General features: G+C 44.1%; 16 protein-coding genes and 1 long non-coding RNA gene across 30 annotated transcripts in view; 10 read left to right on the plus strand and 7 right to left on the minus strand.

Annotated features, from left to right (window-relative positions):
• Positions 1-530, plus strand: part of fut8b (fucosyltransferase 8b (alpha (1,6) fucosyltransferase)) — a 73,171-nt gene extending 72,641 nt beyond the window's left edge. The window contains exon 10 of the mRNA XM_053445897.1: positions 1-530. This exon is cut by the window's left edge and continues 1,164 nt beyond it. The gene's annotated coding sequence lies outside the window, so the exon portion shown is untranslated.
• A 66,052-nt stretch (positions 531-66,582) lies between these two features.
• Positions 66,583-142,067, plus strand: gphnb (gephyrin b). Of its 3 annotated transcripts, XM_053445040.1 has the most exons (26): positions 66,583-66,670; positions 90,945-91,023; positions 98,527-98,584; positions 98,730-98,822; positions 102,541-102,635; positions 102,820-102,886; positions 106,636-106,908; positions 109,968-110,102; positions 115,578-115,593; positions 117,711-117,763; positions 119,898-119,904; positions 128,942-128,966; positions 130,553-130,623; positions 131,587-131,724; positions 133,339-133,431; positions 134,906-134,961; positions 135,569-135,688; positions 135,804-135,862; positions 136,034-136,187; positions 137,323-137,444; positions 137,643-137,730; positions 138,106-138,179; positions 138,376-138,440; positions 138,564-138,667; positions 140,350-140,446; positions 140,844-142,067. In XM_053445040.1, the coding sequence occupies exons 1-26, from the start codon at positions 66,607-66,609 to the stop codon at positions 140,975-140,977; spliced, it is 2,340 nt and encodes a 779-aa protein (XP_053301015.1). In that variant the 5' UTR covers positions 66,583-66,606; the 3' UTR covers positions 140,978-142,067. The 3 variants fall into 3 exon arrangements, with proteins under 3 accessions (XP_053301015.1, XP_053301014.1, XP_053301016.1); XM_053445039.1 differs by lacking the exons at positions 115,578-115,593; positions 117,711-117,763; positions 119,898-119,904 and having other exon boundaries at positions 109,968-110,106; positions 128,921-128,966; XM_053445041.1 differs by lacking the exons at positions 115,578-115,593; positions 117,711-117,763; positions 119,898-119,904; positions 128,942-128,966 and having other exon boundaries at positions 130,581-130,623.
• A 2,156-nt stretch (positions 142,068-144,223) lies between these two features.
• pals1b (protein associated with LIN7 1, MAGUK p55 family member b) lies at positions 144,224-159,575 on the plus strand. 3 transcript variants are annotated; one of them, XM_053445042.1, is made up of 14 exons: positions 144,224-144,387; positions 147,514-147,990; positions 148,788-148,996; positions 150,936-151,013; positions 153,769-153,888; positions 154,588-154,749; positions 154,987-155,064; positions 155,156-155,339; positions 156,424-156,492; positions 156,614-156,685; positions 157,322-157,483; positions 157,772-157,974; positions 158,119-158,229; positions 158,614-159,575. In XM_053445042.1, exons 2-14 carry the CDS (start codon positions 147,663-147,665, stop codon positions 158,788-158,790), a joined length of 1,953 nt encoding a protein of 650 aa, XP_053301017.1. In that variant the 5' UTR covers positions 144,224-144,387; positions 147,514-147,662; the 3' UTR covers positions 158,791-159,575. The 3 variants fall into 3 exon arrangements, with proteins under 3 accessions (XP_053301017.1, XP_053301019.1, XP_053301018.1); XM_053445044.1 differs by having other exon boundaries at positions 153,781-153,888; XM_053445043.1 differs by lacking the exon at positions 144,224-144,387 and adding an exon at positions 146,131-146,239.
• Positions 159,576-159,809: 234 nt separating this feature from the next.
• atp6v1d (ATPase H+ transporting V1 subunit D) lies at positions 159,810-163,602 on the minus strand. The gene is made up of 9 exons (XM_053445046.1): positions 163,369-163,602; positions 162,225-162,342; positions 162,019-162,098; positions 161,555-161,622; positions 161,404-161,448; positions 161,187-161,290; positions 160,841-160,907; positions 160,665-160,743; positions 159,810-160,528 (listed from the first exon to the last, which is right to left on the minus strand). Exons 1-9 carry the CDS (start codon positions 163,407-163,409, stop codon positions 160,384-160,386), a joined length of 747 nt encoding a protein of 248 aa, XP_053301021.1. The 5' UTR covers positions 163,410-163,602; the 3' UTR covers positions 159,810-160,383.
• A 36-nt stretch (positions 163,603-163,638) lies between these two features.
• On the plus strand, positions 163,639-169,169 carry eif2s1b (eukaryotic translation initiation factor 2, subunit 1 alpha b). The gene is made up of 8 exons (XM_053445045.1): positions 163,639-163,811; positions 165,444-165,686; positions 166,874-166,953; positions 167,161-167,312; positions 167,428-167,534; positions 167,638-167,735; positions 167,877-168,020; positions 168,527-169,169. Exons 2-8 carry the CDS (start codon positions 165,446-165,448, stop codon positions 168,650-168,652), a joined length of 948 nt encoding a protein of 315 aa, XP_053301020.1. The 5' UTR covers positions 163,639-163,811; positions 165,444-165,445; the 3' UTR covers positions 168,653-169,169.
• A 602-nt stretch (positions 169,170-169,771) lies between these two features.
• rbm25b (RNA binding motif protein 25b) lies at positions 169,772-180,990 on the minus strand. 3 transcript variants are annotated; one of them, XR_008342175.1, is made up of 19 exons: positions 180,850-180,990; positions 180,268-180,367; positions 179,103-179,320; positions 178,714-178,771; positions 178,379-178,539; positions 177,996-178,181; positions 177,789-177,872; positions 175,032-175,303; positions 174,826-174,858; positions 174,610-174,733; positions 174,328-174,417; positions 173,834-173,907; positions 173,354-173,504; positions 172,708-173,119; positions 171,634-171,929; positions 171,358-171,456; positions 171,202-171,249; positions 170,179-170,677; positions 169,772-170,085 (listed from the first exon to the last, which is right to left on the minus strand). XR_008342175.1 is itself a non-coding variant. In XM_053445079.1 (18 exons), the coding sequence occupies exons 2-18, from the start codon at positions 180,344-180,346 to the stop codon at positions 170,585-170,587; spliced, it is 2,478 nt and encodes an 825-aa protein (XP_053301054.1). In that variant the 5' UTR covers positions 180,347-180,367; positions 180,850-180,990; the 3' UTR covers positions 169,772-170,584. The 3 variants fall into 3 exon arrangements, 2 of the variants coding, with proteins under 2 accessions (XP_053301054.1, XP_053301055.1); XM_053445079.1 differs by having other exon boundaries at positions 169,772-170,677; XM_053445080.1 differs by lacking the exon at positions 174,826-174,858 and having other exon boundaries at positions 169,772-170,677.
• Positions 180,991-184,935: 3,945 nt separating this feature from the next.
• hsp90ab1 (heat shock protein 90, alpha (cytosolic), class B member 1) lies at positions 184,936-191,338 on the plus strand. 2 transcript variants are annotated; one of them, XM_053444551.1, is made up of 12 exons: positions 184,936-185,094; positions 186,191-186,334; positions 186,424-186,630; positions 186,815-186,974; positions 187,418-187,551; positions 187,673-187,990; positions 188,104-188,269; positions 188,358-188,548; positions 189,278-189,425; positions 189,561-189,829; positions 190,372-190,705; positions 190,792-191,338. In XM_053444551.1, exons 2-12 carry the CDS (start codon positions 186,191-186,193, stop codon positions 190,908-190,910), a joined length of 2,190 nt encoding a protein of 729 aa, XP_053300526.1. In that variant the 5' UTR covers positions 184,936-185,094; the 3' UTR covers positions 190,911-191,338. The 2 variants fall into 2 exon arrangements, with proteins under 2 accessions (XP_053300526.1, XP_053300527.1); XM_053444552.1 differs by lacking the exon at positions 190,792-191,338 and adding an exon at positions 189,936-189,966 and having other exon boundaries at positions 190,372-190,565.
• A 990-nt stretch (positions 191,339-192,328) lies between these two features.
• On the minus strand, positions 192,329-197,559 carry slc35b2 (solute carrier family 35 member B2). Its single transcript, XM_053444553.1, has 4 exons — positions 197,338-197,559; positions 195,148-195,332; positions 194,783-194,943; positions 192,329-194,487 (listed from the first exon to the last, which is right to left on the minus strand). Exons 1-4 carry the CDS (start codon positions 197,355-197,357, stop codon positions 193,555-193,557), a joined length of 1,299 nt encoding a protein of 432 aa, XP_053300528.1. The 5' UTR covers positions 197,358-197,559; the 3' UTR covers positions 192,329-193,554.
• Positions 197,560-199,128: 1,569 nt separating this feature from the next.
• Positions 199,129-207,885, minus strand: nfkbie (nuclear factor of kappa light polypeptide gene enhancer in B-cells inhibitor, epsilon). Its single transcript, XM_053445593.1, has 6 exons — positions 207,115-207,885; positions 203,326-203,428; positions 201,992-202,202; positions 201,472-201,560; positions 200,311-200,559; positions 199,129-200,051 (listed from the first exon to the last, which is right to left on the minus strand). The coding sequence occupies exons 1-6, from the start codon at positions 207,432-207,434 to the stop codon at positions 199,983-199,985; spliced, it is 1,041 nt and encodes a 346-aa protein (XP_053301568.1). The 5' UTR covers positions 207,435-207,885; the 3' UTR covers positions 199,129-199,982.
• Positions 207,886-209,880: 1,995 nt separating this feature from the next.
• Positions 209,881-214,359, plus strand: tmem151ba (transmembrane protein 151Ba). Its single transcript, XM_053445677.1, has 2 exons — positions 209,881-209,973; positions 212,917-214,359. Exons 1-2 carry the CDS (start codon positions 209,881-209,883, stop codon positions 214,357-214,359), a joined length of 1,536 nt encoding a protein of 511 aa, XP_053301652.1.
• Positions 214,360-218,669: 4,310 nt separating this feature from the next.
• On the minus strand, positions 218,670-221,976 carry tcte1 (t-complex-associated-testis-expressed 1). Its single transcript, XM_053445898.1, has 4 exons — positions 221,817-221,976; positions 221,146-221,720; positions 220,045-220,494; positions 218,670-219,017 (listed from the first exon to the last, which is right to left on the minus strand). The coding sequence occupies exons 1-4, from the start codon at positions 221,974-221,976 to the stop codon at positions 218,871-218,873; spliced, it is 1,332 nt and encodes a 443-aa protein (XP_053301873.1). The 3' UTR covers positions 218,670-218,870.
• A 3,101-nt stretch (positions 221,977-225,077) lies between these two features.
• rnf8 (ring finger protein 8, E3 ubiquitin protein ligase) lies at positions 225,078-232,090 on the minus strand. 2 transcript variants are annotated; one of them, XM_053445431.1, is made up of 9 exons: positions 231,869-232,090; positions 231,445-231,573; positions 230,469-230,917; positions 229,431-229,638; positions 229,269-229,331; positions 229,031-229,120; positions 228,859-228,942; positions 228,568-228,772; positions 225,078-226,840 (listed from the first exon to the last, which is right to left on the minus strand). In XM_053445431.1, the coding sequence occupies exons 1-9, from the start codon at positions 231,998-232,000 to the stop codon at positions 226,626-226,628; spliced, it is 1,575 nt and encodes a 524-aa protein (XP_053301406.1). In that variant the 5' UTR covers positions 232,001-232,090; the 3' UTR covers positions 225,078-226,625. The 2 variants fall into 2 exon arrangements, with proteins under 2 accessions (XP_053301406.1, XP_053301407.1); XM_053445432.1 differs by having other exon boundaries at positions 226,701-226,840; positions 228,561-228,772.
• An 826-nt stretch (positions 232,091-232,916) lies between these two features.
• On the plus strand, positions 232,917-238,819 carry aida (axin interactor, dorsalization associated). The gene is made up of 10 exons (XM_053444598.1): positions 232,917-233,192; positions 234,595-234,661; positions 234,751-234,804; positions 235,164-235,218; positions 235,303-235,366; positions 235,467-235,570; positions 236,504-236,626; positions 236,759-236,881; positions 237,416-237,533; positions 237,646-238,819. The coding sequence occupies exons 1-10, from the start codon at positions 233,086-233,088 to the stop codon at positions 237,743-237,745; spliced, it is 915 nt and encodes a 304-aa protein (XP_053300573.1). The 5' UTR covers positions 232,917-233,085; the 3' UTR covers positions 237,746-238,819.
• Positions 238,820-240,081: 1,262 nt separating this feature from the next.
• Positions 240,082-254,379, minus strand: mia3 (MIA SH3 domain ER export factor 3). Of its 2 annotated transcripts, XM_053444596.1 has the most exons (28): positions 254,170-254,379; positions 253,044-253,177; positions 252,860-252,946; positions 250,538-252,734; positions 249,402-249,824; positions 249,096-249,226; positions 246,564-246,695; positions 246,327-246,348; positions 246,142-246,230; positions 245,963-246,040; positions 245,686-245,796; positions 245,527-245,598; positions 245,334-245,438; positions 244,988-245,110; positions 244,820-244,907; positions 244,686-244,738; positions 244,505-244,595; positions 244,241-244,379; positions 243,895-244,057; positions 243,745-243,780; positions 243,579-243,646; positions 243,112-243,197; positions 242,798-242,911; positions 242,149-242,211; positions 242,017-242,063; positions 241,835-241,903; positions 241,011-241,413; positions 240,082-240,877 (listed from the first exon to the last, which is right to left on the minus strand). In XM_053444596.1, exons 1-28 carry the CDS (start codon positions 254,288-254,290, stop codon positions 240,618-240,620), a joined length of 5,505 nt encoding a protein of 1,834 aa, XP_053300571.1. In that variant the 5' UTR covers positions 254,291-254,379; the 3' UTR covers positions 240,082-240,617. The 2 variants fall into 2 exon arrangements, with proteins under 2 accessions (XP_053300571.1, XP_053300572.1); XM_053444597.1 differs by lacking the exon at positions 241,835-241,903 and having other exon boundaries at positions 254,170-254,378.
• Positions 254,380-255,735: 1,356 nt separating this feature from the next.
• On the plus strand, positions 255,736-260,332 carry taf1a (TATA box binding protein (TBP)-associated factor, RNA polymerase I, A). 5 transcript variants are annotated; one of them, XM_053445096.1, is made up of 11 exons: positions 255,736-255,927; positions 256,447-256,691; positions 257,100-257,263; positions 257,427-257,540; positions 257,632-257,830; positions 258,067-258,188; positions 258,629-258,787; positions 258,994-259,060; positions 259,207-259,330; positions 259,430-259,584; positions 259,855-260,332. In XM_053445096.1, exons 2-11 carry the CDS (start codon positions 256,559-256,561, stop codon positions 259,893-259,895), a joined length of 1,278 nt encoding a protein of 425 aa, XP_053301071.1. In that variant the 5' UTR covers positions 255,736-255,927; positions 256,447-256,558; the 3' UTR covers positions 259,896-260,332. The 5 variants fall into 5 exon arrangements, with proteins under 5 accessions (XP_053301071.1, XP_053301069.1, XP_053301067.1 ...); XM_053445094.1 differs by having other exon boundaries at positions 256,489-256,691; XM_053445092.1 differs by having other exon boundaries at positions 256,518-256,691.
• Positions 260,333-272,309: 11,977 nt separating this feature from the next.
• LOC128460521 (uncharacterized) lies at positions 272,310-274,120 on the plus strand. Its single transcript, XR_008342220.1, has 3 exons — positions 272,310-272,422; positions 272,696-272,722; positions 273,718-274,120. It is a non-coding gene; the product is annotated as an uncharacterized LOC128460521 (long non-coding RNA).
• Positions 274,121-277,140: 3,020 nt separating this feature from the next.
• Positions 277,141-283,668, plus strand: part of dusp10 (dual specificity phosphatase 10) — a 10,781-nt gene continuing 4,253 nt past the window's right edge. The window contains exons 1-3 of the mRNA XM_053445556.1: positions 277,141-277,460; positions 278,344-279,236; positions 282,734-283,102. Coding sequence (XP_053301531.1) covers positions 278,390-279,236; positions 282,734-283,102 — 1,216 coding nt within the window. The 5' untranslated portion in view covers positions 277,141-277,460; positions 278,344-278,389. The remainder of the gene's footprint in view (positions 277,461-278,343; positions 279,237-282,733; positions 283,103-283,668) is intronic.

Here is a 283,668-nt window from a genome sequence, read left to right on the forward strand (position 1 = left end):
TTTTATAATACCATACTGTGCTTTTATTGCGTGTTTTTAACCGTCTTAATTTTTGGTGTGTTTGTGTGTCTGTGTGTGTGTGTGGGGCTTGTGCATTCTAAACTGTACAGTGTGTGTGTGTGAGAGACGACAAAATGCGTGTATGTGTGTGCCATGTGACGACCTGGTGCCTGGTTGTGTGTGCGTGTGTGTCTGTGTGTGTGTGTTTTTTATTCCTGGCTTATCCTCCTGACTGAATCGTGTTTGTGTGGCCGGCAGCGGGAGGCTGGCGGTGACAGCGGCAGGGGGGGGGGGGGGGAACTGTCCTCACTCCACTCCACCCCCTTTACCCCCTTACCCCCCCCCACCAGCACTTGGAGCAAGGGTGATCTCCGGTCGCGGCGCTGGTGACCTCTAGTGAACAATGGTGAGACTTTTGTGGGGACACACTCACAGGAACAGGAAGCCGTCCTGAGGCTTCACCGAAAGCACTCCACTGAGAGACTGTCTCTTCTGTCCATCTCTCTGTTTGTCCTTTTTTTTTTTTTTTTTTTTTTTTTTACTTTTGCTGTTTTAAAAAAAAAATACGAGGAAAAAATCTGTTTAGAAATGATGATGATGATGATGTGTCGAATCAAATCTCAGAGTCCCCCCCCCTCCCCTTCTCCCCTTCTCCACACTCCACCCCCCAACCACACCATGAAGGCTTTTTTCCCCATAACTTATGTTCTTGGGCATTGTCTTTGATAACCACAGATCGAATAAACTTGAGAAACCAACACGTCATTTTCTCACTTCGGCCTGATTCTGTTTCGCCATCTGCTCAGACTCTGTCTCCCTCTCCGTCTCCGTCTCTGTCTCCCTCTCCGTCTCCCTCTCCCTCTCCGTCTCCGTCTCCCTCTCCGTCTCTGTCTCTGTCTCCGTCTCTGTCTCTGTCTCCGTCTCTCAGCGGGGACACCTGCTCGTTCAATCAGGCTGAAAACGCTTCAGATGCATTACGCACCTTCCAGAGCGAGAAATCAAGTCTCTCTCTCTCTCGTCTTATTTGGAGAGTTCATCATTTCCTGAAGGGTAACTATCCATCTATTTTAGAAAAGTCATTACTTGAAGTTCATCTTTTGATAGCGCACCCCCACCCTCCGCTTCCCCCCCCCCCAAGAAGGAAGACCCTGCCTTTGAAATTGAAATCAGTTTTGCATCCGAGGATTAGAGCGGCCTCTCGTACCTTCCAATGAAAGCACCAGTAGTTTGTTTTATGAATCATTCAGAGAGAGCGTGAATCCATTTCCCCCCCGAAACTCAAACTCGTTCACGATTTACATTTCAAACTGACGACTGGGATCAGAACCTTCGGAGGGGACATTACCGTCTTTCATTTTGAACGCGACTCGTGACAGCGACACAACATCTCTGCCCCAAATTCCAAACATCTCTCCACATCGCAGGCGCGTCATTAAATCACCGGTGCACTTCCTGTTCACGTGTCCCACTTCCCACGCGTGTGTCTGAACCGCTTGTGATCTCGTTCTCTGTGTCTTATTTATGGGCTGACTTGTTACTTTCTTTCTCGGGGGGCTCTGGGAGTTTCATTACAGATCGCTCTTTTATTTCAACGCTGATCTGCATGCTTCATTGGACACCCATAAGGAACGCCACAGCGGTGGTAGCGGAGATTAGCTTTTTGTTTTGTTTGTGTGTCTGTCTGTGTGTGTGTCTGTGTGTGTGTGTGTGTCTGTGTGTGTGTGTGAGGGAGGGAGGGAGGGAGGGAGGGAGAATAATAGTGTTATTGCTTTTCGTCCCTGCCTGACAACAATCCACAACAAATTGAGCTCACATTGACGAGGCGTTCACGGTGCTTTATGAACACAGCTCTGTTCTCTCGGATAGAGCACTTTCATTGGACGAGAGTCCCTCATGGGCTTTATAAAACGCACACTCCGACTGGAGGGCACTTTGATTAAAATGCACTTGTTGCTGTCACAGTTGCCGGTAACAGTCGTTTAAGAGAGACGTTAGTTCAGTTCATTATTCCGTTAATTGGCTTCAGAGGGAGAGCGTTCAGGTTCTGTCAGCAGCCGGGGTTCCTCTCACGTCTCTATTGTTGAGAGAATGATGAGGTCGCCCTCATGAAGTTCACTCAACATGAAATCTTCCCGACAAATTGAACAAACAAATAGTTATTGATTGAAACTGGGCCTCCCCTCATCACGAGACACAATCCTAAATCGTCTTTTCATGATTGATTCTTTCAGTTTTCTCGTGTGGAGGTCCACTGGGGAAAAGATACCAGTGAAAAGAAGAGACCAGTCCAGCCTGTAGTAGAAGGGTGGGACATCTGAGAGGAAAGAGGCTGGGATGGAGAACAGGAACATCTGTGCCGAGTACGGATTTGAAGAACTAATCATACGACCAAAAGTGATTGATAAGAACACAGCTAAGATCCTGTGGGACTTCAAGATCCACACTGACACGCAGCTGCTTGTGGAGGAGGAAGAAGGAAGTAGTGATGTTTGAGAGTAGCATCAGGCAGAATGAGAAGGTTGAGAAGTACCAGTGAAGAGAGAACAGCTGGAGCAGGTGACATGGTCCCTGTGGTGAAACAAACCAAACTGGCAGAGCGTCTCCAGCAGATTCCAGGTAGAACATCTGAGGCCGGGAGCTTGAGGAGGACAAAGACACCACAGCCACGAGGAGACGAGAGGGAGATTTAACATTTGTTTTTTTTTTATCTGGTATGACTTCTTAAAGCAACGTAAAGGGCAAACTTCAATTTGGCGAAATGTCATGAATGTCAGATGATCGTAAAAAACCTTTATCATCTGCAGACCACGATTCACCCGCACAGAGCATTGACTGTATATAAAGATGGAGGACGAGTCTCCAGTCTCCATATGAAAGCTGCCATCTAATGAAACAAAACCAAACATGAGGAGCTGATTTAAGATTAAGATACAGATTAAGATACATAACTTTGCTTGAGTCTTATTGGATAGACATGCAAATTGAGTTTGTGCATCTTTTTGACGTGACCTTAGAGTCTGTGATCAAAATGCTGAGTCATGGGTTCAAACTATTTCCTAAATCTTCTATTCACCCTGTTTCTATAGCATCAAATAACAAACTGAAATCCAACCTAGTGGGAAAATGAATGAGAACTACCTAAAAGATGTATTGTTTAATTGTTCTTTGACTCTGTAGTTTGACTCACATCCCATTGATTAACATATAGGAGGCGGGATTTATGATCTATACTGCAGCCAGCCAGCAGGTGGCGATCAGGACGTTTTGGCTTCACTTTTGTCGAGATGTCATGTCGTCCATCTTTAAATACAATCTATGCCACAGACTTTAATGGGAGTTCAAGTAATGGTTGAAGTATTCCAGTGAGCAGCTCAGGGCTGTGCTGACCGACGCTGCCATCCCTAAAGCTAAGAAGCTAATGTGGCTACAAAGAGTGTAGCCTCAGGAGATACCGACTGAGCCAAACCAGAACTGCCACTGCTCAAACCTCATTGCTTCTTACTAAGCTGAAAATGTAGGGCTTTGGATTTCGTGTCCCACCTTTTCCACCGGAACGCTCTTGAGAAGAGGTTGTGTGTGTACAGATAAGGATGAGTAACCCGCACAAGAGTATTGTTTTAAGGCAGATTTAGAATAAAAATATGCTTACTTATCCTTTAATGCTCCGAGAACACAGAGCCAGATTTCAACGCGGCCGCGGAACTCTGATGGAATTCATATTATGTGGAGATAAGTGGGTGTGCCGTCGCCTCGTGGAATTCTAATCCCGTAAAGGGCAGCTGAATTAATTCTGAATGACTCATGAAAAAAAGAGTGGAAATGATTATTGTCGTCCTGACGGGGAGGAACCGTCTGCTTTTCACAAGGCAAAGAGGATTTCAGGGCGTCCATCTTTCTGATCCTCAATCGGACAAAGTTTGGCTTTTATCAGCTCAGTATGTTTTTTATGTTTTATTCCACCTTTTGTTATTTGGACTCGCTGTAAACCTGATACTTGGCACAGAGCAGGTGACGCACATCATCGCCCGGAGGCACAAAGGCTTTTTGTTTGGCACTTAAATGTGATCTCTGCTGTGAATCCACTAAATCAGTGTCTCTAATGGAGCGCCGACACCCCAGAGGACTGGGTTGTTGTTTGGAAAACAACGTTTTGCTTGATGAATCACAACAACACAGACCTTTTTATCAACCGAACGAGGGATGTGTGCCCAACACTGTAGATTTGAACATTTCAACAGGTCTCAAAGTAAAATAAACCGATTATTGTTCATTTTTAGACAATTGCTAAGAGTTTTTAATCTTCGTTGGAGGTTCAAATTGATTTGATTGTTTGGTTAAGTTACTAATTGTATTCTCAGCCGAAGACGTTAAGTTTTCACTGTCTGTTGGTTGGTTTGTTTGTTGACAGCAGGAACACACAGTGTTGAAAATGGATTTCCACGGAACATGGTGGAACGATGGGACATTTTGCTGTTGACCGAGATAAAGGTGCAAATCCAGGATTTTAGTTATTCCACTTTATTTAACTTTGTGATATTGTGCTGTGGCTTGATTGAATTGAAAGGTGTGTTGAGGCCTGTGGATAATTAAAATGAACTGTATTTAAATGGTGCTTTTACAACCTAATGAAGCATTTTACATTACACGTCACATTCACACAAACATGACGTGTTTCTGTACACAAAACACAGTTGTAATTGGCAATTTGGGGTTTAGAACCTTACCCAGGGACACATGCAAATCAAACTGGAGGAGCCGGGGATCGAACCGCTGACCTTCTGGTTAGTGGACCACCCTCCCTACCTCCTGAGTCACAACCAGCCCCTCTTCCCATCCGAACATCTACATATGAACCTGTGACCTACAGCTGCTCTTTAGAAGAGTTTAAAACTCTTTTTAAATTTTTTGATATTTTAAAGAACCAAAGCAAGAAGAACTGGTTGCTAGAGGGGACACTCAATAAGTATAATACTTTTAGATATTCATAAAACTAATAGTGCATATTGAAATCATCCTGCAGGTTTCACTGTAGGTGATCAAAGATGAAACAAGATCTGAAGCACCTGAATAAAAATCACTGGGTCGGGAGCAGAAGGCTGTTTTTCCGCCGTCACAACAAGGTCTCGATGTTTCGTGGATCAACAACGGGATCGTTGGCGGATTCATGGAGAAACGCAGCTGAGCTCTGAGAGCTCCGTGACGTCGCTCAGATAATGGAGCTGCAGTCGCTCTGTGGCGTCCTTTGTTGTCGAACAGACACAGAGCTTTGTATTAGCATCCAGATGAAGAGCGAGAGTGTTATTAGCACGGTGACTGTGATGTCACAATAACGGTACAGCAAGACATGCTAATGAGGGCACTGAATGTGAGGCTGTGACAGCACACGATCGTGTTTCATTAGATAATTGTGGTTTGTTACCTATAGGTGTTATTTTTTATAGTTTGTGATCTTTGAGATTTTGGAATCAAAACATGAGCCATCACATTAATTCCCCTTTGAATCGTTGGTATTTCTCTACAACATTTAATATTCGTGGTGGAATCGAACCAAAAACATCCTCAGTTATTGTTTATTGAGACTCAAACAGTGAAGATGTCCGTCAATCTGCTTCATCAGGAATGAGTGTGGTCACATCACGTTTGATTGACGGGGTCCAAACAACCCATTGTTTTCAGATCCTGATTCAAATGACAGATAAATCCAGATTGCTCCACATGAAGCGACATGATTGTATCCAGCTGACCCCTGATCTCTGTAACCCCATGAAAACACAACAAGCCAGAGATGGTTCATGACTGTGAAGGAGTGGGTTGATGTAAGACCTCATCACTTAGAGTCACAGGCTGATTGAGAACGTTGTCAGGGCCTTTAAATAATCCCCTCTAATGGCCAATTAGTGTGGGAGGAAAGAAATACAAGCAAACAGGAAAAGAACTGCACAATGCTGTAACAAATATTTTGTGGATCATTTGCTTCAAGGTAGTAGAATTATCTTATTCGACCAAAATATCCTTTTATGCAGAGGTAACAAAGGTGAAGCCAAAGCACCCCACTTCCTCCATGTTACAGGATGGGACCGAAGTAGAGATTCAAATAAAGTTTCTGTCATTTTAGCCGGTTCTATTCACACTGATGTTAGTTCAAGTGTTTTAACAATAAGTTTGATTTCACTAAGTTATTTTATGCTTTCAAACGTTAAACGTCATTAACAGCTTTATTGCTACTCAAGATATTTGAGCTGAGGGGGTGGAGATCGATCCTTCGTCTCTATAAACAGTCTATTGTCACCATATTTGTCATCAGCTTGAAATGTACCCAGTCTTTCATCAGCACCTTTCAGCATTTAGCAGCACTTGAAATCGGTTTCTCTCCAATTTGTTAAGGAACCACAATAAAACACAACCCACTATCTAACTTTATCTTGCAGTGTGAAAGTAATTAGCTGCCACCAGCACCGCTGCGCCTGGTTTAGATGAATCAGGTTAAACTCTTGACTTGTCCCTCGCCCCGAATGGAGAATATTGTCCCCCCCCCCCCAGATACCAGCTATTAAAGTCTTATCACGACCAATAGAAATGATGGCCAACACTCTGAAAGTGAAATCCAATTTGTAGGAAACAGAATCCTCCTTTGAAATGCAGTTTGGATTTTAAACTTCTTCCTGGATAGTGATGTCACATTTAATAGTAACCTAATGGGCTGCAGGTCGATGGGACGTCCGCTCCACTGTACGGCACAAAGACTGATGCTCCTGTTGAGACATCCGCCATCACTCTGTGTGTCCACGTGAAGCCTGCTGCTGGGAGCGTCCAGTCCCCCCCCCCCCCCCCCCCCCCCCCCCCGCAGCTGTGATGACCATTAGCGTCTGGCTGAGGCTGCGGGAGATAACAGGTGATTTAAGGCCCTGTACCCCAACACAGCCAGAGAGAAATGGCCGGCTGCTGCTTATCTCCCCCTCCGCCATACTCCACACACTTTTACATTAGGCTCCCCTATTCAAAGCCATCTGTCTTCCCAGTCAGGGTTTGATAAAACCGCCTGCGTACCTCACGTAGCCGGGGGAGCAGAAGACTGAGGAGGACACACCACCACTCCACCTGCATACTTATACACAGAGCGAAATCAGAGGATCAACAGCGCTGCACCGGCTGAATACTTCATCCACGCTGACTTAGAGCCCCGGGCGACACAGTGGGACTCTACAACAATAAGCCGAGCGCTGAACACACAAGACACTGTACCTGGTGGTTCACAAAAGAGACCTGAGTGCACCATCACCCTCGGACTAATTGCAAATCAATGGTCTCGGCGAGATGAATGTGGTGGGGATAATAATCGCCTCCGGCTGCAGTAGATCACCCATTCACGCACAAAGCCAAACACTAATCACAGCAGGTGCACCAATAAAGCTCTGGAGATGTTATCATCTCTCAACAGAAGAAAAGGCTTTATATGACGTTCAGGGTTTTCTACCCAGGAGCAGCCCAGTGACAATGACGGGAGTATCGTTCCCACTGATTGCTCAGAAGGCTTTGGCAAGTCTGTAGAGTGGTGATTAAATCTTAATGCTGAAACATGTCGGGCAGCCTCCGGCAGGAACAGGGACTACTTCATCCCTCTTGAATGTGCATACGTGAAGAAATATCGTTCATCTTTAGGGCCGAGAGAGAAAAACACTTGTGTTACTAAACAAAACCCACTGCAGATCTGGAGTGGATGTAAAGATAGAGATGTGGAGCAGGAGCTGTATAGCTGCTGTGTGTTGGATACGGGGACGGCTAAGCAGGCTTTCTTCCTCCGCTCTCTGCTCTGTAATTACGCTGTCATTGTGTGAGGAGAGTGGCCTCAGCAGCAGCTGAAGGACAGAAAGTTCTCTCGGGTTTGGTAGTAAGAGGAGAGAAGAGTGGTCTCTCTCTCTTTCTCTACTTCTCTTCTCCACATCTATCTCTCTACTTCCTTCAGCCAGGCCTCCCAGTCGTCCATCTCCCCCCACTCCCTTTAGCGGATGTCCCCTCAAAAACCTGATGACCTGGCACAAGTGAAAAGAGCTTATGCTATTAAGTGCATTGCACAGCATTTCCCCCCAATGGCAGATTGTGGTCCAAGCCTTGAGTGCATGTCAACTTTGAGGAATATGCTATCATCTCTGTGAGGAGTAAATCAGACGAGTTGGTTGACCCTTTGTAGTCCAGCATGGGGGATGCAGCCTCAGTGGTAAGGCACTAGGCACACTGGTAAACTGGGTGAGGAGGTTTCTGACCCAGGAGCAGACATGGCCGACCATTGAATTGAAAGGGTTCTCACCTGGGTATCGATGCTGTGGAATATTCAATTGTTCTCAAGGGACCCTCTCATCTCGAGGTGGCTGCCTGCCTCCCCGACTCTGTTACAAGGCCCCTGAGGCTGATGGCAGTAATGTTATCATAAAGCTAAATATTGGACAAATTAGAATTTTGGCCCGATGTCGACCTTTGATAAAAGGTTAAAGGGTCGACCAAGTCATCACAGATCCTCCTGCGGGGGACATGAATCACTGAATTTAATCACAGGCCCGGATCTAGAGTTGGTCACCCTTTGATTTTCCAAGTTTGAAAGAAAGCGTCACAATAGGAAATTCAACCAAGCCGTAGTATAATAATAATACAATAATAACGAAAATAAGCTGGAACATATTAATGATGCAACATGAAAATAAGAGGATGAATGAAGTTAGATTCAATTCTTCATTTTGAATGCGTTGGATTACTAAGTTTGATACAAAGGAGGAATCCTGTCTCACAACCCGCTGCCAAAGGGCTGTCTTCATCTTCATCCTCTTATTCATCACTACCATCTGACATCAGACCTTATCTTCATCGCTGAAGAGAAGCAGTAAGTGTGATTTGTGTTTAATAATTATTAGAATGTCCTGGTTAGGATGGTATTCCACCCCAGCTTAAGACAATTAAAGTCAAAACTTAATACTGAGGTTTACCACGAAGGTCCTGAGGATACGTCATCTGGAAATCACAAGTGTTTTTAAACCATTCATTCAAACAGATGTTGAGATATTGGGCTAAACACTGGAAGTGAAACTATCACACTGTCTCTCTTCACATGTACTGTACATTTGTCTCTGTCTCGCATGAAAATTGCAGACAAGCGAAATTCAAATTGCACAGCATGGAGTCATGGACTATGGGAATGTAAGCGGGCGGATGGAAACGTCTTCCATCAACACCGGGGAAAAGATGGATTTAGCTTGTGCAGAAGCATCAGATGGTGCCTTCCCTCTCCGCTCTGATTGGTCCAGCCTGAGAGTAGATTGACTCGCACACTGAATTATGAACGTGTTTGCATATTTATATATTTGCCTCTGCTTTGTGATGCTGATTTGACAAATCCCCGACGTAGATGTTGGGTACATCAAAACGTTTTGTCGGATTCTTGCCTTCAAAGCAGCCACGCTTGTCATTTGGCCTCCAACCAGCAGAGGCCACATTCATACATTTATGCTTCCGTGATAACTGACGGCCTTTCTTCTTTTTTTTTAGACAGACCTCCAAAAAATCTCAACTGGCCTGAATTCAAAGAAAAGAGGTTTAATGTCGATTTGATTATGCATCGTTTAATCATATGTTAATTTAGGTGCATGTGTCTGACATCACCCGACAATTATCCAGATTTATTAAAAGAAGCAGGTGTTTGAGGAGCCTTGCATGAAAGGTAATACCCATAAGCCTTATTATGAATAAGCCCCAATGTTCCCGTCCATGTTAGTCACCGGTGTAATTCTACAGAGGACATTTTCTCCATCACTTAGTTTTGTTTCTCTCTTTTTTATGTGGGGGGATTAAAGGAGAGTTAGCGCTTTTAACTACATGTAATTCTGCGACTGAGAATCTGATATCCTGACGTGTGACGTTCTCCTCGAGAGCTCGACACTGTGTCTCCTCTCAGGCTGGTCTCCATCGCTCTGAAGTCCTGAGAGATGTTCTCCTGCAGCACACGAGCGTGAAGGAGGAGAGGGGAAGTTTTAACAATTTCAAGTCCCTCCACTCTCCCATGCAGATAGGTGGCGTCATGGAGTCTCCATTAGACATGCCGTTAGATTACTGCCTGGAGCTCCGGACCTCCCTGTGATGACGGCCTCGCCCTTGACCCGATGAGTCACCTGCTTCCCTCGCCACCGTCATCCTGGGTATATTATTGAAGGCTGCTGGCTGTGTGTGTGTGTGTGTGTGTGTGTGTGTGTGTGTGTGTGTGTGTGTGTTTATGTGTGAGGACGTCTGGGGGGGGAGCATGCAGGTGCACATGTTAACACACGGTTGAGCTCCGTTTTTTTTGTTGACCTAGAAAAATGCCACATTGGCTTCTTCATCACTGTCTCTCATCCCACCCGCGTGAGCCCTCCGAGTTGTGTGTTGTTGGCCTTGCAGGGTTGTGCATTGGCTCGTATTTCACAGTGTGTTCAAGATCGATGGGCCCTTTGACTCCCCTCTGTGAACGCTGCGGAAAGGGCACGCAGAACATAACTTTCTGTTTTTTCTATTCTCACTGTGGCGTAATTTCACTCTTGACACACATTACCGTCGGGGGTCAAATCAGATTTCAGCTCTCGTGCTTCCTCGTGAATCACAGAGTAAAAAAAAAAAAGGCCAGGATGTTTCTGTCGATTAATTAAACTTTAAGAGATGCTGCTTCAACTGCGGTTTCAGTTTGAATTTGTGAGACCCGAGCGGAGACACCAAATTAACCCAACGCTCGCTCAGGGCGCTCTTGTACTCGTGCCCCCCCCCCCCCCCCCCCCCCCTCTTTCAAATCAGTGAGACCTCACCAGCCGCCCCTGTCGCCCTCTCTCAGCAGGAGGGCGGGTTGAAATTACGAGCAAGTATTTATTAGGATGCCTGAGCACACTGTTCATCAGACGCCCAGCAGGGGGGGGGGGGCTACTTCATTTCCCAAGATTAGTGGGAAAACTCAGGTTATTCTTATCCTTCCAGATGTTTGCCAATTTACTTAACATCCATAGCGCATCTGCAAAATACCTCCAAAGCAAACAAGCTCCCCGGCTAATCACAGTTTACTCACTGAGAGGCTGATTCAATGAGGCGGTCGGTTTCCACGCAATGTGACATAATCCTGATGTCACCCGGCCAAAGGGACACTCAGTGCAGGCTCAGCATTAAGTGTGAGTGGAGAAAACACCTTATAACGCAGAGCTCTTCAAAGGGTTGGTCCATTCAGATTTTTTTTTAACTTACCTGAAGTTATATCGAGTCATATACAGGAAGTTTAGAATTTTCTGTGTCTGCAGTTTTGACACTCGCCCTGACACTGTGGAGGTGAATGTAGTTTTGATAGATTTATCTTTCTGGACACTGTTCAGGCTTCATGTGAGAAACAGTCCAGATCAGATCTGATCTAAAGCTGCAGAAGTTATTTACCTGTTTGAACTTTGATTAAGATTAAGAGTAAGACTTATTTATTAGACCCAAACACATGCACAGGCACACTCATGCAGGTAGGGAAATTTAACCTCTGCTTTTGACCTATCTGGTGCAGGACACACAGAGCAGTGAGCGGCGCCCGGGGAGCAGATGTTAGGGGAGTAAGGTGCCTTGCTCAGGGGCACTAGACAGGGCAGGGAGAATCCACTTGGATTTTTGGACAGATCAATCCAGGTTCGTCTTTTTGTTGTTTCTCCGTGGAGTCGAACCAGAGACCTTTTCTGCCCATAGTCCAAGTTTCTGCCACTAGTCCACCGCCTCTCGTGTCACCGCCTTGTGTCACCAAGGAGAAGTTTCTACCACATCACAGGACCATACAGAGACAAACACACATTCACACACATACAGTTCAGTTCAGAGTCTCCAATCAACCTGAGCTTGTCTGTGGTGGTTTGCTAATTTCATAGTTTGAGTATTTTTGGTGTGAGAACACAAGTCGGTGGATTCGGACTCCGGGTCAATGTGAGTCTCTGTCCAGAGGAACTGAGCACTGTCCCCTCCCCACTGACCGTCTACCCGCTGTGTTAAGGACCACTTTGCTCTCGCCCTGCGATTTGGGAATTGAACTTAATATCAAACAACGAGGGAATCTTGGTTCTTGTCAGCGTGCCGCCCTGCAGTGACACAGCGGTGACGACTCCGCTGATACTTTCTCTCTCCTGAAATATCACAACTGACGGAGCAAATTGTTTCTGCTGATTTCAGATCCCAGCACATCAGGCTCTGCAGTGTAGAGTCTTTTGTTTTACTCTCGGGCGTCAATATCGTGACTGAAACCTCAACTTTAGCAGAACAGAAATCCTCATGTAGCAGTTGGGGGGTGTGGGTTATGCTAATGGTTAGCGACTCATTAACAGGGTTAGGGTTAGGGTTTCATTGGATTTCATTAGGTTTCTGCTGCTAAGAGGGTTTAGTGAACTTGGAACACTCAAAGAAAAGTAAAGGCTCCAGCATGAAGCCGGATGTTCCAATGGATGGTCCATATATTTCATTGTGAAGAGTTGTCTTGGTTTGTTTAACTCTAGTGGTGAGAGAGACAAAATTTATTGGTGTCTGCGTTTATGTTGGCCGACAACTTTTAACAGAATAAACTATATATATATATCTATAGTAAAGTTTATGGTTACACAGTGAAATATCAATTACTTTTCATTGATTGATAACGACATCTTAGAAATCCGTGCCAATTGTTTCCTACTATATGTATCATCCAACATATTTCTATTAGAAATCCTCTATCCCATAATATCAGTGTGTACATTGATACTGTAGCGTGTATATTGAGCTGAACCCTTTGTTCAAGCTGTGTGGAGTTCACTGTGAAGCCGATCAACTGAAGACTGGAGGTTTTGTTTATCATTGAATACAGATCCTCAGTTTTCCACGTGATGTGTTTGTTATATCTAGAAATGATGGGATGTCCACTGTTTCTATGGAGCTGATAAATGTTTCACGAGTGTGTGATGACCGATCAAGCTGCATGTTCAATGAGTTAACATTCCCACGAGTGTGTGTGTGTGCGTGTGTGTGTTTGTGTGTAGTTCTCCTTGTGACACGTTTCTTCAGAAGTGTACAGTAACCTTGCTGTAGGGTGTGATCGGTACACACTGTATCTGACGGTTGAATAATGAGATGCACGGCAGCAGTGGGTCTGTGCAGGACTGTTTCTTCAGATTGTCACAGGATGAACTTGAGGCTTTACTCATCCAGGGAATGCTGAGCAGGCGTGTTCATTTGCATACTTGTTCTTTTTTAAGCTCGGCTCTGCTCCTCAGTGCGACTCGATCGCCCACACAGGAGCCGCCCAGCCTCCACCGCAGAGCTCCACTGTCCGTTACCGAGATGCCTCGCTCGGGGCAGTTCAGCCTCAAGTGTGTTGCTGAAAAGCACCTCGGCAGCAGTCAGTCCCAGCTGGTCCGAGGGAGCCCAGAATGGTTTGACCAGCCTGTGGGGCAGGAAGAGACAGAAAGTAAGCGTCTAGATTAATAATGCAGTGACACTAGTCAGAGTCTCCACAACGAATCCGAGCCCCTGAGAGCCCCACAGTGTGTTTGTACCTCCATGTAAAGGCTTTTCCTGCTGTGCCTTGTGGGCCGCTGAGATCACAGAGGGCTCATAGCACGGTGCTAAAATCCCACTCCAGCCATCCCAGTAGAGCTCCAGCTCTATATCTGCTGTGTGCCACCGCTGCAGAGAAGGCCTGCCACACAGGGGGCCATGATCAATATTCCTGAGAGGGCCTGCCAAGACCCCCATGGGATGGAGTAAAGACGGATCTTATCTACCGTGTGTGTGTGTGTGTGTGTGTGTGTGTGTGTGTGTGTGTGTGTGTGTGTGTGTGTGTGTGTGTGTGTGTGTGTGTGTGTGTGTGTGTGTGTGTGTGTGTGTGTGTGTGTGTGTGTGTGTGTGTGTGTGTGTGTGACAGAGGGAGTGGGAGGGGGTTGCGACACAGAATGAGCAAGAGAAAGACAGATGGAGTAAGAATTAGTTGGAGAGAATTCGACACCGATTGAACAGCCAGCCTCCATCGGAGATAAATGTAGGGTTATGCAGTCTGAATAATTCATACACACCCAAAATAAAATCAAAACCCTTGTTCTCGCTCCTCACAGATAGATGAGTTTCCTGGGATCCCAGGAGACTCGCAGACAGAGTAGAGAAGGTGGGAGAGGGAGCAGGGACGCGGCAGCACGCAGGTCTCGCCTTTTATCCAGCCGCCATCACGGCTCGGTGATTCATAACTGCTTAATGAACATTTATATTTCATCATGGAATTCATTGTGGCTCGTTTGGTCCAACCGATATGGATTTGGATTTAAATAATGAAATAATAGCGGGGCGATCATGTGTGAGCATAAATTACCACATACACTGCAAACCTGGAGAAGCTCAACATCACCCGTCCTGACAGAACGTGCAGGAGGACATCAGGGGAAACAATTATTTCTTTGTACGCAAAGTTAGTTTTTATTTAAGAATATCGATGATAACAAATACTCCTTATTTTCGACCGTCAACAATTGTTGACAAAGCTACATAATTTAGTGATTAAAAGCACGCTGCAAGAAATGTGCACATTTAAAATGAGAACCAAACCAAATATAATCAAATGAAACAATATGAACAAGAGACTGAATCATATTTCCAGATGATTCAAAATACATGTGCATATATTTGCTGAGTGGATTAAATATCTATTTTAATCTTTGAATGTATCCCCTACATCAGCCGAGGTATCCTGGGGATGTTCCGGCCTCTTTTTTTTTTAAACCACATGTAATATAGATATCCAGTGCACTCAAGGCTCAAGGAGGCCCTTAGGCACCTGCAGGTTACTCCACCGAAGTGGCCTGGTGTAAATGGGTTGCCCTGACCGACAACAATCTTGATAGTGTCATGAATTGTTAACCACAGGTTCTAGCCTTTCGGGCACGCCTTCAAGAAACAGATGTGAGCGCTTAAAAATGATGAGATGTTGTGTTTTCCTCATCATATTGTTAAGAAGACGAGGCTTGAATTAATTATACACTTCTTTACATAATTCAGAGACACAGTGAGTCTGCAGGATCGTTGTTTAACATTCGCATTTGCAGTAATTGCAGAAAATCGTGTATTTACAGAAAGTAAAGCTCAACATGTCTGTTTGTTAAATCTGGAGGTAAAGGCAGAAGGCGGTAAATGTGATAGGAAACTAAAATTACATTTGGTCCAATGCGAATCGGTCGCTTGTCAGAGGACTTAGCTGAGTGGGTTGATTCTCACCACAGACTTTATACAAAGATGGAGGCTGCTAGGCTGCATTGTTGCTTTGTAGTTTTGTCCATTTCCCTTCCACCAACATGGAGGAGGCTGCGTTAACCACCTCTTCCGCATCGGGCCACCAGGGAGCGATCAAGATGATTTGGCTTCACTTTTAGGCTTCTGTCATGTCATCCATCTTTAAATACAGGCTATGGTTAACACCTGTACTTCCAGGAGCGTCCACTTCCCGGTCTGAACAGGCGCTCACAGAAAGCATCAGCCGAGGAATCAGATATTCCAGAGGGTCGCGCCCTGATAACGTGGATGTGGAGCCTCAGGATTTCTCTCTGAGCCCTCAGGTCGCTCTGTGTGAACCCTCTGGTCAGGAAAGTCCTGCTAAGTGACACGGGTCAGCGCTGCATCCAGTTTGTTGTGAGACTGCTACGGATATTTCTAGTCCCAACACTTTCACTTCCACAGAGTTAACACCCTGACAATCTGATGGATTATCCTTTATTGTACATTTTACCTGCAGAGCCGAGCATCCAGTGACATCCATTCTCATTTCTTAAACATGATCTAAAGTGAATGGGCTCCCGCTTCCCTCTGCTCCTCCGAGCCTCGCTGCCATTAGCGGGTAACATAACCATATTTCTTCCCAAGGTTTATAAAATGTATGTCGAAAGACTAAGAGATCGAAATGTAGTATTTCATTTTTCCACATCCCTTGTGTCACATAAATATGCTTTTCTCTCCAACGTAGCATCAGATATACTGAATGCACATGAATTATAAGAATTTTAAACACAATCTTTGGTTTACGTTTCTACAACTTGAATAAAATGTGTTTATTCTTTTTATGACAACATAATGTTTTGGAACCGTTTTCTCTGTAATTACTTCTTTCATGGTTTTTAGATTTTTAATATAATATTTCTAATATGATTTAATGAAATACGAATGTACCAGTATGTTCTGTATTTATGTAACATCAAGGTGAAAAATAAATTAAAAAAACTTTGTATTTACTATTTTCTATAGCAGCACTAAAAGCTATTATAATACTAGAGTATTAAATTCTGATAATGCTCAGTAAAAGTATTCATGAGCAAGTTTTTAGTTTGTATTGTTTGGTTACACAGTCACTATTCTTCAGGCAAACAATTTATTTTATAAATTGGCCACTGTAATACTCCACTATCATATTTGAATCTTTCTTCTCTGTGTGCATTGAAAGAATAACATTGAGACAAACTGCTAATGATGGAGTGCAGTGTTTAAAGTCTGCATTAGCTCCTCTACACTACCAGAGCTGCGGCTGCTCTTCAAGTATCTGTGGAATGTGTTTGCTTTGGTTTATTTGCACATCAGAAGCAGACGAGGAATAAAAGGCTCTGAGAGAAATACAGGAGCAAAGTTAACTGGAGGTTTGAAAACCAGATCCCGTGATCGTGCCAAACCCTGAGCCACGACCCAGAAACCCACTCGGCCACACATTCGCACTAAAGTAAGCAGACCATAAAATATAGCAATAAAAGCAGAAGTCGGGTTTATTTTCCACGTGTGCACATAATAGGAATTTGACTCCGGTGTAGTTGAGCTCAGTGCACCTTCACAAATGAATACAGCAAGACAGAGAGTTGCTTTCCTTGTTCTGCTGCCTTTACATATGAAAAGAGATGCATATGTTTCATATAACATAACCCGTCTGACATGCATCCTTTACGTCAATTTGGTTGTTAATCAACACATCCACTAGAGGGCAGCGCAGAGTCGAGTTTCTGACGGAGGTTGTGATAATATGATTAAGTAAACGGGAAAAGCGGCCACATTGTAACCTTGGAAAATCCCTCCTCAAAAAGTTCTGCCATTGTTGAAAGTGTTTCCTCATGTCTGATGATCGACTGGCTTGTGCTATTGGCTACACTGCCCCCCATTGAATTCTGGCGGTACTGCTGCGCTTTGTCTTCAGAAGATCCGGATGAAACGAACGCAGAGTACAGACGTAAGACTCGTATACATGGATCTAACGTTGAGCATTAATGAGTCTTTAGAGGTCTCATAATGCTTTTATGGTGTGTAATAATTCTCATTACACACCATAAAAAAACGAGGTGATTGGTCAAACATGTGATTTTTATCTTTACAACTGCAGGGCTCCGTCTGCACTGCACTATTAAAGGGTTTCTCCTCAGTGCAGTGATGGTTCGAGGACATCTCACTCACTGACAGCTCTACAGCGTCAAAGCAGTCTCAGCTTTCTTCTACTTCTTATTCATAGAAGACATGTTCAAATCTCTGAAATCAAATGTAATGACATCGCTTCCGGTATAGATGTTTTTTGGGATAGTTAACTCCGAACCCAAATTCTGGACTTATCATCTGCATGTGACATTTTTCATGGAACAGGGTGAGATAGATAGTTCTGTATCTCCGGTCTCCAGATAAATTATATTTCAGTGCATGTTTCTGCTGCCTGAAGATAGGCTGCGGTTCAGATAACCGCGAGTCCAGACAGAATTACAATAGCTGATGAGACGATACCATGGGAAAGATGTCGGGAAATTGTCTCTCCTCTTATTAGGATGGGGAAAAATTTCAATTACTCAGCTTCAGCCGACATCACAAACCTGAACGCGCCATGGGATGGGGGATCTCGTCATTATCATTGTTTTCTTTTACAGGATCCAGGCACATTTTGTAGGAGACAAGTATAAAGTCTAGTTTCTTATGTTTTCGCATTTTATTAATACAGCCTTTTCTTCTTCGTTGCTCCCGACCTTCTTCTCCACAGGGGGGCGCTCTCTGCATGTTGCATTCTAGAGTTTATGTCCGACTATCCCCAGGATTAGTGTTCATTGGATTCTGTGATAACCGCAGCTGGGATAATGATAGCTGTGTTAACATAATCTGCAAGTATCTCTTCCGATGGCCGACTTTCTAATGTATCCGTCCTCGACCTACGTCACGGCCGTATGGAGAATGCAGGAGGAGATTTTCCGGGTCAGACATGCTCGTGACAACAGGAAGATGCCCAGAACATTCAGGCGATGGGTGGTGTCTGGGCAGAGCATGGAGGTGACTTACAAGTTTCAATGTGTTTTTGTTTTGGGACGTTGACACCGGCATAGGCCATGCATCAACCAAAATCTCTCTAATCTCCAAGTTGACGTCTTCGCCCTTGTCTTCTACTTGTATGACCTGTCCTCTTTTGCATCCTAAGACATTTTAATTATATTTTCTTCTCACACAGACATTTTGTCATTATGTCACTAGAGGGCCTGGCAGGTAAAGTTCTTGAAAACATCGGGAGAAACCGATTCATACACACGCGTCTCACAGACAGCCCCTCTGGAAAATGTCTTGAAAATGTCTTACTGGTCAGAGTTCAAATTGTATGAACTTTGACCCAGTGCTTTAAGTGTTCGCTGCTCAGCTGATTCAGAAAGGCCTTGAGCTGCTTCTTATAATGGCCACCACAGGACATTTATCCAGGTCAGCAGAGGGATCACAAGGAAACACGAAGCAGCAGACTTCAATTCGTAAGGTTTAATTTCCTGATAATTCACTTCCATGTTGAGACATATCTGTTCTTATTGGAAGTGCCTGTAGATGCCTTGGAGTCATATCACTTGCGTAAGTCGCACAAATAGCACAACTAAATTCATCTCCCAATTCACTGTAGGATTTAGTAGCTACACATCCCATCTGTTTTTATATTTTAATTTCAGGTGGTGGAAAATGTAGATAAATTCACCAACATGAAAACCAATAAACACCTTCAACCTCATATTTTGAGGCTTGAAGCGGTTTCCCCGACAAACCTGATCAGCAAACGAATCATTTGAATCCTGCGTTATTACAGATATCAAGTTAGCAGCTTTCCTATGGCGGTTCACTGACATGCTCAGTTTCCCTTTGAGTCAGGAGCTGGGTTAGTCCTCCTCAGTGTCTGGATCACATTCGACTGCACTGACTGCTTTAGCCTTAAGGAATCCCTGAGTCGTTTAAAATGTTGGATTTTCAATATTGGATCTTTGTCCCTAAGGCAGAAAGTAAAATAATGATTTATTGCACTGAGGGTTTTAGCTGGTGCTTCTAATGACATCCACTGAAACCAGAGCAGCGTCAGAGTCCCTCTGAGGCGACGCTTCTCTGTACCAGGTTTGAAACTCTACTTTAAATAAGCGTGATCTTCAGTGTGTTTTATAATGAAGGAAAGGTTCAGTGATAAATCTAAGAACTCCTTCTTCTGTAAAAAAAAAATTGAACGCCCCCTCCATCTCCTCACCCCCTCCCCCCTCAATCTCATTTTCTGAGAATGGAGGGTGCACATGTTTTCTGCTGATGAATGGGAATCCAATTATCCGATCTGAAACTAAAGTGCTGACTTCACAGAGACACCGGGAGGTTAGTCGTCTTCTGGATCCCGACGCCCGGGGGACACAGGGGAAGTCCGGCAGCTGACGGCAAGGCCCCGAGGTTTGTGTGCCCGAACAAAAAAGTGCGTTCTTGTATTAACGGCATTGTTGCTTAGTTGATCACACACTACACTATAAAGATGGAGTTCTCCACCTCATTCCACTATCCAGAAATGAAGTCATTGTATTACCGATACGAACGCTGCCATCTTGTGTATAAGAAGTTAATTGCAGCCGGTAGCGATCATGGTGTGGAGCCCCGGTCTCGAGGTGAGTCAGACTCAGTTTCACCGCATTTTTATAACAACTAATTAAAACCAAACTTACTGGATAAATTTCCACTTGCACAAACATGGGTGTGATAAAAACGACTTCAAAATGATAGAAATCAGAAATAAACACTTATTTCACTTGTATTTAGTTTTTCTTTTGAATATTTCCCATCCACAAACATGGAGAAGATGGTGCAGCCAGCCACCAGGTGCCAACCAAGAGGCGTTCGCTGCATGTCGTCCATCTTTAAATACATCAGTAGAGCAGCATTAGCCTTTTTCCTTGGGTCAAGTCCCTGCAGCTGTGTTTGGATTTCCTCGGCCATGGGATAAACTAAATATTCCATTATTTTCCCTAGCTAGTGGATGACGTGGTTTATCTGCTACCTGGTGCCTGGCAGGTGTTTTTGTTGACAGCAGGAGTCATTGCCAATTTGTTTTATAAATAAATATCTGTATCTATTAATGAAATCCATATTAGTCGGGCTGGAATTAAAACGTCTGTCACTGAAATGTTTTTGCTGCTTTATGTGAACAACAGAGATCAGTAAATTTCACCTGGAATGAAGACGTGGTTCATTTTGATTGGCCTGCTGTAAAACCGGTTCATTGTCAAACATTAATATATGTTCATAACCACTGTACAGTACATTGCATCCAAACTACAGTAGAGATGAAAAGGAGCAGGTGGAACAGGTTTGATAACATGCGTCACTGTTGTGTGAGTCATAGATCATCTTAAAGGTTACTTCATAGGTTATGTATTTACCTGCTTTCTGCCAGTTAATAGCCTCCCACACACTTTGGTTGTACATTCAGTTGAAGGTGAAATGCTTGTGGGGATTTTATAGAAAAGTTATTTTTCCATGAATACGGTTTTATTAATCTTAATCTGCAGATGCTCATAAGAAACCCATCATCACCCCGATTGCCTCGGCTGCTTTAATCAACCTGTCACTCCGGTTCTCATGTTGCTGGAGCAGGCGATCCTCTGCTCCAGCTCTTAAATCCAGATTTTCTTGTTTTTTTTCTTCTCACATTTCTCTTTTGTGTCGTGAAAGTATTTGTCTTTTTCTATCTCGTATCTCATAGAAAGATAAGATGAGGGCAAGCCAGAGAGCCACCCTCAGATCCACAGACGGGCCTTTGCAGACGATTCTGACACCTATGAAGATAATTAAGTTTCTTTTGTTCCTGTTCTTCAGGCGTCAGCACCAGGTGGAGTCGGCTGCCGCAGGGTTCTGTCACTCTTTAAAGACTCAGAGTCAGAACAATAAATCGGTCGGCTGATTTTGATCATACTGTCCTATTTGAGATAAATCAGTATCCATGTATGAGATGTCCGATACAAAAACATATTTTAGAGAATAACCATTCGTTAGATTGATTTAGAAACGGTGAAAATCTAGAGAAGAGATGCTTTAGATCAAGTCCAGCTAGCTGAGTGTTTCCACCCCTGTATTGGTATCAGTATAGGCATCCGGCCGTTAAATCCAGTATCAGCTGGACTTAACTACACACCCACGGTACATGCACACAAGTGTCTTCATTAGTTGTGACTGATTCGACCTTCTCTCCCCCACACTGCGGTTGATTGACATTTCCCTCACAGTCTATTAGCTCTGTGGCACCTCTTCGGGCAGAGTAACCTCCACCTTTATCATTCTTATTGGATTAATTATTGTGCAGAGGGACTGTACAGGGACTTGTTACACTAGAACATTGGATGTCACATTGCATTTGACTTTGTGCTCCTCCAGCTGGGTTTCAGAAAGTCCAATGGAGGGATGCCCGGCACAAAGGGAGACGAGGACTTCAATGTGCACGGGTCAGAAACAAAATAGTAAGATAGACCTATTTTATTTTATTATCAGAAGTGCAAAAGCATTTTTGGACCTTTTAAAAAAATTTTGTTGGACATATTTGACTATTGCAATGTAATATGTCATTATCCCTATTTTGGCTCGGTGATTTAGTTTCTTTTAAATTCATACTCTGGGTCGCTGGTTCGTGATTTCTCCCTCAGTTGATGTGATGAGTCTCTGACACTGGGAACAGATGTTGTGTGAGGATAGCTGTCGGCAGAACAATGGTAAAAAGCCTCAGTAATTGTCCAGCAAGTTTTTCCAGTTGTCTCCTGGTTAATGATGGCCGACCACTGTTGATGAGTGGGATCTGTCAGACATGGTGGAGCAGCCTGATGGAAAGTTCACTTCTCTCAGAGCAATTAAGCTCTGGGGGAAGTTGTTGTCACGCCAGTAGAGGAGGTAGATGAGACGGAGGGCTTGAAAAGGCTGTCGGAGACGTTAGAGCACGGTGAGGTAACCAGTGGAGGGTGGTTAGAGAAAGATGTACAGCTCGGGGAGGGGCTGTAGAGGAGGTCCCTCAGGTTTTGCAGTGATGATGATAAATGAAGGTTTGCTGCAAGACAATGCAGGAGATTCATTTCACCGTGTGTGTACTGTGTAATATAATGGCCATGTGTTTTGAATTTGATGTGCAGAGCCGACCATGAGTTTGGGACGTGTGGAAGCAAAGAACCTTGAGGGTTGAGGTCAGGTCAAAGTAACTATGGAGGTTATGTTTTCTCCTTTTTCCCTTGGTTTTGTTTGATTGCCAGCAAAATTAAGCAAAAAAACTACTGGACAGATTTTTATGTAACATGGTGGATGGATGGGTCATTGGCCAAGATAGAACCCAATGCATTTTGGTGCAGATCTGGACAAAAGGGGCATATCCAGAACTCTTTGTCTCTTTTATTTAAATTGAGATTTCCTTCACATTCGAGGATACAAAGTGTGTGTGTCACCTGGATCCACGAGTGGATCCAGGTGAGTGCAGCTTAATTGACTTTAAAGGGACTGTTGGGCCTAGGTGAAGATTTGCATGCTATTTAATGCCATCCTAGTTTGTTTGTTGCTTTAATTGTTATCAGGATTATGCAAAGACTACTTAACCAATTTCCACCAAAGTTGCGTCTGGGAATCACCCTTTCAATTTGAGTCAGGATACAGAGTAACAAACCAGAAAGGCCCACACCTCCGTCAAGGCCCAACAGTCGCCTAATGAAACCTCATTTAAATTAACTAGATCTGGGCTTTAATTTGGATCTGCACCAAATTGCACATTCTCATGAACATCAGTCCCTTAAACAAGCCAGATTTATAAATTATGATCCGTGAATCATAACGCCCCGTCTCGCAATGTGAAAGAAAGTGTAATAAAATATAACTGGATTCGCATCCTGAACTGGATCCACACTCAAATTTAATGGGTTCTTTCTTGATCCATGCAGTATCTTTCTACTGGGTTTTGTGGTTATGCCTTCAGTAGTTTCTAATCAATCCTTCTTAAAGAAAAAATACTACTATTAAAAAGTATACAAACATGTGTTGGATTGTTCGGCTTTGGTGGAAACACGCTCTCAACTCTACTCTCCTATTCTTGTTAGTAGTACAATCACAATGACTCAACTCAAAAAGCTACAAGATCCATATAAATGGATTGGATTCCTTAATACACGTTATCGCTGGAACAAGTGGCGGAGGCGTCGTGGTTGAAGGAAATGTGTTGACACTGGCGCTGCTGCTTCCAGTTGATAGATGCTAACACAATCCGTCTCCTCTCTCCTATCAGATCAAGCTTTCTGTGTGTTTACCATTTGTTTACTTTTCTCTTCTCCTTTAAAACTTTTCATTATTCAACTGAGGGTCATTTTTATTTATTTTTTTATTTTTTATCTTCAATTCTCCTTGCCCTGTCAGTACTGTTTGTGAGATTGAGGGCTTTACTGACATTATAAATAAACCGACATTATCTGTGCTATCTGCGCTGTCACACAGAAAGCACCTCAGCGCTCCCCCTCAGAAGAGGAGAGGCACCTCGGCACCATTCGTTTTTTACAGTGTGGAAAAACAAGTCTCTCAGGGTGAAGTTGTTTAAACAAGGAGGCTTCATTTGACTTTGCCGGTGGTTCTGCATCCGTGCAGAGTGTGTTTATGTCTCACGCTCCTTCTGCTGTCACTCACCTGGAACCCACAGGAAGAGATGGAGGCCTCCACCAGGAAATATAATCCCTCATGAACATGTTGCCTGAAAAAACCCTGTCACAGCCATATTTTTATATCTGTAGCTGAGGCAGCAGTTAACATCAAGACATGTCTGACACCGTGAGTGTATATTTTGGAGAAGCACAAAAAATAAAAAATGCATGTTAATGTTATACAGAAGAGAATGTAACCTTATATATAGATAAATAGACTTAATTAAGAAGAGCTGGTTTATGAGCGTTAGTCCAGACATGGATTGGGCAAATTATCTCTGCCAAGGGGGGGGTGTTATGTTATTAGATGACGTTTGTTTGTTTGTCAGCAGCATTAAGCAAAAACTACTCAACCGATTTCCATAAACATTTTGTGGAGGGGTGGGGCTTGACCCAAGGAAGAGCACGTTCAATTCTGGTGCGGATGTAGATCAAGGGGCGGATTCACGTAACATTGCATTGTTGATTTCTCAAAGAATAATTCATGGATCTCGATGGAAGTCAAATCATGTTCAGGGGACTGATATTTATGAGCATGTGCGGTTTTTTTTTTTTGCTTATCCAATTAAAATTCTGATTTTATAGTGAATTTTAAATGTGGTTTCATAAGGGGACTGTTGGGCCTTGGCCGAGGTATGAGCTCGTTTGAGTTGTTATATTGAAGTTTTAACATTAATCACCTACTGACAGTTGTGTTTTGAGATTCCTCCCTGCAGTCGGAAGTGTGAAATCCACTTTTTTTTTTAACATGGCGCTGAAAGTGAGAGATTTCTGAAGGCTGATCCCCTAAGAGACATTTGCAGTGTGAGCTGCCTCAGCAAGTCCGGCCAGGAGCTCTGTGCTCTGCCGTGAGATCCCACTGATCACTGGGCTGGCTCGGACACGTTCTGAGAATAGACCAGAACCAGATTCTCTCTCAGACCAACTCTATCAAGCACGAGGAAACGTCGACGGCAAAAAGCTGCATTTAACTCATGAAGAAGAGAGACAGAAAGGCCACAAGCAAAACATGATATGCACATATAAGTATATTTAGTGGAACATTTAATTTCAATTTTAATCTGCCTTATACATTTTTTCCCAGTATTTTCAATATATTTTCCTTTTATCCTCGTCCTGCATCAATGTGCAAGTGGAAAATAGCTTTTCTTACTTTTTCTCTGGGAGCTCAAGTAACATTTTACTTTGCAGGGAAAGATTAAAAAATACACCATGACTTGATGCATTTCATTTATCTTATCGATTAAATCACCCGAAACTATAAAAAGAAAAAGTAGTTAACTCAGTTGCAAACTTCCTCTTAAAAGTGCTAAAATAAGCATAAACTAGCTCAAGATCTAATCATAGTCGTTGCCGATTTTTCCTCAAATAAAGGAAACATTTAGATTATTAAAATAAGTCTGAACTCAGTGTAATACAGGCTACTTAAAGCAAGTAATAAAAAGCCCAGGTATAAAAACCTCTCATGTGATTTTCACCTGTAAGGCTCTAACTGTAGCTGATAAATGTGTGTTCTTGTAGGATGCGTTTATTAAAAAAGCTAATTAAGAAAACCGGCTTTCAGGGCCTTTAAGCCTGGTTCCACCTGGACCTGCTGCTGCAGTATTAAGCTGCTGTTTACACATCAAGGCATCGATTACGAGGAGTGCTTTAAGTAGTACAACACCTTGCAGTACATTGTGCTGCAAAAACTGCTCCCCACTTCCAACCGGGTATTACAACTTTACTTTCACACCGGGTTTTAATACCTCCTCTGCAAACAGGTATATGGATGTGAACTCGCCTTCGCATGCCAATCTCTCCCTGTGGAGGTGTTTGAGAAAAGGGGGAGAGGCTCCAGCTGCAGCAGCAGAGAAACAGGTGGGAGTGAGCTGTTAACTCCCACACTTAGCAGGAGCAGGAGGGCTGCAATGCTCGCTTCTCAAGTGTGCACACAGGTATTTCCATCGGGCGGCTTTCCATCCATCGTGTGTGACAGGTACTCAGGCGCCGGCTTATGATGACATTGTTGCGGGGCCGGAGCCGCTGACAGCAAACCAATCTATTGCTCATCTGTATCCGCTACGTACACATGCCCACATGTCTTCTCCATTGTCTTCTTCACCCAATCATCTGGAGTACGCCACGCTTTCATTTTTTTTTTTTCTCCCCATAATTGTTACCACCTTCTCCTCCTCCTCCTCCTCCTCGTTATCCTGTCACAACCAGGGAGGCTGCCGGATTAGGCTCATGATGCCACTTTATGGCACATAAATCAGGCAGAATATCACTATGAAATCTGCAAATCTGCAAAGTAATTTCACATCAGGATGATTTATAACACAGTGATGGATCGGAACGGATACCTGGAGGTTTGCAGCGGAGCCTGTGCTGTGCGTATACAGTATATAAATATAGAGAAGCGGAACAGGAGGAAGCAGCTGTCCCAGGCGTATCCAGCCCAAATGTAAATCAGCATTCCAAAGATTTCCTTAAATAGAAAGTTTAATGTTTTCCAGCAGAGCTGCAGGAGCGGCTCAGGAGGTCTCAGGGGTAATTTAGCAACACCATAGGTTTATGTTAAGGCCATGACTTGTATTTCTCCCAGAAGTAATCTATTTTCAATTTAGTGTAGAAAATGACTCCAAATGCTGCAGCTTCCACAGCAGCTGTTTGTATGGTGCCATCCAGAGAAGGAGCATTTAACCAATTCACAACAAAGCAATGCACCACAGTTAACTGACCCAGCACTGACACACATGTACGTGCATGAAGTAAGTTAATCTGGTAACTCACAACTTGCTATAAGTGGTGCACGCAGCCAAATGTCCAATATGATCGGATGTTTCAAATCAAAGATGCTCTTTGGGTGTCACAATCTTTCTCTTTCCTTTATGGAATAGTCTTATTAGAATTAGAGATTGTGAGAAATATGCTTAATTGCTTTCTGGGAGAGAAGACGAGAAGTCCAATGCCTTAAGTACGCAGCCAGGGCCGAGAGCTGATTCGCTTATTATAGCATATTTATAGCATAAAGACTGGAACTAAGGGGAAACCGCTAGCCTGGCACTTCTGGCTTTCCTGTATGTCTTTTCATGAACTGTGAGTTTTTCATCTTTAGAACTGATGATGTGGTTGAGATTAGAAATATCACGTTGTCTGTAAAAAGAAATGAACTTGACCTTTACAGACGTATTTGTGGGTGAGATTTTATCAGTCAACAGCCAAACACTTGAGAGGAACTCCCTGTGCTGATGATTCTCTACAGCCTGAACAAATCCTGGATGAAGCCGGCTCTGACCCCAGCTCACAGAAAGCAAAGGCACCGAGAGAAACAAACTCGGCCAGTCCTTTGATACGATTTGACGTGTTTAACTCTTTCCTATCAGATCATGAACTCAGGGGCCGCAGGTACAGATCACATTTTATATTCAGGCCAGAGAGACATCTTTCAAGCTGGCATGAGGAACATTGTTTGCTGTCAAACCTCACTTAGTAATGGTTGACGGAGGGGGAGAATAAAAATCCCTCATAAATTCCAGATTGAAAAGGTAGGGCGCGATCAGAGGGAAGACGATGGCTCGGGCGAAAGGAGATTTCCTGCGCTTTGGTGCGTTACATTCAGAGTAATGGAAATTAGGTCCCTCGCCACGGAAATGACCCCAAAGATGAGACAGGGCTTTATCTCCCGCTGTCATCTGACAAGGATTATTGAGTCATGAATGTAAATGATCGTTCAGGGTCTGAAACGCCCTTGAAGTGTCTCTTTTGAATCTTTTGAATCTTTCATCAGGTCCATGATAGCTGCAGTTGGCTAAAAGTAAGCGTGACGCCGGGGGCTGAGGGGTTTTTTCTTCACATCCTGCAAAATTCATGCTCTCCTGTGTTGTTTCAGCTTTTTTTCTTTTTCATACCTCAATGAGAATTCCATGTTTGCTCTGAATGACAGTGGGAGCTGGCGCCTTCCCGTCAATGAATCTGATTATTTGTATTTGTGCAGCCGTGGACTAATCTCCTGATAATGAGGTCCATCTGCGGCAGGGACAATAAGTACAGCACCTTCACTTTAATACTCAATCTGGCTTGACACAGACGGCGTCATATTGCTGGACTAATCCACTGTTCGATGCCACGCAGCCTAAATCTAATTTACCATTCCATTAGGGGCCCAGATATTGCTGTTGCCACTACACCTGTTGATTGCTAACGCTGCCATCCTCATGCACCGGCCTGACACACAAAGACACACACACACACACACACACATAGATGTACACACACCCCTGCCACCCACTCTCCCTAAAATGGTTTCTCCCACGTAGTTTCCATAGCAACACTCCACTTTTAGTGTTCTTTTGTTTTTCCACAGACCAAGAGCGGCTAATTTTTCAGAATGAGGGTCTTTGATGATAAAGAAAGCTAGGTTGCCAGATTTACATAATGAATGGATGCCACGCTAGATCAGTCACCACCTAGCACTGATGATTGCTTTTTGATGAATTTCCTCCCTCCGTGGCCTCAGGTAGCTCAGCTGCGGCGGCTTCATTGTGTCCAGAAAGAGCAATGCTCACATTCATGTATTGAGGTCAGTCTTTGTCTCTGTGTGACGCCTCAGCCCTAAACACCTGGTCAGATTGCCCCAGAGCCTGAGGGCTAATGTTAGTGTGTCACTTGAAGCCGTCCAACGAGGTCTCTACAGGTGAAAATGGTCCCGTGAGTTTCTGTTCTGGTTTCCAGGTCACACGAGCAGACTTGGTCACTTGGGGTCAAGTTAACCCTTCATGCTCACCTCCTCTCAGGCCTTGAACTCCCTCTCACATTTCATGTTTTCTCATTCACCTCCTGCCAAGTGCAGAGGATGTGTTTGAGTGCCTGTTTTGTGTGTGTGACCATGTATTCATTTGTGTGAGTGTGTGTGTTTTTGTGTGGGTGGATGATGTCAATAGAAATGGAGACTTTAATCAGACCCTCACAGATGTGTGCGGGTATTGATTTGTGGCTGTTTTGTGAGCACTGCTCCGGGCCCATTGGGAGGGACATAAACCCCTCTATCAAAGCGACCTCCCCACAGGGCTTCCACCGCACTAGGATCCATTTGTGCGTATAACAGTGTGTCAGTGTGTGTGTGTGTGTTTGCGTTTGTGTGTGTTTTGTTGGGGTTGGGAGTATAAAGGTGAACCCGGGGTACTTGTTAAACCACTCCAGTACCCGCGAGGGAAATGCATAGTTCTCGGCAGATCGAAATGCCCCCCCCCCCGAAAGATAGCAGATGTTAAAAATACACACAATTGGGATGAAGCTCACGTTTTAGGACCCACACCCCAGCAGCTATCATCAGGTTGCACTGAGTGTGTTTCCTCACGGGCACACGTCTGCAGTTTGTTCGGCCTGGTGAGTGTTTCACTTCCTTCCGTCAGATGGCTGAAATTACATGACCTCTGGCGTGAACTGGTGCCAGTGTGATCCGACCCCCACCAGTGGGACTGTCTCTTCCGCCTTTTGTCTTTTCCAGCCCGCCAGGCTTTTACACACACACACACACACACAAACACACACACACACACACACACTTTGGGTTACTGTCTGGCAGTGCAGTCACCTTCGCAGCCAGGTGGATAAGAAGAGAGGGCGGAAAAGGCAACACATCCTCCCTTCACCTGCTCACTGCCAAATGGATCAGAGGAAGGGACTGTGTTTACTGCCATGGCTAATATCCTCGCTAATCTGTGGGGAGTGTGAAAGAAACAGTGGAGGAGGGAGTCTGCTCAGGAGAGGCAGGGAGATGGAGGTGTGGCTGGGGAGAGAAAGGGGCTGTGGGGGAAAGCGTGCAGAGGAGAACGCAGAGCGGCCGAACACAGGACCTGTTTGGGCTCTCGGTATCTTCCCTGATGGACTGTGATTATCTCGGTAACTCCTCCGCTTCAGGCCGGCTATACTGCCGACGGGTTTTTCCCACATACGTGCAAACAAATGTGCTCATTAGCAAGCCAGCGAAGCAGGAGAGCATCCACATGCAATCTATTTCTTCATTAGACACACAGCCAATGGATCATTACACTAACTATGCTCTCTGTCAGGCCTGAACCATGAACAACAACAGTCCCCGAGTGGTGCGGTGCCATGCACGGCTCAGACGTCCATGCTGCGGCCCCGCCAGAAGAGAGAAAACATGGCCTCCAGGTTTAGTTTTGTGGGCTGGAATAAAAATAATAGTTCTAATCTGTGTTGCAGAGTGTAAAACTGCGTCTGACAGTTAAAATTTAATAGGATATAGTAAAACTCGGCTTTAAATTTGGCTGAGGTTTGTTTTATTTTTGGAAAGGGTTCATTTGAGTAAAGAGCCTCTGTTAGTCTGATAGTTTTTGATGAATTAGTAAATTCAAAGCTGAGGAATAACTTTTAAATGCACAGTTCATGTTGTAAAAAATTGTTTTACAGCAACAGTTTTGTTTAGTTGCTGCTCAAAGGGTTTTTTCTCCACATTATGTGATGCCTGCGTCTGCCTCAGCTCCTCTTCAGCTGCAATAAAACACACACACGTGGCTCATTGCTCAGCTCAAATGATAAATGGCGTCAACCAAAATGCCTGAAACGTAAATACCTCAAACAAATGCAGCCGCACAGGCCCATGAAATACGGTGAGGTGTTTTCTCACCGTAAAGGAGGTTCCTGGTTCAGATCAAGGTTTGTTTCTGTGTGGAGTTTGTGAACTTGGGTTAATTGGAGACTTTAAATTGATCATAGGGGTCAAGGGTTGTTTGTTTCTGTATCTTGGAACTATTACACACACAACCGTCAAAAGCACCATAGATAATAATGGATAAGTGAATGTACAATTAAAACCAATTCCAATAAAGTTAAAATAAAAATAGTACCGGCCAGGCATCTTCTAAAAGGAGGGGGGGCAAGATTAATAATCATTTCAAACATCAGGCAAACCTTGAATTGAACTAAGAAGCTAACAAAACTGAAGAAATTCTATTTTTTTTTATGTAGAACTTTAAGAGTCAGTTTATAAAGTGAGAACAGCGGCTGTGACCAGGGTGTTGGTCAAATACGCTCTGTGCTAAAAGTGAGACTTTGTCAACATGGAAGCAAAACAGTCTCCGAAGATTGAGAACACCTCGGCTGTCAACTTGACTGGTCCTCTGTTGTCAGCCATTCCTCACAACACGTCCAAACATTCTGTTTTCACAGTCACCTCCCTCCTGATGCCATCACCCCTGTCACAGCAGAAAGCCATTTTTTCTCTCAGCTATGAATCATCGCTGCGGATCCCTGTCACCGTTTCAAATAATAGATTGAAGACTTGGACGCAAAAAGAATCCCCACGCAGCCGTGTACAATCATGAAATCAACATGACTGAGTCCATCTAGTGCATTAGCCACTGTAACAATTCCCCAGCGGTGCCCACTCGCCTGATACACATCGTCTAACAGCTCAAAGTTGAACTCTGGCTGCATGCTCACTGGTGAAATAACAACCATTAGTCACACATTACTGCCCGAAGCCTCCTCATTTGCTTAGTCACGTTGTTATTGTTGTTTATTTCGAAGCGGCGGAGGTGTAACGAGCAGGAGGTTGTAAACGATGAACTACGACTGTGTGCTTCGGTCACAATCCTGTCAGATATTTATCGTTCGGCGAAATAAATCCCAAGGACAAAGGCTGGAGATGTGACTGCCACTGTGGTTGTAAAGCAGTCACCATTGTGCTTTGGCCTGCATGTGTTTGCTTATCGGGTTGTTAATGGTGGCTCAGGTAGAGGGCAAGTGGTGCAAGAATGACGCGCTGCTTACTAATCAGATCGGTGCTACAGCATTTGGAATTTAAGCTAATTTGTTTTTAGGGGAAATTACGAGACATTTTATAGCTGTATTGAATTATACACAACTTGCTACTGCTGGGCTGCTCCTAAAAGCCTTCAGTCATGGTTCACATTAAACTCAGTAGTTTGGTAGCAGCTTTATGAAGCCTCTAAATGAATTGGTTTTGCTAATAATTGAGTATCATAATAAAAAATACATTCTGCTCATCCAGCATCAGACCTGGCCAACACGCTGGAGCTTTGAAGGAAACATATTCTGCTCATATTCAGGTTTATAGTTTTAATTTGTGTTATTACTTGAAAATGTTTTCATGCTCTAATGCACAATAAACACATCACTGTCCTGAAACTGTCCATCGCTGCAGATCCTCTTTTCAGCCTCTGTCTGAAACACTTGGATTTCACCCGTGCCTCTTGAAGGGCCCCGCCCCCCTCCCTAAAAAGCCCTGTCTGCTCTGATTGGCCAGCTGACCCGATCTGATGTGATTGGTAAACTGATTCCAGCACATGTGAGGCAGCGTGATAAGAAGTTACTAAAATGACAGAAACATTGACATGTACTTTTTGGACTGGTCCATGTTCCATCCACTAACATGGAGGAGACAGGGTGTAGGACCTTCACTGCAGCCAAAACGCTTTGTCCATCTTTATATACAGTGTTTGGCTATAAATACACGCTGCAACACATGAGGCCAACAAACAGCACTTCATTAACCTGAATGCAGGCGCTTGGCCCTATGGGAATTGTAGTCCCAGTTTCGATGAACTACAAATTAATGATGCAGCGTCCTCGGGGACAACTACGAAGCATTGAAATAATCATGTATCAAAACTCATACACAGACACAGCAGGTGTGTGTATCTGTGTCGGTTCTGTTTGACTGACGGTTTGAAAAGATTTTCTGTTCTTCAAGAAAAAGCAATGAGCTGTTAATGTCTATTTGAGGGTCATCTCGGAGGATTAAAAACATTCCCTTTAGGAAGAGTCACCAACGGCTGATCCTGACACCATTGTTTCTTTTACTTATCACATTAAAAGCAACACAATGCAATACAATATAGCTTTATTAATCCCTGAGGTAATTCGGTTCAGGGCAATTCAAAGAAGACCAGAGAACAAGATCCAGACATTCACTGAAACAACGACACATTAAAACACCATAAAAGACCTGTTCGCTTGTGTCGAGCTAAAGAGCAATTTATCACAAATTACCACATTATATTCCATACACATTCAAAAGGGCCTTGGTCAGTCAATCTGTGGTTATATGGATTTATTGGTCATTCTGCCACTGACCATTCAGACTTGTCATTTTCATATTCACGGGTAAATTTATTCACATGTTAGTGAGTGTTTGATTTCATGTCTTTCCTGTATTTCCATTTTAATGGACTTCATTGATTTACCCTCATCAAAGCCTCATTCATCACCATTAGCCGAACGCTTCAGTGTGTGTTCATCATGTCGACTCCAGTGGGAAGTCACCGGAGCAAACGCATAAAGAACATTTACTGTAAACATGTATAAACCTTGTGCCTTATTGTTTATAAGTCGATTACATCTATCTGCATTAGCCTCAGTAGAATTTCTAAACATATATGTGCAGCTGTGTGGTCTAATGGCACACACGCACGCCACAGAGAGGAATTGGTCTTCTTGTGTGGTCGCAAGCACACGATGCACAATCACTTCCTCTCTCTGAGCCGTGTTCGTCATGTGGCTCCACTGCACTGAGAGGCAGAGGCAAAATGTATATTAATCTCCCTCCCTTATACCCCGCGTGCTCCAGCGCTGGGACGACGGGCCGAACACCAGCGCCAGGGCTCTGAGTCAATATTAATCTGCCAATATGAAAGACTGGATTATCGCTGGGGTCGATTGCCCCAGCGCCCCCCGATGTAGGAGAAGCGAATAATAAGAGGGAGAGTCTGAGGGAGAGGGAGAACCAGAAGGACGGAGACGGAGGGAGGCAGTGAGATAGAAAAACGTCCACTTCCTCTGCGGTGGTGAAACCTCGTTGCGTGTCCTGCAAGTGAAGCGCCCTGAAATTGATTCGAATCAAGAGGAAAGAGTTATAGCAGAGGGCAGAATTACAGGAAAGGGGAAGGTGGGGGGGGGGGGGGGGGGGTATGAGGAGGGCGCCAAGGACACTGGGGAGGTGGCTGTCATAGCATGAGCCCATCTGCTGCTCGGATATGTGTGTATACATTACACATTTACTGTATGTGTGTGTGAAGGTTAAGGAGGACGAAACTAAACGTGGGCCTCGAGGCTTCGTCTGCGTCCACACTTCTGCGATTAAGTTTTTAAAACAACTCTGAACTTTTCAAGTCACCTACATGGATGATTTTGGAAACTCTGTCTGCCTCGGTTAAGTTTGAAATCGCTACACGCACATACCCAGTGTCTCTGACTGGCCACGTGATATATGTTTTCAGGTGTGTTGGTATGAATGGGGATTATTACTGAATCCGATGGGGGAGCTAAAGTGCTTGTGTGGACAAATATCATGTAAACATCACTACAGTATGTATACAGGATATTAGAATGGAGGTATAGCCTTCGTCTTCAAAGAAAACCTTGGAGGTTAAATCAAACTTTAAGTGTCTTTTTTTAAGACTCAATGAAATGGAAGCTGGTGCTGCTCTGTGTCGTGTGCAGAGACGACTCTGAAGAGCAGTAAAACATTCAGAGGCTCCTCCCTGGCCTCCATGTCCTCTTATCTCCTTCCCCACTGATATCACTCCTGACTCCTCCTTGACCTCCGCTGCTAAACTCTCCCTCCATTATCCTCATCCTACAGAACCCCCCCCCCCCCATCCCCTCTTCTTCCCCCACAGGCTGTTTTCCCCAGTCCCCCCCCCCCCCCCCCCCCTCCTCGCACCTCTTCTGGGCCTGAGAACCGGCTCCCGCTCCTCGACAGCCGTCCCTGCACTGCGACACTTAGTTCCCGTCCGTCGCCTGCTGCCCGCCTGCTAATCGGGATTGGTGGGGAGGAGCGGATCGCTGTGAGACACGGGGCCGTCCTCTGGAGCCCGCAGAAACAGGCCAAGGTCACTCACATCCTTCTTGGGGCTGCCGCTGCCCACAGCACACATGGGAGGATAGAGAGAGCCAGGGATGCTTGAGTTAAATGAAGGAGAGATAAGACGGCTACAGAGCGGAGCTTTGCAGCCAAATGAGGCCTCATGAACGGAGCAGAACACGAGTCAATAGCAAGACTAGTGTTCATTTTATTTCTCAAATTAGCAGTTACAAGGGAAGCACTGGAGTATTATCGTGATATCATATTCCTATTTACCCCCTTTGATGAAATATTCCGGCGTGTCACGGTGTTTGAGTGTGAGCTTATAGGTAACCCATTTCCCGGCTCTCTCCTTGATCAACACTCATCAATAATTCACTTCTGGCCCATTAGTTTTGTGAGAAATGCCGGGGAGCAAGTTAAACTCGTCAGGAATTCATTATCGCACGCTGAGACACATGGAGGAGGAGCCGCTCGCGTGGAGGAGGTTTGGAGAAGCTTCGCCGGGCGGCCGAGTCGCATCAAACACAGCTCAGGGTTAACCTGGAGGCCATATTTACATCCATTCCTGTCCAGTGCCACAACAGATTGATGAGAATGAACCATAGAGTAATCCCCCCCCCCCCCCCCCATTTACACATTTACAAGACACACACACTCAGATATCGGTCAGGAATGGTTGCCGATGTGGTGCCAGTCGGCGGTGCCATTTCCCCTCAGAGCTGACGATGTGCTTTTGGAATGAGTTGAGAGATGGATCCTAAAGTGTGTGTGTGGGGGGGGGGGGGCATGATAGAAAAGCACACGGTGTTGTCATCAACAAGGCTGTTCCTTTTGCTTTCTCTTTTATTTTTTCAGGCTATTGCCTTTGTTGCAATTTGCACTCTCTCGCGTTTCCCCCCCCCCCCCCCCCCCCCCCCCCCCCCCCCTCCGCCGCCATTATTTCAGACAATGTTTTAAAAATCACAGCCGGTCTCCCAGACAGTGTTCACGCCTTTGTCATTACATGTCAGCGGGGCCTGGGGATTGTGCGGCTTTGTTCGACAAAAGGCAATTGTGCGCGTCAAGCTGCGGCTCTTGTCCACGAGGCCGACACACACCTGGAATTAAAAAGGGGCTCGTGGGTAAAGAAGCTTCTGATGTTATTAGGCCGCGTCTGTGGTTGTAGGGTCCGGCCTGTTTGACATGCCCCACCTGTGGAGGTGTCTCTTTTTGCCCGGGTACCATCCACGACCAATGTCTCTCAGCCCTCCTGAGCATCCCCTCTTCCTCCTCGGCCATCCCCTCTTCCTCCTCGGCCATCCCCTCTTCCTCCTCGGCCTAAATCTCAAACCAAAACAATCTCTGGCGCCGCTGAGTCTCCGCCGCCGCTACAGAGCCAAGATCCCTGGTCCTGTAATCTCTCCCCGGCTGTGCTCACTGGATTGTCACAATGATTTCTGATTAGGTGCTTAAAATTATTGTATTTTACTGCTGGAAGACTGTATGGTGTTTCATAAGTAAGTACCACTGGGTGCGGACCAATTTTCCTTTTTACAGCTTGTGTCAGAGTGTGGGGGGTTTCATTGTTATCATCGATCAAACAAACAGGATTCTCATGATCAAAGTAACTTCTGGTTAATTCTGCAAAGACCATAAAGAGGAAAAAGTGTTTTTTATGAAAGGTTGATGCCTTTTTTAAAGCGCTGTGTAGGACGGAGGTTATAGGTACCCGGATCACAGAAATAAACTTTGTTAAAGTTAAAATCAAATGGAATAATAGACTCACTTTAAGAATGAGGCTCCCAACATGAGAGTCATGGTTCATCAGACAATGTAGAAGATGATTAGAAAGAAGGATTAAACATATTTTTGCTACAGAAAATAATTTCTCCAAAAACATAAATAAAAAAAACAATCAGCTGAATCCACAGAGCCACAGTTGAACCGATCACTGCTCATATTGAATTCAGTCTTTGACGTTGGGTCATGATGAAGCATCGCTTGGCTAAAAAGGGTCACAGAGCAAAAAGGTTTTAGATCCACTCGATATAAAACACTGCGATTTAAGCGTGATGCAAAACAACTCACAAAATGTAGATGAATATAATTCATAAAGTCTCTGTAATACCTGTATTGCGTGGTGTCTGGTACAGTTGTTGTACAAGTCCCATGCCTAGGTTGATATCCAACAGTATTCTCAGGGGCTTGATAATGTCAGAAACGTGGCCCCCAACCGTCAACAAGGCTCCTCAGAGGTGACGCTGGGGGAGCGGAGTGAGAGCCCCGCTCCCATCACATCATGGTGAAGGCAGCAAACCACTTTAAGAGCTCTACAGGGTTTCACAGCAGCCCCCCCCCCCCCGTCACTGTCTATTTTTCAAACAATACCGCTGAATGACGACTCCGAGGTCAGCAAATCTCTCCCACTTTGCTATCGCAGGCAGGTCTAATCCATTACTGCCACTGGAAGAAATACCAAGGTAATCTGATCATTGGCTGAGCTGATTATTTGTGGGATTACTCGGAGCATGTTTAGTGGGGGGGAAAAATGGTGTTTTGATTGTTAGCGTCCAGACGCAAACGCAATCTCTCGCATCTTGGTGCAGATAAGACTAATGAAGATTCAGCTTGAAAACTGAAGTGAACGGCTGTTACAGCTTGTGTCTGAGGCAGAGGAACTCAGACAGGAGTCAAAATAAGCTCATTGGTTTGTGCGTGATTCTCGTGACGTGCACTGAATCCGGACATTATCCTGTTATCATCCAGACGTGCTGCATGGAAGAAGGAAATTGTCCAAGTCAGTTTCTTGGAACATTCTCTTTTTCCTGCATGTCCCCTTGTCGAGAAAGTCAGTCGAATTCAGTCACACGAGTTGGTTGTGTTGATGACGTTAGTAACACTCAACGGAAACACAAACTGGAAAAAAAAATAAAAGAATCCAAATATTTCAGGATGAGAAAATAAAGAAATCAACTTGGAAAGACAGTGAGATTCCAGGTTGCAGGTGTCCGATGTACTGCAGACAACAACACTCAATCTATACACACGTCCCGCCTCATACAAGCCCTACCCAGCAGCCACCCCTCACCAAGAAGCTCCGGCCATTTCCCTGTTGTTGAGAACATGTCTGACCTGGACAATCTCCTGCAACGTCTGTAAAAAAAGTCCTGACCCAATCTTCAGGACAAATCTGAGCCTGTAAAAGAGCACGACCATGAGGCGAGATCACAGACACGTCTGAGCGTCACAGTTCATTAGCGACCCAGATCTTCTGCTCCACGGCGGACATTCACCCCCCACCCACTTGAGGCCAAGGCACCACAGTAATTAGGTCAGTAAAGGACTTTGTGGTGGCAGGGTGCCACAGCAAACGCTTTCATGTCCATCAAAGATTAGTCTCTCTGAAAATAGTCTGTCCCCCCCCCCCCCCCCCGACAGTGCTCAGACTCAGGCCGTTTACCTTCAAGTTGTAACCTGCACTTTAATCAGCCGCCACTGACCCACGTAGTCCGCCGCACGCACCGACGGCAAGATAAGTGACGTCTCTTTCATGGAGAAGCCTGGTTTCATTTAGTTAACATTAAACCGGAGTGATATGAGTCGTTTCTAATGGACCCATGCACACATGCACATGGGTCTGCTCAATGCATATTAATGTGCAGCACCCTTGGCACCGACCGGCGGCCAGCGGCATTAATATTCCCTCTGATTTCCATTGCACACGGCCATTAAGAAAGTGCCATTAACATCATTACCGCCGTGGAAATATATCAACAAGTCATGTTGAATTAGTGATAATGTGGCAGCGAACGGGGGGGGGGGGGGGGGGGGCGCTCCCTTCCGCCCGGCTGAAATGCCAGCATGCTGTTTTCTGCTGGGCCTGGCAGGGGGCCGGCTCCGGCTGCCCACTCACGACCCTCACACACACTTGCTGCTGTCAGGGAAATAGATCTGCCTTTCTGGTGCGCTAGGTTCTTCTTCTTCTTCTTTTTTTTTCCAAATTGGATTAATTGGAGTAATAGGAGGTTGTCCTACCCTCCCTGTCATGCTTTTTATCTCTCACTAATTGCTCTTGCGCTCTCCCTGCCCCCCCCCCCCCCCCCCCCCCCCCGTCTCTCCACCCTCCAGACGATATTTGTGCAGGGTGTCTCTTCCCGTTTCTCCTCACTCCCGCTGTCAACCTTTTTACACAAACCATCTCCAATCTCTCTCCATCTTTTTTTTTTTTCTCTTCATCCAGCCGTTGTTTGCTGCTGAGTGACTGCTCACATTTAGAGGTGGGAGCCGTGCTTCTCTCACACAGTGGTATTCAAAAGAGCTTCACCCTGCTCCTCCTGCACTGGAGGCCTCGTGGAGCTGTGTGCAGGATGAGGGAGGAGGCACCACCTCTCACAGCTTCTCATAATGCACAGGGCGCACAAACCAGACGCACTCGTGATGCATGGGCCGAAACACACACACACACACACACACGCACGCACACTGTGTGTTGATTCACACCACGGGTAGAAACTTGTTGCCATGGCGAACGCATGCCCTGTGTGGATCTATGTTTGGTGTTGGCAGAGACAGCTGCTGGACACATTCTATTCTATGTATGTGTTTGATCTGCAGCAGCGAGCAACTGTGCTGTGCTAAGAGACATATGCATGAACCAATAGTTCATTTAACAAATTCCAATCACAAATTACACATTTTTATAATTCATTCAGATACAAATTGAAGCAATAATTCCACGACGTCTGTGATTTTCTGCTTTTATACGACTTTTACGTGCTGAGAATAAAATGAGAAAATCAACGGGAACATTCTTCTCTGTCTGTCTGATAAGAAACTGCAGCCAGGGGCTAGTTAGCTTAGCTTGTTTAGTTTATTATGCATAAAGACTGGAAGCAGTCTTTGGTTCTTTGGGTTCAACTTAATTAGATTAAACGAAATAATGAATGAGCCGTAGACGTGGTTCTGGATGAATTGCTATTACCTTTGGACAGAACCTGTTTCCCGTTACATGATATCTCGTCAACACCGGGAATTTCTTCGAATTTGCTCCAAAGGTTCAATTGGACTCTGATTAGATTTCAGTGGTAAAAGGTCAAAGGTCAATGTGGATATGCCCTCATTAGCCTGGGGGGGAAAGTTTGTTGACTTAAACCTCACCTGTTGGCGGAGGCAATCAAAAATAAATGGGGAATTTTATAGCCAACAAGAACCAGTATATCTATCTGTATACAGTAAAAAAAAAAATCCAGTTTCAGTTTCCTCCCCTCTCTTACACGAGCAGTGTATCTTAACCGAGATGTGACTGTTATGAGCATTGAGACTTATGGTAACCAGATGACCCGGCTCATCAGGTTAACAAGGAATCCCTCTCTGTGTGTTGTTAAGAGCAGCAGAGGACAAAGTCCACACGGGAGCCGTCTGATGTTTGGACGTGCGCTTTCACCTGCAGAGCGAGATCGGAGATTAACAGAATAATAATAATATATAATAATCAGGTGCATAAACCCTCAGTGTCAGCACCACCCTCTCACTGCTCTGCCCTGTGTGCAATGTGCTCGTATATCTGCATTGGTTGTGCGTCTGGAGACGGGATGGGGAAGTATTTTATCACTTTTAAGTCCAACTAAGACTTTCTCTGTATCGCAGACACACACACACACACACCCACCCGCACGCACGCACGCACGCACACACGCACACACACGCACACACACACGCACACACACACGCACACACACACACACACACACTCGTAACAGCATGTGGGACAAATTTATGTCCTGAGTACCCGACACTTGCTGATGGTTAAAAATGAGTTATGCTGAATGAGTTGTAAGATGCTCGGGGGGGCCAGAGGCGACATAAATCCTGGCCCCGGCCGTGTCTCACTGCCAGTGTCGCTTATTAATAGCAGTTCGCCCACCTTGTGTTTGATGCAGTGCGGCTCTGGCTGGCCAGTCCACTGCAGGCCGCTCCCCTCTGTACTCCACTCAAGGTTCAATCCACCCCACCCTCCCCCCTCCTCTCCCTCCCCACTCCTCTCCCTCCCCTATTCCAGCTGGCTGCAGCCGGGGCTGAGGGCTACACTGCTACCTGCTGGTCACTGGAGGTACCTCAGCGTAAAAACTGCCTCTCATCTCCCCCCAGGGGTGGACTGGCCATCTGGCATACCGGGCATCGTCCCGGTGGGCCGTTGACCCAATGTGGGCCGGTCTGGTCCGCTCTGGTTTTGTTTTTTTTCTCTTCTTCCTCTCTAAATTCCCTCCAATTGGGCCGGCCAATTGGCTACAGAGGGCTAGCAGTGTGTTGCCAGTATCGACACATATTATTGGTCTATTGTTTGTCATTGTCAATCAGTCATGGGCTGACAGGCTCAGAGAGCCCTGACAGTGCTGTCAATCACAACACAAACCAGGGTGGGGCGGGACCTCATTCCATTTTGGGGGGGGAGTCGCGGGACGGGCTGCTGCTGAGACAGAAACTTAAAATGGATATTAAGAGTAAAAAACGCCCGGGTGGCGCTGAGAAGCATCGGGAAAAAAGCCTAAGTCTCTGGAGGTGGAGGCTGCTAAATGTGGCAAACTGACGGACCTATTTGGAGCCGGGTTCACCAGCCCAGCAGCAGCAGGTGCGCCGGGAGACGAGCGAGGAGGACTCGACAATGATGAGCGAGTGGAGGCAGACATGGTAAGTAACGTTGGCCTGGCGCTGGCTAGGCTACATTTTTGAGACATGTCCAAAACAAAGTAGAAAACGTTTTTGATTTTGTTTTAATATGCCGAATTGTGATATTATGGGTTATTATTGTTCAGATGATTTAGCTAAGCTAGCTAAGAGCTACTAACGTCGTTTACTGTTGCCATAGCATCAGTAAACTTTCTGAGCTGTAAATAGAGATGAGAGTGCTTATGTGTTGATCCTTAATGGTGTGATCATGTACACTAAATTATCAATTATTACAGGTTGTTGTGATATATTTGAGGAGTCGTTCTCCCTTTGTTTTATATGTGGACATTTGGGACCACTGTTAGAATTGTAAGTTTATCATGTATTTTTTAATGTATAAATTCATACTTCATAATTATAATAATTTTCAAAAGGTTTTAAAAGAAACACACATCCAAAAAGTTCTCAACTCTAGGTTCAGGACAGAGGAAAACATTTTCTTTATTTTTCAGACATTATAATGTATCCATGTCCTTCTCAGGTTGACCACTTGACATGTGAGAGCCTGAGGAGTTGTTCCCCCTCTGTCCATGTTCGAGGACTTGCTCTCTGTCTGCCTCCACTCTCTGCCTTCACTGTACCAAAGTTTGTCTGTTGAGTCTCCTCTAGTCTGGTGAGTTTATCATGTTTTATGTTTTATGAAATCATACTTAATTTGTGATGATTAGAGACATTATAATGTATCCATGTCCTTCTCAGGTTGACCACTTGACATGTGAGAGCCTGAGGAGTTGTTTTCCAGACACAGGTAGAGCTAACAGGGGCGTCACCCTGGGCCTGCCCTTTTGGGCTGGGCTTCAGCTGCAGATCTAAAGGCTGCTTCCAGGGGCATGGGGCCCTCAGCCTTTGTTTTTCTTTGCTTCTGCACCTTACAACATACATCACACCTTATTTTCACACATCCAAACACTGTTTACACCACTGACGCGTAACATATTTGACACATCCCACTACGTAGTTAGAGCTATCTTGATTTGGAGTTAAATACATTTACTTTTGGCATGAGAGGTTTGTGTGTGGCCTCCCTTCTTGTTGCCATCTTTGAGCTAGGTGGTAACAGTAGTATGCATGAGAGAAGACGCCGCGAGATTTGTGGACTTCTATGTGGTGTCCGTTGATAATGTAGTGGGCTGGTCTGGACAGACAATGCCAGGGCTGAATGTTTGTCCCAGTCCACCCCTGCCTTCAGCGCATTTCTTTGTCCATCGGTCATAATGCAGCCCCTGACGTATGAATGTGGCCATGCTTATGGACGCTGTAACTCCGCTGTCCCTCCTGCCCTGATTGTGTCGGAGGGATTCCACTCGCTCGCTCTTGGCAGCGCTCCCAGTGGCCTGTGGAGGAGGAGGAGATGTTTTTAATGAAATAGCTTGACCTTTGTCTATTGCACTCGCATGCCCTGTCTATAAAGTACACCACAACTGAATGCTGCTCAGTGTGGGAGGCAAACAGCAGCTAATACAACCTGGGGCGGTGATTCTCAGTATCTGCTGAAACAGCCCTGGGTATTTTTTTTAGTGCAGAGGTTCAACTTTTCTGTTCTGGATTTCCAGAGCTGATAGTAAAATATATAATTTCGACTCCAATTGTATTCAGCTGATGATTCCAGAAGTCTGTGTGTATTTGGAACACGTGTCTTAGGCTTCACACTTGACATGTGCAGTTTTGAATTTGATGTGATTAGCACACACAGTAGGTTCAGTATAAACAGTATAAACAGCGCCTTGCGGTCAGAGGGGCTTGGGCAACGTGCCTCAGTCTGTGGACTGAGATGAACTTATCTTCTGCTCTGCCAGATCCTTTTGATAATTATGAATTTTTTTTATTTAACAACATCAAACTGACCTGAGCGTTCGTGTGTGTCGCAGATGCTGATCTCCCTCATGGCGACACCATTCACAGAATCATTATCTTAAGCAATTTGTCCACAAAATAAAAGCACATTCTTAATTTTGTTGCTAAAATACTTTATATCGAGCTGAATTACAGAGCTTTTATTTTGAAAACTTGTGTCTGAAGATTGTGTTTGTTACTTTATGAAAACTGATACTCCAGTTTGAGATTCACTGAACGTTGAGTAAACAGGTGAACTGCTCTTTGTGTTCGTCGGACTTTTCTTGCCACAGCTCAATTCCTGAGGGTCATTCTTTCTTTCTCAATTTCAGCAAGATAACGTGCAACCAGCATCAGCACCGGCCCAAACAGCCCCTTCCAAACAGGCAGGTTGAGAACATCCACTGCTTGTGTAAGAACTATTCTGATACTGACCTAAAAATGCAACCTTAAATATTCTTGGTGCGAAACTTTACCTACAGAACCAACCTGCAGAGCTCTTCTCCCTCTACCGGCCTGTGACGGTGCATGTGGGGTGACGTGGCCCCGCTGAGCGATGGGACTCGTCCCCCGTGTCCTCTGCTAATCGAGGCTCTGCCTGTCTGGGTTAATTGCGAGAGTTTAGTGAGGGTGGGACCAGGGGCGTTTCTAGGGTTGAAAGAAAGGGGGGGCTTAGCCCCTAAGGATGCTGAATGTTTGCGCCCGCAAAAATTCAGCATCCTTAGGGGCTAAAAGAAGTAGGAGTTCAATCTTGCCTTCTATTTTTCTTCCACAGATGGCGACATATTTCTGAAGACCCAAGCCTCCCCTGTGTTTACGGATGACGATGTCACCTTGTGTTATCAGCATCAGAGCGGCAAACACAAACAAACCAGCTTCTTTAAAAACGGAGCATTGATTGACTCTAACAGTTTGTCCGGTTCAGACCGAGTCATAAAGATGACTCTTAAGAATGTGACACGGGAAGATGAAGGCTTCTACAGGTGTGCGTCAGACAGCTGCAGAGTCCAGAGAGCTGGTTATCAGTGAGACCGGACAGAGGTCAGCTGAACATCATCACTCTGCTGTGTGTTCTATAGAAGTGGATCAGTGTCACATATCAACTGTTGTTTCTTTTAGGAAACTTCACATCAGAGGAGACTCCAGCCTCCACTGTTATTTTTCTTATTCATATACATCTACTTGTTTTGGAGGAAATACTCAATATTAATCAACACATTTTCCATTATTGAGTGAAGCCTTTTGGTTGTCTGGTTCTCCTCCTGCTCTGTCTTTTCATCAAGGTCTAATTTCATCAGGAAGATTGGAAATCCAATTGTTGTTGTTATTATAACAGTTTTATTTATTTAAACAAGTATTATGTCGTCTTGATCAGGTTCCTGGAAATGGATCATTGCTTCATGTGGGGTTCTACTTCTGATCGTCATTCCTTTGACTGTTTGGCTCGTTTGTCACTACAGGTTAGTATTTATAAAATTTTCATACGTCTTGACTTCCTACTTTCTACTGCATGAACGACAAGCCCAACAGGTGGTGAAGTAAATGATTCACTGCCTGTTGTATTTTCTTGAAGGTACCAGAAGTTCTGCACTTGGAGCTGCTGGCCTGTTTCCAAACAGGAAGTTCCAGCAGGGGTGCTTCCTGCCACCAAGTTGGATGTGACGGAGGTGCAGTGGGACCTGTCGTGGATGGAGATGTCCAACCTGTTGGAAAAGGATTCTTATTGTGGCACTTAAAGGGAAACTCTCTTCTGAAGCCCAGAGACTTAACTATTGGGTCAAACCTATGAGAAAGCTCAGTCAGTGCTGCAATTTGTAGTATTTGATGGTCACATGTCAAAATAGTGCTACCTGATATATTTTTGAATTGAATTAAATGAGATGTTTAGGATTTATAAGGATGACTACATTTGCTGATGGTGCAGATTTGATAGCTTCCAATACAAATGTTATTGTTTCAGTTGTCACATTTGTCAATGTCAATACTCTTGCACATTTAAACGTCTCTCCTTTGAATACATTTTGAAACTAAGAATCGTATTTGTTATATCTTATTATCTAATCATTAATATAATTGACTGTTCTAAATCATTTTACATGTATCATTTCTCCTGTGTTTGTTCGAGGTTCCATGTTGTTTGCTCCCTTTGAATCGTTATTTGCTATTTCTTGTCGTCTGAAGTTATAAAAGTCATGGAAATCGTCGTGCTTGTTTTATATCTTTTAAGGCAGAACAAACAACTACCAAGAAACTAGAAATAACTATAAAGATTAACCAAACAAATGAAGTTCATATATTCCAACAGCCTCTATAGCGGTCAAACCAGTTAGGCCTCATTGATAGACCATGTTAGCTACCAATTTGTTGCATTTTGCATTAATAGATCACTACAAACAGTACACGTCTTCTTAAATAGACCTAAAATCAACTTTAAACAGAAAGATGTTAAGAATCTCCAGTACTAAGAATCTAAAACAGTAAAAATTAACTCTGAGATGTTTTTGAAATCCGACCTTCAAAATCATACTGTCATGCCATGTGTAAGGTAGGGCAGTCGGTGGATGAACAGAATGTGTGTCCATTCATCGTTGAGGAAGATATCAGGAAGTCCTACTGACAAACATTGTTGTGCATTTTAAAGAACAAAGTATTTTCATGTGAGAGAACAAGCATTTCAATGAAAACTAGGGCTGCGCAAAATGATCAAAATGTCATATCCTCTTGTAGAAGTCATTTCATATCCAGTTAATCATATGTATTGTAATTGGTCATCCGTCTCCGTGATTCTTTAGGTTTTGTTTGAGCTCTGAGTTGAATTACTCTCATCCATAGACACCTATGAAGGTATTTTCTGCTGCAAAACACTTGTGCAATGGAATTTGTGGTTGTAGAAAATCGTCTTATCTTAAATATTCTCCATACAGTGTGACATGAACCTCTTGGTAAAATAAATTTAAACTATTTAAGTCTGAATTTTGTTTGGAAATATCCTGGGTTGTATAATGTTCACATGTTCGTTTGTGATGAAATACTGCGGCTAAGAGTTACACGACGAAATGAACAATGTATTTTGTTTCATTTATTACATGCATATGTTAATGTATATAAACATATATGTAAATATATATTGTATATATATATATATATATATAATATGTATATATATATATATATATATAAATACTAAGACAAGAAGTTGATAAGACAGGAGCCATTAAAAAAATTAAAGATCAGATGCTGCAAGAATGACGCAATTAAAAGTCCACCAAAATGAAACGTCCTGTTTTTATTTACAGAAATAAATGATCGCAAAACTTCCTCATCAGTAGGTGGTTATATCACCATAGCAACCAGATGCTAAGATTTGAAATAGAAGATTATTTTGATTGACAGGGACACTCGCTCAATACCTCCTTTGATGCTTTGATGAACAGCATCAAAGTTGATATTTTGATAGGAGACCTCTGATTGGCTGTTGATTGCTTTAAATACTGTTAAATTTTAAGACAGTTGCTGTTGCACTCTGACCTTGACTGAGGTAAGTCATGTCTCACCCTCTCTCTGTATTTACCCAGCATGCTAACCAATACAATTCAGGCTCATTATTCAAGTTTGAAATTAAACCACTGTATAATATGAAGCTTCTGCTGTTACATGTTGATAATGTGCGGTTTTCTGTTGCTTTTATGACAAATGTGAAAATATTGTTGCTGGCTTCTTTTGTGTTTTCTGCTGCTTATCTTAATGAGTGATATGTGTTAACGTGATGCATTGTGGACAAAACACCTGTAGCACCAGGAAATGTTCCCATTTCACATCTTATTCTACCAAACGATGTGTTTTGTAACATTGGGAAGATTAACCTTGGTGTTTAACTTTAGTATTTAAGATAAAGTAAAAAAACAACAGCTTCCATCACTGCCAATCAAATTCAGATTCAAATTCAAATCAAAGGGGCTTGGTGCCATGGTGATTGATGAGGGAAGTTTTATTTCCCCAAAAAATGTACTGGTGATTTTTTGGTTAATGTGTAGTTTGAATGTGTTGAAGGACAAGTTGACGGAAGCTTAAGTTAATGCTAGGAGCACATTACATGAGGTGTGTAGCTGCTTTAAGGAAAAAAACAATCCCTCTCTATTGGGTCTAATGTTATTTCAGAGAAAACTTTTCTGGAAGGAGCATCAACTTGCATAACTTGCTCACACGGTCCCATTTTTTTACTCTCACAAATTTCAAATATATCTGTGTGTCCGGCAAAGTCTTGGAATTCTCCCGATGTCTTTATTTCACAGATAGGACTTATAGTTTCTGAATTATAGTTGTTTGAGTGGTGCACTCAGAGTTTAGATTTCTCTCTTCCCAGTGAGGAGAGAGCAGTTGCATTCAGTTGAGTTTCCATGGCAACCAGATACACACGTAGCAGGAGGGGAGTCTCTCTCTCTCTCTCTCTCTCTCTCTCTCTCTCTCTCTCTCTCTCTCTCTCTCTCACTCACTCACTCACTCACTCTCTCTCTCTCTCTCTCTCTCTCTCTCTCTCAATCTCAATCTCTCGCTTAAACCAGCCAGTCTGTCTCTCTCTCTCTCTCTCTCTCTCTCTCTCTCTCAATCTCAATCTCTCGCTTAAACCAGCCAGTCTGTCTCTCTCTCTCTCTCTCTCATTCTCTCTGCGTGTGTCTCTCTATCTGTGTCAATTGTTTTATATTGAATGTTTGATTGATCAAATTCACCTAAATCTTACACACTATTTCATCCTGTCACCTGCAGACATAAAGCCTTTTGACTTCAAGTTCCAGACAAGAGCAGAAACTTCTTCGGAAAACAGTGCATCAACTCATCCAACAGCTTCTTCAAAAGATACATCTACTCTCTGTGGTGAACCATGGAGAAACCAGATATTCTGAAGATCCTCAATGACGAACTCCTCACAGCCTACAGGAGGATTAATGCTCTTAAGGAGGAGGTGTGGCAGCTGCAAGACCAGATTCAAGACAGAGATGAGTTCATAAAGATGGCGGTGGAGAAGGAGAAGGAGAAGGAGAAGGAGAAAGAGAAGGAGAAAGAGAAGGAGAAAGAGAAGGAGAAGGAGAAGGAGAAGAGGAAGGAGATTGAGACCGAGACCGAGAAGGAGAATGAGATCCAGGCCCTGACGGAGAAGGTGGAGCAGCTGGAAAACCAGCTGAAAGAGAAAGATGTTGTCATAGCGAAGGAGGTGAAGAAACGGCGCGCTCGCCTCAGGGCCTATCTGGACTGCCTTGCTGAGCTAACTGACTGTCAGGCCAAGATGAAGATGATGGAAGCAAGGCTGCACCAGGAGCGACCCCAGCCTGATACAGGATGTAGCAGTGAGGTGGAGGTGGAGGTGGAGAAGGAGAAGGAGAAGGAGAAGGAGAAAGAGAAGGAGAAGGAGAAAGAGAAGGAGAAAGAGAAGGAGAAGGAGAAAGAGAAGGAGAAGGAGAAAGAGAAAGAGAAAGAGAAGGAGAAAGAGAAACAGAAGGAGAAAGAGAAAGAGAAAGAGAAGGAGAAAGAGAAGGAGAAAGAGAAGGAGAAAGAGAAAGAGAAGGAGAAGGAGAAGGAGAAGGAGAAAGAGAAAGAGAAGGAGAAAGAGAAGGAGAAGTACAAGGACAAGGAGAAGGACAAGGAGAAGGAGAAACTTGTGACGATCTACAATGTCGAAATCCTCCGAGCCAACAGGAACATTTTGATTCTTAAGGAGGAGGTGTGGCGGCTGGAAAACCATCTTAAAGACAGAGATGATATCATAAAGATGGCGGTGGAGAAGGAGAAGGAGGAGGAGAAGGAGAAGGAGACGGAGAAGGAGAAGGAGAAGGAGAGGGAGATTAAGATTAAGACTGAGACCGAGAGGGAGATGGAGACGGAGAAGGAGAAGGAGAATGAGATCCAGGCCCTGACGGAGAAGGTGAAGCAGCTGGAAAACCAGCTGAAAGACAAAGATGTTGTCATAACGAAGGAGGTAGAGAAAGGGCATGCTCGCCTCAGGGCCTATGTTGACTGCTTGGCCGAGCTCACTGACTGTCAGGCCAAGGCTAAAATTCTGGAAGCAAGTCTGCACAAGTGAGCAGTGAGGTGGAGGTCAACATGGAGAAGGAGAACGAGAAGGTGCTTGCTTCAGGGCCGAAAGGAAACGAAACTGCAGCAGGAGAAAACTCCAACTATGGGACTGAGCTACAGAAAGGAGGAGGCCGAGATGAGCTGGAGGAGAGAGAAGAGGTGGAGAAGCCCCCGCCCTCACCCTTTTTCTACTCCTCAAAACAAACCCCTCCCCTGTCCCCCTTTGTACATATTTGAAATGATCTAATGATGTGTTGTAAATATGTTAAACTTTTTGAATAAAAATAACTATTATAATAACATCTACCTCTGTCTTTCTGAATATACACACAGGATTCATTGATCAATTAACACAGTGTTGGAGTGAAACAAATCAGTGTGATTCATTTAGTTTGCTACTATTCATATGAACACAGCAGAGCATAGACAAACAATGTTTCTTAACTTTTTTACATTTGGTCAAATCTATATATTAATTATGACAACAATACAATAATAATACTATCATCTCATCTGAGGGCCCACCCATCACACTGACCACGCCCATCTGACACGCACACACACTCACGCACACACACACATGCACAAACACACACACACACACACATGCTCATTATGGGATGCGTCCAGGGGTGGACTGGCCATCTGGCATACCGGGCATCGTCCCGGTGGGCCGTTGACCCAATGTGGGCCGGTCTGGTCCGCTCTGGTTTTTTTTGTTTTGTTTTTTTTCTCTTCTTCCTCTCTAAATTCCCTCCAATTGGGCCGGCCAATTGGCTACAGAGGGCTAGCAGTGTGTTGCCAGCATCGACACATATGATTGGCCTATTGTTTGTCATTGTCAATCAATCATGGGCTGACAGGCTCAGAGAGCCCTGACAGTGCTGTCAATCACAACACAAACCAGGGTGGGGCGGGACCTCATTCCATTTTGGGGGGGGAGTCGCGGGACGGGCTGCTGCTGAGACAGAAACTTAAAATGGATATTAAGAGTAAAAAACGCCCGAGTGGCGCTGAGAAGCATCGGGAAAAAAAGCTGAAGTCTCTGGAGGTGGAGGCTGCTCAATGTGCCAAACTGACGGACCTGTTTGGTGCCGGGTTCACCAGCCCAGCAGCAGCAGGTGCGCCGGGAGACGAGCGAGGAGGACTCGACAATGATGAGCGAGTGGAGGCAGACATGGTAAGTAACGTTGGCCTGGCGCTGGCTAGGCTACATTTTTTAGACATGTCCAAAACAAAGTAGAAAACGTTTTTGATTTTGTTTTAATTTGCCGAATTGTGATATTATTTGTGTGTAAATGTTCCACTGATAAGGTGGAACATAAGGTGAGAAATATTTAATATTATTGTTATTATCACACAAGTTTTATTGTGCTTATGTGTTGATCCTTAATGATGTGATCATGTACACTAAATGATCAATTATTCTCCATTACAGGTTGTTGAGATATATTTCAGGAGTCGTTCTCCCTCTGTTTTATATGTGGACATTTGGGACCACTGTTAGAATTTGGTAAGTTTATCATGTATTTTTTAATGTATAAATTCATACTTCATAATTATAATAATTTTCAAAAGGTTTTAAAAGAAACACACATCCAAAAGTTCTCAACTCTAGGTTCAGGACAGAGGAAAACATTTTCTTTATTTTTCAGACATTAGAATGTATCCATGTCCTTCTCAGGTTGACCACTTGACATGTGAGAGCCTGAGGAGTTGTTCCCCCTCTGTCCATGTTCGAGGACTTGCTCTCTGTCTGCCTCCACTCTCTGCCTTCACTGTACCAAAGTTTGTCTGTTGAGTCTCCTCTAGTCTGGTGAGTTTATCATGTTTTATGTTTTATGAAATCATACTTAATTTGTGATGATTAGAGACATTATAATGTATCCATGTCCTTCTCAGGTTGCAGATTGACATGTGAGAGCCTGAGGAGTTGTTTTCCAGACACAGGTAGAGCTGGCAGGGGCGTCACCCTGGGCCTGCCCTTTTGGGCTGGGCTTCAGCTGCAGATCTAAAGGCTGCTTCCAGGGGCATGGGGCCCTCAGCCTTTGTTTTTCTTTGCTTCTGCACCTTACAACATACATCACACCTTATTTTCACACATCCAAACACTGTTTACACCACTGACGCGTAACATATTTGACACATCCCACTACGTAGTTAGAGCTATCTTGATTTGGAGTTAAATACATTTACTTTTGGCTTGAGAGGTTTGTGTGTGGCCTCCCTTCTTGTTGCCATCTTTGAGCTAGGTGGTAACAGTAATATGCATGAGAGAAGACGCCGCGAGATTTGTGGACTTCTATGTGGTGTCCGCTGATAATGTAGTGGGCTGGTCTGGACAGACAATGCCAGGGCTGAATTTTTGTCCCAGTCCACCCCTGTCTCCCCCCCATTAACCCGTGCAGTGATCCTCATGCCGGAGCGATGATAAAAACGGTTCACAGCTAAAGGCGCACACCACAGTGGCTGCTTTCATATGGTGATTTGACCATTAGCCTATGACTCTGGACAAATGGCCGCCCGTTATTGAGGTGTGATGGGGGGAGGGCTAAGCCTTTAAGAGAGGCTTCAAATCTCCCCTAAGTCATTAAATCATGTCCTACTTTCGCTCACTACTTTTTTTTTTTTGGAAAGAAAAAAAAATGCCTTTAATGAATTACAAGACGGAGGCAGTCCACAGAGTGGTGTCCTACTCCGGCTCCAGCTCTCACAGTTAGAATATGGAGACTGAGTTTCTGTCTGTGTGAACTTTCCCTGCTCTTCCCCTCCATGACGCACCCCCCCCCCCCCCTACCCAACTGCAGCACTAGCAGGTGATGATTGGAAAGGTGTGATATTAATGCAAATTATGTGAGAGTGAGTGTGTGTGTGTGTGTGTGTGTGTGTGTGTGTGTGTGTGTGTGTGTGTGTGTGTGTGTGTGTGTGTGTGTGTGTGTGTCTTTGTGTGTGTGTGTGAGTGCAACGTCAATTTGATTCCCCATCTTTGTTATGTAACTACCCAGGTAGTTCAGAGCTATTTCCCCCCTGGGGCTTCTTCATCACGAAAATGTCTTTTGCACTCCCACATCATCTCTCCCCACACTCATTCTCTCTCTTATACATATACACACACACGCACACAGACACACACAAACACACACTAAAAACACACACACACACTCTCCCTCCCACCAGGTAAATTAGAGTTATTGGCTCTGAGGCAAAATAGTAATATCAACATGTCATCGCGGGGTGTTTTGTAATAATATCAGCAGGATTATATTGACAGAGAGGATTAAATTGTTTTACATGGAAGATTATGAATCCTCGGAGGGGATGTGGCTTTGTAAGATGCAATTAACTCTTAATGCAATATCGCCTCCCACTTAATGCACATAACATCATCAGAGCACTTTAACATACAGTAATGGCCAATGGTCGGAGAAATTCACTGCAACCACTGTTTCAATATGAAACCACTTAATAAATATGTTGTATTGATTCTTCACATAGGGCCGCAGTGAGGCACACTTGGTGGGTTTTAGTAATATGAGCTCAGGTTCAGGCTCTGATGCACGGCTGCCGTTTAATAATAGCAAAAGCTCATTGTGTACACCCTCTTGATAAATTTAGAAGTGCATAATAGTCACTTTGTTCATGTCTCCACACTGACCTTCTCAATTCCACTGCAGGAAATTAATTTTAACAAGCGATTAATACCGTATTGATTCTCAAAAAGAGCAGAGTCGTCATCCGCTCGGGTGAAACCGCTCTGCTGAAATGATCCAACCCCAGGGGGGAGGTTTTATGATTCTCTGCAAAGATTTAAATAGATTCAACTCGAGATTAAATGGCTTTTAATTATTTATTTTTTTTCTTCCCAGGGAGATTCGTTTCAGTTTTGTGCAGATGCAGCTTTTGTGGTTTTTAGGTTCTATGGAGACGTGACGAGATCCAAACAGCCAATTCATTTCCGCATAATTGTTACAGTGAGGAAGTTGTCTGGTCTGTTGTCCTCAGCCATCTGCACGGTGGGGGGGGGGGGGGGTGCACTGTGTGATCAGAATGCTGGAAGAGGCCGAGCCCGCTGCCTTGGCGGGATACGAACACAAGGTGGTGCTCTTGTCCTCTGGAAAAGAGTCACGGTCAACCTGATGCTGGTGCAGCGGTAGACATGGAAACACTGAGGTCTGTCATCACTCACTGGCTCCTTCATGTTTTCAGCTGTTGGTCAGAATGTTGGACTTTGACGTGCACGATTAAAAGATTAAATCAGACGATGGGGAAAAGGAATGAACAAAGCAGAGAGGAATGTTTTCATGATTATCTTTAGATCTGAGACCACAAAGGCTGTAATGTGCCTCCTCTATCTTGAGATGATCAGAGAAGCATCCAAAAATCTTATATATTCAATAAATGAATATGGAACGAAAATGGAAACAGTTACTTAAAAATCATAATATTTTGTGTGTGGTGACCTGTGATAATGATACATATCAGATAACCAGATGAAGTGGTGGAAAGTTTATAGAACAACTAACACAACTATGGCTTGACTATGACCACATGACAAGCAGGCCCAACAGTCACACACAACAATTGCACACACTCATAGAAATCAGTCTCTGGGATATCAATGAAGATATGTTTTTTTTAAAAACACCCTTTCTTGCAATTTGAAAGAAAACTCCTGGATCCGCCACCCAATCCCGATCCGCCCCAAAATTTAATGGATCCTTCCACCAAGTTTGTGGAAATGGTGGTGAAAACATAACACCATGGATAAAGTTTAATATTATAAATGATGTATCATAGAGGTGTGGTGTTCTCCACATAAGAACACAAGACTACTAGTACCAAAGTGTAAATCCACTGTAAAGGTCCAAAACCAAAATTAGGTAAAACATGCGTGAATGATCTATATTGAGTTTTATACCCAATAACGTGTACTAATCTGCTTCATTATCTCTGTATAGGTGTGATCTGATCAGTTTTGATTGAGAGCTTCATTACTGGATATTGCTAAGGCTCGATTTGGAAACAGGTGACGTCCCATTTTTTCAAAAATGAACCCCTGTCTCCTCCAAACCAGAATCACTCACAAATCTGTGTGAATCGCTCTTAAATCTCACATCGGCCCATCGCTCATCCTTCTTAGGAAGAATCTAATTTATAGATTAGGTCTTCAAGGCCTTTAAGTATTAGTCAGGTTGTGATTGTAGACACGGACGATTATGTAGAAGCTTATGATGAAATAGTGTCAAACAAAACAATCAGGACTTCTGGCTGAGGGCCTTGAAAATGTAACTTCATAACGCAAATAACAAACAACATATTGTGGACGCCCTAAGAAGAAAAGTATTTAATAAAGCCGTGCCAATAATGCGCGAGGAGCAAGAAAAGTGTTTTCTCCTCTCTCCCATTAGGCGGGCGGGGCTCAATATCAGGACACAGTGCGTGATCCGTCTCAGTCGGCGCAGCCCTCGTTAAATCGTTTAGAAAATTGCACTGGGCCGTTTTAACGTGATTAAGACACAAATTGAGCTCGCTACCCACCTCCTCCTCATAACTCCTGTGTCTCTGGACGACGCACATTTTGGGGCACGTGCAGTCGGGGGAGCAGAGGGAGGTGGGTAGATGTGGAGGCCGCGTGGAGCTCCCCTTGCAAGCGTGACCCAATCAGGTGGGAGCCCAGGGTGGTGGAGATCACAGGAGGGTGTGGATGGATCAGGTTCGGTGCATATTAATCAGCCAGGGTGTGTTGGTATTTGTGTGGACGGCTGTGTGTGTGTTTGTGTGTGTGTGTGTGTTATTGTTTCGGGGAGGGCCGGAGCGTCCTGTAGCTGTGAGTGAAGCGTGGACATGCATCCCCCCCCACCTCACCCCTATCGCCTCTCTCTTCCTTTCCTCTGTGGTCTCCTGGCCGTCCCCAAGTCATTTCAATCTAAATGCAAATTTCATCAACCTCCTACTAAAAAGACTGATATTAGTATCAAAGCCAGTGTGTTACGGCCGTGTCGTGTCCACGTGTCACCCTCAATAGCATCTCCAGCGAGGAAACCTGCCAATCTCCCTCTGCTGAGAACCGAGCTCTGCTTTCTCCTTCTTTTATTCCTCTTTTTGTTTTCTCACCCCTCTCCCTCTGCCCTCTCTCTTTCTCACTGGCCTGCATCTTCACCTTTATTCCACTTGCCCCCCCCCCCCCCCCCAAAAACTCCACCCACTCACATCCGCTCACATTTGGCCTTGTCTAACCTCTCCTGGAGAAGCCCTCCACATAGAACCTCATTAGTCCTCCAGATGTTGTGTTTCCCCTCCCAGAGCCCTCTCGCCCCTGCCCTGCACTAAGCTGCTCACTGGGTCTCGTGCACATGGCCTCGCCGACCAGCAGAGACACACAACAGTAACACACCCTGCTCCCCGCTCTGCAGTCGCACACACTCTCTCTCCGTGTCTTCTCCCATTTCTCGTTCTCCTCTCCAGCCTCCATTTTCCTCTCCTCTCCCCTCTGTGTTTGCAGTGAGGTGAGGCGAGGTGGAGGTCCAGGATGGAGGGATGGGTGGAGAGGGGGAGGAGGAAAGGGGGGGGGGGCTGAGAGAGAGGAGGCAGAGCGCCCCAGGGAGGCTGCGCTCCAGGGTTTGTTAACATGCAGGTTGCATATTTCTGAATTGCAGAGCAGCCTTATCTCACCGTGCTGGGTCACTGAAGCACTTCCTCTCCTCACAGTGTGCGTGCCTGAGTGTGCACTGCTTGTGCCCGCGGTCTCTCTTTTTTCTTTTTTTTTTTTTGCAAGCCTGCTCTCACGTGCATGTCTGTGCATGTGTGTGTTTGTGTGTGCATGTGCCTGCATGTAAATATGTGCATGTGTGTATGCAACTGTGCCGGACCGGTAACAGCAGGGAATGTGATGCTGGGATGGGGAGGGATTCTCTGCCCCTCTCTCTCTCTCTCTCTCTCTCTCTCTCTCTCTCTCTCTCTCTCTCTCTCTCTCTCTCTCTCTCTTACTCTCTCTCTCTTTCTTTCTCGCACTGCAGCAAGAAACACTCATCAAACTGCAACACGCATCCCACAGAAGCCCTCAGATACAGCAGCAGCAGCAGCAGAGGCAGCAGCAGCAGAGCCTGGGCCTCCTGTTAACACACGGACATGACACAGGGACAGCCAACAGCTTAACACTCTGCTCCCCAGCTGGCTCTGCTCTCAGGTGGGCCGCCGAGGTCTGCCAGATAAAAGCTTGCTCTGCAGGGTGTTAGGTGCTGGAGCCAGGGGAGCGGGTCCCTGTGCCGCTTGCAGCCCCACCCCCCTGTTAGTACCTGGTTTCCCTGCCTGGTTGCTGTATGTAAAGGACTCTGGCCTGTGAGTGTCCTTGGGAGGTCAGGCTGTGCTTCAGGCTGCGGTGCACGCCGGGCCCGTCCACCGCCAACATGTCCCGAGCCCCAAACGAGCCTCGCTCCTTATCATCTCTGTCACGATCGCTCCATTTGTCACAGCGTGGCAGCGACACTGTTGTCACACACCGACCGGTCGTCATTATCCAGTAATGCAGTGTCGTGCAGAGGTCAGAGTTTAAACCGGCGGTTGTGTGTGTGTGAGAGGAGGATCACATCATTGTTATGGTGGAGAGGGCGTGGGTTCTGCTGAATGTTTAATTAGCTCTGTCTGTTTTGACCTCGGTAAATAGTTTTTGAGTGCAAACGAGAGACACAGGGCGGGGAGACCTATGCTTCCAATAAATCTTTCATACGTGCGTTTAGCGTGTTTCCTTGACCGGTAGTTTTCACAAAACAAAGTCGGGGGAGACCTCTCGACACAGACTGCCGGCGTCCGACCTTTAGATTGTTTTATTTCTATTGTTTATGGACTGCACATATAAGAGTAAGATGGATGACATGAGGGATCCTCAAAAGTGAAGCTAAATCATTTTGGTCGCCCCCTGGTGGCTGACTGCACTATATGTGATGAACCTAACCTCTATGTTGGAGGATGTCAAATAGATTTTTCCCAAAGATGGGTTCAGCCATTTTAGTTAGATTTATCACACCAATGTTTGTCCAAGTGTTTATTTTCATTGTAGTAAGTTTGGTTTTGATTATTTGAATCAGAACCTGGGGGAACTACATTACCCACAATGCAAATCATCACCAGCGGTCCATGCAGAAATCAGGGTGTGTCATGTCAGTAGTAGTTCTCACTCCTCTTTAACTCCACACCCCCAGATTTTAGTAATTTTTTCAAACTCTTGGTCTTAGATTCAGCTGATGCCGACTCACTTGACATCACCTGAGGCAGATTTTGCAGATAAACCCTAAACTGTAAAAAGGTACAAGGTCCGATGTGTAAACATTTTGACCTTTTGAACCCTGGGAAAATATTCTGTGACCCTTGAGGTCCCAACCCCGAGAGAATTCTTCACTGAGGAGTGAAGCTTGTTTGAAGAAAGCATATTTCCCTCTCAGCTCATTAACTTCTGTAGAAATGTGTCTCCCTCCATGTGCACCCATGCATGTTTGTCCGACTTTGTATGTGTGTGTGTGTGTGTGTGTTTGGTGTGAATTGAAACATTTTATGTATTTCCGTGACAGGAGGAGACGGGATCGGGGGGGGGGGGGGACGCTGTGACCCGTCCCTGGGGTCTCTTCATGACTGAGTGGACTTGCACTTTGCAGATTCAGGTTCAGACACGTTGCTTATTATAGACACACTTTAGATCTTAGCAGCAAACATTGCTCTTGCCTTCGATGCAGCTCAAGGTTGAATGGAGCATGTACTTGTCGGGACTATAACATGTCTGTGTTAAACTACGACATGTGCATCCTGGGTCCTTGAGGAGCACTCTACCAGAGGCAAGGCTCCCTGCTTCTGCCTCATCTGGCTCCATTGTTGATCCCTGGCCCCTGCAGACGCATTACAGCAATATATTTGCCACATCCAGGCCAGTGTATTTTCTCAGAGGAGTCCTTTTCAGCTGCTGATATGGCTTAGCTTAAATCCCCCGGCCCTGTGATGACGCACCAGCCCCAATGGGACAGACGGAGTATGGGCTCAGGATTCAGAAAGCGAAGGATGAGTGAGGCTGCTAATTATACTTGTCAAATCATAAATAATGTGTATAGATCTTCAAAATCAGAGGCTTGAAATGAATAGATATGTACTTTAAGAAAATAGAGCCATTATCTATGTATTCATTCATGTTCTACACAGCATTCATTCATGCATGTTGTCGTGGAAGTCGACCCTTTTAGGATTAAATATTTAGAAAGATGTTTGTCAGCTGTTAGTATCTCAGCTTTTCACCCAAATCAAAACATTTTAATATCGAAGCTTAGAAGAGATAAATCGTCTTAAGAATATGTATTTTTCATTTCTATTAATGTCACAAAGAGGATAAAATCACAATCTGCGACATCAACCCATCAGCAAAATTCAAAACACAGGATTCTAATCTGCTACCAACTCCCGAACTGATCGAGTCATATATAGCTTCACTTTTTACAGCTGTAGGTGGTTTGTTTAATTCACTATCAAGAAGGGTTTCAGGGAAATTACAAATCTGTTGAAAAACTATGAATCTTTTCTTGCTTTTTCTTCCTCCACCTTCGTTTTGCCTCTTTATCGCCTCACGTTGACTGATGTGTGTTTATTGGTTGCATGTGCTCCCTCCCTGCCTCTCATCTCTTCTGCATGGCTGGCTCATTTTTCCGACTGGCCTGGGTGTGAGTCAGTGGCTCCCGCAGTGGAATGGGAGACCGTGCAAAGGGGCACCAGGGGTGGCCGGGCCGACGGTCTGCACGGCCATGCGAGCGGGACCGGGAGGAAGCGGCCAGGTGTGGCACAGACCCTGTGGCTGTTCTGGCAGTGTAGTTTTTGGGGGGGATAAAAGGTAAGGGGGCACCCGGGCCAGAGAGAGAGAGAGAGGGCCTGACTGCATGGCTGCTCCAGTGACTGGCGGAGCGGCTGGCTGATTGACAGGCTGACTAGCAGAACTAGGAGAGTGTAGGTTCACAGCTCCACGCGGCTGCCAGCAGGCATCAATGAGGCTCCGAGGCCCACCAAAGGCCTGGATGAGTAATAAGTCATGTAGCGCTGGCTGCTACGGACATCCGCTACTCCCTGCAGCACCTTCACTTGAGGGATGGAGAGAGGAAGAGGTGGAGGAGGAGGAGGAGGAGGAGGAGGAAGAGGAAGGCGAGGCTCATAACTGGAAAAGGGAGGAGATGGAGGAAGACCGATTAACAGAGAAGACAAGGAAGACTTCTGCAATCTGCTGAAATGGGTTGGTGCACGTTTGGGCACAAGCACATGCGTGTGTATGCGTGTGTAAGTATGTGTGTGTGTGTGTGTGTGTGTGTGCGCGATGCTTCAGGAGAGCACTCTCTGCAGGAATATGTCCGATCCAGTCAGCAGTTGGTCTACGCCGCTGACTCTGCTCCAAGGCTCTGTCATGTCCAGCTTCTCTCTCTCTCTCTCTCTCTCTCTCTCTCTCTCTCCCCCCTCTCTGCTCCACGTTCCTTACCTCCTCCCACCTCTAACTCTGCCACGGAGCTGACAGCTTGGCCCCAACAGCGCGCTAACCACATTACCTGAACTCACCACAGTCATTATCCTGCACTGGACCCACTGGAGCTTGAAAGTCATTCCAACTTCTCTGCTGGTGGAGGTTAATGGGTGTGTGGATGTGAGATTACATCCCAAAGGCCACACGGCGTCCGGCAAATCCCGAAATCCAATTCTTTCCTGGGAACAGCTTAGAAGGACAGGTGCTGGAGGGTGTTTTTTTCTACTCCTTTGTTTTTCATTTTCATTCAGTTCACGCTCCCTGACTTGCATATGAGATTTGATGAGTTTGATGACAGGCGACAGCCACAAGTGTCTGGAACATTCCTGTGCATCTGAAGGCATAAACACATCAGCAGAGGAAGAGATGGTTTCTTCATGGTCTCAACGTTCAATGGTTTTAAAATGGCGATTTACTCTCTGAAAGAAAGTGATAGCAAAACTAACAAACCTGATCCTACAGGAGAACAACTGGTTTGACAATAGACTGTAAATAAAGATGGATGACATGATGGCTCCTTAAAGTCAAGCCAAATAATCTTGATTGCCTCCTGCTGGCTGGCTGCAGTACATGAACGTTGCTTCCTCCGTGTGAGTGGATGGGACATGGACCAAACAAAGAAGTCAAAGTAAACTTCTCATTTTAGGTAGATCTTGTAACACTGATATGTGAAGTTTAGTTTTAATAAGTTATTTGATGATATAAAAATAGGTCGAGCATGTTTTGGCGAGACCTTGATTCGACGGCTGCACTTTACGAACACTTGACAAAATGCCGGCATCTGAATATGTTATATTTGAGCTTTTGTACTACAGAAGTGGAGGATGCGTCATCTGTCTTTATATAAAGGTTCAACAGATTATATCATTTAAGTATGTTCTTATTTAATTTGACACAGCTAATAGCCATTTTAAAGTAGCCATCAGCTGCTGTTTTGTGCAGATCACCATCCTTTCAGATTCTTCCCTTCTCTTGCCAAACAGATGCATTTTATTAATGGACTGAAGGAAGCAGCTCCTTAACACCAATGCACTTTGTAAGTGAAACGTTTATCATAGTGACAGAAGGATAGTTGTGTGAAATATGTGCACACATATATAAATATATATGCTAGTAGAATAAAATCTAAAATAGCATTTTTCATTTAGTTTTTGTTACGGTGGAATCCTTCAATTTACTTGCAGCGAATAATATAATATGAACTTTATTATATATCCCTTTTCAAAACACAGTAAACTGTTTTAGAAATTTAAACATTTAAAATAAAAGATATTTAGGGGAATGCTTGTTTCCATGAAATCAGTAGGGATCTGATAAATTGTCTGTCCGGTTTGCCTCACAGTGTTTGTATATAAAGCTAATTAAATAAATTTCAGGTTACTTCTTCATTATAGTCCTAAAAAAAAGGATCAAATTTCAGTATAAAGGTCATTGATAGACATCTGTTCTATTTATAGCCGTTTTCCTTGCAGGGCTCAATAAAGTTACTCTTCTAAGAGGTGTTACGCAGTGGGTTTAAAAAACCCTGGAGCGGCCTTACATAAAGTTTCATCCCCTACTCTGCCAATTTACTGGAGATTGCATGTAGCTGTCAGGCGAGTTGTGTTCAGGATGTGCAAAGCCAGCTATGCAGCCACAGAGAGTATGGCTGCTTACACAAACATTACATCACACGTGTCACTTCGAATAGGCAGAGAGGCAGAGATGGATGGACGTGTTACCTTCACTCCACCACAGCGCCGCTCACACAAAATGAACGCCAGGCTCAGCAGAGATATCGCGCTCTCATTCACGGCTTTGTTTAAAACTAATAAGGGGACTCGGGGCAAATTTGAGAATTGTAAAAACAACACGAGATACAGAAAATGATGGTTTTAAAGGTGAAAGCAAACCCTGGTCCCTTCCTCAACTTCCAAGAGTCCAAGCTGCCCGATCATCACCGGCAGGAATCCGGGAGCCCATTAACGAGAGGAGATTTTTAATTTTTTTTGCTTTAAGGGCAGAAAAGCTCTAAGTTTTACTCCTCTGCATAAGGAGCCAATTACACGGCTGGAAAAAATGACCCGGGGTAGTTTGGTGTCCAAGGTTGTTTGTGCTGACATTCTGCTATTCAAATGCCACTCCGTTAATTATGCAAATTGACTACAAGGCCCCTGTATAAACGTATACGTAAAGGAGCATTTATGTGAACACGCTCCCATATATCCTGCAAGTTATTAGAGACAACCAGCCCTTAAAAAAAAAAAAAATTGAAATATGAAATGACCCCTCCGGCTGCAGCGAGCCTCCCTTTCTCCACTATCCCTCTCTCCGACTCTCAGGCCCTCACTCTCCTCCTCCTCCCCTGTCCTCTTTCTTTTTTCCCCTCCTTGTGGTGCAGCTCTTTCCACAGCGATGCTATGCGACACTGGCCAGCTTTAGAGAAGACGAGTCCACATTGCATTAATTCTGAGCAGAGAGAAATCCAGTATCAGATGTAATGGGTTTGATTCCAAAGCCCTGGGGCGATGTTCTGCGCTGCTGTAATGGTGGTGGGAGTCGGCAGAGATCCTGCACTCATCAGAATCCGGCCTAGCACACTCACACACACACACGAAGACACACACACACACACACACACACACACACTTCCTTCTCATGTCCGCTCTCTCATTCTTCCCTTCTCCTCCACTCTCGTTTCATCTCCATCCCTCCATTTTTCTCTACCCTTGACCAGAGGTGTACCCCGCCCCGCCTTCAACTCTCCCCAACCTCCTCCACCATGTTGTTGCCTAATTACTGTCTCCAAACAAGCGACTCTGTCCCCAGCAGTCCTGAATTAAGTGTCTGCTGCTCATTCGCGGATGGATAATTGTTTTCTTTTTTCCCTTCCTCGCTGACTTCTCCTCTTCAGCTGAGGCCAGATTTAGTCAGGTATTGTGGAGGAGGCATCACGGGATAATGTCGATTAAGCCCCGGGGTAAGTTTGCCTTTTCTCCTTTTGTTTTTATTTCTCCTATTTTAATTGAAGAGCAGCCTGCCATAACGAGCGGGGCGCCTTTCCAACACGACATGTGATTGGTTAAAGGATAAACAAGTCTAATTGTCTCCTGATCGCTGCCATCACATCCTGAATGGCGGAAATCCATTGAAAACCTGATGTGCTATTGGCTAATCAGAGCCACATCAAGTGCAATTGGATATTCATTGAAATATTTGACCCATATAAAATAATGAGGTACACTGCTGGAGTCATAAAGAGGTGTTTTACTCAGTGGAACTCAGCTGCATGCTTTATCATGCATTTAACAACTTTAGCCTGGTGTTTTCCTTTTAGGAATGGGGCAGGCTTGGGCTCATTGGGGTGGAAGTAAAGCTTTATGGCTCTTTGGCGACCATGTCCTGCATGCTTTATGACAATGGATGGATGTGCACCTTTTTCCAGCCTCTTCACGAGTCCACAGGCTTCGGGGGGGAGGGGAGGGGGGGGACACGAAACAGGAGCAATAAAACGGCATCCAGAAATATCTCCTGTAATCCTTCCTGTTGAATAAGTCATCCTTCGTCCGCCGTCCTCCGTCCTCCGTGCTCCGTGTTTGCATCAATGCAGAGAGGCCTGGATTCCATGCAGTTTTTTTGGGGGGGCGGGGGGGGGGGGTTGGAGATTTCCCTCCTCCACCACATGTCCCTGCAGCCTAAAGGCAGGGCTTAAGCACCTTTTAATGTTACATAACACAAACACCCAGAACAAGCTGCTGTCCCCTGGTGCCACCACCACCACCACCACCACCACCCCACTATCTGGAGCCCTCGGGGGGATGGGGGGGGGGCTTCCCTTGGATCGCCACAAAGACACGACGAAGCATACGTTTACAGCTCCCACCGTCTGCTGGGGCTCCTCTTATTATTGTGATGGATGGTGTGGGGGGGAAAAGGGGGGAGAGCGATGGCCCCGGCCTCCTCCTCGTCACCTTATCCATGAAGAGCGAGCAGCACGAGCGACGGTGGTGGTAATTGCTCCGTCATTATGATACGCACTTGTGCACAAGCATACACACTCTGACAATATATAAACAGTCCTCTCCGCAGCAGATGGGGTCTTCAGTGTCTTCAGCCTGATGACTCCCTCCCTCCTTCCTCACCATCTTCTCCTCAGCTCTCTCTCTCTCTCTCTCTCTCTCTCGCTCTACACCAACAAGGGAATTCCAGCCTTCCAGGGAAACTTGCCAGCTCTGGACTATGACGTGTGTGTGAATGTGTGTGTGTCTGTGTGTGAATTTGTTTGTTTGTGTGCACGGTATAAAGCATACAGTGCCTGCTGGTTCTCACCGTTCACAGGGCCTGTTTAGAAGAGAGCTCTCTCCATCATTGACAGGAGAACAGATGTGGATGCTGTCGTGATGCCGCGGAGTGAGATCTCCTCACATGTTGTGGACCAGCAGCTGAGTTCCTCTCCTCACACATGGGGAGGTTAAGAGCAGAAGCTGGAAGGAACAAACCTATTATATGAATTATTGTTTGTCTTTTACATCTTGAACAAAGTGCTACAGCGGCTTTTCATCATATTGTGTCATGTGCAGTATTACATAAAAGAGGTTGTAGAAGGCGTCTCCTTTACCAGTTACCGTTTGCGCTCTTTTTCTGCATAATGGAACATGGAACTATAGCTTCCTATAGTGTTGATGTGTTGATGTGTGGATGCACACACTCATGCATGAGTGAGTGTAACGGTGCATTTGGTGTCACCCAGGGATGGATGCACTGAACCTTGTCAAGAAATATTTACAGCACATTCCTCCATGTAAACCCTCACATTTGTGATTTTACATTATCTGTATATTCATCAAACCTATAGAATGTCAGTTGGTCAGTTTATTTGTATTTTTGAAAGGTTTTTCCAGCTTTTACGCTAAGATCCAAGATGATCAGCTCTTTAAAATGTATCCATCCTTTAATCTGAGCAAAGCAAATATCTTCTTTCTATGAACTGCAAACAGATTTAGTTAATTCTGCCAATCTCCTGTAAGACCGTTTATTTTTCTTTATGTGTGTAGACACCTTTTCAATATATTAAGTATGAGGATAGCTAGAATTTTATATTGTAAATTATTTGTATGAAAGTAAGTTTACTATGTTTCTTGTGTTTATGTAAAGATCAATAAAAACTGTGTTTTTCTTTTATGTGTCTGCATGTTGAGCAGAAACAGAAAAAGACAGATTATAGCCTTTAAGTTTATTAGCATCTATGGCACATCTACGGTAGGTTTTGTGTAATCCTACCAACAACAAAACAAACGATGAACGACAAACAGGTTAAATCATAACGTTCTTTGCGGATGTAAGAGTGACAACAACATTTCATCTGGGTTGGTTGGTGTCCAGTAAGTCGGCTGAACTCTGCGTCATAAGAAATGTGTCTAAACCAACATTAAAATGAGAATCTGCATCCCTCTGGGCTCCATACATAGAGTCTTGTTTAATTTTAAGTTATGAAAAGATGATTCACCTCCTGTGTGAATCAGGGCAGTATGGGAGGCACTGTGGTCGTGTTGTGCTGGAATTAAAAGGAGGAAAAGAAGTTCCACCGAGTCCAAACTCAGGTTAAGATGCCAGATAAGGCCTGAGGCTTTATTTCATTACCTTGGCAGACTCACACCTCTTGTCGCTAATTGTAACACAATGGAGGAGGGAATTGGCGCACTATATAAAGTGTGGAAATCGTGTCACTTCTCTTGGTCAGGTCACTGGACACAGACGAAGCCAGTCAAGCTGGAAGGAGTTGCTCCATTTCCCCCCGCTGTTCCTGCGCTCATGCACGTGTGTCAGAGCATTATGCATATTGATAGATTCCCAACAGAAGCTGGAGGATGGGCGTGTGTGTGTTGTTTTTCTTCCACGAGAATAAACAAGAGAAAATTATACACCATGGAAGCGTGCAGCCAGTCTATTAATAGCAGCAGTGCTTTGCTGCTTCAGGGATGCAGTTGCGTTTTTTACAGGTCAGACCGTGATCCACTCTCAAGCCTCTGCGTCCAGATGCAGCACATCTCAGGGGCGCTGGGCTCTCAGAGGGGCCCCGGGCTCTCAGAGGGGCCCCGGGCTCTCAGAGGGGCCTCTTTAATCTGCAAAAGGCCAGGGTGCATCACATCTATAGCAGGAGTGTGTGTGTGTGTGTGTGGGGGGGGTACTGTGGGGCCCCTATCAGATGATGTTCTCCAGATTGGAGAAGCCATCCTTTGATGCTATTACTCCTGAAGGGGGGGGGGGGATCTAAAGTGTGCGGGACTCAAACATGGCATGAAATGCACGACATGAGAGAGCGCGAGTGGGAGCTCCGCGGGAAATCAATAGTGGTCTCCATGAGAATTAATCTGGGATCCACACTACAGCCATGGCAGGCGGCCAGCTGAGCGATGCGCGCGGTTTGAACGGCCCCCGCATCCTGCCCGCTTATCCGGAGGTGTCCCACTGATCACTCGGCTCTCCACTCATCTGGCCTGGCTGTTTTTTTTTTTTTTTTGCTTTCCCTTCTCTCTCTCGCTCACTCTCTCTCTCCATCTCTTCCTCCTCCTCTTCCTCCTCCTCCTCCTCTTCCTCCCCTCCCTCTCCCCACTGAGTTCGATGCGCTCGGCTCTGGGCCCTGCCGCGAGTTCTCGGTGCGGGCGACAGCGCTGCTGAACATGGCGTCGGACGGGATGATTTTAACGAACCACGACCACCAAATCCGGGTCGGAGTCCTGACAGGTAACACGCGAGGAACCCCCCCTCGCGCCCTTTTCTCATATTTCCATGACATTTCCATGCGTTCGTTTTGGATCGTCATACATGTCGGCTGGATTTTGCGCGGCGGCGGCGGCGGCTCCTCGGTCTCTCCCCTGGCTTCTGCAGCCTCTTGCAGGCGGATTTAAAAAGCCTTCCATCGTCCCCCCCACCCACCCAGCACCCCTCCATCTCCATCCCTTTAATGCTACATATCATCCGGTGCTTATGCGGTTGGAAGTCGTCCCCTGCATCGGCTGTGCGTCCTCCGCTGTATAGCCTCGATTCCTTGTCGAGAAAAGGAGAAGAAGAAGCGGCTCAGTTTATGTGCATTGAATAATTAATGTCCCTATCTGCGTGTCAGGGCTGGACATTACAGCTGAGCGTGTGTTGTGTGGAGAGGCTCCGGCGGTAGATTACATTACTGACACCTCAGCTGACCACAGCGGTTTCCTTTCTCTCTGAAGTGTGGCTCACGACAGCAGCTGAAGGTGGATGGTGTTTGGTGCTGGCAGATGATAAGCGCATCCTCGGCCTTTCAGGAGCCAGGGGATGATGTGAGGGAAAGCAGTGTGTTAGTGTGTGTTTGGAGGGGTGGGGGGGGAGAAACATGTATAGATGTCAGATGTGTGTTTGTTGTGTGTGTGTGTGTGAATAGCATTAGTGAGGAGCGAGGGGAGTTTATACATGAGACATGATGAGGAGGAGGAGGAGGAGGAGGAGGATGGAGATGAAGAAGCTCTGGCGGCGGAGCACACGCGTAAAAAAAGCCTCCTGCACACATTCCTCTGAACGCAACGCGATGACGGCGCGTCTCTCACTTGGCCAGGATTGGAAACGGCGGCGGATGGTGTCAGATCTGGTCCCTGCCGGCCTTCATTGTGTGTGTGTGTGTGTGTGTGTGTGTGTGTGTGTGTGTGTGTGTGTGTGTGTGTTACTTTCTCATGTGTGTATCTGTGTGTGTGTGTGTTTGTGTGTGTGTGTGTGTGTGTGTGTGTCAGTGTGTGTGTGTTGCTTTGTCATGTTTCAACCATCGCACACGGAGAATCCAGCGGTTGCCATGATAGGATCTCCTTCCACATTTTTTTCAGGATAATGTGAAAGAAAAGAGTGTGGTGGATTTGGTGGTGGATGCATGTCCAGATCAGGAACACCCCCCCCCCCCCCCCTCCTCCTCCTTCTCTCCTTTCCTTCCTCATCCTCTCTGCCTCCCTCCTCTCCTTCTCTGCTGTCCATCCTGTGTGCGAGGCTGGGTCGATCAATATTTCATGAAAAGCCATGATCTCACACATCACGGTATTCCTCCGTATGTAAAACTGCACACAGGAGGAGGAGGAGGAGGAGGAAGAGGAGGAGGAGGAGGAAGAGGAGGCGGTGGTGGTAGGCGATGTGTAGCGATGGAGGAACGACTGTGTTGGAGACCCCTCTCCCTGAAATCTGCCAGGGAAACCCCCACCACCAGTACCAGTAACAACACCAGCACCCTAACCACCCGTCGTCTCTTTCATGCCTCCTCCTCCTCCTCCTCCTCTTCCTAACTCAGAGAGAGAGAGAAAGAGAGAGAGAGTGAGAGCGCTGTCCGTGGTGCTGAAACCGAGCGTCACTCACAAATCAGTGCGGTACTGACCTTACCACGGTAAATACTGCATCAGATAGAAACACCCAGGCCTGTAGAAGAGGATCGACCCATCTCAAGTCACTTTCTTCACCCCCCCTCCCTCCCCCTCCCCCCCATCACCATTTGTCGAGCCCGCATCACTGTATGATGTGGAATCTTGAGAGTGTGTGAAGGGAAACAGTGAGCAGTCGGTGTCAGAGGGGCGAATAAACATGCTTGTGTGTTGGTTTCTGTTTGTGTAGAATGTTGTTTGCTTAATTTTGTATCGTCGACTGCAGGTCAATGTATTCGCCCCTGCCACATCAGAGGGGTTTAATTTCTGTGGTTGTCACTGAAATCTCCAACTTAATCCCCAGCAAAAATTACAGATTGCCAGAGACAAAGAGGATTATATCTTTTTCTGATATACCTGTGTGTGTTTGGAATGGGGGGGGGGGGGGGGCATTAAGTCGCCATGTAGTACCTGACCTTTAGCCTTTTGACAATCCAATCACGGCAGGATTGCACGTGGCTACACGGACCGCTGAGTGATTCCCTCATTAGGCGGGGAATATTTGTGGGATGATGTATTATGACAGCCAAAGCCCCCCCTGCCGTGCCGCTGCGAGGAAGCACGGCTCCAAACATTCAGGTCGACTGGATCTTCCTCACAACGCCGAGAACCCTGTCGCCACACCTCAGTCTTCTGCATCCACGCTGCTCCTGTCGTTAGTCTGCCGTGTTAACGGGGCGGCCCGTGTGAGCAGAATACTAATGGGGTCTGAAGCGGTGCTCAATCTCCCTTCCTGCCAGGGTCAAAGGTCGCACGTCCACTCCTGCATTCAGTCACTGGGGAGCAGATGAGACCTTGGCTCACCCTGCTCCATCACTTAGCCCCACATCCTTCTAGACAGGTGACAGAGCCCAGGGGACAGCTCTGTTTAGACCCTGGACACAGTGCAAGGGAGGTGAGGTTGCTCTGTCCGAGCGTACGTGTGTCAGATAATGTATGTATTTTGTTGAAACGTGTAAATAAGTGATGGGGTTCATTTGCGAGGAAGAGGAGGGGTAGCTCACTTGAAAGAGGATAATTGGGGTGAACATGGTGTCACTTGTCAAAGATGTCACACTGAAAAATGTGAGCTTTGTCAGGAGTGGATTAAAGCTTCTCACGCTGTGCTCAGCCGATTGTGATGTGTGTTTGTGTAATTATTATTTTTCCCTTCTACCTGTGCGTGAGTGTGTGTTTGTGTGTATTTTGATGCATGAGTGCTCAGTGCCCAGTCTCTAGCTGTCAATGTTTCTCCCTGTTTAGTTTTAATTGTCCTGTGTCTCTCTCCCTGGGTCTGCCTCAGGGTCTGAGACACACACACACACACACACACACACACAAACACACACACACACACACACACACACACACACACACACACACACACTCACTCCAGATACATATGTGTGGCTGCATCACTTGATGCATGTATGGTTGTGAATGCGGAAATACAGACATGAATTTAGGTAATGCTGAAAAGTACCAGGCCAACGTACCTGATATAAAAAGATTTCAGACATATGTATTTACTTTGTTGCAGAGATACTAATTTAACAAGGTGTCATATTTAATACACACAATTTACATTCACTCTTCTGTCATGTGCCTCTATCGAGTAATTCCAGAAATCTGTGTTCGTCTGTCAGTGGAACACGTATCTCTCAAACCGTTCATCTTATCGGCTTCACACTTATATGTTTTTTAAGGGCCCAAAGAAGTGCAGTGTCAGATTTGACCACGTAATACGATCAATATTAATATACTTTGAAAAACGCTCTGTAGCAGTAGCGGCTGGGACTCTTCATTTTACGTGACGTTGTCCATCACGTCAACAGGAGGGTTCACGACAACTGATTCTCCGGTTCTAGGTCCTTCACCGAACTTTGTATGAAGAGCTTGTTGTTCAGCTTCAGGGTTTTCTATCGACCTGGTCCTGCTGCGAAACTTTACTTAATAGTTCCTGCAGGTCACTTCTACAGTTTCAGAAAGGAAGCCACAACCAGCATCACCATAGGTCCTGTGTGTTCACATGAGCTGTTCACAAAGGGCAGTGAACTATAAGATGTATAAAAAGTCTTGTTTTATTTTATTTAGGAAACTCCCTTGTCATGATGACTGTGTAACTGTACACACTAGATTTCTATGTCCATGGCTGAAATGGACAGTCATGTACTATGTGTGTGTGTGTGTGAAATATGTGTGCATGTGTGGCATGTGACTCTGCTCTGCTCTTTGTCTTTGCACACTTATTCAGAGCTCTGGCTGGAAAACACAGCTTAGCAAATCCCCCTAGCCCCAAATATAGCTACTGTGTGCATACCTCCCATGATCATACACTGAGAGAGAGAGAGGCTAGTAGCTACTAGACAGAGAGAGAGAGAGAGAGAGAGAGCCCTGCAAAAGGCAGTCAGTGTCTTTTAATCTGTGTAAAGCCGGTGTGTTGGTGTGGGACCATACGGTCTTATTACACGGCAGCGCTCCATGCATGAGCCACGGATGCTCTTGGATGTTTGACTTGATTCATCCCATTGAAGGCCCCATTCATGCTGGCTGCTAAAGAGTGTGTGGGTTAACTCCGGCCCTTCCTCAAAGAGACGTGGACTCTCCTGCGCCGGGCTTCCAATGAGGACCCCGGTGCATGGAGACCTCCACTCCTGTGACAGACAGCACCCACTTGTCCCTCTTCCCTCTCCGTCTCTCTCCATCCCTCTCTCTGTCTGTCTCGCTCCTCCATTTTTTTTTTAGAGAGAGGCTCAGGGATGTGTGGGCGGCTCTCCAAACTTACATGTCTATCAGGAGGAATGTACAGCAGACAGGCGTCGCAAAACAGCCATGTTTAGATCAGTCTCTCAATCCCGCTGTTAACTAACTCTGTGACTTCCTGCAGAATGGGTGTAAGCTTTTATTTTGGCGTTGGGGAGATCCATTTGTACTGTGGCAGCTTTTCAACGAGACACGTGTTGATAATAACCCATTTTGAAAGGATACATGTTGAACTGTCATTCAAATTCAACTAAAAATGCGTTGTCCTTTGCTGTAGATCGTGTGTGTGTGTGTGGATATTTCCCCTTTGCTCTCGTGCATTGTGTGTGTACGTATTGGTTCGCGAGCATGTGCGCGTGTTTGCTCGTGTGTGTACTTGTCTGGCTGCAGATAGGATAATAACTCTTTAATCTGCTTTTCCACATGATTTAATCTCTGGAGTTTGTCCCAAGCTCACCTTAACAGCTCAGGCGCCAAAGAGGCTCACTAGAGAAACAGGAGTCATGTCAGCGAGCGGCGGCCTCGCGTGCCAGAGCACCTTGACCAGAACTGGAAGGCACAGTCATCTGTCTCCGACGCGGTGTGGGCGTCTGCCAGGTTGTGGGGCAATCTTCTCTCAGCATCTGTGCCTGAATGACTCAATCTACCGTCGACAATACAAGACAAGTGTTTTACAGTTATAGGAAATCTTCAATCACTCAAAAATCATCAGATTGTGACGTTTGGATCTTGCCGGAGATTTTTTTGTGATTCTAGTCTAAGTTGTTGATTTGGATTTCCCCCATTTCCCCAAGCCTGCTTCGTCTGCCTCAGCTTTTTTTGAGGAGGTTACTTTTCCCAGACTCCACTGTACTATTGTTCTGATCATCAGATCTAGCTTCAGGTTTTGTGACATTTGGGTAGCATTACTAAAAGCAGAGCTCGAGTTCCATTCGATAGAAGGTGGATCTCATGCGGCTGTGCAAAGTGCAATATGTCCGATAATCTATATTTATTTATATATCATGGATTCTCTTATTATAGAAAAATGATTAATTGCAAACACAACAACAAAAAACAAAAAAGGCTTTATTGACTGGTTGGAAGCCAGTGAGGGAGGCTGCACCATGACTCCAACCAGTTGGACGTTTTAAATATTTATAAATTCCCCCCAAAAATATCTTAAAATGAGAAAGAAGAGAGAAAATGGAAACAACATGTTTGTCAGAACACGGAGCAGATCAACAAGACTATGACCACATCACAGAGGAAAGGTAAATTGAGGGGAAAAAACAAATATACAAAGGAAACATTTTTGCGTATTGAGTATTTGTACCATCCTGTCTACTTCTTTCCAGTTATCCAAGAGAAAATGTGAATCCACCGTTAAACCACAAGCAGACACAAGATGGACATGAACTGCTTTTTGGACTGTAGCTGTGTCTCAATTCGGGGGGGGCGCATCCTTCTGAGGCTGCAGTTGAAGACTGATTGTGTCACATTGGTGTCCCAATTCAAAGGCTCCTCCAAATGCGACCTACAAACAGGTCCTTCCACCCCCCCCCCCCCCCCCCACCCCCGAGCATCGTAGGCTCCACGTAGATCCCACATCCCATAATCCATTGCGCTTCTGTGACAAACTTTTTTTCAAAGAGGTAATGGCGACTAAAGGCGAGGAGAAAACGGCCAAAATAATTTATTTTAAATTTCAAGTACTCAAGTACTTCAAGTAGTGTTTAACGAGGACTTCATTGTTTAAAGATACGTCTCACACCACTGATTTCACCGGAATGTAAATCGACCCTCTCGTCCCACCTGCATGTTTGGTGGATTCGCACCCAGCTCCCTCCCGGCCACCCGCCCGTCTGCGTCCCTCTTAGCATCGCGACGTCTCGACTCCTCCACGTCTTCCACTCTGCTGACGCTGAGACAGACAAAATGAAACATTCCGCACACACTTGACATCATGGCGGGATAACAAAAAACACAAAATAGACGTTAACATGCGGTTCACTGGAGATGCAAAGATACGTGGTTTGGATGGGAATCAGAGGGCCCGAGGTGCATGTCTACCCACTAGCATGCTTTTATTCCTCTCCTTTCTCCTGCTTTGACCCGACTGTGTGTCTGTCTATGATTGAATCATCTCTGAGCTGCTACTGGGGGGTTTCTCCTGCAACGATATGTGGGCATCTGTTCAACAATATGCTTGTTTGAGAGGGATACGCTCGGAACAGAAGACCCGAGCGGGGGGAGAGGAAAGCACACAAATTGGGCACGCACTTGCGATCACCTCTACACCGAATTTGAGGTATTCTTTTTTTTTATTCGTGCAGAAGATTTTGTTTGTTGCCGGGCTAAAGACAATGAGCAGGAGCCTGGATGGTTTTTAGACTCTAGAAATACCCAAGCTCTTTGTTTGCATGTGGACGGACAAGGATTTGTCGTAGGAATGGGAGGGGCTCATACTGTACCAGGGGCTGAAGCACTGACTGACCGTGCTCTCACTTGTTCTTTCTTTTTCTGTGCAACACACACACACACACACACACACACACACACACACACACACACACACACACACACACGCACACAGCTGTCACAGTGGACAGCAGTAAGGCAGGCAGCCCATATGACCAGAATAGACAATACAGGATCAGCGACACGAACACAGAATGAGAATTAAGTCCTCACTGCAAAGGAATTATTTTCAGCTTCGAGTAGTAGGGACTGGAGAGAGTGTGTGTGTTGGAGCGGGGGGGGGGGATGACTCTCCGACCCTCTGCACACCACACACCCCTCGCTCTCTCCGTGCTTTCATAGCCCACGGAAATAATCCTCCCGTACTGTAAATAGTCTTTAATTGGGGAGCGAGTTAGGACGAGAGGCAGACGGTGTTCGGTGGACGCTGCTGGAGGAGAATCTCCGCCACTCGCCAAGGCTCTTGTCAACTCTCCAGAGAAGAGCTCCATCAGGGCTGCACTGGAAAGCTTTCCCCAGACTGGATTGCGTTGGTGTAGGAGAGTCGGTCGGTTCCCACTCGCTCACGGCTGAAACTGTGCTACAGTCTGTCATTCATTGGAGGTGATAATCACAGAGGGGGCTGGGGGGGGGGGGGGGGGGGGTATCTCTTGAAATATTTGGTAGAAAGCAAAAGAGCAAGGGAGATGCTGCTGATTGTTAGTGTCAGCACTCATGTTGTTTTGACAGAAAAAGCAGGAATTGGACACGAAGAGCTTGAAGCTGTTGTTTTCTATTTTTGAAGCGCTGATAAACAGAACATGGACAAAACATGGAGCTGTTCAGAGAAATGATCATTATTAATCTCGCCGGACGGATTTGCATTTTATTGGGCCGTGCAAAGCCGTCCCCTGTGTAAACTCTTGTGTGTTCACTTGGAGTTTGGTGTTGGAGCTGTTCCACAACAGTTGGAACTTCTACATTGACCTAGAATGGGATTCAAGTAGAGCACATACGTCCGCCAAGGCTCAACAGTGCCCTTATTGAAACTCAATTGATTGTTTTCATCAATGTCTATGAGTTACTTTCTGAGAAATCCCCCAAAAATGACCAGAATGAATCGGGTTCTTCCTCGGGTCATGAGTAGATTTGGCTTAGTCCTAATAACTAGCTTACATCTGTAGAGGAAATCACATCCAATCAAAACCTCCTCAGCAGAGGTAGATGTAATGTTCAACACCCAAATTTAATCAAAATGTTTTATGTTTTTTCACAATTTAGTTTTATTGGCAAATTAACCTTTTTTTATTATGTTAAAGCCTCCGAGACTTTTCGAAGGAGAAAGAAGACATTTCCTGGTTTGTTTTTGTGAGCGCCCCCCCCCCCCCCCCCCCCCCCCCTCTCCTTGGCTCGGGTCACTCCCGTGCGATAACCTGCGCGAGGAGGAGCGAGGCCGCGCTGAGTGATGGCGATGGAGATGGAGATAAAAGATACAGCGGTGGGTTTTAACTGATGAGTCACTCTCGTGGTCCGCTGCCACTGGATCCCGTGTCCTGGCTCGAGGTGTTAATTAGCGCCGGGGGGGGGGGGACGGAGCGAGCGCAGGATGCGGGAGGATGAGCAAGCGGAGGAAAAGAAGAGTGAAAGGGGGGGAGGGGGAGTCACTGATTCATCAGCGGCCTCATGTGCTCGTCTTTATCAGTCCTCATCTAATAGGTGTCCGGAACGTGCAGCTCTCCCATGTTTCCCTCAGAGGAGGAGGTCAGCTCGCCTCCATCTCCAGCATCTTTCCCCGGCTGACTGGGGGCCCAGTGCACAAGGAGCCTCTCACTGGGAGCGTTCGCTGCACTAACAATCCGATCAGCCTCAGCGTCACAGTGTGAGAGTTTTTTGAAAGTGAACACAACCTTGTGTTTAAGCCGATTCATCGCACAAATGCATTAGTCTTCCTCCATTATTTGTGTGGTTACTGTTTCCTGCCACAGCGGGGTGTCACCATTTCCTTGACACGAGGACCTCCCCGGCTGCAGCGTCTCACATCTCATTTTATTATCTGTTGATTTATTTAGCCGGGGGACGGTGCACATTAGTAAACGTTGCTGTGAATGCGCCGGGGCTGTGGCCAAGCGGGCGATTCTTCATCTGCAGTCCCTGGACAGATGTTCCAAAGTCATCCCAAAATAGAAAAAAGTATCAAATTAAAGTTGCGGAGTTATTCATAATTTCTAATGCATGCAGAAGAAGAATAAAAAAGAAAAGAGAATAGTCATGTTCATTGAAATATCATTCAGGACGAATTTCTATTACCTTGATGGGGGGCTATTTAAAACAGGCGACACAGTGACTCATAATAGAAGTAGAAGCAAAAACGAGGGAAGAGGAATTTGGACTAAAGTCGACATTGTACTGGTCTGTAGACACGGAACTGAAACATACAAATCAGAATAAAACATCTATAGTTTTCAAAAACATATATTTCATAGTGAAAACACTATTCAATATATACCTAAAGGTGCATAAAGGCATAAATGGCGACAGGTGACACCAAAGAGGAAGGTCAGGACAGGCACACTGACACTGAGATTAAAGTTCTAACCCGACGGCCTCTTCTACTCTTGATTCTAAAGAACCTTAGATTGGGCGACACGTGTCTCCGGCCTCATGACGAAGCCGGTTTCAAACTACAGACTGTGTGGACGCATCAGTCTCAGTGCGCTGACATCCTGACAGTAAACATCTTGCTTATTGCCGGTCCATGTGTTTCGTTGCTGTCTGAGCTGCCAACCACCTGTTTGATTCACACGTGTTGCCTCCTCAGATCCACACACACGCTTCACTGTGGCTCAAATCACTCTGATACTCTTTTAACATGTACTATTCTCAATGAGGATTCGTCCTTTCATTTAGAATAAATGATAAATAAGATATTAAAGCTCTGTGTGCTCCACAGCAACAGGTTCCTCTCCGCTCTTTGACCATCGTCTGATAAGAGGGGAGAACTGAGGCTGCTCAGATCTTCTGTGTAGAGCAGGAGCTGTTAAATCTGCTTCACTGCAAGCAGAGACGGGGAACCTCATTTTTTTTTTGGCCACATCACTCCGGTTTTCAGTGTTTCGACATTTTGCTGTCGTTTGGCAAACAGAGGAAACGGAGCGGGGTGCAGTGAGGAGGGTCGAGGTGGAATACAAGAGACGGTGCAAGGCAAAGTTGAGACAATGAAAAGCGTCGCACAGCAAGTGTTAGAGGAGACATATGCTGTTCACATTCAGGTTTATGAATTTCATATGTGTTATAACTTAAAAATAATGACATATTCGCCCCCCTGATCCAGATCTGCACCAAAATCTGATGAGTTCTTCCCTGACCCATACCAATCAACAATCAAGTGGACAGGGGTGAAAACTATATTACGGGAGAGGAAAGAGAAAAACTGAAAATGTCCCTTGAACATGTTTCTTCCCAAAAGGCGTACAAAACTCACACATGCATATAAAGCCCATTAGAGAAGCCTGAGGTCATCCTAACAAAGATGAGCGTCTGTATCAAGAAGGTGGAGAAAGGTGTAGCGCTGTGTGTCTTCTGGCTGTAACCATTTGGCAACCACTCCTTTGGCTCCATCTTGACACGATGCCAGAGTGTCCATTGACTCGTCACTCGCTCAGACCTCCCCTCCCTCCGTTACTCCCTCCTTTCCCGAGGCCACGGGGGGGCGGCCATGTTGAGGTGCGGCACCCTGATCGATATCGCGTTTGTAACTTGCGCTTCTGGGAAACCTCCATCGTCTGAACGGAGGAGAAATGTTTCTATTCTTAAGCCCACGGACGCAAAGGTGACGTGAAGTCAACGCTGGTTTGATCATTCCCGAACAAAAAAGGATTTCCCCTGTGGTGAGAACAGTTGCTCTGGACTCTGATGCCATTCATTCTTATGAGTCATTGGCCTGCTCTCAATCTAATATTCATACTTTCATCACTAATTGATTCTTTGGCGATGGAAACTCAAATCCGGTTCCGGTGTTACAAGTCTTTGGACTTCAGATATGCAGAAAATGCCTTTTCTCTCTTTTCTGCTAATGGATCACGTTTTATCTGGAAACATCCCCCTTTTCTCGCTCTCTATTTCCGTCCCCTCACCTCCTCTCCTTCTCTTCCTCGGCCCACCTTTCTCATTTGTTTACCTCCGCTGTCCGTCTGCACTCAACTTTACTCCATCTCCCCCGGTAAGCTGAGGCAGAGAGCGGTGTGAGGGGAGCATGTATGTGTGAATAATGGAGGAGGCCAGCTTCTCCCTAACGAGGTGTGTTTGATGTCCGACCTCAGCCCAGTGTGTGTGTGTGTAGCGTGTGTGTGTGTGTGTGTGTGTGTGTGTCCCCACGTGTTCTCCCATATTCTCCTCCTCCATTATTCAGCGTCATGCCTTTCCTGTCTACCACAAAATCCTTTCAGATCATAGCACCTGGGAATCAAATGTTAATAGACACCCGCCCACACATTTCACACCACACACACACACACACACACACACACACACACACACACACACGCTCAGAGCCACATATACTTCACACACGTGCACACAGACCCGTTTGACTGACATGAGTTGGCTTGGCTCGACAGTTTTGTTGCCCTCCTGCATCATTTATGCTCTTACAGCCGTGACTGCTGGTTTTCCAATCTCAGAACATGACTGTTTACATTTGAAAGAGTGACTCAGGGAGATTCTCACTTCGTTACCTCGGTTCTGCTCCGTTGTCCCACCTGTTCTGTCTTTTTTGTTGTTGTTCTATCTTTTCTCATTTGGCAGCAGATTTATGGAGAGTCTCAATACTCATGAACCACTTGGGAATTCCACATGAATGCGTGGAGAAGCCAGACGTCCAAGTTGGCTGCCAGCACCTAAATGCAACATGCGTATACGGAGGGAAACACTAGAAGAGTCTCAGTAACTGGAGCTGGGACAATGAGCCAATGGGCAGAAAATCCGTCAGCTTGCCTTTTTTATTTTTTAAACGTCCATTTAAGTTGTGAATCTGCTGTTGTTTGATCGTAACCTGAATATATTTTAGATTCGTCCTCAGAAAAAAGAAATTTGAAGATCTCACCTAAGTTTCCTGGGAAATGCAGATTGATTTTATGAAAACTAAAAAATTTAAATAAGTAGATGTTGGGTAGTTACATGTATTACCTCCATTGAGGAGGTTCTATTATCCTTTACTGAAGGGAAGGACGCAACATGGAAAGGATGGTGGAGAGGCGGTGGTCTAGTGGCAGAAACTTGGACTATGGGCAGAGAAGGTCTCTGGTTCATCTCTGGTTCGACTCCACGGAGAGACAACAAAAGACGAACCTGGATTGATCTGTCCAAAAATCCAAGAATCTCCCTACCTTGTCTAGTGCCCCTGAGCAAGGCACCTTACTCCCCCAACATCTGCTCCCCGAGCGCCGTACATGGCTGCTTACTGCTCTGTATGTCCTGCACCAGATGGGTCAAAAGCAGAGATTAAATTTCCCTACCTGCATGAGTGTGCCTTTGCATGACTGTGCATGTGTTTGGGACGAATAAATGCATCTTATCTTATTCAGTTTTTCTTAGCACTTTCTAAACATTGTAAGATTCCACTAGATCTAGGGGATTTAAATGTGGTTTCATAGGGGTGTGTTGTTTCAGCCACTGTGTAGCTGAGACAATGTGGATCCATTAGAGAATCAACAGGTTTATATCTCCAATAGTTTTAGAAAATTGTCCAAATGTAGGTGTGAGCTCTCTGATGAGAGTCATTCTTGTTCAATAGTCGAAAATAGAGAGATGACTTAAAAACGAGGGGATAGAAAAGTAGAATAACAGGAAACAAAGATCCTCGACCAGACACAAACTAGGGATGCTCCTTATATTTGACAGTTAAAACTCCATGGAGTCACTCCTTCGTAACAAAGACTGATAACAACAACCAAGAAAATAATGAACAGAATAACGTTGAAAAGACTTCCTTGCTGCAGCCTACGTGTTTGTGATCGCCATTATTTATTTACACATCACAGTAATTTGCACATTCTTGCCAGTCGTAATTGGACTTGTTTCTTTCCATACACCTTCGCCTCATCAGAAGTCACAGGTTTAATTTCCTATACACAGTCAAACTAATGCCTGAAAAAGTCCTCCGGGGGAGTGGGGGGGCTTCACTGCAGGTTCCCCCTGCACTGATATGCACATGTATGTGTGTCCTCAGTGGGATAAGTGATGAGATGTGTGAAATATGGCAAGTGGAGCACTCTATTAGACAGCACCCCCACCCCGCTCCTCCTCCTCCCTCGCCCCCAGGCCTCCCCGTCGCCACACAGAGAGAGAGAGACCGAAGCTGTGTGTGCTGATGTGGTGGTGGGACTGAGGCGGTTGGGTTTTAAACAGAGGAGCACGAGCCAAGCATCCTCCAGGAAGCAGGAACTCCACCCGTCATCAACCTCAGCTATAACATTAGCATTGAGAAGAAGGAACCGCTACTCTGTGTGTGTGTGTGTGTGTGTGTGTCTGTGTGTGTCTGTGTGTGTGTGTACATGCGTGTGCTCTGACAGTGGGAAGCTGCAATGTAATTGCTGGCACTGTCCAGAGGATTGAATGTAATGAAGGTAGCTGCTTACAGGCTGCTTCATTAGTACGGCCGGGCCCCGGGCACTCCCCGTGTGTGTGTGTGTGTGAGTGTGTTAGCCGTGTTAGTGTGTGTGTGTGTGTGTTTGTGTGTGTGTGTGTGTGTGTGGGCAAGTCAAATTCGGCATCCTGGGAAATAAGGGGAGTCGAATGGGTAGCGCACACACAAACACACCCACACACTTACACATATGTATTACCACCCACTCACACATTAACAAACATATCAAAGAAGTCCAGGCAGCATTGATTGTAACTTTGATCCATAGGAGTTCATTTCCTCTTTAGGTTTGTGTTTGTGAACGCTCTTCAAAACATAGTCCTGAGGTGTAACTTCCTACAACAAACCTTTTTTCACCTTTAATCAACTTTTGAGGAGGTCATGCAGGGTGCATTAAGACCTAAGGGGACATGGGATGTAGCTATTACAGTTAGTTTCATTGCTCGGTGGATTATTTCTCAAAATTAATTGTCTTTTATAATGTAACACAACCACAATCAAGGTTATTTTAGGGTTAGGGTTAGGGTAAGTCATCAGCTGTTTGGCTACCAGCTGACCCGCAACATCCAATCGTATCAATGCAGCCGTTACAACCAGACACTCAGTGTGCGTTAAGATGCCGCAAAAACCATATCAGTGTAACCGTGATCTAAATGGATAATGTCTTGACACTCAGTCAGTCAACTCCTTTAACAACAAGTGTTTAGATTATATCCTCTTGTTTGTTTGTTTTACTGATGAGGTGTCTTTATTGACCTTCAGCCGGAGCCAGTAGCAGGAACTTCCTTTCACTGTAGAGACACCTTGAAACTCAATGCTGCTGGTGCACCGCTGCATAGTTTCGGGTGCTGCTGGAGTTCCGCTTTGCTTTGTTCCACCAATTTCACGACCATTGTCGGCACAATGCGTTAAAGCCTCGGCTGCTGATCGGGCTTTTGTTTTTGCCTTTTTCAGAAGCGTGGCTGCTGTGAAATGGGATTTGTGCGCAGAGAGCTGGTCACGGGGAGGTCAGCCGGTAGACAAGACGAAGCAGAGGCTGCCTGGTTTCGTGGGGACCCTGCGGAGATGAAGTTTAGATTAACTTTCCACTTAGTGAACAATGTGTCGTTTACAATAAGGCCACGTCTCCTGCTCCAGAAATCGTCCTGACAGCTGCACCTCTTCAAACGAGCCCGTCTCAATCCAGGGGTCGGGGGTGTGCATTTGACTTGCCCATCAAACGATTCCCCGGGTCAGCACGAATGTGGCTCTTAGGTTGGATCAGAGGACCTGGCATTGATTCCGAATGGCCAGCTGCCAGGCTCACCTTGACCCGTAAATCTGAGTGAAGTCACACCGTAAACCTTGACCTCAGTCCATCACCCTGCCACCGATCCTCCCTCCCGTCCTTCCCTCCAGTGAGAGATCACAGAGGAGTAGGGAGAACATTAAGCTTCCTCTATATGAGGACCAATCAATACCTGATCTGATTAGGCCTGTGCACATATGTTTCACTACAAACCCTAAAAGCCCACAGATAACGAGCCCCCTGCCAATGTTGGCCAATAGCTATCCATTGCAGAGCTTTTTTCATAGTCAGTGAAGGGAAATGAATGAGCTGAGGCTTTTTCTTCAATGCAGATTCACTTAGCTTTTGCAAGGATGCAGAAACTAAGCTGTGGTCGTACTGGTGCAGCCAAGCTGTGGTCGCACTGGTGCAGCCCCGGGTTTCCCTGCATCAGCAGCTTGGAAGGATGAAAGAGGAGGAGGAGGAGGAGGAGGAGGAGGAGGAGGAGGAGGAGAGAGGAAGGGATGTGGAGGAAGGAGGGGAGAGGAGGGAAGCTTCTAACGGGAGGTATCAGAAAGATGCAGCTATATTGATGCCAGTGTAAGCACATTTCTATTGAAATCAATAGAGCTGCTCTCCAGCTCATTTTGGCTTCTAACGAGACCTGGCTCACTAATGGAGCAGCCGGAGATAACACACACAGAAACACAGCTAAATTGGGTAGAAGGGAAAAGAATATGCCAGGCAGGTGTGAATTAATGTTTATATGTTCTATTGCACTCTGTAATGATATCAACCATCTTCAGAACTGCATAGAAGAGTCAAAATTACACCAAAAAAAGTATTTTCCTTTATCTTTAATGGTTTGTAGTCACATTGACACATTTGGATTTACTTCCTCAGGTGTTTTCAAATCTGTCTCTCAGATTTCCACCTACACTGCATGTCACCTGCTATGTGATGATCCGAATGGTTTGTGTTTTTTCATCCATGTGTTTTACAGTAAACCACACTGGCTGCACATGCACCGCTAAACCAGTCTCATGCGCTCATGCTCGGAAAAAAACATATTTAGTCAGTGTGCACGTGTGTGTAAACAGCTGCTGGAAATGCCACGGAGAGCTGGCTCGCCGTGGGCCCTCTGCCATCCAAATGTCACGCTACACAGGGGGGGGGGAAGCTGCGATACCTCATCCACCCGCCGCCACACATCGGCCCCAAACCTCCACGTACGCCACGCACCCCCCCCCCGAATGGCTATATGATAATGCCAGGCTCAGCCACAGACACATTCATCACACCCGTTGTCATTAGAAACAAGCCTCATTATACTCGGAGCCTGTGATTTATGATTAATATTCGCATGGGGGGTGTGGCGGATCGTCAAGCCTCTCCAATCCATTGATTTCATTGAACAAGAAAAACAGAGAAGGGGGCTGAGGATGAGAGGAGGGGGAGTTGAGTGGGTGATGTTGTGTGTGTGTGTGTGTGTGTGTGTGTGGTGGGGTGGGGGGGGAGGGGGCTGGTGTTGTAGCTGCGGGGACGTTCCGGTCATGGCGTGGGAAATGAGATAGTGAGTAGAGGAGTAAAGTAGAGAGACGGGCGCAGGGTGCAATATTCAAGGTCCCTGTACTCCCCCGGTTCTGTAGATTGTCTCTGGAAGTTCTCTCCGTGGCTTCATTAGTAAGTGTCTCTTCAATATTTATGGCGGCGTTAATAAAACATCAATACGCGAGGCCTTTGTGGAGAGCTGCAGGCTGTACGGGTGCTGCAGTCTCAGGCTTCTCCACTGATATGTGGATGATAAAGAGAGGTCCAGGTGAGCGCTATGCAGAGTGACTGAGAGAATAAGAAAGGGAGAGGGTGGATAGTTTGGGGGATTTTGGAGGAGAAGATGAGGCTGTAGCTGGAGCAGGAATACAATATTAGCTGTTTCGGTGACTGCTGTGTTGATTGTGGGTGGATCTGTTTGTCGATGGCGGTGTCTACCCGTGTATCCTTGGCTGTTCCCCTTCCAGGCTGCTGACTACTGTAAGTGTACGCTGCTGTCGGAGTTCAGCCTCTCATGTTTAATTTATTCCAGTGGAAAGTGACGGTGAGAGAGGGGGCCTCTGGAGCTCCAGAGAACACTCCGGGTCAGCACAATCCTCTCTCCCGCTTTCCACGACTTACGGCACATGTGGGACTCCGACTAAGAATCAATTTACTTATAAACTACTTTTTCAATTAATCACTCGTGTCAAAACCAGCGCCCAGAGCCCAAGGTGATGCCTTGAATTTCTTGTTTTGAGCAATCAGCGGGCCGAGGCCTAAAGATATTCCATTTATAAATGTATAAAAATGGAGAAAAGCATCGCTCCAAACTGCTCCGGCAGCTGCTCAGTACCCAAAAGACTAGATTATGGTCATTATGGGCCGTTTCCGGATGCAAATGTGCGTAACTGTGTGTGTGTGTGTGTGTCTGTGTGTGTGTGTATGTGTGTGTGTGTGTGTGTGTGTGTGTGTGTGTGTGTGTGAGAACTGGGTGTTCCTAAAACAGAGCATATACGCTCAGTGCACCTTCAAAAGAAATGGTGGTGTGTGCACTTTTGCTTTATTTAAACTTTTTTTAAATGATTGTCGTTTGAGTCCCACAAACAAATTATGGGTCCAGAGGTAAATGAAATGTGTTATTTGTTTAGAGCAATTTCAACAACACCATGACACCTTTTCCCAATATTTGCATAACAATAAAGAAGCATAAAACATAAGCATAAGCACGTTAATCATGAAAACGTCTGCGGTGTGAAAAGTGATGTGAAGCTCCAGTGAGCGATGGACAAACAGTTTGAAGGTGACAAAAGTGCAACATTTGACCATTTCATATTTAAAAGCTGTCAAGCTGATTGTAAAATTCGGATATTTGGTTTACAAGGAATACTTTTCAGACTAAGGAGCAGGACGGGCTCCACTCAGCTGAACTCCTGTTTCCTCTTCCTCTTCCTCTTCCTCTCTCCTCCTCTCATCAGCCCCCCATGTATAATATTTATTCCCTCGCACAGCCACCCCCCCATCCCCCCCAGTCATTTCCCCATCTTCCCATTTTACCTCACCACTCTCCATCCTCTCCTCCCCTCTTTTCTCTGCCCTCCCTCTTTGCTTTCAGAGTATTCCCACTGTGCTCCCCTCTCTCCTCCCCTCTCTGCCTCCTCCCCTCCTCTCATCCAGTGTGAATTGCTCTCTTACTCCTGTAAGGGTTAGGCTCCAGCTCGCCCTCCCTCAACTCCACACGTCCGTCCTACCACCTCTCCTCCTTCACTCGGCCTGGGATGGGGATGGCTCTCCTCTCCAGGGAGGGGGCAGAGATGGAGGAGCCAGGGCCAGGGATGGGCCCTGCCTGCCTGGGACACAGCTGTGAAGAACAGAGCGGCCTCTCCTCCTCTGTCTTTCTTTCTCTGCACATCTGGTGCGTGGGGGGACTGGGCCATGATGTGCTCTGTTGTTTTGTCCTTGGCTAAGCGTGGTCGCCGGATTTTGGCCTGGCTACGCTGGAGTAGGTTTGGATTTGAGATGTGGATCGGCCCACTGCTGTACCCACACGGATGAGCCGGGCTCCACTGGTGTATTAAGCAATGGTTATTAAGCCGATAGACTAATTATTAGCTGCAGTATATGCGTGGGCCAGGTGCTATTTTCAATTCTAGTTTGGGCCGTTCCCTCAGTAGCGTTCTTCAGCCGCTGCCTCAGCTCTATAGCAGGTGGAGTGTCGCACTCGTTGCATTATGTAACTTCACCCCAATTTAGATCTGACTTCAAATAAATGAAAATCAAGCCGCTGGTTGGCTCCTTCCCCCGTTGGATATAAATAGCATTTTCAAATCTTATCTAGAGAAGTGTTGTAGAGGGGAGATGCTTTGAAACGCAGCCCGACGATTAGGATCCCATTGTTCCGCTCCACACCCCCTCCATTCTCCCGGCTGCTTACAGTAAGCCTGAGGATCTGTGTGTGTGTGCGTGTGTGTGTGTGTGTGTGTGTGTGTGTGTGTGTGTGTGTGCACCCGAGCGTGGAGCTCTGCACATGTGTACGCATTCATCAGCAACACAGTGTGATTGAGATAGTGGCTAATGGTAAAATAGCATGAGCATGGTGTTGTGGGCCGAGTTTGTGAGTGGCTGGTGTGTGTGTGTGTGTGTGTGTGTGTGTGTGTGTGTGTGTGTGTGTGTGTGTGTGTGTGTTTGATGATGGATGCTGTGCTTCTGTTGCTTACCCCACTGCTCCTCTCGGAATTAACAAGGTTGCTAAGATACACTGGGTTTATATTAGATTAGGTTATCTTCAGTTATTTCTGTGACTATATTTTGCCCTCCTCTGTGAAGCCTTTATTAATTTGGAAATTTACCCCTGAAAGAAGATTCTGATCTTCTCCCCTCTCTTTTCGGGGATGTAGCAACTGGAAGCCCTCTAGTCAGATGTCTACCCCACCCCATTACAATCTGGAGGCGTATCCATACCTCTATTCATCATTAAGCCCATTTAATCCAAGGCCCGGGGCCCAGTGTTTCCATTAAACACAGAAACAAGCCAGTGAGATAGAAAGACAGGAGGCAGTGATATCACATCTGCTGAGGCTTATTGGTGTGCGGAGATGTTGTCCCTCCCACCAGCAGATGTCATCCCAATCCAGGGTTTGACCTCCATAGTAGCTTCTCCAGGGCTGCGGGGCCATTGGCACTGCTGCTAGCAGATAAAGAACAGGAGGCAGTAAAGATGCCAAGTGGACTGCTCCGACGAGCGGGGCTCTGCTGTCCCTCCACTGGTGGATTAGCAAATCATCCATCGCATGTATATGTACGGATACATATTGTGCAAAATGCATTGAGCATTCCAGTTGCGCGACAACACTGACTCGCCATAAAATATCCAAAACATGGATTGACTTCTGCATTTTCCCTCACAGTATTGGGCCGTGAGGACGTGTGAGCGGTGTCATAATTGGGCTGGAAGCAGAATTTGTCACAAGGAAACTGGAGGAAGTAGCAGTCGTTTTTTCACCGCGATAATAAGTTGTGTCTATTTACTGATCCGTGGTAAGGTGTTGTCCAAGGTTGTGTGTTTATGTGTGTGTGTGTGTATACGGTAGGTGTGTTTATATTCCTGGAATGTCTGCATGATACTATCTGTGTTTGTTGTGGAACACTTTTTCTGTATGTATGTGTATGTGTGTGTGTGTGTGTGTGTGTGTGTTTGTGTGTGTGTGTTTGTGAACCAGCTATAAGGGAAAACCCGATTAGTGTGGGATCCCAGGGCAATAATGAGCGCTGACTGCTTTATGTCCTGGAGATGATTGGGTGGAACATGGTAGCAGTTTCTGAATTTCCTCTGCTGCTGGCTGACAGACTGACGGCACCTTACCCGCTAGCTAGCTAAGCTAATGTATTGCAGACGGGCAGCTGTAGCCTGCAGGCTAACTCTGGGTACCTATAGAAGAAGTGGACGGATAGAAGTTAAACTTTTTCACACGTACACACCAAGCGTTTGACAACCTTGCTCTCTGTTTTACTGATTGACTGGTTTTTTGTCCCATTTTCATTTCACTACAGACACATCTGTCCTGCTTGTTAAATGGACTGTTATTTATTTATAGTGTATAGTTATAATAGCAAGGGTTTATTCTCTTTTAGCTCTGTTTTTGGTCTCCTCCTGAATGCTGCACTTTGTACACAAGCTAGTTGCTAGCTCCGTGTGGCTGCTGTGTTGGTGAGCCGGTACATCAAGTTGGCTTTTAGAGCTTTTTCATTTAAAATAGCCGCCTGCTGTGGATTAAAGAGCCAACCAAGAAAAGTCGTATTACGCAGACAATGGCCTGTTTTGACACGGTATCACCTCCAGGAGAGACAAGTCAGGAAGCTTCAAAACCCTGCATTTCTTTTTATTGCTCTGTATCGACATTTCTTTCCTCCCTGATCAGTTCCCTGCTCTTCGGTCTCTTGATGTCTTCCCCTGTGTCCTGATCTCCCCCCCCCCCCCCCCCCCCCCCTGCTCTGCCACGGCTCAGCGATTAACCCTTTAAGAGCTCACGTGCGAGCATCGGGTTTGTGTTGAGGACGCGTATCTCGATCCCATGTATCTGAATGATGTAGCCCTGCGTAATGCTTCTGAAGCCTCCTGCTCTCCTCCCACTGCTGTAGCCTGGGGACGTCCAACACACACACACACACACACACACACACACACACACACACAAACACACACACACAGGTGGAGGCAAATGTGAGATGACAGGAGTCAATATAGACATAGGCGCCAGGAAATAGATTTTAAATTGACAAATAATCACAATTACAGAGACGCCTGTGTGGATAAATAAAGTGTGTATCTATGTCTGTATCTGAGAGACCTCATTAAAGACAGGTCAAGTTATTACAATGTAATTTTCTCATATAAGCTTCTAACTGTTCTTATATTGATATTTTTACAGTGATAACCTATTTTGATATTGATATTATTAACATCTTTTACTTTAATAGGCAATATTGACGAATTATTTATTTATTTTAGCCACAGATTCCTAAATGTTCTTTGTTTTTTATTTGTTTATCTTGTTTATGTTTGTTTTTTAAACCATCTTGACCAGGACTCGGAAAAAATGTCATTCCCAAAAAAACATCTATCTTGATAGGCGAGAGACTTAATCAGTCTCAGCTCTCACAACAATCCGTCCGTGTAGAAACATTGACCTTTAGCTCGCTGGGTACAGGGAGCAGCACAGGGGTCACTGCATCTCATCTTCCCTTTCTCAGTGACCCGGCAATGAAGCCCCAATCGCTTGTTGCTCAGCTATCAGATTTAATTCTAATCCATCAGAAGGGTTACAGGAAGCAAAGCTGAGTCGGCCCCCTGCTCTGTTGAGAGGATCCCAGGTTCCTGCCATACTGCGGATTTCAGGGACACGAGAGATGCTGCAGTGCACGGAGCGCCGTCCGTGGGAGGCAGGCGATGAAAGCTAAGCTGCTGATTTACCTGGAGAAAGGTGCATGGGCGGAGCCTCGGAGGTGGGAGGGAGCGGCGTCACGAACATTCCTGCGCACCTTCTTTTCCTCCCCCCCTCTCGCTCTTCCTCTCCTCCTCCTCCTCCTCCATCCTCCCTCCCTGTTGCCCCCGTCTTCAGCTCTTGCACAGGATCACATTAATATTCCTTTGAAGCCTGTTTCTACTGCAGCCCGAGCTCCCTCTCCTCCACTCTCACTCCTTCCCTCCCTCGATTTGTTCCCCCTTTCCTCTCCTCCTCTTGCGTTCCCTGTCTTTCGCGAGCTATTGTTTTCTAGCAGGGAATCGCTTTCCCTCCGTTTCTACCAATCAGTGCGGCAGGGTTTTATTACCTTCAGTCAGGAGTTCCCCTTGTTGCACACATGTACACACGTGTGCGCACACATACACACACGCATGCACGCACACACACACACATCGGCGGTGGGTACCGATGCCTTTGACAGAGCGTGTTGATTGGTTCAGAATGGTTGCTGCCTCTTGTAGGAGAGTGGAACGGCTATTTTTAGATCAAGGGGTAGCTGGGAGAGAAAGACTGAGGACTGTGTGTGTGTGTGTGTGTGTGTGTGTGTGTGTGTGTGTGTGTGTGTGTGCGAGTGCGAGTGTGTGTGTGTGTTAGTAAGGAATACTGCAGTCTTGAAGGAAGTTCCCTCTTCACACACAAACACACACACACATGCACTTTTGCAGCAGTGCCCCTCTGAAGCCAGGGTGGTGTGTATTCCATGAGCTTGCTCCCCTTTTCCTGTCCTCCCTCCACCTCCTCTCGCTGTTGTTACGTTTCTCTCTCTCTCCCTCTCTCTCTCTCTCTCTCTCTCTCTCTCTCTCCGGCTCGGTGTGCAAATGTCAGCACTCTCCCATTTATTTGCCAGAGCCCCCGAGCAACGTCCTGCACCCTCTGTTTACCTCTCGTCTCCTCAGCCTTGCCCCAGCGGTGCAGCTTTTTGTCTTCATCACTCGCCCCCCCCCCGTTCTCTCCATCCCTCTGTCCGTCCCGCGTCCTCTTAATGCCCTCTTCTTCACCTCCTTTACTCACTCTAATCCTGTCTCTCTGCCCCGTCCCTGTCTTCATCTACAACTGTTGTATCAAGTTTTTATTAAATTTAAAATCAACAACCACCATCATCGTCCTCATCATCATCATCATCATCATCCTCCGCCCCTCTGGTGCTTCACGTTTCTGCCTTCATCAGATCACAAAACACCTCGTCCCTCTCGTCATCCTCTCTCTCCGACTCCTCTCACTTTGTCTCTCACTTTCTTTTTTCCTTTCTTTCTATTTTGCTCTCCCCACGTCGTTGTCTTCCTCCCTGTCTCGCTCCATTCGTCACTCGCTCCATCTGTGATGGCGTTGATGACTCATGTGGCCGACGTACGAGGGGTTGGAGACGATGAAGGTGTGGCCTCGTGCACACCGAGGGGGGCGGGAGGAGTTCAGAGTTCTGATCCCTAATAGTCGCTGGGTTTCATTTGCAACATACTGATGTGGAAAACGTGAAGACACTATCGGCGTTACTTCACACAGAGTTTTCATTTTCAAGTGCAACGTCCTTATAAAAACTCAAACTGACGAGTGAAGCTGAAAATCCAAAGAGAGATTCCTATATATCACCGTTAGATACTTGATTCTTCCTAACCCTGATCCAAATCGGTCAAACAGAAATGACAAACATCTGCATTTACGTTTGCAGATATGAAAACTTTGAACTTACATGATAAACAATACAGAGAAGATAGAAACATGCGGTGATGCCGGTTGCCTGCCTATTCAAAGTTTATCAATATTGAACATATCATGCGTCACATTTGCAAGAAATCTTAACACTGCACATCCTCTGGCTCTTAAGAGATTTACATTCTTCTTCTTCTGATTTATATGTAGAAAGTTATAAGATAGATGGATAGAACATTTTTTTTGTAACATAATCAACATCGGTCCCAAAAATCAATATTATTCCGCCTCTACAAAATACAGTTTGTTTATTTGTTTGTTTTTCCTTTGACGTTACATATTTGAAATCTGGATCTAGATGTACTAATGAATAGATCCGTTCAGGGATGTGTCTGGAGTGGAGCTCCTTGGCTGTTGTTCCTCTAGTTTCCATTTCTTGCTTCCAACAAGGATCGTTTTTGGTGTATTTCGTAATTTTTCTGCACCTGAACATCAGTAACCACATGTGTCTAAACCGTTACACCACTTTCACAAAACAATACATCTGTATTTCTTGGTCTAACAAAGTGAGATGGCTCGAGATTAAACACATTTTTTTGGGAAGATGAATGATGTTTTTCTCCTCTTCCAGTAAACACCTGTGATGTAATAATTCGGCTTTGTGCTGAAACCCCTCGTGTATTTTGTATTTTTTCATAAAACTAATGATTTTGTATCCTTTCTCTCTCTCTCTCTCTCTCTCTCTCTCTCTCTCTCTCTCTCTCTCTCTCTCTCTCTCTCTCTCTCTCTCTCTATCCAGTGAGTGACAGCTGTTTTCGGAACCTTGCAGAGGACCGCAGTGGCGTCAACCTCAAAGATCTGGTACACGATCCCTCCCTGTGAGTATGGACCTCTTACATCCATCTCCAGACCGAAACGCAAAAACCTGTGGAACCTTAAATCTACTACACAAATAAAAGATGCACAGGTTCTCTGCATGTGTGCGTCTCTGTGTGGAAGCCGCCGCCATTGTCGTCTTTTCCTTTCTTTTTATGCTAGAGCGTAACTAAGAAACTAAAAATATCTCTTCAACACAACATGTCGGGGCTCGGCGTCGCCCTGTGGAGAGAAATTCCCAGCATGCATGGCAACAATGAAAGAGCTGCAGCGCTCTTCGGTTTAAGGACGACTCTCGGTGGCTGCACCAAGTCATTATTTGCTCAAGGAGAAGAAGGTGAAATCAGCCATTGTTTTTATTAACAGGGACGTGATCAGTGACAGAAAACACACAGGGAAACAAGAATCTCCATCACAACAAGTGTTTGTCAAAAAAGACACGTTGGACCATTGTTTGTGCAGCTTCTCAGTCGCTTCACAAAGGATTTCACACAATCCCTGGAGTTGAGCTTGAGGTGGTCGCAAAAAAACACAATTCTCAATTCACACACAAACTCGAAATTTCACGAGGTCTCTGAAGGTAATAAAACAAACACGCTTTTCACTCAAAGCCTAAGAGTTAGATTAGTACGCTGTCATGTGACTGTGTAACATCTAAATCCACAACGCAGATAGATATGATATGATTCTATGATGCCCCACACGTCTTCTGGGAAGGTTTTCCTGTCAGATTTTTAAATCACAAGAGGTTGTGTTTCATGTCAAATCTAATAACAATAATAAATTGAGCCCAAGTGACGTTCACTCTGATCGGTTACAATCTTCTGTCCATCATCGATAACAGCGTCTCACACATTTCGGTTCAAAACGCCTGCGACCGACACACTGTCACCACAACATGCAAACATCAGACACACTTCCGTACACATCAGAGCCCGGCTCCATGCAGCAGCCATTGATTGGCTGGAGCTCCTCTGTCACCGTATCACTCCAGTCAATATCACTGGAGTGTCCCCCCCCCCCCCCACCCCCACCCCCCCCCCCACACACACCCCCACCCCCCGCTGCTGTGGGACTCTTCACTGATCCATGCTGGTCATGTCCTTTATGGTATGTTTATTTTTAGGCCAGTGTGTATGTGTGAAGGCTGTGTGTGACAAAGAGGGCGAGTGTTTGTGTGTGTGTGTGTGTGTGTGTGTGTGTGTGTGTGTGTGTGTGTTCCATGTTATGTTCCTCACACCAGATAGTAATCAGGGATCATTGCAGGTTCATTTATACACTGGAGGAATTGAGCTGGGAGCTTATTAGAACCCTTATGTTTGTGATCATGCTTTAGTCTACGTCTGTGTGTTTTTTACAACTTTTGAATCAGACCCAGAATCACAAACCCACCTTCAGGCTCAATAATGAACTTTGAGCTTTTATTCCTTTATTTCTTGACTTAGGATCAAGGTTTTATCACTGTGGGCAACTCGCTGATTCGGTTTTAATTTTCTAATGACATTATAACATTTAGGTTTTGCCAGTTATTGAAACAACAATTCATTTTGAACATTGCTTTGCCTGTTCTTCTAGTTCAGACTCAATTGAAAAGTCAGGATGTCCGGACCGAAGAAGGTCGGAGTGAAGCCAAGCAGATAAGGGGGGGAATTGGCACAGGGCAGAAGAGCTATAGGGAACTCTTAGTGTTTCTTCGAGTGAGAATTAAGTAATTATCAATTTAGCACTTCAGAGATGAAGTTAATATTCATGAAACAAGGACAGGGAATGTGATTGGCTGTTAACAGTTGATAAAGAAGGTTCCGTTGTGTTTGCTGGACTGAGGCTTGTTGGCTCCATAGGACATGAATAGACTCCCAGTGAGTCTGGGGCTCTGGGCTCCACTCAATCCACTTAAAAGCCACTTTGGACGGATGTGTCCCACCCCAGTGCACTGATAGGGTGGAGTTTGGATTAAACTCAGTGCTGTTAAACATTCAAATTGGACACTGGGACGTGCAGTGAGCGATGGTGGCTGATGCGGACAGGGGGCCCTGGCTGACCTCATGTGGCCCGAGCTCCTCCATGCCATGTTAATCCACGCCACGAGTCAGCGGCTCCATCAGGTTGACCAGCTGGAACGCCGTGCCCTCAATGTGCCACCGCTGCTGGGACAGAGACAGAGGGAGAGTGAGGGGAAGGAAGGGAGGGGAGGGAGGGAGGGGAGGGAGGGAGGGGCCACAGCAGGACACTACTTACAACTGTAATCATAGCAACTCTCTCACACACACACACACACACACGCACACACACACACACTGGCACACGCAATCTATCAGTCTGCCCAGTTTGAGGTTCACGACCATCCAGAGGTGTGTCGGGACAGAAAAAATTATACGTTGCAAAATAGAAGAGCAACAGAGGAGGGTCAAACAAATGATACCCAGACTCAAGGACACACAGAGGAGATGAGGCAGAGGTGTGTGTGTGTGTGTGTGTGTGTGTGTGTGTGTGTGTGTGTGTGTGTGTGTATACAAGTAAATGCACCTGTCTGTGTGTTTTGTTTGTTTGCATCTTTACCTTTTCCGAGCAAGTGCTTTTGCTGAGATCCATATTTTTGTGTGTGTTTGTCTGCATGTGTGTGTGCGTTGAAGGTTGGGCCCCCCCCCCCCCTGTGCTGTTGAGCCAGCTCCGTGTCTCTGCCCTCCAGCAGCTTGTGTCGTTACAACCTTTGTCAATTTTACAAATTGTCATGGCTAACAATAGCCAGAAGTCAATCAGCTGGGTGACAGTCGGACCAATTTCCCAGTGAGGAGACGGACAGGGGACAAAAGACGCACACACACACACACACACACACACACACACACACACACACACACACACACAACCCTGTACTGTTAGAGGTATGATCGATTAGCACTATAATAACTTAATCTTAATTGGATCAACTTTCCTTAAACTATCCATACAATATTAAAAGCTAAAATTGAAGCGACCAGAGTGGGAGAGGCTGTCAGCAATGGCCGAGCTGGACCAGGACGACATTTATTCTGTAGATATACACAACGCTTGTGTGGTGGAGTGGTCTGCACAATATCTCACAGCGAGTGTGTGTCCTGCGTGTTGTTCAGTGGCTGTGAGTGGAATCATGGGAGTGAAACCCCTCGCGGTGCACTCAGAGCTCACGTCACGGTCGGGGGGTTTGAAGAGGTGGGCTAGTCCGCTCCTCCTCCTCCTCCTCTTCCTCCTCTTCCTCCATCCTTCCATCAGCTAACATGTTGAGAGCTGACCCCTTGAGAGCTTTCCCACATACGGACGAAAGCAGCAACTCAGCTATAATGGGCTGGTATCCACGCCACTACAAGGGGTCTCCTCCCCTGGATGGAGTGTGTGTCTAAGATGGCCAGAGGAAGAAAGAGAGAGTGAGATTGAGTGCCGTGTACAAAGAGCTTGTATTATTAATGAAATTACCCTGGCAGATGGGTCTCATCTTGGAAGTGTCCCACAACCACTGAGATTTGCAGCTGGCTCACATGCACACTCATACTTTTCCTCCCCCTTGTTAAGTGTGCCTCTGACAGTCTATCCCCCCACTTTCTTTTTCTCTCACTCTTTTCACTCCAGCTCGTTCTATCTTTCGCTCTTTATCCTCTCCTCTGTGCTCCTCTTTTATTCATAGAGAGACTTCGGGCCGCGGCGTCCAGGCTTTCAGGCCAAAACTACTGCTATGTTCCACCCCCCCCTCCCCCTACACACCAGACACACAGAGAGACACACACACACAAACTGTTCACCTCCCTCCCCCTGCCCCACTCCTTCCCCCTTTCCATTCCTTCCTTTGCCCGCATCAGTTGTCCACACCTCGAGTAAAAAGCCTTTATCCAGGCCGACTACCTTCAGTATGCAGTTTGAGGAAGAGCTTTATATGTCGCACAAACACACACACACACACACACACACACACACACACACACACACACACACACACACACACACACACAGTAGAAAGAGACATGGATGGCTGTCTGAGATTAAAATGTTGCAGGCCCATTCCCCTCTAACAGGCTTCCTTCAATTCAGAGCACACCCACCCAAAAATACAGCCAAGTGCTCTATTTGCACAGACGCCAGTGACGCTGAAACAAACACACAGCTACGCTCATACTCATTTACAGTATGAATCAACACACACATCACATCCACAGATACACACACTGTATGTGTATTGCAAGCATACACGCATACATGCACAAATTTAACACATCATTTCAAATAAATACAGATTCTCCAGATATTTGTATGAGCTCCAACTTTGATAGCACTGAGAGCTGACATAAAGAACACTGATTGTCTGGTTACAATTGCACCAGTCAAGCTACTGGGATGGATCAGGCGGCAGGTGAAGAGAAGGTGATGTGAGGTGACTTTGACAAGGGCCAAATTGTGAAGGCTAGAAGAGCAGATCAGACTTGTGGGCTGTTCCTGGCATGCCGAGGTTTGCAGAAGGAGGGACAACCGGTGTGAAGTGACAACAGGGATGCAAAGGCCGGCCGGCCGGCCGGGGGGGGGGGGGGTACAGTCCCACAGAGGAGTAAGGGCCCCCCAGTGGCAAACCTTCACCTCCCATTCACTTCCAATCTGTGAAATACCTGAATGAAACTGTGGCAAAGCAAATCACCAGCATGGAGTTCAACCAAATTCCAACTAATATATCTAATACAACAGTCCTGCAATTGATGGTCCCAACATGAGAGTTATAATGTTCTGGTTTTAATGGTGAGACATGTACAACTAACGCTTTCTATCAACATGTGTCCTTAACTTATACTGTATATTTATAGAAGCAAATGCGCTCTCTATATACCTCCATACACACGGACTCATTTACATATATAAACATATATAAATGCAGATGTTATTAACTGTATAAGTACGCACACACATGTATGTCTGTATACAATTTCCGTTTACTGACATAGCCGAGCAGCAACACGCGTGTATATGCATTTCACATTATACACAAAATGTCAAGTCAACAGCATATTTCTCCTTCCGCACAGAAATGGCTTCCCCGGTAGTTACCAAATAAAAAAAAACACACACACACACTCTCACACACTTTCTCACGATGAACAACACAGCAACCAGAGGGTTTAGACAGGAGGGGTTGCCTAGGAGACGGAGGGAAGGAACCCTGGTTATTTGTGTTGAGCATATTTTTCATTTGGGCTGAAACAGAGAGGCATAAAAACCCCGGGAGAGGGAGAGAGGTGATTGGTCCTGACAGCTCCTTTACTCTCCCGAGGTGTTACACAGACAAACACACACATAAACGCATAAATTGGACCAATGCACATGCATGAACACGTAAAAAAATTATAATAATAATAAAGTACACACTCGCATACACACAGAGAGACAGAGATGCCAAAAAAAAACTCCTTCCCTCCAAAAAACATCACAGAAAAGTAAATCATTTGTGCCATCACAGGGATGTCAACAGGGGAGTGTGTGTGTGTGTGCGTGTGTGTGTGTGTGTATGTGTATGTGTGTGTGTGTGTGTGTGTGTGTGTGTATGGCTGCACAAGTTAGCGAATGCTCCGAGTAGCCCTACATGTGCAGTGTTTCATGACAAAGAACTTCTTAAATGATTCTTTCTGACTCCTTTCTTTTGTCAGAACCAGACAGCTTCTCTCTCTCTCTCTCTCTCTCTCTCTCTCTCTCTCTCTCTCTCTCTCTCGGAGTTTCAGGCTCCGTGCACGCCTGCTGCAGTATTCTGGTGTTGCCTTGCGTACAGAGCATCCCTCCGCCGCTCCCTCGCACGGTTTTGAAAAACCGAGCCGAGCTGATGGATTCTCATCAAGTGATGTTTCCAGGGTGCAGGATTCAGCCGTCGTAAACCCGGCGTGCGAGGAGTTATTGTCTCGTGGGTTTTAAAAAGCGTCTGAAAGGCAGATAAATAGCAGATGCTTCAATGTTCACGGAGGGTATTTCAGTGGCTGACGTGGAGGGGAAACATGATGCAGTGGTCTCCCAAAAATAGCGCTCCTTTAAAAAAAAAGAAAAAAGGAAGAAGGCAAATGGGTTACATAAGGGGTGTCTGTGCAGAGCCTTCACCTTGAGCCTCGGGTTGGTTATTGGGGGGGTTGTCGTACCCGTACTGGCCACAGGAGGTAGCTGTGGCTCGCTGTTCAGCAGCAGCCTGCTCCTCAGTGGGCCATCCTGTGGAAAATCCTTTCAGGAGGAGATGTTCAAGGGCATTCTCCCTCTCCTCCTTTTTTTTGCTGCTGTTCTTCGGCGTCTCTCGCTCCTTCATGTCTCTGCTCTGGTCTCATTCTGCTCTCTCAATGTCCTCCTTTACTTTCCAACACGTACAGGGCTTCGTTGGAGTTTCTGTCACGTGAACTCTATTCTCTCCATTGTGATCTTCCCAAGCCTCCATTTTCTTAAATGTGAATTCAAACACGTGTGTTTATAAAGAAGCCTCATGGAGGTGAGGGGAGAAGATGTTTCAGTCAAAAACAACTTATTTACGAGCACTGATGTGAGTGTGTGTCTTATATTTAGAGAGATGTGTGTTGCTTTATTACTTTGAAAAAGATCGAGGCTACAGTATCCTGCAGCTTCCCCTCTTGAACCCCCTGTCGTCCTTTTTCCACCTTTTGTCGTCCCGGAGCCGATGCTCCTGCCGGACACAGAACAAGTTTCCACACATTTCACCAGAAAACCACAAAGCAAAGGGTTCTGTCAGGCTTGATTTCTTTCCACCTTCTTCTTTGAGGTCTCTTAGCGGTTTCGTGAACCACAAATTGCTGCATTACATTACCACACACTGGTATGGAGCCCGAGGGGAGCCTGGAGTAGAGCCGCTGCTCCTTTGCGTCAAAAGGAGCCGGTCGAGGTGGGTCACGATATCTCCTGAGCAGCTGGCTTTGGAGGTTTTCTGGGAATGTGCAACCGGGAGGAGATTCCAGGGCAGAACCCGAACTCGCTGCAGGGATATAAATCCCATCCGACCCTGGGTTCAGTTTCCAAACCTGCCAAAATGTGGACTACTTCTCAAAAGGACTGAACTGGCTCTGCACCAGAACCGGCACTGGTACCTTCCCATTAGAAAACAGACAGAGGGGCAGAGATGATGATGCAGTGGTTTGCTCCGTCTTACAGCGAGAGGTTTCATAGTTTGAACCTGAGGACCTTTCTGTGTGGAGATTTGTTAATCCTCGTGTTTGTGGAGGTTTTCAGGGTAAAGTCAGATTGGGGTTATTATGTCAGCTGGGATTGGCTTCCCCCCCCTCCCCCCCTCAGCTTTTGAAGGATAGGCAGTACAGACGGATGGATGGCAAAGAGAGACTGTCCTTAAGACTGGGTGGCATGGGTTGTTAAAAAAAAAAACTGACTTCTTTAGGGGGTCACTTCTCCTCAGCGGACCCTCTCTGGTGATGAGAGAGGATTTTCTTGCGGTCTGGAATCGAACACGTGATGATGACATGTTTGATGTAAGAACTTTCTTCCTCTCTCAGGTTGGGGGGGATGATCACAGCCTACAAGATAGTGCCGGATGAGATCGATGAAATCAAGGTATGAAATCTATCTGTCTGTTTGTCTTTCTGTGACAGTATCCGTCGGTATTTCTGTTTTCTAATCTGTAACTACAATAAACCGTGTTTGTGTGTGTGTGTGCGTGCGTGTGTGTGTGTGTTTGTCTGTGTCCACCCACCAACAGGAGACTCTGGTGGACTGGTGCGATGAAAAGGAACTTAACCTCATCCTGACCACCGGAGGCACAGGCTTCGCCCCGAGAGACGTCACGCCAGAGGTGGGTTCACGTGTTTCTCATTAGAATTATTAGAATCTTAGATTTAACCAGGTTACGTACAAACAAACAAGGACAACTTTCCCGTGAGCAGTTTTTGCAGAGAGGTCACACAAGGGAAGTTTATCCCCTGCAATAGAAATATGATGACGGCCAAAGTGAAACGTAGGAGTTCCTCTGTGTCTGGGAGGGAAAGGCTGAGGTGGATCTCTCCTGTTGCTCTCTGAGCGTTATTCAGAGAACCTCAGCGTGTTTTCGCTGATTACAAATGTGTGTTGCAGCGCTGATTAACACCGGTTGTAATTAGCCCCTCGGTCACATGGGAAATAAAGAGACACAAGTGAACACCTTATCAACTCACGTTTTGGAAAAAAAGGGATTGCATTGCAAGCAATTCAGAGATAATGGGCGGCAGGTCTCAGGTTGCATGTTGTTTGTGTGTGTTTCATATTTCATTCCCTGTTTTAAAAAGATGGTCGATGCGCCTCCTCTTCCTCCCATTGTACTGAAATGAAGCTAAAATATCACCGATATATATATGTATTTATATATGTGTACACACATTCTTGCATATTGCATATACTCCGCCTACTGCAGTGTAGAGGCAGCATACCTCTGTGTAAATATACGTTTTGTCTTTTTCTTTCTCCTTTTTCTGTACCTGTCTCATCACATACATTTAGATTGAAGGATTAGAAGAAGCTCTTTTTGGATTTACACTGCTCCACCGCTGTTACACACACACACACACACACACACACACACACACTCAAACATACAAGCAATTTGGCAGGGGATGAGCCGTGGTTCTCAGCAGTATCATTGGTCCTCATCAATCATGGTAGACAGCAGCAACCTTCCTGGAAGAGGGAAGACACGTACACACTGTAGTCACTGATAACACCTGATATCTGATCCAACCCTGTGTGCCGGAGACACTGATATCTCTCCGTCTGTCTCCTCTGTGCGTCTGTACAGAGGACACAGACCACTGTATTCTGTGTCGATGAAAGCAGGACACAAGCCTGAATGTCCTTTATCTCGTGGAAAATGTCTATCATGTGGAAGTACTTCACTTTGCTTTCAGTTTATTGATCTGTTAGAGTAAGTACTACATGTTACTGTAGTTTTCAATGCAACCATTCGTGAATAAACCACATCTCAATGATCGGAAGGTTGAAACATCCTTATCTGACCTGGTCCTTATGGAGCCAGAACAGTCTCAAAAGGATTAAATGCACACAGAAATGAATACATGCGCAAAAAAGATCCACAAATACATTTTCAATGCACACAAAAAATATGTTTCATTCCATATATAAGTAAAAAAAATTCCGTGTCCGTGCTGATTGTGTGTGGGAGCTGGGGGGGAAGCTAGCTGCCTCCGTGTAGCTTCAAGCTGTTGCAGCTGTTGAATTAGCAACGCAGTTTGGAAACAAGACCGGGGAACCGCTGCGTTAAGACACGATAACATAAGCATTTTGACCCGCTGGGTGTCACTTTATTTCAGCAAAACTGTCGCGTTATCAACATCATTTTTCTGTTGTCATCGTTCACTGTGTGTGAGGAGCCGGGGATCAGCGTCTACTAATTCTATGTCTATTGGCTGGCGGGCTAAAAACCTCCAGGCTGTCTGCGGGCGTTTTAATGACGTCGTGTAATGGCACTCACGTGATTGGCTGTACAGGAGTGAGACATCTGATTGGCTACAGACGATCCCCTCTTAGAAAAAATGCATTCGTGAAACAGAGTCGCGTCAGGGGAGTCTCAAAAGTCTCAAAAGTCTCACACACAAATGCAGCGAGGTTTACAAATTAAAAGCACTTTGTAAATGCAGGTCCAACAGTTTATATATGAATGTAACAAGCTCCAAATATGTATTTGATGAAGATTGCAAATACTTTTACATGCATATATTTGTGAATTTTTTTTCTATTTGTGTGTGCATCGGAAATATGTTTATGAATCTTATATTTTACATGTGAATTTTTTTTACTTATATATGGAATGAAACATATTTGTGTGTGCATTGAAAATGTATTTGTGGATCTTTTTTGCGCATGTATTCATTTCTGTGTGCATTTAATCCTTTTGAGACTGTTCTGGCTCCATAGTCCTGGCCTTGATCCGGATCAGGGGGCAGATCCAGGAATGTTTTATAGATAGAGCGTTTCTCAGCATTTTCATTAATTTCTCGAGAATTCTTTGTGGTTCTTGATTAAACTAAATCTGATACGTTTAAGGGAGTGTGTCCTTAATTTGGTTCAGATCCAAATCAAAATCTGGATCTAGTGAATGTAAAGCATGCGCTCTCCTTCCACAGGCGACTGCGCTGGTTTCTGCCGATTAGCACAAGATGCATGATTAAGAATAATTTTCCTTCTATAAATAAGAAGGCATTTTTAAAGGACACATTCAATCAAGGCACTGATCTGCACTGAGCTACGTTTAAGGAATAGGATTTGCCAGAGTCTGTAACACCTCATTTGGTTAAATTTCATCACCTCATCATCTATGAGTCCACACACACACACACACACAGACACACACACCTATAATAAAGATAAAGCCTCGGCAAATTTTTCCTGAGCATATTTCCCAAATCACACATCTTGAACATGCCAACATTCAAAATTCAGCTCCCTCTTCTTCCAATCATTGACTTTATATGATGTATGATCAGCTACAAATCCAGCCTCACCCGTCCCTCCCTCCCTCTCTCTCTCTCTTCTATCTCACCCCTCCCTGGTCCCACCCACACTCTTTCCCTTCTGCTCACCCTCTCTCTCTCTCTCTCTCTCTCTCTCTCTCTCTCTCTCTCCTCCTTCTCCTCTCCTGAGTCCAAACCCACGATGCTCATCAGCGGCTCCTCTGCTTTGAAGTCTTTTCTCCCCCCCCTCTCCCTCGCTAATGGTGCGTTTTTGAAGTGTCACTCAACTCAAGGGCACCCAACACACACACACCCAGCAGAAGGAGAAGGCGCTGGATCCTCCCTGTGTCCGTCAGGAGCGTGGACGTCATAGACGCACATAAACAACCACGTGCGGTGGAACCTGTGTCGGCAAAAAACACTGAGACTAAAAACATCAGCAGCTCCGGAAACCACTTGAATGGTTTTCTTCATATTTTGTGCACAAAATATTAAAAAGCAACCGGTCGTCCCTAGAAGCCCAAACTTATAGGACAAACTTATTCATCATGAGGTTGTTAAATTGCACAGATTGACCAAGAAAGAGACCTATTCCTGCATCGATGTCAAAGACTGAATCCATCTTGATTGCTAATGGGTGGAGGAGGGAGCAGGAGGGTCAGGTAAGGATTTTCCAGTCAGTTGAGGCGTGAATTGTGCAAAACGGATTGTGAATCATTATTTCAAAGGCAGTCCTGGTGTTATAAGTCAATGCATGTTGTTGTTGCAACCGTGGGACTTCATATTTCCTGCTTATCTACTTGATGTCCACAGTTTCACTTCTTCATCGACACCAGTATTTATACATACATTCTTATTTTGAAGGTTCCTTGTTTAGCTGCATTGCTGCACTGTATCTAAATTTACCTGAGAGGATTGACCTTTCATGTGGGAAAGATAAAACTCAAGGAGAAGGTTCAGACCCGATTGTGGGGACATCCTCTGGAGGTCATGCCTGAAAGTACAGCGTTAGACTATGGCTACTCTAACAACTGGCCTCTCTCTCCCTCCTTCTCTCTCTCCTTCCTCCAGGCCACTAAAGAGGTGATAGAGCGCGAGGCTCCTGGGATGTCTCTGGCGATGCTGATGGGTTCTCTCAATGTCACACCACTAGGCATGCTTTCCAGGTCAGTCTCTCGCAATCGCTCATGCAACACAATCAAAACACAACAATATTACTTTTTATTTGATTTATCTCCATGGGCCTTTATGATGATGTTAGTTAGACAAATGCAGGAAACAAACTTGTTGCAGTGACACACTTTCCTCAGTTGCATTGTTTTAAACGTCCCTTGTGTTGCCGTGTTGCAGACCTGTGTGTGGAATCCGAGGGAAGACGCTCATCATCAACTTACCAGGAAGCAAGAAAGGCTCCCAGGTAGGAAACACTCCATACTGCTGTAACAACAGCTTCCTCCTGTGGATGCTTGTGTCCGATCTGGTTGATCCTGCAGTGCAAAGAAAGAAACTCACCTGGCCAATGTTTTAATGAGACAAAATTAGCTTAAGCACAAAGAAGACCAATTGAAAAAATTTTAGATATTCATATCCGAAATCCATGAAAGCCCCCTGATCCCACGCTGCTTCACAACTTCATCAAACTAGGACTTTTGTTATTGTTTCTATTGCGAGACACCTTTTGTGATTTTTGTGATTCAAACAAACACACCTTTGTGTCAGGGGGGGTTTGATTCCCGACATCTGTCCTCGAGCAAGACACTAAACCCCATTAGCTCCTGATGTGTGTGTATGTGTTTGCTTCATGTGTGTGTGTGTGTGTGTGCGGCAGTCTAAACATGCCTATATACTGTATGTGTGTGCATGTACGTGCGTGTGCGTGCTGTCTCTGTGTCCCACTCCATCTGTCTCCCTCTCTGCCGCGCTGACCTGCACATCTGTCTCTGTCTCGTTACGCGCCCGCTTCTCCTGATCGATTTTAGTATTTCTTTTTAATCAATTATGCCACCTCTTCCCCATCTGCTGCCATATTAGTGTCTCCCTCATCAACCCCCAGTTAAAGTTAACGGCACAAGCTGCCCACTGCAGGCTTTTTATTACGATGATCTCCTGTCATAAAGATAACGGGGGGGGGGGGGGGGGGGGGGGGGGGAGTCCGGCTGACCCAGCCAGGAGACGTCAGAGTGTCGGCGTATGATCTTTTACTCGCATTTCATTTTCATTCATACTTACGATAGAATACTGTATCCTCTTGTATTTAGTTTACCTTAATTATCTAATGTGTATTTTGTCCTCATTGGGACGTGAGGATATGTTTTTAGAGGTCTAGGAGTCTAGAAAATCTCCTGCGTGTGCTTCCGTCGTGACATTAAATAAAACAAATGTCCTATGAATATGTTAATATTAAATGAAACCTGTACATTTACCGACGGCTTGGACAAGACAAACGTGTTTAGACTGGTGGCTTCCCCAGCGTCATACTTTCAGCCTTTTTCAGGACTCGAATAGTCAAACTTTAAACAACAAAGCAGGAGCTACTGTGACTTTTCATCAAGGTCAAGCTCAGATAACCCTGAAGCCTACATTTCCCATAATGCCACACAGAACTTTTTGGTCTTTCCTGCCTGTTTGATACCCAAACTGTTCAAACTGGAAGAGACACAGTCCACTTTAGGTTTGTGAGATGAACTGATGAACAGATTTTAGAGGTCAAAGGTCATATTGACCTCATATGAGTCTGGGAATAAAAAGTAAAATGTGTACACTGAAACTTCACTGGCTGGTGGAGGCATCAGGGCGGTAGTTCAACTTTTCCGAGGAGCTAATTTCCCCCGAACAAACTGCCGCTGCTCTCCACAACCTCTCTCTGTCGTGGTAACTGTGTTTTTCACACGATGACTTCATCATAAAACGTTTGAACCCTCTGTGAGCTGATATTCACCTGTGGGGAAGACATCTCTACCCACTGTGCTGACATTTCTGCTCACTGCAGTGACATTCCTGTCTGCTGGGACAGACACGCTTTCAGAAACAGAGAAGAAGCACAGCAGCTGATTGCCGTTTCAACCTGTTGGTGGTATATGATAATTTCACAAGGTCAAAGATCACTCATATGACACTGGGAACAAATGTATGTGGACTGAAACTGCACTGGTGTAGGCAAACAACAGTAGTTTTAGTTTTGTGTCTACTGTCCTTGTTGCTGTTTGTCTCTCGTTTCTCCTTCTCTCTTCTTTACTCTTTATTGTTCGTCCCACGTAGTTTTTTTCACTCTCTCAATGAATCTCTGTCCCTCTTAATCTCTCCATCTTCTCGTCCCTGTCTCTCTCCCTCTTCCTCTCTTTCTGTCATCCTCTCTGCAAACCTCCCCTCTACCTCCGTCCCTCTCTCTTGCTCGTGTTTCTCATGCTCCGGCAGCAGATCCAGGGATTCTGCTCTTTAGTGTTCTTGACAGTTACTCTCCTGCAGGACAAAACGGAGAATAAGAAAGAAAAGAAAAAAGCACTCCTGACGTACCTAAACATTTTGCCCAGCACTCAATGAAAGAACAAAAAAGGGAAAGGAGGAATGTCTCCAGGCTCTTAACGCCATCCTCGCTCCCCTGCTTCAAGCCTGACCCACCCAGCCCTCCTCTCCTCATCTCTCAAAAAGCTCCTCTCAGATGTGGGCTTCAAACGCACCAGGAGGAGGCCTCTGCGTGCCGAGGGGGTTCGGGCTGCGTTTGTGAGTGACTGAGTGGCATGGGGGGGGTTCGAGAGGGAAAAGGTTAGCTCGCGGCTACGCAGCAGGCCTGGCGGGCTCGTGGCTGACTGCTGAGATTAACCCCTTCCACCTTTTTTCATCTGAAGAGCGCTCCCGCCCTCCTTCCTGGGTTTTTCCTGCGGATGATGCTATCCCAGCGAGAGGCGATCATCCTAGTGGGCTTGAAATTCTGTCAAATCAAGGTTAACATCGCCCTGTTTAATCTAGCCTGTGATATGCACACTTCTTTTTTAAAAGCACATGGAGTTGGGGGAGAGGTTGCTCCAAAAAAGTCAGCGTTGGGGGGGGGATTAATAATGCAGCTTCTCAATGCTTAAAATACACAGGAAGATAAATAATTTCACAGATTAGCTCTTGTCTTGGGAGCGAGGAGAATGGAGCGTTTAGCATAGCCGAGGAGCCCACAGGCACACTGACACACAGAGAGACACCGCAGAGGAAATCACCGATGGAGGGAGGGAGGGAGGGAGGGAGGGAGGGAGAGGGAGGGAGAGGGAGCAGGATTGTGTACATGTGGCCAGAGGGAGGCGCTGTAACCTGCTGTCTCGACCAGTGTCATGCACCAATAGAGTCTAACAGAAATGAGCAGACTGTTATATTCATACTACCGTATCAGGCATTTGTAACTTTTGTTTTATTTACACGATGCTGTTTCTTGTTAATCTGAGATTATCTCTTCTTTCATGTTTGATCCATGAAGTCAGGATCTTCTACATTTCTTTTTAACAACATAACAAGTTGCTTCCTCTCTTGCCCCTGGTGCAAAATATGTCTTTCATCCCTAATTATTTCCACTTCTTCGGTCATTTATAGTCTTCCAGCGGCTTAAAGGGCAAAATATCCCCTTTTCTAATGTGGTATTGGTCAGGGAAGAACCTGTTAAACTTTGGCGTGGATCAGGATCAGGAGGCATATATAGGAATAAAGCTACAGCTGTAACAAATACAACAAACTCTGTTTAGAATTCCTCATAGTTTAAAGGTTTTCTCACTAGATATTGGGAGATAAACGCTGGTTTTTAATGACTTCTAAGTCTTTTTAGTTGATCTACAGTTCAGCATCACTCTTGAACTTGCTCGACCTGATTCTGACAATCAAAGCTGTGACTCTGAGTCAGTTCCACTCCTCTCCCAGGAGATCGTGCCCGCTCAACAAAGCTACATAGTGAAGAACAGACATTCAGGGTGAGGAGTGGGAAGGAGAGTGGAATCATTTCACCTCGTCCGGGTCACTGAACATTCAAACTCATATAATAGCTGCTTTTTGAAACCTAAAAAGTTGCCAAGTGTTGCTTTGAGTTACATCAGTGACAGTTCAGGAGCCTGTTTCTTCTTCTTGGCTGCAACTGACCACATCGTCCAATACTGGGTCTTTTTACTGATGACCTTTTTCCATTCTCCGTTCCAGGAATGCTTCCAGTTCATCCTGCCGGCGCTGCCGCACGCCATCGACCTCCTGCGCGACGCCATCGTGAAGGTAAAGGAGGCGGCCGATGAGCTGGAGGACCTGCCCTCGCCACCGCCGCCCCTCTCGCCGCCGCTCAACAGTTCGCCACGCCGCCAGACGGAGGACAAGGGCGTGCAGTGCGAGGACGAGGACGAGGAGAAGAAGGACAGCGGCGTAGCATCCACCGAGGACAGCTCCTCCTCCCACATCACCGCCGCCTCCATCGCAGCCAAGGTACGTGGACGGGCTAGAAGAGAGGAGAGTTCATATACATGTGACGTCTTCCATCATCTCCACATGTTCACTCATAGAGCACATGCATGTGTTAAAGGGGCCACATCCAGGACTTTTTAATCAGTGACTCATTCCCAAAAAGTCAAGAGTATAATTTCAAAATATTCTAAAAAATACAATTCATTTCTTCAGTAAATACAAATAGGAAATGTCTATAGTCTAGTTACCATTCAGTGTTTTTAGCTGTGTGCAGTTTCAAGACCAGGTCGACCAATGAGATTCGCTCAATGTAGATTTGGGACCTGCTTTAAAGGAAATACAATATTAGACATAATAATAAAAACACAGATTAAATTGCTTGTTTGATCCATGGCAGATGTTTCTGCTTTCACTGTCATTACATCACAACATGAAGTTCCAGATGTTCATTCAGTCTTTGATCATACTTTAGTGAGACAGAGGATGAATGTGTTTGTTAGATGTGTCATCACGGTTTGAAGAATGTCATGGTCTTATTTTTTAAGTATCAAAATCCGCCTGGTTTTAAAACAAAGGTTTACTTTGATCAAGTGGTGTTTAAAAAAGCCACAGGTGGCACCTTTAAATTATAAATTTACCGTTTTTACACCAGTATCAATGTCTCTGTTGCTGTTTCCTGTTGTTCTTAACTATCCTGTCCAAAACAGGAAGTACACAGGACAGAGTGTAAATATGAATGAGACTTTTCTGTTGTATTGAAATTGAATGTATGAGTTGAATAAAGATAGAGAGTGAAAATCTGTCATGGGACAGGCCTCATTGGTCCTTTATGACCTATATACAGATATATGGGCTTTTAAAACCCTCACTCCAGCCACCTTAAGTTGGAACCTATAGCTTTCTTTCAGATTGTGTTGATTATTCCTCTCGTCTAAATCTTTGCTGGAAGCAGGAATCTGTGGAAAAGTAATTTCGATGAACCTTGATTAAAAAGTTTTCTGCTCATATTTTATCCGGAGACGACACTTCAGGCTTCCTGTTGTGAAAAAAAGAGAATCGAACCTATGATTTAACATATCACTCCTTCATCTGTGTGTGTGTCTGCTCTGTCCACTTACATGTAACATCATACCCATCATCCCATCCCGCCCAGTCTGCCCAGTCTGCCCAGTTTGCAGCCTGGAACTGCTCTGAGGCTCTGTTGTCAGGGTAACCTCCCACCTCACTGTCCAATCACAGATGGATGCTGGTAAGACTCATCCCCCCCCCGCGTCATGATTTGTGTTTCATTTGCATCGACAACATCCTGTAAGTTTGTCGTGTTTTACTCTATATACAGTGCCTTGCATAAGTATTCACCCCCTTTGGACTTTTCTAAATTTTGTCATGGTATAACCACAGATTAAAATGTATTTCATCGTGAGTTTATGTAATGGACCAACACAAAATAGTGCATCATTTGGAAGTGGGGGGAAATATTACATGGATTTCACAATTATTTACAAATAAAAATCTGAAAAGTGTTGAGTGCATATGTATTCACCCCCTTTACTGTGAATCCCCTAACAAAGATCTGGTGCGACCAATTGCATTCACAAGTCACATTTGCAAGTCACATAATTAGTAAATAGGGTCCACCTGTCTGCAATTTAATCTCAGTATAAATACACCTGTTCTGTGACGGACTCAGAGTTTGTTGGAGATCATTACTGAACAAACAGCATCATGAAGACCAAGGAGCTCACCAAACAGGTCAGGGATAAAGTTGTGGAGAAATATGAAGCAGGGTTAGGTTATAAAAAAATATCCAGAGCTTTGAACATCTCTCTGAGCACCATAAAATCCATCATAAGAAAATGGAAAGAATATGGCACAACCGCAAACCTACCAAGAGGAGGCCGTCCACCCAAACTGAAGAGTCGGACAAGGAGAAAATGAATCAGAGAAGCAACCAGGAGGCCCATGGTTACTCTGGAGGAGTTGCAGAGATCCACAGCTGAGGTGGGAGAATCTGTCCACAGGACAACTATTAGTCGTCTACTCCACAAATCTGGCCTTTATGGAAGAGTGGCAAGAAGAAAGCCATTGTTGAAAGGGATCCATAAAAAATCCCGTTTGGAGTTTGCCAGAAACCATGTGGGAGACACAGCAAACATGTGGAAGAAGGTGCTCTGGTCAGATGAGACCAAAATTGAACTTTTTGGCCTCAATGCAAAACGCTATGTGTGGCGAAAACCCAACACTGCCCATCACCCTGAGCACACCATCCCAACAGTGAAACATGGTGGTGGTAGCATCATGCTGTGGGGATGCTTCTCTTCAGCAGGTACAGGGAAACTGGTCAGAATAGAGGGAAAGATGGATGGAGCCAAATACAGGGAAATCCTTGAAGAAAATCTGATGCAGTCTGCAACAGACTTGAGACTGGGGCGGAGGTTCATCTTCCAGCAGGACAATGACCCTAAACATACAGCCAGAGCTACAAAGGAATGGTTTGGATTAAAGAATGTTAATGTCTTAAAATGGCCCAGTCAAAGCCCAGACCTCAATCCAATAGAGAATCTATGGCAAGACTTGAAGATTGCGGTTCACAGACGGTCTCCATCCAATCTGACTGAGCTTCATCTTTTTTACCAAGAAGAATGGACAAACCTTTCCATCTCTAGATGTGCAAAGCTGGTAGAGACATACCCCAAAAGACTTGCAGCTGTAATTGCAGGGAAAGGGGGTTCTACCAAGTATTGACACAGGGGGGTGAATACTTATGCACCCAACAGATGTCAACTTTTTTGTTCTCATTATTGTTTGTGTCACAATAAAATTTATTTTGCACCTCCAAAGTACTATGCATGTTTTGTTGATCAAACGGGAAAAAGTTTATTTAAGTCTATTTGAATTCCAGTTAGTAACAGTACATAATGGGGAAAAGTCCAAGGGGGGTGAATACTTATGCAAGGCACTGTACCTGTGTGTGTGTTTCTGGATCTTCAATATCACTATGTGTGTGATTATGGTTATGATGTGTGTAGTGTTTACATGCACTTTTGTCTACCTGTGTGTGTGTCTGTGTGTGATCTTAGATCCCAGACTCCATTATCTCGCGGGGTGTGCAGGTGCTGCCCAGGGACACAGCCTCTCTCAGCACCACGCCCTCGGAGTCGCCCCGAGCTCAGGCCACCTCCCGCCTCTCCACGGCGTCCTGTCCCACGCCCAAAGTGAGTTTGTGCACTCAACACCCTTTTTACATCCTTGTGAGGACTTGCAGTTGACAAGAGTTATTATCCCAAACCCTGATCTCCATCTCCAACGCTTCCTGGAAACACTCTTAATCAGTGGTACCCAACCTGGTTACAAGGAAACATCTGATAGGATGCAAGAGGAGTTATCCTATAGAAACTGTAAAATATTAAATTTTACATTTCCAAACAAATTCAATCATATGAGATTATAATGGCTTCTCTTGATATACAGCATTGGGATTAATAATCACAAAAAACGTGTACATAATTTGAGAAGTTTAACAGAAGCCTTTTCTTTTCATGATTAAATTCGGGAAAAAATATTTAAGATAGAACATTTTTGTATTTATTTTTGCCACTGTTGGCTGGAACACAAAGTTTATCTAGCAACCAGTTTTATATTTTGTGTTAAAACATGTAATTCTTGTCGGTTTCTGATCAAATCAACTTTATAATCAAAAGATCCCCCAAGAAATTGCAGTGTTTTGGCTTAGAAAACAATTTTTTCGTTTTGCTTTCACTTGACTTTACACTTCATGTGTTTTTCTCCTTAAAACCCTAATTTAAGTTCATATTATCTCATATAAAATTGCACAAACTGTTTCCCTACTTGTTCAAACACTTGCACGTCACACACACTCCCTTCTGATTTATTTCAGTGTGTCAACTTGGCGAAGTTTACGTTCTGTGTTCGTTTCAACGTGTTTTATATGTAAAACCCCTGGTGTTTGTGTGTGAGTTTGTGTTTTTTGTGCGTTTCTGGAGACAGCAGGTTGTGGGTCTAATGCTGGGATGCCTACAGTATAATGTTCCCCCAGGTTTTAATTCAACAAATCACAATGATTGTTCCTGAATACCTCAGTCAGCTTTGTCTGTGGGATACCTCAACATTCTCCTTCCTTCTAAAACTGCCTCGTGCTCAGTTTTTGTCACCTGATCATGTCGAGACCTCTCCGGTTAGTCTGAGGCTTGATCGCGCCCACGACTGCCAACTTGTTTCCAACTTGTTCAAGATCAAAATTAAAATCTGAAAATGTCCACGTATCCTGCCGTGTGTTAACTGATCTCTCCTGCAGGTTTTTAAAATGTGGAATGGCGTCGACTCTGTCTCTCTCTCTATCCTTTCTTTCTCTCTCTCTCTCTGTCTCCCTTCCCGTTTCTCTTTCACCTCGTCTCTGTGTCACGTCTCCATGTGTCTCCCGGACAGCAGGCAGGTGCCATGGGAATATATGTGAGGGGGTTTCCATGGGAACAGAGGGATGGGATGGTGATGGTGGAGGGAGGGAGGGCGGGTGCATGGGGGGGGGGGGGGTCATGCGACAGAGGATGCAGATAGAAGAGAAGAGACGCTCTCTCTTTTTCTCTATATATCTCTATATCTCTATATCTATCTCTATCTCTATCTCTGTCTCTGTCTCTGTCTCTCTCTGCTCAGCGGTGTTTGTAGAGCACGGAGAGGTCGGTGCTGGAGAGAGAGAGAGTCTCTCACTCCCGTGGCCTCGTGGTCAGGTTTTCTGTCCGTCCCATCCTTGCGACCGCGATTTATATCTTGAGAACGGCTCGAAGGAATCACTTTAAATTTTGTTCAAAAGTCCCTGTGACCTCGCAAAAACCTTTTTTCACTTTGAATTATCTCAACCACGCCTTGAGAGAATGCGATGATCAGATTTCAGGGGTCAAAGGTCACAGTGACTTCATGCGGGTCTGTTGGGTTGTTTCTACATTTTGCCTCCGCACCCCACTGGCTACCGAGCCTTTGCAACGAGAGCAGTTCATTCCTCTGATCGTGTTTGGAGAGCCTCAGACTCAGCCGAGGCGTTTGTGACCTCAGCTGAGCTACAGAGTGTGTAGCTGTAAATAATTAGACATCAGGGAGCTGTAATGCTGCTGCTGCTGCTGCTGCTGCTGCTGCTGGGGCCATTGATGCAGTGAGGTAATCCTCAGCCATCACTCCCTCCTTCCCTCGCCCCAACATGCACACACCTGCCTCTCCACTGAAGGCTTCCTTTGTCAATGACCCTGTTTGAGCATCAGGAGCCTGTCAAGACCACACGCCGGCCACTTCACGCTTTGTGAAGTGACATGCTCGTCTGGACATGTGTGTGTCTTTGTGCGATAACAGACAGTTAATGGCTTCTCTAGGTATAGCTCTCAGCTTGTTTAGATTGTGTCACGGGCTGTTTCCCAGCAAGACAAGCTGCCATATGTTCTTTGCAAATTCCCACGTTTGCGAGCGGCTGCCGACATTATGTACACAATGTCCCCGGAGCGGGAGCCAGGACGGCTCTCCTCACTGATGCATTTCATGTGCCACTGTGGGCTGCGTGTTCGTTTGTTAGCTGTGTCTTGTTGGCAGCGCTGCGTGGTGGCAGTGAGAGGAGAAGGTGTGGAGTAGGTCTTAATCTTGTCACCGCCAGAGCTGCCGCTGAGGCTTCCTTTAGAAGTGGGCCCGACGCCACGGCTCACAGAGCGGAGCGTGAGCGAGGGGGGGGCTCCTCTGCCAAACAGAGAACATGCGTAAATAAACACAGGTCATGTATCAGCACTTCCAACTCAAGCTGCATATGTCAAGTTTGTGTGTGTGTGTCTGTGTGTGTTTGTGTGTGTGTGTGTTTGTGTGTGTGTGTTTGTGTGTGTGTGTTTGTGTGTGTGTGTGTTTGTGTGTGTGTGTTTGTGTGTGTGTGTTTGTGTGTGTGTGTGTGTGTGTGTGTGTGTGTGTGTTTGTGTGTGTGTGTTTGTGTGTGTGTGTGTGTGTGTGTGTGTTCATGTGTGTGTGTGTGTGTGTGTGTGTGTGTGTGTGCTTAGAGAGAGATAGAGAGACTTCTGGTGAATGCCTTGTGTGCTAAGCAAGAATGTATAAAAAATGTTTGCATGTGTATTTTGCACGTATGTAGGTATGTAAATGTGTAAATGTGTAAATGTGTATGTAGCTAATAGGTTTTGTTGCATAAAACCTTTCTGTGCCTCTGCAACACAACTCATGTCCACACACACACTCACACATAATATAAAAATTGGAGGCACAAAATCATCCTCAAGGGAGAAAGTGTCTGTCTCACTCTGTCTCTCTCTCTCTCTCTCACACACACACACACACACACTTACACACATACACACAAAACAGCCCACAAATGCAAGCAGATAGAAAAGGATTACAAACTGAGCTGCTCGACAACCATTCATGTAACCAGATTTTCTTCCTCTGTCACACTGTCTCCTACTTGCACTTGCACACACAACAAAGTACACACACAAACACACACACACACACACACACACACACACACACACACACACACATTCATGCCTACACTAGACACAGGGAGGGTAGTTGTGCCCTTCCACTCTTGTGAGCATTTAGTGCAGTTATGTAATGGTGAGTTTGGATTAATGAAGCATACGGGAGATGCGGCAGTGACTCAGACGATGGTTGACTGTGTTTGTCTGTGTGTGCGTGTCTGTGTGTGTATGTTTGTGTCTGTCTGTGTGTGTCTGTGTGTCTGTGTGTGTGTGTGTTTCACTGGAGCAATATTGGTTTGGATTTGACTTGCTGGAGACATAACCACAAAAACCTACTACTGCATGTTTTCTGCCTCGTATTATGACACTGTGCAACATTTTTGCATTTTATGCGTGTTCACTGAAAAAATGTGGGATTATTTAAGTAACGTAATTATAGTTGAAATGAATAGTGGATATGCAGATTTATGAGCCTCATCTGATGCATCATCTTTGATAAAATCAGTTAGTATTCAGTTGTTGTGTTCAGTTGTTGTGTTAGCTCCAGACTTCCTGACTTCCTGTCTGACATAGAGTTAGTTTTGGTTAAAGGCAAAATCGAGATTGCTCCCTTTAAAGGCCTTATTTTGTTTTTGTCAAATGTTCCATTCTCAAGTGAACTCTTCAGCAAAACTTTAGCGGGTTTCAGTTTGTTTGTTAAAAAAACAAATTACACATATTATCAAGAAACAACTTGTATTAAGTCAGATCAGTCAGTGACGATTCCAACCTGTGAGAGGGTGACGCTCCAGAAGCCGGCCTGCCGCTCTCCCCTCGGTGTCACCAGGTTTTCACCTTGATGCATCTGCAAGTGCGAGCATCACTTCCACCCGCTGCACTGTACACTGCTCCAAACCGCCCATCAACTTGACTGATGATGGCATTTATTTTGATTAAACAATCTGCTGCTCTCACTCTTGTGGGGCCTTTGCACAAACTCTCTCAGGGGCCGGCTGTGGTGCACCCAGAGGACATGCCGCACTCTGCACGGATCCTAGAGCCTCTTTTTTTTTTGATGAATGGCTTGATGTATGGCTTTGGAGCCGGGGCCAAGGCTTATGGAAATCACCTCCTCCTTCTCTGTTGAAGTGTGGGAACTGAGTCCGAGTGGGATTCAGCTCACGCCACATCCATGACCTTCACTGTGGACGTTTTGTCTTTCTGGTCACTGCCGCAAGACAAAGCCAACCCGTGTTAATATGCACACGTGTGCAGACAGTCAGGCTCACACATAAATTTACACATATTACACATAAATAGAAACAGAATTTTCCTGACCTGCTTTGACCATGAGGGGGGTGAGTTGGATTTGTTACATGAGACACTGTTTTATTTGACCGTACATATAGAAAGAGAGAACATTTTTTAATTAGTTATCAGCTAATTGTCCTTCCATCCATCCATTATCTATGCTGCTTATTCTATGAGGGTCATGACTGGGAATTGAACCAATCCCAGCTGACATTGACCGAGAGGCGGTGTGCACCCTGGACAAGTCAGGGGTGTTTAAAGACAACTTCATTTTGTTGTTTTTCTTAATTCTTTAGATGAAAAAATGTCCATCTAGATTCCCATTGCAAACTCAAATAGAAGGCGCTTGGATAGAGATCCATGGCAATCTGTCCTTTGCCGGATTCTGAAAGCAGTCAAAACAAACATGACAGTCATGGCGTGTGTGTGTGAAAATGTCCGTGGCGTTGGGCCCAGGCCTGATCTGTACACGCTCCCAGTATCATCACTCGCAAATGAGCTGTGACAGAGGATCATTGACGGAGTGAAGTGATCAGACGGAGGCAGATGAATGATTTATGTCCGGGCTGTATGAGTGAGTGCCGTTCCAACGTCAAGTGAAGCGTCTGTGGTGAGACACATCAGTCATCTCCGGGCCCAGCTTCTCCTCCTGTAACACAACAACGGGGCAGGAAACAACACAACTCTCAATATGTTATAGAGAGGAGGTGTTTATGCATTTGTGTGTGTTTGTGTTGTGAACTTCTGCTTAATTTGGTTGAGGAGATTTTGGCCCGTCTTCAATCTCTGACCCACCAACTGTTTCTCTTCTTTATCTGTTGATGGCTACCGACATGGAATCGATTTCCACCAAAGAGAAACCATCTCTACCTTTAACTGTGTGTCTGTGACCGGATGCTTGTGTTGGTCAGTTTATAGCAGAGGACACGGAGGCCTGGTGCAGTGTGACCCTCCATCACTGTTTTACAGCCGGTGGCGTCATTCCTCCGAGGGTTTATCCCCCTGTGGGAACGATAGATAGCACTTGTTATATGCCTTTGTGTCCTATTGGAATTATTCACACTGGGTTTCACCCGACACTACTGACACTGTCTGTGTGTGTGTGTGGGGGGGGTCACTCCTCCAGTGCAGTAAAGCTCATAAAAAGTGACTCTTCGTTTCCTGGTCTGCTGGAGATGTGGAGGATTTATGATGGAGTGAGGGAGAAAGAAAGGCGAGAATAGAGATGGAGAGAAGGAAGAGAGAGTGGGAGGGAGCGAAAGCGAGAGAGAGAGAGAGAGAGAGAGGGGGAGAAAAGGATGGAGAGCTAATGAGTTAGAGAGGACAACGGACTGAGTGGGAGGTGGGGAAGGGGAGAAGGATGGAAATGAAAACGAGGGGAATGGACACAGAGGGAGCAGAGGACAGTTTTGTGAGCAGGGCCCATGTGGCACGGTCTGTTTGTCCTTCTGCATCCATCTGTCCGTCCCCGAGGGCCAACCCGTTACCTCCCATCACTTCAGGTTCCATGACCCCCCCGACTCCATCCTCTCAAATGACTAGGTAGATGACGAAGAGTGAGGGAGAAAGAATCACATCCGTCTCCTTCCTCAGCAGAAACGCTCATGGGAAAAACACACACACATATTCACACCGACATGTGCACACACACACAGCAGACCTCAGTCATGCGTGTGTGATTTAGCGCAGCATGCAGCAACGTATGGGCGACTATATACTCCCCTCCTCCTCGTTCTCCACCTCTTTCTCTCTCTCTGGCTGTTGCGTTACTCGCTGCTCTTCGCTTTCTACTGCGTCCTATCTCTCTCTCTCTCTCTCTTTCTCTCTCGCTCGCTCGCGCTCTCTCTCGCGCTCTCGCTCACCCTTCCTCACTCACCCTCTCCCAGTTAGTGAGCGTGTAAAAGTGTGTGTGTGTGTGTGTGTTCTATTGTGCATGTGCCGGGGAGCTCATTCTGTTCCGACTCCAGGCAGAAGATGGTAAGTACTGTCTTTCCTCCTGCATTGCCGAGAGGTTGTTTACAGGTTCTGCGTGTGACTGTGTGTGTGTGTGTGTGTGTGTGTGTGTGTGTGTGTGTGTGTCCACATTTGTGTGCCTGTGTTTTGATAAGCGAAGGGTTTTGTATTATTAGCTGAGTGGGCATGAGGGTGGATGTAATGCGTTTGCAGTGTGTGTTTTGTAAATATAATTTGTGGTCCTCCATGCATATTGGTGCATGTGTGCTGCTGCTGCTGCTGATGTTGACGATGCCTGAAGGAGGAACGCTGACAGGCCAGGGATGAGTTCAGGGGGTAGGAGGGTGAGTAATGTAGCGATGGGACTGTGGACTGAAACTATAGCAGGGTTGTTGGGTATGATGAGGAGGAGGATGATGATGAAGGGGCTCATGTGCCTGGTACTGTTTCTGTGGTGTTAGGGACATGGTTACATAAAAAGGCAAAGAAAGGGAGGTTGAGAATGAGGAGGCAAGACAGCGAAGGAGTCTCACAGGTCTCCTCAGTGTCAAAGCCAAGCAAGCAAACAGTCACCTTCTCAGAAACAGAAGCCCCTACTCGTTTAGCTGCTGTTTTCATCCTCCTTAAAATCTATACAAGGAGCAGGATAACAAAAACCCTCAGTCCCCGGCTCCCCTTGCCCTGAGTTATCATGTGCTTCCCCCCTACAGCACGTACTGTAAATGGAAATGAGGCAATATGGATGAAGAAGCTCCTGGCTTCAAAATCCATGATGGCTTTACACGGGTCACGAGGAGAGGCAGGGGGGGGTATCGATGCATCTGTGGATGATGACTCCACCGATAGTTAAATACCAGGTACAGAGATAGATTTGCAGCTTTATCTATGTTATTCTGCTCACAGGTTCTTACAGGATAGATCTGATCAGGTCCGCTAATGTCTTTAATGTCCCGGTTGTTAATTCCTGCTGTTTTACAGAAACAACAAAGCATCGATACAGTCCAAAAAATCAAATTACATTTCGACTCAGTTCACCAGGATGTTCTCAGTAGGCTGCACTATAGACAGTTAGCTTAGCTTAGCACAAAGACTTGAAACAAGAGGAAAGTGGTAGCGTGACTCTTTTATACAAAGCTATCAAAATCCATCGTAAAGCTCAATGATTAACCTCTTCTATCTTATTTCATTTGAAAACGTAAGATGTAACAATTGTTTTATCAAACTGTCACCTCTTCTTTTGTTTTACAATCAGGAAAAAATATATATTCTTAGAAAAACAAGCTATGGGGCATTAGAGGGACTAAAATATTCCTCTTGTACTGTCAGATTTTTCCGTTACTTTTCTTCTGAAGACAACAACATCTTGAGGTTCTACAGAGAAAGGAGTTTTTTTTCTTTTGATATCTTCTCAGTCCAATCTTTACGTGGCCTCCGGGGGGGAGATTGAAACATGCACGAGAAGGTGGAGCACACTTCCTCGTCTCTGTTAACAAGAGAGACGGCAGCTTTCAATAACCGGATGGAAGAGGCCTCGTGATATTAATTGAGCTGTGAAGAAAGAGTCGATACCCGGTTGAATCTCAGGTGCAGGAGGGACGGCTGAGAGACGTGAGTCATATAGAGAGCGGGATGTATTTTACTGTGAGTGAAATACTGTTGCAGAGACATTGAAAGTAGCTGCAGGCAGATGGAAAGTGCTCTTTTGTCTCTGATTAATGTACACACATTCAGCCCCCCCCGTTCCCTTTCTTTGGCTCGTGCTACTCATGGACCATTTGGGTCAAATTGCTTTCGGCATTAAGTCAGTTCAGCTGAGTCCGGTTTGCTTGTTCATGTGTGCGTAGAGCGTGGGTACGAGGTGGCGTTCTTATTCTATCGTTATGAGGACATATGGATATCTTTAAGTGTAAATACACGAGTGTCAAAGAGCGTTTAAATGTGTTTTCAACTCGACACAAATGCATCATGGCCACGCGTCGGCATGTGTGAAGTCTGCGAACATCGTGTGCGATATCATATTTGACTCGAGTTACTCACGCCCACTGACTCTGAGAGTTTGACTCGAGGGCGATCGAGAGAGAGAGAATGGAAAGACGACGAGAGAGCCGTGAATAGCAAGGCCGAGACAGAAAGAGAGAGAGAGAGAGAGAGACAGAGAGAGAGAGAGACAAACAGTCGGACAGAAGCAAAGAGAGGGAGGAGAGAGGACAGACAGGAAATGAAAGGGAGTAAGAGGAATGGATGAGACCGTCTGACCAGCTGCAGCCTACTGAACGTGCTCATGCACCATGTGATGTGAAGAACCAGGAGCTGGTGAGCCGCATAACACGCGGCCCTCAAATCAGCTGTGCTAGCTCTTATTCTCCGCCATGTTGGCACCTCACTCAATAGCTCATTAACTTCTAATAGGTGAAGACGTGGAGACGGCCATGGGAGGGCGGTGATGAATGGCCGGGGCCGGACCAGGGAGCGGGCAGCACATGCTCCTGGTCAGCCGTGGCTCCTGCTTGTTTGGCTCCTGCACGGTTGATTCTTCCTCACATTTATTTATTCCAGGGTGGGAGCGACTTCTCTTTTTTAATAACCCACTGTTTTCAAAGCGTAAGCACAAAACTTAAAAGATACGTTTACAGCACCGACATCACACAAGTGGAATTTGACAACTTGTCAGAATCCTGCACAGTCAGGGGCTGTGATATTATTCAAAATATTTTTACAGTTATAAAACTGAATCTGTAGTTCGGTTTAGATATGAGGGAAGTGCAATCCAATAACAAAGCAGCAGTATCTTCCTCAGCTGTTTTTTAAGTCAATAGATATGTTGAAGGAACAGCTGTCTCTTAACTAACAGCTGGTATTTAAGGTCTGATACTCAAAATGTCAAAAAAGGTCCTATCTCACATTGCTATTAAAAGATTTCCTGGATCTGAACCTTGTGTAGTTTGCTCCTGCAGTTTCAGTTTGTAGTCGCCTGTGGTTTCCTGCCGTTGTCCATTATCTGAGGAGCAGAGTTCCTGATGAGGGGAACTGCTGTGAATCTGCCCCGTTTCAATCAGGAGGGATGGGACTTTAATCTCCTTGACAGCCCTGCTTTTAAAAAAAGAGTTTATTAAATCATCTCAAATGTTATTGTTTAATGAGGAAAAGGTCTGGAATCGTCTGTTGATTTCAGTAATGATTCATCATGAGCTCGGTTGTCATGCCCGACATTATCTTGTTGGGAATAGACGTGATATTTTTTAAATATACTTCACAGCGATGTGTCTTTTTTTGTTGTTATTTTTTTAGCTGGAAGGTTTTTCCACCAACAAACACCTCTGCCAGCACAGATGGTCCTGTTTTTGTGTTGTTTTTGTTTTTTGAATCTTGACAAAACAAGCAGATGAAGGCGATGCCGTGTAGAAGCTGTCAGGGGCCTTGCACGTAAACAGTGAAATGGCTGTAGGTGATGAACAAAAAATCCAAATCCTGATCGACTCTCCTTCCGTCAAAATGCAGAGAACTTCACGAGCAACCATCTTGTAGAAACAGGCACAAACATAACATCCTCCCGACCTCATAAGCAGAGTTAATAAAAGTCTTTTATGCAGTTTGGTGGGGGCATTGTTTTTAAAGGGTCTTACCACAGCGTGAATGAAAACGTGTGACCCCAGTGGAGCAATAACAGGTGACAATATTGGGTGCTAGAAATAGATTATGTTTTCTAGCTCATTTTTAGATTTCCCGTGGGATTTGTGTTGTACAGTGGGTTGTGTTGCATGTCTACTGTGAGCAATACGAAGGGATGAATGGATATTGAGTTCTGGATCAATATTTGACGCCTGCATCGATCACAGGGCGTTCACGTACAGGAGTGTGTGTGGCTTGCATTATTTATCAGTTACAATCAATTTCGGATTTGTGGGACTTTTAAAACTATTGGAAAATATAACGGTGCTGGACCTAGCATGGCAATGGCATCACTGAACACACAGTAACAGTCTCATCTTTCTGTTTGTAGATTGATAATAACTTGGGAAAGATTTGTGATGTTGGCTTGGAAAGAGTGAGGTCAATTGAACCAACAGGCCCTAGGGCACAACAGCTAAATGCTACATAGGAAATTAAATAGCTTTGCGAACTTGAAACAGCTAAACGTATAACAGGTGCCAGCATAACAGAAAGATGGTGAACATAGAAACTCTTCTGTAAGTTCAAATATCCTGGGTATGAATGCCGCCATCTTGCATTTGAAGGCTGAGAGTAGTGGTCAAGGGTTGGAGCCGCGGTATTGACGTCCCACCGATGCACGCGCTCGACCAATGGGAGTTCATTACTCATAGCAGCCACCAGGTGGTGATCGAGAGACTCTGGCTTCACTTTTGGGGAGCTGTCACGTCGTCCATCTTGATTTCTAGTCTAAGGGTAGACACGAGTATAAAACTGCAGGTTGTTTATGATATTGGAGGTGGCGTCATGCGTGTTATTTTGAGGCAGGTCGAGGCACACGTTTAAAAAAGCGATGAGTCAAATCAGTGGAAATTTGCTGTGTTTTCTTCATTAGTGTTTTTACACCATATGCAATAAGGAGTGTGTCGTACAGATCATCAATGCAGTATGTCTCTATCCTGGAATAACATGAATGCATACACGTGAATGGAATAGTAGCATTGCAACAATTTTTTCCAAAAGACACACTGAAATTCAAGCAAATGTTTGATGTGAAACCTTTTTTCCTATTGTTCTGATGGACAGTGAAACCCCAGGCAACTCCTACCTGCTGTCCTAACCTGTCCTGACTTGTCCTGTCCTGTCCTGTCCTGTCCTGTCCTGACCTGTCCTGATTTGTCCTGACCTGTCCTGATTTGTCCTGTCCTGTCCTGTCCTGTCCTGTCCTGTCCTGTCCTAACCTGTCCTGACTTGTCCTGTCCTGTCCTGTCCTGTCCTGTCCTGACCTGTCCTGATTTGTCCTGTCCTGACTTGTCCTGTCCTGTCCTGTCCTGTCCTGTCCTGTCCTGTCCTGTCCTGTCCTGTCCTGTCCTGTCCTGTCCTGTCCTGACCTGTCCTGTCCATTATGCCCTTTGGCTGCCTTGGTCCCATCCGAGACAGTCACACAGAGACCTGTCGCACCGACGTCCTCCTGAAAGACAGAGGGCGTAGTCCGCTCCAGCCGTCAGTCTCTGTGTGCCTCTGACAACCCCCCCGCCCCTCCACCTGCTCGACCCGGCTTTGGCTCCGTTAACCCCTCTTCTCTTCTCCCCTCCTCTCTCTCGTGGCAACAGGCGCGGCTCCCCTCCTGTTCATCCACCCTAAGCATTGCTGAGGTACTCCTGCATTTGTTCTAATGCACTTTTACAGCCGACATCCCCCCCCCCCCCCCCCCCCCCCCCCTTCCCACTCACTTCCTGCCTGGCATGGTTGCTTTCCCCCCCTCCTCTCTTAACCCTTCTGCCTGCCACACTCCTGCTGTCTCTCTTGTTTCTTACAATCCTGTCTGTCCCTCGTCTGTTTTTTTGTGTTGATGTCCTGTTGTTGTGATTTTATTTTGTCGTTGTCTTGTGGTCCAATGTCCCGTTGCCCCTCGTCCTGGTCCAAGTCCTGTGTCTAACCCTTTGCCTTGTTTCCGCACTCACACACCCACCACAAAAACAAACACACCTCCTCCTCCTCCATCACTTGGCATATTCCTCAAACTGCATTTCAACCTCGGCGCTGAAGTTGAAAGATGCTTGAATTATGTATTTGAATGAAAGTGATATTGCTTGCACAAACAAAGTGCCTTTCTCTCCGTCTGTGTGCACACCTCAGTTCATTTAAAGGGGCCTCTCTCTCTCACACACACACACACACACACATAGGGGCTTGTGGTGCTGTCTATGTGCTGGAGGCCTTCTCAGAGCTGCTGTGCTTGTTACTCTGGCCCAATGACTCTGAGCGATGGAGACACGGCCTCGGTGCAAGGGCATGGAATAGCGCTGACACTTGTCCAGTGGGAGGTCGAAACCCATTGATTACTTGTAATTGTGTGGTAATGAAATCTGGAAAAAGAGTTTGGCAGCAGATTTAAAAAAGAAATGTCTGACTCTTAGATACTAAAGATCGCAGGGATGCTTCAGAGATAATTGTTGCTTTGCTCTCTGAAATACAGAATCGAATTAATTATCTCCTTTCTAAAAATGCAATTGCTCCTTTCTAAGCTTTAAGATACATTTTTCAGAAACAAATCCAGGTCATTGGATTACTTTCGTCTCAATACTTGTAACCTGCGTAGGAGTCAGAATTTTAGCTTATCATTGATATTTAGTTTTTTCCCCATATAGCTACAATTGAATTAAAGATATGTAAATTCTGCACAGTAGGTTTAAGGTTATTTTATAATTTAGTCTATAATTTAGGTTTACATGAATTATAGATGTATAATCTGTAATTATACACATCCCCCCCAACTTGACACACATGTTGGTCACATGTAGCCAGAGAGAGGCCTCAGGTAGGGTCAGAGGTCAAGCACTCACACATACACACACACATATACACACACAATGATTGAGAAATGTGTCCACAGTAGCAGCGCTGGACTAGAACTGTTGGTTTCTTCATCCATCTTTGGTTGTCTTGTGTCGGTGGTGGTTAGTGTTTTTTTTAGGTGACTTGTTTGCCACATGCTTTTATTTTGACATTTCCTTTCATAGGATTGCAGAATGTGCATCAGCTTAGTACTGGCTTAGTTCTTGTGTGTGTGTGTGTGTGTATGTGTGTGTCTGTGTTTTAGTGTGGAAGATGAGGAGACTGTGTGCAAATGTGTTTCACCACTAACTGAAATGTCATATTGATCAGGGTGGGTGTGCATTCTTGTTGGCTGCACAAGCGCGTGTGTGTGTGTTTGTGTGTGTGTGCGTGCGCGCGCGTGTGTGTGTGCGTGTGCGCGTGCATGTGTGTGTGTGTGCGTGGCATGAAGGTGAGTGACTATCCTGTGGCTCCCCCCAGGCCTCACGGAGAGAATTCAGGGCTCACCTGGATGAGGTCATCACGCTCAAGTCAAGGTACTCTACCTTGGACCAGGTAAACCCGCTAATCTTCTACCAACCTCTTATTCTACCAGCATGCAGGCAACTGGCATCCCACATAGCACCTCACCACACGAGTGGCACGACACCAACTCACACAGCAGCAGGCAGAGAGGCAGCTCAGGGAGAGAGAGAGCATCCTGCTAAAGCATGTAGCACTGGAGCAGGTTAGATACCCTGGTCTTACTGCAGGCTCTTGTCTTTGTTGAATGTCAAAGAGCAACACACACAGCATATGGCTGCTTTGCTAAGTGACAGTTAGAGAAAAAGACAAATCTAGAATCCAGAAAAGTGACACTCTTAAGTGGGTAATATTACATATGTAGCCTTTATTAGACCCAGTTTATAACTGGTATTAACATGCGGTCTCTGTCTGGATAGTTTATCTGGATTAGAGAGAGAAACCCACAACAACAGAGATTGATTACGGATAAAAAGCATCATAATGCTGCTCAGCGACCAAACTTGATGATTTAACTAATGTTGTGTTGCTCCAAACAAATGCTGCAAGGTCACAAGACTCTGCCTTAAGCTAAATGTTCAGACAACCAATTGCACGGCTTAAAGACAAGGAATAGTTCTCATGAAGCAGCGTCACTTTTCTTGACTTTGGACTCATCGCTCATTTGCATATTGAAATCTGCTAACAAGCTAAATTGTACAACAAGCAATTGATGCAAAGGTCTGTGATCTGGTTTTATTATTATTATTATTATTATTATCCAGATACAGATTATATGTTAATACTTGGCATAAGTGGAGTATTAATCACAATAAAAACATGTTATACTTTCCCATATAGCAGATTTCTGCAGGGGGAGATGTCTGTTGCATAAGACATTCTGAGCCAGGTTCAGAAGCAGCGTGGTGATACACGTGGCAACACAGGAGGGGCGGGGGGGGGTGGGGGGGGGGACAAAGCTACACATGTGATCACGAGTCAGAAATAATTTGGAGAAGTTGCCTTGTGTGTCACCATGTTTAGTGGACAGCAACATTTCCTCCCCATGGCCTCTCTCTCTCTCTCTCTCTCTCTCTCTCTCTCCAGCACCCATTCTGTCATCCATCACCCACCTGGACATATGATGTGATATGTGTCTGGTGAAATTGTGTTATTTTTTTATACAGATGATGTGAATGTATTTGTGTGTGTGTGTGTGTACCTGGTTTGGATTGGAGTGTGTATGTGTGTGTGTTTGTGTGTGTGTGTGTGTGGTGGTGGGTTAACAGATGAGACTTTGGGAAGCCCATGGGAAGCTGTGAGTGCAGTGGAGAGCAGAGGTCTTTGCCGAAACACACTTCTCCTCGCCGTTATGTCACTCCTTCTTTTTCCTGCTGCCCCCCCCCCCCCCCCCCCCCCCCCTTCACCCTCAGGCTCCTACCTTCACTCCCCAGAGGAGGAAGACTCTGGATTGCCTCAATGGCATTTTGTCCTGCCCTCTACCGCTCTGTCGCTATCACTCCAGCTCTTTGTCTTGTGCTCCATCCCTTTTCCCTTCCTCGCTCCGTCCCACGGGGTGAGGCAGTTGAGGCCAGTTGAAACAAGCCCCCCCCCCTGCCCCTGTCACAGCCCTCTCCTCCTCACGGCGGACTGATAAATCCCCCCTCTCTTTTTTGCATAATTCGTCTGACATCTCCTTTGTTTTGTGCTGAGCTCAGCACTGCGGCGGAAGCATCCCATCATTTCCTGGAGCATCTCCCCAGCTCGCCCGTTATTGGCCCCATCGATTTCCCCCCCGGGGTGGCTCGCAGCCCCCTGGGCCACGAGCCTCCCTGACCTGGCCACACTCACTATTCTGTGTTCGTCCTCACCGCCGCCTCAACCCGGGCCCATTTGTCAGGCTGGTTCTGCTGTGACGATGGGGTTGGCGTGTAGAGTGATAAGTGCTTCTGGCTTGGAGGCTTGTGTTTTTGGATGTGTGTGTGTATGTGTGCATGTGTGTGTGTGTGTGTGTGTGTGTGTGTGTGTGTGTGCATGTGTGTGTGTGCATTCCCAGTACACAGCGAGGTGCTGATCAGACCAGTGAAGGGTTGTCAGGTCGACTCCTCAGATGCACACACTCACAAAGAATTCAAGAATAGCCTCCACTTCATTTTTTTTATTTTAGCCTTGTTTATTTTTCGCTTACTGTGGGAGTTTCACCTGCTCTCCTTGTGTTTGTGTGTAAGTGTTTACATTTGCATCTCTCACACGAGCCCATTCTTCTCTCTCACTCGGTCGGTCTCTCACCAGTAACGGGGGGGGGGGGGATTGCAGTGGAGGGTAGCTTAGAAATGAGTGAGAGTGTTTGACAGTCTGCTTTTTTGCAAACCCCCCCCCCCCCCTTTTCCATACGTCTAAAAGCGCACCGTTCTGCTCCTGCACCCATTCTCCACGTACACTCTCCTCACTTCCTAACACCCCCCCGCATAGCTTCCCCACTTTGTCTCTCCATCTCCATGTGCAAACTGTCTCCCCCCCATGGCTCTCTGATGGTACGACCTTTTCTGCTGAGCCATTTTTTTTGTTGCTATGTAGAGGTCTTGTCTTCCACCCGTGTCAGTCTGTCACTCCACACTGCATCAAGGTGTAAAGCTGTGTCTCAGTTTATGGTGACTGTGTATTTTTGACTGCTTCAATCCCAGCTGCAGGACAGATTAGTGACACATTACCACACAGGAGTATGTGTGTAGCCCACTGGTTTAGGAAGTAGACAACTTGTGATTATTGTGTGGTTTGTCTGTGTTTAAAGAAACCAGCTAAGTAGCGAGACTCTGATTTAATTGTTCTGCATTAAACGTGTCATTCCTTTAAATTTTAGATGTCCTCTGTAGTTAAGTCGATTGTTAGTTTTCACATGTGCTCTTCAATGTCTGCAAATTTGATCTGTGTCTGTTTGCTGTAGCTGTATCTAGCTCCCTATTCCCCCCCTTTGTCTGTTTTCTTTCTTTTTTTACATCATATCTCTCTCTCTCTCTCTCTCTCTCTTTCTCTCTCTCTCTTCATATATATATATACATATATATATATATATATATGAAGGTGCTGCAGTTGTGACACAAATCTCCTAGCATCCACAGCTGCCGCCATCACGTACATCCACTCGAAAATAGGCTTTGTAAAAAACAGCTGAGCTTGAACATATAACACTGTCGGGTCAATTGAACAAATAGACATTTCTTAACCTAGGTCACAACAGCTAGATGCTACATAGCTAAAAGTATATACATCAACTAGCATCTGAATCAAAGATTGTAGTTAAATGGACGGCAAAATGTGAATAACAGCTAAACACACACTAGGTGGTGACACAACAGAAAGATGGAGGATATAGGATTAATAAATATAAACCAAAAATATCCTGAATAAAAACGCAGCCATCTTTCGCATTTGGAGTTCCTGTCAATCCACGTGTTAAACACCGGGTTGTTACAATACATCCCAATACCTTTATGAGTGTGACATAAGTTGGAGGAGCAGTGTTTGAGCAGCCCATATAAAAACATGATCAAAACATCATCATATTTGCATTTAACAGTGATAATTAGCTGATTTAATGGTTCAATAACATGATAAAAATGATCTCATCCCAAAATAAGTATAATCACGTCAATTTGTTGTTCCCTCAAGGGAAACTGATCTTGTAACAGTCATTAAAAATACACCAGAAGATATGTCATACAGCACATAAATACATAAAGTCACAGGGAATAATGAAAATAGACGAATTAGACCTCGAGGCAGGAGGGGGAAATATGAGATCAACAACTTTTCAACGTCAGAAATAAACTACTGACGAGTCACTGACACAGAATTCATGTTTGTATCTGAATCTGAATTCGGTTCATCATCACAGAACATTCAACTCTTTTCTCTTCATCTCTCTCTCTCTCTCTCTCTCTCTCTCTCTCTCTCGCTCTCTCTCTCTCTCTCTCTCTCTCTCTCTCTCTCTCTCTATCTCAGTTCTCTCCTCACTGCTCTTCTCCCTCCTCCTGTCAGGGCTGCTTGTCGTATAGCGGATGCCTGTCTGTCCACCTGTCCTCTCGTCCATCCGTCCTCTCGTCTGTCTGTCTGTCTGTCTTGTCCGTCCTGTCTTGTGTGTCTGTCTGTTGGTGTTGTTGTTTGCCGGGACAGATGCACTGATGCCTGTGATTCGATGCTTTATCTCCACTAGCTCCAGTGTAGGTTGGAGGGGCTTAAAGATGATCGCAGGAGGACCTTCAGCTCTCGAGTAACTATCCCGCCCCCCCCTTCCCCACCTTTGCCCTTTGCCCCCAACCCTCCTCCGAGGGGCGCGCAAAACAAACGCCCCGCTCTGTGTCCCCACTCCCCACCCCCCCTCCTCCCCTCGCTTGCCTATAGCTTTCTCTCTCGCTGTCGCTCTTTCTCTCTCACTCTCTCTCTCCCTCTCTCTCTCTTTGATTGTCTCTCTCTCCCTTGTCTGTTGCCACCGGTCTCCTCCTTCTCAATCTGTCTGTCGTTCACTCTCTGTCCGGAGTCTCCCTCTTCTCCGTCTCCCACGCACACTTTTTACCCGTCTCTCGTTGTTCAGTATTTCTCTGTCCGTCTGTCTTTCTTGCTCTCCCTCCATCCGTCTGTCTTTTCTCTGTCTCCTGTCTCTCCGGTTTAACATGCTCTGCTTTCACTAGCTCTGTCTGGTGTGCTGGATGTCTGTTTCAGTAAAATGCCATCAGGCCGCTCCAGTGGTCTTTTATTGTTTCCGTTCTTTTTTCCTCCCTGTTTTCCCTCCTCTCTGCTGTGTCTCGGCTCTGTAGTTTAGTGAAGTCTGTCCAGTCCGTGCATCCTGTCTTTGTTTCTTTTTCTTTTCTTTTCCGTTTCCGGGCTGTGGGACCACGTCATGCTGATCCTCATCCTCCCACCCACCCACCCTTTGTCTCTCTATCTGTCCAACTACCTGTCGTTTTCTCTCTCTCTCTCTCTCTCTCTCTCTCTCTCTCTCTCTCTCTCTCTCTCTCTCTCTCTCTCTCTCTCTCTGTCCATTCCTTTCCGTTCCCACCATCCCACTCTCCCCCGCCCGCCCGCCCGCCCCACCTCCCATCTCCCACCCTCTCACCTTGGCTGTTTGGTGCCCAGTGGTGTCGCAGTATTAGCCTGTAGTTACGCTAGCGGTGAGGGAGGGGAGGAGAGAAGAAGGGGTGGGTGGGCGGGTTGGTGGGTAGAGAGACCTTCACCTTTACATGGGTGCTTTGGTTCTCCATACTCCACACACTGCCCACACCCAACTTATGGGATACCTCCGGGTGATTGAGATGAGGCAGTTCAAGAGAGGAAGGGAGGACTGTCAGAGCTCCGAGGACACGTTCAGGGCAAACGACCAATAAAGGAGGAGGAGATTAGTGATGTCACAAGAGGGCGTCGGGACGGCAAGAAGACAAACACCGAAGACTCATGCCCGACTCACGTTTGACCAATAGATGCACTTACTAAATAACTTTCCTGAATCTTTGCACCTTTGACTGCAAAATTCTGGCTCAAACCTTAACTTTGGCTAAATTTATATACTTAAACTGCCCCCACTGTATCCTATAACTGGGCCAGTAATTTGTGTAGGTGCATAAAGAATAGTGATACGAGGAATTCTGAGCCAAACAAGCAGCCGATTAAACTGCAGCCTCTGATTCTCTTTTACTTATTCAGTGTCTCCCCGAGGCTGAGATTCCCAAAAGCATGTTCTCACTGTGTCAAAACATCTCCCTCACACGGACTGCTGAAACTGTGGTCGAGCAATTCCACATCAGTATACCTCACCGTCATGTTAGTTATCGTGATTAGAACATGCTCAGCAGGAGGTTGGTCGTTTCCAATGGCAGTGACCAGATGTTGTGTGGCTCAAAATCCAGAGTATCTCCAGCCTGAGAAAGAAAATGTTTGCTTTCCTTTTGTAAAGTTTAAACGCCAGTGGTGCTCCCCAGTCAAAGTTTGACTGATTGTTAACAGCAGAGAGATGACAAGGAACGTGGAGCAAGACGGGGAAACAACATGCAACAAAGCCCCCCCGACCGGAATCTAATTGGTGGATGTCTGGTGCCGAGAACCCCTGAAGGCCTCCAGGACACCATGTTTTCCTCTCCACCTTCTGCAGAAACATGACAAATCGTTCTGTACATGATTAGTAAGAAGTATGGAGCTGTGACACTGCAACTCTAGAAGAAGTTTGACTAAAACCACTCCCACCCTGACAGGGAGGTTTATGGGAAACGCGGCCGTTACTTGAGAAACAATGTGAGATTACCTCCATTGTGCTTTTCATTTGTTTTTCATCATTATACTGAACATTGGCACATTCTGATCTCCATTCAGTCACGGTGGACTTCACCGCGCTGGGGTCTGAAGATGTTTTTTGGGAAACTCAGCCCAGTTTGAACCCACCCTGCTCTCCTCCCTTCCTCGACCATAGATGAGACGTAGTTAAGCGCTATAGTGCAGCGTCAGCGACTCCCACAGAACCCAGTGTCCTGCACCACATCTGAACAGCCACTCTCTCTACTCGACACCACATTTCCACTACATTTGATGTTACAGCACAGTTAATACATCTGTTATGACCTTGTGATATAATATTGTCACTCTGTATGTTGTTGCCTTTGTCCGTAAATATATATATATTCGTATATATATACATGTTTATATCTATTCAAATGCTTTAATCTAATTGTAGTGTAACATGTCAATGCATTTATCAGTGTGAGTACCACCTGCGTACAGTAAGTGATGATAACTCTAGTGCAGGAGATGCAGCCATCTCCCGGCAGCAGGACAAAGTGCGCAGTGTAGTGTGACACGGCTCTTGCCAGGGCTTTCTGACTGTTGCATTAAACAGCTTGTCGAAAGAGCAGCCTGGATTCCTCTCAAGTCACCACTGCCTCTGCTTTCTCTCTCTTCGCCCCTTTGTCTTTCGCTCCCAATCGCTCCCTCCATCTCCAGGTGCAGTCACGATGCAGCAGCAAAGAAAATATCCTAAGATCAAGTGAGTACTAAGCCCCCCCGATTGAAAGGCGCGCTCCGTGTGTCGCAGCCGCGTGTCGCCCAGTGTGCTCTCAAACACATAGGAATCGATTTTAAAATGAGCATGGGATGCGACAATAAGAGCAGGGTTTCTGTATGTGTGTGTGTGTTGCTGCTGTGTTGCGTTTGTACGCCTGTATGTGTGTGTGTGTGTGTGATGTTTTGCCAGAGGTGGTTAAGCCTCATGTTAAGCATCAGAATATGCTGTTGAAGCGTAAGTGTATGTTTAAAGGAGAGAAATTGGGTCAAGGGAAAAATCAAAGCACGGTGCCTTTTCCTTCGCTGTGAGGCAGAGAGGCAGTGGGAGAGCGAGGCAGGGAGAGATAAGGGGGGAGAGAGAGAGAGAGAGAGAGAGAGAGCAGATTACACATTAGTTACACCTTGCTTTGTTCCTTTTACCTTTGGAATTATTAGAGAGGTATTATTAGTACCAACATGGCGGCTATCGGACGTCTCTATCATGCAGCTGGGTTCCACAGCTTCTGCAAACCGACAGGACTATTTTCTGCAACCCACAGTGCTCAGATCATCTTAACAGATTTTTATTTCTCGTGGCTCTTAAGCTAAAAAGGAAATTCTTAAAATACAGGGGGGGGGGGGGGGGGGGTTGGTCTCCAGATAGTTGAGTGCTTTAGTTTTCCTGCCTTTGGTGCCACATGTTTGAGTCCCAGCAGATTTCTTTCTCCTCTCCCTCCCTGTCTTTGCTGTCTTCCTCTCAACTTATAAACCGTCTAAATTAAGAATTAAAATGCTAAACTTGGTGAGTGACCTGCCCCAACTCCAGGCAGCAAGGATGCACTTCATAAAACAGCCATTTTGTTTGATTTATATTAAATTATTTTATTTTATATATAGACACGACCATTATTTTGAGATAGAGTTAGATCTGTTATGACAGTGTGTATAATGAGTCGTGTCTTCTCAGGTCACAGTGCAGTGGACATCACCAAGGTGGCCCGGAGGCACCGCATGTCCCCCTTCCCCCTCACCTCCATGGACAAGGCCTTCATCACTGTGCTGGAGATGACCGCCGTCCTGGGCACTGAGATCATCAACTACAGAGGTGAGCAGGACAGATGTTTGCTTCCCCTTTAAACTGTCGAGCCGGAGGAGAAGATCCCCCTCCTCACTCACACCCACGTAAATGTCCCAAATTTGTCAATCTTGCCCCTTAAACATCTTCCCTTTACACCTGCTGACATCAGCCGCTGAGCTCTCCGGGATGTTGACGTATTGCACCTTTCAGATCAATGCAGTGACGTGCGCTCGCTAAGTTCACATGATGCCGTTTAAACACTCTCACACTTTACTGAATCAGTAGTGTCTGTCTGCAGGCCGAGGTGTCAGCCACACAAACAGTCAGAACGCACACACACAAATACACACACACCTTTTTGGGCTTTAACCACCCGTGTAGCTCACAGAACACAAGCCAGAGGAGTTTGCCTTTCACCTGTGAAAAAGGCTGACGGAGATTGCGGGTCTGATACATTCACAACAACAGGGAAACGCTTTTGCTTAAAGCCTGAACATCAGCCTTTTCTTTTCAAGTTGACATCTCAATCTGCGTCTTCTACATGTACCTCTTTTTCATCCTGACATATCTGCATTCTGTTTGGCTTTTCTTTTTTTCAGTTTTGTGTTCGTCATAACTTAGAAACATCGTCAACACTATATTTTAATAGGGGCAGGAAAGGTTTTTTTAAATGTCTCACAGACTCTGTATAGTTTCAGGAAAATGTCAGAAGTTCAGGTCATAAAGCAGCTAGTTATTTTAGCACCTGAGGGTCTTGTCATCCTTCGGGCCTCATCACCAGTGGAGGGAGACACAGCACCAGGCTCTGGGCCAGAGGAGAAAAAGACACACACAATAAAAAACACACAATCTGTAATTCATCTTTGAAGACGAGGCAGCAAGTACTGGGGGCAATAATGGCCTGTCGTGCACACGACTTCTGGATCAATGGCGGGAAGAGGGAGTCAGTTTCCGGGGTTTGAAGGAGGACAGAAGAAGAAGGGAATACATATTCAGGCGGATAAGAGCTGCAGCAGCTCCCCTGCTGGATCAAGTCAGACCTGCAGGTGTGTGTATGAAGAGGGCACTGTGGGCTAGTTAGTGTATAGACATTATAAGAATATTTATATAACAAATGCTGTCAACTAAGAAAAATAAGATGGGACGAGAGCACAAGAGTCTTCCTCTGCTGCTGAGATGTGTTATTTACTGTAGATCGCAATGACTGTCCTCTAATAAGCTGATTTGTATGTTCCTGTGTGTGTGTGTGTGTGTATACATGATTTGTTTTTTCATGTTTTGATATCAAAGCTTAGATCTTTATATTAACACCCACATAATCACAGCAGAAGAAATGCTATAACAGAGATGCTATATATAGCCACATGGCAGCTTATGGTATTTTAATGCCGAGGATTTTTCTCCGCCACCCACTCTCTTCTTTTCTTTCATTCCTTTCCTGTCTTCACTTTCTCTGACTGGTTGTATCTCTGCAGAATCTAGCTGAAATAGAAAAGGAGAGTGTGTGTGAGTGTGTAAGTGTGTGTGTGTGTGTGTAGTGGTCAAGTTGTGAGTCTTACAGAGATGTCCTGTCCCAGCTTCTCCTCCTCCCTTCATAACCATGTTCTTCTATTTCTTCTTTTTCTTCTTCTCCTCCCGCAGATGGGATGGGTCGAGTCCTGGCTCAGGACGTTTATGCCAAAGACAACCTGCCCCCCTTCCCTGCCTCTGTCAAGGATGGTTACGCTGTGAGAGGTAAGTTTCTCAGTTTATGGCCGATGATGTAAAACACACTCCTCTCCTCTTCTCCATCTGTCTGGACGTCTTAATGGCAATTTTTTGTGGGTTTATTATCTAGATGAGGTTGAGGGTTTCTCCCCGTGAAATTTCAGCTAGTGTGTGACCTCCTGTTGTTTGTCAGTCTCTGATAAAAAGACAGCAAATCGTGTAGTGTGAACTCTGCATCACTGCACCTATTATCCACAGAGTCACTGCTGTCCTTTCTTAGGAGGAAGTTTGAGAGCGGAACCAGGCCAGTGTGTCTTTCTTCCTGCTCAAGTGATCTGACTGTCCCACTTAGACACGAACAGGACACTGGGGCAGTGGAGAACAGCCTCAGGAACAATGGGAGGGCTTCTCCTGCCAGGGCAAAGTGGAGGAAGAGTGACGCACTGCACTGTGGGAAACAGAGACGGGGCTCTGATCTGCCTCCAGGTGGAGACGAGTAACAAGATATAAAGTTCTGAAACTGCTTAGGGGTTCACCTTTGTTCGGAAAGACTAGTTACATCCCAGTGTCTGTGATAACTCCTCGGAGCGCTTTGTTTTCTCGGTGAGGGCTGAGGCGAGGTTGGTTGTCTGGGAGTCCTGGAGCGCAGCGAGCGGCCTGTTAACCTGGAGAGCATGGTGGCAGCTTGTTGGCTCCAGGCGGCTCAAAAGCTCTTGCATATAACATCTGCTGTTGGCTCTGGCTGATGGAGTAGGAGGAGAAGAACACCACGTCTCGCTGGAGTTTCTACACATGTCCTGAGGTCCTGGCGCCTGCTGAGGCAAGCGTGCAGATCTCAGAGATTTGAGAGCCGAGACCGTGGGGGTGGAGGGAGCGGATGACCTTTTGCCTTCAACAGAAATAGTTACATCCACCTTTCTCCATCACTGGGAGTTAGAGGAAAAACTCAAAAGCTGAATTAACTTTGTTTAGGCTATTACAGTAAATGGGTCTTAGGTAGTCCTGAGGTTAAAGCTGCAGGTTTGGTTACGCTAGTAATAAGTAGTAAGTTTCCTCTAATTACAGCAATGGAGGATTTGAGTGATTTGTGCACCAGCCTGTCCGGCCCTTAGCCCTTCCTCCCCTCAGCAACAGAGCTACAGTTTGACCTGATGAGAAATTTTGAATGCCCTTGTGTTTTTAACGTGTGCACCTTTAACTTTTCAGTTGAGTGGAGGCCGGGTTCTTCAGGGTTTTTTACAGGATTTAAAAAAGGACTTAAAAAGCCTTAAAAATTCTTAAATTTAACTTTACTTTTACTTTCTATACTTACATTTATAGGTGTAGGCAGCATTTTGAAGCCTTTGTTACTCTGGAATAAACAGGACACATTTCCATGGAGCCTCAGTCGTCTTCTCCTACTTGCTCATTCTGTAATGAACTGAAAATCAAATGACACACTCCTACACGCACACACGTTTTCACGCAGGTGTAATGTTATTGAATCTTTCTTTTGTTTCAGCGGCTGACGGCCCAGGCGACCGCTTCATCATCGGCGAGTCCCAAGCTGGAGAGCAGGTTCGGACTCACGCTCTGACACACAAGCTGTCTCTCTCTGACAAAAAGACACGGACACAGTCACATCCACACAAACGCCTGCACAAAAACTTGATATGAAAATAAACCGCTTTACTTTTGTCCTTCGCCTCGTGCCTTGACCAGCTGTAATCGCACAGGGGATGAAAAGCCCTTCACCCCAAAGCAGGACGAGAAAGTCAAAGCGCTGCCAAAATATGAAACGGATTAGAACTGTGAGGCCAGAGGAGGCTACAGAGATTTATTGACCTCTCTTCTTCAACAATATCAACACACATGCAAATACGCACTCGATACATACCGTGTGCAGATCTCAGTCACTGTTGCTCTGTGCTCTTATTTGTTTGGGGAACTTAAGTTGAGACTGTTACTTCAGTTCAATTATTCACTTTACATTAATCTCCATATAAAGCTGGACGACACAACTCCCCAAAAGTGAAGCCAATTCAGCTTGATGGCCTCCTGGTGGCTGGCTGCAGGATAGGTCATAAACCTTGCCACCTCCACGTTAGTAGATGGGACATGGACCAAACTTAAAAGTCCAGGTACAAGTTTAAATCGTATATATTTGTTCTGTTTCCCCGTACAGCCCACACACACAGTGATGCCTGGTCAGGTGATGAGGGTGACGACAGGCGCCCCCATCCCCTGCGGGGCGGACGCCGTCGTCCAGGTGGAAGACACCGAGCTCCTCCGTGAATCTGAAGACGTAAGTGTGACACGTCCCCCAACGCATATACAGAACTTAACCAAAGATTAATGGGACGCAAGATAAATCTGGATCTGTACACTGCTGTGGATCTGACAGCTTGTTTGTGTTTCAGGGCACAGAGGAGCTGGAGGTACGAATCCTAGTACAGGCTCGTCCAGGCCAGGACATCAGGTAAATGTCCCCTTGTGCATGGGAGGGTTAAAGGCTAATAAGAAATACTGAAGATTTGGTTTGCTTCTCATTCTAAGCGACATCAAACTCACAGAAGTTACAGTGTGAAAATGTAGGTGCAGTTTAAAACATTTGAATTAGCAGGATTTAATTGGGTTCATCTCTCCGCAGGCCTATAGGTCACGACATCAAGCGTGGGGAGTGTGTGCTGGCTAAGGGCACCCACATGGGCCCGTCCGAAATCGGCCTCCTGGCCACGGTCGGAGTCACAGAGGTGGAGGTGCAGAAATTCCCTGTGGTGGCCGTCATGTCCACAGGAAACGAGGTGAGGGTCACCATAAGAACTTTACATGAATCTATGAAACTGTGCCCCAGGTGGTCAAATATAGCTACTGCACATTATTACCCTCATGGCCACTTGCAAAACTACCAAGTTTTGTCCTGGTACAAATTATGACGCAGGCTGATACTGTTGTTGTGTTTTGTCATGAAATTGACCAAATAAAAATCATTAAATACATAGAAAAGGAGGAACACTTTGGATTATGTTCCCTTAAAGCAGCAAAGTGCCAAAAGGGTAAGGGGTGAAAAGCATTTCGAAATTAAAACTGTATTACAATACTGATGTTAAGTTTAAGAATATTTCAGCAAACTATCGTAACCCTCTTTATGAAGGTATATTATTAGCATTTTAGCCATTTTCCATATTGGATATTTTTCTCAATTTATCATCATGAATCTCAGATTGTAAAAATCACATGAAAATACCATTTAATTGAGACATGATGAAACTGAACTTGATGACGAAAGCCACAAAAAGAAGAGGACTCAACGAGGCCTCCAGAGAGTCATGTGACAAAAATAAAACACTGCTATCGGTCTCCTTAGGGCCCTGACTCATTTTTAAAGTATTGCATCATAATTGAAGATGTGCGAGTGGAAAAGGCCAAAGAATGGGAATGTTACTGAGAGGCAACGCTGCACCGTGGAGGATTAGACGGGTCTGATGAAACTGAGGAAAATTATATACTGGACATATTTAGCCGTGTGCACAGTGAACTCCGCCTCTCACATAACATCCGCTATAGTTTTCAGTCTATAAATATTCAGTTGATTGGTTTTTTGGTTTATAGTTATTTAGTTTGCAATCACGCAAAAAAAAAAAGTAAATACGTTGGAAATGCTTTTTTCACACCCATGTCGATAATCAGACAAACACTCGGACTTTGCAAAAAAATTACCTTCTTGGCGGAGGTATAATATTCTTGTTGTTTGATATTTTTTAAATGAGTAACTTCTTTGGCAATCACTGACTATATTGGCCTATTTCCAGCTAAACATTTTTTTCTTTTCCCTACTGTTTCCTCTCCCACCTGCAGAGATAGTTTCTGGTTTTCACCGTCTGGAAAATGATTGAATGTTTCTTATGTGTCATATTTCTGCTTGTGTTGTCCTGGCAGCTGTTGAACCCAGAAGATGACCTTCATCCTGGGAAGATCAGGGACAGCAACCGCTCCACCCTGCTGGCCACCATCCAGGAGCACGGCTACCCCACTATCAATCTGGGCATCGTGGGAGACAAGTAAGCCTCCGCCTTCAGCCGCTAACAGAAATGACTTGTGCCATAAACATACTTTCCAAACCAATTTATCACACACAATAACACCACATGATGTTCGTCTTCCTCTACTTCCCTTCATTAGAGCAAGTGATTAATACCTGTCTGTGTGTGTGTGTGCGTGTGTGTGTTTGTGCCCATGTGTGTGTGTGTGCCCCACAGCCCCGATGACCTTCTCAACGCTCTGAATGAAGGCATCAGCCGCGCTGATGTCATCATCACCTCAGGAGGAGTGTCCATGGGCGAGAAGGTATGTGACAGGAGAAGAGTGCACACGTTCCGTTGTGACATTGTGTTTTACTGACACCTTGTGGCGGGTGTACTAATGGCAGCCTGTGTGTGACAGTAAATAATGATGATACACAGACACTGATAAAAGCCTTTTATCACAAGTTCCCACATGAAAAAGTATTATTTTCCATTCTTAGAGTTTATTATTTTATTTTTTTGAGATATTTCATTTGGCTTTTTAAACCTTTATCAATAGACAGGACAGTTTTTAGCTTGAAAGTGGGAGAGAGTGGGGAAGATGTCCAGCAAAGGGCATCTGATCCGAACTGATTTCTGTTAAATGTTGGTGTACATCAGATTTTTTATGTGCAATTGTCCATAATGTCTGTTTCAGGACTACCTTAAACAGGTGCTGGATATCGATCTTCATGCTCAGATCCACTTTGGACGTGTTTTCATGAAACCAGGGTAAGAAAAGGAGTCTGATTTATTCTAATGTGACTTTTCACAACGGGCAAGAAGTGGAAAAGAACGAGTGAAAGTCAACTGAAATGATCAGTGTGAATTTCCAAGCAGCGTTGCACAAAATAGACAATAAGAATGTGTGACAGATTGAATATCATGATTGAAATCTAAACTATTATATGTTTGTTTGTTTTTTCAGTCTCCCAACAACCTTTGCCACCTTGGACACAGATGGTGCTCGCAAACTAATCTTTGCCCTCCCAGGTAGTGTGTGAAGTTGAGAGAAAGAGCGATTCACCCCGACACTTCCGAGGAGATGTTACTCATATATTTTCCCCTCCTCTCTCTCCCCCGCTCTCTCTCTCTCTCTCTGCCCGTTTGTCCTAGGAAACCCCGTGTCCGCTGTTGTCACCTGTAATCTTTTTGTCATCCCTGCCTTAAGGAAGATGCAGGGCATTTTGGACCCTAGGCCTACCATCATCAAAGCGAGGGTAGGACGTACAGGGCACAGCCGGGGAGTCCGGACGTACAGGCCCAAAGACACAGAAAAATCCAAGCTCATTACGTTTCAAAGTGCTGGTGGTCATCAGTTTATCAGTGGTCTTGTTCAGACCTGGTACAAACATCCCTCCTGAGAGATGCGATCATGAGCGGACAGCGTTAAGTTCGTCTGTTCAAACCTGGTATTAAAATGCACCCTGAATGTATCTCTTGTCCAGCTCTATATAGAAATAGACACGTAGGTCATTTGTGGTATTGTTTTAAGGTGACAATGTTTGTGTGTGTGTCTGCGAGAGTGAGATAGAGACAGAGATAGAGAGATAGAGAGATAGAGAGCGGAGTCAGGAGGTCAGTGTATTATAGTGATATTGTGGCGGTGACCACAAACGCATAATAATCCATTTACAGTGAAACTGCAGCAGCCCAGAGGACATCAGCTGAGTAGGCGATCCTTCCAAAGTGGGCCAGGATGCATTTGTGTTCACTCGGCGGAATGAATGTGGACACATGCGTCCTAGACCACCTCCCAATGTGGTCTGAGTGATCGGATCTCAGGGTGCAGTTGGGTGCGTTCAGACTTGTACTTAGAGCTGACCACTTGACGGATGTTAATACCAGGTCTGAACGAGGGTCGTTATTCAGTTGATTATTCGTCCTTGATCAAGTGGAGAGAGGCAGAAGGACAAGTCTCTACTCGCAAACTGATCTGTTAATGAGAACGTCTGAGTGCAGGTGTAACAAACCGCAGCATAGAGCATATATAAACCATCAGAATCTTTTCATCCATCTATTATCTATATGGCTTATCCTCTGAGGGTCACAGGAGGAGCTGGATCCGATCCCAGCGGACGTCCCGAGCGTATCACAGGGGCTGACATTCACACTCACATTCACATCTGTGGTCAATTTCAGAGTCTCCAATCAACTTTACCCCAGTCTGCATGTCTTGTTATCAGGGATGAAGCCTGAGAACCTGGAGAAAACCCGCCACAGACACGGGGAGAACATGCAAACTCCACACGGAAAGTTATACTAGTCTCAGAGCGTAACATTGCAATCCATTGCATCTTAACTCCTGATTTTATACTATTTTCATCATCTGCGTGATACATATTAATGACCAGCGGGTTTTGCCAATCGCAGCTCACACTGACCTGGAGGCCGGCTCCCAGGTCATGAATATTCATAATGGCGGAGCAGGAGCAATCATAATAATGTCAGAGCACGTTTCCCAGAGTAGCATCATCAAGCGAAGAGAGCTGGTCCCCTGCCATCACGGGTGCCATACAGATTTCTGTGCTACATCACTTGCCGTTATAGAGCAGTTGGAAATCAACTTGAATGCATTACTGCCACTTAGTGGTGGGACTGATGGCCTCAAAGCACAGACGCAGCCAGATCATTTCCCTCAGCAGATGGCATCAGACCCAGGTCAAGTAGTAGTCTGTAAGAAAAAAGCTTCATGTCTGCCAGCAGAGTTGGAAGAGCTCTCCGCTTCTCGCTGTTCACCTTTTTTTGACTTTTTGCGGATACATATATAGTTTAAGAACATATATAGCCGAGATTGGTTTGGTAGATCACCTTCAACCCAGTTCATTTTGGGGGGTGATGATCCAGACCTGAGGTTTAACTGGATATATCCACATATTTAGCCTTGTATGTTTTGTTCCAGTTGTCTTGTGATGTGAAGCTGGACCCTCGCCCTGAATACCACCGCTGCATTCTGACATGGCATCACCAGGAACCTCTGCCATGGGCACAGAGCACAGGTACAGACAACTCTCAGTCTCAAGCAGGGAATACGGGGGGAAAAGAACGAAAACTAGGTAGATGGCTTCATTTTTTCCATAAAATTCTCAAAATATACACATTCACTTCTTGCCTGACCCATAACACATCCTTCCACCAAGTTCTGTGCTTATCTGTGCTGTAGGTTTTGTGTAATCTTTAAACCTGTCACTCTAATTCATTGCATATGAGCACGTTTACAGTATTTACTTATTAGCCAGTTTGACAATGAAACCAACACAATTAATAGATCTGCAAAACTGTTTTATAATGATGGGATCAAGTAGAAATGAAATGGTTTATGCTAGGTTCTTATCACTGGTGTAAGAGTTGTGTTCCCTCTGTGTCCCCTCTGTGTCCCCCTCCTCTCTGCCGCAGGGAACCAGGTGAGCAGCAGACTGATGAGTATGCGCAGTGCTAACGGGCTCCTGATGCTACCTCCGAAAACAGAGCAATACGTGGAGCTGCACAAGGGCGAGGTGGTCGACGTCATGGTCATCGGCCGGCTATGATGTCATCACGGAGGGACGGCGAGTCGGCATCATATAGCGAGGGTTGGAATGGGTGGTTCACGGTGCATGTCCACATATCATTGACTATTCTGTAATATGCAACGGCACAGCTAGTTTTTATTGATTTGGATAACGTTGAGGTATAGTCAACATCTTGATCACAACCTAGATACATATGAAAAAAATCAATTTAAAAAGATTATAGTATTTCAAACAAAGAAAATATAACTTTTAATGAAAAAATCAAATTATAAAAAGAGATTTATTCTGTAATATATTATTATGATTATTCTTATTATTATTATCATTATTCTTCTTATTATCATTATTATATTAAGGCAACTTTGTTCCTTTCATTGCAATTGCTTTGTGTGTTCAATGCTAGACCTTATCTATAGCAGTAGCATTTTAATAGACAGCTGTAGGTGCCTGCCAGGACAAAAAAAGAGAATTTTTATTTTCTCATCTTAGGTGGAAAAAAAATAATCAGTTTTTTGAAAATGAAGAAAACATTGAGGAAGACTCCAGATTTCCCATGGTGCTCAGCAAAGAGGAAGAGGGGGCACATCAGGGCCACTTCCTCTTTTGAGCACCCGTCGAGGTGACACTTCTGTTTTTCTCTCATTAGTATGCATCATAATGGCTTCACAAAGAGCTTTGCTTGTTGTTTATCTTGTGAGTCTTGTTTATGTGCGCAGTGCCAAATGCCTGGGCAGGGAAGGTGATGTTGGGAGAGGGAGATGGGGGGGGGGGGCACGCCCCAGTCTGCCCAGACCCTGAAGCTTCCTTATATTCACGGTGACCGGGTGTAAACTCCGCCCCCGACCCCCCCAGGGGCGAGCGGAGCCTGGGAAAAATAATCTTTTATTTGATCAACTATTTAAGAAATAAAAAAAGAGAGAAAAGAAACAGCTTCTTTAAGTGCTGACAGCCTTTTTAACCAACTTCACAAAAAATGTACAGAAAAAAAATAAGAACCATATTGTACAGATATATGTGACCAGCACTCCTAAGGAAATTATTAAGCAATGAGGAGACATTGAACAACGCTGTACTATAACATTTTCTGTAATGAAATGAAACTGATGAAAGAGACTAAGATAATAAAAATCCTTGATGATTATGTAAAAAAAAAGTTCTTGTTGGGTTTCCTTTTTTAATAAAAACTATATCTCAAGAAAAAGACGTGATTTTCTTCTTTGGTGAAAAACGTTTTATGTGGTGCTGATATAAATTCAGATCTGGTGTAATTTAATGTGGAGGTCTGCACTCTGGTACCTATCTAGTGTCATACGTGTATTTTTGCAGATACTATTAATTTGAATGCACCTAGTTTGTACATTACTCTCTTGGTATTTTTAAGCAAAGTATCTAAGTACTAATATTCCACTGCTCCTTGAAAGAACAGCTGCATTTCAATGAAGAACGGCGAGGGGGGTTTAACCGTCTCTCTTTCCAGGAAGGTAAGGCTTTAAGATTGGGGAACTGGCAGGAGAGAGCCTAATGAAGAAAAGAGGTTAAGCACAGAGGTGTCAGAAAGGATTAACCCAACGGAGAATGCAGCAGGAAAAAGACGGCTTCAGGCTTTGGTGGAGATATTTCTGCAGCAGCATGAGATTAGACAGTTTCTGTTCTGCTCTGCAAGGTGAAATGACAGGAGATCCCATTAGCTGCTGATGATTAATAGAGCCGTGACAAGAACTTAGTTGTTGAATTCATCTGCGTGAATGTGAATAAAACGCGAGGTGTTTAAGGGGATCAGAGTGAAGGTGATTGTGGGAAATAACTGCAAATTCTCCACACCCTCAAGTGCTAAACGTTTATTAAAGATACACTGACAGGAGTTGCTCTGTGAGTTTATAATTATCCCAGAGATGCGTTAGGCCTGTGGGGTAAAAACTAGATGACATGAGGATTTCTGAAGTGTGTACAAGGAGATAAAATGAGGATATTTAAATGCTCAAGATTCAGTATAAATTATACGTGATGCGTATTCACAAACTGAAGGCTTTGACTGTAGCTGTTTGTGCTCATTTCTAAATAAAAACACCTCACTGTAAAACTCACTGTCAGTACATTCACTCGGGTTTTGTACTTAAATATAGGCTGTTTGCGGTGCTTGTGCTTTTATTGAATATATCCTTTCAATGGCATTTAAATGACTTTTCAGAAGTATTTTTTTTACCTTTTACTTTCAGATATTGATCACTTCATCAACAAACTCAATATAATGCAGTGTTGCAGTTGTGCTATATAACTTAAGTTTGATGTTATAATTATTAGTGGTAGTAGTGGTATCAGTATTATCGTTCATTTTAGAACATAGGACAAGATGGTGGATATCCCTTTTATGTTTGAAGGTCTTCCTCATGATTAATGTTTAGTTGCCATTACCACTGCTGTGGTTGTTGCTGAGGGCAGTGGTTCGATCGCAGTCTTCCACCTTTTGCATTTCGAAGTGTCCTCAAAGTGACCCCACATTGCCCCTTGTAGAAAAAGTGCTGCTAAGATTTCAAATTGGCGCCCCCCCTCAACATACACATGCAAACTTCATGCATCCCTAAGAACTTTTGGAATGTATACAGCTGTACACACAGGCAGGCAAATTTGTAAGCTATAAAAAAAATATATATATATATATAATAAAAAATATAAAAAGAGTCCTGTACTAATATCATGTCATGTGGTCGCATCATGCGACCAATGGCAATAAACTGTAGATTTAAATATAGATACACACTATTTGCAATATCTAGTCTAGTCAAAAGTTCACATAAGATAAGATAATCCTTTATTAGTCACACAATGGGTTAATCTGTCAAAAATCAGTTTTGTAATACTTAAGTGTAAGGAAATATACAAAATATAGCAAAAATATGAATGTAATAAAACTAATATATACAGTGTAAAAGAAGAAAAATATGTATCTGGAGTAGGCCATTCTGCACAATGTGCTCCTTTACTTTTAGTACTTTAAACTCCATTTGTCCACATGAATACTTCCACCTCAGTCATACTTCGACCTGCCTGTGTAACGGGGTATCTCTGAAATTGCTGGGGACACTTGGTAGTTCCGTGTCTGGCAGAGAGGGGGCGCCGCAGAGCCGCGGGTGTTGCCAGGGAGACGGCTGAAAACAGCCAGGCGCGGTTTAGGTGTCCGACGGCCGCCTGATCAAAAAGGTCCCCGCGGAGATAGAGAGAGAGAGAGAGAGAGAGAGAGAGAGAGAGAGAGAGAGAGAGGTCCCGCGAGCACCGACACTCGTCCCGAGCGTCTCCCCGGATAACAATCGATAGCCGAGGCAGTGGAAACTTCTCCAGGACGTCGGGGGCAAATTAAAGGAAAATATAAACGGCTCCTTCCACCTGGAGAAGCCGTCCCCCCACCCCCCCAGCCCTGTGCCTGTGGAGCGGTGAGTAGCGGAGGGAGTAACGGGACCGTTAGCTTCAACTGCGCAGTTAGCGGCACCGGGCTACCGAGGCTAAGTTAGCAGCCGCTGTTACGTTTCACCTAAATCCGCTTTTTAACACTTTAACAACGTGTGTTTCCCTCCGTTGTGAGTTTGCCACCGTTGACTCTCATTGAAATAGAAGTTAAGTTAGTTTCCTCGGGCTAAACCAGCCGGGTCCCCTGTTATTAAACTAAAGAACCAGACTAATTAATTATGTTACTGTGTTTTCACCCTCTGGTTGTTTACATTGCAGTTTATTAAAGTCAGAGATGTGGTTGATGGAAGCAAAACCCACTAAACACACTGCGATCCTTCATTTGGTTAAGTTTGTTTTCCAGTGTGACTATTTCAGATAAAAGTATGGAAAAATATGAAAAGCCACTAATCTACAATATCAGTAGTTATCGCGATATAAATATGATCAACAGCAAAAGTTATTGACTCATTATCGATGGAGTCTTAGTGATTCTCTCACCATAAATAATTAGTTCAAAACTACAGCTTCAACTTAGAAGAAGTAATAATGTGACATTAATAGTGATAGTTTTTCAATATCGACTGATACTGATTGAAGTTTTCATCTCGAAATAAGTTTTGGCCATATCTGACTAATAATATTTCACATACTGGTGCTTTTTGGTGCAAATATAAAAAGCACTGGAGTGAAGTTTTGTTGTATTTACCTCAGGAGAGAGTCTCAAAGTGTCGTATCTGAGCGGTTATGACACATCCAGGATTATTTTATGAGTTGTGAGGAAATCCCATGTGGGAAAACCATCCTGAAGTGAAGATGGTGGAGCGTTGGGTTTGGTGAAAGTCTTTATATCAGAATGATTATCCTATGCATGCAGGTCATGCCCATGTCACAGCTTATTATAGTACATGGTATAATCTTGAGTAATCTTAAGTAAGTATGTTTTTGGCGACAACACTATCTGTGACTCGAAACTCAAGGTTCCCTCACAAGCTGTGACTTGGGCTTTCAGGCAAATGAGACCACCTTCCTCAGCATGAGAACACAAACATCACTTCTGCTGCAACCATTGTATTGCATTGTCAAGTGGCAGCAATGCTAGCAAAGGAGGAGGGTATTCAAGTGCTAATTTCACTCGTAAACTCCGATTTAATGTTAAATCATAGTGAGCAGCATGAAATGTGGTGCACAGAGAGTTGTAGAAGATCAGAGTACATCAAGGTCCGTCCTGGTTTGTTTCTGATCCTGTAAAAGATGTCGTAGTTTACCTGATTTTATTTTAAACATCTTCTGAGATTCTTTTTTATTAGTAGCATTATTTAAAAAACTGTTTTTGATGGCCACCCTCTAATTTGACATCACACTGGAGGACTTCCCCGTCTCTGAAATGGTGCAGCGGCTGTTCCACACCTTCTGACACCACGTTGTCCTGTGTGTTTATGTGTCTGCGAGGGGTGTGTGGACTTCCAGTCATTATCATTCTTCCACCCACATCCCTCTGTCCCTTCCCAGCATCCCTCTCAGCGCTGCTGTAGAGAAGCATGAGATCTCAGGCTTAATTAAGCCCACAGGAACAGATGGCCCGCTGGCAGTCTCTGCTGTTTGTCAGCCGTACACCGCCACTCTAAACGGAGCTAAACGCTTCTGCAGGGGAGGGGTTTGGAAGCTTGGACCAGGAGCCGGGGGGGGACAGACCTGCCAGACGTAATTAGCTGGAGAAGTAGATTGAGGAGGAGGGGGAGCTGCCATTTGTTGATCGGTGACACGAACTGTATGACTGACTATACGATACGAGTCTAGAAGGTGGCTTTCCATGACAAGGCTGTGTTTGACTTCAAGGTACCTCAGGGTTCTTCTGCATATACAGGATGATGAGTAGAAGTATTGAGGACAGTTTAACGAGGAAGTTATCCTGGCATGTGGAAAGTCTGCATTGTATTTAATCCGTAGCAATTTGGCAAATGAGAGCCCTACCTGAGCCTTGACATCGTATTTAAACAGAAGCTAATGTCATTATGCGGAAGTTGAAGCCTTCCTGATGGCGTTAGATATTTAATCCTCCTTTTTTCTTCTGTAAAAATCACCTCAACTTTTCACCCTGTGAATGTTTTGTCAAAATGTTATGAAATATATCCACAAACTGGACTAACAAACTCCAAGTCCAAGGCTACCAAATTTGCTAATCCAGATTAAAGCAGGTAGCATCCTTAAAATAGATTATAATCCACAACATTCACAACATTGGCAGATCAGGTAGTAGTAGTAGGTGGGTCATGTATCACGTTCCATTGCAATTACCTTTGTTTGGCCTAACGTACAAAAGCCACAGATTGATATTCTGCTTGAGCTCCTCATACGAGCGGGACAGTTGGGGACAGGTGAACTCGAGCAAGTGGATGAGTTTGAACTGAAGGGATTTCAGGTGACTGAGGCCAGAGAGCTTTCCATGTTAGGAGTTAGATTAGTGGCGCCATAGATGAGCAGAGGAAGGAGCAAATGTTGGTCACTGATCAACTTGCTGCCAATTACAAGAAGGAAAAAATGGAAATGTGTCACCCCAACACAAATTGAGGATATTAAAGAAATGACATTCAAACTAAAATGATATATAAACTGGTTATAAACTATGTTCATTATTGGTTAATTTGATGATTATTTTCTTGATTTATCTCAGCTGTACTATTGCTTAGGTCCACTTGAGAGTAAAATGGCTCAAAACAAAAAACAGTCCATAATTCTTAAGATATTCAATTTAATATAATGGCGACTCAAGGTAAATGTGCAAATTCACACATTTGAGAAGCTGCAGCAATGTTACGCTTTGCATTGTCTGAAAAGGGGGCTTCATCTGTCAAATGACTAATAATCCATCACAAAATCAATTATTTAGGCTCTTTTATAAAGTATATTGCATTACCCATGCCTAAATGAATCCTGCAAATATATATACAGTGTTATTCGGTATACAATCAGTGTATTTGGTTTTTCCTTATCAATCATAATGCAATTTCTTTAAGTGTTGGGTTGTGTGTCAGCTTAAAGAAAACTAGGTGTACCTACTTTGTTTACCATTTAAATACTTTAAATAAACAGTGTTTTGTTTGTTTTTTCAGGATGACAGAGCACAAAAAGAACATAACAGTCAACTTCCTCCACTGGTGAGCTATGGCCCCGGAGTTGAGCAGCACCAAAGCCCCGTAACGTTCGAGAGGATCTAGGTAAACACTGGGGGGGGCTTGAGCTGGACACTAGTGCAGCAGGGATGATCACCACCCATATGAACGGTTTTGCGCAAGAGGCCTCTGGTCAGGCCAAGACCCAAAGGGAGCGGGCTGTGGACTGTCCAGGAGAGGAGAGTAGCCTCATCAAAACTCCACACAGCAGTGCCCACATGGAGCGGATCCAGCACTACCAGGAGGAGCTGAGGAAGAGGAGAGAGGAAGACGGCAGGGGGAAGCACGACATCGACCCCAACGCTTCGCTGAGGCTCAAGAAACTTTCAGAGAACCCCAAGTTGGGGATTGACAACCCCATGTTCGATGGAAAGGAGAACGCCACCAAAGACACATACTACCACGATCCTGTTGATGGTGAGTGGAGCTGTGGTGGGTCGGGGGTTGTAAAGTCCTTATGGGGTCAAAGGGGTGTTAGGAGGAGGGGAGGCCACAAAGGAGAGGAGGAATGCAGATATCGGAGAAGAATGGGGAATTGTGAGGTCCAACAAAAATTCTGTGAAAAGAAAAGGAGTTAAAACAATGAGCACTGAGGGGGAAGAGCAGAGGGCTGCAGTGGAGGAAGGTGATGTTTACCAGGGGCCGTCAACCATCCACAGAGGTCTGAAGTGTGGGAACGGAGGTCATTAATAGATAAATAGAAATCAAAAGACACATGCATAGTGAGTATAGAGGAGATATGCTGTATTCACATGAGCTGTGGATTGGTACCTTACATTTGAAAGCAAGGGAAGAAAATCTTAAGCAACTCAAGAGCCAAAGTCAAATCGCCCGAGATTTTAAATGTTTGCACATCTAAAAGTATTTTCATTCATCTTAATACGGATGCCCATATACATTAAGAAATTAAGCTTTAAAAAAAAAAAAACTTGCACCCTTATGCAACTAGCTTTCAGACTGAGGTCTTGTTAAACATGAGATCAGTGTAAAACAACAGTCTGGTATTAAAGGGGTCAAATGCAGGTCGAGTGTGCTGGTGGAGGCCGGCACACAACACAACTGATTTGGCGGCTGAGCTTCATCACTTTCAGAGGCTGTGTTGTCAGGAAATTAAACCTTGCAGAAAAACTTCCTGGCTTCTGTTGTTTTGTGCCTGTGTGTCCCGGCGCTGCCCCTCAGCTGCTCCCCTCACTGTGTGTGCCTCTGTCTCTCAGAACTGGAGGAGCTGCTGCAGGCTCTGAAGTGGATGCAGCAGTGCCTGACTGACACACAGAGCCAACAGGATGTGGAGCTGATAATGCAGCTCCTCGCCAAGGATGACTTCAAGAATGCCTACTCCATCTTCAACGCCGTCTCCCAGCAGATGAGCAGAGCCACCCCAACCTCGCCCCTCACAGCACAAGCACAGGATCTCTGCGTGGAGGTACACACCCAAATAAACAAAACAATAACTTTGTTGTAGTAGGAAAAGTAGACATAGCAAGGTTTGTAACGTAGATTCCTCTCTCGTGGAAAAGAACCAAGAAATATTAAACTCCTTCATATCAGATTGAATCGCCAATTTATAGTTTATGTTAAGTTTATATTTAGAGCCGAGCCCCTCTGTGTGAGTAAAACAAAATAATCTCAATGAAGCATGAAAACTCTTTGCTGGTGGTGATGACTAATTCATCAAAGAAGCCCAAAAGGCAACCATGGCATTCTGAATAATTATAAAATTTGAATTGTCTTGTGGTAACAAGATGAGGCAAAGTAGAAATTTTAATTTTGTAGGATCTAGGCCATGCATGAGTGAGCTGGAAAAAGTGAAAAGTGGCAGAGGGAAGACTAATTTGAATTGGAGAATTGGGGTGAAAGAGGAGGAGATGACAATGAGAGGCTCTACATTTTAAAAGGACAAGAAAAGAAAAGGAGGAAGGCATGAAACAAAATGTAAATATGTTTTTTGGTGTTGCACTATTTTGCAAATGGATAAATTCCCCATCCAACGGTGGCTTCTGCCTCCAAGAGAGTGACAGAGAGCAAGAAATGATTTCAGGAATCAGGTCAGAGAAGTTGGGAATTTCCCACACCTGACTTCCTCGTTGACAAAACACAACCCAGTTGGTCTCAAAGCAAAGTGACAGTAATTTCCTTTTATCCATGCAGAGCTGCGCCAAGAACGCAGCACACTCGACTTCTATGAAAAACTACTCTCACAATAGGCGCTTCATTAGGATTAGTGTCGACCTTTGCTATGTGCAACATGAAAGAATGTAATACAGGCTTTTCAGCAGACGGACTGGTGCTGTGGGATTTGAACGCTAAGGCTAGATGTGTAAAATTCCAACTTTTGTTTTGATGAAGCAGCTATGAGATGTGTACGGTCCATTCAAATGGCATGTAGCAGCACTTTCTGTTGCAGTGTTGACAGCAGTGGTTTCAGACATGAGCATCAGAAAATAATAAAAACCCTTTGTCTTCCTGCATACAGTAAATCAGTGTGTGTACAGCTCCCGAAGCGCTTAACAACATCTAATAATTTGATTTGCAGTGTGTTTAAACCAAGTGGCTGTGGTGTGCGACACTCAGATTGGCCTCTGGGCAAACTAATCTCCCAGCAGCCCTCGGTGCTGGCTGAGTGTTGCTGTGCACCGCAGGAAGCAGGCCAGGATCTGGGCGTCCAGAAAAAGAAACTCCAGCAGCTTATAGCAGAGTGGGCCGAGGACTGCGCTGTTAACTGGGGGGAGGGGGGAAGTGCGTCACCTTGTTAGTGAGAGCTTGATTAGTGTAGTGGATGAACCAACCTCTGAACAGGAAATGAAGAGGAGCAGGTTGAATGATGGAAGAGTAACAGAACTCCACAACCCCAACTGTCATGATTCAGTAGAGAGTCCAAGCCACAAACAATAGCATCCCCCACCAAACGTCAACACGTGATTAAAATAGAAACAAAACAGAGAGGACGAAAGACAGATTGAATAAAAAATGGAGCAGAGTGGAAGCCTGGAAAATTCTAGTTTGTTTTAGTTCAGCTACTTTCCAAGTTCGTGCTTGTTAAATGTTTAAATGCAACTTTCGTGTGTAAAACAGACATAGTGAGAATGAATCATGTTGTAAATTTAGTTTGAGTGTTTTGTTTTTCAGTGTATGTATCCGCCCTTTCCTGGCTGGAATGTAAAACGCCTCCTAGTTGCTATAGGAAGCCAATAACAATGTGTGACTGTGCGGTCTACACATTTGTAGGTCTGTCCAAGCTTTTGATGGAGCTATATAAGACAGTTTCAGGTTTTAAATTGGCTTGTTATTGGGTTATAGCTGTGAGTGATAATCACACAGTTTAACTAACCATCGCACTGCTTGGTGTCATTGTCTCTGTCCAGGTGCAGAAGATTCTCCAGTCCAGCGACCAGAAGGAGGGTCTGGAGCTCAAGGCTCTGCTCACTAATCCTCATCTCCAGGTCAGAGATCCTTATGCTGGCTGTGACCTCTCATATCTCCCCCCCTTGACCCCACAATGTGATTGATAAAACACCAGTGAGGCCGCAGCTCATTAAAGGCCCACTTCATTTATTTAAATGATCATAATTAGAATACTGGAATACGGATATCAAAGAGCTGATTGTTTCTCTCGCACCTTCCACTGGTCGAGATGAGGTCAGGATGAGGTAAAGACCAGCACGTCTTCTATTAGAGGAAAATGATTCCAGCTCAAAGGAGAGTGAAGGACAGTTCACTTTGCGTCCCTGTACTTGATTAAAATGCCGATCAAATGACAGATTGCTACAGAACCCTGTACAAGAGGAAAGAGATAATAGGAAGCCGCCCCTTCATAGAGGCTTTCATAAGGTCATGTCATGCTAGTGCCCCCTTTAATTTATTGTTTTGCTCAAGGACACTCAGGCAGGGCAGATGTGTAAATCCTATTTAACACATTCATTTCATCCCTTATCATCAGAAATTATGTTAGGGTGTGCAAAAGTCTAAACGCTCAAGGTCAGCTCTTGTTCTGCTCCAAAGATTAATCTAGTTGGTCTCAAGAAAGGCCATTATGTAAATGAGGCTGTAATGTGGGTCAGCTCTCCTGGTAATGAAAAGGTGTGATTGGTTCATTCTTCGCAGCCGAGTGCCTGTCAGTTTCCTTTTAAATTATTTCTTTTAGAAGGCAGAGCTCAAAAAGTTTATAATCTTATTGGTTTGAGTCTGCAGCACTGGGGCAGTTTACAGTTCCCCTGTATTAGATTGATGAAGACCTTGTTCTGACGAATTTAATGAGGTTTGTTCTCGAGGATGAAAACATCGTCCTCCCGGCGAAGGTGAATCCTCCTCACAGCTGATGGAAGATGTCAGACATCTTACAAGATGAACAAGTTTAATCTGTGATCCAAAAATAATCTAATATGTCATTTAAAGCAATTACAAGATGATATTATTACATTAATCTCAGCAGGAAAAAAGTAATTGAATAGTGGACTGTTCTGGCCTTTCCGTACTTGTTATGACAGAGTATCGAGATAAAAGTGAGCAGATATTTTAGAAAAGGGAATTTAGACTATGAAAGATAAAAAATATATGTATCAATCGTATGCAAAGAGGATTAATATCTGTCCTAATACATTTAATTAGCTAAACTTATCATCACACTGGGTTGGGGGAGATGGAGGTTTGATGGGAACTAGTGGTATGATGTAACAAGGTACATTTACTTTGTTACTGTACTTTAATTGAGTACTTCTACTACTACATCTGCTTTACTTGTACACCACAGCAAATATCTGTATTTCCGATATATTTTTTTAAGTAATCAGTAACAACCTCTTTAGAAATTGCTTTAAATTAAATCAGAAGAGGCCACCACCGAGACTCAGCATAATAATGTTCTAGAATGTTGCTTTTGAGAAATGGCTACACTCTGCAAGTACTTTTGATACAATGTAAAAGCAAGTACTCACTTATAATTGCTTTTAGTAGAATCGTTAATGTGGTACATTTTTGTCTATGTATTTAAACTTTTGCTTGTGTAGATGTTTAAGTACTTCAACCACCTCTCCGCTGGTGGTAACCTGTTAAGTAATGATCTCACCCAGGGTGCTGCTGGCACAGTTGACCACTGGATGATTAGGATGTTCCTCTTAGGTGTGCTGAGCCACAAGCTTCACCTTTCATCGTGAGGAGTCACATGATGAAAAGACTAAGCATTTGATTGTGGTGCATCTATTTAGTTGAGCGTTTTAATTAGTCAAATTTAGAAGAATCAAACATTTATACAGGTAGAATCGCCTTGAAGTTGCATCAACTTGAAAAAATCACCATCGCATTATGAGAATGTCGTCGTCCATTAGTGAGGCAGTAAAGTGAGAAAAGACCTCAGGTGTGTGACTGTCGTGATTTTACGGTCAAGCGCTGGGGGTCTAATGTTTGACCCATGTGGCGATGTGAACTGCAAAGTCTCCCACCGGCCCCTTAACCCCTCCACTGAGCTGGAACCGTGTAGCCAGCAGGGCCGGTGAGACATGATGGTGAGCCTGCCTCGTGGCACAGAGAGGGGAACAGATTGTGTGTTGGTTTTCTCTGCTGAGAGTTGAGGATCCCATGAGTCACAGGTAAACAACCTCGTGCCCAAAGCTAATGGAGACATGTATGAGCGCGAAGGGAAGAGATCCGCCTCAAGTCAGCCCCCTCTCACCAGTTTCCAGGACACGATGTCCTCACGAGCCGGAGAGCCACAAAGTGTTTGATGATTGATGGCAGTGGATCCTGACTCCTAACTGCGAGCAGAGATTAAGACGGATTGTGTGAACGCCAAAGCTTAGCCCGGCCTCCAATCTCTCAGGTCCGCTCTGCCGCAGCACAAAGAAACTAATTTGGACTGACGGTTATTAATTATGCGTTACGGAGCGCTTGTCATATTAAATTAAGTGAAGGCCCAATCTCTGTATTATTCCTGGCTTAGAGGTGGGTTTGCTGACTGCACTTGTTAAAAGAGACGTGCGATCTGGTAGCAGGTGCATGTCTTAGGAAAAGGGTTTTGTATCAAACAAAAAAACAAGGACTGAAACAACCACATTTATGATGATTTACGACCGTAGCAACCACTTTACCTCACACTGCCTGTCCAATTATCTTCTTTCTTTGTCTGTCTGTGTTTCTGTCTCTTACGTGTTTGTGCGGACTGTTCGTCTCTACGTGGGTCTCTGTGTTTGTTCTACGTGGCAGGCACTGATGCAGGCTCACGACAACGTGGCGGTGAAGGACATGGCAGAGGAAAATGAGACCCAGTACCTCGGAGAGACGGTTAAACTCGTGCGGTTAGAGAAGGCCCTCGACACTCCACTGGTAAGACACCAGCATTAGTCTTTTTCAGACACTTCTCTCGACCATGTCTTGTCGTCTCTTAACATTTTCTCACAGACTCTCTAGCGTTGAACCCGCTTCACACTTTATAATCGACTTGTGAATGTTGTAAATCAGCATCACAGAAGGCAAAGTAAAGCATGAGAAACAAACGGGGATATAATTAAAGTACTGTAAACATTTAAAATTGGTACCCAGCCTTCACATCGAGCTGTTCAAATAGAGCATTAAAAAAACAAGGGTAGATGGATCACTGGGAATACATTATGGGAATTCAGCATCTGTCAATATTGTGTCATGGGAGTTTTTGTGTACTCGACCAGGCTCCAGCTCTCACATTTATCGACTGGGTGTGTCGGTGTCAGTTTACCCACAAACCAACAGGGCAACAAACTAACTGCCTGTCAGTGTGAGTTCCAGAGTTCGAAATGTTTTCAATGACGAAGTCGTCTTCACAGTTTTATTTCCGTATATTCAAGCTTCTCCTTCTGCTTTCAGACTTCACCTCTATGTCCAGTGTCATTTTACAGGATAATATGTATCATATGTATATATCAGTTTCAGGTGTTTCCTTTCATTAACATGTTAATAATCCAGTGTGTTGAAAGATCATCTCAGTCCTCAGCTGTGTGTGAACAATCCATGTGTGTGTGTGTGTGTGTGTGTGTGTGTTGCCATCAGGGCGCCACGGTACGTAACGACATGGACAGCGTGGTGGTGAGTCGGGTGGTGAAAGGCGGAGCAGCAGAGCGGAGCGGCCTCCTCAGCGAGGGAGACGAGATCCTGGAGATCAACGGGGTTCCAATGCGCGGGAAACATGTCAACGAAGTCCACGACTTACTGGTGAGGGGTCATCACTGCTGACTGTATTTGCACCTGAAAAAATATATTCGTTTATTGGTTATATTTAAGCTGTTTCTGAACAGATTCTCTTTCAAATTATGTTAAACATCCACCAGCTTAGCATAAAAAAATCTAAAACTATAAGCTCCTGGGTAAATATTGTCCAAAAAAAGACTTATTTTATGGAAATGCGTTCCCCGTCATGTTTAATTCATCACGTCTCATCTTTTCCATCAGCAACAAATGCAAGGCACGCTGACCTTCCTCCTCATCCCGAGCTCTCAGATTAAACCTGCCCCACACAGACAGACTGTGGTAAGTCTCTAATGATGTGGGTGTGCACGAGTGTGCCTGTCTGCATGCATGTAACGGGCCAACCTTGAAGTTGTAAAATCCTCGTCCTCAGATGCACGTTCGAGCTTACTTCGATTACGACCCCTCTGATGATCCCTTCGTGCCGTGCCGGGAGCTGGGCCTGTCCTTCCAGAAGGGAGACATCCTCCATGTCATCAGCCAGGACGACCCCAACTGGTGGCAGGCCTACAGGGATGGAGATGAGGAGAACCAGCCCCTGGCTGGACTCATTCCAGGTGGGGATCATACTGGGGCTGAATATCAATATTTAATGTGCTGCTCCACAAGGGTCGATAGCAACTGCAAGGACATTCAGCTACCACTGCAAGAAGTCTAGAAAAGTCATACACAAGTATTCATTCATTATTATTATCTGTGTTTTGGAGTATTATTTATTTTTAAACACGACTAACATCATTGAATTTGTGTGTAAGGATGAAGGAGACAGACTTTGTAAAGCACTTCAAGTGATTGACTTAAAAAGTCAAAACATTCACTATAACATACAGAGAAGTAAACTACAACTGGCTGTTCAAACTGTAGTCAAACTATAAGTATATGGTACTATATATTTTAAAACCTACATTATTCTTACACATACTTTTTACATTTGACCTTTTGGGTATTTTTAGGACCTGTGCTGTTTATGTGAAAAAAGGGGTCAACAAGTTGGAGTTGCAGAGACATCAGAGGGAGTAAAAGACTGAACTGCCAGAAAAAGCTATAGGATATGTTTCCTCCTGGTTGTACCTAAATGGAATATGTCGTCTAAAAATCTCAATGCACACAAAAAATAAACATTAGTATTTGATACCAGATTAAAAACGAATGCATAATGAATTAACAACACAGGAGAACTTTGATTGGTTGATTGTTAGTTCCATTTGTAGTTCGAAGTGGGAATGATCAGTCACAGAAAAGCACTTGAAACTAACCTGGCAGGAAACACCGCCCACCTGGCACATCAAGCAGATTAAAACAAACGCCTAAGAACTATTTGCGATTACTCTCTGGCCCAGGACTGTTGTGGCTGGAAGAAAATTGGGTTAAGCACTGGAAATGGAAAGCTGGGCAACTTTTTACCTGCTCCTCTGCATGTCTGGAAAGTGTAAAAAGAGCATGAAAGATCTTTCTAGCTCAATAAAAGCTCAGGACTTTTAATGTAGCCACTGTTATTCATCAACTAACATCTGAGATGTTTTTATACAAAAAACAGAATGTTCTAATGTGTTTTTTAATAAACATCATGGGTTTTTTTAAATGGAAAAGAAACTGGATTTGTGTTTGTATTTGCTGATTTGTTTCCGTCTGCTTTCTCAGGGAAAAGCTTCCAGCAGCAGAGAGAGACCTTGAAGAAAACTATAACAGACAGGAGTCAAGAGCACCAAGGTGAATGGATAGTGGTTAAAAAAAAGAATTTATAAGACTTGCATTTTCAGCGTCTAGGAAGAAAATGTGAAATGATAATCCAGCTCCGACAGCTAAATCTTTTCACTTGTGATTATTCCAGGGAAACATTGGTATGCAAAGAAGAGCAAGAAGCACAGGAAGAAGAACACATTGAGCTCGAGCAGAAGTACAGGTAAGACTTTAATTTTATCTCAGCTGCTTTACAAAGTGAGAAGTGTCTCCGTCTCACAATACCACAGAGAAGCTACACACCGAGTCCAAAGAAACGTCTCCCACTGTCTCATCTTATTTACAACTTCCCGACAGGCGGCTTCCACACTGGGCAGCTGCCAAGTGTCCACCCTGTCAGTCTTAGCCTCACTCGTTAGCAGGAGCTGACACGTCTTGTCGCTCGCACAGCAGCTTGTCCAGACTGGACGTGTCACAGATCAGATTAGTCTCCGGCTCAGTGAGGCTGCACCAACAGGTGCTCAGCAGGTGCCTAAATGGTTTGGAGGGACCTGTGCTTCTATTGGTTCACGTACAGAAACTCATTTAAACACAGACACACCCTCACTGGCTGATAGTTGTGTTTTATTTGTGTGTAGCTACAAGTATGAATCTGAAAACTGCTAAAAAAAATAATTGAGATAAACTGATAAATGTTCGAAGTAACAAAAAAGTAATAGTGGGATCATTTATAGATCTCTAAATCCTCTCACCTCTTTCCCGCCTCCACAGGCAGGTTAAAGGTCAGAGTGAGTTCCAGAAGAACTGTAAGGGATTTGTTCAGGGACGTTTCATTAATCCCTCCCAACTGTCTCCTCAGACTACGATGAAGTCCTGACCTATGAGGAGATGTCCCTTTATCACCAGCCTGCCAATCGTAAACGCCCCATTGCTCTGATTGGTCCGACTAACAGCGGCCACGACGAGCTGCGTCGGAGGCTTCTCTCCATCGAGCCGGAAAAGTTTGCTGTCGCGATTCCACGTGAGTTCACACATCGTCACTGTCAAGGCCTCAGGGCGTGGCTGCAATAAATGCACAACCAGGTTTAAAATGAATGTGTGTGAGTCAGTAAGAAACTCAAATAAATCAACTTTTACTGCACAAAATGTTCGAATTGTCAATTTTGAGACAATGTTAGTAGAACCAACTTGAGAACTAGTGAATAAGAATTATCTTCAATGATTAAAGTGACATTTAGTGCAAAACCATGAGGGTGATTCGTAGAATTTAGTTCAAATCCAAATGTTCCCATCTTTTGGTGCCTAACAGACACAACCAGAAACCCGAGGATACATGAACGAAACGGCCGCGAGTACCATTTTGTGAGTCGATCTGCCTTTGAAACCGATTTGGCGTCAGGAAAGTTCATCGAGTCGGGGGAATATGAGAAGAACCTTTACGGGACCGGCACCGAATCGATCCGACACATCGTCAACTCTGGACGCATCTGTCTGCTCTGCATGCACACGAGGGTAAAGACCTGTTTATACTGTCTCTCTCCACAATATCAACTACTGTTACAATGCAATTAAAACTCTTTACTGCCGATGACTGATACATTTGTCATATAAACTTGATTGACTAGTAACTTGTGTCCTTTGTTATTCTCCTGTCAGTCACTGCAAGTGTTGAGGACGTCCAACCTCAAGCCCTATGTCATCTTCATCGCTCCTCCTTCTCAGGAACGACTACGCACCCTGCTGGCCACAGAGGGGAAGACACCAAAGGTACCAACTGTGCGGTGCAGTATTTCACCGTCAAGTTCATGTTGTCAATGAAATATGTATGTGTTATTTTATAAATGTGGTAGTTTGTGTCCTTGTTATGTTAAGACTTGTCACAGGGAAAAAAAGAAACATTGGTGTTGTTCTCCTCGACACTGAGGAAAGAAGTTATATCTCAGTTCTGTTATTAATAGTTAGGCAGGACACTAGTAATTAGAAATCGAGTGTCACATCATAATAATAGAATGGTATCAGGCCCCCCCCTCATGAAAACGCATTTCAATTGACTAGATCTGTATTTTGGGGGGGATTTGGACCACATCTCACACACTCATCATGACCACTGCATTAAACATGTTTCTCTCTCTCTCTGTTTCCTGTGCGCAGCCGGAGGATCTGAAGGACGTCATCGAGAAGGCCCGAGAGATGGAGCACAACTTCGGTCACTTCTTCGATGCGACCCTCGTGAACATGGATCCCGACCTGGCGTTCCACGAGCTGCGCCGGCTGATTGACAAGCTGGACACTGAGCCCCAGTGGGTGCCCACCTCCTGGCTGTGCTAGAGGTCACAGGGTCTCGACGCATCGGGTCTCAGGGTAGAGAGAGGTAAAAAAAAAAACGATGTTCCTGGAGACTGAAAAATGAAGGACAATGAAAGTCTGTGTGGTAAAATTGCACAAATCCTCGTTTGTAGAGGAGCCGATTTACCACATGTTGCAGGGACGGACTCACTATTCTTCCATTTCTTTTTGTTGCTGTGTGTTTGTCTTTGTGTTTTTTTTGCTTTAATAAGGTTTTTGGTTTCACCGTTTTATGCAAAGTTGTTTATTTAACAAATAGAAATGTTTCTATTTCATTGTTAATAGTTATTTATAATTGTAAATATATATTTTCTAGACAAAATATTTTATTGTTACATTTTGTGCGTGGGACATCTCCAACACTCGACCGGGAGTGTGTCGATGTCGCGAGGATCAAGTGACGAGGTCCGTCACGGTACCAAACAGAAGAGAAGCACCTGTGCTCAGAGTGGCTGCAGTGAGACGGCTTCTATTCAGAGAAAACACACAAAGACAAAACTTCTGCTGTGACCTGCAGTGTTTTGTTGCTTTCTATGCACCAGTATCAGTATTAGTTTGTCGTCTCATTTACACTATAACAGACCTCAAATCTTCTCTCTAGCAGGTATCTTTACTGTCAGTGATTAAAGTACTACTGTAAAGTATTGAATGAACCAAACATCATTTCACTTAGTGAAACTCCAACAAATAATGTATCGCTTCTTTGCAGGGTCCTTTTTAAATTATAAGCACAACTCTTGTTTTAATAAATCAGATCAATATGTGAACTGATGTACAAACTGTTGTGATTTATCAACTGAAGGTTTTCAGCCTTCTAACTAAATGCCTGACTGGAAATGTGTTACATGTTGCATTCTGGTGCGAAATGCCTGCACTTGCTCACGGAAATAAGTCGATGGAACAAGTTGAGTTTTTATTTTAGGGTTCTCAGCTTTTCTTTAAACGTATATCTGAAAAGCTTTACTGAAGGTGTAAATATCAACAGGACATCCAGGCATTGGTTGAATGGGTAAACATCTTTAATTGGATGAAGTCTTGGGCCTTGTTTACACGTTTTTATAGTGGGGGTCATATAATAGGGATCCTGGTGCAATGAGTAAACATCCAGTTCATCCAGTAAGGTGACGACAACAACCCAGTGATATGAGGTCACCAGTGGGACGCAGCTCCACAACACAGACTCACACACGCCTTGAAATCTACAACCACCTCGGAGCTTGTACAGCATGCAACGGCTGCGAGCGCAAAGTATCTACAAGTCGACCAAACCCGCGGATGCTTGTTGATGTTGCTTACAAACCACGTGTAAACACACTTACATGATTTATCATTTAAATTATTTCTTTATCGATCCCTCAAGTGCGACAACACCGGTTCTGTACAGTGACACATCTGGAAACACACACACACACACCTTCCAGCACCGAAACGACAGAACAAATCATCAACAACAACGACAAATAAAACCACTTTCATCGATTTGCATGATAAGACATAGACGTGGCCGGAGAGGCACAGAATAAATAGGATGATTGGAGCGATGCCGGCGACTCATCAGCCCGGGGGGGGACCGCGTCACTCGAATAGCATGTCCTCATCCATCTCCTCCATCAGCATGTTGCTGGGCTCCGCGATGGGACCCAGCTTAGCCAGGCGCGCCGCGATCTCCAGTTCGGTCCTTTCCCTGAGCTGCTTCTTCTTCTCTTGGATCTTTTTCAGCCTGGAGCAGGAGGAGAACATTTAAATTAGGTGGGAAGCACGTGGACTTTACTTCTCAGGGGTTGTGACGCAGAATAGTTATCAGAGAATCCAATAATTGGGAAAATTTTCAAATGAAAAAGTAATAAAGCTTCCACCTGTAGAACTCCTCTCGCTCTCTCTCGTCCAGCTCTGTGATGATATAGGTGAGGGTGCGCTCAATCCTCGGGATAATCACTGAAAGATGGAATAAACGTGATTGAAGCTGCAGTAACACAATTTTTAATGTAGTTTCAAGAAAGTGAGGCAATAATGTTACAGGGCGTGAACTTACCATGCTCGATAGCATTCACTCTGCGGTTGGTGATTTTTATGGCTTCGTCCAGAGTGACGAAGGATGTCTGCAAACAGAGAGTGGACAGTGTGTGTCAGAATTTATACATCTTGTAAAAAATACACAGACATGTCAAAAAGGTTTCATTTAAATGCTTAATTTGTTACAGCAAATATTAAAAAAGACTTGAAATAGTATAAAGTAATATAAACACTTAAATGCTAAACTTAATCACAGAAATTCTTACAATTCAAAATGTTTTACTTTTCATCCCTTTTCATTTCATTTAGTCAAGTATCAAATCTGAGCTAAACTAAACACGACCTTCTCTAACAGCGCCCTCTACCTGTAAGGAGGCCAGCTCCACCAGCAGCTCCACAGCTCTGGCGTAGTTCCTCTTCAACCTGGAGACCTGCTCTCCTCCTCTGGCCAGACCGGTCAGTTCATAACCTGAACAGGGTGAGAAGCTCCGGTTCAATCAGCGGCTCACAAAGACTCATTCTATGTAAAGATGTGAAGTCTCATTCACACGGCCACAGAGCGACAACTGAGATCCCACTTACTGTCACCGCCTTCCTGGTAGTGCTCAAACACCGGCAGGGTGACACCTGGCAGACAGAGAGAGTGTGTAATCAGAACGGGTCCGGTCGTATAACGAGGATTCTCAGAAGAAGTAGTTGACAGTTTTGGTAATTATTAGTTTTTTAAGTTTACCTGCCACGTTGTCTCTCTTGGCTCGGACCTTCACTTGGGCTTTGTTGACATTCTGGATTACAGTTGTGCTGTGGACAGAAAATATTACCATCACACCACCAGGGTCTTACACAATTCAATAATGGAAATTTCACACCTTAAAAATATGTCTTGAATATGTTTAATGCTGAAAAACTACAAAAAGTATTGATGTGGAACTTATAACTAATATACTCCAAACACCCTGGTCAGAATGGATCTCAATACAGTGGCTGTGAGAGACTACAGATAGCGACTGTCTCCGCCTGTAAACTTCGAGATAACGTGTTACCATCTCTCTATATATATATATTGTGTATATAATTCTCTGAGATTCCTTCATATGTGTATTACTTGACATACCACTTGAAATCAATTCATACTGGTCTTGAAAAGTCTTAAATTGAACTTGTTGGAAAACCTGACGAAACCCTGTTGATTCTTACCTGAAGTCTCCAGCTGCAAATTTGGCTTCGGCCAGAGAAAAGGCCGCCTCTCTCATCACCTCCCCCATCTTGGTCTTGGTCTAGAAGAAGCAGAGATGAGAGAAGATACACTTCATCAAGAGTCCTTCTTTCTTAAAACTAACACAGTCCGATACAACGACCTCAGAAACTAAACCGGACGGAGAAACAACTCGTTTTCGACTGACCTCAATAATCTTGCGAAGGATCTGACGGAAGCGCATGGAGAGGGCGTCGGCTTTCTTCTTGAGCAGGTTGCGGCCGGTCTGCGCCCCTTTCAGCCGAGCTTTCATGATGGTCTGAACCCTGTGGGGAGACATTTAATGCTTTAACTGGGTAATAGGAGGAACACAGCTGGGCGACCAGGATGTAACAGCTGGAACAACCTTTCAGTTAGTTTGTGAATCAGTGGTTTCCAACCTGTTTGACTCAGGTACATCCTCGCCATTCTACTCTGATAAAAAACATGGCACCTCCTTCTACCTCTTGAGGAGATGGATATGAAACGCAGCTGTATTTGAATCCATCCTCGTGTCGATGATGATGCGGACATCAGGGCTTCATGTCTTTTCTATTCTTCTAGTCTCGGTTTCACATTAGTTTTGAGCTGGTGTCATTTGGAGCATAACTCATAACTTATCATTTGGAAAGCGGTGAAGTGTTTGAGTGACACCCACATGGTTTGTGGACTCTTAAAGTCTCAGGGGTCAGAGGCTGAAAAGGTCCAGAAACCCCTAATGTGTTGGAAAGTTATTGTAACAAGAAATGTAAAGTACACGTCACAATACTCTAGTTGTATATGTATGTTCCTCTAATACTCAACTATAGAGATTGAATCATGTTTTTCTCATCTACACTCACATTACAGCCCACTGACGTGTGCAACCAAGGCCTGGTGCTTTATAAGGAAACACAAATTCTGATTTACACACACACACACACACACACACACACACACACACACACACACACACACACACACACACACACAGACACACACACACAGACACACAAAATGATGAATTCCTGAAGGAAACAGCTGATCTGTAGATGCTCCAGTTCGTCCTGCCTGCAGATGAGTGGGTTCCTGAGCTCAGACAGACAGCTCACACTTGGATGATGTTGAGGTTCATCACATGACAGACGTAAAGGACTCTTCCTCTTTTCCCCGGCTCTCACGTCCACTAACATGAGGCTCGGATCACAGTGCAGCGCTGACTCACATCATAATAATCAAGGAAATCATCACGTGAGACGCTGGAAAGCCCCAAAAACAGAAGCTATGCTAGCCGGCTAACAGTGGGTTAGCATCTCGCCTTGCAAACAACTTACATCCTGGAGGGGAAAACGTCGATCCTGTCCTTTCCGGACATCTTGTCGTCTCTCTAGGGATGATCTCAAATAAAACCACAAACGTCCGCGTCTGTCTCCGGGTGTCGTTCTGTGTCCGTAGCGCAGCAGAAATGGCTGTTTATTCGTGCAGGATTAGCGCAACACACAGAGAAGCCGTCGGTCGTGATCTTGTCCGCGGTGACGATCAGCTGCTTCTCCCGGTCATGTGACCCCCGTCCCCGAAACCCTCCCCTCTTGCGCATGCGCGGGTCGCGGAGCTCGCACCATCTCTTCCGGGTCGAGAAAGTAGCGCATCCATGACAGTGAGCTAACGGGCCCGAGTTCTCCCATTAAAAAGACCCCGAGAAGGAAACAGCAGAGGACGTCCGGACGCCGTCGACTCAGAACAAACCAGCTCATCGTCCTGTGAACATATGACACAGGTGAGTTCGTGCGGGGGGAGTTTTATTCGGACGGGAAGGGAGGGACCGATAGCGGGCTAGCTAACGAGCTAGCTGCTAGCCTCGACTGCGATGCATGTGCCGCATGTGAGCTGGGAGCCGGCTGCTAGCTGGGAAGCTAACGGATAATGAAAAGGCTTTTTTAATTAGTTGATAAATGTGATTATTACTAAGCAATATTATCCGTGTCATTGTGCGTATGATAGATTTGAACGATCTCTTTGTTCACGGGGGGTTTTCCTCGCGTTAGCTTTAGCTCTGAACTTCTTTTCGTTTGTCTGCGTTGCATCATCCCATTCACTGAGAAACACGCGAAATTAAACGTCCACTTCACCATTTTCACGTTTCTCTTATAATCTGCGATCATTGTCCAGATAGAACTCGGTGGTTCAACCCCTGTAAACAACAACATCTGCCCTCACGCTGAATGAACCGATCTGACTTCAAATGGTCACATTTTAAATCACGTTTCTAATATTTGCTCCACATTAGCTCTTATAATTGATTAAATCTGAGAATAAAACACGATGCAGCTTTAATTCACATGAACCAGTGTTTAAAACTGTCCTGGTGTCTGTGTTTAACTGGTTTGTCATTGTGGATCTGGACTTAATTGTCCTTGAACTGCAGTGAAATCACCCTTTTGTTGTATATGTGTAGAATAATGTCTCCACAGATCCTGGTTTGATGGGAAGATGTGACGATGAATGGTGGATTCTCATGTTTCAGATATCTGATCTGATCAAATCCAATAATTGAATGACAAAACTAATTAACACTCATCTGTTTTTTAATAGCTTTTCTGACAAAGAAATGTCAAAATCCACTTGTTCTAGTTTTCCAACATTCAGTGAATTGGATCCCTCTTGTTTTGCTCTGTCAGATAAAACACAGAGTTCGTGACTTGGTGTCTACATATTGGCCAAACAACAAATGGATTAATCCATAAACTAATCAACAGAAATTCATATTAATACTTATTATTTCCAGCTCTAAGTAATTTTAGTAATATGAACACAAAATGAACACATCTCATCTTATAGCTCAGTTGCTTCACTGAGGCTGTTGTTGTGTCCCAGTCGTGGACCCATTGTTCTCTGGTGCTGCATCAGCTTTCATCCGCAGATCAGTGGTTCCCATTTTCACTCACTGGGATTCTTTAAATTAAAGCAGTTTCCATTTTATCACAGGTCGAGGTCACAGCCTGGACCCTAATTATCAGCAAAGTGTTTTTCATTTCAGATTGTTTGATTTGACAGATTTAATCCATCTGAAGATCTTAAAAGATTCGGTACTAAATCTTAAGATCCTTCTCCATGTCTCGAGGGTCAGTTAGTTAATACATGAACAAAACCATTAATTGTAACTTAACTGTACAATCATGAAAATGTAAACGAGACTCAATAATGAATCTGTTTCAATGAGACAAACTGCTCATTTAGTTTTGTGGTTTGATAAAGTTGTGAGACGAAGGCCGAGATGTTCTTACTCTTCCTCATTAGTTTGAAGCTAAATTCATAAAGGATGGATCCTACAATCCCCACAATGCAACTCTTTCTAGTTTCCTCCAGAAGCCAATGATCTGACTCTCGCTCACTGTCTCTGTCCTCGCAGCGATGCCGAGCCTCAGCTGTCGATTTTACCAGCACCGGTTCCCGGAGGTGGAGGATGTCGTGATGGTGAACGTGCGGTCCATCGCCGAGATGGGCGCCTACGTCAGCCTCCTGGAGTACAACAACATCGAGGGCATGATCCTCCTCAGCGAGTTGTCGCGTCGACGTATCCGCTCCATCAACAAGCTCATCCGCATCGGCCGCAACGAGTGCGTGGTCGTCATCCGAGTAGACAAAGAGAAGGGTGAGTGCAGGCAGAGGCGTGCGACCCCATAGAGATGAAGGCCAGTGAGAAAGAAAGAAACATAGGATACTTGTTGACTCAAAAATCGTAGCAATGAAAACAGCTTTTTAGGATTTCCCAGGACATTGTCCGTTAAACTTTCTACACAAGAGAAAATATCAAATTTCTTATTTCATCGCGCCAACGGCAAAAATGGTAGAATTCTGCCTGTACTGGTAACACACGTGTGACAAATGTGTTGTGAAGCTTGATTCAACAAGTGATCAGTGCGTTAACCTGATAATGGACCATTCAGTTAAGTGATTGATTTCCTGTCGCGTAGTTAATCCTATCTTCAATATTAGCAACTAGTGTTGCAAAATTCCGGGAATATTCAAACCTGGAAACTTTCCATGGGAATTAACGGGAATAAACTGGAAATTGTGTTGGTGATTTATACTAACTGTATTTACCTTGTCATATACAGACACAAATATAAACATTTTGTTTCGTCATAGGCTGATTTGAGCCCTGAGGAAACTTTGGGCACTTGACTATATGCCTCTGCATCTTAGTGTCATTCTTAACATAGGTCTTTGCACAGTATTTGCAAATGTACACAGCCTTTCCTTCTACATTGGCTGGGGTGAAATGTCTCCACACATCAGATAGTGCACGTGGCAATGCTCTGTAAAATAAGATGAGAAAAAAGCTTGAAAAAAAACACTAAAGCAATGCCTAAGATAAAAATAGTTGGCCAATTGGAATCGTCTTAAAAATATTTTACAATGATGGATAAATGAATAGAAATAGGCTAGATGAAGAGATGAACAATCCTCAATCAGCATGCTAATATATTTTCCTCGGTAATATCATCAAAACTTACCTGACTAGTCCTGCAAACTACAGCAGGCCTCAATGGCCCTGCTGTAGTGTGCAGGATGCTGGCAATTATCTGTGCATGTGACTGAGAAATGCACAGTGCAGGGTTGAAATTCAACGTGCAGCGTGTGCTGCATTCCATACATCTTTAAAATAGAGTTTTGAATGATGTTTTTAATGCTCAGCGTTTAATGTGTGTAATTTTTTTTTTTTTTCAAAATTCCCTAGCTGAATATTCCCATGGAAAGTTTCCGGAAATCTACCGGAAATTGTTCCGCTCCTTTGCAACCCTATTAGCAACTGCATCTTTTCTTCTTTTTCCTCAGGATACATTGATCTATCGAAGAGAAGAGTTTCACCAGAGGAGGCCATCAAGTGTGAAGATAAATTCACCAAATCTAAAACTGTAAGTCCGATTATTTTCACCTTTTTGTGTGTTTTCCTCACGAGCAAGATAATTATTGAAGTTTGAATTTCAGAAGTCCTGTTGGAATATGTTAAGTGAATTAAAGGGGAAATGGAACACCACGTGAATGATCCAAATCAAATCTTTCTCCTGATGTTTCCGTTTGTGACTTTGAGCCTAGCTGACCAGAGGTGTTGTGTTTTGCAGGTGTACAGCATCCTGCGGCACGTGGCCGAGGTGCTGGAGTACAGCAAGGACGAGCAGCTAGAGAGCTTCTACATGCGCACTGCCTGGGTCTTTGATGAGAAGTACAAGCGGCCAGGATACGGAGCTTATGATGTCTTCAAGCAGGCTGTGTCGTAAGTTCTTTTAAAAGCGTTGTGCGTTTGTGTCAGGCCACGAAAAACCTGTTCACTGTTCCCCCTCAAAAGGAAAATCTTTCCATCAGCAGTTATTTTCAAATTGTTCCTCCAGAGATCCTGCCATCCTGGACTGTCTGGACCTGACAGAGGAAGAGAAGGCCGTGCTGATTGATAACATCAACAGGCGACTCACTCCGCAGGCTGTCAAAATCAGAGCAGGTAAAACAGAGCCGTCCATTTAATGCATCTTACATTAAAGCTATAAAACTGCAGTTTCATAGATTTTGAAGTGTGATGGGTCATTTCTGTGCCCTCCCTGCAGATATTGAAGTGGCGTGCTACGGCTACGAGGGCATCGATGCGGTGAAGGCGGCTCTGAGGGCCGGACTCAGCTGCTCCACAGAGGCCATGCCCATCAGGGTAACAATGCTCCCTTTTCACAGATGTAACGTTGACTCCAATCTTCCATCACCACATGAAAACCAGACTGCAGATGTTGAGGTTCCACTGGAGACCTTTTAAATTTGAGTCTAACTGAGTCTGTTTGTTTGTGTTGGACAGATTAATCTGATCGCTCCCCCTCGCTACGTGATGACAACGACAACTCTGGAGCGCACAGAGGGTCTGTCTGTCCTCAACCAGGCCATGGCCGCCATCAAGGAGAAGATCGAGGAGAAGAGAGGCGTCTTTAACATTCAGATGGAGGTGAGCCACATCACTTTCTTATTGTTTGTGTTTATTTACAGTTTATTGAACTTTAGTATTTTAGGTGTACAGTGAGCATAATTAAGAAATTATAAGTCACATATTCAAACATGACTTCACTTGCAGATATACATCCTATGACAGTGTTATTGATTTTGTTGGAAGAAACTTGTAGAAACAGTTGTAGTTTTTTTCTTTTGTTTTAAGTGATAATAATGAGGATAAACCTCAAATATATTATTTATAGGTTGAATTATTTACTTGAAATACTGCAGCTCATCTTATACATGTTTGTCATTATTATACTTCTCCATCACTTAAACAATTTCAAAGTTATTCTTACATCATTACACTTTTTAAATAAAAGATTATCCTCAGGCTTGACATTTTACCAAAAGTAAAGGCCAAAATACTTATTTTCTGTTTATCTGGGACAGCACAGATTATCCCCCATCAAACACATCGCTAAGATCCAAATAATCTAAACTTTGCACATTCCCTTTCAGCCCAAGGTGGTCACCGACACGGATGAGACAGAGCTCGCCCGCCAGCTGGAGAGGCTAGAACGGGAGAACGCTGAGGTGGACGGAGACGACGACGCCGAGGAGATGGAGGCCAAAACAGAGGACTAGAGTCCGTCCTCGGGAAAGAAGGCTGGTGGAGGGAAAACGTGGAAAGACCCGGCCATTGTCACTCAGTTCTACAGATGTTAATGTTCACATTGCAAACATTAACTGGTGGTTTTTCATTGGTAAACATTCAGGTTTGTTCATTAGCAGGGTTTGTCTCAGAGGGCGGTCTCTCTGAATACAGTCCTCTTATTCAGAATTGGACACATTAAAAGAAAGTTAAATCCCAAATTATTCATCATCATAGTTTCTGCTTTTAATTTAACCCATTAAAATAAGTGATAACAGCAAAAGGTGTTTACAAGAGGTGGCCTTGCGTCAAGAGCCCAGTGTCTTCAGTGTCCATGACTCTTCATCTGTGTGTGGTCACTGGATGTGGTTAAAGAGGAAAGCCCCGGTTGTCTGTCTCCCGGTCACTGGCGGCTCTATTGTGTGATCTTTCTCTCAACTTCAAGGGTTAATACTGGCAAGACCTGCTCTTGTTTAGCTGACATGGCATCAATAAAGCTCTGGAAGTTTTGATCTGTGTGTGTCTTTGTCAGCTGCTGTCAACAGGTTGAATGAAGTCGCTCTGAGGGAGACGTTGCTGTGACTGACGGGTAATTTTATCAAAAGATTAGAACTAAATTTCGGCAACAATGGTAGAAATAGTTTCGAAGGCTTTTATTCTGAAAATGCCGAATTACTCCTTTTAAATCGAGACCCATGAGTTATTTAGTGGGATTTTTAAAAGCTTTTCTTCATACGTTTTGTATAAATGGGTTTAGTCAATTTTACATAATCCTGTCGACAAATGAACAGGGGCAGGAACAACTTGCCGTTTGTGCTAAATATTTGCCCAAATCAGATTTTTTTTAAGTTACTTTTAGTATAGTATATTTTTTGTTCAGATTAGTTTTGCATAATCCTGCTACTAACCAACTAGAATGTCTCTCTGCCAGGGCCCAACAGTCCCCTTATGAAACCAGTCAGCTCATGACAGTGGAATCACCACAAGGCCGTATTTCTAGTTCTGAGAAATTCATAAAAATGTAAACTCCCAAATTTCGCAACACTCCTGTCTGGAGGCTTGTTAAAGAAACAATGAGGGTGAAAAGAAAATCAAACACTGTTGAACAAAGCTATAAAAAAATCAGTTTTATTCAAATGTTCACCAATACAAAAAACAAATGGAGAGCATCGTCAAATCCTTTCCCCCACATTCTTAGCTCATTTTCCTATAGTGGTCATGATGTGTGTGTGTGTGCTTTTACAGCTGCAGGGACGTCACCACCCAATATGATCTGTGGGTCCAGTCAAAAAAGACATTTCAAACGACAGCTGCGTTTCCGAGATGCTGTGATGACACAAGAACATGCCGACGCGTTAATCAGGAATGTGATGAGGAAACTAACTCAACGAGTCAGTTTGAGACGAAAAACGTTGAATAAATAACCCTGTAAAATGAAAAAGAAAAGACATCCTTGTAGTTGTGCATCTCTTAATTTTGCTTGACCAACCTACATTCAACTGCAAGTCAGATTTCCCACCTCAAATACTGACGTTCGTTAGACCAGTCAACACGAAATGTGCACCAGCGTGTACAGAAAGTAAAAGGACCAAGAGATGTTACTTGGCAGCACCACAGGGGTCCAGGTGTCAGCAGCCTCCTCACAATTCAAGTCACATTATGACAAACTGTATATACACAGAATTACACCGATACTGTCGGCAGCTGCACACGGAGAGAGGAGGTGAACTTAGCCTGAGTGTGTTGAGACAAACAACCAGAGCAAATGTGGCAATGAGCAGAATCTGGAGTTACAGTCTGTGCTGATGTGGACAAGTCGCTGTGTTTTTTGGGGGGGGGGGGGACGACGACGTAATCACGCTACACTATCGTACACCGTATGAAAAAAAGAAAAAAAATTGATCTTCATTCAGTGGCTGTTTGGCTTATTTCGCCAGTCCAATCTTCTTGGCTTCTGTTTCATAAATAAGTAGCCGCCACATCTTCACGATGAAGACTTCAGCTTCTTCATCGAGAACCTGAAAACAGAAACAAGTAATGAGTTAGAGTGAGAGGAACATGAAGCAACTTCCCAAGTTCATAGAGGAGACTTCCACATGGATGTGAGAATGCAAACCAAAGGAATAATAACCAACATGAACATTAGATAAAAGCTTTCAGTGTGATGTCTTATTACGTCCCTCAAGGAGATAAGGTTTTCACCCTTCTCCATTTCCACAGAAACTACTGGATTGATTCAAATGAAACTTGGTGGAAAAATGTGGTATTGGTCAGATAATAACTCATAAAACTCTGGTGCGGATCCGAATCAGGGGGAAGATCCAGGATATTATTTTCTCATTCTTTAATATTGTGAGATTGAGCATTTTTCACATTTTCAATCATTTCCCAGGGAATAATTAATGCATCTCGATGAAATGAATCAGTCTGATTTCTATGAGTGTGAGAAATCTGGTGCAGCTTGATTGGATGCAAGGGGGCGGCTGGGCCATCGGGGGGGGGTTTGAACTTTGATTGAAATTCGACTTGATCAATTACTCACCATGGCAACATCATCCAAGATACTCTGTGGCATGCTGTGCAGCATCACCTGAGAAAACAAGGACAAACACATCAGCATCATCTTTTAATGTTCACCGTTTCTCTCTCCGTCCGATTCTGATTGAAGTCAAATGTATAAAGATCACCGGTTCGATACCTTCGAGCAGACAAAGTCCACTAGTGTGGCCTCCTCCTCTCCGATGTACTCGATGATCTTTTTATTGATCCAGGGCCGAACACGTCGATCCATTAACGTCTGAGGACCAAGAGACAAAAAGTTTGAGCTGTTACTGGTAGAAACTACATCAGCACCTATTTATTTTATCAGTGGAGACCAGCGAAACCAGTTTCTGACCCTGCAAAGTTTCTGAATGAACTCGTTGTGATCCTTTATCTAATTGTTATAAATAAACATTCCTCCTGGTGTCCTCACCGTATCAACCATAGTCCAGTCCAGTGGGTAGGAGAACAGCTCAGGCTTTGCTGTGGGAATCTTCTCGATCAGGGTCTTGATGTTTTTGCGTTTCTCCTCGTTGTCGTCTCCCTTGATGCTGGAGAGTCCGGCCCCGTCCACCCCGAGGCTCTTGTCGTCATCGTAATCCAGCGGCACCAGCTTCCTCTTGCGCGGCTGCTCGTCGGCCTCCTCCTCGTCAAACTTGTCGAAGACACTGTCCACGGGGAGCTTCTTCCTTTTACCTGCGTTGGGTTGACTGGGGCTTCCTGTGGCACCTGGAGACAACGAGGGCCATTGAAAATATAAGGTTTTCATTTTAAATGATAAAGATCATTGTAACATATCTTTGGTATCTAAATATTTGTTTGTTTCACGACATATAAATCATTAGTAATAATAATAATAACCTAACATTTTTAAGGGAATTTCAAGGGACCAAAGGACCCTTTACATATTGTCATTTCCTATATTATCCTAACTAATTTCTCAGAGAGAATGGGGCTCCTTGTCATGATAACATTCACTATGTGTATGAATGGAGCACAAAGAAAGCTTTGTAAGTTTTCCAGTCAGATGAATGTGTGTGTGGTAGGAGGTATTTAAAATGACAAAAATCCATTTGAGAGGATGTGTTACTCAAGCTACTGACAACAGACGTGCTGCTGGTGCATTGTGGTCTATGTGGCTTCTATCTGGTGCAGCAACTTTTTCTGTAACTGTGAAACTTGAAAATGTCTTTCCTTTGACCTACACCAGTAAATTTACCACATTAGGACTAAATGTCTTTAGAGGAAATCCTGCTAATATTGTGGTGAATCAATTTCATGTTTTCCTTGAGCAGTTCAGGTTCTTTTCTGTACAAATTCTCTATAGATCCACAATTTTAACCCAAATGACAAAACCGTAGAAAAACTGGTAATTTTCACATTTGAGAAGCCAGAATAAGAGCGGGCAAAGTGAGTTCATATTTAACTGACAATCAATATTGTTCCAGATTAAATGGATATTTTTCTCTGTGTAGTTTGTCCATAGACAGATGTATTGTGTGCTCACCTAGTTTGAGGCTGAGGCCGATCTTGGGCCGGTTCTCCTCCTGTGGCAGCGCCTCGGGGGGCGAGTTCTCGTGGGGGATGATGATGCCGCAGGGCGACTCGTCCCCGGGCGTGTTTGGGGACGCGTGGCCACTCGCCGACGACACGGACGGCGCCGCTGTGATGGGCCGCATCTTGGGCTTCAGGCACGGTTTAGTGTCTGGGTTATCTTCCTCGTTGTCATAGTCTTGCGCCTCACCCTCCTCTACCTCGTCATCTGATTGGGTGGGCCGGGGGCGGACTTCTGGCCTTTCCTGTTCCCCGCGGCGGTCCCGGTGGTCTCTAGAACTCCTGTGGCGCTCCCGTTCCACTTCGGGCTCCGGCTCTGGGATGATGGGAGGTTGTCTCAGACGCTCCTCCTCTTCCTCTTCCATCTGGACCAATAAGAGGAAGATATACAGAAATTAAACAACCAAGCGTTGGGTTTTCCAGAAAAAAAGATCAGACAATGAAAGCTGGAAAGCCCTGATGTGCAAAAATTCAGAGAGTCAGATGATGAGGTGACCTTCACAAAGACAAAATACAGCATGCTCACTGGCTACAAGCAAACCCCCCCCCCCCCCCCCCCCCCACACACACACACACAGTTATATCACAGACAAGCGTACCCTGCGTAGCTCGGCGTCTGGGTCTGGATGTCCCTCGCTCAACAGCCTCTGTCTGATTTCCTCATGCTCCTCCTTCTCCCTCTTCCTGTCACGCTCGTCCGCCTCCATCTCCTTCTCTCGGTCTCTGAGACGCTTCTGCAGTGCACTGCCCCTAGGGGTCACACCAAAAATAACAGCCTTTAGAACAATGGCCACGGCTGCAGCAATGCATCTGCTACACGTCTGATCTGGGTCACACGGCATCTGCTGCAACTTTCCACATGTCTAGGCGGCACATGGCTCAAATCTCTCAAACTGAAATTATTTTCAATTCACAGTATTTCTGACACTGCAAGGGCAACATCTCACATCTGTACATTCAGGCTTTGTGAAGGCTGCATGTCCGACTGAATTTCCTCTTTACACGTGTGCATTTGTATTTTCAATGACAGTTAATTCAGAAAAGACAGAACAGTAGCATATTTTTTCCCAGTTGCTCACCTGTAGTACTTTGGATCATCTCGGTCGTCATCATAGTCTTCAAGAAACTCTTTCAACCTTTTCCCCTCTTTCATCTGTAGACAAACATTTTAATGATTCATCACTTTTAAGTCTTAATGATGATTACACAACAAAATGCACAGTTAATAGCGCTTTTTAATGGGGATAAATTTGGGCTTTTTAAAAATAAATAAAAATTTGTAAAATGTGTGGAATAAAAACAAAAGAAAAAAACTGATAATCAGCAACATCAGTAGAGAAAACAAAGAAACAAGACTCAGTAACAAATTAACAGATTACCATTTCATTTTCCATCCAAATTTACTTGAAATAAGCCATAAAATATATTCCTGAAGGACATTCAACCTCAAATGGCTAAACTCAGATAGAATGTGTTGGTACAATTAATAACAATCTACTCATCTTGCGGTGTGTGTGTGTGGGGGGGGTTTAGGACACCTCTAGTAACATCACAACATAATTTGTCCTCTCACCATCTCTCGTCGACGCTCATCTTCCCTTTCGGTCTCTTTGGCATAATCCCGAGTCTTCTTCCTCTCCCTGAGCTCCCAGTTTTTTAGACGCTGTGGTAAATACATTGTCAGATGAGCCACAACCAAATACAAACACCCGTTAACAACAAGTGGAGAGAGAAATGCAGGAGGTGTTGAATTGACTAAGACGTTCCCTTTTCTATTCTTGAATACAATAATTGTCTCATATTCTAGGATCTAGGAGCTGTGACCCCCACCACCAACCACCCAACCTTTCCTTACCTCCTGATAGGCCGTTTCTTTGTCTCGGAGTTTCCTCTCCAGCTTCCTGCGTTCATACGACTCCTCGTCATCATCTTGGTCTCGCTTCTTGTCTCTGTCTCTGTCTCGGTCTCGACTCACCTCCCTGCAAACGTGAGGGGAGAAGTTTATTATTGCTGGATGGACTTGGGAAAAAAATACACTTTAACTTGCTTATTATAAATCTTAAAGACTGACGGAATCATCGGGGCACGGTCAGTCAAGCTTGGTCTGTATAGGTCCACATGAAAGAAGATTTAAACATTGAATAATCATAAAGGATAAGCTTTTACCCAACATACAGAGTAAAGCTAAATAAGGTTAGAATCTAAACATGAAAGGTTTTGCTCCTTCTGAGGCAACATCTCCACACCTCTACTGTCACGATTGTTTTCTTCCTGTACCTGGATCTGATGTGGTCGGCGCTCCTCTCACGGCTTCTGTCCCTCTCCCAGTCCCTCTCCCGCTCTCTCTCTCTGGGCCTGCGGTCGCGGTCTTTGTCTCGGTTAGTGTCCCGTTCTCGCTCTCTTTCCTTATCCCGCTCTCTCTCCCGTTCCTTCTCCCTCTCGCGGTCGCGCCGCTCTCTTTCCCGCTCTCGCTCTTTTTCCCGGTCCTTCCTATCCCGCTCGAACTCCAGCCGCTCCTTCTCCCTCTTGTCCTTCTCCTCTTCCAGTTTCTGCAGAGCAAAACACAGACAGGATCAGCCAGTGGCACATTTGGTCAAGCGGTTCATTTTGCCTACTGTGCACAGATCAAGTGGTTTCCAGATTTTGAGATTTCAGATAGTAACATGCTCTAAACTAGTCCGTGCAAGGCCAGCAAGTGAAGCTGGATTTCCTAAAACTCAAACTGGGGAAAACCTGGAAGAATCAAAAAAGGCTCTCCCTCATAGAGAGACAGCTCCAGCTCTAATTTAAAGAAATACAATCAAGTGTTTATGCTTCAAACTTGCAGTATAAACTACAGGTTAACACGAATGGAACTGGAAACCACTTCAATGGTGAACAAGATCTGTGGAACATGTTCAGCTCGACGCATTCATAACGAGAAAAAGGTGCTGCAAAAAACAAATGCTTTTTCTCTCCTTAAGAGTTCTCCTCTCAGATCAAGGAAAACAAACTAGTTGTTTGAGACTTACAGGTGTTGAACTATGGACTCAGCCCTTCGCTGCCCCTACAAGCCTTTTAAGTTAGGCCTGGGGGGAAAGCAGGTCACACGGTATACAAGGGGAAAACGTTATGGGATTCTGTTTTGCTTTAGCATTATCATCATCATATTCATCATCAACAACAGTAGCCTTTACTTCAATTTTATTCGGTTAAGTGCTAAATCAAGAAATGAACATAATGAACATCAGTTACATTTCTGCACAGATAAATGAAATTGTAGAAGCGGTCTTACCCCTGCAGAAGTCTTCAGCAGCTCTTCATGACTCATTACTCTCACATACACACACACTCACACCACAGCTTTGTCTTTAATGACATTACACACAAGGCTTTGATTGCATCTGGTAACATTATCATTAAAATGGCATCCGACCCTAAACCAGAACTGAACACAACCAAATTAACAACTACGTTCTCTGTCTGTTTTATTTAAATTAAAGTTTAACGCAGCCACATGAAGCTACAGACACATTCAACTGGTTTTTACCAAGAAACACAGAAAGAACCAAAAGCCTTGGATGTAATGCAACTCAAGAGAAGGAAATATGAGATGTGAGCAACTTTATCTCTCGTGGACCTGAGGTTAATAATTATAGTCTTATATTTCAATGCCTTGGCTCTAGTAAAAATAGGTTTAACTTAATTAGCATCGGTTTTGGTATATCTAATTGACTTACCTTTGCACAGAATATACCTGGGCTCCGGAAAAAATGAGTACAAATATCTCATGATGGGAAGGTTGTGCTATCACGTAGAAGACAATGACCAGGATGGGAAGAGAACTTTTGGTAATAAGGGCCAACTTATGTTAGGGTGTTGTTGTGCTATTAAAAAAAAGGTGCTCTTTGCATCAAACTGCATCACCCCTCGCCTATAATAATTATAATTTTGTTATCATAACTCCTAAATACCTTTGTGTCAGTCCATCAAGTGTCTGTGTTGCAGTCTCTCCCTGTTTTTGACTAAATCTCTGAACTGGATTTTGAACATCTTTTTCCAAACAGACAAACAGGATCTGTTTACCAGAGAATACTTTAATCTTTTGTGCATAAACTTACTTTCAGGTGCCGATACTGATGGAGAGCACGAGATGGAGGAGAGTAATCACACAACACAACATACAGAGAGCACGTACCTTTGTCAATCTTCAGATCAGCATGCTGCTGTGGACAGGGCGCCCCCCCACACTAGCATAATAAAGGCTACAGCCAGAGTCACTGCAGTGGTTATTGACAATAGTCCTTGTGCTTCAACATGAACGCCATTAAGACAAACCATACTTTACGTAGGACTCGCACAGGTTCACTGACTTTCCAGCTTCCAGGGGACCAACCGATGCTGTCATAAATTCAGGATCACAAAGTAAAGAAGTGCCTTTGTAATGACAAGTGGTTGATGGAATAAAGAGCGTTATGAGCCCAAGCCAGTGCACACAGTGCAGTGCAGTTGCCCCTATGCAAGTCCTCAAGAGGGGGACGCCCAGTATATGTATATAGTAAATAAAGGCTGATACTTACATCCTATCCTCGCAACTTTTTCCCAAAGCTCTGAGATTCATCTTGCTTTAGTCACCATATGATCACTATCATAATGGTGGGGTTTAATGAATAGATTAGCTTTTAAGTAACTTTACATCGTCTCCATGCATTTTTGTGTGATGAATGAAGAATGGATGTATAAATGGTCACACCTAGATAGATTTAACTACGGTGGTCACAGGTGTCAAATCAGGCCTGAGAAAGGTGGTAAAGGACTAGCTGTCTGCCTGCTTGTGGTGTCCTAACACTGAGCATGTAACATTTCAAAATAATATGGGGCGAACTCATATGTTTGGTGAGTTTAAGTTTAGGGACGGCCAATTGGTTGGACGGCCAGATGTTGCTGAGGTCAAGAAAAGCTGGATAAATGTGTCAACTAAATGTGCAAGCTCTAGGAGTGAACTGCTGTCCAAAACCTGTAATGTCAACTACAAGATCAAAAGAGCCACTTTACCTTGTGAGTGTCACGGAATTTACTAATCTCTCTGGAAATCAGGTCTCTCTTGTCGTCCTCCATATCGATTGTGTTAATGTCATCCTGTGTTTAAGAAAAAAAAAGGAAGGAAAAGTCAGGTCTCTGGGTGAAATAAACAATATTCACTGTCAGGTTCCAAGAGAATGGTGATACAAGTTAGAAAAGAATGGATCTAGGTTTGTATACCTCTTCTTTTTTCTCTTTTTTTCTCTTTCGTCGCTGGGAGTCCTCGTCCTGTGAAGGTGCGTTGAGTTCGGCAGCGTATTCCCGCATCAAGCCATCAATGGCACCTTTAACTATTTGATCCTTCTTCTTGGTCTCCTCGTCTAGAACCTCTTCTTCATCATCTCCTCCATCTTCAGTCTTTTGAATCTGCCAGTACAGAAATAATCTTGTTTATTATCCAATTTCCTCCGTGCAATTAATAAATATGCATTTGATATGCTAATTCAATATATACAAATGAAATGTGGCCAGCCACTCAGAGGTCTGGAACACAGGCAGGGGCACAGTCCTACTCCTGAAGCAACAAATTCCGGCGTCCTGATTAAACTGAAACAGATTCGTACCCCATTTGAAGTTTTCTTCTTGGCCTTCCACTCGTCTAGCTGAGCTTTGGTCTTGGCATCCACTTTCACCAAGAGATTTCTTTCTCCAATCGGCAGGTCATGCAGTAGCCTCAGGGAACGCAACGTAGACTCTGGCTCTTTGTACTCGCAAAACCCAAATGCTGCAACAAATATACAGAAATACATTTTGGGTTAGATTAAAATATGGGCAATCCTAGTTTGACAGGACATTAAATACAGATGAATCATTCCTGGTTGAATGATTTAAAGTGAAAACATCTTTTATGTGTATTCTTTGTCCTAAAGAGGCCTTATCTGTGCGTATCATGGATTACCTTGAAGCTTGCCAGAGGCTCCTTGAACCCTCTTCCAGCTCAGAACAATTCCACATTTCTACAACATTAGCACAAAGGGAAAAAGAGTTCATGAGTCAAGCAGATGTGGACTTATGTAAATTACCACAGCACAGGATTCAGTCTCACCAAGCTGTCTACACAATGTTGTTATAAAATCCGATTACAATATATATATGTACAAATGTACGTAAAAACTACATTTGTAATTTCATTGTTGTTCCTGAAAAGATAAATAAAGGTTATAGATGTAAACTGCTTAAATGCAGCATGTGTATTTCAGAGAAACAAATCCTGAATACAATATCCATGCACAGAATCATTTCTTTTTGAACATAACTCAGTGACGCATATCTTTTTCTGTCCCTTACCGCAAGCAGCTGTCTGATCAGCATGTCGGAAGCTTTCTCTGAAATGTTCCCCACGAACACAGTGGTGGTGGGACCACTGTTCTCATCATTTTCTTTGGCTCGCATAGCAGCAATATCCTTCCTCGGAACTGGAGGCTTACTGACCACTGGCATAGAAGTCACCATCACTGCAGAGGTGGGGGTCATGATGCCCATGTGAACTGGGATCATTGGACCTCCTGCATTCACGAGAAGAAATTAGCATTAACTAGAGTCTGGAGTTAAATATGTATCTGTAGCTGATTATCATTGTTTTATCATCAATAACTTCTGACTTTGATGCTTTTTTAACTCAATGTTATTGCACATATGACATTATAGGTGCTACTCACGCCTGGCATTAACATCTGTCCTGAGACATGCGATCACAAGATGTGTCTATTTGTGTGTGTGTGAAAACTGAGGGTGTGTGTGTTGCCACAAGCGATAGAGAGAGAGAGAGAGAGAGAGAGAGAGAGAGAGAGAGAGAGAGAGAAGGGGGCACGAGGGCTGAATGAATGATGAATTGTGTGCAGCTCAGCTATAATAACATTTGACAAATTAAAAAAGGTCCAGTGTGCAAAATTAGGTTGAAAGGGATCTATTGTAAAATAGTCCTAGTGGTTTTTCCACTAATGTGTGATCATCTAAACTCTACAAATTGCGGTTTTCTTTACCCTAGAAAAAACACTTTATATTTATATCTAAAGCGGATCTGCTCTTCGGAGGCCGCCATGTTTTATACAGTAGCCCAAACCTGAGCAACTAGTTTTTTAGAAAACAGAAGGCTACCAGAGGTTCTCTTTCAAGAGGAGGGTGAGGTGAGGGGTATTCAGCTGCAACAAGATACTTCACCACTAAATTGTACACACTGAACCTTTAAGTTCAATCATTATGAGTTGGGTCAGTGCTGATATTGAAGCGATGGCCACAAAATCAAATGAATGAATAAGTGATCGTGTGGTCTGAGTGATCAGATCTCAGGACCTTTACTTATGGCTGACCACTTGTGATTGGATCACTCAGGACAGATGTTACTACGTTAGTAAAAAGTTGGGGTTGTTAAAAGTAGTATATGAAGCACTACGGTGAGTTAGGTGAATGAGGATGTAGTTCCCACTGATGGTGAGGCCGGTGGGGATCTTACCTGTGGGGAAACCAGCATACTGAGGTGGAATCCCAGGAGGGGGCAACAGCGGCCGGTTTAAATGAGGGGGGAAGGACATCGTGGCTGAGAATCAACCGACCTGAAGAAACAGAGAAAGACATGAGCTGTCTACTTGGACCCGATGGCTTCCACTCACATGATGATTCAGTACAACTTTAAAATGAGCAGTGCTGTTACAAACGAAATGAAGTACGAGCTTCATAAACTCCACCATTGTTACAATTCAAATCCATTGGAGACTTTTCCTGCCCAGCTAAGTTTAGCAGGGTAAAGGTCACTAACTTCAAACCACGAGGTCTCACGGTTGTTTTGATAATACCTGATTTAATCATGAATGTACGGGCTTAATAACTCAAAAACATCTTAACCTGTTTTTAATTAAAAAAAAGAAGAACCTAGCAACTCAGTTAGCCAAAGCTAGCATAAAGCACGCTACCGCAACCGAGGAGCTCATTCAAGCTAAGCTAACATTAGCTACAGCTGGTGTTACCGACCAATAGCTGACTTTTATGCGGTGAACACGCGTTTTGAATGAATGTGCCGGTGTCCAGGTATACATACCCCAACTCAGGCGGCGTGCGAGGAGGTAAAAGCGGCAGTCGGAAGGTTTTTAATTGTGAAACTCGTAGTAAGGGTCCGTAAGTTGCATTAGCACGGCGGCTAGTTACAGGCCTGCACAAACATGGAGGCAAGTGCTCTACGTCACAGAGTAAGGGGGCGCTTGTTTTAGGTACCGGAACCAGGCCGGTGGACGGAGCTGGAAGGAGTGGAAGGGTGTATCCTGATGATTCATAATAATAATAACCATCATCATCCTATGTTGAATGCATGATTAGTCCTTGGTTTAAATATCAGTGGATTATGAATCTTGAATTTATTTGTAATATCTTCAGATCATGGGAATCAATCATGGACACATCAATTCCTATTTATTCCATTGATGGATTATTTGTTTGCCCCTTGTTTTGTTTTAGGTATGAAAACGTGGCAGCGGGGTGGAGCTGGACAAATTGGTAATTTATTACTTGTATAACCTGGTAAAACTCTAATACTAGGGTTCTAATACCGGCAGTTTGCGGGGCCCGGGGGGGGGGGGCGAATGGCTCCGTGTTGCGTGCGTTTTGTGCACCGCGGGATGGATAACATATCACGCGGCGCTGGACCACGCCCAGTAATCACGCATTACGGTCCGGTCCACGCCATCAAGTGTAGACCACACGGTGAAAATCTAATGTAAATCGAATTAAAGTTGTAAAACGGGGCTTACCTCATATTGGCAGTAGGTGGTGCTATCCCCCTCACTAAATGCAGATCTGTTCAGGTCAAAAACACTCTCTTGGTTATTTTCAGATCTCATTCATCTTTCACTTGTGCACCGTCAATCATAGGCAGCTATGTAATATGCCAAACTTTGAAGAGTTCTTTTCATAAATAGTAAGTCACAAACAAGTGTTGTTCTTTCAGAGTAATCACCTGGACAACTAAACTCGACAGTGCAGTAAATTACCTTGTACCCTGCAGAACTGAGGTCAAAGGAGGACGAAGAGAAGAGTCAAGTCTGTGACAGTGACAGTGGTCCCCATATTGATTTGATATTCATTCAGTTTAGACTTATGTGCTGCTTAAAAGGACAAACTCTGGTTATAGCCTTCAATGCATCAAGGTGCCCCCAACTGGCCCCCCCTCACCAGCGCCACTGCAATGAGGCCCATTACTCTGCAAGTCAACAAGTGCTGCTAGTACAACTACTCCTCTGATGTTCTCTAATCAATCGCTCAATAAAAACCTGCTAAATTCATATTTATGTTCCTGGATAAACGGGGCCTCGCTTTTTCTGCAACAATGAAATTAAAACCCAGAGTTAAGTCATAATTTGCGTGAAGAACTTTAATCTGCGGGAGTGCTTTTGTTTGTGTGAGTGTGCATGTGCTTGTCTTTGTTACTCTACACGCGGACTGATAATCACATGTGTTTAGTTATAAATCGATGATGTCGGATCATGACTCCGGATCATTCAGTTCACCTTAACACTGAAGTCCTGACTTTGCGCGTCACGTAACATTTGTCTTCATACACTCACGACAAAATGGCAACAAAATCCAAAATGGTTGACTTCCTGTTGTGTTAATCAAATTGATCCCATGGACTTTTTTGTTTTTGTCCGGTCATGATACAGGGGTGTACCGAATGTCGTGAAGATCGGATAAACCAGACAGAATTGCCACGCCCATTTTGCATTACTCCACAATACATACATTTTCATCAGGCCTTACGCAGCTGGAAAGTTTGGTGAGTTTTCGAGTATGTTCAAGCCGTCAGAGTGCGATTCATTTTCCTGAATAAAGAAACGCTAAGCAATAACGATGTATGAGTTGTATAATCATAATAATAACAATAATTGCATGAAAGCTTTAAATATCAGTCAATCAACTGTGGATGTATTAGTCTTGTCTTAAAGATATGTTTAAATAATACATTTATGGAACAATAGTGGAAAACTGTCTTCGCCTGACAATTTAACAAATGATATAACAGAGTTTGACCTCTTTCAATGTGCAATACGTTATCAGCCTGCACTATGTATATATAAATATACTATTATTGAACAGCAGATATCCTGTTACAATGTGCGTTGTTGCAACATAAATAAAGGGACTCTATTCTATTCTATTCTAAAGGATTCTATTCTAATCTATTCCACTGAACAGTCGCCATCCTCACCATGTACCTTCTGCTCCCCCACTCATACAAATACACTTACTACTTACTTACTACACATATATGCATATTATTTAATTTAATATTCCTCACTCCTTCACCCTGTAAACTGCTGCTAGCCCCTTCATTTAAATGTTGTTGTACTATGTTATATGTTATATGTTATCTGTTATGTTATAGGTTACTATGTTATATAATATAAGTTATTTTGTATCTTGTATTACCTGCAAGGTCATTACACGAATTGCACTGCTCTGATGACGCTGCTATTTGGTGCATGTGACAATAAACACTTTGACTTGACTTTGTTTTGCCTATAAAATTATTGTTTTGCTTTTTACAATCTCCTACAAACCACTGTACCCTTGTTATTGGTCTTATTTTGTTAAATCAACAGTCGGACACAAGGTGAAATTCACTGAGTGTCACACGGACGCTTTGAATCCTCATCTCTGAGAAACCGGAACCAGTTGATATTTTGCATTTGACTGAATGAAGGACGGGGATGTGACTCCGCTGGGCCTAAGTAGAACACCTGTAGAACACCAGGTGTGTTAACGCCATCGTCTCGTGCTTTGTTGTGTCGCATTGTGTTTGTAACGTTAGACACGGTTTTCTGCTCGGTTGCCATGGTGTTTGTGTGACAGCAGATGCGGCCGCGAGGGCTGCAGCTGACAAGCCCGTGACGTCACTTTAGGCGGGTTTTTTTTATTTTTTTTTCTCCTGGAAAGTGCTAGAAGAAACGAAGCGCACCCTCCCGGTGGCCGTGTGTTCCTCCGTCGGATTAAAAAGACCCTCGTTTTTTCGCTCGCCCTCTGCGTGATTTCCATCGAGATTTATTGATATCATGTCAGGATTTATGTTTATATGGCGACTCGTCTGCCTCTAAGACCTTTTGTTTCCTGTGTGGAATGATCATTCTGGAATCCACAGTTACATGTGGCAGCAGCATGGTTCGCTTTATCATTCATATTGCAGTATTTTCAAGGGTAATGTGAATATTTGGATTAAATAAATGAGAAATAAGGTCCCTGAACTCACTGTTTGTGGCAGTTTTAAGTCCCTTTCTATTTATTTAAATGTTATTGATAGTAGATGTTGTCTTTTTTTGCAGCCATTTTGTAAATTTGAGGTCATATGATTGGTTTTGCCATGAGAAATGTCCACTTGAGACAGACACAGCTCCTGAGGCGGTGCATCCTAGGGTTCTTCAGTCATCCATCCAAATTACACGTTCTCCTGTGATCATGGTGAAAGGATCTCCATCCTTCCATCCTCTTCATCCTGAGAAGAAGGTGTCTTGGGTTTAAAAGGCCCAAACACCCGGTGACACCAAGGTCCACACCTGAAGACATGTCCCTAACACCAGAATCTGGTTTTATTAAAGATGAGGTTGTTTTTTTAATGATAAACGATAATCATTGCAATATAATTTTCCTCTAGTCATATAACAACAGTTCAATATGTGTTGATGTATCGCAGGTACACAGAGGATGTAAACACACAATCAGTTTGAATGTTCTACCTCAGATTGTTGTTAGAAACTATATTAACACAACCTTAACTCAAACTCTTTACACTGACAAGAATTGTGACATTAATCGTGATTATTATCGATATCGACTGAATGCTTTTTAAATCTATTTTTGGGCCACATCCTTTAAAACGTAGTAATAACTTTATTTATAGAGCACATTTCAAAATCTACAAGTTACAAAGTGCTTTACAAGGGCAGCAACATATAACACACATACAATCATCAGCACAGCATAAACACATAGAAAAACACTCAAATGACATAATATTAAATAACCACACGTATTCACTTTATTTACCACATCAACAACAACATTATATTTCTACAGACTTTTATTTAGACAAATAGAATTCCATGTTCCCTGTTTCTCATTTAAAACCCAGTGGCAGGATGGTGCGCCGCGGAGGGATACGGCCGCACAGCGAGGCAGCGTGTGTATAAAGATTCCGGTCTATTAAAAGGAAGTCCCTTTCCATTTCCCTGCGTCAGAGAGCAGAAGGGACGGAGCGTTGGTCGCATTTGTTTCAAGATAAAGTCAACGAAGTAACAAGGTGCGTACCCCGCCGCGTCCCTCCACACTCACACGCGTTCTCTCCGTGGATTTGTGAGCTTTTTTTTTCTGCAAACCCGCCGCTGCGCTGTTCCACGGGGAGAATGTGGGATGAGAAGACCACGAGTCACGACGACCTCATCCGCGGCTGCAGCCATCGTGTCCGCTGCGGCTTCGATATTAGTTTGCTTTCTACGTGTGTCGCGTTAGCGTTGATTTGACACGGTGGTTTACCGGGTGGACGGTTCGCGGTGTGTGTATATTGCGGCACTCGCTCCACCGGCGGCTGCGCACTGGGACAGGGCCGGGATCGGACTGCACCACGGCAGGTGTGGTGGCGATGACTCGGGTTAATTCCAACCGAGCTAGTCGTGATAATTCACACTTGGTCGTAATGGATTCGATCATAAAACACGACCTCCGCTAACCCGCCCCCGCCCTCCACCCATTAGCATCTAAACGCTTTAAGTTAACATTAAACGACGATCGTCTTCCTTTTAGCTACAGTTGTTTTATGCTAGCACTTACGCAACTTGCGTTAAACAGCAGCTTCGGTTATCGCTAACACACCCGAGGCTTCTCAAAGGTTTAAATCCATGCATTGTGTTTCATTTAAAGATAAATGAGCGGTGTGGGTTTTTCCGGGAAGACAAAATGGCTTCATATTAACTCCACATGTGCCAGAGCCGTTATCATCGCGTGTTTTTTTCTTTAACGTAAACGTGTGAACGCTTTAATCTCAAGCGAAGGTTTGCTCTCGTATCTCTCTGCGATGTCGTTATTTTAGTTTCTGGTCGTCGTTAAGCACGTGTTTGCTGAGCCCATTGTCTGTCGCTCGACGCCATGTTGGTTAATGGCTACTTCCGCCGATCTGTAGTAACACGATGGCAGCCGTCCAGGAACCGGCTCGGATCGATCGATGATTCCGTTTCTGACTAAATGAAACCAAAAGAATGATTCACTCGCTCTTTCAAGTACCGTCACAGCTTATCGCATCCGCCCTCCCTCCTACAATAATGGCGTTTGTGTGTTTACGTCTGTACCGTTGTATCCCAAGGCCGTTGACTGAGCATGTTTTATGATCTCCTGATTTGCAGATGCCTGAAGAAATGCACCAAGAGGAGGAGGCTGAGACCTTTGCCTTCCAGGCAGAGATCGCTCAGCTGATGTCCCTGATCATCAACACCTTTTATTCCAACAAAGAGATCTTCCTCAGGGAGTTGATCTCCAATGCTTCTGATGTAAGTGGTCTCGCAAGTGCTTTTGTTGATTTAGAAGTTTAATAATCACAGAACATAAATTGATGCCCCTTTTTTGTTTGTTTTTACAGGCTTTGGACAAAATCCGTTATGAAAGCCTTACTGAACCCACCAAGATGGACAGTGGCAAGGATCTGAAAATTGAAATCATCCCCAACAAAGAGGAACGCACCCTGACCCTCATCGACACTGGAATCGGTATGACCAAAGCCGATCTGATCAACAACCTGGGAACCATTGCCAAGTCTGGCACCAAGGCTTTCATGGAGGCCCTGCAGGTACGACCAAACATCTTGATTGCAGCTTATGAATAAACATAAGCATATTGTTAACTGCATAATGTCACAGGCTTTATTTGCAACACAAAGAACAGGGATAATGTGTAATATACTTTCATTCTATAAAATTGTCCCAAGTTTTTACGGCTATGTTTAAGTTTGTAATGATTTGTTTTCCCTTTAGGCTGGAGCTGACATCTCTATGATCGGTCAGTTTGGTGTGGGTTTCTACTCCGCCTACCTTGTTGCAGAGAAAGTGTCAGTCATCACCAAACACAACGATGATGAGCAGTATCTCTGGGAGTCCTCTGCCGGAGGCTCATTCACAGTCAAGGTTGACACAGGTATGTGCCCTGGCAACATGATAATATATCAACGAGGCTGTGATGGCAATAATCTGCTTCTTACTCTGAGTAGCTTTACGGGGCAGTTAAAACATTGAAAACGTGTGTGCTGTGTTTGAGTTGTGTATCAAGCTGTTTTTAATAACTATCATAATAAACCAAATCTTAGAGGTAAATCGTGTGAGGGACATGAAATCACATTGTCGTGCACATTTATCTGCTTTGTGATAAAGATTAATTCAATTGAAGAAAAGAAAACTAGCACCTATCTTGATTGATTTATATATTGGAAATTATTTAATTGCAACCTTGGTGTGTATCTTGTTCCAGCACCTTGAACTTACCTTGCCTAGTTTATGGCTAGTTAATCCTTGCTTTAAAACATACTGGACTTTGAACATTTTAATTGTTCAGTTATTTAATTGTCTCCCAACTGTTCACAGGTGAGTCCATAGGCCGTGGAACAAGGATCGTCCTGCACCTGAAGGAGGACCAGTGTGAGTACATCGAGGAGAAGAGGGTCAAGGAGATTGTCAAGAAGCACTCTCAGTTCATCGGTTACCCCATCACCCTGTTTGTAAGTATTTTTAATTTGACGATATTCCACGTTCCCTCTGTACAGAGGGAACGTCTGTCAGAATCTGTCGGATTTCAACTGTCTTGTGAGTGAAGTTAAACTAGAATCATTTTGTTGACAGGTGGAGAAGGAGCGCGACAAGGAGATCAGTGACGACGAGGCCGAGGAGGAAAAACCAGAGAAGGAGGAGAAGGAAGAAAAGGAAGAGGACGGTGAGGACAAGCCAAAGATTGAAGATGTGGGCTCTGATGACGAGGAAGACTCCAAAGACAAGGACAAGAAGAAGACAAAGAAGATCAAGGAGAAGTACATCGATGCGGAAGAGCTTAACAAGACCAAGCCCATCTGGACCAGAAACCCTGATGACATCACAAACGAGGAGTATGGAGAGTTCTACAAGAGTCTGACCAACGACTGGGAGGATCATCTGGCTGTCAAGGTAAAGGGAGGAAGGCTAAAGCTGCTGTATGACTGTGCATTAACGCCTCAGGCTGCACGGTGTCTAAAACATGAGTCAAAATAATAATTTAAAGTTGTCTTTCTCTTTCACAGCACTTCTCAGTGGAGGGCCAGCTTGAATTCCGCGCCCTCCTCTTCATCCCCCGCCGCGCTCCTTTTGACCTCTTTGAGAACAAGAAGAAGAAGAACAACATCAAGCTGTACGTCAGGAGAGTCTTCATCATGGACAATTGTGAAGAGCTGATCCCAGAGTACCTCAGTAAGTGGTCCCGCTGTCTGAATAATACTGCAAAGCATAATGTGATAGAATACGTTAATCTAAACCTGATCTATTTGCTATTATCCAGACTTCGTCCGTGGAGTGGTGGACTCCGAGGATCTGCCCCTCAACATCTCCAGGGAAATGCTGCAGCAGAGCAAAATCCTGAAGGTCATCCGCAAGAACATCGTCAAGAAGTGTCTGGAGCTGTTTGCAGAGCTGGCTGAGGACAAGGAGAACTTCAAGAAGTTCTATGAAGGTTTCTCAAAGAACCTCAAGGTATCTGAAATAAACATGCATTTCACCACATTGATTTTACTTGAAAGAAAAAGCTTTTCTCTATTTATTTTTTAAAAATAAATTCATGCATTCCTTGTCTTCAGGGCTTCTCCATGGATTCATAAGGTTTACTTTCATTGTTGTTGCTTTTCCAGCTTTAAAGACTGCGTAGTCATAGTTTTATGCTTTAGGCCAGCTGAAGACTACGACATAGATGGAAAGTTGTAATTTTCTATTGTCATTTTTGCTTTAAAATTGTTTGCAAGTAATCCGCTAGTGCACATAAATGGGTTTATTTAAATTACACGGCTTGTGCTATAGACTAGTCACTAAGTATTTGTAGATTAGTCACTTAGTGTTGTTGAATTATTAAATAGCCTTGTACCCAGTTACCCTGAATAATTTATATATTACCTGCCTGTGACAGCTGCATCACATGTCTGAACAATCGGCTTGTTCTTTAGTGATGCTTCAATTGATGAAACTAAACAGGAAAAAACAACTCTTTGGTATAATGAAGCAAGTTGAACTGAGCCAAAGCTGCAGTTCAGTGTTTAGAAGGTTGGTTCACAAGTCAAGCCTGAGTGCATTCATGTGAAACACTTGGAATAGATGTCATCTCATGTGATTCTGCCAACCCAGTGCTTGGAATCAATTATCATTGCATTTGATAGTGCTCTGATCTAGTTTGAGTATTGAACAATTGTCCATTATCTCTTCTCTCTGTAGCTTGGAATCCACGAGGACTCCCAAAACCGCAAGAAGCTTTCTGAACTGCTGCGTTACCAGAGCTCTCAGTCTGGAGACGAGTCCACCTCCCTCACAGAGTACCTGTCCCGCATGAAGGAGAACCAGAAGTCCATCTACTACATCACTGGTCAGTTTATTTTCTGCTAAATTGTTAGTAGCAAAGTTATGTAAACTAATTTTTAATTGCACCTATTAAGTGTTAAAAAATAGTAATACAGGTTGTTTTAAAAAAAGCAAATATTAAATCTCATTTGACCTCTAGGTGAGAGCAAGGATCAGGTGGCCAACTCCGCCTTCGTCGAGCGTGTCCGCAAGCGTGGCTTCGAGGTCCTGTACATGACCGAGCCAATCGACGAGTACTGCGTCCAGCAGCTGAAGGAGTTTGACGGTAAGACCCTGGTCTCCGTCACCAAGGAGGGCCTGGAGCTGCCCGAGGATGAGGAGGAGAAGAAAAAGATGGAGGAGGACAAGGCCAAGTTTGAGAACCTCTGCAAGCTCATGAAGGAGATCCTGGACAAGAAAGTGGAGAAGGTCAGTGATCTTAGTGGAACAGTAGAGTCTTTATCCAGTATTTCCCTTCACATTGTAGGAGTTCAAGTTTCACAGCCTCAGTTGACAGTGTTCTGTTTGGTGATAGGTTCCCTAATTCAGCCCAACTTTGTATCGTGGTGAGTTCATGCAGGCTTGAGGTGGCCCCTTGGTCGCCTGTTTTTTAAACGTAACCTTGAATGATTTGCCGTTTATTTTTTATTTTTTACTGGTCGTGAGTTCCAGGTGATTTGTGTGGAGATGCTGAAATCCAGAACGTGAATTTGTGGTCTAACATGTTTTAGTTTGCATATTTGAGTTTTAAAGTTTGAAGATGCATTTTCTGAAGTTTAACCAGATGTTTTAAATGTTGAGTAGATGCAGCATGTTAATGTAATGAACAATTGGTCCTGGACCTGCTGGTGTGTTATTTCTAACATGGTTGACCTGCATGTATTAACTTAAACTTACTCCTTGATTTTTAGAAGTAGGACGGCATGTTGGGTTGTTTATTGATGTTCCCTATATTTGATTTTGTCTTCCAGGTGACAGTGTCCAACAGACTGGTGTCTTCACCCTGCTGCATTGTGACAAGTACTTATGGATGGACGGCCAACATGGAGAGAATCATGAAGGCCCAGGCACTCAGGGACAACTCCACCATGGGTTACATGATGGCCAAGAAGCACCTTGAGGTCAACCCTGACCACCCCATCGTGGAAACTCTCAGGCAGAAGGCCGACGCTGACAAAAATGACAAGGCTGTGAAGGACCTGGTAATCCTGCTGTTTGAAACTGCCCTGCTGTCCTCAGGCTTCTCCCTGGACGACCCACAGACCCATTCCAACCGCATCTACAGAATGATCAAACTCGGCCTGGGTAAGGAAACACTGCAGAAAAAACTTGAAGTTATGACACTCAATACTTTCATTGATCTCTAATAAGTAACGTCCCTGTACCTGTAGGTATCGATGATGACGAAGTTGTGACAGAGGAAGCCCCCTCCGCAGCCGGCCCAGACGAGATTCCTCCCCTAGAAGGCGAGGGCGAGGAGGATGCTTCACGTATGGAAGAAGTCGATTAAACCAACACCCTCTCGTCCCAGATTTTTAACACTTTAGCCTCACTTTTCAATTGTTCATCCCTTAAACTTCAGTAAATGCAAAACAAATAGTCATTCATGTTGTGCGGTGGACCAGTGTTGCTCTCGTGTCCAGAGCATTACTCTGCAATGCCCCTTTTAAGAAAAGCAGTTTTGGTTTTTGCTGTATAAGTTCATGGTGACAGCACATTTGTTTAACGAGTACCCTGTTGCACTGAGTTTTAAATGTTGGAGTGGTGAACATGGGAATGGTACATTCCATTGTCAGTCTGGAGGGTTGGGGGAGGTTCTGCTCATGTGCAACACTGCACGCTGCATGGAGAGAGGACTCTGTGATTCCTTTGCCTGAGTCCAGGCTTGTCTGTATTCCGGGTCTTTGTTTTGCAAAAAATTAAAGATGTAATACCTTATTTTGACTGTTCTGTCTTCACCTTTTATCATGGATGATTAAAATTAACTAATGAACCTAATTGGAGATTGAAGAATTAATTTAGCTGAATTTCCTAGTTGTAACTAGAACTAGTAAAACTGCTCCAAGTGACCACTAGGTGGAGTCATGCTACAGTTTCTAGTATCAATGACACTGCAACATCAAGTTATTGTGTCAAGTAAAAAATCTACAGATCACATTTATATACACCAAATATATTATAAGCGATACAGTTTTTTACACTTATTGTACTGACGCGTGACCAGAGCTGAGGAATATGAAATTATAACAAACAAGATCTGAGGCAGACCATACTTTTAAAATATTGAAATTCTAGTATGAATCTACAGACCCTTGTTTTCACTGCATGGAAAATTATGTTTGCCAATTTACATTGTAATTCTAAACGTGCTTTACTACTGGACTACAATGCTATGGCGGTCTTAATCGTCTGAGCTCACACGTACTGACAAAACCAGTTCTTCAGCACACTGGAGGACAATCTTGTTTGTACTGCATCAAAGGACTTTATATGTGCTTAAGGCCACAATCCGTTTAACTGCTGCCAAAACCAATCCATGTTGGTCAGGTGTGATTGGTCATCAGAAAGTTGGCCCTTAACGAAGGTGTGTGCTCGTCTCAGTGTATAATATATAAAACAGCACTGAATACCACATTCAGTAAGACTTCATCGATTTAAGTTAATTTAGTATTTTATTAATAATCCAGTAACCAGAGGAAATTGAATGATTTAAAAAAAAAAAAGAAAAGATACAAGTCACATTGCATTTCCCTCGTATGAATTATCTTCTGCAAACCCCCCCCCCCACCCCCCAAGGACCTACAGTACCTTCATATCGCCGTGACGACAGTGAGAATCATCAAAATTCATTCAGACTTCTTTCAAACATTCACGTGTAAAAGTGACCCACACAAAGCCGTCCTTTTACAAAAGTACACAACTGAAAAGTGGGTTGGAAATAAACCATATATTTACACAATATATATTTTTTTTAAGCTGGATTCTAAAATATTAAATATAATCTGCATTGTCAGGAAAACAAAAAGATCTGAAAGATAATTTGGAGCCACATCTGCCTCAGCGATGTCAGGGCCAAATTGTATCATTTCTATGTCCTGTGATCTTTTTTTTTTACATAAATCGTTGTTTACCACCCTCCATTACAGATGTTAGCCCCTGGAACAAGTTAATGAACCTTAAAGTAAACCAATAATGTCTGCACCATGTTCTGGATACATTAAAAACAAATCATTTCGAAGACACATGTTTAAGCGGCATTTCAAAACTAACAACCTCCATCCATTTGAATGTTTTAGCAATGAATGAATAATAATCCCCGCCCATACATCTGAAAACACAAATCACAAACATTACAGGCATGAGCGTGCAGGTGGAAACAGGAAGTGGATCATCTACCCTGCAGCCGGTGGCTTAGTTATGTTACAAATGAGAAACCACATATGCCTAAAAGTAAGAGGACAGTTCTCTTTTCTTGGCCCGGCGATGGAAACGGGACATTTTGCCCTAACCGCTCATTGTCGTGTCGTGACTGATAAGATTAAAAAATGGGAGTGAACGCAGGTGAGTGTCTCCTTTTCAAACATCTTAAGTTTACAGTTCAACTCTCACCCAGAGTTTTCAAAATAAAACAGGGCCGTTTTCAGATTTCTTCATTTTAGGCACTTGAAAACTCTGGAGCATGGACATCAAGCCTGAACCGAGGTTTAAAACTGAGGCCTGAATGGAGGTGATTAAATCGTTCAAATGTTTTGGATTCAGATAAAGTGGTATTGCCATGAAATGGTGAAAATATACGTTTATGTCTATAGCCCACACACCTTTACCAGGATCATGGGAACCTAAAACAGGATCCACAAGCCACATATCGTGGTTATAGAAAAAATAGTCCACCATTAAACTGTAAAAGAACCAAACAACGAAGTTGTGGTCTGAGAACTGTGTCTTAAACAATACTGCAGGCACTGAAATCACATTGACCCCTTGAGGTCATCATGGTGTAAGAGTCAAATCTGCTGAATCCCTTTCTGTACCGTAGCTAACAGAAACATAAACAAATGAAAAAGAAAACGGTAAAGAGATCCACAAATCAAACAGAGACACAAAAATAGACAAAAAGCACCACAGAAAACGTGGCCTCAGTTCCCAGTTCGGTGTTACACCTTCTGTGCCAGCGGCAGCGCTGAGCGTCGACCCGACTTCATGCGGTTACGTGCATACACCCGGAGGAAAAGGGCCAGGAAAACTACGCCCACACCGAATCCACCTACAACGGTGACGGCGTGACCGTAGAGGAAACAGGAGAGGAGGATGGCGATGGCCTGCCTCAGGGTCATTATGATGGTGAACACGGCCGCACCGAACTGGCTGATGGTGTAGAAGATGAAGAGCTGGCCACACGCCGAGCACACGGACAGCATCACGGCGTGTAAGGCAAACTCGGAGTGGCGCGTCATGAAGGCCACCGACTCGAAGAAGGCGCCCTGCTCCAGCAGCGAGCCCACGGTGAAGAGGCAGGAGAACAGGTTGACCCCGAACATCATCTGCACCGACGACATCTTGTGCTTGAACAGGTTGTCCTGCCAGTTGGAGGTGAAGCTGTCGAAGACCACGTAGCCGACGAGGATGAGGATGCCGCTGAAGGTGGTGACGTTGGACGGGTGCTTACTGGTCGTGCTGGACAACAGGAACATGCTGACTCCCACTGAGATCAGCACGGCGGTCAAGTACTCCCAGTACTCGTAGCTCTTGCGGGAGACGAGCTTCCCCATGAGCATGACGGGAATGACTTTGGAGGCCTTGGCCAGGACCTGGGTGGGGAAGCTGATGTACTTGAGGGCCTCGTACTGGCACCAGCTGCTCATGACGTTGGACAGCGAGGCGAAGGAGTACTTGTACATGGGCGCTCCGTGGCGAGGCTGCTTGAACAGAAGGCACCAGAGGCCCGACACGGTCAGAGCCAGGATGCGGTTCATGAAGACCAGGAACTGGGAGTCCTTGAATTTCTCCCCCTCCTCCTCTGGAGTCGTGGCTCCATAGGAACGAGTCATCACCCTCTCCTGCAGGACCCCCCATGTCAGGTAGGAAGCCTGAGAATAAGAGTATCGACGTGTCAGGGGCAGAACTCATGATAAAATGCCTCTCTTTTCTTTTAGCACATGAACAGAGTGTAGGGATCAATATTAAGGCCTTGGAGAGATTATGTGAAGAACATCTGTTTAGAAGGATAAAACCATGCAATTCTTATTCAAATATAAATGCATAAGGAAAAGAAAATCGTCGTCTCATTTTGTCTAAGGCTCGGCCCTGATGTTCTCATTTCCCTCCTTTGTGGTTTTATTTGTTGATCAGGCTACGTGTCTGTCTTTTTGTGCGGAGCCTCACCTGAAGTCCAGCAGCACAAAAGACTAATTTGACGCCCTGTTTGAGTGACGAGCCCGAGTCTCCTTCATTCCTGGGTGCAACCGACACGTCATCCAACAGACCTGTTTTGGCCTCATTGCCAAATACGCAGGTCCTTATCAGAGGATGGCAGATCCCACTACCTGGAAGGTACGGGAAACAAACAGAAACATGAATGAAGTTGATATCGAGGGGACAACAAGGATTAATCTGTGGAGTCAAACAGGTATACATTTCAAAATTAAGCTGTTTGCAGTCATGAAGTCATGAAGGGAAAACACCTGGAACTCAGTGCAAGTCTGTAAATAGCTTAAGTCGTCTGTTGTTTGTTTATCGTGTGGTCAAACCTGTTTCTAAGTATTTGGTGCGCTTGAAGTAGCAAATGAGGAGGTAGCCCGGAATGATGATGGTGGAGTATCCCAGTACGTTGATGAGGAATCTGAAGAACCACACATCGGTCCAGCCTTCCAGCATCGAGGACTCCTCTGCAGCCACAGTGGAAGGGAAGAGAAGCAACACAAGATGCAAAACCCTAAAGGAGAAACACACAGAGACAAAAATATAATTCTGAACTGACTTCTAATATACATCTGACAAGCCAGGTGTTTGTGTTTCCTTGTATGATTTAAAGGGAAAGGTGACAGCAAACTGACACTTTTTTTAATATTAAATTATATATGAACACATTTAACGTTAATCTTAATCATAACAAGGGTGATGACAAATATCAACACAAGCAGAAACTAAGTAGCCAGAAGACACGTTAATATGTTTCCTTCCTCATCACACTGAAGCATCGGGAATCCATCTTTCGTGCAGGATCACTGTATTTTTACTTTCAGGCACATTGACAGGACACCTACAGATAAAGGTTAGTTTCTGTGAAGATTAGGACCCATCACTCCAAATAGAAAAATGTTGCTGTAAATGAATGTTGTCCATCTTGCTCTAAAATGTCTTATAACAGGTCATAAAACAGGTTGCATAACAGGTCTTAAAGCAGAAAAATCTTTAAATTGCTTCCTTGGGCAAATGTTATGCAATGAGATGAATAACAATGGCTGCTCCGGAACTTTAATATTTGCATACATTTAGTCGAGGTGCTTCAAAGGGACAGATTTCAAAGAGAGAATTGAAGAAGAAGAGGCTGAAGCCGCCCAAACTTTGGTCATAAGTTTGAGTAGAGCTTCAAAAACACTGGCTCCAACACTTCCAGTAATGCAACACAATGGCATCTTTCATTAGACCCGTGTCTTTATGACTTTATGACCCAGATTGCAATACTGACTTTGTGTTAAAGGTTCGCCAAGCTGTAGCTGACATGACCCTGATCAAATCAATGGGGTTATCATACCAACCTCCATCCACAGCCACCAGGTACACCACTGAGGAGTGCTACCCACAATCAGCTGTTGAACAGGAAATGTCCCTGCTGCACCCAACCCCACAAACAGCCTAGGTATCCCGAGTGACTCTAGAGCAGCTGCGGTGAAAGCAAGGTGTGCTCCATGCTGTCGTGGCACCAGCATCGACTGCCTCCTCCCAGGGGGGCAAGCCCGGCTCACACAGAGCCTCTTTGTGGGGGACTCTGCTGGGGCCTGGCTAACCAGTGGGCTACTGCAGCGAGACCTGGGCCCTGAACAAGCAGCTTATTACATGGAGGAATGCACTGAGTGGGCACCACAGGCCAGAGGAGTGAAGGATCCCAAACATCTACCTGAGCAGAGACTCCGTGCTCGTGTCTCCTATGAAATGAGGATGAAGGGCTGGGCTATAAAACAACAGCAATACATACAGTGTATCTTGATAGGTGTTACCAGACGTATTGAGATAGCTAATTATATAGCTTGGGTTTAACTTATACATGGGAAGGGCCATATTTAAAAGGCAGGTTTGACAAAGGCCATCAAGTGTTTGTCATTCTATGCCCTTAGGGAAGAGTTTAACGCAGCCTAATGTCTACGTGTTCAACTAATCATGAGTTATGTGCCTGCTGCTGTAACAGGAATTTCCTTGTTTACTAATGTATATCTATCTGTTGAACATAATAGACTGATGTGACATGTTTTCATATCACCCAGCCCTACTTGTGCTTTTCAATGACATGACTCTCTTCGTTTATAAATTAATAAGGAACAGCATGCTTTAGTTGAAGTTATCACACGTGTGAACCAGGGGACAGAATTTAGTGAAACACCCATGAAAACAAAGTATATAACAACACTACTAATAGTACTCCTACACGTAATAGTGATAACAATACAACTAGTAATAAGCTAGTAGCAGTAGTTGGGCTGACACCAGGTCCTGAACACGAACCGAACAGTTCTACATCCGCCAGTAGCTTGTTTGCAGACTATTAAAAAAAAGCCCCGTCACTCATTTAAAACCCAGCTGAACACAGTGAAGGGTAAAGTGACTTCATTCCCGTGAGATAAATAAAAAGAACCGACAGTGTGCGGCCGCTGCCCCGCGACTTGAACCCATCTTCCCGGGGACATAAGGTCCAGTTAGCTGCTCGGGCTCCCCGACGTTACCTCCATAGAAGAGAAGGCATTTTTCCCCGCACTCCGGGACCCGGACACCGGCCGCCGCGAAGCCGCCGACACACTCAGACGTCCCCGCTGACACAGAGCATGAAGCCGCCCGGGAGCCGCCACGTAACACAGCAGTTTTCAATGATGGAGGGGCTTTCTTCTTCCGGACGAGCCGCCTTTAGCTGCGCTGCTGTCTTCAACTTCTCCTCCTGCACAGGCCCCCCTCCTCACCACCGCCGGAAACAGCGCCCCGATGCAGCTACTCCCTGTCGGCCTGGAGGAGCTACTGCAAGGGGTTCGAATCAGAATCAAGTGTTTTTAGGGTCCGAGCACTGACAGCTACTGAAAGACACTGAGGCCCTATTGAAATTGTAAGGATTATTATTTATTTTTTGTCCAGGCAAAAGAATTGGCTTTTTGAGAGCTTTAACACTCAAATGTATATCAAAATGTGCAGAAAATTAGAAAGCGGTGAAAATGTACATACTAGAAATTTTTGAAATTGTATTTTATAGTTGGTACTTTTTTTTCCAATCAAATTAATTGGCTTTTTATTATATTTAACCTTTTATTAAACCCATTGTGATTAAGAATCGTTTTTTCAAGGGAGACCTGGCCTATAAGAAGCACATGTCAAAACATGCAGCACAGGTAAAAACATGCAGGTAGTAGACGGTGTGTGCAGTAATGTAACTGATATGTTTACTGAGATGTAATTTTGAAGGTAACCTATGTTCAGTTAACTTCTTTATTGTTGTGCTGCGGACATTTATTCGTTTTAGTCATTGTATACTTAGTTACCCCCTCAGGTTAAGATTTGTCCATACAGTTCATCGCATAAATCACAAAATATGAGGCATTGTCAGTATTTGATGACGCATTCAGGTTCTACACTGAAGTCAAAGTAGCAACACTACAAAAAAAGTTATCAAGGAAACAGTTGGTTTTGCATCCGTCTAAACGGAAGAGAACGATGATACAGTTGAAGGCTTTAAATTTGTAAATACTGAAAAGATTGAATTATGATTCATACACTAAAAAAAGGTTCTTAAAAGTCACATTTGTAATTCCAATGTCTCTGTATTTATGGAGTATTATTAATACAACACCCTGCTCACATAGGAAAAAATACTAAATCCCATACATTTAGTATGCAACCCCAGTAATACAAAATCTAACACATATTGAAAAAAAACAAATCGCATCAGGGTTTCCCCGACCATCGGCTCAATGAGGAAGTAGATATAGTTTGACAACTGTGTGTATTCACTGTTGACCACAGAGGTCTGTCTGTTTAGTGACTGTCACCTATTAAAGTTAGCAGAGCCACTGTTAAACATCTGTTAACCTGAGCAGACATCCTGTGAGCACAGCTGGGAGATAACGTAAAGTAACATAAAGTAATGTAACTTTACGGCTTTGTCCGCGTTGTGTAACATGTCATAGTTTATGTATGAATCCGAGGACGTGTACGTAGGTTGACTGCAGCATTGTTTGGGATCTATAGCAAAAATTTGTAGGTTATAATGAGGATGGTGGGAGCTTCTTTTTTATTAGGAGTGAAATGACAACAGACGTAACGTGAAGTAACGTTAAGTAACGAAAAGTAACGTAAAGTGTTCACAGTGTGATTTAAAATTGATAGTGTTGATAGCATTTAGCAGACAAGGATCCAACGACCGCAACAGGCTTCAAAATGCCTGTGCTCAGGCCTGTTAGTGCTACACTGTAGCACTAGTTCACTTTAATTCAAAAACTCCCACAACAATAAAACAGCCACAATATGCATGGTTATATATATTTTTTCAATTTTATTACCAAAATAAAAGGAACTGCTTGTGTTAACTGGACAGGCCAATGTTATCATTAACCAAAGAATAGATTTTTGCAGATAAAGGCTACAGTGAGATAAACATAAAAACAACTCTTTCACACAAGGCAGCAAAGTCGATAATGATCAAAAAGATAAAGCTGCATTTTGTATCTTATGGTACATTTCTATATTGTTTATCAGTTTTCTAACAAAAAGCAGGATTGTTGTTAGTCAGTCTTCAGGCCTCTTTCCTCTGAATAAAAAAAAAAAAACCCTGCCTCTTATTGCATTCCTCAAAAGCTACTTTGTGGTTAAAATTAAATATATCACTTTTTCAGGGTTTAAAGCAGGAGAACAATCTGTTTCCTTTACTAAACAGCGGCAGTCAGAGTGGTGAAACTAAGCAATCTGCGCAATCCTTTTCTAGCCATTCAACCTAGGTTAATATGATGAAGAGGTAGAATCTTTTTGTTTTTATATTTTACAGGCCGAACATGCTGATGGGAAGTCCGGCACTTACAGTCAGGAGACTTTCTGTAGCCGAGTTAAACCCAGATGCAACGAAAAGAAGCAAAAAAACACGACTGAGAAACGTAGATTTTGTTTTTTAAGTCTGCGCTCAATCAAGCAGAATCACTCTCCGTCAGAGGGAAGTAAGATTTATAAGAAGTGCATATTCGTCTACACAATAGATAAATAGAGATCAAATCAGAGTGCACTACAAATAGAGCCACTACTCCATAATAACTTCAGCGCAAATACAGCTTTCTTTTCAAAAAATCTTTGCCAGCCACAGTGAAGCTCCGGACAATTTCAGAGTTGTCGATTCTGCTCAGAACTTCACAACGACCACCGACCGCCCAGAGATCTGGATGTCGTCGAAGGGAAATAGAGCCAGAATCTGAAAGATAAGGACAAATGTTACTCATGCTTTCTTTACTGCTCTATAGACGTCCTCATCAAATATCTGTTAAATACTTATAGCTGGAACTGGAAGTACTGCTGTTTATCTCTAAATGTATTCGCTAATATCCGAAATAAATGCCCGTGGTAATCTTAACGAAGGATCGTGTCCCTCCATGGAGATTGAGACAGATCATCCACACGTAAAATAAATCCATCTCAGCACCTCACTGGAAATGTTAACAGCAATATCTTACATCATCATTGCCGTCAGCCAGATCCAGCGCCGTCTCGTCCTCCATGTTTCGAAGCATTGTGTCAGCGCCGGACTGGCAGAGCAGGTTGGCGATGGGGGCGTCCTGCCTCCCCACCGCCAGATGCAGGGGCGTGCAGCCGTTAAACATGGCGGCGTCCACGTTGGCTCCCCTGCTGAGCAATAGCTTCACGGACTTGATGTCGTGCAGCTCCACCGCGAGGTGAAGAGCCGTTTTCCCACTGGTTCCTTCCTGCGAAGGGCGGAGATGGAAAAACCCGATTAGAAAGACTTATTGAAAAGCCAGAGACACTCCACTGAGATGACGTTATAAAGTGGGTCAATTAACTTTTTATATTTGCTAGTTTGATATTTTCATAGATGAAATAACAATAATCCAACAGACCGGATGTGAGGCAGAGCGGTTAAGTGAGGCCGGTGAGTTCAACCGAGAGGAATGTCTGTGGTAGTTTTGGGAGCGACTGTCATGTTCCTTTCCCTCAATAGAAAGTTAAGAGTGGCCGAGCCGCCCGGACTAATCATATCTCAAATCTAATTATGTCTCTATGAATCCTGCAGAAAAGCCCCGAGCTCAGATACTATCACTACCAGGTGCTGCAGATTTATAGACATGAGCACAACATGAGGCAGTAAACAAGTTGGGGGGAGTGTGATCATAAATACTGGAACATAACAAGATGAGATATAGAATACTGCAGGGTCGCCCCAACATTTTATTATCTACAAGCAAAGTTCGTTTCTCAGTCTCTCTTCTTATTTCAGGTTAAATATTTGAGTGGCAGCTGGATGAAGAAAGAAGTTCTCTGTTTGAAATCAAGGAAAATTTAAACCGTGTTTGATTTAAGGTTATTTTACGCAGAATTAATTGGGCCTAAAATGCCTCTACCTTCTAGTCTTTAAACTAGCCCATTAAATTAGTTCTTTCTGGATTTAACATTGTGAGATCAACATTTTCACTGATTTCCTAGGGAGTAATTCAATAATCTTAATGGAAAAATATGTTTAGGAAACTGATATCTCAGAATGTGTGAAATCTGGTGCAAATTGATTGGATTTGAGAGGGATGTTGGGCCTTGGCAGAGGTATGCGCTCTACCGATCAGCCACATGATGCGGTAAAATAAGGATTCACTCGACAGACCAACCTGTATATTCAGGTCAGCTCCCTTTTTTATCAGGAGTTTCATAATCGGATGTTGCCTGTTCAGTGCAGCCAAGTGAAGACAGGCAAGACCTGCAAGGACACAATGGAAATGAAATATGGAACATGGGGTTAATTTTAGGTCATAATTAAACAAAAGGTTTATGCTATTCATTCTCCAAGTGACAAACCAAGAACAGGAGGACAAACAATAACAGCAAGTTCACCACATCTGTGCTAATCCTACAAGTGATTTTGCTATTACTAAATCTACTGTTAACTATTAACTAGAAATGTAATGTTTCCCTTGATGCTATATTTTGTTGAGCAATGCCAGCCTAGTTAATCGTTGCTTTATAGAGACACACCAAAACATCGAAGTTGCATAATCTAGGAAGTTCATGCTCAGCAGAGTCCACTGACACATAATCACCCAGATGCTTACAATACAAAAACATGACCCTGAATAACAGCAGTTAGTGGTCAGCTGATGGGAGCGTGCAGCAGCGGGTGATTTTCCTCACCTCTCCAGTTCTGCGTCTCGAGGACCGGTGCCAGCTTGCTCGGGGAGACGTCTCTGGTCATCTCGTTGGCGCACTCCGTCTGCCCGTGCTGACAGGCCACGTGGAGCGCCGTGTTCCCGTCCTGGTCCTGCAGCTCCAGGCTGGCCCCTTTCTCCACCAGCTTCTTCACCACATCCGTCAGGTTCAGATAGGTGGCCAGGTGCAAAGGGCTCTGAGGGTCACAGACGACAAAAGACATGTAATGCAAATCAAACATGACAGGTCTCTGGTTTAATTCAATAACATTTACTTGTGAATGCAGGCCAGATCTTTTAATTAACTGCAAAGCTTAAATAATAAGTTGATTCATTAATTGCTTAACAATCGTTGTCGAGAGGTTGGTAACAATTTTAGATGATCATAGAAGTAATTTGTCAAGGATACTAAACATTTACTTGTTCGAGGTTCCTAAATGTAAAGTTTTGAATTCGATCCATCCCTGTAGTATCACATTTTGTGGTTTCTTCCCTGTCCCAGGTTCTATCCCTCCACTTTCTTTAGCACAAGGTTTAGGGTCAGTGCTCTCGTAAAAAAGTTGCTGACAACAAACCAACAAACAGATGCAAGTGACAACATAACCTCCTCTGCGGAGATAAACAGCTGAGACAATGAGGGTTGCACATTCCGTCAAAAACAAACAGGGCTTGTGGTTGCACTGTGTTCTGGTGCAAGATAAAGCCAAACACCAGAAATGCATCATTAATCATCTGAGGGTGAGTTTCTTTTCAAACTTTTCAAAACAAGGGTAAACAAGAGTTAAACTTGATCATGTCTCCAAAGACCACATCTGCAGAGACAGCTCAGAGGAAATTGAGCAACTGAAATGGACTCTCAAGCCTGAGTCACTGCATCAAGTGCTGAGTGTTCAGATATCTCTTCCTATCAGTTTGCTCTTGTCTTCACTTTAGTTTCAACACCAGCACGACTCTGGTTCTGACATCTTGGACAACTGGAACCATTCCTCTACCCACATCCACACAAGGATACACTCCACAGCTCCCTGTGGTTCTATTTCTACAAGAGGTAGAGGAGGGGAGTTTCCACTCTGAGTGCCTCATGAGCTAACACTGGAACCGCCCACAGTGACGCCCCTGAGAGAGGCCGGGCCGCAGCCTCCAAGTAAAGAGGAACAATAGTAAAGAGGAACAACGGTTCTCTGGAAGTACAGAGATATAAATAATTACCGGTACACCGTTTCCACAATAGAAGGTGCTGGTGATAAAGAAGTCATATTGGATTAAAAACTAATCCAATCGAAGTTGCATGTGCAGTGGAAAGATTAGTGTTGCATTTACCTGGTATAAATTATTTTGGATGTCCAGGACTTCTTTTGGGAAAAGCTCTATCAAGTGCTGAGTGATGAACTCGTCCTCATGGATGATTGCTAAGTGCAGGAATCTACAGGAGTGGAGAAGAAAAACAATAAATACATAAAAAGCACAGCTCCATTATCACCATAGACTGTATGTAAAGATAGACAACATGACAGCTCTTAAAAAGTGAAGCTAAATCGTCTTGATCGCCCCCTGGTGGCTCGCTGCTCCACAATTTAAGTAGCATCCCAATTTAAAATGTCATAGAAGACATTGAATAAATGGTTTCCCTCATTTACATCTTTATATACAGTCCATGATATGAACCAACTGGATATAAAGATGGAGGACATGACATCTCCCCGAAAAGTGAAGCCAAAGCGTCTCTATTGCCCCCTGCTGGTTGACTGCAGTTTCCTTCTCCATGTTAAGAGGTGGGACATGGACCAAAATAAAAAGTCAAAGCACTAATCAAATAAAACATTTCTGTTCAGTTCTTATCACATTAACTTTATACCCCAGCTCCCCTCCACGACCAGTACCGCACAGACTCTGGCTGCAAATGACCTCAGAAGGTGCAAGATGGCGCCACTACTATCCAGAATATTTTGGTTTCATTTTTGAGCAAGCGGAGGAAGTGAAGAGGCGTCGTCAAATCTTTGTATATGGTCTATGACAAGAAAACTGCAGACCTACTTTAACTCAAAAGCAACAGTGTTGAGTAATGGTGGAAATAAAAGGCTCTGCGTCAACTAGAGAGAAGCTGTTGCTTCACAGTTTTCCTCGGTATTCATCTCAGGAGTCAGATAGTGGGCTGAATGGCAAGATTTAGTGGTTTGGTTATTGATCAATTAAAAAAAAAATGTGGAGAGGTTAGCAAATCATCTTTCAAACTACGTTAGCGTGTTGGAACACATATCAGAAGGCCACTCTTCGCAGCACATTACGAAATAATAAAAACTACACATAAACCTCAAAACCTGAATGGGAAGTTGTAGCAAACAAATGTGTGCAGAAAGCAGGAAATGGAACCGTGCGATGGAACTTTATATAGAACCAACCTTCAGAAACGCAAGAAGGGCCTCTTCTGTAAAACGACTTCAACAGACACAAATCAAAGTGGAGCGTAATACATTTTGTTTTTGTAATGTGTGGAGATCACAGGTTGAAGCTGATTTCACAAAAACATCTCTCTGAGAGCAGCAGCGAGCTCTTCTGTCAGAATAAAAGGTCATTTGACCAGAAAAAATGTAATAATGGTGGACGTTGTGGTCGTGTTCAGCCAGACAGCGTGGGATCAAAAGTCACAACAAAAGTTCACTGCAGACGTCTGGTTCAGCGTCCTGCTTTGAACAGGTTACTACCAATTGTCTGATTTCCTGTCAGATGTCACACACATTAATATCATTTGCACAAGAAAACCTCCCCCGTCTTTGATCAAATCATCTCTGCGAGGTTGTTAAATGTGGTTATGTTATTATGATTCTGATTTAAGAGGAAAGATGTTCAATTAAGAGATTAATTGTCACCAAAAACCGTCTGATGGATTCACTGTCTGTGTCTATCAGCTCCTTTTTTAACCCGTGGATCAATAAAACTAATTTGTGTTATATATGTGAATGGAATCTTTTGCTTAATCTAAAAAAATAAACAATGTTTGAACTCTACTTTGAAAGCTTCATGCAATCAAGAGCGGTTTATCATTCAAATATGTCCTGGGTACATAGAACAAACGTGTGGGGATTGCATCAGGTAACTCACAACATGTCCCCATCATTGTGTGTGTAATTTTACTATAGAAGAGAAAGACAGTTTTAATGGTTTTGCAATCGTTGCAAGTAAACAGCGACTAACGGGTTAGGAAGTCTGCGACATTAAGGAATTTGTTAGAAGGAGGAACTGCTCATTATTCTGCATGTCTGCAGTGTTTAAATATAACTGGCTAATCATTTAAGTTCCTTTTATTCAATTTAAAATCATAACAAAGTGCATGTCTAGGAATTTTGGACAGTTTTTCCAGAAAAATCTGGAAAAAGATGAACTAACAGAAACTAAACCTGTCTTTGCATTAAAATATCTATTGTTAATAAAGATTAATCCTTCAAATTATGTAAATGTTTGTGTAAATGTATGGATAATGCATCACAATATACACCAATCCGCCAGAACATTGAATCCAGTTATGTGCTATAGTAAATATATATCTTATATATTCAAAGACTGATTTAAAAGTCTGCAGAATGGTGGATCTGCACTTTACCAACCAGTCACCTCTGAGCAAACCTCTTAATGTGAAAGGGACTTCCTGGTTTGAGTAAGTCTTGAATGAATAGGAGCCAAAAAAAATCCCACAGGGGAAATTATTATTTGCATGATTGTTTCTCCGTGTGAGCCGGACTGGGCGGTGTGCATGTCAGGTGTTTCTTATCCTCTCAGGTGTCTATAGTTAGGGTGTGAGAACGAAACCATGTGACCCCAACAAGCAGCGAGCGGAAATTAAAAGAGGTCAGAGCGGCAACAACACCTCGGAGAGGCCATGAGTGCATCAGAAGCCTGCAGGAGTCATTTACAAGTTCGACTGCAACGTTAAGTCCAAGTGATGACACTGCAAGAATAGATGTGTGTGTCTCTGCAAGGGCTGATGAGTGTGTGAGTGTGTGTGTGTGTGTGTGTGTGTGTGTGTGTGGAGGCTGGCATGTTGCGGTTGTGTGCAAGAAGCTGCAGTTTCCTTGACTCAAAGTGAGAAATGAACAGAAGCGTAAAAAAAAAAACTGGCAGGTAACCAGATGACATTTTTAGACTCTAGTGAAACAGAAAGAAGCAGCAGCAGCAGCAGCAGCTTGTGAACTGTTGGATCCAGCAGTTAAAAACATGGGTCTGCACCACCATGCTATCCTGATCAACAAGTTTCTTGGATCCAACACAAGCCACAGTTCTGCCTCACAGCGTGTGCTTTGTCTGTGAGCTGCATGGGGAAGTCCAGGCCTATCTGTTTCACTTCTGTTTTCTGGCTGAGAGACGCCTCACAGGAGCCAGTCCACATTCATGACAAGGACAAAGTTCATTAAAAAAAAAAGAAGGAAAGTCTGCAGTATCACACACCCAGATTAAAATCCCCTTCAAGGCCGGAATCATAGCAGAACCTGGACCTCGAACTCAGGGTGATTTTTCACAGTGTTTTGTTTTTATGCTCGTCATCATCAGAGGACTATAGAATAAAGGCTGCTGGATACTTTGACAGAGCTGAAAACTTGATTAAAAGAGTAATTTTGCAAGTTCTGTTTATCTCTTTATAGGAACATTTAGCAACAACCAAAATTCTAAATATTTTCTGGTCTCACCTTATACAATGTAATAAATTTGCACTTTTAACTCGTTTTAAATTGCAATTACATTGCACTTTTTGGACAGTTTGTTTGGGCCAAACTGTACATTTGAAGATTTGGCCTTGGGATATTTCTCTTTATTATTATTTTAATTCTCACAACTATTTTATCTTTTAAATGAATGGGAGATAAATCAGATGTTAGCTGCAGCCCTCACCAGAACTGCTGTGGAAATCAAATTTAAGATAATTACGCTGAAGTTGAAAGTTAATTTACATTAAGTACTTAAAATAAAACTCTGGACCAAAGCACAACACTTTCTCGATTGAATTGAAACGCACCATGTCTGAAGTTCACCCAGCACTTTGTGCAAAGAGCCCGTGGACCCGAGGAGCGCTTCCCTTTCAAACCAGACATTTAGACAGAAGAACAACATCAAACCTACGTGTCTCCCTCTTCGGTTATAGTCGTGAGAAAGTTCTCCTCCTGCTCGCAAAGTTCAGAGCTGAGTGTCGACTCCTCCCGGCCGCTGGAGAGCGAGCAGGTCCGCACCAGCTCCGACAGACTGTCCCCGGTGATAGACGAGGAGCCGTAGGCTGAGTCCAGCCGCTCCTCCCCGGCGGAGAACTTCTCCCGCGGCCCGCTGAGGTCCGCGCCGGGCTCCCGCGGCTCCTCCGACTTCACGATGGAGCGGTACGAGTCGATGCCCGAGTCTGTGCGGTTCTCTACGGCGTACAAGTCTTTACTGCAGTCGTCGCTCGCCATGGTGGTGGTGGTGGCCTCACCGGGCTTCCCCCTCCCTCCTTGCCGGGACTTGAGAGGCTACTGGCGGCTGCTGTGGCCGCTCGCTGCTCGGTGATGTGACCGCACAGCGGGGACACTTCGGAACCGCCGCTCCGTTGAGAAACCGAGAGCCGCCGCGTTTCATTCCAGGAACCGCTCGAACATGTCAGCAGCCCGCTCCAGCTCGTCTCTATCGATTATCGACTGGTCTGGAAGTTACAAAACTTGGGGGGGACAAGCGGCAGTTAGTGGAGCGGGGAGGCGGCACCGCGTCGTCTGGATATCCGATAACAACAGCAGGAGCTCCGGGCAAAGAAGAAAAGCAAGAAGAGGAAGAAGAGCTGACACGTGAAAGAGAAGCTGTTTGTGTCACGAGGGGGAATCCCCAGTGCGCGTACACGACACACACACACACAGACACACGCGCTACAGAAACTTTAGGCGGAAGTGATACAAATTTCAAAATAAAGGTTGTAGTGTAAAAACATACTAGTATTTTAGTTTGTTGCCCATCTACTATAAATAAAACTATACACAGACATAATAAATGAATGCAGGAATAAATACAAAATAAATGATATACATAAAAGAGAAAACTTTAATTTACTTCATTATTTTAACCATTTGTTTTATGATAATACTAACAACAATATAATCATTCAGTGCTGCAGTGTTTGTTCTGGACTCGTGTGTAGGAGCCATCACGATGTCAGTCTGCACTTTGAAATACAACATTGCACAAGAGAACTATAGTTCCAGAGAAACAGCTCCAGTATATTTCCACTAATCCATTCAAATAGGAACTTTATTCTTCCCAGTCACTATGATCACCAAGTGTTTTCTGTCCACATTTGATATGTTGGTTATAATTTTGACTCAAAAGTTCAGGGGGTAACCCAGCTATCATATCTTCATTCCTTTTCTATTTCGGGAGCTGCTTGTTGTGGTTTGGCCTTTAGAGGGCTCACTCACACAGCTACTGGTCACTGCCCAGTGGATTCATCATGAATACAGTCCATAAAACGATGCTGAGTGTCTGAGAGAAACCTTTACTGCTGCCAAGAGCTGCCATCTGTCTTCATGTCATCTACTGTTATGTTTACTTACTCCGCGCTATGCCAGCAGTCCAGTCCAATGTCCGTACTGTAGGCTGTGATAAACAGAGGCCTGTGTGCCAGGATTGTGAGGTAAATGGTTTCCTGTGTAAACAGGGATGTTTACGAAGGAAGCAAGGGGAAGAATTTGAGATGTTCTTTCATACATGCTCAATCTTATTTATCATGTGTTATTTCTTGTACCTTGAATAATAAAAAGGAAGTAATTGTATGGCTGCATCACCTATAGCCCTCTCATAATACATTGTCACAGCTGTGCCATGTGTTCCTACTTGTCCCTCGGGACGAAGCAGAGACATGGCTTAGAAATTGAGATGTTTTGTGCAGGCTGTCTCTGGCCGAGTGATTAATGGTCATAAAGTGTTTCCATACACATCTCATCTTGTTAAGTTATAATCATTCTTCTTCCTCCTTGTTCGCGTTATTGACGTTGGGCAACTTACTTCAAGGTGTTTCGATGCCACCTACTATTGCTCTTTTTCTTCTTCAAATTAATTAAGTTAATTATGAGTAATTATAACTTTATTTAAAATATCATTCAAACCCTAATAGTCAAAATTAATGACAAAGGGTATTCTTATTTTTCATCTTGATACACAAACTATAAGCCTCGAAAATAACTGTCGAGCAAAACATGGAGGACACATAATTCACAATATAGTTGTGGGATTTTTGCTTTATTGTTTATGTCTTGTGTTGTTCCCACTTTTACAGCCTCTCATTGGGGGATAATACTTTTGGTGCATAGAGACATGGAGCTATTCGGATGCAGGGGGGGGGGGGGGGGGGGGTTCCTTTGTGCAGCCTCTGTGATTCACTTGAAGTGGGATGTGTATGTGTAAAAGTGTGTGTCTACATTGTTGTGTTGGGGTGGCTCGCTCACACGTGCCGCTTCCTGTCGTCTTTGTCCTGCCTCACATCTCCACAGCCTGCAGGGAGAGGAGAGGAGCTGTCTGCAGCCTTTTGCCTCTTCCTCACCCTGCAGCCCTTGCAGCAGTCTCTCCATCACCACCAGGCTTTGCATCGCTGGAAGGAACCTCTAGTCTTTTTATTTATTTATTTTTTGCTCTTGCAAAAGACACCATGACGGGATTCTCTACCCAGCGACGCGTGCCCACCTGGAGGAGGAGGAGGAGGATGCTGCCGGGATGGTGCATCAGCCTCTGAGCCGTTTGGGCTCCGAGTGCAGCTGCTTCCCCTCGGACGATGCGCAGAGGGGATCTCGGCGCGCGTATGTTGTTGTGTTGTGATCCGGAAACCCCCACGTCCAGACAGGAGTTCCATGCCCCGGTAGTTGCACCGTCTCCACCACCATGTCCCCTGAGTCGGCTGCAACGGCCAGTGAGAGCAGCCCCGCCGCCGCCGGCACCGTCCCCGAAGAGGAGCCGGACAGCCCCCGAGAGGAGGTACACAAACACTGTGTGCAGCATGCAGCCCAATTGTCCTACCTCAGTGCATGTGGAGCAAATACATAGTTGGGTTGATGTCACATATTTCCACATCTCGCTGTAATAAATCAGATCGTGCAGATCGGGGTGTTTAAGTGCACTCGCAACTCTGAGACAGGAATCGAACTGGCTGTCTTATTGTGGTACAGTGTTTATTATTAGTGGACTAATGTGCTGTTATACATGAACCTGTGCGTCCAAGCGCGCACCCGAGAGCGTGCACGTGCATGTATGTCCTCCTGCTCGTCTCCCCTCCAGACAAGTGGCATCCAAAATGGGGCTCAGGGACCTGATGTGGGTCCTATGATATCACTGTCACTGGGACAATGAGAGGACGTAAACATGTTGTGATGCTCGAATATTTCTATACCCTGTTGTTTTCCTTCAAGAAAATTGCTCCAATGTTCTGTTAATTTAACAGAATTACATTGTATTGATGGTATTATGCTGTCTTTCCCCAGGGACATGTAGGGATTCAATTTATTAGGGTTTTATTTTGCCTGTAACAAACCTAATCGCTACTTTCCCCCGGCCCCTCCGCACATAAATGTTGGACAAGCGACATATCCATTACACAAGAGGGTTTTTATGTAACATAGCTGGTCTTATTATGTCAAGAGAAAGTGCCCATGAATGTAAGAGGCGCCACAGTCGTCCCAGGAATCGTGAAGCCTCTGAACTCTTTACAGCTTCTGACTGGAGCGTTTGTTTTCTGAAAAACTGACCTGGTTCCTCAGAAGGCGGTTTCAGGGCTTTTTCAAATTTCCTGAAACACCAACTTTCATGTTTTCCCCCTAATGCTTTTACTAAATGATATTTGACTGTTTACTTCTCCTTTTTAAAGCATGAATCCAAATAGTGTGTGCTCTTGTGTGAAAGCACATTACACACAAAACAAGTGCAACCAAATCTCCAAAATAAAACCAGGGCTTCTATCAGAAGGCGCTTTCACACCTACTTTATTCGGTCCAGACTTTTAGTTTAGTCTGAACAGGTGTGAACAGTGTCCAAAGCTGATCGATGGAATAATAGTTAGTCCCACAAAAAGATGGGATCTAGGTCTGAATCAAACTGAACCATGGTTTGGTTTGTTTGCAGTTAAAACATTTTTGGGGGGATGGATCAGGTTTTCAGACCAACTGCAGAACTAGCCAGTTCAATTGTAAACAGTGTAACAAAGACATGAGGCTTGGTTCGAACTTTCAGGTGTGAAAAGAATCAAGTGGGATTTTTTTAGGTGGAAGTCCCTGTGTGACAGATATATGAGGAATTCTCTTCCTGAATGTTTAATAAGAGCAACTTCCTCTTCTTCCTATCCCGCCCGGCCTGAGGAATTTCTGTCTAATGTGTCAAAGATGTCAACACCACTGTGTTCATGTGGTGAGTCACTTCTCTGAAATCCACGGGCCTAATGAACCGCTCTGATATCATCTCAAGCGGGGGCCCTTTCAAATGAAATGTCGTATGTTACCATAAAATAATAATCTAGTTAGCTTCCTGTCAGTTCAAATCTTATTCTTCTATAGGCTAAAAGCTCACAGCTGGATTTTGTGAGCAACACTTTAATTCACATATCTATAAATCTGTACGTGAGTGACGTTTCAAGGTTATATTTGCAGATTCTATAATGTGAACGTATATTTGCTTTCCATGTTACTGCATTTTCAACATTCACAAGCAGGGCGATGCTTCCTGCTGCACAACTGCTCGTCGTTATTCCTGCCGCTTAAACAGGCTGTAAAATGCAACATGAGCCACAAAGTGTGTCATGTTGTATTGATTATAGTCGTCCAGGCCGGGCACCGGATGCTGGCGAGTAAATACTCCTCCTGCAGTAGGTTCATCTGGACCGGGAATTGAAGTGTTAACCCCTCCGGCCCCCGTGGGGTGTAGCCTTGGGGTTGGCGAGCTCCTCTGGGACCATGTGACCAAGGTGGGGAAGATAAATATGGAGAAAGAACATCTATTATTTATGGTCGTCTGTCACTGGAATAGCACACGGCTGACATGTTGAAGTCAATACATCAATGCAGTGACGCCGGTTGTTGTGACCACTCACGCTGTATGTCGGGCTGACCTATGGGCCGTCCTATGTAACAGATAGAGAGAATAACCTTTGTGTTTTAATTGAATCATTGCTGCTACAGTAGAGACAGAAATGTTTGATGTCCACACAGCGGACTCTGCCTCTGTGTGATGTCTGTTATGCTAATTTGATTTTGAATACATTTTCTTATAATCCGTCTTTCCTGGGGCCTTTGAATCGCTGCCAGGTTTGTGCAGCATTGCTCCCACGAGGCGTGACTAGCTCCTGATGCAGGCACTGGGGCCGGCTGTGCCCCGAGGTGATAAAGGATGGCACCAGCTTAATGCTGCCAGAGTGCCAGAGTGAAACGGCTGCTGTTCTCCAGCTGGCCTGACATGAAATGTGAGGTCTGCCCCTCGGAACATTTCTGTCCTCTTCCCTCTTTCCTTTTCTCTCATATCGTATTTATGTAGAGACATGTACCGAGGCCATGTGCTATTCGCTGGAAACAAGGTTTACTCAACATTGTGCTTTTGCATTTATCAGACATTTTTCTTGAATTCGATTGTGGGACTGGGCGAGTTTTTGGATGATAACAAGCACAGACCACGACACGAGCAGTTGGCTCACAGCTCATGCATAAACTATGTAAAAGCACTCACAACACAGAAAATATCATTCAATATTTTATATGCGGGAGCTTCTCATTTCAAATTTTTATGCATATTTTTATCAACTGATTTACAATTTTCATATCAAAGATGTGTATTTAATTAACCCTCAAAGTTCCTTTTTGTTTTTTCATGTTTTGACGCACACTCAGTAATTTTCAACGTATCCTTCTAGTGACCTTCTACTGTTTTCTCATCTTGCAGCAACGGGCCCAGAAACAGTCCCTGTCAAAGTCCCTGTGTCAGGAGACCCACTGGAAATGCCTGCTTCTCTCGCTGCTGATGTACGGCTGCGTCGGGGTGATGGCCTGGTGCCAGGTGACCCAGGTCACACGCCTCTCCTTCGACAGCGCCTACAAGGGGAAGTCCATGATGTATCACGACAGTCCCTGCTCCAACGGCTACATCTACATCCCCCTGGCCTTCTTGGTCATGCTCTACGTGGTCTACCTGGTGGAGTGCTGGCACTGCCACACCAGGAATGAGCTGCAGTACAAGGTGGACGTGGACAACGTGACCGAGCGCGTCCAGCGGATGCAGCAAGCTACACCCTGCATCTGGTGGAAGGCCATCAGCTATCACTATATCAGGAGAACACGACAGGTGACGCGCTACCGCAACGGAGACGCCTACACCACCACACAGGTGTACCACGAGCGGGTCAACACCCACGTGGCCGAGGCGGAGTTTGACTACGGGAACTGCGGAGTGAAGGACATCTCGAAGAACCTGCTGGACCTGGACAGCTTCCCCATCACCAGGCTGAGGTTCACAAAGTGCTTTAGCTTCGCCAGCGTGGAGTCAGAGAACACTTATCTGACCCAGCGCGCCAGGTTCTTCACAGAGAACGAGGGTCTGGACGATTACATGGAGGCCCGTGAGGGAATGCATCTGAAGAATGTAGACTTTAAAGAGTATATGATTGCCTTTTCTGACCCCAGTCACCTGACCTGGTACACAGCTAACTCAACGTTTTGGGTGGCAGCTGCTTTCACCCTCTCCTGGCCTCTGCGGGTGCTGACAGAGTTCCGCACTGCCTGTGCACACTACCATGTGGAGAAGCTGTTCGGATTTGACTTTGTGCCAACAACACCCTCTGAGGAGCGGCCATATTGCCCACACATCCCACGAGTCAACACAATCGACAGCACAGAACTGGAGTGGCACATCCGCTCCAACCAGCAGCTGGTGCCCAGCTACTCGGAGGCCGTTCTCATGGACCTGTCCCAGCTCTCGGGGAGCTGCAACAGCTACTCCGTCTGTGGAGGCTACGGCGGCTACAGGCAGAACTGTGAACGCTGCCATCGCACCATCAGCAGCTCCTCCATCTTCTCTCGCAGCGCCCTCAGCATTTGCAACACGGGGAGCCCCCGCATCCCCTTCAGTGCCAGCCGCTTCTCACTGAGCCGCCTGTACGGCTCCCGGCGGAGCTGCCTGTGGAGGAGTAGTGGGAGCCTGAATGAGCAGTCGTGCCCCACAGAGAGCACCCGCTGTCTGTCAGGTCAGCAGACCAGCGAGGAGAACCCTCCAGCCTATCAGGATGCTCTGTTCTTCCCAGTGCTCATTGTGCATCGCAACGAAGGCTGCCTCAACCATGACCACCACTCCCTGCACAGGAACGGCTCCTGTGTAGAGACTTCGCTATGACCCACGGCGGCCACAGGCTTCTGAGCAAAGAATATAATGATGCAGGCATAGAGCAAGACCTCTTTGCCCCTGGGCTATAGGATGAAAATGACTTCTGCTTCTTCCTTTTACATATTGTCACAAACAAGCTACTACAAACAAGCATTTGTCAAGTTTGAAAAGCTGGTGTAGCCTCAAACAAAGGAAAAACAAAGTATGTCTGAGAAGCCCCCTATTAAGTCAGGGAACAATGCCTGGATAGTCTAAATGAGACTGTTGGTTAAACTATAATGTGGCTTTAAAGGACCACTCTGCCAAAGTCTCATGTGCAGCCCTCCACTTTCCGTTGAGAATCAACTAACCAAGGAACACCAGCTGGAGTCACTTCTTACTGTAAATGTCATATCTGTAGATCTTAGTCACGACTTGGACATGAGTAACACTTAGTAGAATTTGACTCATTGGTAGAGGAGGACGTTAAGAAAAGAAAGGCATATGGCATGAATGAATAGATCATGATTGAGTGTGTGAGTCATGAGGGAAAACGAAAAGATCTCAACACCCTGGCTCAAAGCGTAATGAAACATTCGCTAGAATAACTTGGGCCCAAATAAAAAATATATGAGCATCTGCACGTAAAACATTTTTTTGATACTGGGTGATTTAAATGTGCTTATTCAAAGTTAGTGCACGTGAAAATCCAGTGAAAAGAACAGGGATACATTTCCCTTCGCACAAAAATAAATGTGTGATACAGACGCTAAAATATCCAGTTGGCTCGAATGGGCTCGGTGGCGATGACATTATACTTCTCGGCTCGCTAAATTTAGCTCACACAGCGGATGAATAATTTATCACAGGAAAGCTGAGGACACAAGAACTTCACACTGAATGAGCGACACGTCTTCAAACTGCTCCTTAATCACTATAAACTGTACAATTTGTAGAATGGCCTATTACTACATAATAAACCTCACCATTATATTGATAGATCAGTGTAACCTCAGCTACTTTAAAATCTCAAAGTAAACATTTAATTTCATGTTTGGCAATATTTGTATTCAGCCTACCTCTTTATTTAAGTGCCTAGCGATCAACTGTTACCGACAAGCATAAGCCACCATGACTCAAAATGATCTCATCTCAACATCTTCCCATTGAAACAAGTGAAATCTACACTCATTAGAGCACATGATATATGATGCACAGGATAATCATGCTGCACCACCTGCTCTCAATACTGTTTAAGATATAAAAGGTCAGAGACGAAACTCTCTGCAGACGAGTTTCTTCATCATAACGGAGCTCTCATCTTGCTGTGCTCTGCTGATGAGTATCGGAGAGACAGCCAGGGAGCCGGCCATCAAAGGCGCTCGGAATCACTACTGATAGTGTCAGATTCAATAATATGACAGGATTTCTTTAAAGAACTCAAAAACAGAAAGTTACTCACTCTCAACTTCTCAACTGAGTGCACGCTGTGTCTCAGTCATGTGGAATTTGGTTTCACAGCCAAGCCATGCACAAGAAAAAAAACATTTGAACAGGAATAAAAGAAGAAGTCTGGGCGGGATTTCAACCTCGAAAAAAATACAACACAACTCAAAAGCTTTCTTATTTTCTTCCATTACACCTTAGCATTTGTGAATTGGTACTTTAGTATGATTTTAATAAGCACAGGGGTAATTCAAGGAAAATTTAATATTTGATTATAAGCTGGTTTTCATCTCATAAGATCTGCAATTAGAAGTTGGATCGCTGGTTGTTTACTTTCTGTTGTTGCGACCATCACAGTCGAAGGATCTTTGTTTCACTTCCTGCTTCACAATAATGGGCTCGTACTTGTGACCGGTTTTACCCATACTCATTACATTCCATGTGTGTAGTTAGGTCGGGAGTTGGGGGACTATCTTTATAGCAATACTAGAGAATGCATAAAAATGATTTTCTTTTCTTTTTTCAAACAGATTCTAGCAAACCTGCCATTTCATTCAACAAATGACCGTTTCCTCACCTGTTTTTCGCAAGCTCACCTATGCAAGCCCCATCAACTCAGGATCATATTCAGGGCGAGGATTCTGCTTGCAACAATATCCCAAAACATTCCCATTTCAACTCTAGGTTTAGCCAGTTATGCAGACGTTTCACTTTGTTTTCTAACAGCTTTTGTAAGAAACGGCCTTTTCATGATACGGCATACGGTCATAGCTTAACTAATGCTCTCATTCCGTATAGATGAGGGAGCGGTTCAGAAGCAGGTGGAATAAGAACCTCCTTCAGGTCCTGGTGTTCATAAAGTTCACTATACAGACTGATATCTTTGTTAGAATATTAAAGAAATGGTTTGACAGTTCGGGAACGAAGCTCATTCGCCTTCTTGCCAAGAGTTGAAAGACAAGATTAATACTGTTCTGAAGTCTGTTTGGCAAATAAGCTTTTAGCCAGTTAGCTTAGCTTAGCATAAAGACCACAAACAGTGAAACACCTGAACATTACAACCTATGTTTGCATTTTATAGTTACGCACGTGACCCCCCCACCCCCCCCAGCTGTTTTCAGTTTTTCATTCTATGCTAAGCCAATTAGCTCTTATTGAGAAAATATTTTAAGGAATAGTTCTCGAACAAGAAGATTCACGGATGAATATATTCAGTTTCTTGGTTGAAGGTTGTTTCTGATTCCGGGTCATGAAGTACACGAAGGGCTGGATCACATCCCAGCATGCATTGGTCAGACGGCAGAGAATCAAGTGGATGTCACGCTTGTATTGTAAAAACCCAGAGGACACTAGGAGCAAGAGCATGCAAACTCCACAAGGGACTGAAACATATACAACCTGTAGGAGGTGGAGGTAGCGTGGCAAATGTTTCATGTTCTTATTCATACTTATTGATATAATTAGCCAACAAGCCTCTCGTATGGCTTCACTGTGATATTCATACAGAATAGAAAAAATGTGTTTACCAGTGCAATGTTTACCTGACGATATTGACATGAAAGATATTTGGGGTATTTCAAAATGGTTCTAAATCTGGTTGGAGGTTTTCATAACTAGACATTTTTTGCTCCATAGATGACTGCTAGCATTACGGCTTTTGTCATGCAAAGCACTGAACCCTTTACCGTGTCTAGGTTGTTTTTATGTACTCTCTTTCACTCAAGAATGCTCTAGGGCTTGACTTTTTATATTTGAATGTTGTGTATTTTCGGGAGTGTAGGGCAGAGAGGCTTTTTACTGTATATAAAATAGAGCTGAGAGGTGGGGAGACTGTGGATGTGGATCTTAGATGAATGTGTAACACACAGAGACGTCACCGGAGCAGGGACATTGTTTTGACATGCAGACGTTAAAGGGGCGAGTTTGTTGAAAAAGTCACTAATGGCAATGCAATCCCTTTCAAAATGCTTCAGGCAGCCGATGTTGTGCAGCTTTAAATTGACCTGTTTGAATGATTTCTTTTGTTTTTACACATTTTTGTAACTTTATTTCGCAAGAAATGTTGGCAGAATTATTTGACTGATTTACAGTAGATTACATTCATGATAAGAACTAACTAAAAACGACAGGAACCATCTTCAAGAAAAAATGTTCGATGTGTAATGTTTTTAGTTTGGTCCATGTCCCATCCACTAACATAGTGGGGATTGGGTTTATGACCAAAACTGCAGCCAGCCACTAGGGGGAGATTTAGCTCAATTGGCTTCATCTGTGCGAGGCTGTCATGTCGGCCATCTTTATTTACAGTCCAACCTTCACATAAACACATGCAGTACACATTTTGAGGGATGTTTGAATGATTGTTGATATTGATTACCGATATAAAGACCGTCAGTAATTGTAGATGGACATTTTGCTACATTAGTTCACCACAAACCTACAGATTAGCTTCGTCACTCACCTTATGATTCTATAGAACTAGGATTTATGTAAGGATAGAAACTGGGACATTGATTACACTTACGATTTGTTTGTAGCTGCCTAGCAAGGGTGTTACATTATTAGCTAGTAGATATAGGTGGAAATAAAAACAACGCAAGTCTGTATGTTTTCCAACACCACAATGATGCCTTGATGTTACATATGGACTGAATACCAAATCTGTGTATCAAAATGGAATAAAACTCTTCAATAAACAGAAATTCTCACTGAAATATGTGTCAGAAATTACTGTGAAGCTACATTTAGAAGTTCTACTAAACTACCAAAAATGACTGAAACCATCAAATTTATGAATTGTACATATATTTCGAGTTTGGTCCATGTCCCATTTGCTAACATGGAGGAGTTGGTCCCTACTGCAGCCAGCCACCAGGGGGCAATCAAACATTTTGGCTTTTAGTTATCCAACATATCAACCGTCTTTATACACAGTCTATGTTTAACACAACAACAAAATGAATCAGCAGACCACACTAGAGGATTGCATTTACTGTAGAATGTGGCTGAACAGTGATTTGAATGGAAAGAAGGATTAAGACTGATTTGTTCGAAGAGGATCCTCCAATTTCTACTTGGTTTCATTCACTCCAGCTCTATCCCTTCTGTCCTAAACCCTGATTGGTCCAAACCACCTGGTTGATAGAGGACACGATCTGCTCGTTGACCTCGGACAGGCGGATGTCACACTCCGTCACGCTGGTGTTGTGAGACATCGCCTCCTCCAGAGCTTTACCTCCATCCTGCACGCACATGTGGAAAGAGAGAACAAACACACACATTAAGCACTGATACAGGCCCATGCTGTTTCAAAAATGTCTGAGCACATCAGCCCGAAGCAACTTTTACTTTCTTATATGCAGCAAATCTTATATTCTGAGCTGATTGTTGAGTTCATTGATTGTCATTTCTATTTTTGTGAAGCCTTGACCGAGGTCAAAGATATTGATGGTGCTGCACGTTGCATTTATGCGACGCAGGTGATTTTTGATCCTCCGCATCCTCCGAGTATTCCAGTCAGAGAAACAGTATCCAGACAAACCTCCAGAGCTGAACGACCACGCAAAGGGGAAAATTCATATCTACCTCTCACTCTCACAGGGAAACAACTCACTCAGCTTTCTATCGTCCATGTTTCCCCCTGATCTCAATGAATAATTGAAAATCCTTGTGCTTTAAAGCTTTTGTGTCTTTGCAGGCACTGTGATTTGGGGGGGTTTAAAGTCCAGTGATTCAAAGTCCTATTTCCTGGTAAGAACTCTTATAATAAAGAAATAATACAGAATATCCTTTTGTCCTAATTTTATCCTTGTCCCGACCATTTTTTGAAACATAGACAATTTTCTTAGAAAACCTAATCTATTTTCTGAAACCACCACCATTTCATGTATATAATCTTTGCCCCACCAGCTTCTACAGTGCTGTGAAAAAGTATTTGTCCCCTTCATGGTTTCTTATGTTTTTGCATAGGGCCAGGTAGGTTTGGATAGCCTTTTTCCCTTAATAAATGAAATCATCATTTAAAAACTGCATTTTCTATTTACTTTGGTTATCTTTGTCTAATATAAAAAAATATATAATGATCTGAAACATTTAAGTGTGACAAATATGCAAAAACATAAGAAACCAGGAAGGGGGCAAATCCTTTTTCACAGCACTGTATGTTAAAAGAACAACAATATTTTCTCTCGTTTTGGAGTCCTGCCGCTTTTCAGTCGTGTCATGATCATAGGAACACGAGACAAGACCAATTCATCACGGCGGCCTCACCTCGCCAAGGTTGTTGCAGGAGAGATTGATGCTCTTCAGCGTGTTATTCTGAGCTATCACTTTAGCCAGAGCGATGGCGGTGGGGCCCGTCACCTCATTGGCTCCCAGGTGCAGGTGACGCAAGGTGATGTTGTTCATCAAGGCCTCGGCTATGGCTCGACCTCCCTCGTCTCCCAGGCGGTTGAGACGCAGGTTAAGTGACACGAGAGTGGAATTCTTAGACAAGGCCTGAGCTATAGCTTTGGCCCCCGGGTCTGTGATCTCATTGTCACACATGTTCAGGACCTCCAGTTTACGCTTGGTGAGCAGCTTGCCGACGGCTCCGGCGCCGACGTCTCCGATCACGTTGTGAGAAAAGTCGAGCTCCCTCAGGGACGGGTGGCCCAAGAGTTGTTTCACCAGCATCTGGACCTTCGTGTCATCAATGTTGCTTTGATGGAGCCGCAGAAGCTGCAGGAGGAAGAGCGGTGTGAGGGTTACTATGATGCCGTTCTAAGCACATCACAGAAAAGAGCATTATCTGGTCTATTTCCTTGTTATCAGAGCGGTATGAAAGTAGCTCAATCATTTCTTGCTTCTAAACTGATATAATCTGAGGTTTTGTCTCTTTAGGCCCTGAGCACTTGAAATGTGCATTTTCATTATTTTCTGACATTAAGAATTAACTAATTAACTTAATAAAAATAATCAACAAAGGAGGAATTACTCATTTGTGGCCGCCCTAACATCAGCTTTATCTTGTGCACAGCTTCCTTCTCATGCACATGCACAAGCAGCAGACACATGCCATGTTGTCAGGCTGTAATAAATTCATGTGACAAAACTGCTGTGTCAAATAGTGACTTATTTAGGTTGCAGCCAGAGGCTCTGCCATCTTTTCTTTGACATAAAAGAACATAAAGCTGAGCCAAGAACTAATTTCCTGTGTCCAACATTGGGGACATGTCTGTAAATAATACTTTTTCCACTAGCAGAGAAGGTCATTAAGGCTGAATTTCAACAGATATGAAAGCCTCAGATAATCGGGCTCCCGGCTTCTCAAAGATGCAGAGCTCTACGGGGCCACACGCCATAAACCGCTGAGAAGGAATCAATATTTACCTTCAAAGTTTTACAGGACTTAAGGGCCTTGGCGAGGGACACACAGTCTTTGTAGTTCATCTCAAACATCCTCCCTTCATAGTTCAGACCACATTGTTTGACTCTGTATACCACGTGGAGCTCTTCCAGGCAGAGCAGCTTCTCAAGCAAGATGCTGAAGTCAAAGTGGTTCATCTGGGGTCCATCATATTCATCGTCATTTTCCAACCCCAAGACATTGTCCTCCTCCTCCTCCTCCTTCTTGGGCTCCCTGATGGGCGTCAGCAGCTGGGAGATGTCCAGCCTCTTGACGTAGTTCTCACAGAGCGGGACCATCTCCAGGATCTTCTTTGGCTCTGTTACACCTGGAATGAAAAGCTCGATCACGCCCTCCAGGCGCCTCTCAAAGAACATTCGTTTCCAGCTGTCGCCATAACGTGAGACATCACAAAGATCCCACTGCTGCTTGCAGCACCGCTTCCAGTAGACGCCATCCTCGATCACGTTGGCTGTCACGCTCAGGGGCAGGGAAGGAGGCAGCCTCTCCTGGATGAATTCTCTCTCGGTGTTTGAAAGTTGTTCATATACAGTCAGCCCTGTGACAAGTTTAAGATTTACAATCAGGTTGTAGTTAATGAGCCTACAAGTGTTTATAAGAGTGAATAAAGTTGCAGCTAAAAACAAAAGCATACCCTCAAAGTCTCTCACAAAACTTTTCAGGCAGAGGTGTGATAGACTGGGAACTAGAGCCAGGGACCAGAGAGGATCTTCAGCAATGATCCTTCTCAGCCTTCTGCAGTCATCAGGGCCTTTGGAGCCGGACCCTAGAGGCTCCTGAAGGGACTCGGACATTTCTGTGGTTCGTTTCAAGGATTAAGTTTAAAAAGAAAGGCAGATTTAAATCATATATTAAACACTTCACAATCCGAACAGATTTAGTAACACAAATCTTCTTCTCTTTGCCAAGGGAACCAAAGTCACACTAACTTTATCTGTATAGCAACTTTAACAAATTGCCATTACAAAGGGAACAACTATTAACAAGACAACAAACATCAAAGACGACAAAACAAAATAATGTAAAGTCAAATTCAAATCAAAGACAGCAAACGAGGCACCCGCCAATCAACCAAACAAAGGAGAAGAAGAAGCGACAGAATAAAAATATTAGTAAATGCCATTCGGTAAAAGTGCATTTTGAGGAATGATTTTGAAAACAGAAAGTTTGGTAGATAACCTGCGACTAATAAACACTATGAAGTAATTATAGCAACTAAATATATGAAAACGTTTTATCTAATTTTACAAATACACACAGAACTCAGTGTTCAGAGGTTAGTGTGTAAAGTACCATGGTAACTACCTGCAGCTGGTCAGTGAGCGTTCTGTCTCCATGGCGACAGAACGCTCAGTGTTGTCAACACATTGTCCCGCAACAAAATCCGTTAACTTCCGGGATAAAACCGGAAGTAACGCGCTGTGGTTAAGAATTAAGAGCTTTGGGTTTTTACGTGACTGGATATTGAAATACTGCGTCAAGAAAAGCTCTTATCACAACTGAAATAATGTACAAATACTTCAACCAGATTAGAATGCGGTAATTTTATTATTAGATTTCTGAAAAAATTCTAATAATAATATTGTTGTTGTCGTTATTATTATTGTCGTTATTACTATTAGAATTAAAGTGCAGACTCTCAGTGAACACTAGAGATAAATTGTTTGTTCATATACCCAGAGCTGAGCTGATAACAATAATAATAATATACATATGCTAGAATAATAATGATATACTACAGTGAAGACACTAGTTACTTACTCTAAACTTAACCTAAACTCTACCAAGTCCTCATAATGTGACTTTGTAGAAAGATTTAGGTCCCCACAACATGATTGATACCTGAAATACACACACAGTCGTGGGTTGCATTATTGCTGAGATGTTAAATGGCAGCATGGTTTCAAATAAGGGTAAAAATAGGGTTAGAATAAAACCTGAAAAAAATGAGACTAGTCAAAGGGAGCCTGCTTTTGTCTGGTCAAGAAGATAACTTAAAAAATTACAGCAGTAGTGTAGCTTCACGTATCTGCTCCTAAAATAAATAGAATTCTAATATTTTTCATAAATGCTTTACAGCAGATTTTATGGGGCAGAATATACAATATAGATTTCAGTTATTTAATACCAGTCAGCGTCTCTCAAGGTATTATTTACTAATTTCTACCCTCATACTCTGCAGCTTTCCACCTGCTTTGTTGTGCGTCTCTTTTCTGATGGATTCACTCCAGCACACTCGTATCCAAAAGCATCTTGGTCCATATCCGTGGACCATCTGCCAGCTTTGTAGAATCCAAATTTTCTTCACAGCATGATTGTACTACACACTGCAGCAGCTCCTGCAACACACAAGTCACACAGACCTGCAAACAATCTGCATTCATATCAAGGTTCTTCTTATTATGTCTCACTGTTTTATTCATCTTGTCACTGTGAATAATTCCTTGACAATTTAGTGGCTGTTTGCCTTTCTTCCTTCATCAAGTGAGTAATAATAGTTCCACTCAGGTAATGTGAATTCCAAATGAATATATCTGGTATTTGCAAGCTATGAACAAAATTCTGTTAATTAATTTGTATCTTTATCGTCACTAGAGTCCAGATAATCAGTGTTCCAGTAAAATAATAACTAGCTTTCTAAAAGAACCTCAGTTTGTGATATCCATGTCTGTTTCCTCATCTGAATAGGGAAAATTATTAGCACTTTAACCTATCATCCATAGCAATAGCTTAAAACTCAAAGATGTTCAGTCTATTATCATGTGACAAAGAAAAGAGTTGAGTCAGAGAGATGATGCAGCAGAACAAAAGGTATCCATGTAAAGCGAGAGAGAGAGGGAGATGGCTGACACTGACATCTGAGGTGGCTCCAGGAGTCGGACGGAGGAATGAGAGGCTCCTGCTGTGGCTCAGAGGCAGCCCATCACTGTCGTCCTCACGTAACACACCCTGACAGACACACACTCCCCTTGTGTATCCCGGCTTTAATGGACTGCCGTGACATCGGCCAATCGGCACAGGAGGCAAACTCCCTCTGTGAGCTGCTGTGCACTCTGGGTAGAGGCTGCGTTGCATGATCCACGGTGTTGGGTGTCTCTGCATCAAGCAAGAACTGTACAGGTTCAATAATCAGGTAACCAGGTCTAATGCTTTGGCATGAGTTTGCATGATTTCGCTGTTAACGTTATTTAGGATTGATGAAAAACAGTTGAATTAATATTCATCAACAGTACAGGTGCTATAGTCCCCTGGAATTTCAAAAACGGTGTCTGAATTCTGAAATTTACAAGATCCCCAAATATCTGTTAAGCAACATTTTGACATCTTCACATTTTTCCCTCATCGGTAAACATTCAATTATGTCATAATTAATTTGCCAGTACAGACAACTCTTTTCCGCCATCCGCCATCACACACAGACACATCGATTAAAACACTCACTAGTGATAATCCCGCAGAGGAAAGTCCCAGTCATAAGGTTCACAGACCAGGAAACCAGTCAGTTAAATCAAGTTTGGTTTTAAAGGAATCTTTTAAAGTACAATGTCACTCAGTAGAGCACATTCCTCCAACAGAGCCCCACAGTCGTATGAAACCACATTCACTAGATCTAGATTTAGATCTGCACCAAAATGCACACACTCATGAATACCAGACACCTAAACGTGCTTTATTCTCTGGGAAATCAATGAAAATGTTGATTCTTCATTGGGTCATGCCACACCCCTCTACAAAAGTTCCATGGAAATCAGTTGAGTAGTTATTGCGTAATCCTGCTGACAAACAAATGAACACAGACAAAAACATAACCTCCTTGTTGGCGCTATAACAGCAGACATGACCAGTCAGGATAAGAGATCAGGTCTCACTAATAACACGAAGCAGCGACATGGAATTCAACCATCAATCATTTTATTAACACCTGTTTTTCCTTTTCAAGTGCCCTCTGTGAAAAAGTTATTTTCCTCTGTAACTGTTTCTGTCCTTCACTCTTAAATTACACGTCTACAAAGGAGTCACAGAGCATCTTTCAGTGTGCAGGATGTTTCATGTGGATAACAGGTTTGGTATTGGAGTATTGAATCCACGCAGTGATTATTAATGGCACCGACACTGTCTGACTACAGGAAGATGACATATGCATTACCTTCTCCCTCGCTGATAGAGCCGGTGCCATCGCGGCCATTTGCTCACACAGCCATGGGGCTGTTGCATTAGCTGCTATGCAACGCAGCATGTGTGTAATTACCCAAAGATGTAAGGATTTGGCTAAATTAGTTATTTCTTGGCAAGAAAAACAATACATTTTTCAAACAGTTGACAGAAATACAGATTAAAATGTGTAATATTGCTGAAAGTAACTTAGGATCTCTGGCTTTTATATATGAGCAGCTATTCCAATAACTTTCAAGGATTGTATCTAGAAAAATAACAAACCCTTTTGAAAATGGGATCAAAAATTATGTAGCACATTCAAAATAGAAAAATAAAAAAATGCACAGGTTTAAATTTCAGGTTTTGCTTACTGGTGAACACGAATTTGTCACAAACTTCATTCCATTGCTTTTCTATGTAAGTCAGAACCAGTGAGAGCAGAGAGAAGACCTATGGGGACGATAAACGCTCCTTCTCTGTTGCCCTGGAGCCTTTGAGCCTGTGGGTGTGACAAACAACTCCCAGGTGGACATGTCAACAAATGGAAAGCAGGGCATCACTATAAGGAGCACAAAACAACATCGAAAAGACAGTTGAAACATTTGTTTTCTTCTAACGAGGACCTCAGCAGGTTGTTCCTACTTTTCTTCTAAGTTGATCTAATGGTTGTTGAGATATCTCAGTGATCAACAGACAGGCATTTCCCTTCGTATAGCTGTACTGGTAGCATGGTAAAAAAAAACACCACAGACTTCCGCAGAAGAGAGATAGCACCGATAGTCACTCTTGACCAATCGTGAGTCAGTCTCAGCTGTCAATCATGATGTTTCAACCCGTTATCGATCGGGGCGCTTTGGCTTTGCTTTTGAGGAGCGGTCATGTTGTCCATCTTCACATACAGTCTGTGCTTTCAAGCATCACATCTTCTGAAGGCAGGGATCATTTGACTTGAACACTTCTATTAGTTGGAAATGAGACCTATGAGAAAGTACGATTTCCTTGTTTTTCAGAACCCTAAACTCAAAGAGTCGGTGCTTGCACATAGTCGATGGGTGGTTCAAAAACCAGGATATGACTATGAAAATGCATAGGCAGAAACTTTATTCCTTTTGTTGAAAATATAGACAAAAAGACAACTGATAATTTCACCAAAATAATAATAAAAAAACCAACCTCACTTTAGTCTGGTTACTGGACTCATTACAAGACCAACTTTTGCGTTATACTTTAAATGTCCCGGGAACAGAAAGAAATCCGGTTCAAATCAGAGCCCGGAGGAGAACCGGGGCTAGTCCTCAAACTCATCTAAGCTTCCATCGGAGTTATCACTGGACAGAGAACACAAGTCCTCCAAGCTGAGGCTGTCGTTGCTGTGACTGCTCCTGCTATCGTCCTCGCTTTCGCTGCTCCTGCTGCTCCTGCTGCTCCTGCTGCTCCTAATGCTCATGCTGCTAATGCTGCTGTCGTCGTCGTGTATCACCATCACCATGGCAGAGTCAGCGGCTGGAGAACACAAGACAAAAAACAGTCAGTTTCTACTTTATCTTTGTAAATGTTTGAAAAAGCAGCAACTTCACTCTGAGAAGTCCATCTCTTGGGTTTAAAGAAGCAGCAAAGATTATTCAGGTTTTTCCTTCAAAAAGTTTGTCGCAGTCGGGAGAAATCCTGCCTGTGTTAGTGGAACATAAAAACATCCGATGGTTTTAACCATCCTCGGCAGGAAGGAAGAACTTGTTCTAATACATGGACAAACTTCTATAAAAGGTCACTACAGAATTTGGTCTTAATCAATAACATAATATAAAATCTATATTTTCCATTATTTTGTAATAAAATCAATACTGAGCCAGGAAATACCACATTAATTATGACTACACAATTATTCCAACTTCTTGTTTTTTTTGGTTAAAAATGTAACTTCATTATGCATTAGGTTACAAGGCAGAAGGAGAATATCCTAAAACACAATAGAATCCCTCTGAGTTACATTTAAAAGGCTTCTGAAAAATTGTATGTATGTTTGACCGTTCCCTGCAACTGATTAATTGCATTATAGTTTATTATACTGTGGTCTGTTTTCTGTTGGAGGCATTTTGTGGTTTAGAATAGTGCAATAGCAATAATACATTTTACTTGCTTACAATTGAATTACTTGTATATTTATTCTGATCAGTAAAACTCATTGTCATGGTTATAGTAACTGAGAGCTGGATCATTTTCTTCATCTATTTATGAGAAACAAAAGAAAAAGCACAAATTGGCCTCGCTCTACTGCCACCTTGTGTTTGCATTACTCAACTTGCTCCACATGCTGGGCGACACACCCTCCCACTGTGCTCCTGCCATGACACCAACAAGCATTTCTCAAGATAGTGTGCTACACAAAGACAGGATGAAGTGACTGAACGGCTCTTTAGAACAGGTTGGAAAACCCATCCTTCATATATCGCTTCATAAAGTCGGAGCAGCTTCACCACGTCAGCTGAGGGGGGAGCACTTCGATGGAGGACATTAGTCACTGAACTCATCCACACACACACACGTCAGAGCTCTACAGTGAGTAGACCTGATGAATGTGGCACTGCACACCACAGTGAGTAAAGTATGATGGTGTCAGGTCAGGTATTAACGCTGTAAGTGTGAGTAATGAGTATCATCCTGAATGAGGAGTCACATACTTTCTTCTAATGTATAATGTAATATATAGAGATGCAGTTTGAGCAAATTTTGTCGCAACATAATTACATGAAGAGACAATAAAAAAATATCGGTGTACTATAGCCTATCCCAAAACGCAACTTAAGAAGAACTTGAAGAGCAAGCCAGAGCACCAATCTGTAGGATTATTTCAGTCTTCAGTGTGAGTCCCATAAAGTATTTTTCCTAATGCAATACCTCTAAATAATTATATATTATTAAACTTTTCTCTGTTGCATGATCAGACCCTTTGCTGTCTCTGTTTATCTCTGAGCAGCATCCCCAAGTCATTGGGAAACTCTTCACTGCCCAAAATTGATGACATCAAGGTTAGAAGCTTGCTTCTCTTACTCTAAAACTTAAGACTTCTTTTGAGACGTTTGTTTGTTACATATTTCTGTAAAACTGTGAAATAAACCTTCAAAATGCAGTAAACTGGCTTTTAAATTGTTTTGAATGTTTGCTGCTCTTTAAGAAAGTGAATAAAATGCTTAGTTTGTGACTGAGCTGGTCAGTGATAACGCACCTCTCACCTTTCCTCTCTGTGATGAGCGCCTGGCGTCTCGCCCTCATGTCCAGGCTCAGGTTCTCCACCATGCCGTCGATGCAGTTGTCCAGCGCCAGGCAGCGGGTCTGAGACTGGATGGCCTGTCGGCACATGGGACACTCGTCTTTCTTCTGGCGCCACTGCTTGATGCAGTAACAGCAGAAGCTGTGAGCGCAATTCAGGATGACTGCCTGTAGAGGGCAATAACACAAAATAAAAAAACTACATTGAAAAACAATCAAACAAAAACAATATTTATTCAGTCAATCAATCTGACCTCTATGAAGAGCTCGGAGCAGATGATGCACTGAAGCTCGTTCTCCAGAACTTCTGTCACTTGTGTGACTTTTTCTTTCTCTTCCTGCAAAGATAAAAACATGAATGAATAAAGCTCTGCTGATTCCAGAACCATTAAGTAAAAGACCAATCTCAAATGAATACAGTCTTACCTTTGTCACCTCCAGCTCTTTGTTTTTGGCCGATATAATCTCTTCGAAGCCTTGCCGAGAGTGGGCGAGTTCATCTATAACTTTCTTTTGCTATAGGGATAATGTAAACAGGAAAATTTAAAAATGTAAAAACTTGATTATTGCAGACAATCTAAACTTTAAACTATAAATGCTGTGCCTGTTTGCTTTAATTTGTGTATAGAACAATAAATGAAACGGCCATTTTCATACAACAAACCTCTTGCAGGGCGTCTTCCAGCTGTTTTTTCAAAAGCTCGTCTTGTTGTTGCGTTTTCGCGGCCTGAACACATAAAAAGTGATTAAATGACAGAAAGGCACCACATTCTGTTCATTACACTGGAGGCAGTGGTTGTGTGATCCATTGCAAAACCCCTCTCACCTCTAGCTGCCTCTTTGTTTCGCTGAAGGTTTTCTCCAACGTCTCCATCCGATGTATTTTGTCTCCGGGCGTCTCCAGCTGACCCTGCGGCTCACGGACCTGCTCCCCCCCGAGAGGGTCGGCCTGCTGTGGTCGTCCCTCCGGAGACGCTAACCGTCTCTGGACGTCGTCCGCCTGGTCCCTAAGCAGCTGCAAATTCTGGTTGATCCTGCAACAACAAATGTTAAAGAATAAAAATCTGTAAAACAAAGGAATATAAAATTGTTTGAATGTGCCAATATAAAGTAATTTGTGGAATACAGATAAAAGCATGGAGATAAGTCAACTTCCATTATCTTATTAAGGAAGTTAAAAATTATTTGATTGTGTAGCTGAAGGACAATTTAGGGACTATTTACTTGTCTTGATGAAAAATGTGTGTCTTGTCAAACAAAGCTAAATATTTACGGGTGACAATGTGTTGTTACGTGTCACTCAAATATCTTTGTGTACTGTTTTGACCGACAAAACAAGAAATCTGAAGAAATCTTGTAATAGACATCAAATAGACGAAATACATGCAAAAGAATGTGCGACAGGAACTGTTGGCAGGGGTTGTCCAAATTGTCCTATGGAAGGATAAACGCTTCACAAACTGTGTCCGTCACACAACACCGAACCACACCCACCATTGACGCAGCATGGTCCACGCCATCAAGTGCAGACAACACAACAAAGATTGTGTCTAAATCGAATTAAAGATGTAACACGAAGTCAATAGGTGGCCCTATACCTGTCATTACCTACAGACTGACACAACTGCTAAGGTCCAAAACACTCACACTTTCAGATTGTATACATCTCTCATCTTTGCAACATCAAAGACATCTCAGGATTTAAGGCTCATTAGAGCCATTTGGCCACGCCCATTTCAAATTACTCCAGAATAAGTACATTTTCACCACTTTTGAATTTTCTACAAACTTTTCAAGGATCAAAAAGGAAATTAATTTGCCTCACAACAACAACACAAGACAAGAGGCTCTGAGTGCGGCTTACAACTGCAGGTTGTCCAGCTCACAGGGGTCACTGCAGCCATTGGAGGGCTGCTCCACTTCCTGGCCTTGTCCGACGGACCCGGTGTTCTCTGGTTCACCGGGACCGAGCATCGGCTGGTGTTCCACCGGAGACAACGGGCAGGGCTTGGCAAAAGACTTGTCGGAAGAGGAGAGGCGGTAGAGTTTCGGCTTTGAGGTCGACGGCTCGACTTCTTCCACAGGCAACTTCCTCTTGGTCTTTTTGGCAATGTGTGCTGCTTTGGCGCCGTCTCTTTGTCCCTTTGCGAGGAAAGGTTTAATGTCTTGGAGCGGCCGCTGCACGAGGATGTAGTCGAACTCCACCTTGGTTCCGCTCACCGGGACCCCGAGTCGTATGGAGTCTCCCAGCCGGAGCTGATGGGCTTTTTCGGCGTGGATGCGGTTTCCATTCACCCAAACACCGTTGAGACTCTGAGACAGAAAAACACACTGTTCAAATATTCACATTCATAAACTTTGGACATCATTATACCGAATTATTTTTTTTTTAGACTGTTATCCAAAATGTTAAGATTAAAGTTTAGGTGCAACACATATTTGTAAGGGGAGTGTCCCATAAATAAATGTATGACTTTCTGAGCATAACTTTGTTTCGGTGTTGTCGGGCAGAACAATCATGTCGGTAGCTGCAGAGCTTTGTTGGCGTGTTTTACTCGCAATTGTGTTTTGTCTATTGTGTTGTGTTTTGTTATTTACAATCGTGATTTGCATTTCAGGGCCACAGAATTGGCCCAGTAACTTCTTTGTAGGACACTGGTGAGTTGATGAATCGATCCAGAGTAAATTATTCAACAAGCGGTTAAGCCATTTTCTTTTCTGATTATTGATTTTTCTTTTTCAAATATGACAGCACAACCTGCCGCTCCAACACAACAAGACACTTCACTGCATCCCACTGAACTTCCTGTCTCTTTTAAAGCCACGACGTATTGATTAACCTTCTTGTCGGTGACTGTCCACTGTCCGTCTTCCCTCTGTCTGAAGGTGCAGTGCAGCCTGGAGATCATGAGGGGACAGCTGGGAGACAGCAGCTGATAGGTGACATCCACACCCCGTCCAATGGACACCTGCAGCGGACCAACAGAAACACACATGACACACACATGAGCCACACAACAACAGTTAGCCAACTCGGAAGCCAGGCTAGCTGTGCACCGCTTCAAGCTCAGCGCGTGAAGCTAACGAAAACGAAACACAACACAACAATAAGAACTTAACGGGTGAATGTGTGTGTGTGTGTGTGTGTGTGTGTGTGGGGGGGGGGGGGGGGGGGGTGGACGTGTCTGCAGGGAAGTGGAGCCCTGGTGTAATGGTGACGTGAAAGTAAACGCAGCTCGTTAGCTCGCATTAGCATAACAGCACCTCGGAGTCCTCGAGCAGCCGGAGCCAGTCCGAGTTCCTCCCGACTCTCATCAGGCACAAGACCTCTGGACCGCGCGAGCACCCGTCGTCCTCGGCCATAGACGAACCCGCCGCCGCGTCGCCCTCCTCCATCTTATCTCATCGCGTCCAGCGGCTCCTCGATCACCTCAGCTCGGGTTCTGCTCTCCGAGACATTGCTAACGGAGCTCAGCGGGTCCGAGGAGGAGGAGGACCGGACTTCCTGATCCAGCTTTTTCAAAATAAAATAATCTTGACACTGATTTACCACCGTTTGTTTTGTTGTGTCTGTGTTTGTGGCACAATCAAAAAAATATGTGATAACAAGTGTCCCACGAATAAGCTGCGTTATACAAATATTTGGTCAGTTACAGTCACGACAGCCAAGAATAGAAATATTCAAGATTCAAAAACTTTATTGTCATCATACTCGGGTACAATTAGATTGTGAGAGGCTTCTCTCTCCGAGATGTATCCATACAGAAGTGTTCACAAACATATGTATAGAAAGAGTGTATGTATATAACTGCATCAGCATCACTCATATATACAAAAGGATTACCATTTAGAAGTTCTCTTTTTATTATTAACCGGTCTGGGACTGCAGAGGAAAATAAGTCTGTAAGACACTAACTTTGGTATATTTATCTGAACTATTGTGTTCATATTAATTCATGTACACAATCCCTTTAAAATAATTAAAAATATAACTAGTACAAAACAAGAGTTTGTATACAGACCACGATAATGACAAGAAATACAAATATAAAGGTAAGAGCTCAAAATTATAAGTTCAAATAAAAAATATTGAATGTGAATGTAATGAGCTCTACATAGTTAAAAAAATAAATAATAATTTGCGTTTAAATTGAATACCACTGAAACATTTGTACTAAAGACATACTGCTTTGATTCAACCGGGCGACCCTGCGTCCCTAATCGCGCGCACCCCCGAGCTCCAGGCGGGACTTCCTCTGTGTCCGGGTGAATCCGACAGAAAGGGCTTGGTCGGAGTGTCACCGGAGCGTGCGTGAGTGTGTGTCTGTGTGCGTGTGAGTGTGAGTGTGCGAGTCTCCGGAGCTGCAGCAGCAGATAAACCTGGCGGACGACGCCTCAGCCGCCGCCGCAGCCCCGTGGATGAGCCTCCTCCTCGGCTATGCTGCCCTGAGAGCCCCGCGAGAACCCCCGCCCCCGCCAACATGTCTGATGTCAACAAGACGGTGCAGAAGTGGCTCTGCAGCTTCAAGAAAGCCACGGACTTTGACTCGTGGGGACAGCTGGTGGAGGCGATAGATGAGTATCACATGTACGTGGAGTTCAACATGTGTGTGTCATGGCTGTGCGCACCCCCCCCCCCCTCCCCTCTCTGCTTTATCACCACCCTCCGTGCGTGGAGAGAACCTCGGGGTCCGTGCACGGTGCCTCCCTGCGAACTGAGCTCCGAGGGGTGTGGGTCAGTGCGCGGCTCCTCATCCACGACCTGTGATGTGGCGGTTTGTTGCAGAGGGAGGGTTCGCGTGTTGCATCCGCAGCTTCGTTCAATGTGTGTGTGTGTGTGTGTGTGTGTGTGTGTGTGGGGGGGGGGTCTCTCCTGCAACAGCCCAAGCCTGCCATGGAGAAACCACCCGTGCACGGTGTGTCATGATGTGTCTGGAGCTCAGGAACGAGCCAGTGTTCCTCAACAGTGTCGAGAACTAGTCAGCCACACCCTCTCATTGTTGGGTCTCATCTGCGTGGGGGGGGGGTTGTTTCCAGCTTCCACGCAGAATCTCTCCATCTCCACTCTCACCGTTATGTTCACGCTGTCGTCTGCACTGTCTGCTTATTGGTGATTGATTTGTAATTGCACTAATACCCCCCCCAAAAAATCTACATGCTCACGTTGTACCTTCACCACGAGGGGGCGCAGAGGTTGCACGCTCACGTACACGCGTCCAGTGGCTGGACATCAAAGATCAAAGGCTGCTGAGAAATAGTCAGCCACGCCCTCTTATTGTCATCGGGCTAGTAAGGAATGTTTACCGCCTCTAAACAACATCAAGGTGCATTGCCGCCATCTACTGTATCTCTTATGAAGCTGTAACAACTGGACAACCAACGTCAAGGTGCCCTCGATCTCCACTTTAACATCTTCTTCTTCTTCTTCTCCTTCTTCTTCTTCTTTGTTCCTTTAATTGGTAGATGGCAACTAACGCCATGGTGCATTACCGCCCCTTCTTGTTCTTCTTCTTTGAGGTCTTTTAAGGCAGTATGCATACAAAGCCTTGCATAACTGTCCCTACTGTGTTCCGCTTCCCACTGTTGGATACTCTTCTTCTTTGTCCAGTTAATTGGCTGCTGTCAGCCATTGTCAAGTTGCATTACCGCGATCTACAGTGTCCTGGAGTTAGTGCAATACCAGGTTGATGCGGGGTATCTTCTCTGTTCGGTTTATTTGTGGCTGTCAACCAACCAACACTCGCCCAGAAACAACCCAGTGTTCCTCCAGACTAGTGTTGAGAAGTAGTCATCCACATCCTCTCACTGTTGTGGGTGGGTTTCATTTTTCCTGCATTCACACAAAAACTCTCGATCATCTTTGGCTCCTTGTGGTGCACCATGGTCACAGAGATTCATGCATCACATACAGGGGTTTAACATCAGAGGCATCCTTCAGAGTGTCATTTTGTAGAATGTTCTAACTGTGTTCTTACTGGTGGATTTACTAGTCTGGCGAGGCAGCTGCAGAAAGAGGTCCAGTCGACAGGCCCCTCCGACTTCACCGAGGATCAGAAGGTAATCATTACATCTCCTTAACCTGCAGACAGGAAACTCTGGTGATTTGCATAAACTCAACTTCCTTATCTTTTTCTCCCTTTTTCCAGAAAACGTTAGGAAAGATTTCAACATGCTTGGAAATGAGAAGCGCCAGTTTGCAGGTTCGTATCGTTCTTTATAATCAATGAGCATATAGATAAATAGAGAATATGTTATTGAATCGGATATTACATCATCCCAGCTACAGAATAAAAAAAAGGTAAAGCGAGATAGAAAATAATAAAATTCAATGAAATTAAACAAAAGCTTTTAAGAAAATACACAGATTTAGAAATACTGAGCTCGGAAGTCCAAACTCCATCATCACAACAACCTTTGTACAACATTTGTATTTATTGTTTTACAATTGATAATATTGAGTAAGTCATAATCTGATTTAAACATCTTAAAATCATCAATTCAGAAATACAAGTTATTGATAGATGATTGAATTTAAACTGTTCCTTCCTCTGTTCTTCAGTGCACACAGTCCAAAGATGACTTCACGTTAGAAGACCTGAAGAAACTGGAAACCAGTAGGTGTTTGTCTCGTCAGCTAATTCTCTCAAAATCCCTGTGGACGGTTTCTCTTACGTGTGTCTTTCTCAATTTGTTCACAGTCATTAAAAATCTACTGACGTACAACAAAGAGTTTCCTTTTGATGTCCAGCCGGTGCCCTTAAAGTAAATATCCATCACACGACGAGCCTCAAGCTAGAAGGTGGAAGGATCTTCTGTTCTGCATTGATTATTTAAAACTTGTCATTCACTGTTTGTTCATCAGGAAGATCCTGGCCCCAGGTGAAGAGGAGAACCTGGAGCTGGAGGAGGAGGAGGATGCAGCGGCAGGAGCAGGGTCGACGGAGGCCTTCCCCCCCCGAGCCCCTGGTACTGTCTGTCCACCAGATGTGTGTCTGGCTGTGTGATTTTTGTCTGGTTTGTGCGGGCTGTTTGACCGTTGTGTCTTTGTGTTCTCTCTGTCGGTGCTGTGCATGGCTTCATGGCTCATTCCTGCCCGCTTCATTTGCAGCTTCGCAAGGTACGGCTCTGATCAACCGACGGTATCTGACTTCTCCTCCACACGACAGACAGTGTTTTTCTTTTTGTGACTAAAAAGCCTGCACATACATTTTAAAATAAGATACTTGCTGTTTTGATTGTATGGGTTCAGGGTTTGTCTATTTACATCCTATTTATAGACTTTCAGTTTCTTGCTCACCAACAGAAAGCTGATAACCTTATCAGATAAACGCCTTATCTCACAAAGTTTAGAAGGGGAAAAAAAGATTCCTGGACTTTCCCTCTTTTCCGGATCCACATTTGAAAGTTATTGTGAAGAATCAGATCAGGCTACGGTGGCCGATAGGGTCAAAATTCATAGGCGAGCACAGTAGAAGATACCACAGTTCAGATCAGAGATGCTCTCATCAATATAATACACTGAGAATTATCGCCCGACTCATATTTAAAAAGCATTTGAGCTACTTTCAGCTTTTTGCTTTGGCTTCACGGACTGACACTTTCCGTGCTGGTCGTGCTCAGCTCCGGCAGCCGTCTGTTTTCAGTGTGAACATCCTGTCCAGTGTCTAACAGCAACAGTTAGTGACTACAACTCAGTGAGAAGCGAACGCCAGTGGAACAGACGCTAATCAGGAAGTGTATTGAGATTCAGGCTCTTTTATAACTCATTGATTTTTTTTAAATACTTGATCGGTAACTTAACACTGAAGCCTCTCGTCAAATGATTAAAAGCACACAGGTGATGTCACCACGTATTGCCATGGTAACCCGCTAATATCCATAACCCTTTGTCCTTCACAGGTACCTTGTTGCCACGGTTACCTTCAGAGCCGGGGATGTCCCTTCTAACGATAACGATTGAGAAGATCGGGCTGAAGGACGCCGGGCAGTGCATCGATCCCTACATGACCATTAGTGTTAAAGGTATCGAACCTACAACGATGTAACACACGTTTGACTCACATGACGGCCGGGTTTCAATAAAATCCACAGAACAAAACGTCTAAAATAACTATAAAACTCAAATAGATCACCCTCCATTTCTGTCCCCTGTAGATTCAAATGGTTTGGACCTGAACCCAGTGCAGGACACACCCGTGGCCACCAGGAAGGAGGACACCTACATTCATTTCGGTGTGGACGTAGAGATCCAGAGACACGTGGAGAAATTAGCCAAAGGTAAAAGTCAAACTTCCTCAGAGATTTGAAAAAGTCCCACGTTCACTGTCACTCGAATGGCTTTGGTTGTTTAACAATGAAGCCAACACAATCAGCTTAACACAAGAGGAGGAAGTGGAGACACGTCGTCCATCTTTATGTACGATAAATACCCAATGATGTGGTCCCCAGTGTCCTCATCTAGTATAAAGAGTAAGTTGAGTTTGTGCTCAAATGAGAGACGTTCCAAAAATAAAGTTGAAAGAGGCCAAATAGTGAAGCTGTAGTAAATGGACACTTTGAGATAACTGGGTACTTATAGAACGAACTGTTGGGGGGTGAAGGGGCCCCAACTATAGCAGCTTAAAAACACTTTAAATTATGAATAACATCTCTAAATTCCTTTCATCATTTAATGCCATGACGATTGTCTCAAGGTTCTAATCCTCAAAAGTGAGTCTAAGAGTAATAAACAAGTCTTAAAGCTGTTCTCATTTTTTATTCTTTGGTTATATTCATGCAGTTTAATTATCGTCTATAACTGTTTTTTCCCAGGAGCTGCCATCTTCTTTGAATTCAAACACTACAAACCCAAAAAGCGATTCACCAGCACAAAGTGTTTTGGCTTCATGGAACTGGACGAGATCAAACCGGGACCCATCGTAATTGAATTGTGAGTCGACTGCTGCTGCATTCACTTTTTGTTCTAAGTGAAAAATATATTGCAGGTCTTGTTGTGTGTTTTTTTTACCACGAAACACAAACTGTACCTTCTTCGATTTCAGGTACAAGAAACCCACCGACTTCAAGAGGAAGAAACTGCAGCTTCTGACAAAGAAACCACTTTATCTCCATCTTCTCCAGACTTTACACAAGGACAGCTAAGACGCCATTCACACCTCATCACGTCCAGCAATACTAGATCCAGGCCGCTGTCACTTCTTTCCCACCTCGGAGTATTTCCAAGAAAGCAAAGGGAACTGAGCCAAACACTCGTCACATCAGGTCAAGACTGACATATTAGTTATTCATTTTTTTATATTTTTTTTATACATCAGTGGTATGTTCTAACGATTAAACCAGCTCATCTCTAGTCTTCCTTCGCTCTGATTTTTGGGAAATGAGAAACACAATGGAAAAACCACTGCAGGTGCTTAGTTCGATACTCGACAGACTCGTTGGACGTTGAACCTCGGACTGACGTCAAATTCAGCAAAACATTAAAAGCAACAATTTTTTTCACTCAACTCTAAACCTGTTGGGGAAGCAGAGGCGGAGGTTTCAAAGTCATTTGCTGAATAAATAATATGGAGTGACAGAGGTTGTTTGTTTGTTTGAGTGTGAGAAAATTATAATCAAAGAATTAATTGGTGAATGAAAAAAAGATTTTAAACTAGTTAATTAAATTAGCACTTAAATTGTGCATTTAAGTGTATTAACATAATTAATTATGATTAATCTTATTTACTCCTGATAAAAGCATTAAAAATATAACTATAACATTTGTAAATTACACTTTGTTGTTCTTATTTCACAAATCTTTCTATAAATGATCCATCACGTTTTTTTCCTCAAAAATGACATTTGAGGCTTTTTTTAAATATTTACCTGCAGTAACTGATTTACTGACCTATTGAAATATTACTACGTGTAAAGTTGATGATAAACTCAAATGTGGAGCGGTGCTTCTGGTCACCTGATGAATGCATGTACACTATTTCCTCTCCTGTTAGCTCGGTTTTGGTCTCCACCAGCATCCGATGTTAACCAGCTACAAGTAAGTGGAGAGTTCAGTTGTAGGTTTGGGGGACGTTTGTCTACTACACCGTTTAGCATTACATGTTATTATTGGATTAATAGATAAAATGATTGACTTGCAGGTTTACTTTAAATTTAAGCTGTCATATAAATAGGAATGAATGAAGTTTAAAACAATAAAGTATTATTAGTGGCTCCAGACTCCATAGCTCTGATGGTTTCAATTCAGCGGTGGCATTTGTAATATTACATGGTGCAATCATTTGTTAAATATAAAAATAGGTGTCTTTGATCAGAGGCCTCTACATTTTCTTCTGGTCATTGCCTTTTTTACCGTCATGATCTTTCAGTGTGGTTGAGGTCTGACGGACAAATGTCTGGCAAAATTCAATTTAAAAGTCAATTCACACCACATGACCCTGTAGCAATGAAATCAAACCACAGTCACTTCATGCTGGTGTTCATGATTTAGAATGTATTGAATTAGTTGTGTTTCAATCCAGTTGCATAAAGTTTTATAAATGCCTAAAGTGTAAAATGGCTGGAGCATGGTTTGCATGCTGTGGATGTGTATTCTCTGAACAGTGCGAGTCTTTGGTTCAGGCTCAGATGATTATCACTAACATTTCTTTTCATGTTATATCTGAATGAGGTGATGAATCCTATTTGAGTTCTTTGACTTTTAAAGGATCTTTCTACTTCTCTTATTTTGAAAATCCTGTCCCCCCCTTTTATAAAGGGCTGGCTTTCTTTAAAGCTGCATGTAACCGTTTCTTCACTAAAACATACACATTGAAATATTGATATCAGATTTTATTTTTCTAACGTCATAATGAACTGAGAGAATAACAACCTGATGAATATACAGGGATGTGTGTGTGTGTGTGTGTATTAAGTGGTAAGACTGGAAACATGACAGACTGCTGAGGATCCTTATTACAATAAAATATTAAAGGTTTATTTCTCAATGTATTTCTGCTCTCAGTATTTATACTGGTTTAAATCAACTAACAATGACCTGATCATCCTAATTAACAAAGTGCTTATGAAATATAGGAAATAAACAAATTTAAATAATAAAACCAATATATTCCACATTAAATAGTTTTGATTATAGTAAATGGGTATTTGTTCCAGCTTTTGATTAAGACAGTACAGTAACTTCCATGATTTTATGAATGAATAAATAAACCTTTGAATGAATAATGGGCAGGTTCTAAAATACACAGCTCAATAGTTGTGTGTCTGAATCCCAGCACAGTGGAGACACATGGATTTGAATTTGTGGAAGTCAAAGCATTTGAACGATTTAACAAAAGATCATTTTTCCAAAATAAATTGCCATTATCTCAGGAGCAGAGCAGATGTATGCCTTATTTTCCCCCCGTCTTTGTAATATGGAGCATGTGTAAAAACACATCCTCTTTAAGGGAACTGTGACCAGTTGATAACAAGACACTGACTACTTTCCCATTCTTTATTAATAAAGTTCTACCAACATAGTAAAATAAGTTATACATCTGGCCATCAAATTACACATTGCTTTACAGTTCGTTCTAAAGCAACAGCTTTGGGGAAATTGTGCTTTTCCTGAAATGCTAGAGGCCTTTTTTCCTTTTCGTAAAATAATTTCCACAGGAAATGACATTTTAAACAATTTGCCCCTTAAAAAAAAAAAAAAAATCACTACCATTTTTCTAAAAGATAAACACAAATGAAAGTTTCTGGCATTTCATAAACTGTTATTGCACAATAAGTTCTTTAGAACAGTGGCAACCCTTTCATCTTAAATCAATTTCAGACATACTTCTTGTTTTAATACCAAAGCCATGTTGTTGTTTTTTTAAATAAACATCTTTGCAGTTTTATATTTTGTATTTGATTTCATTAATTGAAATATGCAAAATAATCATAACCTTTGTTAGGACTGGATCTGGTTTGTGACGTGATGCGTTTGGGGGTAATGAGGAATTCAAGTTCTCTGCCGCAGCTGGCATTTTTAAGGCTGGGCCATTGCTGGCCTTGCTGAGTCCTGTGGGGCCTCTGGCCTCACGCGCGGGTCGAGCCCAGGGCCGCTGGGAGCGCCCGCTGAGTTGTGGAGGGCATGGGGGGGCGCCTGACGGAAAGCATCACCAGGATGTGCAGGATGGGGCTGGACACCTGGGGGCAGGTCCATTGGAGGATTGATGTGGTCACGTGGTCCTGGGAAGCGCATGTCAGGATGGAAAGGTGGACGTGGTCCAATGGGCCCTCGGACACCTGTAAACATATTAAAGACAGCTTGTCACTCTTCTCAAGATGTAGAATATTGTAATAAACTGTAAAGTCAAACAGAATTCATGATTTATAAACTACCCTATAAGAACACAAATCTTTGATGAGTTGAACGCACCGTGTGGTGGAGGCATTGGTCCAAAGTGATGAGGCGGAGGAGGACGGAAATGCGGTGGTAGTGGACCCCTAGGATCCATGAGATGACCTGGGCCGGGCCTGGGGTGGAACGCGTGTCCGTTGGCGGGGCGAGGCCCAAAGTCTCCTCCCATTGGTCCAGGCATACCTGGGTGTCCATTAGCTGGTAGTGGAGGCCCGTGAAGAGGAGGGAGGTTTGGAGGAAGAGGACCAGGCGGCAGGTGGTAAGGGCCGGGCCGCGGGTGTCTGTAAGGCCCGGGTGGTGGCAGGCGGATATGGGGTCCGGGAGGGTGGAGCGGGTCATGGGGTCCAGGCCCAGGTGGATGTCCTTGGATCATGGGACCAGGCGAGTCCCTGATTGGAGACGCTATGAAGGATCCAGGTCCCTGATTAAATACAAACGATGGCAGAAAATTAAAAGGTGCTGTGATTCCACGAGATTTCAAGATGCTTTAAAATTTTAGTCGTGCAGTTAGGAGATCCACAAACCAGTTTACTTCCATCAGTGGATTTAACCAAGGCCATATCACACAACCAGTAACCACACACCTTGATTGACCTCTGACACACACTTAGCAACAACACACGGCAGCTCACGTTCAGTCTTGATGAAAAGAATCACTGATTTCGTTTAGTGCCGTGAGAACAGGGGAAACACAAATCAGCCCAGAAGGTTAGCCCGGCCCCAGTGATGCAAAATGCCATTAATCTCTTCCCAAATTCAAATCCAGCTCCAGGGGGAGAGGAGGCGGAGTGATTGTGTTCACTTCACCCCGAGCACGTGCACCGAGCGGCCTCTATACTCACTGGCTCTGGACTCTCTGTGGAGGCCTCAGCCTGAGTCTCTGCTTTAACCTGTGGATCTACAGCTTGTGTCTGTTTCAGAATTGGGACATACAAATCGGACATGTAGACAGGAACCTCGAGGCTATAGACAGAAGGCCTTCAGGTATTGAATAAATGTCTGATTTGTTTAGAAAATGACTTACGGGTCCATCCATGTTGGAGGGCGAGGAGCTGCGGGGACCCATCAGGTCTGAAAGAGAAACAAACAGCGGCGTTAAAAGCAGATTAAAAGCCGTGATGAAGCTTTCCAGATACAGAGACCTCAGGAGACATACCCATCCCAGAGCCGTGTTTGTGCTCAGAGTAACGACCGTGAGGATCTGATGGAGGTCGAGAGCCTGAGGAGAGACGAAAAATAAGTTGTGATGAAGTATAGAAACCCTCAGCACTGTGGATAATGAGTTTCCAGGGAGGACACAGAGAAAGAATAAATATAAGTTTGAAGCGGGAAAAGAACTGATCGTCGGTACTTCAAGAGGAAGTGAGGGAACAGAGCATTGCTGATGATTTAAAGCCCCTGAAAAACTTGCTTTCAAATTGAATTCATGACTAATACACAGCAATCAAAGTATACATGTTAAACAATTGTTAATGTGCATCATCAAAACTGTTTTGATGTAGGATCCCATTACTTAAGGTTTTCAGGGCCCTTAGAAACACAAGAGGTGGATTTAAATTTAACAGCAGAAATAGAAAAGTCTTGAGGAACTAATTTTGACATTAAAATGAGAGCAGGCAGAAGAGTTGGTGGCAGAGTGACCAGGAAGATGCAGGATGCAAAACACTGGCAAGAAATAAAAAAAGGAAGAATTGAAGGTGAAAGAACTGCAAAGAATAAAATCAAAAGTGGAAAAAACAAGAGAAGCAAAGGGATGACGTCCCGCGCTGGTTACAAAGAGGGTGACGTAGTCCATGGGGACTCACCATACGGGTCAATTCTTCGCCCCACAGGGGCAGAGGGAGGGCGTCTGGGACCCTCTATCATTATTGGAGGGGAAGGTGCACCCCCGCTCACAGGAGAGGGCCCGTATGAGTCACCTGTTACGACCAAACCATCCATTTACAAAAAGGAAAAGAAACGGCTCGCAATACATCACAGTCTGTGCCACGAAGAGGTCGTCCTCGCAGGGTTCTCAGAGTCGAGTCCGGTGAAGAGACAAGTGAGACGATTTGAAATCCTGCTCCTCATTTATTCATAGTGATTTATCGTGTAGCTGTAAAGTGTGTGGTTTGTTTACCTTGGCGAGGAACTGCAGCTTGTCCAGGGTTTGGTCTGAAGAGAGGAGCACGACGCTCGTTCAGCTGCGACGATAAAACAGCCAACCTGAGAAGAAAAAACTCAGTTAGATGCAAATAATGCCTTGTTCGGTCAACACCATGATTAGCCTCATTTTCCAGTTGCTGACACTTTTTGGAACGCGACAACAAAAGCCCCAGATCTGAACCAAACTCTTCAAGACACGCAGTTGAATATCTAAAAGAGTCTGTGACAACTACAGAGAATGGACACACTAGTTCTTCTGGTCAAAGATTGTGTAGTGAGTGAGAGCCCCTGTCGTCAGTCCATCGTGAACTCAATGACCGGAAGACTCACAAGACAGCAAGTCCTGAAATGTGAACTTGGCAGACTAACCATTTTCCAAACAGTCGAACTGTCACTGTCAAATCTCCAAATGTTTCTTTTGTAAACTCGGCCAACTCTTACTTTTCACGGAGCTTTGATGATTCAAGCTTCTCCTGACTCAGAGCTCTCTCTGCATTCCGGGCATTCACCTGGAGACAATTAAAGAATCGATAAACAACTAAAAAGTATTAATCTTAGTGAGGCTTTAATATGCATGTGCAGTAATTTGGCATTTGGGAGAACATACCCAGTTTGAGTGAGTTTTATTTTCCTGCTCTTTTATCTAAAAAAAAAAAAGACAAAGAATACAATTAGAAAAAGACATCAGTCAGGGCTCAGGTCTCAGTAAGGTTATATTCTCTGTACCGGCTCATTTCAGAATGGATGAAGAGTCTACCTGCTCTTTGTAGACGTCCTCCGTCTTCTTCATCTGGTCCTCCATTTCATTAATGCGGTGCCTCAAAACTTTGACCTGCTCCTCGGCCTCCACAGCTTTTCCTCCCACCTCCGAGAGCATGTTCTCTTTGCTGCGTCGCTCCAGCTCCTCCTTCGTCAATTTCCTGCGAAGCCACAGAAACACGCGTATTTGAACACGGCGACCACAAACATCTTTTACATTTGAAAAAGGCACGTGACCAGTTGAGCTTATTCTTCAAAATCATAATGGTGAAACAACAAGTCAGATATAATACTGAAGAAATGTTTTTTTGGATAGTGTGCTTTATTATTATTAAATAACTTACTGCTGCAGAGCATTTTCCTTCTGTTGGTACATTTCAACCATGATTTCATTTTTCTGCTGGAGGATCTTGAACTGGTTTTCAACATGGCTCTTGTCGCTTTTTAAAGTTGCAATTGAATGTTCCAGCTCCTGGTGTTGTTCTTTTACAAAATACAAAACAACATGTTTAGTGAGACGCACAGAGAAAGTCAAATAAACACAGCATATATATATAAACAAGTATACACAGTTTTGTTTTCCTGCATTTCCAACATGATCTACACACCTTCCAGGGACTTTCTCATTGTTTCTTCGTTCAGTAGTTTAGTCATGAAGCGATCGCGCTCTTCTTCAACTACTGTGAGAGTGGTCTGCACCTGGGAATAAATTGTGTAAATGACGTTAAAAAAAAACAACTGAAATAAACATCAACTACACTGAGTTTTATTGTTAATTTGACGTCTTACCCGGGAAACATCCATCATCTGTTTGATTCTGTTCTTGACTATTGTTTTCTTATCTGTAAGACACAGAAAGTCCATTAAACACAAACAAATATATACACAACTTTAACATGAAATAGTTTGCATTGTGGACTCACCAGATGCTATTTCACCATTGGCTAAAACTTTGGTTTCACCTTTTTGTAGCTCGCAAGCGTCTAAATCTGCCAGAAGTTCAGACAGCACCTGCGAGGAAACATTTTTGTGTTGAGTGAGCCAAGTTGATGGGAGTTAAGGATCAAGGAAAATCAAAACCCCAGACTGACCTCCACGTTGTGATCTTTGAGCACCACAGAGTCCTCCAGCTCTTTCTGGGACTTTTGATAACTTTTAATCTGCTCACTCAGCTCCTTGTGTTTGTCCTCCCAGCTCTTTATAGTCATCTTACACTGCAACAATCGACAAGAGCAGTTACTAAATTAATTTAATGTAAAGAGTTTTAGCTGAGGAAGTATTCATTTACATTTAGAAACAAAGAAGTAGCCTGTAAAAAAAAAAAGGGACAATCTAAAAAATAAAGTGAAATTGTATGTTAACAAAATCTGACTGAGATAACAAATGAATGAGTCTAACTGATCATCAAATATTCAACAAGGCTGCAGGTTTTCTCACCGTCTTGTTCTCTTCTTTGAGTGCTGCGTAATCTTTCCCAAGACATTGGTGCTGAACTTTTCTTGCATCTTCACGAATCTTGGCTTCATCGAGGAGAACAGAAGTCTGTGGAGGAAATAAAAACAAATTATTAGATGTAATGAAACCCAAAACTTTTAATAATCCTAAAGTGTAATGTGAAAATGATCTGTACCCTCGAGAGCGTTTCCTGGATCTTTTTCCTGCTGAGCTGCAGCTTCTCATTTGACTTCTCCAGTTTCTCGATCTGTTTAAGAAAAGACGATTAAAACATCACAAGTTTCAGAGGACGGTTCAAATGATACCAGGAAGGAAAAGAGTGTTCAACAATTACCCTGGTTTCATATTCCTTAGAGTGTGTCCGCTCCTCTTCGAGTTGTTTTACATATGAGTAATTTTCATCAGCCATCCGCTTATTTCGTGATTCCGCCTCCAAAACTTTACTCTGCACAAAGTTAATGAGATAAACATCAGTTAAAAATTAAGATTTTATTTGTTGTCCCAATAACACTCAACATCTATAAACCAGTTAAAGATACAGAAACCTTAATTTTAAATAAAAACATACCAAACAAAATGGAAAAACAAATCCAACGTTCGTTTGCACTTACCTCGAGCTGTTGTATCCTTTTCATTGTAGAACCGACTGTTTCCTTTGACTGCTTTTGATGCTCTTTCAGATTCTCAGTCTTAAAGAAGGGAATAAACAATTAATAAATTTGAAACAATAACAAAATCATTTCCCAAAGTAGCTCATAGATATCTCATCACGTTTTTTCTTGTAGCTCACCTGCTTCTGGAGCTCAGACATCTTGGCGAGAGAATCGTCCTTCTCTTTTTTGAGAGCCTGGATTTGCTCTGTGAGCCTTTTTTCATCCACTTTACACAAAAGAGCAATACAAGGAACTTTAGGTCATGAGTCAGGTTTTATACCAAATGCATTTTGTGACAAAAAGAAAATATGTAAAATCTTACCAAGGTATTCTCTGTTTTTGACCTAAAAGAGTTAGAAAAGCATTAAGTCAACACGGTTTAATAATACTTTCACAGCACTGTCACCACATATGTAGAGGGATTGTGTGTAAATAGTTCAACAGTGATCCAGAGAAGGAAATTATATCCAATCAAAGTTAAGTTCTGGTGGAAAAAAAACATTTAAACCTTATTAAAACAAAACATTGTAATAATAATAGCAACATTCTCAACACTTACTGCCAACACAGTTCTCCAGAAGAAGATGGTGAAGGACACAACTCCAACCAAAGCAGTGAAGACCACCGCTTGCCAGGGACATCCGTACAATGTCTCCCCCGGCTTCCACTCGTCTGGCAGAAGTGAAATCATCTGAAGAGACAGAACAACAACCACAGCGTTTGAGCAATCCGATCAGGAGGGAGGAAAAGAGCACAAACACAGATGGTACGTTTAATAAGCTACAGGGAAGTAAAGCACTTTTAATTAATATAACTATAATGTGATGAGACATACGTTTGCATCATAAAATGTAATATAAATAACAATAAGTCAATACATCAAGTCTGCTGACTCGAACTGACTTGCAATATTTACATGCACCCCTACACAGAGCTTCTGGGTATTCATTAACCAAAATCAAGCGTGATTCTTTAGTCAAATCACACAACTGAGAAGACAAGCTACCACAGTATCAGAGGATTAACATGAAACAAAGTTATGTCCTTATAGCACAACTCGGACTGCTGAAATCTCATTTTAGTAGAAATAAACACAAAAACTGTCTCGGGTTACAAAACTAATCAGCCCAAAAGTTTCCTGCCAGTAACTACCGCAACCATTACAACACCAAACGTACTACGACAGGTTACTGCAGCACAGGAAACCAATTTCTGCTTTCACACATTTCTTCAAGATGTGGTTGATTTTACAGTTTATGTCTGCAATCAGAAAAATGGCTGCTTGCTGCCCAAAAGACGGAGGCACCTCCAACTTGTATCAATGAGCAAATCAGATCATAATATTAACGCAAAACCACTGATAATAAAGTTTTTTTTCGTGACCTTCCAGTCATGAGCTCGGTGGATGCTGCAGCCACAGAGAACCTTTGAGCCGAGCATGTGGCAACTCAGACTGGAACAAACACACTGTGTGGTGAAGAGACTACAAATATATTTCTACACCTCACTGAGGATCAACACGTTGTCTTAAACACTGTGTGCCAGTTGCAAGTGTTTCATCATAATGGTGCACAAGTGTGAATGTGTAATCATGGTGTTTTAGAAGGTATTAAAACTCTGATCCATCCAGAGGAAATGACTAATAAACTACTTTTGAAAATAAAAGTAATTTTCTATCAAGCACACTTATTGAGAAAGTATTGACTCCAGGGAGTTTTGGAGAATTCGTAAATAAGTAGTTGGATTTTCAGTCAGTTCCCATCGGTGCTGATGAACACGTCATCAGGTCGGGTTAGCATAATAAACACTTGAGCAGCTGCTGGATCGGCTCCGTTTCTCCCACTTACATGTTGCAGCTGCTTGAGAAAAAACACGTAAACATGATCCAGCTCCATCACAGGTCGAACCGCAAAGGCGTCGCTCTCCATCTTCAGCGTTTCAAAACAAAAACAAGCCTCAACGACGCTATGCTAGTTTGACAGGTTGCTAGCTCCGCTGCTAGCGCGTTAGCTCCCTAAGCTAGGCTAACGTTACCGGTTAAAGCCCCGTGGTGTGTTATAGATAAACAAAAAAAGCAAGTCTTTACACACAGGGACGATAGTTGATAAAAGAGGCAGGTGGTTAAACTAAGCCAAAGGTGAGTCGTCGGATCCCATTCACCGCAACCACAGAAACAACAGAAAAGCCGACAAACTGGAGGTGCTAGCTTAGCAGGAGGCTAAGTGTCAGTAGCTAAAAAGCGATTGAAACGCGATTAAAAAGCTAAACTAGTTTGACAGCGGGTTGCAGGTGTCCCGGTATGAGTCTTGCGGTGATTCCGTGGCTCTCTGCGGTGAAATGAGAGCCGCTGGTGGAGCTGTGGAGGAGCTGGGGTCTGGAGGAAGCTCACTGTGTTGATCACTGATGAACTTCAGCCTCCACCGGGAGGAGGGGGAGGAGGCCCGTGGTGCGTTCACTGACATGGGAGACACCAGACAACTCTGCCTCTCTTTAAAAACAATCTACATTTAAAAGTTGTGCCCTGACATCCTTTAAGAGGAGTACGAGGACGGTTCTGTGTAACATCTAGTGGCCGGTAAGGTACTTAGTTGTAGGGAGTATTACTCGTTTATTTCTACTTTGAAGAAAACTAGAATGGCACCAAGGCCCAACAGTCTCCTTACATTCAATTAAGATTTCACACACTCATAGAAATTAGTTCCCTAATTACGCTAGATCAGTTTTTTAATATTCCCTGGGAAACCAGTGAAAATGTTGAAACAAGCCCAACCTCCCAATGTTAGAGGAAGTGAAACAAATGTCCCATGAAACTGGAACTAGTGCACACAAAATGTTGTCTAGGTTTTACACGGTTACACAATTTTTATACTGAGTGTTCTTGCAGCCTGGAAATATGTGAGGTTATCAGAATGGATGACCCACTTTTGTTCAAAATCATCATCCTGTTATCGTGGATATGATCAAATGTGATGAGATATGATGCAGTGGGTCAATGGATTAAAATGTTAAAAATAAAAAACAACAGGAGTAACGAGAAATAAGCAGACGGAGCTAGTGTATACATTGTGTAGAGTAATTATTTTAGACTTACCACAGTTGTCCACTCAACAATTTTACTGCTTGCGATAGAAAAGATGCAGCCCGTGTAAAATAATCCAGTTGAGAATAATCCCACTTCTGCTTCGTTAATTTCAGACACTGGATCCAATGGCTCCAAAGATCCTGAGGGAACAAAATTAACTCATTACTTAGTTTGTGCTCGTTGGAGAAAGAGAAAATTCTCCATTGAGGTTGATTCTTGAGTAGAAATGTCTGATCTAATGTACGGGTTTGTCCAAAAACAAATTATTGTTTGACAAAAAAAAAGGAAAAGACTAATGCCATCTACTTTACCAACCTGGGGGCGAGGGCTCCACCTCTACACCAACGCCGACGTCTAAAGGAGTTTCCAGAGTGGCTTCAGGGACCTTCTGCATGTCTTCTGATGAACTGAATCCTGGCTGATTGTCTTTGTTTTTATTAGAATGTCCACCATCCTCCTCCACGCTGACATCGGGTCCAGAGTTCACCTCATCCAGAACTATCTGCTCCACCTCAGTCTCTACCGCTCTCTCCTCACGATCTGTTACTGTGATGTTTTCCTGCTCTCTCTCCGCCTCAGGAACAATGTCAACCTTTTCCTCCTCAGTCTCTACTGCTCTCTCCTCACGATCTGTTACTGTGATGTTTTCTTGCTCTCTCTCCGCCTCAGGAACAATGTCAACTTTCTCCTCCTGAACAATGTGGAGCGTTTCCTCAGTAACATTCAATTCATGTCCATCTACAGTAAAAAGAAAAACAACAGAAACAGCACGGTGTTACTTGGGGGACGTGGTTAACTATGCACATTATAAACAATAATTTGTTATGGTTTTATCGCCCCAAGATCAAGCTAGCAGATTGTGTCTGTGCATCCCTAATGACATGTGCGAGTAAAGATTTTCTACTTGGTAATTACAGACGTATTAAAAAAATGTGAGCCTTCAGGCAAAGATTCAAATAGCTGCTGTTTCACATTAGCTAGCTAGCTAAGGGACTGCATGTTCAAGTTAGCAGCAAAACAAACAAGTTGAGTGCAGCTGAATAGATTCAGAAGTAGGACAAGAACATCAAATAACCAGTGCACCATCTTCTCTGGTTTCCTGGCCCAACATTAATGTGTATCTTGCCGTACTAGGAATTCTTGCAATTCACTCTTGGCAGGGAAGTGAAACTAAATCCTGGTATGTTACTGAGAACACTTTTGACTGCCAGGCGTAAACTGCAGCTGGACGTAGATTGAACCGGGATAGTTAAGGAAACAAGATGCTGGTCCCACTGGGCCTGAAAAGACAATTCAGAGCTGCATACCTGTACTTGAAAGGCCTATATCTGTTGTTTGAATAGAACATGTAAATCAGTCTGACTGCAGCCATCACAGGGGAGTCTAACCTACAGCTTGGATCTATACCGGATACTGAATTGAAATCATAAAATAAAACAAATAAAACCTACCCTGGTCCATATCGGCTGCTAAAGGTGTGCTGTCACTGGCTGTTGAATACTTCTGTCGTAAACTGAAGGCAAGCTCCTGGAAGTCATCCAGTATTTCAGTCTCCTCATCCTCACTACTCGTGTCCTCATGTGGGTCCTGGACATTTTTTGCATTCTGTGCGTCCAGCATCTTCTCAATCTCGTCCAAGATGGTGGTTTCCGAGGCTTCCAGGATTTCCTCCAGAGCACTTTCTATGTCTTGCGTTGTATCTGAATCTGACCGACGGGTGGCCTGCAGCTCTGTGTCCAGATCAGAGAACATGGCTTCCACTTTGAAGAGATTTTTGAGGCCCAGAAGCTTTTGGAACCGTGCCATGTATTTTTCTGAGAAGCGTTCTCGCAGTAGCGTCAGTCTCATCACGCTGTCGCTGTACACTGGCTCTACAGTCGACGCAGTGGCCCGAGTTTCTGGTTCAAGAGCAGGTTTGTCAGAGTCTGTGTTATCTGATTGGTCGTACGGGAGTGCATTTTCATCTTCAAGTAATTCTTCTTTCACCACAACGATTTCTTCCTCCAGCTCTGCAGGTATTTCTTCCTCCAGCTCCTTTGTATGTGGCTCCTCATGAATCTCTGGTTCAGATACATCTAGTAGACGGATATGCTTTTTAAGATCTGCCAATAAATCTTCATGCATCCGATCAGGTAAGCTGTCATCTGCTGGCTTGATGTTGTCTTCGAGTTCTAAATCCCTCGACTCTTCATTGGGAAGGATCTGATGAGTTTCAGTTTCTTTACTGACAAATACACGGTCGTCCTCTGTCTTGTTTTCTTCTGGCACATTGTCCAAATCCAGTCTATTCTCCATTGCGATGCTACTGTCCTGTACGTCTTCAATGACTCCAGAATCTTTGGACACCTCCTGCACTTTCTCTTCTTTGTGCTTAATGGTTTGATCTGTTGTTTTAATCTCAGATTTTTCTATTCCGTTATTGGCAGAGGTATCTCTTTGTGACAATAAAATATCTGATAATTTCTTTGCTCCTGTCGGGTGTCGTGTCTGTGGTGCATCAGCTGAAGGTTTTAATGTTTCATCCTTTTCTTCCTCATGTTCGATCACTTCTACTTCCCCCTCATCGTCACTATCCAACAAAAGTTCCTCAGGATCATTGATTGTTTCTTTATCTGTCTGTACAGAGCTGGAACCAGGAGGATCTAGAAGAACTTGCTCTATGATTTCAGGCTCTTTGGGAGATTCTTTAATCAGTGGTTCTTCGACATCTTTTTTTGTTTCCTCAAAATCCTCAGTGGGTTTTGCAGCAGCTTCTTCTTCCTCTTCGTCGTCCTCCTCATCATCATCTTCATCTGAATTCACATCTTGTGCTGTCATCTCTCCCCCCGTGACAACTGAAAAGACTGCATCTCCGAGCGACGTCCACATGTTCTTCTCCTCAGCAGCTTGAGGTTCATCTTTGTGTGTTACTGGAGGAGCTTCATGCTCCTGGAGGGAATCAGGTGCTGGAGTGTTCATGGCTTTTTCAGTGAAAGACAGTAATGGAGTGTCTTTTATAACATCAACGTTTTCTTTGGAGTTATCGTCCACCTCTTGGTTTTCCTCTTCTTCTTCATACGGTGTAACTCTCTTAGTGATTTCTTCACCTGTAACGATGGCATCAAAAGTTGAACCCAGGGTAGTTTTCAACTCTGGGATTTGCGTTCCCTCAGTAACCGAGACTGATTCCGTTTCGGGAACAAGCTCGTCTTTGGCCACAGATTCCACTTCAGGGTTTGGGAGTGTATCTTTGGGTTCGCTCCTCTCTGACACAACATTGTCAAGAACAGACTCATTTAGTTTTACTTGCTCAACTTCTACGGCTGTTTCAATAAAATCCGGTGTGACTGCTGTATCAAATTCTACTTCTATAGGAGGCAATTCATTTTCCACATCAAGCTCAGATAAAGAGGCCTTTTGATCATCAGGATCGAGAAGATCTACATTCTCTTGCTGCTCAGTTTGTTTTTCAGTCTGCTCTTCTTCTTCTCCTTCTTCTTCGTCTTCATATGGCTGTGTTTCTTTTGGAGTGTCCTCTGCCTCTTGGATTTGGTCAGACGTTCCCCTACTTTCACTGCTATTCTCCTCCACTAAGGAGGCTAGTAGTACATCTATGTCATAATTGTCAAACTTATCAAATCCATTGTCAAAACAGACAAAATCTGTTTCCTGAAAAGAAGAGGAAACACAAAATTATAATATATATATATATATTTATATGCAGGGGAGTTTATTTTGAAAGTTAGCATCAAACTAGTAAAATGAATTCAGTCAGCCAGATAATATCTTCATACCTCTGCAGGAAGTTCGACTTCTTTATCTGTATAAAGGTGGTTAACTGCAAGAAGGTCCTTTGGGAAATAGCCAAACATATTTCCAACCTAGAAACACAAACCAGGGGAGAACATGTTGAGGATAAGTAAAACTGCATAGGTCAACCCAGGTGATATGCAGAACTTATCAATCACGGATACTCACACTTCCTGCCCACATGTCAGTCCTTCTGCCTGCAAGTTTGTAGTAAACATAGATAGTTTCGGATTTCTTAAAGGAAAGGAAGCGACAATCCGGTGGCGAGAAATCTCTCAATGCTTTCCCCCGACACAGCAGCACTAGGAGAGCAGGGTATGAAGAATTAGAAGGGTCCACAATTGTAAAAAATAAACACAGAACACAAACATTTCAAATTTTAAAGGCTGCAACTTAGGTCGTAAGAATAGAAAAGACATGGCTAAACTATTCTATGGCTTAACAATTGATCCAACAAGTGTTTTTTATATACAAGTAAGAATATTGTCATACAGATTTGTTTATTTTCATATATATTTTTTAAATGTATTTCTTCACTTTGTATGGATGTGTATACTTTTCCTTCTTCCTTCCTTCACAAGATTTTGTTTCCTGGGAATAACTGCTGATCATAAAATGAAAAGTGAAAACCCGACTTTCTTATCCACCTTTCCCCACTTTGCTTTATCTTATCATTTACTGGCCCAGCCTTTATTGGTTTATGGCTGAGCACTAACTCTCCCTGATGATACTACACCAGCTTGGTAGATTCAGCATCACATAAACATGCCTTTTGTTGTTGTAGTAAACATTGTTTACATTTTAAAAGGTGATGACAACCTCAGGCTTCTCCTCTGCTGGTTTCAAACCAGCTGTTCACAATTGAACATCACGTGACCCAACAGTAAAATTGCATTTGAAGTTTGCTAATTCAAGTTAAAACCATGGAATACAACAAGTGAAGCTAGCAGTGTTAGCAGCTACTGTTTACCAATGTAGCACCTCTACGTTAGCACCGGCCGGTGGCTAATCCAGCTAGCTGCGCAGGCCCGAGCTGCCAGGCAACCGGCCAACACAGCGAATAACCTTCCCGAGCTAATGGCTACTGCTAACGCTAGCTCCCCCCTTGTTTAAAAGCATCAGAGCATCGCTACGTTAGCATCACACACAGCCGCGGAAGGTCTGTCATGTCCGCACACGTCGACCGGCAACAGGTCGGGAGATAAGCCGCAGTTTATGGCTGTGCAACGGGATGTGGGGGCTGGAGATGGAGCCTCTCTCCCTCCAGGTCCCATCCGACCACAGATCAACTTACTGCTGCACTCCTCGTCGGCGCATCTCTTCAGGTCGGAGAAGCGTTTCTCCAGGGCAGCGGTCGAGATAAAATTGAATAAAAGTAATAAAAAGCCCTGTCGGTAGAAGTGCTTCGCTGCCATGCTGGCACTTGTGTTGTCGGCGGTGTCGGATTCGGCCGCTGGAGCATGAGCACTGTGGGCTGCAGAGGAGCCGACACGTCAGCACATCAGATCCGGCTGGGTGGGTGGAGGCTCCCGGGGCTTTCGCACAGGATGTTCGGGATCTGGAGTCAGGAGGAGGAAGAGATGTGGCGAGGAAAGAGAAACTCAGTGTGTCAGTGTGTGGAGCCAATCCTCCACCATGTGATGCATGGGAACTACTGGAGGGATAGAAAAGCATCCTTATTATTGAGTTATTATAATAATTTATAGATTAGAGCCCAAAGCCTAAAGCTGTCACTGTAAAGAAGTATGTGCTAATGTTCACTATACAAATAATTGAAGTATAAGGTGATTGAAAGATACAAGAATATACAAATCCCAAAATATAAAAGTAACTTTTAAGTAAGGCTGTCAAATATATGTAGTAAATCTCTGAAATGTGAATAAAAAAAAGCATAGAATGAAACTCTCACTCACACACACACACTCACACACACACACTCACACACACACTCACACTCACACACACACACACAAACACACACACACACACACACACACACACACACACACACACACACACACACACACACACACAAAATAATGTGTCCATCTTCTTCCTGTGCTTAGTTTCTCATGGGAATGAGCAGGCGGTCTGGCCTAGCCGGTGTGTGTGTGTGTGTGTGTGTGTCTATGTTGCTTTTGATCCACATTTCAGAGAAAACCATTGTCTTTTCTACTTTACTACATATATATGACAGCTTTACTTAAAAGTTACTTTTATTTTTGGATTTTAGATACTGGACTCCAACAACAACAAATCCCTGGATCTTTGCTGCTTGTGTTCCTGGTAGTCTGCTGCTGGTTGTTTCCATGTTATGTCCTGATACTGCCCCCTGCTGGCTGCTGGGTTCCTCTGCTGCTCTTGCTTGGTTTGTGCAGCTTGTGATTTGATGTACAACCAGCCTTAAGTAGTGTCCATCATTTTAAACAAGATGTCAAAGATTAATGCAGAAAATACTGATTAATCAATAGTGAAAATCGTATTTAGTTCACATTAGCCTAGAGTAGGCAAATATCCCATTATTCTTAATGTTGGAGTTATTTAGATTTTCCTCCTCTCCATGTTTCTTGTTTTTATTTCTTTCCCTTCTCTCTCTCCATCTATCTGCCCTCCTCTCCCATTCACAGTATTTCTCACCCTCTTGTCATTCTCTCTCTCCCTCCCTCTTCGTCACCCCCTGCTCTCTTTCTCTACCTCCACTCCTCTCACAGAGAAACCAGGGCTGTCAATTAAATAATTTGATGTATATTTTTTAAATATCACCTCGATGCTGCGGTTCTTCTTCGCCCCGCCCGGTCCGACTACACCAACCAATGACCGTGCAGCGTTTCTGTCTACACGTCACTTCCCTACAGACGAAACCGGAAGTACGGCAGCCTATTTCCGGAAGTAACAAGTGAGCGCTGTACACACTCGTGGTTCTTGATATACAATAGTAACTTAAATCGCTATTTACCGGGAAAAGTATCAGAATAACTTCTGCAAGTTTGTTTACGAGTTAAACTTAGCGTCGCCACACTTTGTCAACAAAAACACAGCAGCACAGAAGGAGGTCAGAACCAAGATAATGTTTATACATATTAGCTTGAGTCTATACATCAATATCTATGTATAATTATCTATGACAGCTCGCATCTATGACAGTTGTGGGTGTTTATTTAAAAATATGCTGCGTAAGCTACGTAACCATGAAATATTGCTAATGCTAAAAATGATACAAAGTAAATCAGTGTTGTGATGGTTAGCAGGATTTCTTACTGAAAGTAATAGAACGTTTATAGTTGTATAAAGAATCGTATAGTCGTTCAGCATCTACACTAAATCACCAAATGTTTATTTGTTGTGTGATAAGTAAACCTCTGTAAGATATTAGAGACTTACCCTGCAGCTAATGTTTTTAAATTCAACCTATTTCTTGACTTTATCATCAAGTACACTTTACTGTAAGTCAGAGATAACACCAAATACAACAAATAACAGATCTATGCACAAGACATCTACAAAATAATTGATGAAGACCGAAGAAAACAGATACTTCAAGCACCAATGGGATAAACCTGCTGGTATCCAGGTCTGTCCCACCTCACCACTGCAGCTGTCTTCATGTGATTAGTTAGTTTTCTTGGTGGAAATCATACACAGCCCATTTGACCGAGCGATAGAAGGCAGCTGTCTGACTGCTGATGATGGACGACGTGGAGGGAGAGCTGAGACGTCCTGAAGGAGACTTGGATGATGACCACAACCTTTCAGACAATACCTCTTCCAGAAGAAATAGAAAATCCATGTTCTCACCGGGTATTCCCATGTGTGTAGGTGAGTTGTGCTGTGCGTGCCCCCACACTGATAAACACATAGACCCATAAACATTTTGCAGATATATTGGTGTGTTTATGTTGGCTGGTAAATAAAAAATAATTCCATTATAGAAACATTTAAAGATGTGTTAGTCTGTTAATTCAGATGAAATCTCTCCAGCTCCTTTGATTGTCTACTAAAAATTATTCCTCATTACTACCCACTGCAACTTTATCAAATGAAAATCATAGGATCTATATCTATCTACATGATTAATCCATGTCAGATTTTTGCCAATTGCAATTATTGATATTGGTATTAAATCTCAAAAATTAAGTCTTGGTAAAACCTACTATAGATAATAATAGTTAGGGCAAATAAAACATTTATGTCATCAAATACAACCTTTTCTTATTTCACCTTTAGAAACATTGAAGGAAACTGGGTTCCACCAGAGCACCAGGCGCTGTCTTGAGCGCATCAGAGAGGCAATGCTGCATCATAGATGGCAGGAGGCAGCAGAATTTATGGCGTGTTATCCCCAAACATTAGAAAACACTACTCGCAGCTCCACAAAGCAATATAAAGAGGTAGGTTTTTTTTTTTTGGTAGCTTTTTGAGTCAGTGATAATTTTAGAATGTTCCAAAAAGATGAATCCCTTACTGTTGTGAAGGAAACAATTCAGGATAATGGTGCATTCAAGTTTGATATTCACATCTCTAGTATTATTGATATTAACACTCTCTCTGTAGGTTATTTGGAGACTCAGCACTGAGATCCTTCACCATCACCACAACTCAAAGATGGAGGATTACAACAACATCTATGAACGAATAAAACACTCAGGAGTAAAACATTACCTGATGGTACGTGAGCTACTAGATGTGATTACACAGTTCTCATATTGATTTCCCTTTTTTTGAATCACACACGAGACCCGTTTCTTTGTATCTGTAGATCAGTCTGGAACATTCCTTCCACATGCTGCTCAACGGCCACATTGAAGATGCAAAGCGTCACCTGTTGGCTGCTGAAAGCTGGAGGTATGGGAGAGAGTCAACGGACCAGTACCAGAAGGTGAAGCTGATCCAGGCCTACAGGAGCCTGCTAGATTACATCATCTGGTGTGACAAGAAGTTCACACTCTCTGGCGGCAGTAAGGCAATACTCAATTCAACAGCCCAACACCCAAAAGCATCTTTTATTCATGTGTATTGGTTACACTGACACACTTGCAAGCTCTTGTTTGAGGCCACACTGCCACCCACAGGGCAGACATAGTAACTGCACAGGTAACAGAGGACCCGAAGAGCTGATTATGTTGTGGAAAATGTATTTGCGTGTGACCGTCCTCTGATATGATTTAATAAACGAAAGCCTCTATCTTTCCAGACTTTAATGACCCTGTGGGCAACCAGGAGATGGAGAACTATTTCAGACAGGCTTCTGTGAATCTGAAGGATATTTTGAAAAATCCTGGAGTCTGGGATCAGTTCATACTGAGTTATGTTGAGGTAAGCACACATTCCCTACTGCCTCATAAAAAGTAGAATTTAGAGTCCAACAAATGCAGATTTGTATTAATGAGTTGATGACTCTCCGATACCGATATATATTGGAGTATACTTTTGGGAAGTGATTCAGAAGATAATATTACCAAACCCTTGTAATTTATATATTTTTATATGTAGAATGTGAATATGACTAAACATTGTTGGTTGGACAAAACAAAGTTGTCACCTGCGGCTTTAGGAACTTGTGACGTGCACTTTTTACAGTGTGCTGTTCTTTTCAAAGACCAAACGACCAATCGAATAATAGACTAAATTATCTGTAGGTTTAGCCTAGGAAGAAACTTACTAAATATTTTTATATCTACGATCCTTGTCTGTAGGAATTACAGTTCCCTCTTTACTGTTTTACAATGTGTGCAACTTTTGTTTTACTCCTGCAGATGCTGGAGTTCTATGAGGATCACGATGAGGCTCTGAATGTCCTGAACGACTACGCATATGACAACAACTTTCCTCCTAATCCCAATGCACACGTCTTTCTGTACCAGTACCTAAAGCGACACAATGCTCCGGGGACCAAACTGATGAAAGCGTTGAAGGTGCAAAATAAAAGCAATATGGCTTGTACAGTATTTAAATGTTGCTCTTTGTCTTAAAATACACTTTTGATGGTATTTTACATGATCTTAACATATTTGAGATTTAATTTGTGTTGCTTTTGAAGAAATGTGCTCCTAAAATAATTTTTGTTAGAAATTAAAAATTTGTGCCCCGTCTGTCATATCTTTACTTTCCTATGCTCCAGATCCTCTGTGTATCAGTCCCCAGCCATGAGTTGATGTTGGAGTATGGCTCTCTCCTGCTTCAGTCAGGTAGAAGCATATTTAAATAATGGATTTATAATAATACAAACAACTGAAGCTGAACTGAATTTTGGACAGATGTTGGATGTTGTTATAGACATAGTTCCCATTAATGTTTCCCCTGTTCCATGATTGATGTTTCTCCACCCCCCCAGAGAAAGCCAGTCATTTGCCCAAAGCTTTAGGAGTCGTTCTGGAAATGCTGGATTTCGCCTGCTGGAGGAGCAACCTGGACGTGTGGAAGCATTTAAAAGCCGTCATTCAGAAATTACAGTTACGGTATGTAAACAAACTCAAAAAAGATTGTTCTGTTTTGGATTTAATGTTTGACAGATGTTGTTGAAGCATGTTCTTCTGTGTATATGTGTGTTGAAACAGAGAAGACTGGAGGAAGGTGGTCCTTGAAAAAATGGCGGGAAGAAAAGACTGGTGGCCGGTTCTTCACTTCACGAGCTTCCACGCCAGAAAAGACTCGGAGGAGAACCCAGAGCTGATGGAGGTGAAGGCATCACTCAGAGAAGTCCTCTGCCCGGGTGAGTCCGTCTAAAGCCTTACACAATCACTTCAGGGTAATGTCTTCAGATATGAAATCATTCGTCAATAAATTCAGTGGTTTATTGAAGTGTACTTTGATAGTAAACATTTTTAGATTGTGAGATTATACATTTTTTATTGATATTTATAGAAATTTAAATTACTGCTTAAATATATATGTCAGTGCTGAAAAGGTAAAAGTTAATCACATCAATATTCCATTTATGAAAAGTCCCTTGTCAGTTCATCGATGTCTTTTCTCCTTACAGATATAACTCTGAAGTACTGTGCTGCAGGGTCGAGCAGCTGAGAGTGGACCTGAAAGAGGAGCACAGAGAAAATATTGAATTGTGTCGATTCAGGGACGAGGCTGAGATCCTTTCAGGAATCATCAGAAAACACGGACAAACGTTTCCATGACGAAGAGGAGTTTTCAAAAATGTGAAAATAATTTTTGAACAAGATTTATTTTTGTAAAAACAACAAAAAACATTGTTCCCTCATTTGCCATGTTGCACCACGAGCTCTATCATGAAAGCGCATGCTACACAGTCCAGCATGTGGCGCTGTTGCTCTGTATATGTTTGCACTGAGTGTCTGGAGGGTATGACCACCTGATCTTGACAGAAACTGAGTGCTGCGCTGAATCAGTGTTCCACGCTCGCTCTCATGGTTTCTGTAAACATCTTAATGAGAGCTGAGTCTCGCTTGGGCCTCCACCGACCTTTGACCAGCGTGTAGGGGGGGGGGGGGGGGGGGGTTTAAGGTCATTAGTGAGCGAGCGCCACACCGAGCCTGAGGGATCCTCTCTCTGTCAACTCCACTGTCACGTCAGAACAGTACAAAGACCCTTCAGCGATATCACTGGCAGCAGGGAGAGTCCTTGGGGCGGACCAATGACAAGCGGTTACCCTGAATAGCTTTAAAATGTTTTTCTGTAACAATCGTTTCTCGATTAACGTGAGCGGAAAAGAGAAGCTGGAATATTTTTGCACAGAAACACTCTATCCATCACTGTCAGGCCCTAATTTCAGTAAAGAGACTCGTACGTTTTTAAAGCAACAACAAAAAAAAGGAGATATTTTTGTACTGAGAATGTTTCCAGTGGCTCGACAGGATCCTCGGCCTTCAGATGCTGTGCTCTGCTCTCTCCTCCTTTTGTACTGAACCATGAAATAAATCTCGCATCCAGCAGCATGCCAATTTAATAAGTGAAAGTGTTTGTAATGATTCTGTTTCGGCTTCGCTACGATGTTGGCCATGCAGCAGCTCACTCAGCCTGCTCTCTCTCTGTGTGTGTGTGTGTTGCTTTGCAGTCATTACATAAACCAAAAGCCCAGAGCACTTGCCTGACCACAGCTGCAAAAGGGATCTGAGAACACATAACACACATCGTTTGAGGATTAAAAACCCAAGGAGCAGTGGAGAGGATCGAGTCAGGAGCCGGTCACTGCTTTAGATCGTGTCCTGTACTGACCTTTTTTTAAATAGTTATCTTATTTTTTTATAGTTTAAAATTTTTTTTTAAATCACGCAGATGCTCCTGGGTCGATGCAATGTCCTCCTGATGAGTGGAGCGGCTCTGTTGGGGGCTTGGTGTCTTCCTCAAGGACACTTAGACAGTAATTTTGTGTCCATTGATTCAAAATGGAGACCCTCCTGCACTCTAACCCACTCTAGCCGTTCCCAACCAGACTACCACAGATCCTTGTCCCCAACTATGAGAACAAGGACCTGTCTTGTTTAGGTTCAGATTTCTCCCAGACAGGAGCAAACAAACCTGGAGAACAGTCCGACCTGAGAGGAAGCTGTGTTCAACTATTAAGGATCATTAGAGGTCACACACACAACATAAAAAATGTCTTTGATAACAACCAGCAGCAGGAGTCAGGGGCAGGGTGTTCTGGCTGTTCAGGTTACGATGGTCTGATTTCTCTGTGGTGACCATGTGTGGTTGGTCAAGAAACTGAGACAGGAGAGCTCAAAATTATAAACGTAAAAATTACATTAGAAGTAATTTTAAATAAAAAATGTTATGTTAAATGTTACGTTATTTTGAAAAAAAATACTATAGTCGCAGCATTAACGTCAGAACTAAATGAAAAACATCGTAACATGTTCTGCTGAGATTTTGTAGCAAAGGTAGGGAACTTATACACATTCAAATAAATTTATATATACAGAATTATATATAAAAAATCATATAAAATAATTTCTACAAGGGCTCAATACAACCACATATCTGCAGGATTGATTATTTTGGTCTGTTTTACTAAGAATTGTTGTCTATTATCAACCATAGACTGTATATAAAGATGGACGACACAGCGACTGCCCAAAAGTGATGCCAGCGTGTCTTGATCGCCCCCTGGTGGCTGGCTGCAGTGTAGGTTATAAACCCTGCCTCCCCGTTGTTAGTGGATGGCACATGATCCAAATTATCCATCGATATGTCAGTCACTTTTAGTAGCCTAGTTCTTGTCACACTGATGTCCACGTGGTCAAAACAGAACGAAGCGTCATGATTGACAGCTGAGACTGACTCATGATTGGTCAGGCGAGTGTATCGGCAGGACTGTACCAAATAATTTGACACCAAAAATGACAGGTTGTGGTTCTGTGGGGGGGGTTTAATGCGATCTAGAGGGAATCTGCATGGACTCCAGCGTGGTATCAATCCTCTCATCTAACTCTCGGCATTAAAGCGAAACAGGGTCTCCCCCAAAATGCTGACATTACTTATGAGCGTGCAGTTTAAAATCAGAAAACCAACACTTTCCCCAAAATGATGATTATAAATTTGACATAACCTTTAATTTACTCGTCCTGTTGTCTGAGAACCTGCTGCTCGTGTTCACTGCAGCGACGTGGGCGAGTTCCAGCAGGTGGAGTTTTACTTAGCTGCTGGAGCTCGTGGCCACCGAGCAGCTCCACTGGCTCCCCCGGCCTGTTCGCCCAGCAGCCGGGATGACGAGCAATGATGTATGTTCATCTGGGATCGCACCCCGAGGTTGTTGGGACGTACTTTACTGCAAAATCTATCACGTACAGAAAAAAAACAGAAAACCAAGTCTCTGTAGGTTCATCTGACGACTCTAACAGGCCCTTTAAAACCATCTCTAGCCCACGGAGAAATATACAGACGTCTTCGGCCTGACCCCACGGAGAACTGACAGCCGTAGTAATTGTTTGCGTAATTAATCATCAGCGCAGGTTAGACTGAATCTATTTAATACCGAGGAGGATAACAAAAAAAACACAAATCATGTAAGAAGAGATGTTTTAATTTAAGCCTGGCGTAGAGGAACAGTGGATGTTCCTTTGCTGTGTGACATTAATTGAGATTTCCCCTTCTCGCACTGTGTCACTCACTCCTCTCTGAACACGTACACACACTCGCACACACACTGCAGTTTGTGACTCAGGGTCTCGCTTGGTCGGCCTGCAGGGCTCTGAGGATTTGTAACCTAAAATCCAGACTTGTGCAGCGACAGTGCAACATCTCAGTAACTCTGCGAGACATTTGAAGTGTGGTGGGGGTTTGGCAGTGGAGGGGGGGGGGGGGGGGGGAAGAGAGAGCCTGATAATTCAGCCATGCAATTTGGACTTAACATACTGATGTGTTTGCCAGGGCTGTGTGCTACAAGCAGGAGGGAGATAAAGCTGGAAAAAACATGAGGCTGAAGTCGTCTTCAAAAAATACGACTGCAGAACCATCTAAAGAAGAAAATAAGAACTGTAAATAAAGATCCTGCAGAAGTCAACTTTAAGTCTCATAAGTTTCTTTGGAGCAGAGGGACCAGCTCCTGATGGTTGTGGTCCGGACCTGTGACGTCCTCTTTGTTGAACAGCGTGATAACAAAAGGCTTTCGACACACTCGTGACACTGGCAGATGCCGCGACTAAATGTGCTCGAGGGGAGTCAAGTCTTGTGGAACTTCAGAGAGGAACACACGCACACGCACACACACATGCACACACACACACACATGCACACGCACACGCACACACGCACACACGCCTGGACCTTAAATGCTGCATCCCTGTTTGTGTCTCTTGTGGAGAAACGTTCGACCTGTGTGATAAAAGACACTGATCCGACCTCAAACAGTGACCAGAGGACAGAAGATGGAGTCTCGGCCTGGATATCCACTGTCTGCACCGGAAGCCCCAAAGTATTAGCCATCGCCTCCAGAGGCTTATTAATCATCTAACGATAGTTGATGGGCCCTGAGATTACTGACCCCAACCCCCGACCCTTATCATAACCCAACCCTAATTCTGAACCTAACCCTAAAGTCTTGTATCCTCATTCTAAATGGTCTCTGCTCAAAATGGTCCTCACAAATAAGGATATATATATATATATATGTATATATGTGTGTGATAGAGATACAGAGAGAAAGATTCTTGTACTGCTACCTTAGTGAGGGCCCTCATTAGCATAATCCATTCCCCACAGCCCCTTACACTAATTTAACCATCACAACTAAATGCCGAACTCGAAAACCTTAAAATAATCTAAACCTAAATCTAACCTCATAATCCTGAAAGCAAGTCACAATCCTCAAAAAGGCTCTTTGCAAAAGGGAGGGCCGACGCTGTGAGGTTTTAATTCAAAATTGCCCCCACAAAGATGTATGCTCAGTACACACACACACACACACACACACACACACACACACACACACACACATGCACACACCACCCTCACACGCACACGTTTCCCAAAATATCCTCTGTGAAGTTGAAAGTGCCAACTGCCTTACCTTTGTTCTCGCAGTGCAGCTGCAACAATCACCTTTCAATAATGTATTAGCAGAATAAAGACTGGGAGCTGATTTCTGGGGGGGGGGCAAGACCAGGAGTTTTCTCCACTGTGCAGCGACTACAAGAAAAGAGAAAAGATCAGGCTTGTGAATACGAACTGATCCTCTTCACTTCTACAGATTGCTCTACTTATCCAGGCCCGGGATAAGAACCTGACCTGGGAATAAAAAGCTTATCCCTCTACGTGTGTTTACATTTGATCTTACATCTTCACCAGAGACCGGACAAATCTCTGAAACAGGATCATCATAGCAGGACTTATTCCTGAAATGTTGCTCATGCATGCAGCTGCACAGACAGCCAGCTCTCTCCTCCCCTCCCCTCCTCTCCGAGCAGAAAGACAATCAGTGCAGAACAGCAATGTAATGACTCAGAAATGCAAAGCACCTTGACCAGCAGAGCATTCACCTGAGGCTACGGAGGTTTAATTTCTTGCGTGCCTGAGTGTGATAAGTGGCAATCCAAACGCTGTGACTTTCCTTCAAGCTCCGTGGAGGCCGGCCAACTGGAGCACGAGTGAAAAAACAAACCCTGCTTGATCCGAAATATGAAGAAAAAAAAAAGGAAAACGGAAACAAGCGGCACAACAGAATTCCAGGCAGGCATCAATTATTAAGACAAGCAAGACAGCCATGACACAGTCGACAAATGATACCTTTGGAAGGCTGGGTTGTATTTTTTGGTTTGACTGTAGCTTGGGTGGTTTGAGTTTAGATATGAATATTTTAAAAATCTATGACTGTCCAAGTTATACAAACAACCTTAAACCCGGTTGAGAAGTCGGTTTAGTTATGTGCTTCTATACATTCATTCATCATCTATACCGCTTCTCCTTTAAGGGGTCGTGGGCTAGGGGCCTATGCCAGCTGACATCAGGGGAGGTGGAATACACACTGGACACATCGCTAGCATATCACAGTCCCAACATAAAGAGACAAACACTAACAGTCAATTCCCCTTATGACCTAACCCCGATCTGCATGACTTTAGACTGAGAGAGGAAGCAGGGGAGAATATGCAAACTCCACCTAGAAAGGCTGTGGTCCAACTGGGATTCGAACCATGAACCTTCTTGGTGCCACTGCTGAAGGTGTTGTGCTCTCAAAGAAATAAGAGTTATCCTGAATTTCAATTTCTCTCTATTTCTAAGAAAAAGTAATCGAAATTTCTTATGCTGCATCTTTCATTTCCTGCCTTGTTAACAAAATTTCTTTAAGAGAGTTCGACATGACACCATAGATAATACCACAAATATAATAAATTAAATTATAAATAAATACCATGATGCTGATTGAGCTTCAAGGTGCTGGTTTTGCAAATTGGTGCCATTGTTATTGCTAAGCTTTTAAATAGTGCCAAATAAATGTATACACTTTTTTAATTTGTAAATGTGAACCATAGTTAAGAAACACTCCTATCGCTGAGTAATTAGAGCCCTCGCCTGCAGGGGGCACTCCAGCTACCTCCAACCTATTGCATCTCCTTGATATTTTGAATTTTGAACTTTTGTTTTGAAGCCCTCGCTCTTCTCCCACAGACCTAAAAGGTTTTTATTTTGGAAAGTGTCACTGTTAAGAGTCTGCCTGTGTGAATGGAGCATCTGGAAAGTGGAATTAGCTTTTGATTCAGCATGTGGGCATCTTTTGTGCTGGATTCACATGATGTAATCTTTTAATTTACGCCCCACTGTCCCACCGGGGAGTGTTATGACTATACAGGAGGAGGATAATGCAGCTCGTTCAGTAAACATGTAATCTTAGATTCTCGCTTCTCATTATGTCTCCACTCTTTTTCTTAATGTGTATTTATACCAGTCGAGAGGTGATCTCATCAAAGTGATATCATCCACCGACTCACCCACGCACTCATCTAATGTGTTTCCCACCCCACTGAAACGCTACAGGTGTAAATACCGAGTATGACTTGAACAATTCTTTGAAACTGTTCCACTGAAACCAACATGTTGACCGACTCCTGACTCATGCAGGCGTATCTATCTATCTATCTATCTATATATATGAGCCCACTGACTCAGGCTAATCTGTAATTCTGCGTAAGTGCAATGAGCAACGAGCAAACAGCGAGAAGGACCTGACCCGATGGAGCCTGGTTTGTCAGCGCGGTTACACAGTGGGTGATTGTGTGGTTGGAAAATACATTGAAGCCTGCTGGTGCATTTTAAACGAGTGTGGGAGCTGGAGCGAGCGTGGCCTGTCTGTCTCCCCGTCTGTCTGTCTGTCTGGGTTTCCGCCTTTACTCATCCCGCTCTCAATCAGCACTTCCTCTCCCCCCCCCCCCATGTTCATCTGCATGAATGTTGGGGGAGATAATTCAGCTGAACTTTTCCATACTATGTAACTTTGACATCGGTTAGAATGTGTAATTTGGATGTTTAATCCCTGAAGGGTGACGGGTTATTAAATGCATCAAGGGAAATAACTTTTCTTTGTTTAACCCTTTATAAGTAAACTGTAGAAGTATACTGGATTAAAGCTGAGACAAGGTATTTTTTGTAAAGGTAAAATTATACAGATTATACATTCAAGCTCTTTAGAAAATGTATTTGATGAAGATTTCACGGATTAGAATCATATTTGTCATCCGCAGATATTTCATCTGGTGCCACGTTGAGGTCAGAATTTAATTTGTCCAATTTGTTTTTAAGATTGAAGACCTCATCTGTCCATCAGCCGCAGCTGTACTTTGAGTTTAGTGCTAATTCGCTAATGTTAGCATGTTAAATTAAGAAGCGAATGAGGCAAATAAACCTGAGGGGGGGAAAAGAACACAATTTCTCAGAAAGAGAGATGGTGTGATCATAACACAGACCTACAGCATTAACACATTTCAGATCATAAAAATAAATAATCAGGATATTACTGAAAATACAGTAACTTATTCCACTTCACATCTCTGTTGACTCAAAGAGTTGAACTATTACATTAAAATGAACACCCTGACTATATTTGACAAGTACTTTGAAATGGAAATATTGGTTCTTTTGGGGATTTAACAGTGGATCTAATTATTAAATCATCAATCCATTATCTACCACTTAACCTTTAAATGTTTACTGTACTTCTTTAAAGTCCTTCATACTACGGCTCGGTCAAATCTTGATTCTAGCCAACAACCTTGAGGAGATGGAGGAGTCGACACTCAAAGAATATGTTTGGTGATATTTTGTAATGCTTCAAATTCACCGTGAATCTCCTTGATACAAGAATCCACAATTCAAGCGCCTGCCGGTGGATTTTCTTTGCCTGACCTCACGTAGAACTGTGTGCTTTCCCTTTTGCTTTCACCAAAAAAAGCAAAAGCAAAAAGCTGTGATGGTGTTTAACAGGCTGACATTTCACCGCTGGCCCTTTTTTTTCCATGCTGGCCTTTAAATTTGCTGTTTGTGTGTCTTTGTGTGGAACTGTGTGTTAGGTCAGATTAACAAATGGTAAGGCCGGTGGCAGGCTGAATAACAGCATTAACCAGGGGACAATGGGAGCGTGGGACTAAGCCCTTTCACAACCTGTCTGACAGCTTGTGGCGTTGATGTCACCCTCTGACTCAGGCCGTTACCACCGCCGCTGTCACCCTGGACGCCTGGACGCATGACATCACCAGTTGACACATATCACTCTCCACCGCTGCCCCTCCGCCGTCGTTCCTCTGCTCTGGGCTCCATCCCTCTTTTGTCTTTGTCTCCAGTCGTTTGGATGCTCATCAGCTTCTGTGCACTGAGGGCTTCCACGTGCGGCCTGCGACCGAGGAGCAGGAGAGCATGAAGGGACATCATTAGTGTCCCAAGGAGACTCGGGTAAAGGGAGAGAAAACACGAGAACAAAGGTTGTACAGTCATGTGATTTTTTAAAGTAGTGATATTAGCTGGAGATAGAGAGAGAATAATATGGTTCCACTCCATTTTCTGTCCCTTCATTCAGCAGATGATTCACCTCTCATACATGAATAACACCAGAATGTAGCTGTGAGCAGTTGTAAGTGCTTATTAGCATATTTATCAACCACCTTAAGGTTGATGCTGATGTATGAACAGATAATTATTTACAAAAATACAGTAAAAAACTGATCAAATATAATGTTTTTCCAAGGAAATGGTGAAAAATACTATTACTCATTAAATGTACAGTATATATAAAGTTTATAAACACTAAATAAATCTTCATTTCTGGTCCAAACAATCTGAATACGAGGGACAGCTACTCTTCAAGCCACTAATGTGTAAATGTCAGATGCTACAATTTAATATATATATAATGAAAAGCCTCAGAGGGATGATGCCTCAGATCAGGTAATGCTGATGCGAATTTTCATATTGGGTTCATTTCATTTCATGTTGACGACATCAAGACGTCATGTCTGCCACATGATAACCAATGATTGGTTTCTCGAAATAAGCTTCAGATCGTGTATCTAATGTTTTCGGTTGCTAAAAATAATGTAATACTACGACACATAATGTCTTTTTGTGACGTCATGATGATATCGTTCCTATCATGTGATCATGATCTGCATTTCGGATCAATATAAGCTTGAGATTGTCTTTTCAGCTCGACTATATGAGGAGATATCTTGGGAAATGTGTTTTTCTGACCATGTCTTTGTGGATCTTGACCTCTGACCTTTGATCTGGAGGTACGCTTCCATGTGATATCTCCACCAGGTTGGGTGAAAGTCTGTGTATGTATTATGAGTTAATCTGTACACACACACAGACACACACAGACACACACAGACACAAACGCACAAACACGTCATGATCTCAGTCTGATGTTATCATGATGGAAGATAACATCACTGTTCTCTTTCCACTGTGTGCAAATTTTTCATCTATAGCAAAAGAGCACAATAACATGTTCGGCTCCAGCTTTTGGAAACGGCTTTAAACCAATAGAACCGACGTGTTGGGCCTGTTTGCCTTTACAAAGTATTTAGTGTAAAGCCCCTTAAGTAAAAGCCCTTTAACATATTGTGTGTTCCATATTCACTTTCAGTCTGTCTCCCTCTGAAGTGAAACATAGGAAGGAGTAAGCCTGAGCTCTTATACAGAAGCTCCTGTGGCCCTGAGGACACAAAGCAAAGACCCTGAACACAGTCACTCCCGTGTCATTTGAAAATCTCTTTGTTCCATATTTACAACAAAAAAAGACAAGATATTTGTGAACTATTTCTGACTTGTATTACGTGGTCTCTGTTTTATCTCTCCTGCAGATATGATACCCAGCCCGATTCCCAAAGCGCAGGGACAGCTGCCACCAGAGGGTCAACCTGGGTGCGTCTGGCCGGGCAGAGCTGAAAGGCCCTGGCTCTCCATGCAGCAGGTGACCCCCCCCCTGTCCTAGAAACAGTTGCTATTTAGACGTGATTAGCAGCGGGTGTTATTTATATTGTGTTATCCCTGTGTTTGTTTCATAGGTTGAGGGCAGCGAGGACTTTTGATAAGTTGCTGTACTCAGGGTGGGGGTGGAGGGATGGGGGTGGGGGGGGGAGATGGTGGTCACAGCTGAGAAGCTCGCTTGACAACCTCTAAGATAACGTTTTAATAAACAGGCTCTCGCTGTGGGTGATGGTATAAATATCAGGGGGACATCATCTAATACCCCGAGTCGTGTGAAAGCATCCATGTGTGTGATACCCCCCCCCTCCCCCCCATTCTGCAGTCAGGTCAGAATTAAATTGGGCCTCCTCCTCCTCCACTGCAGGCCGAATGACAATATCTGCTATTCTCGAGATCAGTATCTCATATTTCATCAAGGCACAAGCTAAAAATCAAAATTGCAAAATGCACACATACGAGTTCATCCCCCCCCCTCCATCTCTGACGCTATGCACTATAAGCGTGAGCGTATACGTGAGGGCGAATGTTTAAACTTTTACATCGTTAACTGAGCAATATTTGGTTGTTGCTAAGTGACCGTGCGGATGAGTCACACCCCCCCCCCCCCCCCCCCCCCCCCTCCCCCCTCAGGCGGAGGGACACGCCAGCATGAATGAATAATACTGAGCAGACGAGCCCAACTCGGAGGACACAGGGTTGTTATGAGTTCGGTGATGGAGCTGTTATTGTTCGGTATAAACCATACTTCTCCTGGCGATCCCTCACACCGGCTGCTCTCGTCTCACAGGCAACACTTAAAGAGACGCGTGTGTGTGTATATCTCACACACACACACACAAACACACACACACACAGAGACTTTTTTTGCTTCTTTTAAATTTTCACCGCCTGCGATCATCATCTTCTAATTTCAGTGCTTCTATAATAGTTCAGCTGGAACTCCCCTCAGGGCTGTGGGATGATTTTAGAGCAGTTGTATATATAAATGTTTGTCCAGATATAATGTAGCCTTCCTACACGGGTACATTGATCTATGTGTCTTTATTTTAATATGTTAATTAGGTCTTTAGGTCTTTATTCTATAATGTAAAGTTAATCTTTCTTTCTCTGATTTGTTGGAGACAGTTGTTTGTCTATGTCTGTTTTTCTATCTTTAGTCCAGAGCCCGGTCTTTCAGTTTGAGAGCAGAACTTCTTGATTTCATGATCAGATTTTGAAACAAAGAACTTTAATCTGGTAATGTCATATAAATGACCTTTTAACTGTTCTGTAATAATTTTTCCTTAACGCTCTATTGTCCTGTTTCCAAACGCAGCACAATATGAAATGTGAGAGACTTTTCTCATAGATTTGCTAGTTGCTTAATTTTTTGACACATAAAACATGATATTTTGTTCGTGGGTAAATGTTTAGATGAAAAATACCCATCGTTCTCTCTCTAGAGATGAATTCCACGATGTGTTTACAATAAACATGCTGCATACAGGTCTTATCAGATCTTCAGATATAAGGCTGCATGTCTATTTTAGGGTTTTCTCCCCATGTGATGTGTCAAACAAGTTGGTCACATTCTGTCAGTTTGTACAAAAGCGGAGACAAGCAATTGTTTTTCTAGCCAGTAAATAAAATATAAAAGAACAAAAGGCAGTGAGAGCCTTTCCGAGGGAGGCACCATAATGCACCGGCAGACTGGACTGACAGTCTTCTCTTGTCGCCTGTTTTCTGGGCTTCAGCAGCTGAGGCAGTTTGTACAGTGACGGTCACGGAGGTCGAGCGTTAATCACGAACTGCGTGTTCCACTGAAGCTGTGTCAGAGCTCGATTAAGATCTCGCTCATTCAATTAAATTGTCGGGCGAAGCGAACGAAATGGATTTAAAACGACGGTGAAAGAGAAAAATCAGACGTTTGAAGCCGAGCAGCGGACGGGGAGGCTGATAAATATGCAGCAAGCAAAATGGCCATAGGTTGACAGGCTGTTGAGTCTTTGGCAGTTGGACATGCTGGACATGTTGCTTCTCAAGCTGTTGAGTCTGCAGCGGGCCCATCTGTGCCGTTCCCTCTCAGAAACTGTCGGCAGCAAACATTTTTCCTGTTTGTGAAATCCTCAGTGTTGACAGAGAGATGTTGAGTTGGAGGCCAGATGGGATGAAGCACCTCTGGGAGCACACGGGGAAGGGGGGGGGGGGGGGGGGGCAGTCTTTTGCATATTAAAGACTAAAAACAGCAATTAGCAAATAGGCTCATTTGTAATTCAAACACAGTCTCCCGAGTCTTGGATAAATGAATGTATGTATGAACGACTGGTTTCCACCGTTACATAAGGTCGAGCTCTTCCTGTGCTGCTCTGACTGTGACATTGAGGCTGCACCTTGCTGCAGACAGGAAGTGGGTTTTGGGGTTTTTGATCTGGGACAGCGAGTATCGCACCACGATCAGTCACAGTTTCCATGCTGAGCAGAAAGAGAAAGAAAAGATGGGGGGGGGGGGGGTTAACCACTTGACTGTGTTTTACATCAACGTTTGACATCTCACAACATGTGTGTGATCTTTGAACACACAGACACACACAGCCACACACACAACACTGCAGTATGACATGTTTTCCACGGGCTGACATTTACAAAGGAAGACAGTTCATCTAACGATCTCGCAAAAGGTAGTAAATTGTTGTAAAACCTGTTTCTTTTCAAACCCTGTTGAACATTGAAATGAATAATAAAAGGCTTGTAACATCTTTAAACATTTAATCAGCAGCAATCAGGTTAACACGCACCTGCTCCCGGTTTGCTGGGACAACACAATTAAGAAATAACTGGTGTTGATGACACACGGGCCAGAAGGTTCTGGGTTTGAACCTGAAGGTTTGCTCGAGGGCCTTTTCTCTGTGGAGTTTACATGGTCTCCTTGTGTCTGTGTTGGTTTTCTCCAGGTGCTCCAGCTTCCTGTCCCTGTGAATGTGAGTGGGAATGTGTTTTGTCTCTATATGTCGACCCTGTGATGGACTAGAGACTTGTCTAGAGTGGGACCCACTTCAGGCCTAATGTGAGCTGGGATTGGCTCTAGCTCCCTTGTAACCCATGAAGGATAAGTGGTAGATCATAGTTGGATGGATGGATAATGGATAATGGATTGATGTATAGATAGTTGGATAATGGATGATTGATGGATGGATAGATGAGGAAAACTAATTGGTAACACATGAATGTACCAGAGTGATAAACACTGAGTCATTCTAGGAAGCAGCCTCACTTCCAGGTAAGGCTGCTTCATTGTTCCCTGATCAACATCACTAACACGTCATTACAACAAACTCCCGATCAAAACAACAATCTCTGATCTAATCACTTTCAGTTTTGATGGTGTGAATCATCTTCTCGGTAATCCCTCCGGTGTTCGCTGACGCAACCGACTCATTCGCTCTGTCCTGAAGACAAAGAGCCTCGTGAATATGAAAACGCTCTGTAAGACCAGGAATCTCACGGCGTCTGCTTGACAAACATTTGTCCACATGAAACCTGCCGCACTGGCAGAACTGGTTACCATTTACATAACTGCCCCAGCCGGCCTGTGTTTGAATTGCCAACAGATCTTTCACGTGTCGGCTGCTCCTTCATCAACCTCTTATCTCACCTCACCTTTACTGACGCTATTAATGTATTTTATTAATGTGCATATAATAATATATGATCTTTTGTTGAATCCATTCATATACTTCTCCTATTATAATAGCAATGTCAGTGTTATACACATTTTTACAACTTTCTCAATTAATGAACGATTACTTAACATCTATCAGATCCTGTATTCAGGTTAAAGTCCCAGTACAGCAACTTATTCCATTGCAGTTAAAAGTCCTGCATTTAAAATACTACTGAAGTAAACATATAGACACATCATCAGATAAATATATTCAACATTGTTCACTGATATATTATTTTCTCTCACTATTAGATGGTTTATCGCCATCTGAGGACTGAACGTACTTGACCCACGAGGGCCCATCGGAAATGAGATGGTCTGGTCTATGGAGGATTTCCTATTGATGCCACCAGTTTGTCGCAGTCTTACCATTGCATCATTTCCCCCATAGTGGGACTAATAAAGGATTGTCTTACCCTATTAGAAACTATCATATCCACCCATTGGATCCTTGATGTCGGTGCCGGTTTGAAACTAAAAGGCAGTTGCGATGTAGCCTCTGTTTTAATTAATTACAGGCTAATGCCCAAAATAGTAAATCTGCCTCTGAGTGTTATCTTTTTACTCTTCATGTACTTCATTATTTGACATTCACCTTTAGGATTTTACACTAATAAACACAGATTTTCCTTTTATTATCTGGGACACTCATTAAAAAAACAACACAAAACAGGACCAATGTATTGAAGATATTTCTTTTGTGGTCCTGAACAAAGCAATGAACCAACAAAGGCCTGTGATGCTGGTTCTGTTCCTCTTTCTCTTTCGGAGAAACAGGAGGCACCGGGAGTCCAATCTTTGATCAGCTGTGTCCATTTATAAATAACTGTACAGAGAGACTAAGAATAGGAGCAATAATACATGCCCTGCGTTGTTCCAGGTTGCCAATGAGGATAAATAGAGAGCTCAGATCGTGGTCCGAGGCCAGCGAGACCCTCTCACCGCAACACAGGTCCTGTCATGAGGGGGCGTGCAGTCAGCCAACTGGGCACTTGGTTTACAAGGCCCCTGCCAAAGACACCTACTTATTGGCCGAAGCCGTGTCACCCCCCCCCCCCACGCAGCACACAGGTCACTCTGTGTTGTCTCACACCAGCAAGAATCTGGCTTTTAAAAAAGAAAAGTGAGGTGGTGTTTTTTAAAGTGTTGAAATGAGTCAGAGAGGAAATGAAGCAACAGAGAGTCTGTGTGAGTCAAACAAGCGAGTAATGATTTATACAAGGAGACTGGTCACAGTGACACAACTGCTTTAAACATCTCATGTCATTTAACGGGAAGACTATCTCACCTCAGTTTGGTTAATTGCTAAATACGAATAAAAACTGGAGGCGTCGTGTGTGTGATAAACGATTGGTTAACATTTAAGTCAGAATGAGTCATATTCAGACTAAACCACCAGGATAAGGCCAGTGAGTGGTGTGAAATATTAACAAACTGATGTGAAAGAGTGCGTAGGTGTGATGGTACATTATCAACAACATCAAACCTCGCTGTGGGTTTGGATTGTTTGGCAACGTGTGCTCTGTGTAAGCAAATGAAGTTGTAGCTGCGACTTTGGGGGAAAAGTTCAGATATAATCCAGGAAGCAAATAATTCGTCGGGACAAATCTGACCAGCGAGAGGTGAAGAAATTTAACTTATGACAAATTGAGATGATTTAAGACGAGGAGAGACATGGATAAACAAGATGTTTTTCAGTCCTGGATGTTTGTCTGTGTCTCTGTCTGTTAATATGCAGGAAATCTTAAGACCTTAACAAGTTTGGAGGAAATTTGGCAGATTGTTAGCTCGCGCACCGGAGCTCAGGGGATTAAATGTGTCTGCAGATTTGGATGCAGGTCTGGATTAAGTGGCTGCTTAAACTGTTCTAAAAATGGGACGTCCCGGTGGCCTATAGTGGTTCGGACCATCTAGCTGCAGCATGCCGAGTCTCATCTCCTCTCATGTGCTTTCTGTGTACATTGCCACTGTCCAATTAAATAGACATACATCTAAAAACAGGGAAAACAAGACAGAAAAAAGACGTGTAGACAATATGTTGGAGGTGATAATGCATAAATATAAATAACAATGATCATACTATGTGTAAACTGAAAGAATAGAATATTAATACAACAAGAATACGACGATAAGAGAGAGCAGAGGGCAAAAGGTGCTGTTAGAAATATTGAAATAGATTACTTTATATATAAAAGAGGTGGTTGTATTGTAGATCTTAAGTCATATTGTGTATGTATAATGAAAATATATAGCCCAAATTATAATGTGAAGTTATAATACATGTTCTAGTATTACATGGTTACCGCACACGATTCAACATGATTGATTTAAGTGTCCAGCGTCCGAGGCACAGTAGATATGTAGAGTCTCACCCATCCGTCAGTGAGGTGTCTGATCTGTCCCTGAATCACTCTGCAGCCTAACGACAACAACAACAACCACACACACACAGGCAGAGTCCTAAAGGACGATCTTCAGACACGAGAGGAAAAGTCCTGCAACAGATGGTGTGGCCCCCCGCGGACCCCTGATCTCAACATCATGGAGTCAGTCTGGGGGTCACACAAGGAGAACAAGGACACTGAGACAAACTGAATCCACACAAGAACCGTGGGTCCACAGATGTTGGAACAAGCTGTAAGTTACCTTCCAAGTACCTTGAAAAACTGTGTGCCAAGGAGATCCATGAATTATTCTCTTAGAAATCAATGAAAATGTTTAAATAACTGGGTCTAAAGGGAGACAGCGTTTAGTTTAAAAAGGATTAGCGGTAAATATGTCTGATCTACTGAGCGCCCACATGGCTCAAGTTCGGCCTGGGTCGTTGATCACAAGGCCAAAACACATGATGACGCTAAGGTGCACAACTGAAGTTCAATGTCCCTAACATCTGCTGGTTGCCGCTAACACCTGCCAACATCTGCTGGGCCTTAAATTGTGCAGAAGAAGTTCAAACGTGCAAGGAACATTCACCATCTAGTCCTATGTTCTGAAATATATATTCAATTCAATTTTATTTGAATAGCGCTAAAATCATAATAGACAATAGAAGATCAAGACCTTAAAACTGATAGAGAAAAAGAAAAGTTCCCACAACGAGCAGCCGACTGTGGAGAGATAAAACTCAATAACTGGAAGAAACCTCCAGTAGAACCAGACTCAATCTGCCTCAACCGGTCGGGATGGGCAGAGAAAAAAGAGGAAGGGTCGGTAGGGGAGAGAAAAGAGAGAGAGAGAGAGAGAGAGAGAGAGAGAGAGAGAGAGAGAGAGAGAGAGTCCAGGTCACCATCAAGTTTCAGCTCTGACTAGTTGTTATAATGAAAACAATCAGGATGATATTTTATGGATAGCAGCAACAATTCCTACAACAACAACAACAACAATAATAATAATAATAATATCTGCTGTTGTTGTCTGTCTCATATAATGTTACTTTATTTGCCACTGTAGGTGTAGATGAGTGTTCTCCATGTACAATGCACACTTTTACGAGCCGCACGCGAAGGCACCGCGGCGTCCTCCTCGAGCCTCCCGGGGAGACCTTCGATTGGCTGCCGGTGACATCATCGCTCCTTGTACCCCTCCAGCCCCGCCCACGAGGGGGGCGGAGCGGCGCGTGCTTAATATTAATGAGGACGTGCATTGGCCGAGAGTCGCGTCCGTCCCCGTGCGCGTGCTTCCGCGGGGCGGGCTCTCTCCCCTCCGTGTTATTTCTACGGGGGAGAAGCAGGGACGTAAAAGTACTAAAGAAAAAAAAACAAAAAAAAAGCCCCAGAAGACGATGAGGCCGATCCGCGACACGAGGATGGACTGAATGGAGGCGACGAGCGTCCGCCAGCGGAGAACGAACCCAGCGACGGTCCCCCGGTGAGACGGACACACAAGTTTGGTGATGAAGTGTCCAACGCGCAAGTTTGGTCTTTGAAATGCACAGTCATAGACATTTCTATAATTAATGAAGAGGAATGTAGAGGCTCTGCAACCATTTTGCCACGGTCAGTGTGTTTGAGTGTTATTATTGTTATTGTCATCACCGCGATGTTATTATTATTATTATTATTATTACGTGTGGCCGCGCGTTGAGAGTTTTTATTCCAGCGTTTGTCTCTTATTTCTTTTATTTTAACACAAAGTTGCCGTCCCTGCCTTTGAGGAATGCAGCCATTGCCTTTATCTTTTATTTATTTCCATTCATTCTGCTGTGTTGAAAGCTCGCTGGTGGTGAAGTGATGTTTCCTCCAGCTCCTCTGCCTCCTCCTGGAGCCACATCACATTCTGGACACGTTCTCATGCCGGTTTCTTCAATGAATTTTTTGGCCATGAATGATTTCCGCTGGAGCTCAACCTGCAGCGATGCTCGGCTCCTCTTTTTTTTTATATTATTAACGTGATGACATGTGTTTTTAAATGAAATGCACCTCTGGCTGCTGATCAGAAGGAAATAACACCCCATCCTTCTTCTTCTCTCTTTTTTTTTGTACCTCGACTTTCCTTTTGGGGAGAGACCAAACTGCGGCGTAGCGTTGATGCAGTATTTTATCTTTTTTTTTTGGGGGGGAGCTTTGGATCAGACAGAGCAGAGTTAGGAGAATGAAATTCAACATCACTCGCATGTACAGTAGATGTGGAGGATGATTCATGTCTCTCTGTGATTCAGTTTAGACTCACTGTTTATTATTAGTGACCGGTTTGTCACATGTAAATCCTCCCTCCAACTTGGGTGTTGCCCTGCAGGTGATGACACCACTAATAGACCTTTCCTGGTTTGTTGATCAAACACACAAGATGTTTGCTTGTGTGTTCTCTGCTCCTTCATTCACAGCCTCCGTCTGTTGGTGCAGAACTCATGTTTTGTCTCGTCCCTTTCCCCCCCCACAGAGCGGCTTGTTGAGTTCTCCGTAGACGTCCAGCCCTCGGCCTCCCCATGCCTCCATCTCCTCTTGACGACAGAATTGTGGTGGCGCTGCCAAGGCCGATCCGACCTCAGGAACTCCAACTGCGCCTGGACACCAGCTACCTGGACTCCTTCTCCAACAGCAGCAGCAGCAGCAGCAGCATCAGTAGTAGTAGCAGCCGCAGAACCAGCAGCAGCAGTAGCATCAGCATCAGCAAGACCCTCATCAGCACCACCGTGGTGAAGATCCGGGCGACGGCCAATCTGGTAACGTATATGCCCTCATCCAAGGGCTCCACGCGCTCGTTGTCGTGTGGATGCAGCAGTGCCAGCTGTTGCTCTGTGACTACCTATGAGAAGGACAGCCAGAGCCTCAGCCACAGCCAGGTGAGCGCCAGCAGCCCCAACCTCAGCTATGCCGGGGCCCCCACCTCAATGGTCAGCAACCATGAAGCACTAAGCACCCCCAGTCTCACCTCGGGAGCCCTGAAGGCCGTATCCACCGTGAGGGTCATCCATCCCAATGAGCTGGCCAAGCGGATGACCTGCTGCCCCATGGGCCACCCCATCGGGCCCATGCCGGTCATCATCGACTGCCGGCCCTTCATGGAGTACAACAAGAGCCACGTGCGGGGGGCCGTGCACATCAACTGCTCCGACAAGATCAGCCGGCGGCGGCTGCAGCAGGGCAAGATCACTGTGCTGGACCTCATCTCCTGCCGCGAGGGCAAGGACTCCTTTAAGGGCATCTTCTCCAAAGAGATTGTGGTTTACGACGAGAGCACCATGGACCCCCATCGGCTGACGTCCTCCCAGCCCCTGCACGTGGTCCTGGATTCTCTCAGGAGGGAGGGCAAGGACCCCATCATCCTCAAAGGTAATGTTTAAGTTGATTATCAGACTTTGGGGCAAATAGGTGGTCGACTAAGGAAGGTAAAAAGGCTTTCAAGCATTAAAAGATCTAGAAAACCACAAATTTAAGGGCTAATATGAAAATAGCACATGAGAAAATGCCTGTTCAACTGTGACCTTTGTTGTTTTGGTCAGCTGATATCGTCGGTCAACACGCTGACTGTGGTTGTGTCATCCTGTTAGCATGACAGCAGCTATAACACCAACTCAAGTGAATGAAGCCTGTGTGCTCACTCCGTCTCCATCACCCTCCTACATGCACACATGCACCCACTTTCTCTATCGCACATATTGAGTATTTTGCAGAGGGAGTGAGAAGCAGCTGTTAGTAAATAAGGCGGGCCTGTTGAGATAGCAGTCCCTGGGTCGCTGCCATGTTTTCTATCTTTGGTGTGCGAGCGTGCGTTAGAAGCTGGAGCGGTACAGTATGTAGTGTAGGGGGGGGGGGGGCTGGGCTGTGAGTATTTCTTTCCCCCTGAATGGCTCCCAGTCTCGGCGTAGCTGTAAGATCAGAGCACCTTGATCTCCTCTCTCCGTCCCCCCGGTCCTCCTGTGCACTCTGATGGACGAGGCTGCCTCAGCGTCTGGTTGGAGCTCGCCTCAGTGGGAGGAGCCAGCAGACGGCGCCGTTCTTTCTTCCCCCTGGTTTGAGTCTATCGCCGTCCTCTACGGCTCAAACTCTGTTATTACAAGTCATGTGTCAGGGATTGACAATATCTCCCATGTGTTTATATGTTTGATTGCAGCATTGACTTCCTCTCATGTACTCAAACATTTTGTATTTATTTTATTGTTCATATTTCACCAACACCTGGACAAAGCAGTTGTGTCCGTAATAATAATCACTGCTAATAATCCTTTATTTATTTCTAAATGTTTTGGTGATTAATTATTCACTTCCCTTAAATAGCTGACCTTTCTAACCAGGGGACGTGGGCAGGGAACATTGTTGTCACAAACATGTACAGTATATTTGCTGCTGAATAATTTACTCCATTAGTTTCTGTTACCAGCTTCTCTTAGTCAGGATTCTTTGTAAATATGTTTCGATGTGTGACTCTTTGCTCCACTGGAAACACAACATCTCTCCATCTTGAACCTGCGGCCGCACATGGCACCACTGATAAGTTACATGTATCCATCAGAGTTGCCATAAACAACATGTCAGCGGTGTTGGAGGGTGTAGGGTAAGTGCTGGTAACAGCGGGTCACAGGCCTGGCAGGTCAGAACCCGTCACTTCTATACAGGAACTGAGCCACCGGCTGAAAGTGATAGAGACACAAATCATATTTCCCTCTGTGATTTCGGGCCAAGACGATGACGGAAGGTCACACTCGACAGATTTCATCTGACAGCGACATGTTGATCTGGAGATCCTGTTAATTGCAGTTTACTCAGTTTAGAGAAGTGATATTTAACAGCTCAGTTTGAACAGAAAAGAAAGACGCTGGTTTGTGTGTGTTCGACAAATGTGCTGCAACAACAGAGCAACATATTTATCTGACAAACAAACAAACAAACAATAAAACACTGTAGTAAAAACAATGTCTCCATTACATTAGTCAGGACATCACAGAGCACACTTTCTTACCTGCTTAGTACATATCCAAATATGTGTAAACACAACATTGACATATTTAAATCATATTAATACAAATCTTGGCAGTTGTTTCTCAGTAAGAGTAAGAGCGGGTCGCCCATCAACCAGAAGGTTGGTGGTTTGATCCCCGGCTCCTTCAGTCAGAAGTTTTATTGGACAAGACAAGGAAGTATATAAAGTTTTATGAGTGCTCGATTAGATTATGGAGTTCTAATGTGGCTAAGGTGAATAAACATTAGACTATTCAGAGTTGTGTTTCTGGAACCTCATGAAAATAACTCCAGTATTCACTCTTAGTTCCGGTCTCCACCACCTCTGTAGACCAGCTAGTTGCTAACTTCTTCCTGTCGTTTGGTGCTGAACAGTTGTTTATCAGATCTTTTTAGCTGATTACATCTGCTAGTGGCTGTACACAAAACCTGAAGTGACAAAAAGTAAAGTAAGGAAACAAAAAGTGCAACGTTATAAATTTATAAACCAAAAGTTATGAGCTAAAAGAGGCTAAAATGCTTCAGATAGTTAAGACAAATTGCTGAGTCAGGGGGATGATCTGTATGGGTTGGCTGAATCCAAGAAAATTGAAAAAATAACCATATGAATACATACACAGATTGATAGGCCTTGGGCCTCCACTGTATGTTTTGGCTCTTAAATGCGACATATCATCCATTTTCACTACTCCACAAGTGGCTAGCTGAAGTATTCTTGGTCAAACATTCAGCGGGTGAACAATAAAGCTATTGTATTAAAAGATAAACATGGAATAAATCATAAAAATGACTGTTAAACGTCCTTCGTGAATACAGCTCCGTCTTATCAACTCAAAATAACTGAACAAATATCAATACCAGTGGAAACTCCCCCGGTGTGTTTGGTGACATCGCTCCTGTAAGTACTTCCCTTTCTAGAGTGAAGTTATCACCACAACATCCCAGCGTAGCGAGCGGGGCCAGTATCACCAGTATCTACAGAATCACATCTTTGTTCACGGTGAACAATCAGGCTTTTTTTTCTGTTAACCACAGTTGACAGGAGATCCCCCAGCTGCTCGGGCACCACGGGGAATTTGTGCGATGACCTCACGTGCCATGATGTCAACTCTTGCCATGAAAAAGACATGAACTGATACTGTGTGTGTGTGTGTGTGTGTGAGAGAGACACTTTCCATCCCTCCCCACAACTCCCGTGCTGAAGGGAAACTTCGGCATCACTGGCAACAGGTGCAAACCAGATATTTGAAGTAGTGCAAGATGCCCAGTGAGAATATATATTAAACATTTACTACGTCTGTTTACCTGCAGAATTACAAGGGGGGGGGGGGGGGGGGGGGTCTCCGGGCCAGTGTCTCCGGGTTCTCAGAACAGACTTGACTGGGACTGACGGAGGTTGTTAGTGGAATCAGTGCTGATTTGTCCATATTGATTTCATAATCCAAATAATGGAGACATTCAGATCACAGCCCAAATGTCCCAGTGTAGTCGTGAGACTTGAGGACTTCTGTAATGTCTCAGTGCTTCTGAGCTCTTTTAAGACAGTCGCTTTTATCAGGTGTGTTTCCAAAGCTCGGTTTCCCTACCCAGTTGTAATGTTGTGGACAGCGGCACGCATATGTGTATTTATAGCAGGGAACACACCAGTGGGAATTGAACCCTTAACCTTGGCAGCGTTAGCTCCCAATGCGCAAGAGACCGAAAACTGCAATTTTGTGTTTAAACGAGCGCTGTGGCAGAAAAAAAGAAAAAGAAAGTAATTAGGAAAATGCTGTCCGACAGTTTCCTCGATATTCAACTTAAAGATTTGACTTCATGTTCAGTCGAACTGTGTTTACTCAAAGTCCCGCTCGGTCTGTTTGTCTTCTCAGGAGGCCTTAGCTGCTTCAGGCACAGCCACGAGAACCTGTGCGAGCATTCGCTGCACCTCCGCGAGGGCTCGGACCCGGGCGCCGCCGCTGGCCTGACGGGGCCGCTACCTCACTCCCTGCCCTCCACCCCGGACATAGAGAACGCAGAGCTGACCCCCATCCTGCCCTTCGTCTACCTGGGGAACGAGCACGACGCCCACAACGCCAACCTGCTGCAGCGCTGGAACATCGGCTACATCCTGAACGTGACCACCCACCTGCCGCTCTACCACTACGACACGGGCCTCTTCGTCTACAAGCGCTTACCCGCCACCGACAGCAACAAGCAGAACCTGCGGCAGTACTTCGAGGAGGCGTTTGAATTCATCGGTATGGAAACTGTCAGTCGCATTACAAGTTTGAGCGGCAGACGTGTGACAACTTTGTGTGTTTTGACCTTTACGACAAAGCAATGTGAAACTTTCGGGTTCCAGCGTAAAACCAAAGACAAAGTCAAGAATTGTCTGGAAGAGGTTGAACTTTCTATTGAGTGATATGAAAACAAGCAGAGTTGAGAGAATAGTAAGAAAAACAAAGTCAGTGCTACAAATAGTAAAAAATATGATTGTTTCCATTCATAAGCCGTCAGATTCATTTCAGAATCATGAATTATAATACTGTGAAATGAATTGTGAGGTCCTCTCTCTTTACATCCCCTGAATACAGCAGATTTATATTTATGGAAAGTTTATTACCAAATTGACATTACTCTGAAACTATTGATTTTTGAGACATGCATTTAAAAGATGATTACACGTTAAGTACACAGTTATAACCTTTGTTTATCTGTAAAATGCTAAAAACGAGGACAACATGGTGACTCGAGATGTTTCAATCCTCCATATTTCTCAGTACAGAACACTAATCCAGTACCTATGGTCTCTTTTCCCTGAATT

Source organism: Pleuronectes platessa, chromosome 17 (assembly GCF_947347685.1).
Source record: "Pleuronectes platessa chromosome 17, fPlePla1.1, whole genome shotgun sequence".
NCBI classification, from domain to species: Eukaryota; Metazoa; Chordata; class Actinopteri; order Pleuronectiformes; family Pleuronectidae; genus Pleuronectes; species Pleuronectes platessa.

What these genes read in the sequence shown, in the direction of transcription:
- rnf8 (XM_053445431.1), bottom strand. Translation starts at nt 232,000, where the DNA reads ATGGAGGAGGGCGACGCGGCGGCGGGTTCGTCTATGGCCGAGGACGAC. An exon ending in GGACAGTCACCGACAAGAAG is followed by an intron (nt 230,918 to 231,444) that starts GTTAATCAATAC and finishes TTTCTGTCTCAG; the next exon opens with AGTCTCAACGGTGTTTGGGT. An exon ending in AAACAAAGAGGCAGCTAGAG is followed by an intron (nt 229,332 to 229,430) that starts GTGAGAGGGGTT and finishes TTATGTGTTCAG; the next exon opens with GCCGCGAAAACGCAACAACA.
- mia3 (XM_053444596.1), bottom strand. Translation starts at nt 254,290, where the DNA reads ATGGCAGCGAAGCACTTCTACCGACAGGGCTTTTTATTACTTTTATTC. An exon ending in AAAGGATACAACAGCTCGAG is followed by an intron (nt 245,797 to 245,962) that starts GTAAGTGCAAAC and finishes AACTTTGTGCAG; the next exon opens with AGTAAAGTTTTGGAGGCGGA. An exon ending in TCCAGGAAACGCTCTCGAGG is followed by an intron (nt 245,439 to 245,526) that starts GTACAGATCATT and finishes TTTCCTCCACAG; the next exon opens with ACTTCTGTTCTCCTCGATGA.
- slc35b2 (XM_053444553.1), bottom strand. Translation starts at nt 197,357, where the DNA reads ATGCCTTCTCTTCTATGGAG. An exon ending in ATGCCTTCTCTTCTATGGAG is followed by an intron (nt 195,333 to 197,337) that starts GTAACGTCGGGG and finishes TTTCTCCTTTAG; the next exon opens with GGTTTTGCATCTTGTGTTGC. An exon ending in CACCAAATACTTAGAAACAG is followed by an intron (nt 194,944 to 195,147) that starts GTTTGACCACAC and finishes CGTACCTTCCAG; the next exon opens with GTAGTGGGATCTGCCATCCT.
- tmem151ba (XM_053445677.1), top strand. Translation starts at nt 209,881, where the DNA reads ATGTCCCCTGAGTCGGCTGCAACGGCCAGTGAGAGCAGCCCCGCCGCC. An exon ending in CGGACAGCCCCCGAGAGGAG is followed by an intron (nt 209,974 to 212,916) that starts GTACACAAACAC and finishes CTCATCTTGCAG; the next exon opens with CAACGGGCCCAGAAACAGTC.
- nfkbie (XM_053445593.1), bottom strand. Translation starts at nt 207,434, where the DNA reads ATGGCGAGCGACGACTGCAGTAAAGACTTGTACGCCGTAGAGAACCGC. An exon ending in TCCAAAATAATTTATACCAG is followed by an intron (nt 202,203 to 203,325) that starts GTAAATGCAACA and finishes TGTGACCCTCAG; the next exon opens with AGCCCTTTGCACCTGGCCAC. An exon ending in GAGCTGACCTGAATATACAG is followed by an intron (nt 200,560 to 201,471) that starts GTTGGTCTGTCG and finishes CGCCCTTCGCAG; the next exon opens with GAAGGAACCAGTGGGAAAAC.
- hsp90ab1 (XM_053444551.1), top strand. Translation starts at nt 186,191, where the DNA reads ATGCCTGAAGAAATGCACCAAGAGGAGGAGGCTGAGACCTTTGCCTTC. An exon ending in CACAGTCAAGGTTGACACAG is followed by an intron (nt 186,975 to 187,417) that starts GTATGTGCCCTG and finishes AACTGTTCACAG; the next exon opens with GTGAGTCCATAGGCCGTGGA. An exon ending in GTTTCTCAAAGAACCTCAAG is followed by an intron (nt 188,549 to 189,277) that starts GTATCTGAAATA and finishes TTCTCTCTGTAG; the next exon opens with CTTGGAATCCACGAGGACTC.
- taf1a (XM_053445096.1), top strand. Translation starts at nt 256,559, where the DNA reads ATGATGGACGACGTGGAGGGAGAGCTGAGACGTCCTGAAGGAGACTTG. An exon ending in CCACAAAGCAATATAAAGAG is followed by an intron (nt 257,264 to 257,426) that starts GTAGGTTTTTTT and finishes CTCTCTCTGTAG; the next exon opens with GTTATTTGGAGACTCAGCAC. An exon ending in TCATACTGAGTTATGTTGAG is followed by an intron (nt 258,189 to 258,628) that starts GTAAGCACACAT and finishes TTACTCCTGCAG; the next exon opens with ATGCTGGAGTTCTATGAGGA.
- gphnb (XM_053445040.1), top strand. Translation starts at nt 66,607, where the DNA reads ATGGCGTCGGACGGGATGATTTTAACGAACCACGACCACCAAATCCGG. An exon ending in CGAGGACACGTTCAGGGCAA is followed by an intron (nt 128,967 to 130,552) that starts ACGACCAATAAA and finishes CCCTTTGTCTTT; the next exon opens with CGCTCCCAATCGCTCCCTCC. An exon ending in TCATGTCCACAGGAAACGAG is followed by an intron (nt 136,188 to 137,322) that starts GTGAGGGTCACC and finishes TTGTCCTGGCAG; the next exon opens with CTGTTGAACCCAGAAGATGA.
- aida (XM_053444598.1), top strand. Translation starts at nt 233,086, where the DNA reads ATGTCTGATGTCAACAAGACGGTGCAGAAGTGGCTCTGCAGCTTCAAG. An exon ending in CGTGGAGAAATTAGCCAAAG is followed by an intron (nt 236,882 to 237,415) that starts GTAAAAGTCAAA and finishes GTTTTTTCCCAG; the next exon opens with GAGCTGCCATCTTCTTTGAA. An exon ending in GGACCCATCGTAATTGAATT is followed by an intron (nt 237,534 to 237,645) that starts GTGAGTCGACTG and finishes CTTCGATTTCAG; the next exon opens with GTACAAGAAACCCACCGACT.
- atp6v1d (XM_053445046.1), bottom strand. Translation starts at nt 163,409, where the DNA reads ATGTCCGGAAAGGACAGGATCGACGTTTTCCCCTCCAGGAT. An exon ending in TCCTTCGCAAGATTATTGAG is followed by an intron (nt 162,099 to 162,224) that starts GTCAGTCGAAAA and finishes TGCTTCTTCTAG; the next exon opens with ACCAAGACCAAGATGGGGGA. An exon ending in AGTGAATGCTATCGAGCATG is followed by an intron (nt 160,744 to 160,840) that starts GTAAGTTCACGC and finishes TCCATCTTTCAG; the next exon opens with TGATTATCCCGAGGATTGAG.
- rbm25b (XM_053445079.1), bottom strand. Translation starts at nt 180,346, where the DNA reads ATGTCCTTCCCCCCTCATTTAAACCGGCCGCTGTTGCCCCCTCCTGGG. An exon ending in AAGAAACGGCCTATCAGGAG is followed by an intron (nt 174,418 to 174,609) that starts GTAAGGAAAGGT and finishes TATTTACCACAG; the next exon opens with CGTCTAAAAAACTGGGAGCT. An exon ending in CGGCCTCAGCCTCAAACTAG is followed by an intron (nt 171,930 to 172,707) that starts GTGAGCACACAA and finishes CGTTGTCTCCAG; the next exon opens with GTGCCACAGGAAGCCCCAGT.
- tcte1 (XM_053445898.1), bottom strand. Translation starts at nt 221,976, where the DNA reads ATGTCCGAGTCCCTTCAGGAGCCTCTAGGGTCCGGCTCCAAAGGCCCT. An exon ending in TTTTGTGAGAGACTTTGAGG is followed by an intron (nt 221,721 to 221,816) that starts GTATGCTTTTGT and finishes AACTTGTCACAG; the next exon opens with GGCTGACTGTATATGAACAA. An exon ending in CCTGCAACAACCTTGGCGAG is followed by an intron (nt 219,018 to 220,044) that starts GTGAGGCCGCCG and finishes ATGTGCGTGCAG; the next exon opens with GATGGAGGTAAAGCTCTGGA.
- pals1b (XM_053445042.1), top strand. Translation starts at nt 147,663, where the DNA reads ATGATCACCACCCATATGAACGGTTTTGCGCAAGAGGCCTCTGGTCAG. An exon ending in CCCCACACAGACAGACTGTG is followed by an intron (nt 155,065 to 155,155) that starts GTAAGTCTCTAA and finishes CCTCGTCCTCAG; the next exon opens with ATGCACGTTCGAGCTTACTT. An exon ending in TGCTCTGCATGCACACGAGG is followed by an intron (nt 157,975 to 158,118) that starts GTAAAGACCTGT and finishes TTCTCCTGTCAG; the next exon opens with TCACTGCAAGTGTTGAGGAC.
- eif2s1b (XM_053445045.1), top strand. Translation starts at nt 165,446, where the DNA reads ATGCCGAGCCTCAGCTGTCGATTTTACCAGCACCGGTTCCCGGAGGTG. An exon ending in CCGAGTAGACAAAGAGAAGG is followed by an intron (nt 165,687 to 166,873) that starts GTGAGTGCAGGC and finishes CTTTTTCCTCAG; the next exon opens with GATACATTGATCTATCGAAG. An exon ending in GGCTGTCAAAATCAGAGCAG is followed by an intron (nt 167,535 to 167,637) that starts GTAAAACAGAGC and finishes CCCTCCCTGCAG; the next exon opens with ATATTGAAGTGGCGTGCTAC.